Source organism: Somniosus microcephalus, chromosome 3 (genome assembly GCF_052327205.1).
Source record: "Somniosus microcephalus isolate GS21.2 chromosome 3, FLI_Smic_1.0, whole genome shotgun sequence".
Lineage (NCBI taxonomy): Eukaryota > Metazoa > Chordata > Chondrichthyes > Squaliformes > Somniosidae > Somniosus > Somniosus microcephalus.
In genome coordinates, this window is record NC_140989.1 from 77614785 (window position 1) to 77903142 (window position 288358).

The window sequence follows — 288358 nt, forward strand, 5'->3', positions numbered from 1 at the left end:
GTATACTCAATTAGATGCGTACCCCCTGCCTAAGATTGATGAGCTTATCAATAAAGTATCTCAATATAAGGTTTTTAGCACTATTGACCTAAAGAGTGCTTATCATCAGATTCCTATCGCCAAGAGGGACAAACCATATACGGCCTTTGAAGCTGGCGGAAAGCTGTACCAGTTTTGCCGAGTACCATTCGGTGTTACTAACGGTGTCGCCTGTTTTCAACGGGCAATGGATGCTTTTATAAGTGATAACTCTCTCTCTGACACCTTCTCATATTTAGATGACATCACGGTGTGTGGCAAATCAAGGGTGGAGCACGATTTTAATCTAGAAAGATTCCTTCAAGTTGCGGAAAAAGTTGGCTTAACTTTCAATAAAGAGAAGTGTATCTTTTCAACCACCGAGGTAAATTTACTGGGGTATATTATCTCGGGAAACAAGATTAAACCAGATCCAGAACGGCTGCGACCACTGATTGAGTTACCTTGCCCTACTAATTCTAAGGCCTTGCAATGAGTTGTTGGACTGTTTTCTTATTATTCTAATTGGATTGCAAACTTCTCGCAGAAGATCCGGCCCCTTATTCGGGTTACGACATATCCTCTATCATGGGAGGCCAGGATGCGTTTTGATAATCTTAAAAAGGATATCCTTGGAGCAGTTGTGCATTCTATTGATGAGCAGGTTCCCTTTGTGATTGAGACGGACGCTTCCGATTTTGCAATTGGGGCTACCCTGAACCAAAATGGAAGACCTGTGGCCTTTTTCTCACGTACTCTGAGCAATAGTGAGCAGAGACATTCATCAATAGAGAAAGAGGCGTACGCAATAGTAGAAGCACTGCGTAAATGGAGACATTATTTATCTGGGCGACATTTTATGTTAGTAACTGACCAAAAATCTGTGTCCTTCATGTTTGATGTCAAGCATTTCGGAAAGATTAAGAATGATAAAATAATGAGGTGGAGGATCGAGTTGGCATGCTATCATTTTGATATAGTCTATCGTCCGGGGAAGGATAATGTTGCCGCTGATGCGCAGTCGAGGGCTTATTGTTCTGTGCTTCACGGAGATACGCTTATTAATCTTCATAATGCTTTGTGCCATCCTGGTGTTACGAGGATGATACACTTCGTACGCAGTAAGAATTTGCCCTTTTCAGTTGAAGACGTCAAGCGGATGACTTCGTCATGCTCTGTCTGCGCCCGGTGTAAACCGAATTTCTTTAAGCCTCAACGAGCTCATCTTATAAAGGCTACTTCTCCCTTTGAATGCCTGAGCGTTGATTTTAAGGGGCCTCTTCCTTCAACGACTCAGAATCGATATATATTTACTGTTGTGGATGAGTTTTCAAGGTTCCCTTTTGCTTTTCCTTGTGCAGATGTATCAGCTGCTACAGTTATTAAATGCCTGACTCAACTTTTTGTCATCTTTGGGATGCCTGCGTATATCCATTCGGATCAGGGAAGTTCTTTTATGTCTTCCCAGTTGAAGGAATACCTCCAGAGTCGGGGAATTTCTACTAGCAGAACTACCCCGTATAATCCCCAGGGTAATGGACAGTGCGAACGATACAATGGGGTGATCTGGAAGGCAGTTATGTTGGCTTTGACATCCCGGAACCTTAAGAATACACAGTGGGAAATGGTACTGCCTGATGCCCTGCATTCCATTAGATCATTGCTTTCAACGGCTACTAATGTGACCCCCCATGAAAGGCTCTTCAACTGTCCGCGGAGATCCTCTACGGGATATTCGGTACCTTCATGGCTTACTATGCAGGGACCTGTGCTGCTCCGACGCCATGTTAGACTGTCAAAGTATGATCCTTTAGTGGAGGAGGTGGAGCTATTGGAGGCAAATTCCCAATATGCTCATATTCGATTCCAAGATGGGAAAGAAAGTACGGTTTCAGTTAAAGACTTAGCTCCTTGTGGTGGCCAGTCCTCTCCTGAGGACATTAACAATAGCCATAATTCAGATAATGTTGATGTCGTCACAGATACTACGAACATTTCCAATCCTATTGCAGACACTTACAATTCTCTCAGTCTGCCCCCGATGGATGTTCATGACCCTCCCAGTCTACCTTCTAATGGGACTTCCAATCCGGAAACCGTTGATAATCGGGATATTGATAGCCTCCCTGCAGAAGATATTTCTGTGTCTCCTGGTGTGGGAGGGCAAGGAACTCCACCAAGGCTAAGAAGGTCGACACGAACAAGATATCCGGTCGACCGATTAAAAATGGACTTTTAAAATAATTAATAATTTAATAGTAAAATTTTAAAATTGTTGAAGGCATGTATTGCTCTAGTCATAAATAACTAATTGTAAACTGCAAAGGCTACCTAGGTTGAAGTATATTTTAAAAGGAGGGGTGAATGTGGTGATTATTCTTGTTTTATAAGAAGCATTGTAATTGGTTGCCTGTTTTCCTGCCTTGAGATATATGCTGTAAACTTATTGGTTAGTTGATTCCATGTGACCTGTGGTGGCCATCTTAAATTCAGTTCTCTACAGCTTGGTTGAGACTGGGTGCTTAACATGCACTGCTGGTTTTTTAAGGTTAATAAAGCCTAGCTTTTGAAAGGCAAGCTACTCTTTATTTCAGGAATAAACAGTCTCGATCTCATAAGTTGGCTATGAATGGATTTCTTGCTGTTCAGTGCAAAGTCGGAGCAGTCGACTTCAACATTTCCACAAATTCCAATAATTTATTGTTTTCCGCCCTTATAGTGAAGCTGAACTCATGTGGTGTATCTAATGATCTGTTGAATGGGTACAAGACTTCTTCAGAGGACTCCAAAATGAATAATAATTTTCTTATTTACAATGCTCGGACATTGGTCTCAGAGCAAAGTATGCTGGACTACATTTTATTCCTCATTTTCATCAACAATCTGGTCAAAGATGTCCTCCGCACCTTGAACAGAGTTGGTACTTCCCAAATGAAAGATGTAGTGGCGCTCCATATTTTCAATATGCAGCCACTGAGCTTTGAGGCCTTTAGCAACGAGTAGACGCGTGTCGAAATAAAACGTTCCAAAACGTAACTTTGTCTTTTAACTGTTTACTGTAATACATTTCAAACAGAATTTCAAAGTAAAACACGTTTAAACACAATCAAAAACTGTATTGCTCCACAGCCATCAAAGCTTCTACCTTTCCTAGCCTCGTGGTGCTTGAACTGTAAAAATGGCTGGATATCATGTGACAAGCTTAAGGACTATACCATTGGAGCAAGAATAAGGGGGGTCTCTCAGACTATACTATTGGAACAAGAAAAGAGGGGGTTTCTCAATACAATAGGTCAGTCAGGTAAATTAACTATATTATACTAGAATATGCATCAATAATAAACAAATGTACATACATACTGTACCATAATATTTAACCAATATTTTACGGTATTTTCTTTCTTCTTTACACTTTCTTAAACTTTCATGACTCTTACATTCCGGCCCCTAATTGACTAGGCACATGAAGAATAGCAATTACTCAAACATTCTTAAGAGTCATAAACTAATGAGTTCAACATATTTACAATATAAATGTCCCCTTCTTTTTTTGTTCGGGAACCTTTCACGCTGCTTCTTGTAGCAGGCAGAGCTTTGTGATCGGTCTTTCCAGGGTACTGGTCTTGGTTTGCAAACAAACGCGACGAACAACACCTCTGGAGTCTGGCATGGTCTTAATTATTTTTCCCATCAACCAAGAATTTCTGGGGGCTGAATCATCCACGATTAAGACAATGAAGTTCCTCTTTACTTTGGACCATTTTTGACGCTCCTGTAGCAGAGGCAAGTATTCTCTTGTCCATCTGGTCCAGAAAAGGTCTGACATATACTGAACCTGCCTCCACTTCCGACGTGCATACAGATCTTCCTTTTTGAAGACTCCCGGGGGCATGACAGGCTGTGTTTTCAACAACAACAGGTGGTTTGGGGTCAGGGCTTCGAGGTCATTGGGATCATCAGATGTCTTAGTTATCGGTCGGTCATTAATGATGGCTTCAACCTCACACAGAACGGTTTGAAGTCCCTCGTTGTCAAGCATTTGCAGCTTCAGTACAGAACTGAGTAGTTTTCTTACAGTGCGTATCTGTCTTTCCCAGACACCTCCATGGTGAGATGCAGCCGGTGGATTGAAGATCCACTTAATTCCTGTTTGCATCATGGCTTCCTGTATTTTGAGCTGATTCCAACCTTCAATAGCTTCCCGTAGTTCTCTCTCTGCTCCGACAAAATTAGTGCCATTATCAGAACGCATAATGGACACCTGTCCTCTTCTACAGACAAAGCGCCGCAGGGCGTTAATACTGGAATCAGTGTCAAGCGTGTGTGCCACCTCAATATGAACTGCTCTGAAAACAAGTGAAAAGCACACCATATCTCTTGACAAGGCTCCGTCCTCGCTTTACCTCGAAAGGCCCGAAATAGTCCACCCCTACGTTTGTAAATGGGGGCTTGTCTGGTAACAAACGGTCTTCAGGCAGGTCTGCCATTTTCTGCTCCCCAGATCTAGCATGTAACCGTCTGCAAACAATGCATTCAGAGAGTATTTTTCTTATTACAGAATTAGCTCCTGGAATCCAGTATCTTTGTCTTAGCTTCGCAAGCATGTGGTTCCTCCCACTGTGTCCAATACGCTGGTGTATATGCTGAAGAATGAGAGTAGCAACCCGGAGGTCCTTAGAAAGGATAGCAGGATGCTTGGCCTCCTCTGGCTTGGCAGATTTGTTTAGTCACCCTCCCACCCTCAGTACTCCATCTTGGAGTGTAGGGTCCAGCTTGTAGATATGACTACCTTTCTTGATTGGAGTATTTCGCTGTAAAGCTTCGATTTCTTCTGGATATCTTTGTCTTTGACTGAAGCAAACTATCTCCATCTCAGCCTTGGCCAAATCCTCCACGGTCAGTGAATTCTTACCCAATGTGGTCTTGTGCTGGTGCATATACTGCTGTAGAAGCATTCTCTGCTTATCAGGGTTACTTTCAAACTGACTGATAGTGGCTCGATACTTTTTTCTCTTACCGCTCAGGTGTAGCAGCAATTCTTTCAGCCTTAGAAACCGTACAACTGCTTTCCTCAACTGGTGCCATCCTGAGAAATGGTTAACAAGCTTGTTCACTGTGTCAAAGTTCTCTTTCATAGTTTTGAGATTTGCTGTGACTGATCTCTTGACTTCGACGTCGTCTTCAGCAATCTGACTTGGCATATCTGGTCTTTCTGGCCATGATCTCTCTGTTTCCAACAGATAACTTGGGCCTTGTATCCAAGTTTCGCTCCTCATGAAGTTTTCAGCCTTCAATCCCCGTGAGGCTTGATCTGCTGGGTTTAATGAGGTGTTTACATACCTCCACTGCGATGGTTGTGTAGCTTCTCTAATGGATGAGATTCTGTTTGCTACGAAGGTCTTGAAGCGTATCTTCTCATTCCCTATATACTTCAGCACTGTAGTGCTATCCGTCCAGAAGACAGATTCTTCTAGTGGGAGCTGTAACTCTTTCCGCATCACCTTGTCAACTTTAACTGCAACAACCGCTGCCGTCAACTCCAGTCTCGGGATGGTGACCTGCTTCAGCGGAGCCACCCTGGATTTCCCCATGAGGAAGGAACAATGTTTCTGGCCCTGTTGATTTGTCAGCAAGAGGTAAGTAGCCGTGCCATAGCCGTCCTCACTGGCGTCCGAGAAATGATGTAGTTGAGCTGTCTTTGTAACTCCAAAACTCACAGGCTTGATGCATCTGCTGACGTTGAATCTAGAAGGTTGTTGCAAATCTGTCAACCATCTGAGCCATCTCTGAGCTTGACCTTCTGGAATATCTTCATCCCAGCCTCTCTTGTCTCTACACAGCTCTCCTAGGATCAGCTTCACCGGCAGAATGAGTGGTGCCAGGAATCCAAGAGGGTCGTAGATGGACTGACCATGGAGAGAATCCCTTGTCTTGTGGATGGTCTTTCGTTCACCATTATTCTGAAGTTGAACGTGTCTGACTCAATGCACCATTGTACACCAAGAGTTCTCTCGATAGGAAGGACATCGTGGCTCAGGTCCAGATCTTTGACTTCAGTGGCTCTTTCCTTTTCTGGGATAGAAGCTAGAACTGCTCTGCTGTTGCTTATCCACTTAGTCAGATGGAATCCTCCATTCGAACACAGAGTTCTAAGGTCTCTTGACAGTGCAATGGCATCGTCTTCTGTTGACACGGACTTCAGACAGTCATCGACGTAAAAGTTTCTGAAGATTGTCTCCACAGCCTCTGTTGGTGCCTTGCCTTTGCCATCTTCTGCAGTCTTTCTGAGAGCGTAGCTTGCACAGCTGGGAGATGATGTGGCTCCGAACAAGTGTACAGCCATTCTACATTCCACCATAGCTTGACTAACGTCGCCATCTGGCCACCAAAGGAAACGCAGAAGATCAGCCTCTTCATCAGGGACTCTGACTTGGTAGAACATTGATTCTATTTCCGCCATCATGGCAACGAGCTCTTGTCTAAACCTCATCAAGACGCCAATGAGGGTATTGGTAAGATCAGGACCTTGAAGCAGCTGGTCATTCAGTGAAGTTCCTCTGAATGAAGCGGTGCAGTCAAACACTACACAGATCTTTTTCTTCTTTGGGTGATACACACCATGATGAGGAATGTACCAGACCCTTCCATCTCCTCTGTTCAACTGTTCCTCGGGCACATTTACAGCATAGCCTTTCGCTATGATGTTTCTCATGAAGCCTTTGTAGTCTTCGTGAAAGTCGGGGTTCTTGTTCAGCTTTCTCTTTAGACTGATGGCGCACTGCTCTGCTATGCAGCGGTTGTTTGGCATCTTCGCGGTCTGTCTTCTCAGTGGCAAACCAATGTGATAGTGGCCATCAATGAACTGTGTAGACCTTGTCATCAAATCCATGAACTGATTGTCTTGTGACAGCTCTGTCTTTTCCTCACAGCTGCGTTCTGAGAAGTCTGCGTTGAACTGCTGTATCAACAGCTCTTCAATGCTTGCGATAGAGATACGATTAACTGTGACATTTTGTCGTTGCTCCTTGTTCGACTTGTTGCCATCATCTCTCCTTACCGGTCCATTGACTACCCATCCAAGGGCTGTCCTGACAGCGTAGGGTCCGTCATCCTTGCTGTTTATCACCTGCTATGGCTCCATAGTTTTGTAGGCATTGGTTCCAATTAATTGGCCAATTTCTGCTTCAATGTATGGGAGACGCACCTTTCCCATGTAAGGCCATCTCTCCACATCCTTCTGCAGGGCTAAGTTCCCTATTTTAACAGGAATCTCCCTCTGTGTGAAAACATTAGGCAGGTCTATGAAGTCCTTCTCTTCAAGTCCACACACTTCTAAGTCTGACAGGATGTAACTTTGCACTGACTTCTCATGACCCATAGTGCGTAATAGGATTTCTGTTCTTCTGCCTCTAACGTTCAGCTGTCGCATGAGTGTTTCTGTGCAGAACGTTGCTGAACTACCTGGATCCATGAAGGCGTAAGTCTCCACAAACTTCTCACTCCTCTTAGACTTGATCTTTACAGGTACGATGGCAAGAATATAATCACTGTCACCGGCCCCAGTGAATCCACAAGTCTCTTGTTCTAGTGACACCAGAGCACTTGAAACAACCTTCTCGTCGGTATTGTTTTCTTCACTCTTCTTAGAGACTTGTTCTTCTTTATGGATATGCAGCAGACTGGGATGTTTCCGAGTGCACTCTCTGCATGTTGTTATTTGTTTACAGTTTCTACTCAGGTGCCCCTGAGAAAGACATCCAAAACATAGGCCATTGTACTTCAGAAATTCAATTCTGTCTTTATGTGACTGTGCTTTGATGTCACTGCAGAAATCCAAAGTGTGATTCTTCTGGCAGAATAAACATGGCTTCTGAAAGACATTAGCAGGCGTCACTGTGCTGCTCTTTTTGGGAGATGAGTTCTGAGACTTTTCTTCTCCAGCTTGAGTGACGATAGTTGCAAAGCTGCTTCCCTTGGAATCACCTTTCCTGAGAGTCTTTGATTCAGCAGGCTTGGCTTTCACTCTTCCATCAGTAGTTGGGCTGACATCCTGGATGTTTCCAAACAATGGGTCCATAGCAATTTTAGCCTATTTGTCTATGAAATTCACTAAGTCTGCAAACCTGGCTCTACCTTTCCGTCTCTCCATTATCTTAAAGGCTGTTCCTCTCCATTGTTCTCTCATCCTGTAAGGAAGCTTAGAGATGATGATGCTCATAGTCATAGGATTGTCCATCTCTTCCATGAATTCAACATCCTCCATGGTGTTGCGACATCCTATGAGAAAAAGAACATGTGTTCAATGCCTCCCGATCCTCCGATCTGATCTGTGGCCACTTGATAGCCTTTTCAATATATGCAGTGGCTATCTTCAGCTCGTTACCATAGTGCTCCTGAAGCAACTTCCTGGCTTCTATGTATCCCCGGTCCGGTCTCATGTGTTCACAGCTTCTGACCAGGTCTTGTGGTTTACCACTGGTGTACTGTCCCAGGTAGTACAACTTATCACTGCTGCTCTCTGTTTTGGAGTCAATGGCTTGTTCGAAGGATCTGATGATGGGCTTATACTTGAGTGGGTCGCCTTGGAACACTGGTATGTCTCTTTGAGGGAGTCGAAACAGATTCTGTTGTTTTACAAGCATCTCTGTAATTTTGTTCTGACGTTGCATCACTCGGTATAGGCTTCTCTGTGTGTCTTCAGGCCTCTGGTGGTCATCAGCAGGGTCTAGTCTAGACCGTCTGACGTCTGGGGCAGTAGCACGTGCTCCTGTTAGTGGAGAGGCCTCTCTTCCACGCCGTAATGCCAGGAGATGGTCTTCAGACTCTCTTTTAACTCTTGAAGGTGCCCTGGATCCAACTCTGTGTGACACCATTGACTGGCAGTAGTCGTTCATGCCATCCTGTGAGCCTTCATAATCTTCAAACACTCTCAACTTGGCATTTGAGACCACAATAGCTGTTTTTAGCTCCAGCTGTTCTTTCTTAGCCTTCAGTTGGGCCTGCAGTTGGGCCTGCAGTTGGGCCTGTTGGGCCTGCAGTTGGGCCTCTTCCCGTTCAAGAGCTTGCTTCTCCACTAAAGATGCTGCGCGTGCCATCAACGCTGCCCGTTCAACCTCCTCTCTCATGCGCTGCGATGAGCATGTGGTAGAAGTGACTGACCTGTGTCCAGTAACAGAGCTACCTTCTTTTTGATTTTTGCTCAGTCTGGCTGAAGTCTCTGAAATGCTATCATCTGGTCCGACTTCATCGTCATCTTTATCTTTCTCTGCTGTATCAGCATCTTGATGAATCTTCAACATCCACTGTTCTGTGGCCTTGACATAGTCCTTAATGTTAGATGATTTAAGATCAAACCAGTTGTGCTGATCAGCGTTTCCCTCGTCTTCAGACAAAAGTGCTAATACATCTTCATTGAGTACAGTAAATTCTTCATACAACTTGGAGAAATCATAATGCATTATGTCTTCAACTTTCTCAATATTAGCATTATCTTCCATGAGACAATCAATTATCTTCATTTTTGCAGTTATCTGAGCTAATTTAGCCCTCCTTGCACTTATGCTTCTGAATAGAATGAACAAGGCAAGTAACAGTCACTGTACCTTTGCTTTCTTATATTGCCGTCTGGCTCCGTGACCATTCCTGTATATACGTTCGCCGACAATTCCATCCTTTCCTTCTTAGGGAGCTAGTTTTTGACTAATGTAGTGGCGCTCCGTAGTTTTCAATATGCAGCCACTGAGCTTTGAGGCCTTTAGCAACGAGTAGACGTGTGTCGAAATAAAACATTCCAAAATGTAACTTTGTCTTTTAACTGTTTACTGTGATACATTTCAAACAGAATTTCAAAGTAAAACACGTTTAAACACAATCAAAAACTGTATTGCTCCACAGCCATCAAAGCTTCTACCTTTCCTAGCCTCGTGGTGCTTGAACTGTAAAAATGGCTGGATACCATGTGACAAGCTTAAGGACTATACCATTGGAGCAAGAATAAAGGGGGTCTCTCAGACTATACTATTGGAACAAGAAAAGAGGGGGTTTCTCAATACAATAAGTCAGTCAGGTAAATTAACTATATTATACTAGAATATGCATCAATAATAAACAAATGTACATACATACTGTACCATAATATTTAACCAATATTTTAAGGTATTTTCTTTCTTCTTTACACTTTCTTAAACTTTCATGACTCTTACAAAAGGCGAGCAATGACTGAATGACTGCAGGCAGATGTACACAGAATTGAACATTAGGCTAATAAACACTTTAGTACCTTAAGTGGTAAGAAGACCCAGTCCCGAAACTCTGTGGCCACTCCCACTGTAAGTTTGTTGGAGTTTGCCCGAATGGCGGGAACTGCAAGGCATCGTCTATCCCTTGGAATTTCACCACCCTGGAATTTCATCTGTGGTATTTTGGAGGTGGAGCCTCCGCCCACCCCAATTATGGCCATTGCCGTAAAGTGGGCGGGTGGAGGGGGAGGATGGGAAGGGTGAACCCTGAACGTTAGAGTTCCAGCTTCCCAGGGCTTTGTTGATTGTCAGAGGTATTCCTGGTCAGACCACCGGTAGTTGTGGGGCTCACACGAGGGGTCCAGGCCAAAATCAAAGCCTGGACCTCAGAAACGGAACAAGATTTTTTTTTAAAGGGATGTTGCGGAGACAACATCAGTCTGTTCCTGGAGGGGTCCTGACACCCCTCCCCAACCTCCACCAGACCTTCTGGCAGTTTCACAACGGTGCACACCTTAAGTGTGCCCTTTGTGTTGTAGGTGCCCACCAATGGCAGACTGCCACTGACCCTGGAAAGTCTGCCAGAGTCTGTGGCAGAGGTTCCGGACAGGTACAATCCCAGCATAATTGCCAAGATCGCTGGCCCACAAATGTCAATAAATTTGATAAGAAAGTTTGACCATGTTGCTGCCCACCCACCTTTGTACTATAAGGATACTCCGCTCGTTTCAGTTTCAACAAAGATAGCACATTGGCTACATCTGAACAACTAGGTAATGATGCCTGGAAAAATTGGGAGGAATTTTCAGGAAGTCACAGCCCTAATCATCACCAACATCAGTGTTGTACAATGTGCATGTTTGCTCAGTGAGACAATATTAGAATGTTTGAGAGGCTGCAAAGGAAAATCTATCTTTCATTCCTGGGAATTAAAACTACCGGACTGGATACGGTTGGCCAAACCTGTGCCAGAGACCAGTCTCCACAGTATCTCAAGATATGTGATCGACCACTCCACCTTCTTCAGGATTCTGATTGCAGCAGGATAATAGGAATTGCTAACACTAAAAGCAGACCTCCATATTTGTGCCAGGAACAAAGCAGCAAACTGCAGCTGCAGCACAACATTCTGTTTCAATCTAAAAAGCCTGTCCAGAATGCCAATGACAAAGCTTCGCACACCACTGCTCCTGCCTATTGAAATCTTTCCCAAACAATGTTGCTGCCTGGAATTCAGTCCTTTCTATGCAGAAGTTGAAATGGAGAGCTAACTATTACCTATTGAATTAAGGTTATTGGATCATGAATTTGGCCATGGAAAGGCTGTGGGATAGCCCCCTTGATACCCCAGCTCAAATTATTCAGGCCTTTTGTTCTCTCACCAACCATTAGGGTTCATTTGGTGACACATATACCCTTGTTACAGTTACTTCCAGCTGCACCCTGTTGTTATGTCACCTCATATACAAAATTCTCACTTTTTAAAATCAGTACAATTGCTTAAATGACACAGGCTAGTGCTGTTGACATTAAAGAACAAAATTCTTATCACAACTACACTACCAAATTCCAGCTTCCTAATCGGCATCCTAACCGACTGCCCCCACACTCGCCCCCCCCCCCCAAAAAAAAGGAAAATAAAACATTGGTTAAGTCACTTACTCAGTCACTAAACTGATGATGCCATTCTTACAAAAGGCTTTTGGAGCTGTATTCCCGCTGCTAATCTGTGTTGTACTGACTAGGTTTGTCACACACACACACACACACACACACACACACACACACTCACTCACTCACTCACACAATCGCACACACACTCTCACACACACATTCTTACACACTCTAACACTCAGTCACACACTCTCACACACACACACTCACACACACACACTCACACTCACTCACACACACACGCTCACACTCACTCAGACACATACACACTCATAATTACTCTCACACACACTCAGGCATGCACACTCACTAAGACACACACACACTCACACTCATTCACACTTAGGGTATGATAGTGGTTATGTTACTGAACTAGTAATCCACAGGCCTGGACTAATAATCCAGAGACTTGAGTTCAAATCCCACCATGGCAGCTGGGGAATTTAAATTCACTTAATTAAATAAATCTGGAATAAAAAGCTAATATCAGTAATGGTGATCATGAAACTATTGGATTGTTGTAAAAAAAACCATCTGGTTCACTAATGTCCTTTAGGGAAGCAAATCTTACTTGGTCTGGCCCACTGCAATGTGATTGACTCTTAACTATTCACTGAAATGGTGGCTCACCTTCTCAAGGGCAATTAGGGATGGGCAATAAATGCTGGCCTTGCCAGCGATGCCCACATCCCATGAATGAATAAAAAAACACTCACACACTCACTCAGGCTCTTTCATTCACTTGCACACACAAACAGTTAAAAGGCATTGCAGTTAAAAAGGTGGTTTGTGTCCAATTGGCAATTTCTGACACCACAGCACAGCATAAACAGACACAAACAAAAATGGGCTGCTATAGCAGGTGGTCTTTCAGCTCCCTGCAATTACAATCAAGGTTGGGTTCCTTTTAGAAAATGCATTCTTCATCGAACAATGCATTCTGGTCACGTCTAACAATCCCTTTTATTTGTTATTTATTTCTTCAATCTTTGTTTAGAGGCAGAAAATTGTTTCAAAGACAGTGAATAAAAGTAAAGAATCTTCTAAATTGTGTAATGCTGTGTTCTAAAGTGTTGCTGTCATCTCACAGATTTATTGTTAAAATTATATTTAGCCCGTCCTTGCTCTATATACAATTTAATTCCCCACACGTACTCAGGATCCTCCAGGATCTAATAGATTTTTGAATAGGATTCTGCAAGATATTTTACTTGGAGATTGTGTGCAGTTTGAGTTTTGCGCTGGATGATGTTGCTTAGCCAGTAGAATAGGAACCCGCCGCAGCTTCAACTGATGTCTTGACCAGCTTTTGGTCACTTGCTGCTGTCCATGGACAGCAATGAGCTACTGCACACTGAAGAATTAGACAAATCTTTCATTCCTACCTCACCCAGACCATTAAATGGAGTCTTTTGTTAGACATATCATTTTGATTTTAATAATAGGCCTGAATATCTTGCATTTATGTATAGCTGATTTGTATGAATAATACAAGCATATCAAGTCTGTTTTTAAGAGGATGTCTGGATGTGTCTATTTCATTTGCAAGAGGGAGCACCGTGATATTTGAGTATAAAAGAAGCAGTGACACATTGGTTAAAACAGTACAAATGGGAATAAATAGGAAAATTAATAGATTTTTCTTTTAATGAAAAGGGGCTGGCATGAGATGCTGGAAGCAGAGTGACAATACTCTCCTAGGTATTGTATTCCTATCATATTCAAATACAAGTGGGTAGAGTATAAGTGCCTCTAAGTACACCTAAAAGAGATGGTGCCTTGTAATCATTGTTTCAACAATTGACAGTTGTTTACACAACAGTAGCATGTTTTGTTCTGATTTGAATAATAAACATGCTTAAATACCAGTGAGACAATAGAAATATAATTGAAATATAGCTTAAAGCAATCTACAAACATTGTGAGACACATTTATTTTTAGTAAAATTCTATCCTTGCATGTTGCTTTTCAAAATAAATAAATTCAACTTATTGTTTCTCAAATGTGTTCTGACCTGATAGAAAAAATATTTATGCCTGGAAACTGCTGTCAACGTAATGCCTTCTGATGGCGGCTGTTGCACAGCTGAGAGCAGCAGTTCCCAGAGTAACGACTCTGGCGCCTTCTCTATTCGGCAAGTGCCGGTCTTAAAACTGCTGGAGGATCTGGAGGACAGCCAAAGAAGGGACAAGGCCATGGCACACAGAGGAACAAAAGAAGAGCTCACAATTTCAGTGAGGCAGACCTCCAAACCCTTCTTGAGGAGAAAGAGACTGCTGGGTCTCCATGGGAGGAAACCTTTATGTCCTATCCCCTTGCACCTCCCTTTGGTCCTCAGAATTATTTGCTATGCCTCCTATTTTAATATTGTCTGCTAATTTGGATACCTTTCCTTCTAGCCCTATCTCGAAATCACACAGTAAACAGAAGCGCTCCTAGAATAGAGCCCTGTGTGAGGACCTGTGTGTGTGAGATCCTGCCCATAACTCCTGCTCTCTGGGGTAGAAATTGGACCTCATTGCACCCGCTTTACGGGTGCAAAACAAGTGCAACAATGCCTAATTTCAAGGACCAACGTCCTGCACTCCAAGGACGCCTGAACGATGTCCAAGCCAAAATTGGGTCGGGCCATTTTTCGGGTGTCTGGGTCATCGCCTAAAATAAGCATATGCTAATGAGGGGCCTAATGCTTGTTTTAGGGCCCCTCAAGAAAATTGGCCTGGTCTGCTCAGGTTCTTCAGGTATGGATGCGGCCTAGCAAGTGTTTCGGCACCAAAAAGGTACTTTTTTTTAATTCATGCTGAGCCAGGAATAGCAGAAGTGCTCATCCCAGCTTTACAGCACTCCTGCCAGTCGCAATTGTCTCCCTCCACTATCCCATCCTCCCCAGGAATTAACGGAGGGCTGCTGTCAGCAAGGCATGCAGCCCGAAATTCGCTCTTCAGACCAGTGAGCTATCTGTGGAAGCACAGCAGGCTCCGGCAACTCGCCAGGATTATTTAGGTGAACCTCAAGGACCAATTTCTTCTGATCCTCGGGCCTCCCTCTTCGGGTGCAGCAATTGTTCCCTGCACCCATTTGGCTCCCGTCATGTCTTCAAAGACATTCAATGACCTGACCAGGGCAGGCAAGGTAACATACCAGACACTTTCCCTTTTCTTGGTTGGGCCTGCTGGGTACCAGCACACTCTCCACCCCTTAAAATTAACAGCTTCACGCTGCACTCTGATTATGGGGAGGGTGAGCAACTCAAGATTTTGTAGTATGTGGTGTTACCTTGAAGTGCATGTCCACAGATCCCTGAAGGTAACAGGACAGGTAGATAAGGTGGTTACAAAGGCATATGGGATACTTCCCATTATTAGCTGAGGCACAGAATATAAGAGCAGGGGGGTTATGCTTGAACTGTATAAAACACTAGTTAGGCCACAGCTAGAGTACTGCGTGCAGTTCTGGTCACCACATTACAGGAAACATGTGATTTCACTAGAGAGGGTACAGAGGAGATTTATGAGGATGTTTCCAGAACTGGAGAATTTTAGCTATGAGGAAAGTTTGGATAGGCTGGGGTTGTTTTCTTTGGAACAGAGGAGGCTGAGGGGAGACTTGATTGAGGTGTATAAAATTATGAGGGGCCTAGATAGAGTGGATAGGAAATACCTATTTCCCTTAGCAGCGAGATCAATAACGAGGGGACATAGATTTAAAGTAATTGGCAGAAGGATTAGAGGGGAGTTGAGGAGAACTTTTTTCACCCATAGGGTGGTGGGAGTCTGGAACTCACTGCCTGAAAGGGTGGTAGGGGCAGAAACCCTCTTCACATTTATAAAGTACTTGGAGATGCACTTGAAGTGCTGAAAACTGCAAGGCTATGGACCAAGAGCTGGAAAGTGGGATCAAGCTGGATAGCACTTTTTCAACCAGCGCAGACACGATGGGCCGAATGGCCTCCTCCTGTGCCATAAATTTCTATGATTCAATGATTCTATGCACTTGACCAAAAAAGCAGCCCACTCTTTCCATGGAATTTACTATTAAACACACCTTCAATCTCCCTGTAATACTGTGTGACTGTATCCTGCAAATACTGAATTGAAATGTCTTGATATGTTCTTTCTTTACCGAGGTGATACTGCATCACTGCTGTACACACATCAGATATATACATCCTAGTGACTCATAAGAACAGCAGTATCTGCAGCACAGCTAACCAGAATGTGGGAGGAGCATCACACCTACATGCAGGCTCTGAGGTCAACCTCCAAGGATGTATGGCAAGGATGACCGTTTAAAAGAGCATGTTGTTCTCCAGTTCCTTCTGGTAATTCTTGAATTCACCTACAATGTTCAGTACATCTGATTATACATCAGCTTTCTAGTCAGAATAACACCAGCCTGACATTTATACCACGGATTCCTTTGATATGGGCCCAATTTCCTTGAACAAATAAACAACAAAAACAACTTGCCTTTTAATAGCACCTTTACAAAAAAGCATCTCAAATCACTTCACAGAGCCGTAATCAATAAATGGATAATGGGCCAAAGAAGGAGATATTAGGAGGGGTGGCCAAAAGCTTGGTTAACGAAGTGGGTTTTAAGGAGGGTTTAACTGAGGAGCGAGTGGTGGGGAGGCAGAGTGTTCAGAGAGGGAATTCCAGAATGTGGGGTCTAGGTGGCTGAAAGCACGGCTGCCAATGCTGGGGTGAAGGGAGGCAGTGATGCACACAACTCCAGAGTCAGAACAATGGAGAGTTCAGGGTGGGGATTGTAGGACTGCTGGAGGTTACAGAGATAGGGAGAGATGAGACCATGAAGGGATTTAAACACACAGAACAACATTTTGAATTTGAGGCATTGGTAAACAATACAATGAGTGAGGATAGAGTTGATGGTTAAGTGGGACTTGATCAGGGATAAGCTACACGCAGCAGAGTTTTGGATGAGCTAATGTTTACACAGGGTGGGAGGCCATTGTCGAGAATTTGAATAGCTGAAGTGACAAAGGCATGGATGAGGGTTTCAGTGGAAGATGGGCTGAGGTAGGCATGGAGGCAGAGTTTTTTAAAATTCATTCCCAGGATGTGGGCATCGCTGGCAAGGCCAGCATTTATTGTCCATCCCTAATTGCCCTTGAGAAGGCGGTGGTGAGCCGCCTTCTTGAACCTTGCAGTCCGTGCGGTGAAGGTACTTCCACAGTGCTGTTAGGGAGGGAGTTCCAGGATTTTGACCCACTGATGATGAAGGAACGGCGATATATTTCCAAGTCAGGATGGTGTGTGACTTGGAGGGGAACTTGGCGGTGGTGGTGTTCCCATGTGCCTGCTGCCCTTGTCCTTCTAGGTGGAAGAAGTCACGGGTTTGGGAGGTACTGTCGAAGAAGCCTTGGCGAGTTGCTGCAGTGCATCTTGTAGATGGTACACACTACAGCCACGGTGCGCCGGTGGTGGAGGGAGTGAATGTTTAAGGTGGTGGATGAGGTGCCAATCAAGCAGGCTGCTTTTTCCTGGATGATGTCGAGCTTCTTGAGTGTTGTTGGAGCTGCACTCATCCAGGCAAGTGGAGAGTATTCCATCACACTCCTGACTTGTGCCTTGTAGATGGTGGAAAGGCTTTGGGGAATCAGGAGGTGAGTCACTCGCCGCAGAATACCCAGCTTCTGACCTGCTCTTACAGCCACAGAATTTTGTGGTTGGTCCAGTTTAGTTTCTGGTCAATGGTGACCCCAGGTTGATGGTGGGGGATTCGATGATGGTAATGCCAATGAATGTCATGGGGAAGTGGTTAGACTTTCTCTTATTGGAGATGGTCATTGCCTGGGACTTGTGTGGCGCGAATATTACTTGCCACTTATCAGCCCAAGCCTGAACATCGTCCAGGTCTTGCTGCATGCGGGCATGGACTGCTTCATTATCTGAGGAGTTGCGAATGGAGCTGAACACTGTGCAGCCATCAGCGAACATCCCCACTTCTGACCTTATGATGGAGGGAAGGTCATTAATGAAGCAGCTGAAGATGGTTGGGCTGAGGGCACTGCCCTGAGGTGATGTTACATAGGTGGAAGTAGGCGGTCTTTGTAACAGAGCCGATATGGGGTCAGTAACTCAGGTTGTGGTCACATAGGAAGCTAAGGTTGCGAACAGCTTTACTCAACCCGAGGCAGTAGTCAGGAAGGGGGATGGAATCAATGGTAAGGGTACAGTTTGGCAGGGGCTGAAAGACAATGGCTTTGGTCTTCTCAATGCTTAGCTGCAGGAAATTGCAGCTCTTCCAAGACTGGATGTCACACAGGTAGTCTGACAGCACAAATTCAGTGGAGCAGGCAAAAGAGAGGTGGAGAGATAGAGCTGGATGTCGTCAGCATATATGTGGGAGCTGAACACATGTCTGCAGATGATGTTGCCAAAGGGCAGCATGTAGATGAGTAGGAGATGGGGCCATAAACAGATCTTTAAGGGGCTCCGGAGGTAATGGTGCAGAGGCAGGAAGAGAAGCCATTGCTGAAGTTAATGTGCCTATAATTGGATAGCTAAGGGCAGAACCAAGCAAGAGCAATCTGACTGAGCCGGACAATGGAGGAGAAGGATTCGAGGAGGATGGTGTAGTTGACTGTGTGGAAGGCTGCAGAGAGGTTGAGGAAGAAGAAGAGGTACAATGCACCATGATCATAGTCACAGAAAATAGCAATAATAAAGAATAAAGCAAACAGAGTCTATAGGCAGGATTTTCTTCTAGATTAGAACCTGCTTTCAGACAGCTTCTGGGCAGATGGGAGCATAAATTGTTTCAGGGAATTGTTCTGCCAGCTTCCTGACCTTTGCCGCCACTTCCAGGAATTTCTGCCAAAAGTGATGGTGGACATTGAATACAATGTATAAAAATGATCGGGTAATAACGGGAATACATCATCCGATGTATTTACTGTTACCAGTACTTTAACAATGCTTGACACCAGGCCATTGCACTCCTGGAGGCCAGCATTGCTGAGGAGGATTAAAATTGAAAGGACCCAGTGCAATTGATCACAGAGCTAGAGATCAGAGATAACATCTTATTAGTCATTTCTGGTTTGACCCAGTACTGCACGCCAGGCGATGCTGTGACCCACAGCAATTTTCCTCCACCCACCCAGGTAGGCAACGCAACGCAATGCAACGCAACTTTCCTGGAAATATCATTGGGAGCCCACCACCAACATTCAAAAGATACTAACCCCGGTCGACCTGCTGGGGTCAGACCAGGGACATACTGGTGGGTGGACATCTCACCCCGATGTACTTCCAGTGGGATGCTCATCATAGAGGAAGACCCAGACCTAACAGTCTTAACAGTCGCGCCTGCCAGTTTACGTTTTCTTGCATCACAGACAAGACTATTTTATCACATGACAATCTCGTAGACTCTCAAAAAACATCTCTGAGATTAAAATACAATATTAATGAGACTAAGGTGGAAACACATTGAAAAACCCCCTTTACAATACATTGGTACAACTTATAACAGGAGCTGTCATGGTATTGATGGGCTATTGGCACTTTGTAGATTTTCATTAAAATTTAAACACACTATCACCAAAAAAAATGTTTATCTTGACGAATTGTTAACAGATATCTAACAGACAGACAAGCCCTCCTTGAGCAACCAAATCAGTTTCAAATAAACATCTTACATAAGGGAACCAAAGCAAGGGCTCCTTAGATGATGAGGGAGTTAGAGAAGATGATGAAACAAAAAAGAGGGTGCATGATGCATGTCAGGTGAATTCTGCAAGGGAGAACTAGAACAAATACAATAAGTTGAGAGGGGAAGTGAAGATGAAAATAAGATTGGCAAAGAGAGAATATGAGAATAGAATGGCGGTTAACATAAAAGGGAACCCAAAAATCTTCTACTGGCATGTAAACAGTAAGCGGGTAGTAAAAGGCGGGGTGGGGCCTATTAGGAACAAAGAAGGTGATGTATGCTTAGAGGCACAGGGAAAGGCTAGAATACTCAATGAATACTTTGTATCTTTGTTTACTAAGGAGGTGGATGCTGACAAAATATTGGTAGAAGTGGAAAAGGTAGAAGCAATGGAAGGGCTGAAAATTGATAGACACGATGTACTAGAAAGACTGGGGCCTAGAAATTCAGTATAGCCACGTTTGGGGCGCTACAGCATGGCGTTCGCTAACTTTTGCGCCCGGCGCAACTTAGCGCCACCTTCGCCGATATTCAGTTGCATCGCCCCAAGAGGTTGCTGCTGTGCTAAAGTAGGCGATGCACGACTATCATTAGGTGCTAAGCCGGCGATCCGGGGCGCAAACACCGAAGGCGGGCGCAGCGCAGGTGCGGCGAGTTGCTCATTGAGGGCAGACAGTCAGGCACCGGTCAGCACTTAAAGGGGGAGGGTGGAATTGTTTGGCTGCCATGCCCTGCACACTACAGCCCTAAGGCAAGGCCTGAACACTGCTTCTAGAACTGCTCCACGCCCAGGAGAATGGAGAAGGCCAGGGAGAGAGTGCAGCGCTTCGGCGAGGGTGACCTGAGGCTGCTGGTTGGCGCAGTGGACCGCAGGCGCCATATCCGCTTCCCTGAGGGTGGCAGGAGGCCGCTGCCCGCCGAATATCGGAAAACATGGAGGGATGTGGCAAACAGGGTCACGTCCAACAGCATGGTTGGCAGGACACCAACCCAATGCCGGAAAAAATTCAACGACCTCACTCGGGTTGTCAGGGTGAGTACCCTTTCCAGTATCCTCCTCATCCCTGCATGTGCACCTCACTTTATGGCCAAAGGGGCCTGAAAGCCCTAATGGCCAGCCCTCATCCAGCTGCTATGGGACTGTCATGAAAAGCACTTGCACATTCAGGACTTTACACACTGTCAGGGCTAATCGACCATGGGAGGCAGTGCGGGCGAGATCAGGGCTTGACACTGTCAGGGCTAATCGACCATGGGAGGCAGTGCGGGCAAGATCAGGGCTTGACACTGTCAGGGCTAATCAACCATGGGAGGCAGTGCGGGCAAGATCAGGGCTTGACACTGTACTTAGAGGCTGTCCTTTCTCTTGCAGGCCAAGCTGGCGCATAACAGAAGACAGCAGCGACAGACCGGGGGAGGCCGTCCTGACCTGAAACAGCTGAGCGACCTCGAGCAGCGAGTGAAGCGGATCATGGCAGGCCGGCTGAGTGGCCCCATCGCCACTGGAGATGCTGACCCTGTTCTGGGCACCAATGGTAAGGTCATCACCTTTTTGACCTCTCTCTTTCCACTTGCGCCTCACGCCAGCATCCTTTGCCACTATCGAACCAATGCAGTGCACAGCAGCACTCATGCCTCCCTCGCTGCCGCCCTGTCCTCACTCTAAAGCAACCCTTGTGCCTCCCTGCTTTCAGATGGTGACTCGCCAGGTGAGGAGGCAGCCCCTCAAGCTGACACTGTGTCCGAGTCAGACATAGAGGAGGAGGGAGAGGAAGCCAGCCCATCAGGGATACCCTCAGCCGAGGCAGCCCATGGCCATGATGGTGACACGTCTTCCCTGGAGGGGAGCAGGGGGGGAGGGTCGGAGGATAGTGAAGCTCCGGGGACCAGCGGGCAGCAGCAACGCGGGAGGGGTGGGGAAGCTCGGCGGCCTTCTCCCTGGAGGGCGAGTGCGGCCTCCAGTCCTGCTACGGTGAGCGCAGAGGAGGTGCGGCTCCTAGCGGAAATGGGCGCCCAGGCTGAGCGCAGGCACACTGAGCTCATGGCTGCCGTGGCAAGGATGCCTGACTCCACTGGCAAGGAGTGTGCAAGCAGTGTGCAGGAATTCGGGGCAGCACAGGCCAGGAGTCTGCAGGACGTCGCGGCAGCACAGGCCAGGAGTCTGCAACAATTCAGTGCAGCACAGGCCAGGAGTCTGCAGGACATCGCGGCAGCACAGGCTGGGAGTCAGCAGGACTTCGCTGCATCACAGGCGGCTTCTAGCCAAGTGCTCAGTCGTGCCGTGCATTCACTGGCTGCTGTCATGCAGACACAGACCAGGGCCACACGGGCACTAACTGCTGCCACACTCGTTGGATCGGCCAGGCATCGCCGGGGCACTCACCGTGCTGCAGCAGCCAGCAGTCTGTGCCTCAGCAGATTGCTGCGCATGCTGCAGTGCTGGCCCATGCGCGTGCCAATGTATCAGCCGACCAGGGAGTGCCTGTGATCTGTCAGGTTGGCAGCATTCCTGCAGCCAACACTGTCACTCCTCCATTGCAGCTGCCACCAGCCGTTGAACAGACTGCTGCCGCCCAAGCAGAGTTGGAGCAGTCAGCAGCCGGCCCCTCCAGGCCCAGAGCTGGTCCAGGCCAAACCCAAGGGCATCTGCCATCTCACCATCTGACCCTCAGCAGCCTTCCCCCAGCCTTGCTGCAGCCACTGGGGTCCCATTGAGGAGGAGCTGCAGGGCGGGTAGGGGCCAGTCACGGCAGCGAAACGGATCACCCTCGCAGGGGAAAAAGTAGAAGGTGTGGCCAAATGTTTTGTTTTATTTATAAAGGCCGAGACTGCTGTATTTGTTTCATATTTAAAGGCCGAGACTGGTATATTTGTTTTACTTATAAAGGCCGAGACTGGTGTATTTGTGTTTTGGGGGGGGTTTCTCTCCATTAGTTTGTCATGTGGGAAGGGCACAGAGGTATCACAGTAAAAAAAATTCTTAAATCGCCCTGTCCATGTTTTCTTTTGGAAGTCCTGGTTGCCCTGCTCGGCTGAGGGCTTGTGGAGTGGCTACATTCATCTTCTGCCATTGGCACAAGCCATTCCCTGAGAGGGGGCCTAGAACCGAGTTGCAATAAGCCGCCGACGGGCGGCCCTTGCACTTTCTGCCTCCCTCCCATGCTGGTCCTACTCCTCCTCCTCCTCCTCCTCTGGTGGTCCTCCAATGTCTGCTGGCAGTGGCTGAGTCCTGCGGATAGCCAGGTTGTGCAGCATGCAGCACACAACAACAAAATGGGAGACTCACTCAGGCGAGTACTGTAGGGCTCCCCCGGAACGATCCAGACAGCGGAACCATTGCTTCAGCACGCCGATTGTTTGCTCAATGATGTTCCTGGTTGCTTGATGGCTGTCATTGTATCCCTCTTCAGCAGGGGTGCTGGGCGCACGGAACGGGGTCATCAGCCAGGTGCACAAAGGATAGCCTTTGTCCCCGAGAAGCCATCCTCGTGGGTGAGGCTGGGCCTCGAACATGTCTGCCACAGAAGTCTGGCGCAGGATGAAGGCATCGTGGCTGCTGCCTGGAAAGCGGGCATTGACAGCTAGTATGAGCTGCCTGTGGTCACACACCAACTACACGTTAAGCGAATGGTAGCCCTTCCAGTTGCGGTAATCCTCGGCATTCTGTAGAGGTGCCCGCAAAGCCACATGCTTGCAGTCAATGGCGCCCTGCACCATGGGGAAGCCCGCTAATGCTGCAAAGCCCATTGCACGCTCTTGCTGCTTGTCCACGGTCATGGGGAAGGAGATGAACTGACGTCTCCTTCTGAAAAGGGCATTGGTCACCTGGCAGATGCAGCAATGTACCGCGAACTGGGAGATGTTGGAAATGTCCCCAGTAGCGGATTGGAAGGAGCTGGTGGCATAGAAGTTGAGAGCCACCGTCACCTTCACTGCCACCGACAGAGACATCCTGCTCCTCAGCTGTGGCTGCAGATCTCCGCGAAGCAGGTGGCAGATCTCAGTGACCACCGCCCTTCTGAATCGCAGCCTCCGAACATACTGCTCCTCAGACATGTTCAGATATGAGAACTGCTGGCGGTATACCCTGGGTGGGTAAGGCCTCCTTTGCTGACGCCTGTTGGCCCTTCTCCATCTGGCTATGACTGGCACTCTCTCACGGCGTCTCTGAGCCCTGTGAATGCAATGGAGAAGCCCAACGTTTCCACCCATTGCAGCCCCCATTATATGTTTCCAATCAATGCTATGACACTGAAGTTAAAGACAAGTGCAAAGCTCTGGCCTGAAGCCACAAGCACCTGTGCGAGTGTTGAGCCAAACCAGAAAGCTCTCTACCTTTGTCTCTCTCCAAAGATCCGTCTCTCACAAAGAAGGATTGGTGCAAAATGGCTGCCATTTATACTGCAGGAGGAGTCGCCTTTAATTAGCGCCCCCTGAGCCCACAGCGACTGGGAACCGTTCCCCTCTACCAGTCGCTAGGGGCGCCAGGCGCACAATAGGCCGGCGCCACTGAATTTCCGGTTCGGGGCGCACAAAGGGCGTTGCACCATGAAATTACATCAGGATCTGCACGTGCAGCTGAGCGCGTGCAAAGGTTTTGCACCGCCGCTAAATCTTAACTGAAGTTCTCGAGAGGCGCAGATCGCGCTGCGCCCGGGCGCTAGCCGCTTAGTGCCCCACTTCTCCTCCTCCTAAGGCACTAGCGGCTGGCGCAAACAACTGAATTTCTAGGCCTGGGTATGCATAGAGTGGATAAGTCGCCTGGTCCAGATGGCTTGCATCTCAGGTTGCTAAGGGAATTGGAGGAGGAGCTACCAGAAGGGCTTGCCATAATTTTCCAATCTTCCCCAGATGCGGGGGAGGTGCCTGAGGATTAGAAAGTGGCAAATGTGACACCATTGTTTAAGAAAGGGTGTAAGGACAATCCTAGTAACTACAGGCCGGTCAGTTTAACATCAGTGGTGGGTAAAGTTCTAGAAAGAATAATCAAGGAAAAAAATTAACAGGCACTTGGAGAGGTTTAAGCTAATTAAGGAGAGCCAACACGGATTTGTAAAAGGTAGATCGTGTTTGACTAATCCAATTGAATTTTTTGATGAAGCAACAGGGAGGATTGATGAAGGGAATGCAATGGATGTTTTCTACATGGATTTTAGGAAGGCGTTTGACAAAGTATCACATAAAAGGCTGGTTAACAAAATTGAGGCTCATGGTGGGTCAGTGATAGCTTGGATAAGGAATTGGCTTAAGGACAGAAAACAGTGAGTTGTGGTAAATGGCTGTCTTTCAGACTGGAAGATGGTAGACAGTGGTGTTCCCCAAGGGTCAGTGCTGGGGCCACTGCTTTTTTTGATATATAAATGACCTGGATATTGGAATACAGAGCAGAATTTCTAAATTTGCTGATGACACCAAACTTGGGGGTGTGGCAAACAGTGAGGATGATACCAATCGACTGCAACAAGACATAGAAAGGCTAGCAGAATGGGCAGACAAGTGGCAGATTGAATTTAATACAGAGAAGTGTGAGGTGATGCATTTTGGCAGAAGGAACAGGGAGAGGCAATATACACTTAATGGCACAGTTTTAAAGAGTGTACAGGGATAGAGGGACCAGGGAGTTAATGTGCATAGGTCCCTGAAGGTGGCGGGACATATTGAGAGAGTGGTTAGCAAAGCATATGGGATCTTGGGCTTCCTAAATAGAGGTATTGAGTACAAAAGTAGAAAAGTTATGCTGAACCTTTATAAAACGCTGGTTAGGTCACAACTGGAGTATTGCGTCCAGTTCTGGTCACCACACTTTAGGAAAGATGTGAAGGCCCTTGAGAGGGTGCAGAGGAGATTTACCAGAATGGTCCCGGGGATGGGGGATCTTAGCTACAAGGACAGGTTGGAGAAGCTGGATTTGTTTTCATTAGACCAAAGGAGGTCGAGGGGTGACTTGATAGAGTTGTACAAGATAATGACGTGTTTGGATAGGCTAGTCGGGGAAAGGCTGTTCCCACTAGTTCATGGCACAAGGACTAGGGGACACAGATTTAAGGTTTTGGGCAAGAGATACAGGGGGGATGTGAGGAAAAACTTTTTTACACAGCGAGTGGTGAGGACCTGGAACTCGCTGCTGACGGAAGTGGTGGAAGCGGACACACTCAATGTTTTCAAGGGGAGACTGGATAGGCACTTGAGGGAAATAAACTTGCAGGGCTACGGGGATAGAGCAGGGGAATGGGACTGACTGGATTGCCAGCAAGGACTCGATGGGCCGAATGGCCTCCTTCTATGCTGTTATGACTCTATGGGGGAGAAATTCGGAATCGCCCCGTTTGGGGCGCAATTATTGGCCGGGCGCAAAGTTTAGCGCCTGGCGCTAATTATCGCCTCCGACTGCAAACTTGGCTTTTATCACCCCTGGAGATGATTGGAGCACTAAATCAGGCGCTACACACCTGTCTTAAGGCGCAAAGGCTGAGGAGCGAGGCCCTAACTCAGAGCGCAGGCGCAGTGCAGGTGATGTCAGTTAGTAATGGAGCACAGACAAACTGGCGCCGGCCAGTTCTAAAAGGGGAGGGTCGATCTTGCTCTCCAGCCACACCCTGCTCATTGCAGGTTTGAATCTCGTCGTGAACAGACCTGTGCCTAAATTTTCCAGCCAAGGACTATGGAGAGAGTCAGGGAACGAGCTCAGCACTTCAGTGACCGGTCCTTGGAGCCTCTGGTTGGCACGGTGAAGCGCCAAAGAGCAATACTGTACCCAGAGAGTGGCAGGAGGCTATTGCCATGCGACTACAGAAGAGTGTGGAGGGAGGTGGCTTATCACGTCTCCTCCAGGAGCATGGTGCCCAGGACCCATACGCAATGTCGGAAAAAGTTCAACGACCTCACTCGGGTCATCAGGGTGAGTGGCTGCTTTTCAATACCTCTCCATCCCTCCATCTCAACCTCACTCTATGGCCAGAGGGTCTTAAAACCCCAATGCCCAACACTCATCCAACACCTATGGCCTTCTCATGAAACACACACGCACATTCCACACCTTGCATACATTGAGGGCTATTCACCTATGGGAGGCATATCAGGCAAGACCATGGCTACATACATTAAGGGCTATTCAACTATGGGAGGCACATCAGGCAAGACCATGGCTGCATATTTACTCAGACGCCGTCCTTTTTCTTGCAGGTCAAGCTATCTCATAATAGGAGACAGCAGCAATGAATGGGTGGAGGGTGGCCTCAGCTGCAACCCCTCAGCGATTTTGAGGTGCGCATCCACAGGATTGTGGCAAGCCAAGTGATTGGTCCCGTCGCCCCTGGAGAGGTCGACCCTGTTCGGGACAGCAATGGTAAGGTCATCAGCTTTCTCTCCTCTCTCAATCCACTTGTCCCTCACAACACCTGCCTTTTACACTTTCAATCCAACTTACTAAATCGCTCCACTCCTTGCTCCCTTACTGCCCCCCTGTCCTGACGCTAAAGCCACTCTTGTACCTCCCTGCTTTCAGATGGTGATTCACCAGCTGAGGAGATGGGCCCTCAAGCTGCTAGTGGGAGCGAAGCCGCAGGTGAGGAGGAAGAGGAAGCAGGAGCCTCAGCGCTAGCCTCTCCCGAGGAAGCCCATGCCCACACTGGGACCACGTCTTCCCTGGAGGGGAGCGGGGGGGAAGGGTCTGATGAGGGTGAAGCTCCAGGACCCAGTGGGCTGCAGCAACGTACTGGGGGTAGGGAAGCTCGGCGGCCTTCTCCCTGGAGGGAGAGCAGGCCAGCGAGTCCTGCTGCACTGGACACAGAGGAGTAGCAGCTCATCGCTGAAATGAACATCCAGGCGTTGAACATGCACACTCAGCTCATGGGTGCAGTGGGAAGGGTGCTCGAAAGCATTGATGCACTGGCAAGGAGTGTGGAGTGTTAGATCCGTGATTCTGAGAGTATGATATTTTTCAATAACCACACGGATGCTGTAACTTAACAATCAACAGGTATTTACTGGAGTAGGGTAGTCTCAAGACTGGGGTACAGAGGCATGCTCAAGGCTTATATACAGGTGTGGTCACTGCCAGTACTAACAGTATACAGGAGCTGTAAAAGTAGTTCTCTCTTAAAGGTACATACACTACAATTCCTCCCCTTTTAGATTAGTAGTACCCATAATATTTAAATAACAATTAACACTTTAACATGTACATTAAACAACAATAGTCCATTTATAGATTCAGTCTTGGGGCGGCTTCCTGATCCTTTCGGGATAGCGCCTTTCCTGAGGTTCTTGTTCTTGGTGCGGAGGCGATTCTGGCCCCTTTTCATCGGTTAGTTCATCGGGTTCCACTGCTACTGGTTCGGAGGTAGATGCTACCGGTATGTCGGGTTCATCCCCAGGTACGCAAGACATGGGGTTGACTCGTTCCTGTGACGCTAAGATCTGATCAACGTGGCGTCTCACAATGTTCTCCCCAACATCCACTGTGTACATTAATGGCCCCTGCCGTGTGCATATCGTTCCGGGTTGCCATTTCTCTGTTCGGTAGTCACAGGCCAAGACTGGTTGTCCTACATTGAAGCTCCTTGTCGGCTTCTCATTGATGTGCTGGAATTGTTTATCCTCAACATTTCTTCGCACATTTGGTCTGAGCAAGTCCAGACGAGGTCGCAACCTTCGGTTAAAGAACATCATGGCCGGGGTCTGGTTGGTAACTACATGTGTCGCGTTTCGGTAGGCTAATAAGAAATTGTCCACCTTATGCTGTAGTGGAATTTCATAGTCGCACATGGCCTTTATCGCCTTCTTAAAGGTTTGTACGAACCTCTCAGCCAATCCATTTGTGGCTGGATGATACAGGGCGGATGTGTAATGCCTTACCCCATTCCTTCTCATAAATTTTCGAAACTCTTCGGACACAAACTGTGGTCCATTATCAGAGCAAATCTGCTCTGGCAAGCCGTTTCTGGCAAATATGGTCCGTAGGACTGCAACCGTTTTCTCTGTAGTGATTGAGGACATTTTTATCACCTCAGGCCACTTCGAATGAGCATCCACTGCTATTAAGAACATTGAGTCCATGAATGGACCAGCAAAATCAATATGCACCCGTTGCCATGGAGAGGAGCGCCACTCCCATGGGTGTAGAGGGGCATGTGGTGGTGCATTTTGGACCTTCTGGCATCCTGAGCAGCTCTTGGTTAGGTCTTCGATTTGTTGATCGATTCCCGGCCACCACACATAAGCCCTAGCAAGGCTTTTCATTTTCACTCCCCCCAGATGACCTTCATGTAGCTCATTTAGCACTCTCTCCCTTAACTTGGGTGGAATCACCACTCTGGATCCACACATCACTGTCCCCTGGCATACTGACAGCTGTTCTCTTCTGGATGAGAATGCTGGCAACAATGAGTCGCCATGTGTTGGCCATCCCATCCTCGTCGCCACTGTTAGATCCGTGATTCTGAGAGTATGATGTTTTTCAATAACCACACGGATGCTGTAACTTAACAATCAACAGGTATTTACTGGAGTAGGGTAGTCTCAAGACTGGGGTACAGAGGCATGCTCAAGGCTTATATACAGGTGTGGTCACTGCCGGTACTACAGTATACAGGAGCTGTAAAAGTAGTTCTCTCTTAAAGGTACATACACTACATGGAGCACTCCGCTGCAGCACAGGCGGACGCCACGCAAATGCTTAGTGCTGCAATTCAGTCACTGGCTGCCGTGATCCAATCTCAGATTGCCCTCATGCAGACTCAGATTGAGGCCACGCAAGCACTGACTGCTGCCATCGTCGCCGGTTCAGACACATTGCCCCAGGGCTCTCACCGCACCGCAGCAGGCCAGCAATCTGTGCTCCAGCTGATTGCTCCGGATTCTGAGGTGCTGCCCCGTGGGAGTGCCAGTGTGTCGATCGAGCAGGGAGGTGCTGTCCTCTCTCAAGATGACAGCATTCCTGCTGCCACCGCTGTCACTTCCCCATTGCACTTGCCACCACCTGTAGCCCAGACTGCTGCCGCCCATGCAGAGTTGGTGCAGTCTGCAGCCGGGCCCTCCAGGCCCAGAGCTGGTTGAGGGCATCCTTCAAGGACATCTGTAGTCTCAGGATCTGACAATCAGCAGCCTCCCACCAGCCTTGCTGCCGCCACTGGGGCCCCATTACAGAGGAGCAGTAGGGTGGGAAAGGGGCAAGTGGGCAAGGGAAGGAGATCACCCTTAAAGGGCAAAAAGAAGGAGGTCTGACGAAATGTTGGGAATGTTTTTATTAAAGGGTAAGGTTCGTCTGATAACTTTTGTTTAGTGTTTTGGCCATTATCTCCAGCTTGTGAGAACCAGTTATGTTAATTATTGATTTTTTGTGTTTGTTTCTATTAGTTTGTCATGAATAAATGACACACACAGAGTTTGTAAAATAAAAAAGTTGTTGTATTCAAAATGTACATGTTTGGCCTTTGGAATCATTGCTGTCTTGGTTGGTTGTGGGTTGGTTTCCATCATGTTGTTCTCCATGCCAGAAGCCATTTCCTGAGTAGGGGCCTAGAAGCGGCTTGTTATCAGTCTTTGACGGACGGCCCTTGCAGTCTCAACATTGTGGGCCTCCCTCCCACCTTGATGCTGCTGCTGATCATCCTCCTCCTCTTCCTCCTCCTTTTCCTCCTCCTCCTCCTCCGGTGGTGCATCAAGGCCTGGTGGCATTGGCTGGGTCCTGAGTATTGCAAGGTTATGAAGAATGCAGCAAACAACTATGAAGAGGGGACTCACTCAGGCGAGTACTGCAGGGCTCCTCCTGAGTGGTCCAGACAGCGGAACCGTTGCTTGAGCACGCCGATCGTCTGTTCAATGATGTTCCTGGTGGTGAGATGGCTCTTATTGTACCGCAGCTCAGCAGAGCTGTTGGGGTTACGGAGCAGTGTCATCAGCCAGGTGCAGAGTGGATAACCCTTGTCCCCGAGGAGCCATCCCGCTGCCTGGAAAAGCTCTGACACATCAGTCTGGCATAGGATGAAAGCATCGTGGCTGCTGCCAGGATAGTAGGCATTGACAGCGAGTATCAGCTGCCTGTGGTCACAGACCAACTGGACATTTAAGGAGTGGTAGCCCTTGCGGTTGCAGAAAACCTCTGCATTCTCATGTGGTGCCCGCAATGCCACATGCGTGCAGTCAATGGCGCCCTGCACCATGGGGAAGCCCGCTATCCTCGCAAAGCCCAATGTGCGTTCATGCTGTTTGGCCTGGGTCATCGGGAAAGAGATGTACTGGCGTCTCCTTTTATAGAGGGCATTTGTGACCTCCCGGATACAGCAATGGACCGCAAACTGGGAGATATTGGTGATGTCCCCAGTAGCTGCTTGAAAGGAGCCGGTGGCATAAAAATTCAGAGCCACTGTGACCTTCACTGCCACCGACAGAGATGTTCTGGTCCTCAGTTGAGGCTGCAGATCTGGCTGCAGCAGATGGCAGAGCTCAGTGACCACCTCCTTGCTGAAGCACAGCCTGCGCAAACACTACTCCTCAGACAAATGAATGTAGGAGAATTGTTCCCGGAATACCCTGGGAGGGTAAGGTCTCCTGTGCAGAGGCTTGTTGGCCCTCCTCCCTCTGGCCATGATTGCCACTCTCTCTCTGCGTCTCTGATGACTCCGATTCTGCAGGCGCAGGATGATGCCCCGAATCAGTGCAGCCCCCATAGTCTCTTGACAATCGAAGTAATGAAGGTCAAATCCAAATGGACCTGCAAAGTGCTGCTCAGTAGCCAAAACTACTTCACACAGCGTTGACCTCTCTGCAAAAGTCTCTCTCTCTCTGTGAGAATGAGTGGTGCAAAAATGTCTCCCACAAAAAAAGGCAGGAAGAGGGCACCTTTAAATAGCACTCCCCCAGCCCCTTACTGACTGCAAAATGTTCCACTCTCCCTGTCATTGATTGCGGCAGGCGGAAAGGAAGGGGGCGCCACTCAATATCCGGTCTGGGACATCACCGGGGCGTTGCACGCTCGACTGATGTCACGATCTGCAGGCGCAGGAGATCGGAGCGGTAGTATTTAGTGCCGCCGCAAAAACTCTGGTCAATTTCGCGAGCAGCGCAAACATCGCCGCGCCCGGCCGCTAGTTGCGTTGTATCCCATTAGCCCCCTCTTAGAGCGCTAACGGGAGGAGCTAAGCAATCGAATTTTTACCACTATGACTCTATGACATCTGCGTGTCAACCTTTTGCATTATAAATTCCTATGTCAACGTTTAGAATGGAAACTGCCCATGTAAACTTGTCAGACTGTAATTACCCCCCTTCACCAGTGGTGATGCTATAGGGCCTCAAGTTTCCATCTCCCAGCTCCTCATCCTGTACTGCAGAGAAATTCATGACGTTCATGATGTTTTACTGGGTTAGCGGCTTCAAGCCTATGGAGGAGTGCTCAGGCTTTGCAACTGAAATGAGTGAAGTCAAGACTCTCCATTGTCTCGCTCCATTTTGTCAGGCAGACAGACATAGGGTTCGATTTTCATTGAGCCGTGGAGTCGGGCTTGGAGGCATGCGGGGGGTTAAAATCCAAAAAACTGGCGGGCAGGACCTACCCCCCGCACCCCCCCCCGGCCTGGTTCCCGACTCCGAGCAATTTTAACTCAGGCGTGTCTGATGGTCCCAACTCCGTCCCGCATCCAACAGGCGGGACTGGTCTTTAAGGCCCTTAATAACCACTAAATGGCCTCTATAATCCTATTTTAACAGGCCCTTGCAAATTTAACCCTTTTCCCACATAAAACACGCCTGGTGGGAAACACGAATGTGAAACTTGGTGGGAGCACTATTGGATTGCTGACTATCAACTGCAGGTCAACCATTAAAGAGGAGATTTGATCAGCCATCATTTGCAGGTGGCAGGACTTAGTGGTCTCAGGTCTGGGGCAACTTTTAGAAGGCTTAACCACACCTGTGGAAGGTTGGAGCCTCACACCCATCTCCAGTGTGACCTCCTAGGAAACCCCTCTTGCCACCTTCACTCAGCGCTTCCTCAACGGAGGCATATACCAGAAGCATGGGAGCCATTTATTTCCTTACCATCTGGGCATTAGAGGAGCTCGAGCACCAGTCGTGGCAGCAGCAGAACCAGGAACAACAGCAGCACCAGCAACAGCAGCAGTAGCAGGAGCGCCAGGCTGCTGCTCACCCACCTGAAGCTGCACAGGCCAGAAGGGGCCAGCGCCTGGAAGTGGCTGGAGAGCATCTTATTGCACATCAGGGGGGCCATGAGGACCCGTATCTGTAATGGCAGTCCTATTCAGAAGGACTTCCATGAAGATCTGGTTTCTCTGTTCAATAGATGCCCATCGCTCCTCAAGAGATGTCATTCTATTCTGAACAATGACCATGTTTTCCATACCCTGGCGACGAAGCTCCTCCATGACTGTAGCCATCCTCTCCTCTACCATAGCCATCCTTTCCACGGAGGTTGCAATCCTTTCCATGGTGATGCATTCGTGCGCCAATGACTCCACAAAGGCTCTGCTCATGTTCGCTATGGACTCCTCCATTCGCTCCACACTCGCAGCGAGAGACAAAACCTGCCAGAGACTCCTGCATCTGTGCCTGGAGTTCCATCACCGCTGATCTCATGGATGGGCCCAGAGGCAGAGGATCGACATGCTGCTGAACCGAGCTGGCAGAGTCCTGCACCCTCCGACTAGGACTCTCCACTGCTGTCCCTGTCTCCACAATCTGCTGATGTTCACTTGTGAGCTGTGATACACCAGGTGACAACACTACTCTATGTCCCGAAAGTCCCACCGATGTGTGAGTGTCTGCGCTGGTGCTGGGTGCACTGAATTCTGCTCACGCTGCGCCCTCAGAGGTTGCAGCTTCCTCTGAGGAGTCTGGCTGCTCAGCTCTTCTTCCTGGCTAAGGGGGACGGATGCTTGTGATGGTCCTGTGGGGGAGTAAAGGAAAGAGTCAGAAATGTGATGCAAAGGCTACATGCACATAGCTTTTTGCAGATGCTCATAAGTCCATCTGTTACAGCTTCACAATCATTATCAGCGACTCATGCAATGTCAAAGAGAGAGATGGGAAACTTTTCTGTCACCAGCTTGCTGTGTTACACCCGTCTGTCCGTCCCCCACATGTGAATCATCCTCTATTCCCATAATTTCCAGGACGGCCTCCTCCCAGGGGGTGAGGTGGGCTATTGAGGCTGTCCCTCCTCCTGTCCTGGCTTGCTCTCTTTTGTTGTGAGCTCTCTTTTCCTGCAATGAGGGAGACAAGTGGAGGTTGAGTGAGAATGAAGGAGTGAGTGTAGAGATTGCATAGCATAGATACTAAGAAGGAGACAAAGATGGAGTGAGGGTGCAAGACCAAGGGCCCTCCCTGTGTGTTGTCAGTTGTGTTCAAAGCATCAGAGTGAGAGGGAGTGTGAGGGCTGCATGGTCGAATAGTTATGTGAATGTGAGCATAGAGAGAGAGGGAATGGGTAAGGGTGCATGGATGTCAGTGTCAAGTGTAGCCATGGTGTGGAGATGCCGGTGTTGGACTGGGCTGGACAAATGTAAGAAGTCACACAACACCAGGTTATAGTCCAACAGTTTTATTTGAAATCACAAGCTTTCGGAGCGCTGCTCCTTCATCAGGTGAAGTGGAGAGATGCATAAAGACACAGCTTATATAGTCAGGGAATAATGCCAGATGATTACAGGTAATCTTTCAAACTGCCATTTATCACACCTCGGCAGAGAGATAATCACAGCAATCAAAGGTGTGAATGGTGTCCAAACAGGTCAGTCAGGAAAACATTACATCAAAGAACAATGAGGTGGGGTCACAAGGGGTCAAATGTTGCAGATGCTGGGGTCTGTATGAAAAACAAAAAACAGGCAAAAAAACATTTTTTTGCTGGAAATCGCATCAGGTCCGGCCACATCTGTGTAGAGAGAACAAGCCAACAACGACTTGAGTCTGGATGACCCTACGTCAGGTGGGGTTACATGTAACATGACATAAACCCAAGATCCTGGTTGAGGCCATCCTCATGAGTGCGTAACTTGGCTATCAGTTTCTGCTCTACGATTTTGCGTTGTCGTGTGTCTCGAAGGCCGCCTTGGAGAATGCTTACCCGAAGATCGGAGGCTGAATGTCCTTGACTGCTGAAGTGTTCCCCGACTGGGAGGGAACACTCCTGCCTGGCGATTGTTGCGTGGTGTCCGTTCATCCGTTGTCGCAGTGTTTGCATGGTCTCACCGATTTACCATGCTCCAGGGCATCCTTTCCTGCAACGTATGAGGTAGACAACGTTGGCCGAGTCACATGAGTATGTACCATGTACCTGGTGGGTGGTGTCCTCACGTGTGATGATGGTATCTGTGTTGATGATCTGGCATGTCTTGCAGAGGTTGCTGTGGCAGGGTTGTGTGGTGTCGTGGTCACTGTTCTCCTGAAAGCTGGGTAATTTGCTGCGAACGATGGTCTGTTTGAGGTTAGGCGGCTGTTTGAAGGTGAGTAGTGGAGGCGTGGGGATGGCCTTAGCGAGGTGTTCGTCGTCATCGATGACATGTTGAAGGCTGCGAAGAACATGGCGTAGTTTCTCCGCTCCGGGGAAGTACTGGACGACGAAGGGTACTCTGTTGGTTGCGTCCCATGTTTGCCTTCTGAGGAGGTCTATGCGATTTTTTGCTGTGGCCCGTCGGAACTGTCGATCGACGAGTCGAGCATCATATCCCGTTCTTACGAGGGCGTCTTTCAGCGTCTGTAGGTGTCCATCGCGTTCCTCCTCGTCTGAGCAGATCCTGTGTATTTGCAGGGCTTGTCCATAGGGGATGGCTTCTTTAACGTGGTTAGGGTGGAAGCTGGAGAAGTGGAGCATCCTGAGGTTGTCCGTGGGCTTGCGGTAGAGTGAAGTGCTGAGGTGTCCGTCTTTGATGGAGATTCGTGTGTCCAAGAATGAAACCGATTCTGAGGAGTAGTCCGTGGTGAGTTTGATGGTGGGATGAAACTTGTTGATGTTATCGTGTAGTCTTTTCAGTGATTCTTCACCGTGGGTCCATAGGAAGAAAATGTCATCGATATATCTGGTGTATAGCGTTGGTTGGAGGTCCTGTGCAGCGAAGAAGTCTTGCTCGAACTTGTGCATGAAGATGTTGGCGTATTGGGGTGCGAATTTGGTCCCCATGGTTGTTCCGTGTGTTTGGGTAAAGAACTGGTTGTCGAAGGTGTACTGTATGTGCTTTAAGTCAGAACTACTTTTTACAGCTCCTGTATACTGTAGTACCGGCAGTAACCACACCGGTATATAAGCTGTGCGCATGCCTCTGTACTCCAGTCTAGAGATGACCCTCCTCCAGTAAAGACCTGTTCTTTGTTTATGTACAGCATCCGTGTAATTCTTTATGCACTGAACCACGGATCTAACAGTGGCGACGAGTGTTGATGCGAATCTACCTGCAACATTAAACGAAACAAAAAAATAGTCGAGTCCAGGAACACGGGCGTCGACCGCGAGCAACCGCCCAGCAGTCAGGCAGAGATCCAACTTCGCTGGGGAGGCTGTGGAGAGCAGGGCTTGGTTCCCCAGCCACAACGAGCAGTAAGAGACCGACGACAGGTCCAGAGCAGACCCTTCCCGAGCAGCGGCGGCTGGAGCCAACCGACGGCAGAGAGAGAGAGCCGGGCAGCGTCGACGGGGTAAGAAAGAGGGTGAAGAGAGCAGGGCGCAGCTGGGGATTGATCACCGAGCGGCGTCGAGGAAAAATACTGCAAACCGGAGAGAGAGAGGGTAAGAAACAGCCGGGTTCTAGACTGAGCGGCGCTAACAAATATCAAGAGAAGAACGCGCAGAGCACAGCCAGGGATCACGGGCTGATCAGGGTCCGCGGGGCGAAGCAAGGGGAGATGCCATTGAGCCACGGAGAAGCAGGGAGAGCGCGGGAGGCGCCATTGAGCCACGGAGAAGAAGGAAGAGCGCGGGAGATGCCATTTTGTGAAGCCGCAGCGGAGAAGACGGGCGAGCGCGGGAAGGAAGGAAAGCGCGGGAGACGCCATTTTGTGCCAGCGGAGAAGAAGGGGAAGCGTGGGAGGCGCCATTGGTGACAGTTAACGCACAACCAAGGATGCCGAAGAGTGGCAGTATCTCTACGTTCGACAATGAAGTCGAAGATTGGGCGACATATGTGGAACGTATTGAGGTGTACTGCAGGGCGAATGAAGTGCCAGATGCTAATAAAGCACTGGTTCTGTTAAATTCCATGGGTGCAAAACTTATGGGTTACTGCGAAATCTAATAACCCCAGAGAAGCCGGTAAACAAGGATTTTGGAAGCATAGTAGAAATACTACAGGACCACTTAAGCCCCACACCGCTGCTGATAGCAGAACGATTTAAGTTCCATAAAAGGAACCAACACGAAGACGAAAGCAATGCTGAGTACCTAACGGAACTGCGCAAGCTATCAAAATACTGCCAGTTTGGAGCGGGACTAGCAGACACGTTAAGGGACAAGTTTGTGTGTGGGCTACAAAGTGAAAGAAGCCATTTCTGGGTTCCATCAGAAAAGGACCTTATGCTGGACAAAGCTTTCAATATGGCAGTATCACACGAAGCAGCCGCAAGGGGCGCTGCAGAGATACAACGGAGACCGCAAGAATACGGCACCAACGAAATGACCTATGGAACAGGGAAGTGCTATCGCTGTGGCAGAACAACACATGACCAGAAAGATTGTTGGTTCAAGGACCAAGTGTGCAGACAGTGTGGGAAAGCAGGACACATAGCAAGAGTCTGCAGGTCTGGGAAGAAAACCAACAGTAAGAAATCTCCACAGGAGAAGTACAAAAAGGTACACCAGGTGATGGACAGTGGTTCAGATGAACAGAAAAGTGACACAGACTCCGGAAGCAAGGAGCTGGGTTGTCTGAAACTACAAAATGTAACCAAAATAGAGGATCACCAGACTATCTGGGTTACACTCAAGATAGACGGAGTCCAAGTGGAAATGGAATTGGACACAGGGTCAGCTCTAACAGTCATAAATCAAAGAGACTACAAGCGGCTATTTTCACACATACCCCTGAAAGCTACAGAGATTGTCTTGAAGACGTATACGGGGCAAAAAGTCTACCCCAAAGGAAAAATAAGGGTGAAAGTGACATATAAAGGTCAGGAAATACCTAAAATGGATATATATGTATTGCCAAATGGAGGACCACCACTGCTAGGATGTGAGTGGATCCGGAAGATACATTTAGATTGGCATTCCATACAGGCACTGAAGGTGGAGGCCAAAAAGGATGACGACGTCACACCTGGACGACTGTCAAAAATGCTAACTGACGCAAAATAAGTGTTCCAGGAGGGACTAGGAACACTAAAAGGAATAACAGCAACAATTAAAATAGAGGATAATGCAAGCCCAAAGTTTCTGAAGGCCAGACCAGTGCCTTATGCAATCAGACCAGCAGTTGAAGCAGAGCTGGAAGGGTTGGAACGTTTAGGAGTACTGTCCAAAGTGGACTGGAGCGAGTGGGCTACACCCATCATCCCTGTAATGAAGAGGTCGCTGAGTAATACGCCTGGGGAACCAAAGAAGGTCCGCATCTGTGGTGATTTTAAGGTGACAGTGAACCCAGTCCTTCACACGGTGCAATATCCGCTTCCACGAATTGAGGATATTTTCGCCTCGCTATCTGGAGGTAAACGCTTCACCAAAATTGATCTAGCCCAGGCGTACTTGCAAATGGAGGTAGAAGAAGCTTAGAAACATTACCTTATGATCAACACCCATAAAGGCCTCTATCAATACAACCGGCTGGTGTTTGGAGTAGCCTCAGCTCCGGCTATCTGGCAAAGGGCGATGGATCAGGTCCTGCAAGGGATTCCAGGGACCCAGTGTTATTTGGACGACATCTTGGTCACGGGCGAAAATGACGGTGATCACCTCGCTAACTTGGAGAAGGTGCTCGCCAGATTAAAGGAATATGGGCTACGAGCTAATTGCCACAAGTGCGAGTTTTTCCAGAAACAGATCTCGTATTTCGGCCACGTCATCGATGAAAAGGGGTTACATAAGTCCCCTGACAAGATTGAGGCAGTAGTCAAGGCTCCAGCACTGGAAAATGTGTCACAACTGAGGTCGTTCCTTGGGCTGGTAAACTATTACCACAAGTTCTTACCAAATTTGTCTACGGTACTACACCTGCTGAACACCCTACTGCAAACAGGGGTACCATGGGAGTGGGATGACGAACGTAAACGAGCTTTCCAGAAGTGTAAAGAATTGATCACATCAAAAGAGGTGTTGGCCCATTTCAACCCAGCACTACCAATTCGTTTGGCATGTGATGCATCGCCCTACAGCATTGGAGCGGTGCTGTCGCACAAATTCCCAGACGGGTTGGAGAGGCCAGTGGCCTTTGCGTCTCGGTCACTAACCTCAGCCGAGCGCAACTACGCCCAGATTGACAGGGAGGCCCTCAGCCTAGTATGGGGAGTAAAAAAATTCAACCATTATCTGCATGGGCAGAAGTTCACCTTGCTGACTGACCACCAACCACTTGTCTCCATCTTTAACCCTAAGAAGGGCGTGCCAGTAATGACTGCACAGCGGTTACAAAGATGGTCCCTGTTTCTAGGGGCGAATCAATATGAAATAGAATATAAAGGCACGAAACAGCATGGGAACGCTGATGGGCTATCGCGCCTGCCACTGCCTACGGTGGAGGAAGCACCAGCAGTGGACCCTATCGAGATATTTTATTCGTCGATAATTGAACGATTGCCAGTAACAAACACGGATATAGAGAAGGAGACCCGCAATGATCCGACGCTGTCACGGGTATATGAATTGACGGTGAGGGGATGGCCAACACATGGCGACTCACTGTTGCCAGCATTCTCATCCAGAATGGACTGGGATCAGCTACTTGTAGGAAAATCCGCATCGGAGCAATGGGAGGCTTTCAGAAGGGAGATTGAGATCATACAATGGCAACATGTTCCCGTAAAGGTCAAGGGTGGTTCCAAAAACCACAGGGAACCTTGGATGACAGGGGATATACGAGAATGGATTAGGAAAAAAAGGAGGGCTTTTGGTAGATACAAAAGGCTAAAGACGGAGGAAGCCCTAGAGGAGTACAAAAAGTGCAGGGGGATACTTAAAAAAGAAATTAGGAGATCAAGGAGGGGCCATGAAATAACACTGGCAAGCAAAATAAAGGAAAATCCGAAGATGTTTTATAAGTATATTAAGGGTAAGAGGATAACTAGTGAAAAAATAGGGCCCATTAGGGACAAAAGTGGCAATCTGTGTGTGGAGCCGGAAGATGTAGGAGGGGTTCTAAATGAATTTTTTGCATCTGTTTTCACTATGGAGAAGGACGATGTAGACATAGAAATAGGGCGGGGGGACTGTGATATGCTCGAACATATTAACATCGAGCGGGAGGAGGTATTGGCGGTTTTAGCTGGCCTAAAAATGGATAAATCCCCAGGCCCGGATGAAATGTATCCCAGGCTGCTGTGTGAGGCAAAGGAGGAGATTGCGGGGGCTCTAACACATATATTCAGGACCTCTCTGGCCACAGGGGATGTGCCAGAGGACTGGAGAACCGCTAATGTAGTACCATTATTCAAGAAGGGTAGTAGGGAAAAACCGGGGAACTACAGGCCAGTGAGCCTAACATCAGTGGTAGGAAAATTATTGGAAAAAATCCTGAGGGACAAAATTTGTCTCCACTTGGAGAGGCAAGGATTAATCAGGGATAGTCAACATGGCTTTGTCAAGGGAAGATCATGTCTGACTAATTTGATTGAATTTTTTGAGGGGGTGACTAGGTGTGTGGATGAGGGTAACGCAGTGGATGTGGTATACATGGATTTCAGTAAGGCCTTCGATAAAGTCCCGCACAGGAGACTGGTCAAGAAGGTAAGAGCCCATGGAATCCAGGGTGCCTTGGCACATTGGATACAAAACTGGCTTAGTGGCAGAAGGCAGAGGGTGATGGTCGAAGGTTGTTTTTGTGACTGGAAGCCTGTGGCCAGTGGGGTACCACAGGGATCGGTGCTGGGTCCCTTGCTGTTTGTGGTCTACATTAATGACTTGGATATGAATGTAAAGGGTATGATCAGTAAGTTCGCGGATGATACAAAAATTGGTAGGGTGGTAAATAGCGAGGAGGGTAGCCTCAGTCTGCAGGACGATATAGATGGGTTGGTCAGATGGGCGGAACAGTGGCAAATGGAATTTAACCCGGAAAAGTGCGAGGTGATGCACTTTGGGGGGACTAACAAGGCAAAGGAATACACAATGAATGGAAAGACCCTAGGCAAGACGGAGGGTCAGAGGGATCTGGGTGTGCAAGTACACAGATCCCTGAAGGCGGCGGAACAGGTGGATAAGGTGGTAAAAAAGGCATATGGGATACTTGCCTTCATTAGCCGAGGCATTGAATATAAGAGCAAGGAGGTTATGATGGAGCTGTATAAAACACTGGTTAGGCCACAGCTGGAATATTGTGTGCAGTTCTGGTCGCCACACTACAGGAAGGATGTGATCGCGTTAGAGAGGGTGCAGAGGAGGTTCACCAGGATGTTACCAGGGCTGGAGCGCTTCAGCTATGAAGAGAGACTGGGCAGGTTGGGTTTGTTTTCCTTGGAGCTGAGGAGGCTGAGGGGGGACATGATTGAGGTGTACAAAATTATGAGGGGCATAGATAGGATGGATGCTGAGGAGCTTTTTCCCTTAGTAGAGGGGTCAATAACTAGGGGGCATAGATTCAAGGTAAAGGGCGGGAGGTTTAGAGGGGATTTGAGAAAGAACTTTTTCACCCAGAGGGTGGTTGGAGTCTGGAACTCACTGCCTGAAAGGGTTGTGGAGGCAGAAACCCTCACAACATTTAAGAAGCATTTGGATGTGCACTTGAAATGCCATAGCATACAAGGCTACGGGCCAAATGCTGGAATATGGGATTAGATTAGACAGGGCTTGATGGCCGGCGCGGACACGATGGGCCGAAGGGCCTCTATCCGTGCTGTATTACTCTATGACTCTATGACTCTAAGAGAACAGCTGTCAGTATGCCAGGGGACAGTGATGTGTGGATCCAGAGTGGTGATTCCACCCAAGTTAAGGGAGAGAGTGCTAAATGAGCTACAGGAAGGTCATCTGGGGGGAGTGAAAATGAAAAGCCTTGCTAGGGCTTATGTGTGGTGGCCGGGAATCGATCAACAAATCGAAGACCTAACTAAGAGCTGCTTAGGATGCCAGAAGGTCCAAAATGCACCACCACATGCCCCTCTACACCCATGGGAGTGGCCCTCCTCTCCATGGCAACGGGTGCACATTGATTTCGCTGGTCCATTCATGGACTCAATGTTCTTAATAGCAGTGGATGCTCATTCAAAGTGGCCTGAGGTGATAAAGATGTCCTCAACCACTACAGAGAAAATGATTGCAGTCCTACGGACCATATTTGCCAGAAACGGTTTGCCAGAGCAGATCTGCTCTGATAATGGACCACAGTTTCTGTCCGACGAGTTCCAAAAATTCATGAAAAGGAATGGGGTAAGGCATTACACATCCGCCCCGTATCATCCAGCCACCAATGGATTGGCTGAGAGGTTCGTACAAACCTTTAAGAAGGCGATAAAGGCCATGTGCGATGAGGAAATTCCACTACAGCATAAGATGGACAATTTCTTATTAGCCTACCGAAACGCGACACATGCTGTTACCAACCAGACCCCGGCCATGATGTTCTTTAACCGAAGGTTGAGATCTCGTCTGGACTTGCTCAGACCAAATGTGCGAAGAAATGTTGAGGACAAACAATTCCAGCACATCAACGAGAAGCCGACAAGGAGCTTCAATGTAGGGCAACCAGTCTTGGCTCATGACTATCGAACAGAGAAGTGGCAACCCGGAACGATATGTACAAGGCAGGGGCCATTAATGTACACAGTGGATGTCGGGGAGAAGACTGTGAGACGCCACGTCGATCAGATCTTAGCGTCACAGGAAGGCGTCAACCCCATGTCTCGAGTACCTGGGGATGAACCCGACATACCAGTAGCATCTACTTCAGACTCAGTAGCAGTGGAACCCGATGAACTACCCGATGAAAAGGGGTCAGAATCGCCTCTGCACCAAGAACAAGAACCTCCGGAGAGGCGCTATCCCGGAAGGGTCAGGAGGACGCCCCAAAGACTGAATCTATAAATGGACTTTTTGTTATTGAATGTACATGTAAAAATGTAATTGTTATTTGAATATTAAGGGGGTATTATTAATCTAAAAAGGGAGGAATTGTAGTGTATGTGCTTTAAGTCAGAACTACTTTTTACAGCTCCTGTATACTGTAGTACCGGCAGTAACCACACCGGTATATAAGCTGTGCGCATGCCTCTGTACTCCAGTCTAGAGATGACCCTCCTCCAGTAAAGACCTGTTGTTTGTTTATGTTGAGGAAATCTACATATTATAAGGGGTTAATTTCAGGTGCTTGCTAGGTAAAAGTTTTCAGACTTGACACCGGTCAAGAGTCGATGTGTAACTAGAGCTATAATTCTTTATCCACTGAACCACGGATCTAACAGAAGTTGAAGACATTGTGGTCAAGGATGAAGCGGATGAGTTGTAGGATGGCGTCTGGAGATTGGCTGTTGTTGGTGTTGAGTACTGAGGCTGTCGCAGCAATGCCGTCATCGTGGGGGATACTGATGTAGAGTGCCGAGACGTCCATCATGGCGAGGAGTGTTCCTGGTTCAACTGGTCCGTGGGTGCTGAGTTTCTGTAAGAAGTCTGTAGTGTCGCGACAGAAGCTGGGGGTTCCCTGTACGATGGGTTTCAGGATGCCCTTGACGTATCCAGAGAGGTTCTCACACAGGGTTCCGTTGCCTGATACGATAGGACGTCCGGGTGTGTTGGCTTTGTGTGTCTTTGGGAGGCAGTAGGAGTCTCCCAGGCGGGGAGAACGTGGGATGAGAGCGCGTAGGATGCTTTGAAGGTCTGGATTGAAGGTCTTGATCAGTCTGTTGAGTTGGCGGGTGTGTTCTTTGGTCAAATCTGCGGGTAACTGTCTGTAGTGTTCCTGGTTGTCCAGTTGTCGGTATGCTTCTTTGCAATAGTCCGTTCTGTTCTGTATGACGATGGCTCCTCCTTTGTCTGCTGGTTTGATGACGATGTTGCGGTTGGTCTTGAGAGCATGGATGGCGTTGCGTTGTGCTCGGGTGACATTCTGGACTGTCTTCTGAGTGCGGCTGATGAATCTGGCATTGATGCATCTCCTGACAGCTTGAGCATACATGTCAAGCTTAGGGCAGCGACCCTCCGGATGGGTCCAATTTGAATCTTTCTTCTTTGGTTGCTGCACTGCGGATCCCTCTGTCTGCTGTTCCGGATCATTGGTTGTCTCATTGGGTTTGCTGCTGACATCTTGGGATTTGTGGAAGAATTCCCGGAGCCTCATTCTCCTGATGAATTCCTCTGTGTCTGCCGCGAGACTGATGGGGTCCATTTTGGTGGTGGGGCAGAAATTGAGCCCTCGGCTGAGAACTTCAATTTCGTCTGGTTGAAGGGTGTGGTCGGACAAGTTGATGATGGACTTCCCTGTGGTTTCAACCATGGTACCGGGGGAGGCTTGGTTGCTGCTGGTGGTGATGCCGAGTTTCTCAAGCTTCCTGTTCTTGGTGTGCATGTAGGCAGTGTAGTTCCGTTGCCTCGTCTGTTTGGCGGTGTCTCGTAGCTGGTCTGCTGTGTCCTGAGCACATTCTGAGAACATGGACTCTATCTCGGTTTCGAGGTTGCGACGTCTGCTGTAGAGCTGGTGTACGAGATGGTTGAGGAGTGTGCGAAAGGTACAACGGCAGAGTCTCTCAGCGTAGTTTGTGTTGTAGGTCGACTTGAGTGGGTTCGTGATCTATAGTCCTTTTGGGATCTTGTCTGCTTTCTTGCATCTCTGTAGAAACTTGATGTCTGTGTCGATATGCGCGATCTTCTTGGAGATCCTCTCCACTTTGAGCTGGCAGTTTGTGGTGTCGATAGTAGCCATGGTGTGGAGACGCCGATGTTGGACTGGGGTGGACAAATGTAAGAAGTCACACAACACCAGGTTATAGTCCAACAGTTTTATTTGAAATCACAAGCTTTCGGAGCGCTGCTCCTTCATCAGGTGAAGTGGAGAGATGCATAAAGACACAGCTTATATAGTCAGAGAATAATGCCAGATGATTACAGGTAATCTTTCTAACTGCCATTTATCGCACCTCGGCAGAGAGATAATCACAGCAATCAAAGGTGTGAATGGTGTCCAAACAGGTCAGTCAGGAAAACATTACATCAAAGAAAAATGAGGTGGGGTCACAAGGGGTCAAATGTTGCAGATGCCAGAGTCTGTATGAAAAACAAAAAACAGACAAAAAAACATTTTTTTTGCTGGAAATCACAGCAGGTCCGGCCGCATCTGTGTAGAGAGAACAAGCCAATGATGACTCGATGTCTGGATGGCCCTACATCAGGTGGGGTTACATGTAGCGTGACATGAACTCAAGATCCCGGTTGAGGCCGCCCTCATGAGTGTGGAACACGTCGTGGGCATCCTGAAACCCATTGTACAGGGAACCCCCAGCTTTTGTCGCGACACTACAGACTTCTTACAGAAACTCAGCACCCACGGACCAGTTGAACCAGGAACACTCCTCGCCACGATGGACATCTCGGCACTCTACACCACTATCCCCCATGATGACGGCATCGCTGCGACAGCCTCAGTACTCAACACCAACAACAGCCAATCTCCAGACGCCATCCTACAACTCATCCGCTTCATCCTTGACCACAATGTCTTCACCTTCGACAAACCATTCTTTACCCAAACACACAGAACAGCCATGGGGACCAAATTCGCACCCCAATACGCCAACATCATCATGCATAAGTTCGAGCAAGACTTCTTCGCTGCACAGGACGTCCAACCAACGCTATACACCAGATACATCGATGACATTTTCTTCCTATGGACCCACGGTGAAGAATCACTGAAAAGACTACACGATAACATCAACAAGTTTCATCCCACCATCAAACTCACCATGGACTACTCCTCAGAATCGGTTTCATTCTTGGACACGAATCTCCATTAAAGACGGACACCTCAGCACTTCACTCTACCGCAAGCCCACGGACAACCTCAGGATACTCCACTTCTCCAGCTTCCACCCTAACCACGTTAAAGAAGCCATCCGCTATGGACAAGCCCTGCGAATACACAGGATCTGCTCAGACGAGGAGGAATGCGATGGACACCTACAGACACTGAAAGATGCCCTCGTAAGAACGGGATATGACGCTCGACTCATCGATCGACAGTTCCGACGGGCCACAGCAAAAAATCGCATAGACCTCCTCAGAAGACAAACACGGGACACAACCAACAGAGTACCCTTCGCCGTCCAGTACTTCCCCGGAGCGGAGAAACGACGCCATGTTCTTCACAGCCTTCAACATGTCATCTATGATGACAAACACCTCGCTAAGGCCATCCCCACGCCTCCACTACTCACCTTCAAACAGTCGCCTAACCTCAAACAGACCATCGTTCGCAGCAAATTACCCAGCTTTCAGGAGAACAGCGACCACGACACCACACAACCCTGCCACGGCAACCTCTGCAAGACATGCCAGATCATCAACACAGATGCCATCATCACACGTGAGGACACCACCCACCAGGTACATGGTACATACTCATGTGACTTGGCCAACGTTGTCTACCTCATACGTTGCAGGAAAGGATGCCCCGGAGCATGGTACATCGGCGGGACCATGCAGACACTGCGACAACGGATGAACGGACACCGCGCAACAATCGCCTGGCAGGAGTGTTCCCTCCCAGTCGGGGAACACTTCAGCAGTCAAGGACATTCAGCCTCCGATCTTCGGGTAAGCATTCTCCAAGGCGGCCTTCGAGACACACGACAACGCAAAATCGTAGAGCAGAAACTGATAGCCAAGTTCCGCACTCATGAGGATGGCCTCAACCGGGATCTTGGGTCCATGTCACGCTACATGTAACCCCACCTGACGTAGGGTCATCCAGACTCGAGTCGTCGTTGGCTTGTTCTCTCTACACAGATGCGGCTGGACCGGCTGTGATTTCCAGCAAAAAAAATGTTTTTTTGTCTGTTTTTTGTTTTTCATACAGACCCCAGCATCTGCAACATTTGACCCCTTGTGACCCCACCTCATTGTTCTTTGATGTAATGTTTTCCTGACTGACCTGTTTGGACACCATTCACACCTTTGATTGCTGTGATTATCTCTCTGCCGAGGTGTGATAAATGGCAGTTATAAAGATTACCTGTAATCATCTGGCATTATTCTCTGACTATATAATCTGTGTCTATAGGCATCTCTCCACTTCGCCTGATGAAGGAGCAGCGCTCCGAAAGCTTGTGATTTCAAATAAAACTGTTGGGCTATAACCTGGTGTTGTGTGACTTCTTACAAGTGTCAAGTGGGATGTGGAGGAAAAGATTGCTAAAGTTGAGTGCTGGTGAGGAAAGGCAATGGGGATCAGATTGAGGGTGATGGGAAATCCATACTCACTTTTCCAGTGCGCTGAAGGTCATGCAATCTTCTCCTGCACTGTATCCAGGTTCTGCGGGTGACTCCCAAGGAGTTGACCTCCTCAGCCATCTGCATCCACACTGCCTTGGTCTGAGTGGGAGGCCTCTTCCTCCCTGATGAAGGGAAGAGCACCTCCCTGTTGGCCCGAGCCCCATCCACTAATGTCTGCAGTGCCACCTCGTCAAAGCGAGGAGCTGATCTTGCCCTCCCGCTTGTCATATTTGCTGCAGCTCCCTCACACTGCACAGTCAAGAAGCTTGGCAGTCTACAGAAGAAGCAAGGCTTGCTGTGGACCTTAAATGCAGCAGCAATGATGACGTCATCGGAGGGGACTTTCAGTCATGAAAAACCCATTTGCAAAGGCTTCCCACACGTTGGAAATCAATTGGCCAATTCAGTTAAAATTGCGTCAATCTCCCACATCCATTTAGATTCGTGTGGGAAACACGAAATTCGGATAACACGACACCATCCCACACCTGAGTTAAAATCCCCCCCATAGTTATTACTGTGGATCATCGCTCTTCTCATACTCTTTGAAGAGTGTTTCTGTCTCTGGCTGCCCGCAAGGTGTATAGCTGCGGGAAATGTGTTTTGCGGCAGCTTTAGTAAGAAGGTGAACCAAGCAGTCATAGTTCTCTGGTTGATACGATGTATCTCATTTTCAGCTCTGGTGTACATGTCGCCCAATTCACTTGGCAGAAGTTCCAGCATGGTTTCGGTGCTGATTCAATCAGCAGAGATCCAAAGCTGATGTAAGCCGCCTTGGCCGCAAGGTGAGTTTCCAAGCACGGTTCATGAAGCTTGCAGAGGAACTCCATCTTGTTGCCTTTCGTCAGAAAGCTGAGGTCGAGGTTGTGCTCAGTGTTCCATCCAATGCTGCATGATAAAATAGGCTAACCTGCTGCACACTCAATATGCAAAAAGGTATATTAACACACACAGTCATTTTTTCTGACATTCCCAGATCCATATTACTCTTATCATAGAATCATAGAATCTTACAGCACAAAAGGAGGCCATTTGGCCCATCGTGCCGGCATGTTATGTTATGTGACATGTTATGTTCTTAGGAACAAATGTAGAATTGCTGCTCTGATGGCTCAATTGGCATATGTTTTTTGTCAATTGGTGCCGTACTAAAGCCACACATATCAGGAATGTCCCAAGCTCAACCCCTAGTCTGGTCCTGAGTTAATTGACCTCAGCCAATGACTGCGACGCTATAATTAGCCTCAATGCTACTGGGTTAAGGACAGTAAAATCAAGCAAGGTTCCTTATTGTTAATCAGTGACCCTTGCTGGGAAGTGCTCTTGTGTAAAGCTTAAGTAAGAACAAAATCAGGCTCAACTGTAGGGCCCTCAGCAGTTGAAAACCTGCCAACCATCACCCTCGGGCCTACACATCAACAATGACCACTTGGACAAGTTGCCAGTGGTATAGGACCACACCCAAGGATGAGTCGGCATCTTCAGGTAAGGAGGGGCGAAAAAAAAAGCACAAGTATATTAAAAGTAAAGTTTATATATGTGCTGGATTCTATAGCTGGAGGGTTCTTTTTAAAAAAACAAATCTTGAAGAAGCAATATTTTGATATGGCAACAGTTTAATCACAAACATAGAGACAATGGACCGTATTTTCCGATAGGAGACTTCCTGCGTGCAGAGGCCTCTGATCTGGAAAAAATCTACGGACTTACCTGAGGGCTCCCGAGGTGCGTATAGTTCTGATGCTGGGCCTCTCCAACTCCAAGTGCACAGGGCCCAAGTATCCCAGGGGCGCAGGCAGTTCACAAGCGTACCTGGGATTACGTGGGCCAATCAAAGAAGGGAATCTCCCTTCATACACTTGACAGATAGACCTGTCAAATATATGAATGGAGATCGCCCCAAAAACACTTTGAAACATTAAAAAAAAATTTTTAATCACATTTTTAAAAATTAGTTGAAATTACAGTCAATTAAATATTTTAAACAAAAATGTAATTTTTTGAAAAAAAACAAAGTATTTTACAGGGCTAAAAATAAACTTACCCTTTTTAAAGTATTTTTAAATGATAAATGAGTGAAAGAATTTTTTTAATTACTTTTTTCAACTCTTATCCTGGTAAAAGCAGGCCAGGCGTAAGAATTCTAAGGGTTTTCTGCGGGCAGAGGGTCTCCAGAAAGCTGCCAGCGGAGGCCCTTATCCAGGGCATGCGCTGTGCATGCCTGAAACCGGCATTTCCGATGTCCCTATGGGTGCGTACACAGCTCGTACACACCCATAGGGATTGGAATATCTGGCCCATTATCAAAGGACCAAGGAGAGATAGTAACCCTCAACTGCTGCCATAAGGTGGCTATCTTTGTAACAGAGAAAATTCCAAGTAGTGTCATTAGTGAAACAGTCTTGAAGTGTGTAAAGTATAATTTCTTCATTTAAAAAAAGAGCAATGCATCCTGATGTTAGGGGACACTCAGAACTTTGGACAAATATATTTTCAATAATTAATCACACTAACCGCCAGCTATTTTTTCTTAATGATAAGATAATTATCAGAGAGATTATTAATTAATTTTATTATTACCTGCTCCAATTTAAATTAGCTGGGACTGTATCAGATGGTATTTGTTACTTAAAAAAATTGATTATTTTCTTGCAAATTATTTATGTTCAAGGCAGCCAGATTTTTAGTGAAGACACCACTTAAAGAGTACATTCAGTGTTTTTACACATCTAAAAGTAACTTTTGAAATATATGACTTTTTCCCCCAGTTTTGCGCCCCTCCTCTCCTCTGAGTGCTGATTCATCCTGGGATACATATCCTCAGAAACTTCCAGCCCTTCACTATTCAGGGTCCCTGATATTGATAAGAATCCTGCTGGGATCCTGCCCAGTATAACCGACTCTAACTCTGGGAAGTTGACTGAGGTCTCTCCCCGCCAACGTTCCAGCAACATAGAGACGAGGAGAAAATTGGTCCGATTGCGTCCAGCAATAAACGAGTAATTTATTTGCCAGGGCACTCCAGAGACACAGAGCCATTTTGCAGCACTGACTCCACATTTTTTATTTTTAATCTTGAAATGGTAACATGCTTTCCTTCATCAAAGAAAAAAAGGATAAGAATGCGCTGAACCACAATTTTTTAACAAGTCAACAACAACAACCTGCATTTATATAGCGGCTTTAATGTAGTAAAATGTCCCAACACACTTAACTCTTCCATAGAGGGAAATAAATATTTTTCTATGTATCTATTCTTCCTCCACCCTTTACTTTTACTTGCTTTCACTGCCCTTTTGCCCTTAACCTTGAGAAAATTAGTTAGCAGGAGTTTACTCCTGCTCTGTCTACACAGCTCTGATCATGCCACACCGGACGCCAATGCAAACCTTCTGTTGCTTCTTATTACCCCTCAATCCTCTCAGTTTCCCCCCTCCACCTGATGCCCCTTTCTGTCCTTTGCTTGTCTGATCTGACTGTAATTATATTTGCTCCCTTTTGTTTAGCTCTCCACACATTGCCCTTTTGACTATCACAGGCCCCACGTGACTAATTTATCAATATCTCAGCACTAACTCCTCAAGAACAAAGGACCACCAACAGTACAACAGTCCTTGAAACCCATCACCATGGCAACCACTCACATTAAAAAAACAGTTCAATGGAATATAATTTAAAACTTTAAAAATAGTTCATGTGCATCTTTTCTCATTCAATAACATTGGTGTATGCTCGTGTATAAAAAAATATTGCTGTTGTGGATTTATTTCGAATGTAAAAAAAAATCACAATCTGATGTGAATTACAGTCTTTTTAACCATGTTGAAGCGATTGTTGTTTATGTGCATAGCAATGCTTATATTAAAAATATTTTCAGTTGACATCAATACATAATGTATGCATTTTCACTGTAACTCAATGATTCTCGGCATGTTAAAGACAGCACAAGTAAAAACCAAAAAAGTAAAACAGCAGTAATATGACAAAGTAAGGATAAAAGGATCTCGCATGGTCTCTTAAACTGAAATATTCAATTTTTTCCCTTGTATTCTTACCTCTCATGAAGCTTTGTGTTGTTGTGATATCACAATAACTTATAATAGCTGATATAAATGTATATAAATGAAGAAAGCAGCTTGCCTAATACCAGATAAATCATTTAAATCTTTGTAATTCCTATTTATATCACATTTGTTATGGTCCTTTGGAGTAAATAATATTATATTGTAGGAATGGTCAAATTCCTATCTAGAGATTGAGTTCGACGCAGGCAATCAATCAAAAAGGTTTTTAATGTCAAACTAACGAGTTTAAACAGATTGATGCAAGAGAACTATGAATACAGGTCTTAACAGGTCGGAGGTTCCACGAGGACTGCCAGGGCGGTCCCGTGGATGGCGTCATGACGTCATCACGTTTTTCCCGTGTTTGGGTGATCACGTGATTAGCGGCATGACATCATCGCATTTGCCCACGCTCTTAAAGGGACCGCGCACTGTACATGCAAACAGTATATACAATGGTACAGATTTAGTCTGTAGCTAACACATCGTTAAAGGGAATTATGTACAGTTGTTCAGAGTCCCTCAGTGGCTCTGCCACATGCGCCCCCCCAGAATTGTCTTTAACGGAAAAAGTCAAACGGTGAGGGGGTCTGACAAGCCTGTCAGAATGACTCCTGTATTCCCGAAGCGGAAGCTGTTGGACGGCGGGCAGTCTGGTGGGTGGTTGCACTTGTTCTGGCGTGACGACGGTGGGCAGTCAACCTCGTCTCGGTGGCTGTGCGGTCTCGACAGGACAGTCAAGGTCCAGGTGTGCTGGCTTCAAACGGTCGACTGAAATGTGGTCCGGTTTACCACCGACATCCACCTTGAAGGTTTTGTCTCCTGCCTCTAACACGTGGAAAGGACCAGTGTATGGGGCCTTGAGCGGATCCTGGTGAGCATCATGGTGGATGAACACGTAGTCGGCTTGTTTCAGCTCCGCTGGAACGTGAGAGCCCTGAAACCCGTGATGCGATGTGGGAACCGGCGCGAAACATCTGGCTGCTTCCTGGTGGCTGATAACCTGGCGTGAGGCGGACCATGGCTCCGTTGGTGTTGGCAGGAAATCCCCTGGCACTCGCAGTGGCTGACCATAAACGAGCTCTGCCGCGGAAGAGTGAAGATCTTCCTTGGGGGCCGTGCGAAGGCCCAACATGACCCACGGCAGCTTGTCTGCCCATCCAGCGTCTTGGAGGCTGGCCCTCAGTGCGGCCTTAAGTGATCTGTGAAAACATTCGCACAGACCGTTCGCTTGTGGGTGGTAGGCTGTGGTGCGGTGTAACCTGACACCAAGTCGTTGAGCCACCGCAGTCCAGAGTTCGGAGGAAAACTGCGGTCCACGGTCCGAAGAGATGTCAGCAGGCACTCCAAAACGGGCGACCCATGAAGAGTAGAACACCCTGGCCACGTCCGCCGAAGTAGTAGATGACAGGGAAACTGCCTCCGGCCATCTGGCGGTGCGATCTACTATGGTCAGGATGTGCGTAAAACCATGGGAAGGTGGAAGTGGTCCTACTAGGTCCACATGAACGTGGTCAAACCATCGCTCAGGAACTGCAAAGGTGGCCAATGGAGCCTTGATGTGGCGCTGTACCTTGGCCTTTTGGCAGACCACGCAGGTGTTGGCCCAGTCGCGGACATCTTTATGCATGCCCCGCCAAACGAACTTAGATGACATTAGCTTCTGCGAAGCCTTCATTCCTGGGTGTGACAACCCATGTATGGCGTCAAACACCTTGCGGCGCCAGGCGACCGGCACAATAGGGCGAGGGTCCCGAATGGCGACGTCACACAGCAACGTGGTACCAGCCGAATGAAACCTGACATCGGCCAACTGGAGGCTAGTGGTGTTGGTGCGGTAAGTCTGCACTTCTGGGTCTGAGACTTGGTCTGCTGCCATGAGGGCGTAGTCGATGCCCAGCTGGACCGCGTGCACGGTCACGCGGGAGAGGCAATCTGCCACCAGGTTGTCTTTACCAGCCACGTGCTGAATATCTGTGGTAAATTCGGAGATGTATGTCAGCTGACGTTGTTGTCGAGATGACCACGGTTCAGCGGTCTTGGCCATGGCGAAAGTCAGTGGCTTATGGTCGACGTAGGCGGTGAAAGGACGTCCTTCCAACAAGAACCGGAAATGGCGGATGGCCAGAAAAAGGGCTAGTAACTCCCTGTCGAAAGTACTGTACGCCCGCTCGTTACGCCACAGTTGACGGCTGAAGAATGCCAACGGCTGCCACGTCCCGTTCACCCACTGCTCCTGAACGGCGGCGATTGCGTAATCTGACGCGTCGGTGGTGAGGGCGATGATGGCTCCTGGTAGCGGGTGCGCCAGCATGGTCGCGTTGGCTAAGGCGCTCTTGGTGTCGGTGAATACCTGGTCCATGTCACCCATCCAGCCTACCGGATCTTTGCCAGACTTGCCCTTGAGGGCCTCATACAGGGGCTGCATGAGTAGTGCTGCCTTAGGCACGAAACGGTGGTAAAGGTTTACCAAGCCGAGGAATTCCTGCAGGGCCTTTATGTTCTGCGGGCGTGGAAAGGATGTCACCGCCTCCACCTTTGCTTGCAAAGGAACCGCTCCCTCTGCGGTAATGCGATGTCCCAGGAAATCAATTTGATGCAGACCAAACTGACACTTGGCTGGGTTGATAATCAGGCCGTGTTGGCTGAGGCGTCGAAAGAGGGTGCGTAGATGAGAGATGTGTTCCTCCTTATTAGGACTGGCGATGAGAATATTGTCTAAGTAGACGAAAAGGAACTTGAGGTCCTCAGCACAGAGTCCATGAGGCGCTGGAAAGCCTGGGCAGCGTTCTTCAACCCAAACGGCATCCTTAAAAATTCGAAAAGACCAAAAGGGGTGATGACTGCGGTCTTCTGGACGTCTTGCGGGTGCACCGGGACCTGGTGGTAGCCTCGGACAAGGTCAACCTTGGAAAAAACGGTGTTTTCTGCCAAATGGGCAGAGAAATCCTGAATGTGGGGGATCGGGTATCGATCAGGAATGGTGGCGTCGTATAGTCGCCGCAGGGCCGCCATCCGCCGCCAGGTTTCGGTACTATGTGGAGAGGCGAAGACCAGGGACTATTCGACCTGCAAATAATCCCTAAGCGAACTCCGCCTTCGCGACCGCTAGCTTGCCAGGTTCGAGGCGCCGGGCCCGCGCGTGGACTGGGGCTGGTGGTGGTGATGTGGTGTTCCACACCATGTTTCGTGGCCGTGGAAGAGAACGTGGGTCTGGTCAGGTCTGGAAAGTCGCCTAGCAGGCGAGCGAACTCATTCGGAGTCGGGAAAGCGCAGGAGACGGTGCGCGACATGGTGTTACTACGGTGGCAAGGGATAGAGTGAAACGTGGCCACGTTGATCAGCCGTCGGTTCCTTACATCGACCAGGAGGCCATTGGCGCACAGGAAATCTGCACCGAGAATGGCTTGCGAAACCTTGGCCGTAACGAATTCCCAGAAAAACCGCTGGCCGCTGAAGCACACCTGGACCCACCGTCTGCCGAAGGTCCAAATAGCTCCGCCATTAGCCGCTTTGAGGGGGAGGCCGTGCCTCCCAGCCTGTACATCAAGAGCTGACGCGGGTAGAATGCTGCACTGCGCTCCGGTGTCGCACAGGAACCGACGACCGGAGAGGGTATCTGTGATGAAGAGCAGCTTGCCTGCATTGCCGATTGCCATCGCGGCCGCAGGGCACCCGTTAGACCCGTTCTTCATTGGACGGAGTTGTTTTTTTTTGAGAGAAGCTGCAGGGAGGGCGGCAACATCTCGCCTTCACGCCAAACCGTGCGTGGAGGAAGCACAGCCCCGCGGGCTGAGGAGCTGGGGCGGTGTCTGTGGGGGATGGGCGCCTCATGGCAGCGCAGTACTGTTGCATAACTGCGAATATTTTGTCTGCCTCGGCAGCGAGCGCTGTGCAGTCTTCGACCTCGGATCTCGCCAAGGCCACTTGCACTTGCTCCGGTAATTGGCTGAGGAATAACTCTCTGAAGAGAAAGCATTCCGGTTCGGAGCTGAAGAGTGTGAGCATTTGGCTCATCATCTCGGAAAGTTTGGAGTTCCCGATCCCGGGCATAGCGAGCAGCCGACGGGCGCGCTCTGATTTCGTGAAACAAATAACCTCCCAGAGATGCCGGGGAACATAGGGTCTGATGAAAGGGTGGAACTGAAAGAAATCAGTATTTGTAGGGAAATGGTGTTAGGAAAATTGATGGGACTGAAGGCCGATAAATCCCCAGGGCCTGATAATCTACATCCCAGGGTACTTCAGGAAGTAGCCCTAGAAATAGTAGATGCATTGCTGGTCATCTTCCAGAACTCGATAGACTCTGGAACAGTACCCATGGATTGGTGGGTAGCTAATGTTACCCCACTATTCAGAAAAGGTGGTAGAGAAAAAGTGGGGAATTATAGACTGGTAAGCCTGACATCGGTAGTGGGGAAAATGCTAGAGTCCATTATAAAAGCTGTAATAGCAGAGCACTTGGAAAGCAGTGACAGGATCGGACAAAGTCAACATGGATTTACAAAAGGTAAATCATGCTTGACTAACCTACTGGAATTTTTTGAGGATGTAACTGGTAAAATAGATAAGGGAGAACCAGTGGATGTGGTGCATTTGGACTTTCAGAAGGATTTCAATAAGGTCCCGCATAAGAGATTAGCATGCAAAATTAAGGCACATGGGATTGGGGGCAAGGTATTGACTTGGATAGAGAACTGGTTGGTGGACAGAAAGCAAAGAGTTGGAATAAACGGGTCGTTTTCCGAGTGGCAGGCAGTGACTAGTGGGGTACCGCAAGGATCGGTCCTAGGACCCCAGCTGTTCACAATATATATTAATGATCTGGACGAGGGAATTGGATGTAATATCTCCAAATTTGCAGACGACACAAAGCTGGGTGGGAGGGTATGCTGTGAGGAGGATGTCGTGAAACTCCAGTACGATTTGGACAGGTTGGGTGATTGGGCAGAAACATGGCAAATGCACTATAATGTGGATAAATGTGAGGTTATCCACTTTGGTGGCAAAAACAGGAAGGCAGATTATTATTTGAATGGCAATAGATTGGGAGAAGGGGAAGTGCAAAGAGACCTGGGTGTTCTTGTGCACCAGTCACTGAAGGTAAGCATGCAAGTGCAGCAGGCGGTTAAGAAGGCAAATGGTATGTTGGCCTTCGTAGCAAGAGGGTTCGAGTACAGGAACAAGGATGTCTTGCTACAGTTGTACAGGGCCTTGGTGAGACCGCACCTTGAATATTGTGTGCAGTTTTGGTCGCCTTACCTGAGGAAGGACGTGCTTGCCATGGAAGGAGTGCAGCGAAGATTCACCAGGCTGATACCTGGGATGGCAGGAATGACGTATGAGGAGAGATTGTGTCGATTGGGCTTATACTCACTGGAGTTTAGAAGATTGAGAGGGGATCTCATCGAAACCTATAAAATTCTGTCAGGCCTGGACAGACTAGATGCAGGAAGGATGTTTCTGATGGCCGGGGAGTCCAGAACCAGGGGTCATAGTCTAAGGATAAGGGGTAAGCCATTTATGACTGAAATGAGGAGGAATTTCTTCACCCAGAGAGTGGTGAACCTGTGGAATTCTCTGCCACAGAGGGCGGTGGAGGCCAGTTTATTAAATATATTCAAGAAAGAGTTGGATGTATTTCTTAAGGCTAAAGGGACCAAGGGATATGGGGAGAAGGCAGGGACAGGGTACTGAATTTGGATGATCAGCCATGATCTCATTGAATGGCGGAGCAGGCTCGAAGGGCCGAATGGCCTACTCCTGCTCCTATCTTCTATGTTTCTATGTTTCTAAAACCTGTAGCAACTGCGCCTTGAGGGTCTCATACTTGCGGTCTGCTGGGGGATTCCCGAGAAGACTGACGATTCGCGAGGCGGTAGAGCCGTCGAGTGCGGAGACCATGTATAAGTATTGGGTCTGATCCTCAAAGATGCCTCTCAGGGCGAACTGGGCTTCAACTTGGATGAACCACGAGGTCGATTGTTGCTCCCAGAACTGCGGCAGCTTCAACAAAACGGCGTTTGCCTCCATGCTGTGTTCCTTTTGCGAAATCCGTTCACAAAAGTCGGGGTCACCAATGTAGGAATGGTCAAATTCCTATGTAGAGATTGAGTTCGACGCAGGCAATCAATCAAAAAGGTTTTTAATGTCAAACTAACGAGTTTAAACAGATTGATGCAAGAGAACTATGAATACAGGTCTTAACAGGTCGGAGGCTCCACGAGGACTGCCAGGGCGGTCCCGTGGATGGCATCATGACATCATCACGCTTTTCCCGCGTTTGGGTAAACACGTGATTAGTGGCATGACGTCATCGCGTTTGCCCGCGCTCTTAAAGGGACCGCGCACTGTACATGCAAACAGTATATGCAGTGGTACAGATTTAGTCTGTAGCTAACACATCGTTAAAGGGAATTATGTACAGTTGTTCAGAGTCCCTCAGTGGCTCTGCCACAATATTACATAATATGCTTATTGTGGCTAATTTATAAAAACCATGCATTGCAATATAGTTATAGAATGAGCTTAATAGTTCACAGCACTTTGATATCCTGCAGAATATTTATGGGAGATCTGTGATGAAGAATTTCTATAAACCTTAAATTGGCCATTCCACAAAATAATTACAGTAAAGTATAGATTGGCTTATTTTGGCTTACTCTTAACAATTGGTTTTTTGTTTGTTCAGTCATCATACTATAATATAATAATGTAAAGTAAAAACAGAAAATGCTTGAAATGCCCAGCAGGTCAGTCAGCATCTGTAAAGTGAAGACTGGTTATGACACTTCAGATATGCACCATGTTCTGATGAAGGCTACACACCAGAAAAGTCATAACCTTACCTTTTCTCTTTACCGATGCTGAATGACTGACTGCGTATTGCTGGCATTTATTGTTTTTATTACAGATTTCCCGTCTTTACAGTTTTTTTTCCTTTTATTTAAACTATAATGTATACCTTTCAACTGTCCTGTAGTGTATGTGCCTTTAAGTCAGAACTACTTTTACAGCTCCTGTATACTGTAGTACCGGCAGTGACCACACCTGTATATAAGCTTTGCGCATGCCTCTGTACCCCCAGTCTTGAGACTACCCTCCTCCAGTAAAGACCTGTTTATTGTTAATGTACAGCATCCGTGTGATTATTTAATAACAGCATATCCACTGAACCACGGATCCAACAGTGGTGACGAGTGTCGATTCGAATCTACCTGAAACATTAAAAGAAAATAGTCGAGGCCAGCAGTCAGGCAGAGATTGAACTTCGCAGGGGAGGCTGTGGAGAGCCGGGCTTGGTTCCCCAGCCACGACGAGCAGCAAGTGACTGACGACAGGTCCAGCGCAGACCCTTCCCGAGCAGCGGCGGCTGGAGCCGACCGACGGCGGAGAGAAAGCCGAGCAGCGTCGACGGTGTAAGACAGAGGGTGAAGAGCGCAGGGCGCAGCCGGGGGTTGAACACCGAGCGGCATCGAGAAAAAGAAAACAAACCGGAGAGAGAGAGGGCAGAGAAACAGCCGGATTCTAGACTGAGCGGCGTCGAAAAATACAAAAAGAAGAACGCGCAGAGCACAGCCAGGGCTCACAGGGTGAACAGGGTCTGCGGGGCGAAGAAAGGGGAGCGCGGGAGACGCCATTGAGCCGCGGAGAAGAAGAAAGAGCGCGGGAGATGCCATTTTTAGAAGCCGCAGCGGAGAAGAATGGCGAGCGCGGGAAGGAAGGAAAGCGCGGGAGACGCCATTTTGTGCCAGCGGAGAAGAAGGGGAAGCACGGGAGGCGCCATTTTTGACAGTTAACTCACACCCAAGGATGCCGAAGAGTGGCAGTATCTCTACGTTCGACAATGAAGTTGAAGATTGGGCGACATATGTGAAACGTATTGAGGTGTACTGTAGGGCGAATGAAGTGCCAGATGCTAATAAAGCACTGGTTCTGTTCAATTCCATGGGTGCAAAAACTTATGGGTTACTGCGAAATCTAATAACCCCAGAGAAGTCGGTAAACAAGAATTTTGAAAGCTTAGTAGAAATCCTACAGGACCACTTAAACCCCACACCACTGCTGATAGCAGAACGATTTAAGTTCCATAAAAGGAACCAACACAAAGACGAAAGCAATGCTGAGTACCTAACGGAACTGCGCAAGCTATCGAAACACTGCCAGTTTGGAGCGGGACTAGCAGATACGTTACGGGACAAGTTTGTGTGTGGGCTACAAAGTGAAGGAACCCAGAAACGGCTTCTATCAGAAAAGGACCTTACACTGGACAAAGCTTTCAGTATGGCAGTATCACACGAAGCAGCCGCAAGGGGCGCTGCAGAAATACAACAGAGACCGCAAGACTATGGCACCAATTAAATGTCCTATGGAACAGGGAAGTGCTATCGCTGTGGCAGAACAACACATGACCAGAAAGATTGTTGGTTCAAGGACCAAGTGTGCAGACAGTGTGGGAAAGCAGGACACATAGCAAGAGTCTGCAGGTCTGGGAAGAAAACCAACAGTAAGAAATCTCCACAGGAGAAGTACAAAAAGGTACACCAGGTGATGGACAGTGGTTCAGATGAACAGAAAAGTGACACAGACTCCGGAATCAAGAAGCTGGGTTGTCTGAAACTACATAAGGTAACAGAAATGGAGGATCACCAGACTATCTGGGTTACACTCAAGATAGACGGAGTCCAAGTGAAAATGGAATTGGACACAGGGTCAGCGCTAACAGTCATAAATCAAAGAGACTACAAGCGGCTATTTTCACACATACCCTTGAAAGCTACAGAGATTGTCTTGAAGACGTATACGGGGCAAAAAGTCTACCCCAAAGGAAAAATAAGGGTGAAAGTGACATATAAAGGCCAGGAAATACCTAAAATGGATATATATGTATTGCCAGATGGAGGACCACCACTGCTAGGACGTGAATGGATCCGGAAGATACAATTAGATTGGCATTCCATACAGGCACTGAAGGCTGAGGCCAAAAAGGCTGACGACGTCACACCTGGACGGCTGTCAAAAATGCTAACTGACGCAAAAGAAGTGTTCCAGGAGGGACTAGGAACACTAAAAGGAATAATAGCAACGATTAAAATAGAGGAAAATGCAAGCCCAAAGTTTCTGAAGGCCAGACCAGTGCCTTATGCGATCAGACCAGCTGTTGAAGCAGAGCTGGAAGGGTTGGAACGTTCAGGAGTACTGTTCAAAGTGGACTGGAGCGAGTGGGCTACACCCATCGTTCCTGTAATGAAGAGGTCGTTGAGTAATACGCCTGGGGAACCAAAGAAGGTCCGCATCTGTGGGGATTTTAAGGTGACAGTGAACCAGTCCTTCACACGGTACAATATCCGCTTCCACGAATTGAGGATATTTTCGCCTCGCTATCTGGAGGTAAACGCTTCACCAAAATTGATCTAGCCCAGGCGTACTTGCAAATGGAGGTAGAAGAAGCTTCGAAACAATACCTTACGATCAACACTCATAAAGGTCTCTATCAATACAACCGGCTGGTGTTTGGAGTAGCCTCGGCTCCGGCTATCTGGCAAAGGGCGATGGATCAGGTCCTGCAAGGGATTCCAGGGACCCAGTGTTATTTGGACGACATCTTGGTCACGGGTGAAAATGACGGTGATCACCTCGCCAACTTGGAGAAGGTGCTCACCAGATTAAAGGAGTATGGGCTACGAGCTAATCGCCACAAGTGTGAGCTTTTCCAGAAACAGATCTCGGATTGTGGCCACGTCATCGATGAAGAGGGGTTACATAAGTCCCCTGACAAGATTGAGGCAGTAGTCAAGGCTCCAGCACCGGAAAATGTGTCACAACTGAGGTCGTTCCTCGGGCTGGTAAACTACTACCACAAGTTCTTACCAAATTTGTCTACGGTATTACACCCACTGAACACCCTACTGCAAACAGGGGTACCATGGAAGTGGGATGACGAACGTAGACGAGCTTTCCAGAAGTGCAAAGAATTGATCACATCAAAAGAGGTGTTGGCCCATTTCAACCCAGCACTACCAATTCATTTGGCATGTGATGCATCACCCTATGGTATTGGAGCGGTGCTGTCGCACAAATTCCCTGACGGGTTGGAGAGGCCAGTAGCCTTTGCATCTCGGTCACTAACCTCAGCCGAGCGCAACTACGCCCAGATTGACAGGGAGGCCCTCAGCCTAGTACGGGGAGTAAAAAAATTAAACCACTATCTGCATGGGCAGAAGTTCACCTTGCTGACTGACCACCAACCACTTGTCTCCATCTTTAACCCTAAGAAGGGTGTTCCAGTGATGACTGCACAGCGGTTACAAAGATGGTCCCTGTTTCTAAGGGCGAATCAATATGAAATAGAATATAAAGGCACGAAACAGCATGGGAACGCTGATGGGCTATCGCGCCTGCCACTGCCTACTGTGGAGGAAGCACCAGCAGTGGACCCTATCGAGATATTTTATTCGTCAATAATTGAACGATTGCCAGTAACGAACGCGGATATAGAGAAGGAGACCCGCAATGATCCAACGCTGTCTCGGGTATATGAATTGACGGTGAGGGGATGGCCAACTCATGGCGAGTCACTGTTGCCAGCATTCTCATCCAGAAGAGAACAGCTGTCAGTATGCCAGGGGACAGTGATGTGTGGATCCAGAGTGGTGATTCCACCCAAGTTAAGGGAGAGAGTGTTAAATGAGCTACATGAAGGTCATCTGGGGGGAGTGAAAATGAAAAGCCTTGCTAGGGCTTATGTGTGGTGGCCGGGAATCGATCAACAAATCGAAGACCTAACTAAGAGCTGCTTAGGATGCCAGAAGGTCCAAAATGCACCACCACATACCCCTCTACACCCATGGGAGTGGCCCTCCTCTCCATGGCAACGGGTGCACATTGATTTCGCTGGTCCATTCATGGACTCAATGTTCTTAATAGCAGTGGATGCTCATTCAAAGTGGCCTGAAGTGATAAAAATGTCTTCAACCACTGCAGAGAAAACGATTGCAGTCCTATGGACCATATTTGCCAGAAATGGTTTGCCAGAGCAGATTTGCTCTGAAAATGGACCACAGTTTGTGTCCGATGAGTTCCAAAAATTTATGAGAAGGAATGGGGTAAGGCATTACACATCCGCCCCGTATCATCCAGCCACAAATGGATTGGCTGAGAGGTTCGTACAAACCTTTAAGAAGGCGATAAAGGCCATGTGCAATGATGAAATTCCACTACAGCATAAGATGGACAATTTCTTATTAGCCTACCGAAACGCGACACATGCAGTTACCAACCGGACCCCGGCCATGATGTTCTTTAACCGAAGGTTGAGATCTCGTCTGGACTTGCTCAGACCAAATGTGCGAAGAAATGTTGAGGACAAACAATTCCAGCACATCAATGAGAAGCCGACAAGGAGCTTCAATGTAGGGCAACCAGTCTTGGCCCGTGACTATCGAACAGAGAAATGGCAACCCGGAACGTTATGTACAAGGCAAGGGCCATTAATGTACACAGTGGATGTCGGGGAGAACATTGTGAGACGCCACGTCGATCAGATCTTAACGTCACAGGAACGCGTCAACCCCATATCTCGAGTACCTGGGGATGAACCCGACATACCGGTAGCATCTACCTCAGACCCAGTAGCAGTGGAACCCGATGAACTACCCGATGAAAAGGTGTCAGAATCGCCTCTGCACCAAGAACAAGAACCTTCGGAAAGGCCCTATCCCGAAAGGGTCAGGAAGCCGCCCCAAAGACTGAATCTATAAATGGACTTTTGTTGTTTAATGTACATGTTGAAATGTTAATTGTTATTTGAATATTAGGGGTACTACTAATCTAAAAGGGGAGGAATTGTAGTGTATGTGCCTTTAAGTCAGAACTACTTTTACAGCTCCTGTATACTGTAGTACCGGCAGTGACCACACCTGTATATAAGCTTTGCGCATGCCTCTGTACCCCCAGTCTTGAGACTACCCTCCTCCAGTAAAGACCTGTTTATTGTTAATGTACAGCATCCGTGTGATTATTTAATAACAGCATATCCACTGAACCATGGATCCAACATGTCCCTTTCTCATTAGGACAACACAATGTTAAGTGTCACCTCTGAGAACATCATTCAGTGTGCAAGACTCCCGAACCAGCAAAATCAGCTGACAGAGAACTGTGCTCCAGCTACAAGTTCTGACCTACAGTCCACCCTCTCAACACATCACAGCTTGAGAGGAATGCTATAGCTGTGTTTCATTTGCTGAAAAAAATGAGTTTGTGGCAATCTCATCAAAAGTAGGGTTCCTGCCAAAAACAATTGAGCAGAAGTTGTAATTGGGCAGTAACACTACAAAGAAGATCATTCCAACTCATATACATTGCAGGAGTTAATCTTACAAGATCATCCCTTATACTCAATCCACTCAATCCACCAGGGGTCTCTAGTGTTTGCATACAGTATACTCATCCAGGGAACAGGCTTTTTTCAGTTAAGAAAATACTTAAAACAGATTGCTACATAAACCAGTGCTTTCACAGCACACAACGTGTACAGTTGTCATGGATAGCAGAGTGGTTAAGTGGATGCAAATACTAATATTAGTATAGTTGATCCAGCCCGCACAATTGATACATCAGTGGTAGGGAAATTATTGGAAAAAATTCTGAGGGACAGAATTAGTCTCCACTTGGATTAATCAAGGATTAATCAAGGATAGTCAGCATGGCTTTGTCAGGGGGAGATCATGTCTAACCAATTTGATTGAATTTTTCAAGGGGGTGACTAGGTGTGTGGATGAGGGTAGTGCAGTTGATATAGTCTACATGGACTTCAGTAAGGCTTTTGACAAAGTCCCGGAAGGGAGCCTGGTCAAGAAGGTAAGAGCCCATGGGATCCAGGGCAATTTGGCACATTGGATCCAAAATTGACTTAGTGGCAGGAGGCAGAGGGTGATGGTCGAAGGTTGTTTTTGTGACTGGAAGCCTGTGCCCAGTGGTGTACCGCAGGGATCGGTGCTGGGTCCTTTGCTGTTTGTAGTGTACATTAATGATTTAGATATGAATGTAGGAGGTATGATCAGTAAGTTCGCAGATGACACGAAAATTGGTGGAGTAGTAAATAGCAAGGAGGGAAGCCTCAGGCTACAGGACGATATAGATGGGTTGGTCAGATGGGCAGTGTGATGAAATATGCCATTCATCAGGCACTGTATTCCCTGTGTTTAGTTTAGTTTCAGTTTCATTTCCTTACCTGTATTGTATTGTATGTAGGGCTCCGCCCATACCTGGCCCCTACTTAAGCAAGCCCCAGCGTGTCTCACAGCAGTACAGCAGATCTCTGGATGAGAGACACTTCTCCAATGTGTATTACTTTCTGAGTTAATAAAAGCCTTGCTTTGCTCCGTTAACGTCAAGTCTCGGATTCATTGAGGCACATCAGGCAGAACAGTGGCAAATGGAATTTAACCCTGAAAAGTATGAGGTGATGTATTTTGGGAGGACTAACAAGGCAAGGGAATACACAATGAATGGTAGGACCCTAGGAAGGACAGAGGATCAGAGGGACCTTGTTGTGCATGTACATAGATCCCTGAAGGCAGCAGGACAGGTAGATAATGTGGTTAAAAAGGCATATGGGAGACTTGCCTTCATTAGCCGAGGCATAGAATATAAGAGCAGGGAGGTTATGATGAAGCTGTACAAAACGTTAGTTAGGCCACAGCTGGAATACTGTGTGCAGTTCTGGTCGCCACACTATAGGAAGGATGTGATTGCATTGGAGAGGGTGCAGAGGAGATTCACCAGGATGTTACCTGGGCTGGAGCGCTTCAGCTATGAAAAGAGATTGGACAGGCTGGGGTTGTTTTCCTTCGAGCAGAGAAGGCTGAGGGGGGACCTGATTGAGGTGTACAAAATTATGAGGGCTATAGATAGGGTAGATAGAAAGGAACTTTTCCCCTTAGTAGAGGGGTCAATAACCAGGGGGCATAGTTTCAAGGTAAGGGGCAGGAGGTTTAGAGGGGATTTGAGGAAAAACTTTTTCACCCAGAGGGTGGTTGGAATCTGGAACACACTGCCTGAAAGAGTGGTAGAGGCAGGAACCCTCACAACATTCAAGAAGCATTTAGATGCGCACTTGAAACGCCATAGCATACAAGGCTACGGACCAAGTGCTGGAAAATGGGATTAGAATAGACAGGGCTTGATGGCTGGCGCGGACACGATGGGCCAAAGGGCCTCTTTCCATGCTATATAACTCTATGATTCTATGACTCTATGAGGTATATAGTCTACAATAGTAGGAGAGTGGTAATAATGGGAGATTCTAATAGTCAGGGATGTATTATATGCATGCCCTAGATACCAAACCAAAGATTTTGTATGCCTTTTTTACGGTTTTATCTATATTTGTTCTGCCACCTTTAATGACCAATATATTTGCACATCAAGGCCTCTTTGGTCCTCTATTTAAAATTCTACAATTTAAGATGTATTCTGTTTCCCATTCTTATTTGTAAAATGTTTCACTTCACATTTAACTGCAATTGCTACCTGTCTCCTCATCCTGATAGTCAATCTATGTCTCGCCGCAGTCTTTCACATTCTTCGCCAGAATTTGCTTTAACCACCAATTTGATTTCATCAGCAAATTTCAATATTGTTACCTTTATTCCTAAATCCAGTTCATATGTGTGTGTGGTAAATAAGAGTGAACCCCTGTGCAATGCCACTTACCACACCTTTACATTCCTTTTACCACTGCCCTTTACTTTCGGTCCGCCAACCATTTATTTATTCTTGTGGCCACATTCCCTTTAATTCCATGTGAAATTATCTTTGCCATATGTCTCTGATGTGGTGTCGTATAACATGCTTTTTGTAAGTGCAAATAAACCTAATAATCTGCATTCCTTTATCTATTCTTACTGTTATTTCGTCAAAGAATTCTATAAGGTTTGGACATGCGTAACCTGCCTTTTAGAAATCCATGCAGTCTGGCCCTGATTATCTCATTTGAAGTGTATAAAATCAATATCATTTCTGCTTAGGTGAATCTTTCTATAACTCAGAGCAACATTTTGTAAATATTAATCTTCTAAAAACCCTAATATATAAATCAGATTAATGACTCATTTTACATACATGCAAGAACCTACTCAGGGCTTTGAGCGGTTCACTATTCTATTGATGTACCAGCCATGAAAATATAAAACAGATTTTTGAAAATAATACTGGACATCATTCATGTGTATGCTTGATGAAAGTATAGAATATTGTGGCAAATCAGTAACAATTTTAATTTGAAGATTACACTGTATTCTAGAAACCTTGACATGGGGGTAATTTTGACTTTGGGAGATAAAATAGGCGATATCGATTGAGCTACCCATTATACATCTCCTGATATGCATTTCCATTGAAGTCAATAGAAATGAAAATTGGGAGAGAGTATATGGGTGGCTGAATCAATATTAGCCATTTTACACTGTTGCCCAAAGTCAAAATTACCCCAATACTGTCTGTGGACATTTACAACCATTTCTCAAAAGACAGGCTTTAACTTGAATAATTGCTTCTCATTGGCTCTCTTAAAGAAATATTTTTCTGAAGCTTTCAAAAGTTGTTAAAATCACAAACAGTAAGTTTTTAAAAATAAATCTCCTGAGCTGACTACAGAGCTATTATTGTGTGCTCGGTATAATGCTGAAACAAAACAATATGCCAACAATAAGGGTATGAGAATTTCCCAAATGGTTGTCATTTTTATGTCATGTTATAAGAACATAAGAACACAAGAAATAGGAGCAGGAGTAGGCCATATGGCCCCTCGAGCCTGCTCCGCCATTCAACAAGATCATGGCTGATCTTCTACATCAACTCCACTTTCCCGCCTGATCCCCATATCCCTTGATTCCCTTAGTATCCAAAAATCCATCGATCCCAATCTTGAATATACGCAACGGCTGAGCATCCACAGCCCTCTGGAGTAGAGAATTCCAAAGATTCACAGCTGTCTTATTGAAGAAGTTCCTCCTCATCTCAGTCCTAAATGGCCGATCCCTTATCCTGAGACTACAACCCCTAGTTCTAGACTCTCCAGCCAGGGGAAACAGCCTCTTAGTAACTATCCTGTCAAGCCCTTTAAGAATTTTATACATTTCAATGAGATCACCTCTCATTCTTCTATGTTATGGTATGCAGCAAATGATAGTCTTAAGTATTAAGGTTACTTCAAGTGATATTCCAAAGTTTAATTAAAACATCAATTTAGCCAATTATTTGGAGGGTGGAAAGGACAAATCCAATTAACATTCTGGATTTAGAAAATTCCAAATATTCCAAAATGCTTTCACTCTCTGTCCAGGTCTTAATCTACTCCAGCAGACAAAGGTCAATACGATTGATGTCATGGTTTAATATTTGTCAGATTGCCTCCATTAAAGTGAGTGTACATACTATGTTGATGTATGTGAAGGCATCATGCACTCATACTGATGAGTTCCACCCACACTGGTGCACATTGCATGTGTACAACAGACCTTTTCTAACATTACATTATTCTGAGTGCGCACATTAGACATCGATGCAAGTTCAACATTGACACGAGGAAATACATTTTCTGTTGAAACTGGTACAAACAAACATACCATCTACAAATATATAAATTACATTAGGATCAACAGGGTAAAAAGAATGCCACGTCTCACAGAATATTCCAGAACCTGCTACATAAATAAATAAGATGTTACAAAATAAATACAATTTAAAATTTCATACAGTAGAGAAAAATACTTTTTCCGTGGATTCTTAACCATTACATAACTGTGTATTCTATTTAATATAAATGAAGCATATGCATGTATTATACAAGTCTGTCAGACTTTTTGGGGATTATGTTACGAGAACCTGTGTATATACTGACTGTTACTACACTGTCTATGAGGCCATTATTTTTTAATTTATATCGGCATATTTTCTATTCTAAAGTGTATGGGAATAAAACGTCGTTACAATTCAAATTGAATTCCACAATAATCCTTCAATTTAAGTCATAGGTGTCAGTTATTGAAGTCTGCATAACAGACGTTATTGGGAAAAAACAGTCTTAAAGCAGCTAAATAAAGGGAAGTCATGAACTCCAGCTCTGCAGGTGGATAGAGGATAAGTGGGTTGCCAGGATGTAGCATCTTGGGTTTGAGGTGATGTTGATAAACCATTTGGGCTTTGCCTTTACCATTTATTATATTACAAGTAAACTGCCTGTGGCATTGCCCACAATCAATCCATGAATATCAATTTTTTATATAAGATGACGATAGAGTTGGGAGAGAGACATCAAAAACTCACTCAACAGCATCACCAATTGGCCAGAACCTACAACTACATCATTAAAAGCAATTGTTTACATAGGGGTCGCTGTTAGCCCTGGCTTCATTACCCGATGGAAAGCCTCCCAGATCTCGTGACTGTGATTTTTACTTAGGCGTCTGGACATGCGGCTAAGCATCCCGCCGAAAGACAGCAGGGTCCTTCCTTAAATGTGCAGATCAGGGTCTGATGACATAATCGGAGCCCACCTGCAATTTTAACTCAGGCCCGAGCAGAAAAGTTACCACAACTTTCCCACCAGGATGAAGAGAGTTGCGAAAGCTGAAATGGACCGAACAAGATTTTTACTTTCCTTTGTGAAGCCAGGAGGAGCAGGAGTAACTCACACTCTACCTGCCCCCTCCCACCAGGCCCCTCCCACCAGCCTCTGCCCCCTGGACCCCCCAGGAGTGCCTCACACTCTACCCGCCCCCTCCCACCAGGCCCCTCCCACCAGCCCCCACCAGCTCCCACCCCCTGGACACCCCAGGAGTGCCTCACACTCTACCCGCCCCCTCCCACCAGCCCCCACCAGGCCCCACCCCCTGGACACCCCCACCAGGCCCCTCCCACCAGGCCCCACCAGCCACCACCCCCTGGACCCCCTCCCACAAGGCCCCTCCCACCAGGTCCCACCAGCCCCCACCCCGTGGACCCCCTCCCACCAGGCCCCTCCCACCAGCCCCTGCCCCCTGGACACTCCAGGAGTGCCTCACACTCTACCCGCCCCCTCCCGCCAGCCCCCACCCCCTGGACCCCCTCCCACCAGGCCCCTCCCACCAGCCCCCACTAGCCCCCACCCCCTGGACCCCTCCCACCAGGCCCCTCCCACCAGGCCCCTCCCACCAGCCCCCACCAGCTGGACCCCCTCCCACCAGGCCCCTCCCACCAGCCCCTGCCCCCTGGACACCCCAGGAGTGCCTCACACTCTACCCGCCCCCTCCCACCAGGCCCCTCCCACCAGCCTCCACCAGCCCCCACCCCCTGGACCCCCTCCCACCAGGCCCCTCCCACCAGCCTCCACCAGCCCCCACCCCCTGGACCCCCTCCCACCAGGCCCCTCCCACCAGCCCCTGCCCCCTGGACCCCCCAGGAGTGCCTCACACTCTAGCTGCCCCCTCCCACCAGGCCCCTCCCACCAGCCCCCACCAGCCCCACCCCCTGGACTCCTTCCCACCAGGCCCCTCCCACCAGCCCCTGCCCCCTGGACCCCCCAGGAGTGCCTCACACTCTACCCGCCCCCTCCCACCAGGCCCCTCCCTCCAGCCTCCACCAGCCCCCACCCCCTGGACCCCCTCCCACCAGGCCCCTCCCACCAGCCCCTGCCCCCTGGACCGCCCCAGGAGTGCCTCACACCCTACCTGCCCCCTCCCACCAGGCCCCTCCCACCAGCCCCTGCCCCCTGGACCGCCCCAGGAGTGCCTCACACCCTACCTGCCCCCTCCCACCAGGCCCCTCCCACCAGCCCCACCAGCCCCAGCCCCTGGACCCCTTCCCACCAGGCCCCTCCCACCAGCCCCTGCCCCCTGGACCCCCCAGGAGTGCCTCACACTCTACCCGCCCCCTCCCACCAGGTCCCACCCACCAGGCCCCTCCCACCAGCCCCTGCCCCCTGGACCCCCCAGGAGTGCCTCACACTCTACCCACCCCCTCCCACCAGGCCCCTCCCACCAGCCCCTGCCCCCTGGACCCCCAGGATTGCCTCACACTCTAACTGCCCCCTCCCACCAGCCCCCTCCCACCAGGCCCCTCCGACCAGCCCCCACCCCCTGGACCCCCCAGGAGTGTCTCACACGCTACCCGCCCCCTCCCACCAGCCCCCTCCCACCAGGCCCCTCCCACTAGCCCCCGCCCCCTGGATCCCCCAGGAGTGCCTCACACTCTACCCGTCCCCTCCCACCAGGCCCCTCCCACTAGCCCCCGCCCCTTGGATCCCCCAGGAGTGCCTCACACTCTACCCGCCCCCTCCCACCAGGCCCCTCCCACCAGCCCCCGCCCCTGGACCCCCAGGAGTGTCTCACACTCTAACCACCCCCTCCCACCAGCCCCCGCCCCTGGACCGCCCAGGAGAACCTCTCGGAACACTCATCCAAACACCTCAAGGGCCATCCAATTTTTCCTAGGCCAGCAAACGCTTCCTGCTCACTTCAACAACAATAACAACTTTAATTTATGTAACACCTTTAACAGGGCAAAACGTGTTACCCATTTCTGGTGGGAAGTCAGCTGACAGTGTATTAATGGGGTGTGGTGATTAAAATCGCCAGATCACATTCTGTTGCGGGCAGACAGGTGGGAAATTAACTTGCTAGAGCAAATTTCCTGTTGGAAACCCGCTATGAGTTAAAATCACCCCATGGCGGATTGCCATTTTAAATGTTTACATAGGAAATTTCAGTGTTAAATATTGACGTGAAAGTGTGGCAAAAAATCATGAGAACAGCAAGTTAGTTAGGAAATATGTGCATACACAAGATGTTTAATAGTAATGTACTAAATGATGTACTTAGAAAATGTTGAAGTGTGTTATACGGGATGCTATCTATGTTCATCTAAAGAACATTTTTTTTAATTCGGTGATGGGATGTGGGCGTCGCTGGCAATGCCAGCATTTATTGCCTATCCCTAATTGCTCCTGAGAAGGTGGTGGTGAGCCGTCTTCTTGAACCGCTGCAGTCCGTGTGGTGAAGGTACTCCCACAGTGCTGTAAGGTAGGGAGTTCCAGGATTTCGACCTTGCGACGATGTAGGATCAGCGATATACTTCTAAGACAGGATGGTGTGTGACTTGGAGGGGAATTTGGAGGTGGTGGTGTTCCCATGCGCCTGCTGTCCTTGTCCTTCTAGGTGGAAGAGGTCGCAGGTTTGGGAGGTGCTGCCGAAGAAGCCTTGGTGAGTTGCTGCAGTGCATCTTGGTACACACTGTAGCCACGGTAGGCCGATGATGGAGGGAGTGAATGTTTAAGGTGGTGGACGGAGTGCCAATCAAGCGGGCTGCTTTGTCCTGGATGGTGTCGAGCTTCTTGAGTGATGTTGGAGCTGCACTCATCCAGGCAACTGCAGAGTATTCCATCACAATTCTGCCACTGTGCAGTCATCAGCGAACATCCCCATTTCTGACCTTATGTTGGAGGGAAGGTCATTGATGAAGCAGCTGAAGATGGTTGGGCCTAGGGCACTGCCCTGAGGAACTCCTGCAGCGATGTCCTGGGGCTGTGATGATTGACCTTCAACCACCACAACAATCCTCCTTTGTGCTAGGTATGATTCTAGCCAGTGGAGAGTTTCCCCCCCCCACCGATTCCCATTGACTTCAGTTTTACTAGGGCTCCTTGATGCCAGTCTCGGTCAAATGCTGCCTTGATGTCAAGGGCAGTCACTCTCACCTCACCTCTGGAATTCAGCTCCTTTGTTCATGTTTGGACCAAGACTGTACTGAGGTCAGGAGCCGAGTGGTCTTGGCAGAACCCAAACTGGGCATCAGCGAGTAAGTTATTAGTAAGTGCCACTTGATAGCACTGTTGATAACACCTTCCATCACTTTGCTGATGATTGAGAGTAGACTGATGGGGCAGTAATTGGCCAGATTGGATTTGTTCTGCTTTTTGTGGACAGGACATACCTGGGCAGTTTTCCACATTGTCAGATAGATGCCAGTGTTATAGCTGTACTGAAATAGCTTGGCTAGAGGTGCAGCTAGTTTTGGAGCACAAGTCTTCAGCACGATAGCCGGGATGTTGTCAGGGCCCATAGCCTTTGCTGTGTCCAGTGCGCTCAGCCGTTTCTTGATATCACGTGGAGTGAATCAAATTGGCTGAAGACTGGCTTCTGTGATTGTGGGGACCTCAGGAGGAGGCCAATATGGATCATCCACTCGGCACTTCTGGTTGAAGATGGTTGTAAACACTTCAGCTTTGTCTTTTGCACTCATGCGCTGAGCTCCACCATCATTGAGGATGGGGATATTCATGGAGTCTCCTCCTCCCGTTAGTTGTTTAATGGTCCACCACCATTCACGACTGGATGTGGCAGGACTGCAGAGCTTTGATCTGATCTGCTGATTGTGGGATCGCTTAGCTCTGTCTATAGCATGCTGCTTCCGCTTTTTAGCATGTATGTAGTCCTGTGTTGCAGCTTCCCCAGGTTGGCACCTCATTTTTAGGTATGCCTGGTGCTGCTCCTGGCATGCTCTTCTACACTCCTTATTGAACCAGGGTTGGTCCCCTGGCTTGATGGCAATGGTAGAGTGAGGGATATGCTGGGCCATGAGGTTACAGATTATGGCGGAATACAATTCTGCTGCTGATGATGGCGCACCGCGCCTCATGGATGCCCAGCTTTGAACTGCTAGATCTGTTCTGAATCTATCCCATTTAGCACGGTGGTAGTGCCACACAACATGATGGAGGGTATCCTTAGTGTGAAGACGGCACATCATCTCCACAATGACTGTGCGGTGGTCACTGCTGCCAATGCTGTCATGGACAGATGCATCTGCGACAGGTAGATTGGTGAGGACAAGATCAAGTAGGTTTTTCCCTCGTGTTGGTTCTCTTACCACCTGTCGCAGGCCCAGACTGGCAGCTATATCCTTCAGGACTCGGTCAGCTCGGTCAGTAGTGGTGCTACCGAGCCACTCTTGGTGATGGACATTGAAGTCCCCCCCGCCCCGAGAGTACCTTCTGTGCCCTTGCTACTCTCAGTGCTTCTTCCAAGTGGTGTTCAATATGGAGGAGTACTGATTCATCAGCTGAAGGAGGGCAGTAGGTGGTAATCAGCAGGAAGTTTCCTTGCCCATGCTTGACCTGAAGCCATGAGGCTTCATTGAGTCCGGAGTCAATGTTGAGGACTCTCAGGGCCACTCCTTCCCGACTGTATACCACTGTGCCGCCACCCCTGATGGTTCTGTCCTGCCGGTGGGACAGGAGATACCCAGGGATGGTGATGGAGGAGTTTGGGAGATTGGCTGTGTTGTGTCAGTCAGTAGTAAGACACAAAACTGCAGGAGAACGGTACAACAGGTGATTACTCAACGTGGCTCACTCTGGAACTGAACTGTACAGATTACTACTCGGTGCTATATACAGGTGTGGTCACTGCCGGTACTACAGAATACATGAGCTGTAAAAAGTAGTTCCCCCCTTAAAGGTATATACATTACAATTCCTCCCCTTTTAGATTAACAGTACCATAACACTCATTTAACAATTAAATATCAAACTAATTACAATTAACACTTTTAACATACAACGTTAGCTGAAAATAGTCCATTTATATATTCAGTCTTTGGGGAGGCTTCCTGATCCTTTCTGGATAGCGCCTTCCCCGAGTGTCTCGCTCTTGGTGCGGAGGCAATTCTGGCACCCTGTCGTCGGTTGGGTCATCAGCTTCCGATGCTACTGTTTCTGGGGTAGATGCGACCTGTACGTCGGGTTCCTCACCAGGTACGTATGGGCGAGGCATGGGGTTGACTTGTTCCTGTGACTCTAGGATCTGGTCAGCATGGCGTCTTACGATGTTCTCCCCAACGTCCACTGTGTACATTAGTGGGCCCTGCCGTGTGCATATCGTTCCTGGCTGCCATTTTTCTGTTCGGTAGTCGCGGGCCAAGACTGGTTGCCCTACATTGAAGCTCCTTGTTGGCTTCTCATGGATGTGCTGGAATTGCTTACTCTCAACATCTCTTTGTACGTTTGGTCTGAGCAAATCCAGGCGAGATCTTAACCTTCGGTTAAAGAACATCATGGCCGGGGCCTGGTTGGTGACTGCCGGGGCCTGGTTGGTGACTGCATGTGTCGCATTCCGGTAGGCGAACAGGAAATTGTCCACCTTATGCTGCAGCGGAATGTTGTCATTGTACATAGCCTTTATTGCCTTCTTAAAGGTTTGTATGAACCTCTCAGCCAATCCATTTGTGGCTGGATGATACGGGGCGGATGTGTAATGCCTTACCCCATTCTTCTTCATAAACCTCCGGAAATCTTCGGACACAAACTGTGGTCCGTTATCGGAGCAAATCTGTTCTGGCAAGCCGTTCCTGGCAAAAATGGTCCGTAGGACTGCAATAGTTTTCTCCGTGGTGGTGGAGGACATTTTGATGACCTCAGGTCATTTCGAGTGCGCATCCACGGCTATTAAAAACATTGAGTCCATGAATGGACCAGCAAAATCAATATGCACCCGTTGCCATGGAGATGAGGGCCACTCCCATGGGTGTAGAGGGGCATCTGGTGGTGCATTTTGGACTTTCTGGCATCCTGAGCAGCTCTTGGTCAGGTCCTCGATTTGTTTATCGATTCCCGGCCACCACACATAAGCCCTGGCAAGGCTTTTCATTTTTACCCCTCCCAGATGACCCTCATGAAGCTCATTGAGCACTCTATCCCTTAACTTGGGTGGAATTACCACTCGGGATCCACACATCAAGGTCCCCCGGCACACTGACAGCTGTTCGCTTCTTGTCGAGAATGCTGGCAACAGTGAGCCGCCATGTGCTGGCCATCCCTTCACCGTCAAATCATATACCCGAGACAATGTCGGGTCATTTCGGGTTTCCTTTTCGATACAAGCGTTAGTTACCGGTAGGTATTCAACTATAGTCGAATGCAATATTTCGACAGGATCCACTGCTGGTGCTTCCTCCGCAGTAGGCAGTGGCAGGCGTGATAGCCCATCAGCATTTCCATGCTGTTTCGTGCCCTTATATTCAATCTCATAGTCGTGCGCCCCTAGAAAGAGTGACCATCTTTGTAGTCGTTGCGCAGTCATCACCGGAACGCCCTTCTTCGGATTAAAAATGGAGACAAGAGGCTAGTGGTCAGTCAGCAAGGTGAATTTCTGCCCGTGCAGATAGTGATTGAACTTTTTCACTCCCCACACTAGGCTGAGGGCCTCCCTGTCAATCTGGGCATAGTTACGCTCGGCTGAGGTTAGTGATCGTGACGCAAAGGCTATTGGCCTCTCTGAGCCGTCCGAGAATTTGTGCGACAGCACCGCTCCAATGCCGTAGGGTGACGCATCACACGCCAACCGAATTGGTAGTGCTGGGTTGAAATGGGCCAATACCTCTTTCGATGTGATTAGTGTTTTGCTCTTCTGGAAAGCTCGTTTACATTCGTCACTCCACTTCCATGGCACTCCAGTTTGCAGTAGGGTGTTCAGTGGGTGTAGTATTGTAGACAAATTTGGCAAGAACTTATGGTAGTAGTTTACCAGCCCGAGGAACGACCTCAGTTGTGACACGTTTTCCGGTGCTGGAGCCTTGACTACTGCCTCAATCTTTTCTGGGGACTTATGTAACCCCTCTTTATTGATATCATGGCTACAATACGGGATCTGTTTTTTTAAAAACTCGCATTTGGGGCGGTTAGCTCGGAGCCCATATTCCTTCAATCTAGTGAGCACCTGCTCCAGGTTGGCGAGGCGATCACTGTCATTTTCGCCCGTGACCAGGATGTCGTCCAAATAACACTGGGTCCCTGGGATCCCTTGCAGGACTTGTTCCATTGCCCTTTGCCAAATAGCCGGAGCTGATGCTACCCCGAATACCAGCCGGTTGTATTGGTAGAGACCTTTATGGGTGTTGATTGTGAGGTATTTTTTTTTATGCTTCTTCTACCTCCATTTGCAGATACGCCTGGGCCAGATCAATCTTAGTGAAGCGTTTCCCTCCAGATAGCGAGGCGAAAATATCTTCAATCCGCGGAAGTGGATATTGCACGGTGTGAAGGATTGGGTTCACTGTTACCTTAAAGTCCCCACAGATGCGAACCTTCCTTGGTTCCCCAGGCGTGCTGCTCAACGACTTTTTCATCACAGGGATGATGGGTGTAGCCCACTCGCTCCAGTCTACCTTGGACAGTACTCCTGAACGTTCCAAACTCTCCAACTCTGCTTCGACGGCTGGGCGGATCGCATAAGGTACCGGTCTGGCCTTAAAAAATTTTGGGCTTGCGTTTTCTTCGATTTGAATTGTTGCTGTCATGCCTTTTAGTGTTCCGAGTCCTTGCTGGAACACTTCTTGCGCATCGGTTAGGATCTTTGACAGTTGCCCAGGTGTGACGTCGTCATCCTTTTTGGCAGCCACAGTCAGTGCTTGTATGGAATGCCAATCCAGCTGTATTTTCCGGATCCATTCATGTCCCAGTAATGGTGGTCCTCCATCTTGCAATACATACAGGTCTAGTTTTGGTGTTTCCTTACCGTTATATATAACGGTCACCCTTATTTTTCCTTTGGGGTAGACTTTTTGCCCCGTGTACGTCTTCAAAATAATTTTTGTGTCTCTCAAGGGTATGTGTGAGAATAGCCGCTCGTAGTCCCATCGGTTTATGACTGTTAGGGCTGATCCTGTGTCCAATTCCATTTTTACCTGGACTCCTGCTATCTTGAGAGTGACCCAAATGGTTCGGTGATCCTCCGTTTTGATCACATTATGTAGTTTCAGACAACTCAGCTCGCTGCTTTCGGAGTCTGTATCACTCTTTTGTTCGTCTGAACTATTCTCCGTCACCTTATGTACCTTCTTGTACTTTTCTTTTGGAGATTTCTTATTGCTGGTTTTCTTTCCCAACCTGCAGACTCGTGCTATGTGTTCTACTTTTCCACACTGTCTGCACACTTTTTCTTTGAACCAGCAATCATTGTGGTCGTGTGTTGTTCTGCCGCAGCGATAGCACTTCTCTGTTCTGTATGACATTTCGTTTGTGCCATATTCTTGCGGTCTCTGTTATATCTCTGCAGCGCCCCGTGCTGCTGCTTCATATGATACCGCAATGCTGAAAGCCTTGTCCAGCGTAAGGTCCTTTTCAGATTAAAGCTGTTTCTGGGTTCCTTCACTTTGAAGCCCACGCACAAACTTGTCCCTTAAGGTATCTGCCAGTCCCGTTCCAAACTGGCAGTGTTTCGATAGTTTGCACAGTTCTGTTAAATATTCAGCATTGCTTTCATCCTTATGCTGGTTCCGTTTGTGAAACTTGAATCTTTCTACTATCAGCAGCGGTGTGGGGTTTAAATGTTCCTGTAGTATCGTACTGTGTCTCCAAAACTCTTTTCCACTGGCTTCGCTGGGGTTACTAGATTTTGTAATAAGCCATACGTCTTTGCACCCATTAAATTTAACAATACTGACGCTTTCTTGTCATCTGACACCTCATTTGCCTTGCAGTATACCTCTATTCATTCGACATATGTAGTCCAATCTTCGACTTCATTGTCAAATGCGGTGATACTGCCACTCTTCGGCATTTTGGGTGTGGTTTAAAATGGCTTAAAATGGCATCTCCCGCACTTTCCTTCCTCCCCCGCTGCTGCCAACGCCGCTCTCGGCGGTCCTCGTGGCAATGGCGGCGCCCTGTAGGTTTCGCGCGCTTCTCCTGCGCTGCTGCCAACGCCGCTCTCAGCGGTCCTCGTGGCAATGGCGGCGCCTCGCGGGTTTCTGCACGTCTCTCTCCCTCTCCTCGACGCTGCTCGGCCCCTGAACACTGGCTGCGCCCTGTGCGCTCTGCCCTCTCTCTCTCTCTCCCGTCGACGCTGCTCGGCCCTTTGCTGTGCCACTCGGTCGGGCTCTAGCCCGCCGCTGTCCGAGAAGGGTCTGCGCACTACCTGTTGCCAGCCCGTTTCGCTGGACCACCATGACTGGAAAGCCAAGCCTGGCTCTCAACAGCCTCCCCCGCAATTCTCGAGTCTCTGCTGGATGACTGGGCAGTTGCCCATGGTCGACGCCCGTGTCTCTGGCCTTGACCTCCAATCTACTGGTCTCCAGGAACGAATCCCTGGGAGGTGATGCAGAGTTGCAGGTAGGATCGAATTTGCCTCGTCGCCAATGTTGTGTCAGTCAGTAGTAAGACACAAGACTGCAGGAGAACGGTACAACAGGTGTTTACTCAACGTGGCTCACTCTGGAACTGAACTGTACAGATTACTACTCAGTGCTATATACAGGTGTGGTCACTGCCGGTACTACAGTATACATGAGCTATAAAAAGTAGTTCCCCCCTTAAAGGTATATACATTACAGGCTGAAAGGTATGATTCTGTATGACTATGTCAGGCTGTGGTTTCACTAGTCTATGGGACAGCTCTCCCAATTTTGGCACAAGTCCCCAGATGTTGGTGAGGAGGACTTTGGAGGGTTGACTGGGCTGGGTGTGCCGTTTCCGTGTCTGTAGCCGGTGCCAAGGTCGATGCCGGGTGGTCCGTCCGGTTTCATTCTTATTATTGTGTTTCGTAGCGGTTAGTTACAACTGAGTGACTTGGTAGGCCATTTCAGAGGGCTGTTAAGAGTCAACATTGCGACAATCTGACAGTTTCCATTACTGATACTAGCTTTTTATTCCAGATTTATTTAATTAACTAAATTTAAATTCCCCAGCTGCTGTGGTGGGATTTGAACTCACGTGTCTGGATCATTAGTCGAGTGACATTACCACTACGCTACAGTTTCCATATAGATGATATAAAAGATGGTCAGCATTATTTTAATAACAATAGGTCACAATTCACAGAATTCTTTGAAGAGTTAACTAAAATACTGAATGATGTTAGCAAATAAGAAATATTTACTTGAATTTTCAGAAAGGATTTGCTAAAATTTCATATGTGAGGCTTTTTAAAGAACGTGGGGGCCAAATTCCTGTCTTCACTGAGTTTAATGGAACTGAAGATATAAGATTGATGCATAACTGATATTGTTTGCATTGAACACATGAAGATGGAGACAGGGTATGATTCACATTCTTTGTTGATGGTTTTAAATGATAGTTTCTGGGACGATGAAAATCTGTTCTGTGAAACGCAACATCATTGAATGAAGACAATGTTAGGATTGCATGAATAAACTCCACAATATTTTAGGGTTCAGGTAGAATTTTTTGCAGCACTTTCCATCAAAAGAATGCAATAATTGACATGGGGGAAAATTTGGTTGCTTAGTGCCTCCCGTTAGCACGCTAAGAGGGTGCTAATGGGTCGCAAAGCAACAAGCGCCCGGGCGCGGCAATATTTGCGCCGCTCGTAAAAATTGACCAGACATTTTGCAGTGGCACTAAACACTACCACCATAATCTCCTGCACCCGCAGATCATAATGTCAGTCGAGCGTGCAATGCCCCGGTAGCGCCCCGGACCGGATATTGAGTGGGGCCCCCTGCCTTACCGTCTGCCGCTAGCAACGACAGGTTGAGGGGAGCATTTTGCAGTCAGGAAGGGACTGGGGGAGCGCTATTTAAAGGCGACTGCTTCCTGCCTTTTTTTGTCGGCGACATTTTTGCACCATGCATTCTGAGAGAGACTTCTGGAGAGATTCAACACTGTGTGAAAGAGTTTTGGGTACTGAGCAGCACTTTGCAGGTTCATTATGATTTGACCTTCCTTGCATCGATTTAGAAGAGATTATGGGGGTTGCACTCTGAGCTCTTTCGCTGGGCCTCTCCATTGTTCTTTCCAGCAGGTTTGATGTACAGGTCTCTCCAGGCCGAGATTCAAGGCTGTAATGAGCAGGGTGTGGATGGAGAGCAAGATCAACCCTCCCCTTTAAGAACTGGCCGGCGCCAGTGTGTCTGTGTTCCATTGCTGACTGACATCACATGAGCTTCGCCAGAGCTCCGAGGTAGTGCCTCGCTCCTCAGCGTTAGTGCCTTAAGAGAGGTGTGTAGCACCTGATTTAGCGCTCCAATCATCTCCAGGGGCGATAGAAGCCGAGTTTGCAGTCAGAGATGATAATTAGCGCCAGGCGCTAAACTGTGTGCCCGGGGCGATACTGAATTTCTCCCCCATAGAATCTATGGTCAGCCAGGTAGATTTTGGATGGTCGCAGAAGGAACAGGTTTGAAGAGGTGAATGGGTTCTTCTTGTTTTGATGTACAAAGGGACCTGGGTGTCCTTGCACACCAGTCACTGAAAGCAAACATGCAGGTGCAGCAAGCAGTTAGGAAGGCAAATGGTATGTTGGCCTTCATTGCAAGAGGATTTGAGTACAGGAGCAAGGATGTCTTACTACAGTTATACAGGGCCTTGGTGAGACCACACCTGGAGTACTGTGTGCAGTTTTGGTCTCCTTACCTAAGAAAGGATATACTTGTCATAGAGGGAGTGCAGCGAAGGTTCACCGGACTGATTCCTGGGATGGCAGAACTGTCGTATGAGGAGAGATTGGGTCAACTAGGCCTGTATTCACTAGAGTTTAGAAGAATGAGAGGGGATCTCATTGAAATGTATAAAATTCTGACAGGGCTAGACAGACTGGATGTCGGGATGATGTTTCCCCTGGCTGGGGTATCTAGAACGAGGGGTCAGGATACGGGGTAGGATTTTGAGAGATGAGGAGAAATTTCTTCACTCAGAGGGTAGTGAACCTGTGGAATTCTCTACCACAGAAGGCTGTGGAGACCAAGTCATTGAATATATTTAAGAAGGAGATAGATAGATTTCTAGACACAAAAGGCGTCACGGGGTATGGGGAGAGAGCGGGAATATGGTATTGAGATAGAGGATCAGCCAAGATCATAGTGAATGGCGGAGCAGGCTCGAAGGGCCGAAGGGCCTACCCCTGCTCCTATTTTTCTATGTTTCTATGTTTTATACTTTCTTATCTCAACTGTTTGATATATTGCTGTCTTGTAGCACAGCCCAAAGCTACATATTATCCCATACTGCATTTTGTGTTAAAGGTCAATATTTTTTAAATGGCAAATTAGACACAAGTGGTTCCCAGTTGATAGTGATGGATTCCACCTGCCTATCAAATTACATGGCTCTGAAAGTTACATTGTACATGTTGCAGCTCGCCTCAAATTGTAAAGATTTCGGGGGAAAACTTTGTTTGCGACCATTTTTATCGCTAACATCGCCTGGGCACTAAATTTAGCGCCGGGTGAAAAATAGTGCCGGCGATCGCTAACTTCAGTTTTTGTGCTCCAAGAGGGAGGCGGAGCACTAATTCAAGTGTTAGCTGCGCCGCACACAGACAAAAAGTCATTTGCCCCCAGGGGGCGCTAACGAGAGGCGCAAATGCACCGAATTTCTAGCCCTTATTTTCTATGTGTTTAGAAAACCAAATGGCAGGAGTGAAAAGTATCATCTGACTATGTTGCTGAATAGCCTCATCATAAATCAAAGAATTAAAAACAAGCAGTGGTTTGAATGAAGGTTTGACTGCCATATTGTGAAACCCAATTTGCTGCAACAATGTGAGAGGCAATTCCAGTTCTGTGTATAACACGCAGTGCAATTAAAGGAAGCAGTAAAAATTTATGTTGCGCAATATTAATTTGACTGTGAAAGTGATTTACAGGTATAAAACTATCGTAATTTTGTATGTAAAATAATGGCTGACTTAACCATCAATTTATTCCCCACCCTCCCTTTCTTCCAAAAGATATAAACTAGCAGCACCAATTGTCACAGAGTTCCCACTGTGAAATTGGACAGTAGTTTTTACAATACAGTTGTCTGCCAGTCTAATTATAAAGACTTCTGTTCATATTGGATCAAGAACTGAAAACACAAACCATACACGGCAGAAAGGCTTTCTTTCAGAAATTATGCTTTAGTCGAGAATTCGAGCATCAGCAGAAAGCAAACATTGGAACCAAAATGCTTGACTCAAGTTTCCTCCATTTAGAATATTCATAATGGTAAATTAGCAAATGGAGTTTTAAAGTTATTATATGCTAGAAGCAGCATTTCAAGCTCCAAAGAAAATTATGCACTCACAGGCACAAATTTGTGTCTTCTCAACTTTGCATAATTGGATTAATTATGATGTTTTGTAAATAAGCACAATGTAAAATGTCCTCTATTTTATGGTTTTATGTGCGAATAGTTGCAGATGGTGTTGAGCGTGACCTGTATATCTCATACCTAAAGCTCAAGTAGAAGATTTGAATGGGAGATGACTCCATTATAAAGTGAAGTGCCTGCAATTTATGAACCTGAATCAGTGACTTTTAAAGGCCCAGCGTAATCTCACAGGATGGGGGAGGGGTAGAAAGTGACAGGTTGATTTTAGTAACGGGTTAGAGTAGCCTAAGCTGTTCCCACATTGATGGAATTTGCGTGATGTTATCCTTAAGGCTAAACTCAGTGCACCGATTCAAACACGAAATGGCGAAACAAAAAAAGGAAATTTTTGCATTAATTACAATGAATAGATTTTAGCTTGGCTTGGAACCCAAAGCCTTCATACAAAAGGTTTTATGTGAAGATCTGACTAGTTAGAAGTAGCCAGCATGGATTTCAAAAAGGAAAATCATGCTTGATAATCCTCATAGAAATCTTTGAGGTGGTAACAGACATGCTAGGGAAAGTGCAGTGTATGTAGTCTGCATGGACTTTCGGAGAGTATTTTACGAGGTACCACACAGGGGATTATTAGAGAAGATTAAGGGATATGCAATTAGGGAGAGGAAAACAATTGTTTTTAATAAGTTTCCTCCACTTGTCCCACAAGGTTCAGTTCTGGGACCGTTTCTGTTCAATGTGTATATCAATGATTTTGATATAGACCTAGAGGGAGTAGTGTCAAAATTTGCAGATTATATCAAAATAGGAGGTGTAGTGAATTATTTAGCAGACCAAAGGAAGCTGCAAAGGGATACTGATAAGTAGGGGGAATAGGCTAAACAGTGGTAGGTGGAAATCAATGCCATTAAGTATGAGATGACATATTTTGGTAAAAAATAACAGCAGTAATTGTACCGTGAATGGAAGTAAGCTGTCGTGGTGGGAGAGCAGAGAGATTTGTGGGTACAGGTCCACAGGATATTAAAGGCAGAACTTCAGATTAATAAGACTGTAAAATAAAGCTAATGGAATTATAGGTTTTAACACAAGGGGCTAGAATAAAAAAGCCGACAGGTAATGATGAGCCTATATAAAACCTTAATAAGACCTCATTGTTTTTAAACTCATTCTTGGGATGTGGCATTGCTGGCAGTTACTGCCCATCCCTAGTTGCCCTGATAAAGTGGTGGTGGGCCTTCTTCTTGAACTGCTGCAGTAGCAGGTTGATACAATTTGCAAGGTCACTTCAGAGGGAAGTTAAGAGTGAACTATGCTGCTGTGGGACCCGAGTGACATATAGGCCAGACCAGTAAGGTATTATGTGCAAGGTTAGCCTCCACACTATAGGAAGGAAATTGAGTCGTTAGAAGTAAATACATAGCGGGAAAACAAACTAGCAAAACAACTAGCGCCCGGGCGCAGCGCCGCCAACGCCTCCCGCGAAATTCAGCAGAAGGTTAGCGGCAGCGCTAACCATTAGCGCCCCACAGTGCTGCACCACCGGCTATTACGTCATCGCCGTGCACTGCACCCCGCTCGCACCCCGGCCGCAATCTTTGGTAGCGCCCCCTGACTTACCACCGGACGCTATGTCCGACGGGGTCAGGGGGGCCTACCTGCAGCCGGGGCGGCGTTATTTAAAGGCGAAGTGCCAGGCGGCCATTTTTGTTGCTGGCCGCCTGCCAGCACCTGCCTACACTGCCGTCCCCGGCCTCCTGACCAGCCCCACCGCGGAGTGCCGACTGCGCTCCATGAGCCTGGCACTTCTCTTGAGTGCCGGTCTCTTTTGCCGGCACTCCGACCCCGGGTGGTCCAGCTGGGGAGGAAGGCCTGCAATACTGCGGCATGATGTGCTGCAGTGCATGGCGCTGTGGCACGTAGCGCTGCGATATTCCCTCGCAAAGCCCCAAGAGGGAGGCGGGGTGCTTCCAGTCGCGTCCCGCTTCCCTCTTGGGGCGCTACCACTCAATTTCGGCCACGGGGGTGCTAATTTTTCTGGGGCGCTAAAAGTAGTGAAGTTAGCGCCCCAAAGGGGGCGCGACTCAATTTGTCCCTCATAATATTTATATTAATATACCATAAATATATTGGAACAGGTTGCCATTTTTAATACCATCAAACTCTCTGCTTTGAAGAATGGCATTGATCATGTGACAAATTCATCAGTATCACATCTCTATACACTATCAACAAATCAGAATCTCAGGTTAACAAGGCAGAAACACCCGACAAACCAGAGAAAGGAATGTCAGTATGGTGGGGCTTGGAGGAGAGGGAAGTACTTTTAATGTAAATAGTTCGAATCCCCATTATGTCTGCCAGAATGCTCATTTTTAAATAAAGGCGTGCATGTTAAGATTTTTTTTATGAGGTCTGTCAGACAAACATGTTAAGTGAATTAATATTTAATAGCATGAGTTTACCAGCAATGAGGTACAGCTGTTAACTGATAGAAGATTTACATGCAGCTCAATTCTGCCCCTTACCCACTGATATCATTATTTGCTCTTTTCAATGCTACTGCCTGTCGCCCCCCTGTTTATGTTCCTTTCACTGTCTTTGGGTCTGAACCTCCCTGATTCTTGACACTCCCCATCCTGTCATCTATCCTTATCATTATTCAAGTTAAACTACTAATAATCTACAATGACCAATCAATGAAATCTTTTTGCACAAAAGCTTTGAAAATGTTGATCACACTCCAGATGTCATAGTTTTTATAAAATACCAACAAATCACAACTAGCCAATCTTTAAATTTACAAAGAGAAAAGAAAGTCTTGCATTTATACAGGATCTTTCATGAGCTCCGGATGTCCCAAAGCGCTTTATGTAGTGTATGTGCTTTAAGTCAGAACTACTTTTTACAGCTCCTGTATACTGTAGTACCAGCAGTAACCACACTGGTATATAAGCTGTGCGCATGCCTCTGTAACCCAGTCTAGAAATTACCCTCCTCCAGTAAAGACCTGTTATTTGTTTATGTACAGCATCCGTGTAATTATTTATCCACTGAACCACGGATCTAACAGTGGCGACGAGTGTTGATGCGAATCTACCTGCAACATATAAAAAAAAATAGTCGAGTCCAGGAACACGGGCGTCGACCGCGAGCAACCGCCCAGCAGTCAGGCAGAGATCCAACTTCGCTGGGGAGGCTGTGGAGAGCCGGGCTTGGTTCCCCAGCCACAACAAACAGTAAGAGACCGACGACAGGTCCAGAGCAGACCCTTCCCGAGCAGCGGCGGCTGGAGCCGACCGACGGCAGAGAGAGAGAGCCGGGCAGCATCGACGGGGTAAGAAAGAGGGTGAAGAGAGCAGGGCGCAGCCGGGGGTTGATCACCGAGCGGCGGCGAGGAAAAATACTGCAAACCGGAGAGAGAGAGGGTAAGAAACAGCCGGGTTCTAGACTGAGCGGTGTCGACAAATATCAAGAGAAGAACACGCAGAGCACAGCCAGGGATCACGGGCTGATCAGGGTCCGCGGGGCGAAGCAAGGGGAGACGCCTATGAGCCGCGGAGGAGCAGGGAGAGCGCGGGAGGCACCATTGAGCCGCGGAGATGAAGGAAGAGCGCGGGAGACGCCATTTTGCGAAGCCGCAGCAGAGAAGACGGGCGAGCGCGGGAAGGAAAGAAAGCGCGGGAGACGCCATTTTGCGAAGCCGCAGCGGAGAAGAAGGGCGAGAGCGGGAAGGAAGGAAAGTGCGGGAGACACCATTTTGTGCCAGCGGAGAAGAAGGGGAAGCGCGGGAGGCGCCATTGGGGATAGTTAACGCACAACCAAGGATGCCAAAGAGTGGCAGTATCTCTACGTTCGACAATGAAGTCGAAGATTGGGCGACATATGTGGAACGTATTGAGGTGTACTGCAGGGTGAATGAAGTGCCAGATGCTAATAAAGCACTGGTTCTGTTCAATTCCATGGGTGCAAAAACTTATGGGTTACTGCGAAATCTAATAACCCCAGAGAAGCCGGTAAACAAGAATTTTGAAAGCATAGTAGAAATCTTACAGGACCACTTAAACCCCACACCGCTGCTGATAGCAGAACGATTTAAGTTCCATAAAAGGAACCAACACAAAGGCGAAAGCAATGCTGAGTACCTAACGGAACTGCGCAAGCTATCGAAATACTGCCAGTTTGGAGCGGGACTAGCAGACACATTAAGGGACAAGTTTGTGTGTGGGCTACAAAGTGAAGGAACCCAGAAACGGCTTCTATCAGGAAAGGACCTTACGCTGGACAAAGCTTTCAATATGGCAGTATCACACGAAGCAGCCGCAAGGGGCGCTGCAGAGATACAACGGAGACCGCAAGAATACGGCACCAACGAAATGACCTATGGAACAGGGAAGTGCTATCGCTGCGGCAGAACAACACATGACCAGAAAGATTGTTGGTTCAAGGACCAAGTGTGCAGACAGTGTGGGAAAGCAGGACACATAGCAAGAGTCTGCGGGTCTGGGAAGAAAACCAACAGTAAGAAATCTCCACAGGAGAAGTACAAAAAGGTACACCAGGTGATGGACAGTGGTTCAGACGAACAGAAAAGTGACACAGACTCCGGAAGCAAGGAGCTGGGTTGTTTGAAACTACATAATGTAACCGAAATGGAGGATCACCAGACTATCTGGGTTACACTCAAGATAGACGGAGTCCAAGTGGAAATGGAATTGGACACAGGGTCAGCTCTAACAGTCATAAATCAAAGAGACTACAAGCGGCTATTTTCACACATACCCTTGAAAGCTACAGAGATTGTCTTGAAGACGTATACGGGGCAAAAAGTCTACCCCAAAGGAAAAACAAGGGTGAAAGTGACATATAAAGGTCAGGAAATACCTAAAATGGATATATATGTATTGCCAAATGGAGGACCACCACTGCTAGGACGTGAATGGATCCGGAAAATACATTTAGATTGGCAATCCATACAGGCACTGAAGGTGGAGGCCAAAAAGGATAACGACGTCACACCTGGACGACTGTCAAAAATGCTAACTGACGCAAAAGAAGTGTTCCAGGAGGGACTAGGAACACTAAAAGAAATAACAGCAACAATTAAAATAGAGGATAATGCAAGCCCAAAGTTTCTGAAGGCCAGACCAGTGCCTTATGCGATCAGACCAGCTGTTGAAGCAGAGCTGGAAGGGTTGGAACGTTCAGGAGTACTGTCCAAAGTGGACTGGAGCGAGTGGGCCACACCCATCGTTCCTGTAATGAAGATGTCGTTGAGTAATACGCCTGGGGAACCAAAGAAGGTCCGCATCTGTGGGGATTTTAAGGTGACAGTGAACCCAGTCCTTCACACGGTGCAATATCCGCTTCCACGAATTGAGGATATTTTCGCCTCGCTATCTGGTGGTAAACGCTTCACCAAAATTGATCTAGCCCAGGCGTACTTGCAAATGGAGGTAGAAGAAGCTTCGAAACATTACCTTACGATCAACACCCATAAAGGTCTCTATCAATACAACCGGCTGGTGTTTGGAGTAGCCTCGGCTCCGGTTATCTGGCAAAGGGCGATGGATCAGGTCCTGCAAGGGATTCCAGGGACCCAGTGTTATTTGGACGACAACTTGGTCACGGGCGAAAATGACGGTGATCACCTCGCTAACTTGGAGAAGGTGCTCGCCAGATTAAAGGAATATGGGCTACGAGCTAATCACCACAAGTGCGAGTTTTTCCAGAAACAGATGTCGTATTGCGGCCACGTCATCGATGAAGAGGGATTACATAAGTCCCCTGACAAGATTGAGGCAGTAGTCAAGGCTCCAGCACCGGAAAATGTGTCACAACTGAGGTCGTTCCTCGGGCTGGTATACTATTACCACAAGTTCTTACCAAATTTGTCTACGGTATTACACCCGCTGAACACCCTACTGCAAACAGGGGTACCATGGAAGTGGGATGACGAACGTAGACGAGCTTTCCAGAAGTGTAAAGAATTGATCACATCAAAAGAGGTGTTGGCCCATTTCAACCCAGCACTACCAATTCTTTTGGCATGTGATGCATCACCCTACGGCATTGGAGCGGTGCTGTCGCACAAATTCCCAGACGGGTTGGAGAGGCCAGTAGCCTTTGCGTCTCGGTCACTAACCTCAGCCGAGCGCAACTACGCCCAGATTGACAGGGAGGCCCTCAGCCTAGTGTGGGGAGTAAAAAAATTCAACCATTATCTGCATGGGCAGAAGTTCACCTTGCTGACTGACCACCAACCACTTGTCTCCATCTTTAATCCTAAGAAGGGCGTGCCAGTAATGACTGCACAGCGGTTACAAAGATGGTCCCTGTTTCTAGGGGCAAATCAATATGAAATAGAATATAAAGGCACGAAACAGCATGGGAACGCTGATGGGCTATCGCGCCTGCCACTGCCTACGGTGGAGGAAGCACCAGCAGTGGACCCTATCGAGATATTTTATTCGTCGATAATTGAACGATTGCCAGTAACAAACGCGGATATAGAGAAGGAGACCCGCAATGATCCGACGCTGTCACGGGTATATGAATTGACGGTGAGGGGATGGCCAACACATGGCGACTCACTGTTGCCAGCATTCTCATCCAGAAGAGAACAGCTGTCAGTATGCCAGGGGACAGTGATGTGTGGATCCAGAGTGGTGATTCCACCCAAGTTAAGGGAGAGAGTGCTAAAGGAGCTACATGAAGGTCATCTGGGGGGCGTGAAAATGAAAAGCCTTGCTAGGGCTTATGTGTGGTGGCCGGGAATCGATCAACAAATCGAAAACCTAACTAAGAGCTGCTTAGGATGCCAGAAGGTCCAAAATGCACCACCACATGCCCCTCTACACCCATGGGAGTGGCCCTCCTCTCCATGGCAACGGGTGCACATTGATTTCGCTGGTCCATTCATGGACTCAATGTTCTTAATAACAGTGGATGCTCATTCAAGTGGCCTGAGGTGATAAAGATGTCTTCAACCACTACAGAGAAAACAATTCAGTCCTACGGACCATATTTGCCAGAAATGGTTTGCCAGAGCAGATCTGCTCTGATAATGGACCACAGTTTGTGTCCGACGAGTTCCAAAAATTCATGAAAAGGAATGGGGTAAGGCATTACACATCCGCCCCGTATCATCCAGCCACCAATGGATTGGCTGAAAGGTTCGTACAAACCTTTAAGAAGGCGATAAAGGCCATGTGCGACGAGGAAATTCCACTACAGCATAAGATGGACAATTTCTTATTAGCTGATGTGCCATCAATAACTCAAAGACAAGAAGTTAAAGGATTCAACTGAAGGCTTTTAATCGCTAAGAACATTGCACGCCATTCCACATCGGATTCGCCTGGCAGAATGACTCATACAGCTCTTGAGACCTTTATATGACAAAAGACAGGGGCGGAGCCAATGCACACAATAGGGGAAAAGGGGGGGCGGTACACACAATACAATGCAGGTAAAACACAGGGGCTAATGAAGACATATATTTCATCACATTCACCCCTTCTACAGATTTAGTCTGTCCGGGGGTGTGATAGTCCTTCCTGAACGTCGCAACAGTACCTCGGGTTCCGACCGGGAGTCCGTGGTGCCCTCCTGGGCATACCCATGTGCTGGGGGTGTTGCAGGTACTTCTGGGGGTGGTGAGGATACCTCTGGGGATGGTGGAGGTTCTTCTGGGGGTGGTGAGGATGGGTCGTCGTCGCTTCCTGCCGAGGCGAGGTCCTTTATGGACACGGTGTCCTCACGCCCGTCGGCGTGCCTGACGTACGCGTACTGTGGGTTTGCGTGGAGTAGGTGTACTGCCTCCACAAGGGGATCCGTTTTGTGGCCCCTCACATGCTTCCGTAATAGGACTGTCCCTGGGGTGGAGAGCCACGAAGGTAGAGACACTCCCGAGTTGATTTGCGGGGAAAAACAAACATCTTCTCGTGAGGAGTGGCGTTAGTAGTAGTACACAGTAGCGACCTTATCGAGCGGAGTACATCTGGGAGGACCTCTTGCCAGCGGGAGGTAGGGAGGGCTTTAGACCTTAGTGCTAAGGTGACCGCCTTCCACACCATCGCGTTCTCCCTCTCCACTTGCCCATTACCCCGGGGGTTATAACTAGTGGTCCGACTCGTGGCTATCCCCTTCGACAGCAGGTATTGGCGCAGTTCGTCGCTCATGAACGACGCCCCCCTGTCAGTGTGGATGTAGTTCGGCATGCCGAACGTGCAAAACAGGCTGCCGAGGCACTTGATGACCATGGCACTGGTCATGTCTGGGCAGGGGTAGGCGAAGGGGAAGCGGGAGTACTCTTCCACAATGTTGAGAAAGTACACATTGCGGTCGGTGGAGGGGAGTGGTCCCTTGAAATCTAAGCTCAGGCGCTCGAATGGCCGTGTAGCTTTGATCAGGTGGGCTCGGTCGGGCCTGTAAAAACGGGGCTTGCATTCCGCACAGGTGCGGCAGTCCCTGGTCATAGACCGGACCTCCTCAATGGAATAGGGGAGGTTACGGGATTTTATAAAGTGAAATAGCCGGGTGACCCCCGGGTGGCAGAGGCCATTGTGGAGGCCCTGTAGCCTGTCCCCCTGGATGCTGGCACACATCCCTCGTGATAGGGCATCGGGGGATTCGTTGAGGGCCCCCGGCCTATATATTATGTCATACTCAAACGTGGAGAGTTCGATCCGCCACCTGAGAATTTTGCCGTTCTTGATCTTCCCCCTGTTTGTTGTTAAACATGAAGGCTACCAACCGCTGGTCGGTAAGCAGGGTGAAGCGTTTGCCGGCTAGGTAGTGCCTCCAGTGCTGCACTGCCTCCACTATGGCCTGGGCCTCCTTCTCTACCGAGGAGTGCCTGATCTCGGGCCCTTGGAGGGTTCTTGAGAGAAAGGCTACGGGCCGCCCATCCTGGTTGAGGGTGGCTGCTAAAACGAAGTTGGACGCATCGCTTTCGACCTGGAAAGGGATGTTTTCGTCCACTGCCCGCAGCGCGGCCTTCTCAATGTCGTGTTTAATGCTGTTGAAGGCGGCGTGGGCCTCGGCCGTGAGCGGGAAGGATGTTGATTTCAGGAGGGGACGGGCCTTGTCGGAATAATTGGGGACCCATTGGGCGTAATAGGAGAAAAACCCCAGGCACCTTTTCAGGGCCTTGGGAGTGTTTGGTAGGGGTAGCTCCCGTAGGGGGCGCAATCGGTCGGGGTCCAGACCGATTTCCCCGTTTTCCACCACGCAGCCCAGGATACAGAGGCGCGTGGTGCTAAAGACACACTTATCCTCGTTGTAGGTGAGATTGAGTCTGAGGGCGGTTTTCAGGAATCTCGCGAGGTTCGAGTCGTGGTCTTGCTGGTCGTGGCCGCAGATGGTGACGTTGTCTAGGTATGGATAGGTGGCTGTTAACTGGTTTTCATCGACCATGCGGTCCATCTCCCGCTGGAAGACCGAGACCCCATTCGTTACCCCAAAGGGGACTCTGAGGAAGTGGTAGAGGCGTCCGTTCGCCTCAAAGGCGGTGTATGGACGGTCCTCCGGCCTAATGGGGAGCTGGTGGTATGCCGATTTTAGGTCGATGGTGGAAAACACCCGGTATTGCGCAATTTGGTTAACCATATCCGCTATGCGGGGCAGAGGGTAGGCGTCTAGCTGGGTGTATAGATTAACCGTCTGGCTATAATCTATCACCATCCGCTTCTTTTCGCTACCCTTAACCACTACTACCTGGGCGCGCCACGGGCTGGTACTGCATTCGATGATACCCTCCCGCTTGAGTCTTTCTACTTCAGACGCAATGAACCATCTGTCCTCCCAGCTGTACCGCCTACTCTTGGTCGCTATGGGTCGACAGTTGGGTGCGAGGTTGGCAAACAGAGAGGGCGGCTTCACCTTCAGGGTAGCCAGACCGCGCACTGTGAGGGGCGGCTGGGACCCACCGTAGGTAAGCGTGATACTTTGGTGGTGGCACTGGAAGTCCAGACCCAAGATCACGCTCACACAGAGATCTGGCATTATCAACAGTTTAAAATCTCTGTAATCAGTGCCTTTTACCGACAACATAACCGCGCAGAAACCTGTAATTTTTGAGGTATGAGTCTTATCAGCCATGGCGATTTTGCCCTGTGTAGGGACTATCGTTAGTGAAAGTCATTTTACCAGGCTAGGATGAATAAAGCTTTCGGTGCTCCCGCAGTCAATCAAGCACTCAACCTTGTCCCCGTTTACCTCTATGTCCATCATCGATCTAGACAACGGATGCGGCCTGGATTGATCCACTGTGATTGAGGCCACCAGTGGGTCCTGGGGGTCCGTGTAGTCGAGACAAGATGGTGGAGTCCATGAGGGTGGACAAGATGGCGTCCAAGATGGCCGCCCCCACGGCGCGCACACGGCGGTGGCGGAGTTGGAGGCGGGGTTCCCTCTGCAGACTTTACTGAAATGTCCTTTCTTCCCGCATTTAAAACAGGTGGTGCCCTTCGCTGGGCACAGATGCCTGGAGTGTTTGTCCTGGCCGCAGAAGTAGCATTTCGGGCCCCGATGCATCGCAGCAGTAGTGGGGCTCCTGGGTGGAGGCTGGGGCTCCAACGGTGCTGGGCTGCCCTGAGACCTGGGAGGTGAAGATGGCTTCCAAAATGGCGGCCCCCACGGCGCGCACGAGGCGGAGTGGGCCGCGTGGCCTGAGGAACAGGATTCAGAGTTCCTCTGGGCCATATCCAGCGATCGCGCTATGCCCATAGCCTGTTTTAAATCCAGTCCCTCCTTTTCAAACAGTTTCTGCCGAATGTAATTTGAACTGAGGCCCGCAATAAAGGAGTCTCGGATCAGCTCCTCCGTGTACACGGTGGCAGACACGGCCTTACAGTTACAGTCTCTGCCCAGTACTTTTAGGCTTAGCATGAAGTCCTCTAGTGACTCACCATGCCGCTGCGTGCGAATAGTCAGAAGATGCCTGGCGTACACCTCGTTTATTGGCCGCACGTAGTGGGCCTTCAGAATGGTGCAGGCATCCTCGTAGCTGGTGGCATCTCGGATGAGAGGGGAGACCCGATGACTCGCCCAGTTTCGCAGGATTCCCAGTTTCACGTTTCCGGTGGCGGTCGCGGCTGCTATGGCAGTGGCTGAGTGTCCAAACTGTGTGGCTGCGTCTGTGGCATGGGGGTCCAGATCCAAGCGCTCTGGTTTCAGGAGTCGATCCATCTTGGTGTTTTAGCGATTACAATTCATGTGCCATCAACAACTCAAAGACAAGAAGTTAAAGGATTCAACTGAAGGCTTTTAATCGCTAAGAACATTGCACGTCATTCTACATCGGATTCGTCTGGCAGAATGACTCATACAGCTCTTGAGACCTTTATATGACAAAAGACAGGGGCGGAGCCAATACACACAATAGGGGAAAAGGGTGCGGTACACACAATACAATGCAGGTAAAACACAGGGGCTGATGAAGACATATATTTCATCACATTAGCCTACCGAAACGCGACACATGCAGTTACCAACCAGACCCCAGCCATGATGTTCTTTAACCAAAGATTGAGATCTCGTCTGGACTTGCCCAGACCAAATGTGCGAAGAAATGTTGAGGACAAACAATTCCAGCACATCAACGAGAAGCCGACAAGGAGCTTCAATGTAGGGCAACCAGTCTTGGCCCGTGACTATCGAACAGAGAAGTGGCAACCCGGAACGATATGTACAAGGCAGGGGCCATTAATGTACACAGTGGATGTCGGGGAGAACATTGTGAGACGCCACGTCGATCAGATCTTAGCGTCACAGGAAGGCGTCAACCCCATGTCTCGAGTACCTGGGGATGCACCCGACATACCGGTAGCATCTACTTCAGACGCAGTAGCAGTAGAACCCGCTGAACTACCCGATGAAAAGGGGTCAGAATCGCCTCTGCACCAAGAACAAGAACCTCCGGAAAGGCGCTATCCCGAAAGGGTCAGGAAGCCGCCCCAAAGACTGAATCTATAAATGGACTTTTGTTATTGAATGTACATGTAAAAATGTAATTGTTATTTGAATATTAAGGGGGTATTATTAATCTAAAAAGGGAGGAATTGTAGTGTATGTGCTTTAAGTCAGAACTACTTTTTACAGCTCCTGTATACTGTAGTACCAGCAGTAACCACACCGGTATATAAGCTGTGCGCATGCCTCTGTACCCCAGTCTAGAAATTACCCTCCTCCAGTAAGGACCTGTTATTTGTTTATGTACAGCATCCGTGTAATTATTTATCCACTGAACCACTGATCTAACACTTTACAGCCAATGAAGTACTTTTGAAGTGGAGTCACTGTTGTAATGTAGGAAATGCGGCAGCCAATTTGGGCACAGCAAGCTCCGACAAACAGCAATATGATAATGACCAGATAATCTGTTTTAGATGTTGATTAAGGGATAAATATTGGCCAGGACACCAGGGATAACTCCACTGTTCTTCTTCGAAATAGTGCCATGGAGCCATGGCTGACACCGTGATACACAGTTATTTCCTATCATTTACTTCTGACATTGAGATAACCTGGAGAGGTTGTTGAGATAACAAGGAGGAGCCAAGCATCTGTCAATTTAGAGAAACCTTCCGACAACAACAATAACTAGTCTCTAATTAGCCTCCAGACCTGTTTATAGAAACATAAAAACATAGAAGATAGGAGCAGGAGTAGGCCATTCGGCCCCTCGAGCCTGCTCCGCCATTCAATGAGGTCATGGCTGATCATCCAAATTCAGTACCCTGTTCCTGCCTTCTCCCCATATCCCTTGATCCCTTTAGCCTTAAGAAATATATCCAACTCCTTCTTGAATATATTTAATGAATTGGCCTCCACTGCCTTCTGTGGTAGAGAATTCCACAGGTTCACCACTCTCTGGGTGAAGAAATTCCTCCTCATCTCAATCCTAAATGGCTTACCCCTTATCCTTAGACTATGACCCCTAGTTCTGGACTCCCCAGCCATCGGGAACATCCTTCCTGCATCTAGTCTGTCCAGGCCTGACAGAATTTTATAGGTTTCGATGAGATCCCCTCTCAATCTTCTAAACTCCAGTGAGTACAAGCCCAATCGACCCAATCTCTCCTCGTACGTCATTCCTGCCATCCCAGGTATTAGCCTGGTGAATCTTCGCTGCACTCCTTCCATGGCAAGAACATCCTTCCTCAGATAAGGCGACCAAAACTGCACACAATACTCAAGGTGCGGTCTCACCAAGGCCCTGTACAACTGCAGCAAGACATCCTTGTTCCTGTACTCGAACCCTCTTGCTACGAAGGCCAACATACCATTTGCCTTCTTAACCGCCTGCTGCACCTGCATGCTTACCTTCAGCGACTGGTGCACAAGAACACACAGGTCTCTTTGCACTTCCCCTTCTCCCAATCTATTGCCATTCAAATAATAATCTGCCTTCCTGTTTTTGCCACCAAAGTGGATAACCTCACATTTATCCACATTATAGTGCATTTGCCATGTTTCTGCCCAATCACCCAACCTGTCCAAATCGTACTGGAGTTTCACAACATCCTTCTCACAGCATACCCTCCCACCCAGCTTTGTGTCGTCTGCAAATTTGGAGATATTACATCCAATTCCCTCGTCCAGATCATTAATATATATTGTGAACAGCTGGGGCCCTAGCACCGATCCCTGCGGTACCACACTAGTCGCTGCCTGCCACTCGGAAAACGACCCGTTTATTCCAACTCTTTGCTTTCTATCTGCCAACCAGTTCTCTATCCAAGTCAATACCTTGCCCCCAATCCCATGTGCCTTAATTTTACAAGCTAATCTCTTATAACACCTAGTCGTGGTAAGAGCAGTAGCCTTAAAGGGAAAGAATATTGAGGGTAGAATTTGGGCCAGGACAGCCCCCTGGTTTTCTTTGAATAATGCCAGGTGACCTTTAATGTCCACTTGTACGACTGCATACATGCCAACCTAGAAAATTAGCAAAAGCTGATAAACAGCATCAAAACAACTGTCAACATCACTAAAGAGCTATCAACTCAAAAACAGCCCTGAATATAAGCCTATGACATGTCTGAACAAATAATTCCACTGAAGATGCAATGGGACTCAGGCTTGTAATTTATGCAGTAGGTATATTCATTCATTAGATTTGGAGGAAAGAAAAATGTAAGTTGATGAAGACCTGAAAGGGAGGAACATGATTTATGTGGGGGGTGGGGCTGAAGGCATCCTTTCTCCAGAAAATTGTGATTTTTGACACTTGAATTGGAATAGTTTCAGAATATTCAATGAACATTGCCTTTTTTCATCTAAAAAGCAGAGACCATTGCTCAATTATGCCATTTGGGAATTAACTACTTTTCATTATATTTTAAAACATCTTTCTCCCAGTAGCAATGGATAATGCATTCCTGGAAGTGTAAAGTCTGTGGGTTGTATAGCGAAGTAATACACAGACTACAAGAGTAACTTTAACAGGACTTTACTATTCGAAGGTCAGGGCGAATCTGCCCAATAAATTCTGCCACAGCACTTATATACCGGTGTGGTCACCGTCGGTATTACAGTATACAGCAGCCAGGATAAAGTAGTGCCACACCTAAAATAGTTCTCTTAAAGGTGGACGGTTACATACAATAGTTCTCTTAAAGGTAGAACAGTTACATACACTACAATCCTCCCTTTTTAGCTTACAACATACTTATTCCCCATTAAACATAACCTCCTAACATATATCCAACTTTATGTTAAAACAGTTCACAGATGTAATCTCTGCGGAAACAGTTCACAGATTCAGTCTCTGCGGGAAACAGTTCATAGATTTAGTCTCTGCGGGAAACAGTTCACAGATTCAATCTCGGTGGATGCGCCTTCCGTGCTTCTGGACTCGGTCCTGACAACGCCTCAGTGGTGCAGCAGTTCCCCGTGGTGTAGTCGGTTCACGTTGCTGGAGTGACTCATCCAATAGTCCTTCACTGGACTTAACAGCTTGAACTTCCGTCCTTCTGAACCAGCATTGTTGGCTTGTAAAACTTGAGTACCTTGGGAAGTTTTCTACTTCCAAACTGATATGGCTCCGTTCGCAGGGACCCCATGCGTGATCTAATAGTGATGATGATGGTCCAGATGATCATCATCTTCTGCTTCGTATTTTCCTTTTCTGTGGTTCAGATGGTTATCATCTTCTGCTTCGTCTTTTCCTTTTCTGCTTCTTGGAGACTCTCGGGGCTCCATTGTCAGCTGCCAGCTGCCTGCACAGTTCCTCCCGTAGTAGCGCCACCATCTCCCGATGTTCCTTAGACTTTTTGTGATTCATCAAGGTTTCTGCACTTTGGGAGTTTTCATCACAAGCTGGGCAGACCAGGTCCTCGTAATATTCGGTGTCGCTCAACAGGTCATGGTAATATTCGGTGTCATCCTGAGCTAAGCCAGCGGGAGGGTCTTCTATTTCCTCCTTGCCCAGATGAACGTTAGCCGACTTTTGTTCTAAATCCTGACATCTGTCCTGAAGAGACTTCATCATGCGTTCAGCTTCATCCCGCTTTTTCTGGGCTTCCTGCAAGTCTTTTACTAATGACCTCATTTGTGATTTCAATACTTCAACTTCATTCGGAGATTGATTGATCGGACCATTCAATCCCTCTACTGAAGTAGCTGTTTCAGCATTCTGTTGTTCTGCATTGACGTGAGGCAGCGTACTTTCGGCATCCAAGGGCTGTTCTGCTGCAGACTTCTCAGTCTGGGTTGCCACCTCAGCTCTTCCAATGACTTTTGAGAGCTCCCTTCCCTTTGAAGATTGAGGCTCGTATTTAAGTTTTTCCCATTTTAGAGTTTTATCCCTCAGCATATGAATGAGTTGGCTGACTGTTAACTCTTCTGCCATCATCCCTTTTCCATTAACTACAGGGCTGTTTATAACCTTGCCCTGGAGGAGTTGGCTGACTGTTAACTCTTCTGCCATCATCCATTTCCCATTAGCTGCAGGGCTGTTTAGAACCTTGCACTGGGGTCCCTTTGCTGCTTCTACTTCGCCATCATCCGCAGCCTCCACCATTCGAATTTCCACAAATGAATCGTCCGGTGATGCTGCACCCGACTTCAGTAGGAGCTCGGAATTCCTGGCGACCAAATCAGCCTTTCCTGCCTGCAACCTGCTAACAAGCGCCTTCAGTTGCTGAACATCTTGCTCCACCAGATTAGAGCACGCACCTTCAGAGACCGAATCAGCTTTGATTCGTTTGGCCTCCTCGCGCAGACGGTTTGTGTGCTCCTGCTCCATTTTCTCCCCCAGCTGCTTCTGTTGTCTTTCCAGATTCTCCCACTCTGTGTCCAAGAACTTTTTCATTGCTGTTGTCTCTTGCTCAAGACGGCAACTCAATTGTTCTAATTGCTGTTGTAATTTGAAATAAAGTTGAGTTTGAGCTCGGTGTTCCTCAGTAATGTATATGTCTGTAAACTGGACAGACTCAGAATTCTCTGTCAAACTATGTTGTTGTTGTTCAGTGGAATTCTGTTCTGAAACTTTGTTCTCCTCTGGAGCATAAGCCTTTATGCACGCCTTCGTTTTTCCAACCTCAGTCAGCAAGTTCATTTTAGACTTGTCTTTCATACTTGGGCTGGTCTCATCGTCATCCGTTTCAGAGTCTGAGCTGATTGTCTGCACCGAGTCCTCACTCGTTATTGCTTTTAGGTAGTGCCATTCCATGTCTATTTTCTTGATCCACTCCCGTCCTAGAAGTGGTGGTCCTCCCTCAGGTAGTACATATAAGTCCATTCCTGGGTGTTCTTTGCCCCTGTCTCTCACCTTGACTCTTATCTTCCCCATGGGGTATACTTTATGCCCCATGTATGTCTGCAATACGAACTTGGTATCTCTCAAGGGTATATGTGAGAATAGCCGGTTGTAATCCCTTCGATTTATGACTGATAGGGCTGATCCAGTGTCCAACTCCATTTTCACTTGGACTCCGGCTATTTTTAGCATGACCCAGATAGTTTGTAGGTCAGCTTTCTTACTCACATTGTGAATTCTCAGACTACCCAGTTCCTGGCCGTTTGGGTCTGAATCCGAATTCTGTTCGTCTGAACTCTTCTCAGCCACCTTGTGTACTTTGTTGTACTTTCCCTGTGATGGCTTTTTTTGGTTGTTGGTCTTCTTTCCTGACCGGCATACTTTAGCTATGTGACCCAGTTTGCCACATTTTCTACATTCCTGGTTTTTAAACCAGCATTGGTTCTGGTCGTGTGTTGTCTTCCCACAACGATAACATTTCGTTGTACCCGAAGTAATTTGATCCACACTGAGTACCGCTGCCTTTAGCTGCATTTCCGCAGTTCCTTTCGCTGCGGCTTCGTGCGATGCTGCAATAAGGACAGCCCTCTCAAGTGTAAGGTCGTTCTCTTTGAGTAGTCGCTTTTGCGTTCCTTCCTTCGACAGCCCGCACACGAACTTGTCTCGCAATGCCCCTGTCAGATTTCCTCCAAACTGGCAGTATTTCGCTAGTCTACGCAGTTCGACCAAGTATTCCGCGTTGCTTTCCTCTTTCCGTTGCGTTCTTGCATAAAATTTGAATCGTTCCGCCAACATCAGCGGTGTGGGGTTCAAGTGATCCTTCAGAACAGCAACAATATTATCGAAAGTCTGATCCGCCGGTTTAGCTGGTGATAGAAGATGCTTCAATAACCCGTATGTCTTCGCGCCCATCGAGTTTAGCAAGGTTATAGCTTTATCATCATCTTCTATTTTATTGGCCTCACAATATATCTCGATACGTTCTACGTACGTGGCCCAATCTTCCACCTCGGCATCGAAGTTGTTGATGTTACCATGCTTAGGCATCTTCACTATCTCTCACTATCTTTCTGCGAAACAACAGGATTTCTCTTTAACTTTTTAACTTTTTCTTTTTTTTTTCCAAAAATGGCGGTTTCCCGCGCTTGTCTTCTTCCCCGCCTACTGGCAAAATGGCGGTTTCCCGCGCTTGTCTTCTTCCCCCCTACTGGCAAAATGGCGGTTTCCCGCTCCTGACTTCTTCCTCTGGTGGGAGGGGTAAGCTTTGCCCTCGGGCGACGACCGCTGGTTTACGGGGTTTGTAGCCTGTGCGCCGGCTTCAGTTTATTCTGAAGCGCACGCTAGAAAAGCCGATCGCGTTCCTTGTTCCCCCCCCTTCTTCTTTTCGGCAGGGGCAACCGGCGCTGGGGACAACCAGTTGGCGTCGGACAGATCCAGCTCCTGGTCCTTCACGGCAGCTGCTGCAAGCCGCTGGCCGGAACCTCGCTCGGTCTCGCTCTCGGGCTCTGTCTCTCTCGCTCGCTCTCTCTCGGGCTCTGTCTCTCCCGCTCGCTCGGCTCTCGCTCGCTCTCTCTCGGGCTCTGTCTCTCCCGCTCGCGCGGCTCTCCCTCAGCGGCTTTAAACGCCTCTCCCAGACCTCCCGCAGTCCGGTCCTTTCCTCCCCGGCTGCGGCTGATTCTTCGTGGGTTATTTAGTTATTTATTGCCTCCGCGCCTTATGATCCCGGTCGCAGCGCCTCGCGGCCTCGGTAGGTGCCCGGCCTTTTTCGCTCCAATCGCGCCTCCCAGCCCTCTCGCAGTCCGGTGCTTTCCTCCCCGGCTGCGGCTGAGTTCTCCGTGGCTTATTTATTTTTATATCTTCCCGCGCCTTACGATCCCGGTCGCAGCGCCTCGTGGTCGCGGTATTTGTCCGGCCTTTTTCGCCGTCGCGGTCTAGTCGTCTCACGACGCTCCCCAGCCCGCTTGTACCGCGGCTTCTGCTCCACGCTGCCCCAGTCTCAGCGCCTCTGGGCCCGATTTCTGTCCGGCTCCTTTCCCCCTCGACCGTGGTCGAGTGCACCGCCCTTATCCTCCGTTTATTTGTTTCTATTTTCCCTTTACTCACAGTCACCGTGGCCGACTTGCTTCTCGTGTTGATCGGCTCACTCACCACCGTGGCAGAAGGGACAATCCGTGCCTGTTGCTGATGGAAGACTTCGTGTTTGAAATCTTCCTCCTTTCTTGGTCTGCAGACTCGAGTTTTCTCTCAGCAAAACGACGAGGGCGGGTGCCTCTTCTCGATGCTCGTTTACTTCTTCAGAGGTATTGTTGCCGCAGGGTAAGATCGAACTCGTCGCCACTGTAAAGTCTGTGGGTTGTATAGCGAAGTAATACACAGACTACAAGAGTAACTTTAACAGGACTTTACTATTCGAAGGTCAGGGCGAATCTGCCCAATAAATTCTGCCACAGCACTTATATACCGGTGTGGTCACCGTCGGTATTACAGTATACAGCAGCCAGGATAAAGTAGTGCCACACCTAAAATAGTTCTCTTAAAGGTGGACGGTTACATACAATAGTTCTCTTAAAGGTAGAACAGTTACATACACTACAGGAAGTACAAAGTTTTAATTCATTTTCATACTTAAAAAATGCTTAATGGCAAATAGGGGCTTAGAACCCATCCTGTTGGCCCACCTCACCCCCAAAACACCAGTGCCAGCTCTCTCCCCCTCTCAAAGTACTGCTCACCTCCAGCCTCACCCCCAAAACACCAGTGCCAGCTCTCTCCCCCTCTCAAAGTACTGCTCACCTCCAGCCTCACCCCCAAAACACCAGTGCCAGCTCTCTCCCCCTCGCAAAGTACTGCTCACCTCCAGCCTCACCCCCAAAACACCAGTGCCAGCTCTCTCCCCCTCTCAAAGTACTGCATAAATCCCTTCTCCCTCCTGGTAAAGTGCTATTCCTGGCTTCAGACACACCAACCTAGAAAACTAAAGTTAGCCAACATCTTTAAAAAAGCTGTCAGTCCCCCAAAAGCTGAAAACTCAAGAACAGTCCTGATTATAAGTCTATGACACATGAAAACAAACAGTTAAACAGGCTTTTAGCTTAAGCTATACATACACACAACATTCTTCATTTATATTTGAAGGGTAAAAAACATAAGCACATGAAAACCTGAAAAGGAAATCCAAATGTTGCTGTCGTAAAATTAGTGATGCATTTCTAAAGCACTCTACCCACTTTAGACCCAGTGCCTAGAGCATGGCATGCTTGGCCACAGGGAGTAGTTGCAATAGAGACCACTGCATCTTTTAAAGGAAGAGTAGATAGACATTTGAAGCCAAGGAAGATACAGGACGATAGGGAAAGAGCAGGGCAGTGGGATTAACTTTGGATGACTCTTACAAAGAGCTGGCACAGACAGGATCTGCCGAATAACCTCCTTCTATTTGTAAACTTATGTAGACCTTTGGTCCTTGGTTGCTCAGGAGCACGTTGCCTTGGAAATGTTGGAATTTTTAAATTAAAAATGATGGACTCTGGTTGATTTTAAGCTTATGTCATAATTATTAGATTTTTTATCCAAGAAAAGGAAAAGCAAAGTGACATTTGGATTTCCAACATACCAACCAGACCATTGTTTCATCAAAACATACCTCAAGTCAATCGCCTACATTCGCAGTCTGTGCTCATTTTCATCTGCAATCATGAATATGCAAACCAGGCCCTAAAATGCTGATTGTCCACATCAAATCCAGACAGTTGGCTTGTATTCTACTGGAATAGGCAGATGGGGCACAGTATAATACCTCATCTGAACAACATCACCTCCAACAATACAGCACTCTGAGTGCTGCTCCCGATGGTCTGCCTAGATTATGGGCTTAAGATTTGGAGTGGGGCTTAAACCTACAACTCTGATATGAGAATGATACCAACTGAGCCAAACTAAGACAAGTTTATGCAATGCCAAAATCAAATCAAAATGCGACTTGGAGTAGTTAGCATGCTGTATTAATAGGGATTTTGCCTGCTCTTGCACGCCCCTCTTCCCTTCCCCATCAGTGTCCCATGAGAATCCTGTGGTGTCATATCTCTCCTCCCACCCTCATTAATACAAAATCTGCCTTCAACCATTTCATTTTGTAACTGAAGTATACTCATTTCTAATAATATGGATTAATCAATTAGCGGTTTTAATATTAAAATGTATAAAGCTATCATTTTATACTGCTGCCTCAGACTCCACTGAAGGCCACAGGTGTTTACAAAATAATTACTGAAGCATTCTGAACAAACAGAATGGATAATCAAATGGCAGTAATGAACTACTGTGGCTTGTCGCTGAGTACAGACAGTTTGTTAAAGGATGGGGTCTACAATCTCCTCCTTCAACCAAGCTACAGGTTCTCATTTACAACTTACCGTACTCCCCTGTGTCCATATTATCACTTAATGTGGCCACATCTCCATGAAATGTAGTGTTCTGATTAGCTAATGCTGTCCTTTCACACTCAACTGAGTATCTCAATGTGATTGAAGATACCCTCCTGAGACAGGCCACATCACACACTCCACATGTGCTGCCTTCACCGTTTCGCGGCGTTAACAGGAGATACTTCAGATGCCAGCACCAAGAAAGGATCTGGCTACATTTTGAAAATTACGAGTCGAGTTTGACATAAACAGATACCAACAATACATAGCGTATCATTATTAAATTGGGCCACCTAGCTTCAGCTTATTATAATTTATATTCACAAATTTGGTTACTTAATTACACATGTTTCATTGTGGTATATGGAACATTTTGTATTAAAAACACCATTAAGGAAAACCAAATATGATAAAAAGGCAAGTAGTCTTAAATTGCCCAGTGCTGTTGTGTCCAGAGAATGGAGTGCATTGTAATACTGGAGTACCACGATGTCGTGGAACAGGAGGATGTGGGTTTGTAGATCCCTACCTAGTCATTTCCATAATTGGGGAAGTGCCTAATAGAGATCAGGTATGTCCCCAATAGGGAGGGGAGGCGATATTAATGGGTAAGTCATCCACCTTTCAGCATATCAACAGTAACACTGCAGAGGGAGTGGGAGCAAGCCCACCCACCCTCTTCAACTAATGTTCATACTGAGAAAAGAATAGAAGATAAATTACTTTAAAAAAAACACAAAACATATTGTTTTAAAAATGTCACAACATTGTAAATTTTAATTTAAATGCCTAATAGTGGAAGCAATTTGTTACATAATAAAATTAAATTGTAACACAACTATAGCAGACAAATTCCCTTTTTGTGTGTTTTTTTTCAAGCATGATAAAGTAATTTGCCCATGAACAATAGGCCTGAAATAGGCTTGTTTTGTAATTATATGAGAAAGTTGATAGCACTATCTACATTTTTTTCTGTTTATCCAAGAGTGCTATTTGGGACCGAATGAACTGGAAAAGGCCACGTATTTACACCCATGGGATGTCATTGCCAGTACAGAAGTCAACCAAACACAATGCCCAACTAACTTTGTTAAAACCATTCTTCTGCAATTTGTGCTCATAAACAAGTCTTTTTAAAGTAAAATGGTTCTTTGTAAGCACAGCATAAAAATTATGTTGTATTATATTAAAGAAAGATTTGGATTTATATAGTGCTATATCACGTCACATTCCAAAGTACTTCACATACCATTTACTGCTGCACCAGTAAACACTGCAGCAATTTTATGCACAGTATATGCAGCTAGCACATTTTCTATGCTTCCTTTGCTTTCAAAAAAGGTTGAGTATATATTTGTCCATGACTAAAGCTTAAAAAAGTTCTTTTACTAAAGTTTCATGAGCCATGAGTAAAAGAATTTCTCTTTAATCTAATACACAGTGCAAATTTGATCAAAATTGCTTTAGGCAATATTAGCAGATGTTTAGCAATATTCATATGACATTTCGCTGTCTGGTATTTTAGTGGTGGTATTAGCATATTTAAAACAAATGAGTTAACACCTGTTAAAATAGCAGACGGAGGAATATCATAATAAAGTGCTCACCCACTAATATCACTCAAAGTAATTTCTATACTTTTGTGTATGCATTAGCAATAGGGCTGATCAAAGAAGTAAAGAAAAGATTATTATTTTATCATCAGGAAAGATACTATAACTAGCACTTGAATTATACACATTAAAAAAAAATCTTTCTCACCCAATAAACCATCAGGGAATCAGCGCAGATCAGAACCTGTGTAAAAGGAAATTCAATAAAAAAAACTTCTATTGAATTTGTGAGCCTTGTTTTGTGGAGTGCTAGTGGGCTGACAGTTGGTTAATTAGATGTTGTAAGATTTTATTGTAGTATTAAGGTACTGCATGTAACAATTTTTGATCCATCTGATACAAGGTACTTGGAGAAAGGGGGAAGGTCCTCTTTTTAAAACCAGGACACATCTCTTTAATCTCTGCCATGCTTATTTAACCTGAATTCCCTCTGTGTCCATGCTAATGTGCATTTTGCTGCTGCTCCAAACCCAAGCCTATTACTTCCATCTCCCTTTATTTTTGCCTCTCATGGGTACTCCTCTCTTGTCTCCTCTCTTTCCTATCACCCAGTCATACCAACTTTCTATTTCCCCTAATACAAAAGCAAAATACTGCGGATGCTGGAAATCTGAAATAAAAACAGAAAATGCTGGAAATACTCAGCAGGTCAGGCAGCATCTGTGGAGCGAGAAACAGAGTTAACGTTTCAGGTCGATGACCCTGCTTTTTAAAAGTGTAACTGCTGGAGACTTACCCTCGGAGAACCCTGCAAAAAAAAGTAAGTTCAATGCGCACGCGCTGCCTCTCCGGCGCACCCGTTCCACCTGTCAACCCCTTCTTTCAAGGGAACGGAAGTTCTGGTATCCCGCGCATGCGCAGTGCATGCACGAAACCAGCACTTTCGTTGGGCCTACGCGTGAGTACCCAGTACGTACTCATGCGTGGGGGCCCGAATTTCTGGGCCATTAATTCTGTTTCTCTCTCCACAGATGCTGCCTGACCTGCTGAGTATTTCCAGCATTTTCTGTTTTTATTTCTATTTCCCCTAATCCCTACCCAACCCATACTATTCCTCTTCCTTCCTACTCTCCTCCCACAGTTCCAGGCTTAAGCCTCCCTTGAATAAGCCCACAACCTTTTGGCATTCTCCAAAGGGGTAATGAAACCTTTCCCCTTACTGAAGTCTCCCCATCTCTTCTCCGTTGTCCAGCTCAGTAAGACTTCCCTTGTTTGATTCCACTCTTATATATTTGGTTGTAGCTAGTGCATCTTCAGCAATGACTTCTCTTCCCACCCCCACACTTCTAATGTCCCCCAAGGATCGTTGGGCCCTCCTTTTCATCATCTACATGCTGCCCCTTGGTGACATCATCAGTAGACATGGGGTCAGCATCCATATATACGATGACAACATCCAACTGTAATCTCCACCAACCCTCCACCGCTTCCTGTCAGACTGCTTGTGCAACATCCAGTCTTGGATGAGCTGTAATTTCCTCCAGTTAAACATTGAGGTGACTGAGCCATTGCCTTCAGCCCCCGCAACAAACTCCATTCCCTCGCCACCATTTCCATCCTCTCCCTGGCCACTGTCTCAGGCTGAACCAGACTTTTTGCAACCTCTGCATCCTATTCGACCCTGAGCTGAGCTCCCAACTCCATCTCTTCTCCATCACAAAGCTCCCCTTTGGCCCACTCAGCTCATCTTCTGCTGAACCTCACATGTATGCTTTTGTCACCTCCAGATTTGACTATTCCAATGCTCTCCTGGCCAGGCTCCCATCCTTCACCTTCTGTAAACTTCAGTTAATTCAAAACACTGTTGCCCATATCCTATCCTGCACCCAGTCCCGCTCACCTATCATCCCTGACTCACTGACCTACATTGGCTCCCAACACCTCAAATTCAAAATTCTCATCCTAGTAATTAAATGCCTTCATGGCCTTCCCTATCTCTGTAACCCTCCTCCAGCCCTACAACTCCCCCGAACTAGCCAAGCAACCCCACCCTACCATTAGTAACTGTACCTTCAAACAGCTATGGCCACATTCTGGAATTCCTTCCCTAAACCCCTCAGTCTTTCCATCTCTCTCTCATCCTTTAAGACCCTCCTTACATATGACCAAGTCAGACTAATTCTCTTGAAAACATTTATCTCATTCTTATGTGTGAACCTCGCTCTGTGCATATTGGCTGCCGCCTTTGCCTACAAAACAACCATGTCTACAGGCCTGGTTGAAACCCAGCCCACCCTGCGTGAACGGAGTGAGTGGGGGATTAAAGTGGCGGTTGAAGGATTTGTGCAGCATTCCCAACATGTTCACGCCCACAACCATTTTAACTGCTGGTATTCTGGCAGCCAGGAGGCTGCCCGCCACAGTCAGGGGTCTAATTAAAAGGTGAAAGTCACAGCCTGTTGATGTCATTGGCACCACAAAGCAATTGTAACTTCAAGTCGTAGGAGGCTTGCACATTACCAAGCCAGTGAAAACTAATGTTATGCAACAGCATAACCATAAGAGTCCAAGGTAAATTACATTTTTAATTTTTGGAAGCATTCCATGGGGGCCAGGAGGAGCAGGAGTACTCCTTCAGGCCCTGTAAGAAATCCTTGGCCCTTTGCTGCTGCAATCTTGTCTCCCTGTTCCCCCCCCCACCCCCGCCCCTTGCAACCACCCTCCCTTACCAGCACTTAGCTTATGCCAGGGACCATTCCCTTGGGTCCCCAGCGGCATCTGGCTGTCGCCCCAAATTCTACTCCTGCCCATCGGCCTTTACGCATTCCTGCTGGCTTCGGGCGTGAGACGGATCTCAAATATTAACTTGAGGCCCGAGGGTTAAAATGGTCCAGGCCTCACACCAACATGTCCGTGGGGGACTCCCGCCTGCCCTGCCCCGGGTTAAAATCTGACCTTATATTTCAAAAGCAATTAATTGTATGTAATTCACTTTAGCATGTAAAATAACAACAACTTGCATTTATATAGCATCTTTAACGTAATAAAACATCCCAAGGTGCTTCACAGGAGCGTTATCAAACAAACTTTGACACCGAGCCACATAAGGAGATATTAGGACAGGTGACCAAAAGCTTGGTCAAAGAGGTAAGTTCTAAGGAGTGTCTTAAAGGAGGAGAGAGAGGCAGAGAGGTTTAGGGAGGGAATTCCAGAGCTTAAGGCCTCGGCAGCTGAAGGCACGGCCGCCAATGGTGGAGCAATGAAAATCGGGAATGCACAAGATGCCAGAATTGGAGGAGTGCAGATATCTTGGAGGGCTGGTGGAGGTTACAGAGATAGGGAGGGTTGAGGCCATGGAGGGATTTGAAAACAAGGATGAGAATTTTTAAATTGGGCCTTATGGCTTCTTTCATGTGAGAAGCTACCAGATCTGGTATTATTAGATACTTAGAATCATAGATTCATAGAATTTTACAGCACAGAAGGAGGCCATTCGGCCCATTGTGCCTGTACCGGGTCTTTGAAAGTGTTATCCAATTAGACCCACTCCCCTGCTCTTTCCCCATAGTCCTGCAATTTTCTCCCCTTCAAGTATTTATGCAATTCCTTTTTGCAAGTTACTATTGAATCTGCTTCCGCCACCCTTTCAGGCAATGCATTCCAGATCATAATGGGCCAGAATTTGCTTTGGCAGAGCATTTAACGGCATCTGCCATTAGCTAGACTTGCCCCTGCACCCTTCAGCTCACAAAATGTTTGCCCACAAAGTTGCTAAAAGTGCGAAATGGTAACAGTGCAGCCAGGGAAACAGGGCATCTGGGACCTGAGTGAACAGGTCAAGCAACAGGGTATCTCCTTAACCAATGAGATTTAAGGATTGGGAAATAAACACAGGAAGGACGGGGACGGAGAGTGAATTAGAGTGGGTGAATTCAATGTCAAATCAGGTACAGAAAGAGAAATAAATAGAGGGAAAGAAAGATTGGATTAAGAGAGAGAGAAAAAAGATACAGAAAGGAAAAGTAAAGTTCTTTTTAATTCAAAATTTGACATTTTTTAAATCTCCATGAAAAATTCAAAACCTGAAGAAATGAGACTCCACACTTGTACTAGTTAATTTTCGGTGCCAGGGAGGTTGATTGGCAGCCATTAACACAAGACTTAACTTTCTGCAGCGAGTATAATGGGCAATCAATGGGCAAGTACAGCCTAAAGTTCCTAAAAAATAACTGGAAGGGCTAAATCATTGCGAAGCTGACGGCAGAGCATTGCAACTCGGACAGCAACTTTTGAATATTTACATTTAACTGCGCATCTGCTCCTCATCTGAAGTTGCTGAACCATTTGCCCCTAAATAACGGCAAGCACCATTAGCCTTGCTCTTACTTTGACAGCAAATTCTGGCCCAATAACTCGCTGTGTAAAAAAAATTCTCCCCATCTCACATCTGGCTCTTTGCTAATTTCCGTAAACCTGTGTCCTGTGGTATTGACCCTTCTGCCATTGGAAACAGTTTCTCCTTATTTACTATATCAAAACCATTCATGATTTTGAACACTTCTAGTAGATCAGCCCTTAACCTTCTCTGCTCTAAGGAGAACAACCACAGTTTCTCTAGTCTCTCCACGTAACTGAAGTCCCTCATCCCTGGTATCATTCTAGTAAATCTCCTCTGCACCCTCTCTAAGGCCTTGACCTTAATTCATAAAGGGCTTGAAATTATGCTATGTGAATATTATTGTACAAAGTAATATTAAATATCAAATAGGTTAACATTTGTGTTGTAATAGCAAAGGGATTTTATACATGAGTGTTAAGTGTCCCTACTCTAATACTTACATAGTTTAGTTTCAAGCTCGGTACATTGCTGCACTGATGTGCCCAAATGGAAAATCCTGGATCACAGGTGACCCGCTAGGGAAAGGCAGTATAACAAGAGTTATGAGTAAAGAGGAGTTTTTCCCCTTTGGGACAGTGAGAAAATCAAAGGGTATGTCAACCCAGGCTGTTCTTGTGTACCTTCTGGCATGTAGTTACAAAATGACAACAGGTCTGACCTGGAGCAAGCTGCCTGTCTGCTTTGGTGGGGTATGGAGCAGTGAAAGAAACAATTCCATAATTGGAGCCCTTTCATAATGAGTGGCATTACTTAAACAACCGAGTGTGGGAAGTAAGGGCTATTTGAACTTGAATGCTGTGCACTAGAAAGAACGTGCATTTATATAGCACCTTTCATGACTTCAGAATGTTCCAAAGCACTTTTCAGCCAAGGATGTACTTTTTGAAGTGTAGTTACTATTTGATGTAGGAAACACAGCAGCCAATTTGCAGCCAGTGACGTTCCACAAACAGCGATGAGATAGTGACCAGATAATCTGCTTAAGTGATACTGATTGAGAGATAAATGTTGTCCAGGACACGGAGTAGAACTCCCCTGCCTTTTGAAATTGTGCCATGGGATCTTTTACTTCCACCTGAGAGTACAGACTGGGCCACGGTTTAACATCTCATCTGAAAAATGGCACCTCCGACCGTGCAGCACTCCATCAGTACTACACTAAAGTGCCAGCCTAGAATATGTGCCCAATTCTCCAGAGTATAACTTGAACCCATGACCTTCTGCCTCAGAGGCGATAGTGCTACCACTGAGCCAAGGTTGACACTACTGAGTGAAACCCTTGTAAAATAGAACAGTGTCAACCAGGCCTAGCAGCTTGAGCAAAAAGCCAGACCCAAGATATGATAGTTTCATATCCACTATGTTTTTTGTAAATTTAATTCAAATTAATTTCCTCTGGTACTTGAATTAATCAGTTATGTTGGGTATATGATATCTATATTTTCAAATGCGCGTGTCAGCCATGGCTCAGTGGGTAGTACTCTCACCTCTGAGTCAAAGGTTGTGGGTTCAAGTCCCACTCCAAAAACTTGAGCGCAAAAATCCAGTGCAGTACTGAGGGAGTGTTGCACTGCCAGAGGTGCCGGATGTTAAACCGAGGCCTCGTCTGCTCTCTCAGGTGGACATAAAAGATCCCATGGCACTATTTTGAAGAAGAGCAGGGGAGTTATCCCCGGTGTCCTGGCCAATATTTATCCCTCAATCAAAATCATAAAAAACAGATTATCCGGTCATTATCACATTGCTGTTTGTGGGATACTGTGAGCAGATTGGCTGCCGCATTGCCTGCATTACAACAGTGACTACACTTCAAAAGTACTTCATCGTTTGTAAACCGCTTTTGGATGTCATGAAAGGCTCTATCTAAATGTAAGTCTTTCTTTTTCTTATTTGGTATCTGCTTATCTTGGTCAGAATGTAACAATGCAAGAAAAGTAGAACAGGGAGGATGCATTACATATACTTTAAGATGTTTCCATTAGAGCCCAGCAGCATCAGATATTACTTGGTGTGGCATAATGTCAGTCAGATGCAATAAAGAGCTGATCCTTGCATTATCCAGACATCGAGCCTAACCTTAATGTTGGCGGTACATAACTGCAACATCTATTTTTCATATGTCCTCAAATTGGCACAATTGACATTATATGGCAATCTTAGTCAGAGGCTATGATGATAGACATCATGGACATTTCCTATGATGTCTATCATCACAGGCTCTGACTCAGCTTGCCATATAATAGCAATTGTGCCAAATTTGAGAACAGTTTTGTGCTTTAGACAGAGCATCCATTGGGAATTAGATTGAGGTAGCTCAATCTGATTTCACTTAGGACCTTTAGCATTATCAGAGAGAGAAAAGTTTCATCCCATCTGTCTAAGCTGGAGTTTAAGCCCAGCTTCCAGAGGTGAAATGACAACAATTTAACCCATTGCACTACCCTAGTAGCCCTTACAAATCTTCTACATTGTTAATGTACATGAATATAAAAGAGATTGCACCCTTTATATGAGGATATTTCAAAAACAGAAGTTTATTAAAGCAAGTTGTGTGATAGAGTCTATGATTTCAACATGCTATCACTTAGTCTTAGTAGTTTGGCAACAAAAGAGTTAAAACTATATTTTCCCCCAACATCATACTCATCTTGTGTTGGAGAGCCCTTGAGAATGTTATTAGCTGGGTGTTCGCCTGCCATTTTCCATGGGAGGCAGCTGTGTAATTACAAAGCTAATAGCCTGATTGAGAGAAATCAGATGCAGTGGTTTGTCCAATTATATGATACATTAGCTCTTTCTTTGTAAGCAGCTAATGTGTGAAGCAAAGTGGCATTTCAAGGGTCAGGATCCTTAAACAAGTGCCGAGTTGCAGGAGATTATTGTGGTTTCTAATGGATAAAAGTGCTAAATCTTCATTACCAAAAGCACGAAAATGCAAATGTGGCTCAAACAAAAGAGAGGAGGACTGGCAAGAATATTCAGTGTATAATATGTCAACCTACAACACCAATTACAGCAAAATGCATGGAAACTAATCAAGGACGGTATAATTGTTCAAATTGCATTCTTCTTTATGGGAGTGCAGAGAATGTTGTTGCTGTTTCCTTTCACACTGCTGTTACTTGACTTGGTTGTCAAAAATATGTAGTGTAAGCACCTGCAAAGTTAAAGGTATGTGATAATATCCTTGTTGCCACATGGGCAAACTCTCTTCTAAGAGTTTGAAAGAGTTATAACTTGCTTCAATTGTACTGTATAATATTTTTATGCATCAATAAAATGGTTACAAATGAGTTGAAGTCATTTTAATGCTATATAATGAATTGGTTAAGGTGATGAGCCTTTTATCAGCAGTCCCATGCTGAAATGTGAAATAGCTGATTACATTCCTGTAATTATTCAATGCAGGTGATTTTCATTCCGAAATTTCTTAATTCTTGCAGTAGTTTTATTGATTACTTTGAATTCTAAATAGTTACATAGTGATCATTGGTTGATTTTGGAGTATGACAATGACATGCATAATATAATTGGGAAAGCAATAAAAGTAGAAGTGTAAAATGATTCAAAACTATTGTGATTTTTGCAACGCTTCAACTCAATCAGGTTTTTTGCTGCATAAAGTAGATCCACACGACTGAGTTGAACAAATCCATAAAATTTCCTCAAACTACAACTTTCAGAAGGCCTGTGATAAGGTGCTGCATAAGAGAATCATGACAAAAGTCAGGATGTGTGGGGGGCTAAATTCAATAGCGCCCAAAATCAGGGATCGCGATGTGTGATTAACCCACGCCTGTTGATTGTAATACAGGTAGCATGCCAACTTCGTGCTGCCTGCTCATTATAATCATTTTAGTGTACAGCACTAACCACACTGTCCATTGGCTAGACGCGTCAGTAGGGGACCAATATTGTGACAGGCTAGCACCAATTAAAGCTAGCCTGCATCTATTAAAGGGGAGGTGCAGTCTGGCTGGAACAGGTGCTGGAGGTTGTTTAGGAAGTGAATTTGACCTGGGGAACAGTGAAGAATGGCACAACATGGGAGAGAGCGCGCACCAAGGTTTTCAGATGCTGCACTGGAGGCCTTGATGGAGGAGGTGGAAATTAGGAGAACTGTCCTGTATCTGCAGGAGGCCCTCCAGGCATAAGCTCAAAAGGCCATGGGAACACATAGCATAGAGGTCAATGCCAGGAGTTAAACCCCGAGGACCTGGATGTAGTGCCGCAAGAAGTTCAATGACCTCACGTGAATGGCCAAGGTCAGTGAATGCATCTTCAAATACCATATCCTACCAACTGCACCACTAGCCTCAGACACTCCTCAATTAACCACACCCCATCACTCACCTACTACCAGTCTCTATCAATCAGTACTCATACCTAACAATCATAGCTTCACCTCACCCTCGCACACTTACCACTGCTTAAGGCCTCAAACCCACATCTCACAGTTTTCACATACTGCCACCTATTTAACCATGACAGCCACATCACCCAAACAGATTGCACCACACTCACTGGCACACTTCCCTCTCTCTCTTGCAGGATAAGATGGCACACAACCAGAGGCAGCAGGAGCTAACCGGCGGGGGGGGACAGGCACGTCTGCATGTCCTAACCCCCATGGAGGAGACGGTGCCACCAATATTGGAACAGCCATTGCTGAGGCCGTGGCCAGCAGCGGGGCTAAATCCATTGAAGATGATGGTATCCTCATACCTAATCCTCCTTCTCACTTCCCACTTCCTGCTCTTCCTACAATCTCTTCTGATTTACAGGCTGCAGATGGTGTAAGCATGCACCTCTTACTTTCCTCCCCTCACTACAACCTTATCCTTGTACCTTTCTCCTTTCAGATACCCAAGAAGTGCAACCTGGTCAGGCAGTGGAGGAACAGTAAGGACAGTGATGATGAAGACGCAACACCGTCGCTCGATTTCACACTTGCAATCACAAACTCAGATATTGACATTGCACATAATTTAGAGGGTAGCATAGAAGCAGGATCTCCACGTGGTGAGGCACTGGGCATGAGTGGCCTCTAGCCAGAGCAGGGGGCAAGGATAGCGCAGGTGCCAGCTCGCTGGAGTTCTGATTCAGATGAACACTTCGATGGGGCAGGCTACAGAAGAAGGCTGATGGGTATACACAATGAAAAGCTTGGTGCATTGAGAAGCCTGCCAGAAAGCTGGCATGCAATGTCAAGGAACATGGAGGAGTCTAGCACCAACTTGGCACAGGTCTTTGCGCAGAGCTTGGGGCCCATCCTTTCCAGCATGGAAGTGGTGGCCAATTCCATTCACATACTTGTGGACCCAAACACAATGCAGCATCTGATGGTCAATATCTCAGCTTCCATTGCAGCACAAGCAGCAGCCACCCAACGTCTGAATGCTGCAGTGGAAAGTCAGACTGCTGTCATGCAAGATCAGACTGCTGCTATCATGGCTGTGGATTACAGTCTTCAAAGGGGCTTGCAGGGTGTCACAGCAGTCCAGCAATCTGTCCTCCAACAGATTACTAGGATTGCTGAGGCGCCACCCCAGGGTAGTGGCAGTGGCTCCGTGGAGCACGAATTGCTGTCCCCTCTCAGGATGACAGCATTCATCCTCCTACCACTGCCTACTCTGCGGGTGCCCTTGCGTTGGCCTGCCAGCCAACCCAGACTGCTGCCACACAGGCTGAGACGTGCAGGTGCAGCTGGGCCTTACAGGCCCAGAGCTACTCGAGGTCATCCTCCAAGGCTATCTGCAGTGTCCTCCACTGGAAGGCAGCAGTCTTCTACCAGCCATGCTGCAGCCACTGGGGTAGCACTGCTTAGGAGCAATGGACAGTCAAAGCCACACAGAAGATAGGCACTATGGGAATGCACAATGGTGATTAGTTAACTGTTGTATGCTGCATGGCATGATTTAATTTATAAATTTGGTTTGGAATGTGCACCGCAGTCATCAGACATGTCATCAGCGGATAGCCCTTGTCGCCCAGTAGCCACCCTTTGGTTTGTCGTGGTGACTGAAATGCAGATGGCACAGCGGACTGCCACAGAATGAAGGCACTATGACTGCAGCCAGGATACTGGGCATTGACGTACATGATTCACTGTCTATGGTTGCACACCAGCTGGAAGTTGAGGGAGTGGAATCTCTTTCGGCTCTGGTATACGGCAGCATTGACATGCAGCGCCTGCAAAGCGATGTGCGTGCAGTCAATGGCACCCTGCACCATGGAGAAGCCTGCAATCCTAGTGAAGCCATGTGCTCGCTCTGCCTGCTTGTCTATGGCAAGCGAGAATGAAATGTAGTCAGCTTTCTTTGAATAGAGAGCCTCGATGACCTCCCTTACACAAAAGTGGACAGCAAACTACGAGATGTTGCTAATATCTCCAGCTCCAGCCTGGAAGGAGCCAGACACATAAAAGTTCATTGCCACGGTCACCTTCACAGCCATTGGCAATGCAGTCCTGGCCCTGCTCGGCGGTTGTAGTTGTGACTGCAGCAGGTGGGAGTTTTCAGTGAGGACGTCCTTACTGAAGCGTGGACGTCTCGCTCATTATTCCTCACTTAAGTTCAAGTAGGAGAATTGCTCCTGAACACCCTGGATGGAAATGGCCTCCTGCTGAGAGCCCTTCTCCCCCTCCTCCTCCTCCTCCTCCCTCTTCCAGCAGCTTGTCATCTCTGCATGGCCTCTGTGCTTTCTCCTAGTCATGCTGTATTTCAAGGGGAATTCCTACTAGTGCACCCATGTCTGGGAGCAACTGGTTTGTGCAGATGCCTTGAAGTCAGCAAAAAGTCCTTCAGTACCTGCCACACCATTCCCTGTAGACTTTTGCAACTTTAAACAATTATAGAAAGCACCAACCACTTGTAGAAGTGTACCAATAGCCTGACGAAATCAACCAGCAACTAACCTGTAAGTAGTTGATGATCTCTTTAAAAAGCGCTGGTGTGGGGGTCCTTCCTGCTGCTGAATGCGTGTTCAACTGTGTGAGCTTAAGAGAGGGCGTTCGCTGGAGCATTGTGCTCCAAAATAGCACCGTAGGCATTAAACCAGTGCGCGGGAATGCCCTCATCAATATCGCGTCCGGTGCGATTTGTCCCCACAAGTGTGCACGGGCGCACCACAGACGCCATTTTGAAGCTCTGAGGGCACACGAAGCACCCAAAACACGGGTGCTAACAATCTCAATTTTGTGCCTGTGGAGTCAGGGAGTAGAAGGATGGTTTAAAAGATTATGACAAAACAAAAAGCAGAGGGTAGGAGTTCATGGAAGTTTCTCGGCAGAGCATAACCACTCGTACAGACCTATTGGGCCAAATGGTCTGTTTCTGTGCTGTAAATTCTATATAATTCAATGTAACATTTTGTAATAAACTTCACTTCTATGCAGTAGATTTGCTGACAAAGAACAATAAAATGTTTCTATCAAGTATATCTGTAGACCTCACAAGTAGACTGTACAGAACTATTTAGTTGTACAGAACTATTTAAGTGTTGCATTAATGTTTATATGTAAATGGTCTAGTTGTCTTTTTATTGGTTAGCGACTAAGGTTCTTAACATAATCCATGTTTTATCCCTATTAGGTGATTTTTCTAAATATTGCTTCTCCTGTTAAGGTACCTTTATCTTGGTGCTTAGCGGGTGACCAACAGCCTCCAAGTGCTGTTCACCCTTTTTAGTGTGCAGGTGTGTCATGGGGTGGCATTAGGACTATGCAACCTGTGCAATTCCACGGGGCCCTGAGCCAGTTGGGGGCCCTGAGTAGACACAGTGATATGTTTGTCTAATAGATGTAGAGGCCCTAAACCAAACCTTTGCATGGAGACCCACACAAGACAAATGCTGCCCCTATGTGTATCTCTTAGAGCCCACTGGAGGGCTAACAGAAAGGTAGCTGTATTTTCAATGCCCTTTGTCTCCGCTCTTCGGTTCTAGGCACCACTACAGAACAAAGTTCCCCTCTTTTATATTGGCCCAGATTTTGTGGTCAGCGGCAAAGTAACAGCCCACAAAGTTTTAGCGGGATCTGTGGAATCGATTTCCCTTTTTCTGATGTGACTTTCCATCTGATCCGATCTATAGGGGATCTGTGGCATCCAGTAGCAGTGATGTCATTAAGCAGGCTGATCAGCCAATCACATTGAATAATTCTTAGATAGCAAACCAGGAAATAAAAAGCAGGTTATATCATTCACTTTTTAATCATTTTACAGAATGCAAAATAAAGATTGGAACATATATATGGGATTAATGTAGAAGCTGAAATATCATAAATTTTTAAAAGAAAAATTAATTTTTATTAAAAATCTATGGAATTTTTATCATGGAATAGAACAAATGACACTCTACAATATAAAATTAGTTTTTCAGGGCCAGAGAGGTTGTTTAGCAATAATTATGACTTAGTGCATCGGTAAAAAATCAGTTACACCTCATTCAACAATGCTTAACTTGTTCAATGTTTTTTACAGTGAGAATAGAGTGTAAAAAGTTGAAGTTCACGTCAATTCAGTGATTTCTAATTGATTTCAATCTGCGAAGATTGCAACAGCGCACCCTGTGGAGGAGCAGGGTATCACTGACAGCAACTTCCGAATTTCCGCATTTAACTGCGCATGTGCGGACGCCAGAAGTTGCTGTCAGTTTCACAGAGTAATGACAGTGAATGCTGACAGTTGCGCCGTCGTTACAACCACAAATTCTGGGCCCTTATAGTGTGTCGCCAGCAGCGGAAGTAGCATACTGCTGCCATTCGAAGTGCACTCTCAATATAAAGCTACCTCTATACTGATTAGTGTTCCATTAGCGATCCAGTGTAATATTCCTGCCACTGTTGGTACACTATAATGTAAAGGGAACAAACTCTGTATCTCCAGTCCACTCGGAGACACAGAACTGCACTCCTAGAGCTGAGCACAAGTATTAAAGCACTTTGAGAGTATCTCCATTTATATTTTGTATCTGCTAATGGATCTGTGCATTCCTAGGCAATGTAGGTTTGCATCATTGAAATGCTTAAAGCACTGCTAGAATCTGCTTAGCTACATTTTTATTGTCCAAATGTTCATTGCCTTTCCAATATCTTCGAATACAGAAAAGCAAGCAATTATCCCTTTAAATTTAGATGAATTCCAATTAGCAATGTTTGAACTTTAGGAGATTCTAAAGCTGCATTTTACACACACATACATGCACACAACCAAGTAGGTAAACACTGAAGAGCCCAATCTTCAGTGGACTCTAACATCAGATTCTGTTTCCAGTAGTTTAGTAGAATATATTTATCTATACCCCTCCACTTCTGTGAATGCAAGTTTACACAGGAGAGGAGCAGGCAGATATTTGTGGATATTGTGCTGTATGATTTTGGAAATCAACCACTCGCAATCAGCATTGGTACTAGAGGATAAAAGGACAGATAAACAGATGTCTGCTTACTTTACAGAATGTACTCGCAGACATTTCACCTATCTACCTGTAAATACTTTAGCTCAGTAAATAAACAATTTAAAGCTATTAGATTTGGATGAACTGTGACCATAGCAAAACTCCTCATTGGTCAGGATACTGCTGATATAATCCTATTTAGTTTCTAAGGGGTGAAAATACCTACTTCAAAATTGTTTCACAACAATTCAGCTTCGTTATATTACGGCAAAGCAACAGTGTTCTCATTCAAATGCATTTGCTGTGTTTGTACTTGGGTTGTTAATTAATGCAGAGTGTCCCCTTACATCAGTGTTATTGAATGTATGGAGATCTTTGTGATAGCTAAGCATTTGTGCAGCTTACGTTTTTGAGTTTGAATGATACAACTTAAAAGGGCATTCACAGTGCCAATGGCGTTTTCAAAAACTTTGCTGCACAAATTTTGTGTCGGACATCCTACACTGCCTCAGATGCTGTGTCTGCTACAGGGCAAAGACATTCAAAGTAGTTTCCATATTTGTATTTTAGTCTTTATTAAAGTTAAGAAAAATAATTATAGATTTCCAATTGTTCATAGATAGTGGGTGGAAAATTTAGCCCATAATGTTATAGCACTCAATGTGGCGATTGCATCGTTCACCCCCCTTTGTCTACCAATAGGATAAGTGTCATGGAAATTCATGTACAAGAGCACAACTCTCAATCTAGCAGTGAATTACCCATGCACCCTTCAGTAATACAGATGGGACACTTTAAGTTAAAAAATTAGCCAGTAAATGTTTTACTGAACAGTCATCTTTCAATATTGGTAGGAAAAGCAAAAGATTAAGAAGAAATAAAAATATTTTCAGATTGCTGTAATTATTAGTTCTTTTCATGCACAGATTTAATTCTCCTGATTCCAATTGTAGTTCCATTTATTCTTATGCACCTAGATGAAAACAGATTGAACTCTGCACATTTATTTATGGAAGTCATAGAGTCATAGAATTATACAGCACAGAAAGAGGCCCTTCGGCCCATCGTGCCTGCGCTGTCCATCAAGCCCTGTCCAATCTAATCCCATTTTCCAGCATTTGGTCCATAGCCTTGTATGCAATGGCATTTCAAGTGCTCATCCAAATGCTTCTTGAATGTTGTGAGGGTTCCTGCCTCTACCACCCTTTCAGGCAGTGAGTTCCAGACTCCAACCACCCTCTGGGTGAAAAAGTTCCTCCTCAAATTCCCTCTAAACCTCCTGCCCCTTACCTTGAATCTATGCCCCCTTGTTATTGACCCCCCTACTAAGGGGAAAAGTTCCTCTTTATCTACCCTATCTATGCCCCTCATCATTTTGTACACCTCAATCAGGTCCCCCCTCAGCCTTCTTTGCTCCAAGGAAAACAACCCCAGCCTGTTCAGTCTTTCTTCATAGCTGAGGCGCTCCAGCCCAGGTAACATCCTGGTAAACCTCCTCTGCACCCTCTCCAATGCAATCACATCCTTCCTATAGTGAGGCGACCAGAACTGCACACAGTACTCCAGCTGTGGCCTTACCAGCATTTTGTACAGCTCCATCATAACCTCCCTGCTCTTATACTCTATGCCTCGGCTAATGAAGGCAAGTATCCCATATGCCTTTTTAACCACCTTATCTACCTGTTCCGCTGCCTTCAGGGATCTATGTACATGTACACCAAGGTCCCTCTGACCCTCTGTACTTCCTAGGGTCCTACCACTCATTGTGTATTCCCTTGCCTTATTTGTCTGTCCAAAATGCATCACCTCGCACTTTTCAGGGTTAAATTCCATTTGCCACTTTTCCGCCCATCTGACCAACCCGTTTATATCGTCCTGTAGCCTGAGGCTTTCTTCCTCGCAATTTACCACCCCACCAATTTTCGTGTCATCTGCGAACTTACTGATCATACCTTTTACATTCTCCTCCAAATCATTTATGTAGATCACAAACAGCAAAGGACCCAGCACCGATCCCTGAGGTACCCCACTAGACACAGGCTTCCAGTCACAAAAGCAACCTTCGACCATCACCCTCTGCCTCCTGCCACTCAGCCAGTTTAGGATCCAACGTGCCAAGGCACCCTGGATCCCATGGGCTCTTACCTTCTTGACCAGTCTCCTATGCGGGACTAGTCACTAGTAATGAAGCAACAACTTCTGCAAACACATGTTCTCATTGTTTGTTTTTTTTCTTTTAAGTTGTGTTGGTTCGTGGCTAAGCTGCACATTTGAGTTTGGAGCAGTGATATTTTGCTCTGCACCAAAGCCAAACGCACAATGTAAAGGAATCGGCATTTTGGCATCAGTATGGAAACCGCCTGAAAAAGCCACTCTGTCCATTGGCTACAATGTAACCGTCGCCAACATGCGGTCAGCCTGTCAAACACTTGAGTTTAAAAGAACATTGCGTTCAATGCAGAGCTTTTCATTTCTAATAACAGATAAAGCTAAGTATTTTAACAATGCTTCCTTCCATTCCAGTTCAGCTGCCGTGACTGTATATTTGAGTACACATATGTGGAGCTCTTCCTTCTCCCAACCTTTTGAATGGCCATTCTAACTGTGCCTCACTATTCAAATCACTGCTTAAAAAAAACATCTGATACTGCTCCACTTAATCATAGAATCATACAGCACAGAAGGAGGCCATTTGGCCCACCATACCTGTGCCAGCTATTTGGTAGAGCTATCCAATTAAACCCACTCCCCTGCTCTTTCCCCGTAGCCCTGTAATTTTTTCCCTTCAAATAATAGGACCTTTGATGTGCTTCACAGTTCTCACAGGTAGTTTACCTCATGCTATTTAGGTTTGATTTCTTTATTTATCTTCAATTATCTTGACTCTTTGATTCTTTCCAACAGTGTCATTACTTTTATGTCGTTTCTGAGCTATTCTATTTCTTAGCCTGTTGCCATGCAGCCAGCTTAATGATGAATTCATCTAGTTTTATTGCAAATCTGGCAAATTGCTGATATAATAGAGTAATAAGGTTATACTGATTTGTGTGCAATTGATATTAATTTTGCTTCCTCTAGCTTCTTCCAGAAATAAGCCTGAGTTTCAGGCAAAGCTTGCAATGCGTCAACAAGGCACACTGAGTGGGAGTGAAGCTGTACTGCTTAAATACCACTTCACTGGCCCAGAGTCGACATTGTTACACTGTTGTTGCAGCATAGCAGTAGCATTCAGTTGTTTTTGTAACCTCTGAATCTACATCTTGTATCAATTCTTCCAATTCAGTGATTAGCTCTGTACAGTTTGGTTAATTCGTTTTCTTTAGTTTCTCAGTTTTGTGTTGAATTACTCTTCTAACACTATCTCGCTTTAAACATTCACTTCACATGTAATCTTTGAGGCTGAGATTCCTGCCTCTTTACTGTTTTCCAATCTCGGACCGTTCTTCAAAGAAATACTGTTACAGAGGTCTAAGACTGTTCCTCTAGGAATGCTAGAGAAGAAATTCAACTCACAGCTTGCCAGATTTTCAGGCGTAAAATCAGCATTAACCCTCAAATGTTGTGTGGCAATCTGCCGTGCTAGAACTCCGCCAGAATTGTGCTGCACGCCATATTGGCTCAGACTTTTAGTCGTCCAGGGCACCCACCTGAAACAGGCGTAAGGCTCCTTAAATATACACGTTGGGGTCCTACGCTGGTTGTAGGACCCTGAATGTGAAATTCGGGTACAAATGGGCAGAGATTGCATCACAGATGCTCTGCTTAGTCATACCAGGCGTTGAGCGGCCTAACTAGAGATCCTTAAAGGGGCCACTGGAGGCAGCTCAGAAAGTAGCCCCTGAAGTTTCAGTCTTTATTTTTGTGGGCATAAAAAATTCCAGCCCTCTACCAGTGTGTTTGAGGATCCAAGCCAACAGTCGATTCCCCGCCCTCCCCAACCGGCAAACTGCAGCATTTAAATGAGGCCCAAAGCCGAATTTGCTTTTGGCCTCATGCTGGCACAGACTGGCATTGCTCTGACTTCGTGCCCGTTTTGGGCACAAGTCAGATTTCTCGGCCGGTATCTTTTGAACCTTTACAGCTTTTCCCAGGGTCAGCCTCAGAGAGGGAAGAAAATCATATGTATTTGTGTGCTATTAAGTGGTTAAGCGAGGGTTACGTTAGGTTTTTGTGGGTTACGAAGACTGCAGTTTAACACATGATTTTACTGTTTTCAATTTGTGGACTACAATACGGGCTGTAACTCCCACAGAGTGGGCCAGCCAGTGAAAATGAAGCAGACCTAATCCTCAACATCAGCTGTGACCTGCAATTAATAGGCCTGTAAACAGCTGAAATAGTAATGGTACGGTAAGAACAGATGTTAACTGAGCAAAACAGCTGCAGACTGGGTGGGATAATACAGAATGAGGAAAGCTGGGTTTAATGACTGAGCATTGAAAATGAGACTGGAACAAGCCAGGGAGAGAAGATACATAAATAATGGCCCGTAATTTCCGATAGGAGGCTTCCTGCGTGCGGATGCCTCCTGTCAGGAAAAAATCTGTGCCCTTACCCGAGGGCTCCCAAGGTCCGGGCTCTTCCATTCCTGGGCCTCTCCTGGTGTGCGTTGCGCAGAGACCCAGGTATCCCAGGATCGCAGCCGGTTCACAAGCATCCCAGGGATCACGTGGGCCAGGCGAGCCAATGGGAGAAGGGAATCCCCCTTCATACTTTTGACAGGTAGACAGTATGAATGGGGATCACTTGAAAAAAGACATCAAAGCATTAATAAACTTTTTAAAAACCATCACATTTTTAAAATGAGTTAACATTACATTAAATATTTTAAACAAAATTTTAATTTTTTGAGAAAAATAGTTAATGTTTTTCACAGCTAAAAATAAACTTACCTTTTTAAAAGTATTTTTAAATTATAAATGAGTGGAATTTTTTTTTTTTTACTTTTTTAAACTCTTATGCTGGTAACTCTTACCAGGCGTAAGATTTTTAAAGGTTTTCAGCGGGCAGAGGTTCTGCAGAAAGCGGAACTCTCCACCTGCAGAGGCCCTTCTCCAGGGCAAGTGTGCAATCTGTCAAGAGCATTCTTGACAGATCGGAAGTGCTGGTTTTTAGTGCATGCACTGTGCATGCCTGAAACCGGCACTTGCGAGGTCCCTACAGGTGTGTATACACCTCGTACACACATGTAGGGATCGGAATTTACGGGCCAATGGAACTGGTGACCAAGGGAGCACATTCTTAAAATTAGAGCTAGGTCATTTAGGAGTGAAATCAGGAAGCATTTTTTCACATAAAGGATCATAGAAATGTGGAACACACTCGCCCAAAAGGCTGCGGATGCTGGGTCAATTGAAACTTTCAATACTGAGATTGATAGATTTTGTCAGGTAAGGTTATCAAGGGATATGAAGCAAATGCGGGTAAGTGGAGTTGAGGTGCAGATCAGCCATGATCTGATTGAATGGCGGAAAAGGCTCGAGTGTTGAATGGACTACTCCTGTTCCTATACCACCACCTTCATATCGATTTTACCTGCCCACCCACTCAGTTTCCACTGAGGGGTAAGGTTAAAATCACCCACCTCATTTCATGAATGCCCCACTGTCCTGCTATGTCTTTCATGTAACTGAAAGGCCATCTGCTCATATTGCACTGCCACGTTATCTTGCAAGAACTGTTTGAAAACCAGATGTATACAATGTCTCATTGGTGTACGGTGACACCATTCGTCATGAAAAAGAATGATGTTATTAAATGCCAAAATGTTGGGAAAGTGTACAGCAGAGAGAGCAGTCCCATATCAGTAGACTCAGTCTGCTTCTGCACAAACCTTTCCCCAGGCACGGGTGTTCCTGGCTGTTCCAAAAACTGTGTTTACTCATAAACTCCCCTCCCAGATGGCACAGCCTGTTTAAAATCCTGCTGGCAACAGCATGACCAAATCTCTCTTTTATGTGTGAGGATTTTGGCTAAGACACAGCCAGAGCCCTGGAAATGATTGGTGCACCAAACTCACATTCCCAGCTTTCATTTCCAAATAAGATCATTTAAATGATCTTTGTATATTTGTGAAATATTAAATTCTACTCTTTTGAGAACAACTACCAGCATGTGTTGAAACCTAATGGATCTTAACTGCTGACAGTGTTGTATCAGTAACATTTCTGCACCATAATGAGAGACATCAGGGCTCGGCTCTTACCAAGAGGGAGATTTTATGAGCACAAACAGTGAGGCAGATTGCAAACCCATGAACAATGCAAGGCTGTAGAGTGAGGCGCACATAAACAGATTCCGTTTTTAATGAAAATTAGTTAATATTGAGAAGCTTCTGCATCTTTGAGTAATGCCTTCAAAAATTAAGCTTTGAGAAACCAAGCATTGGAAATAGGAGTGTTGAAGTGTTCAGCTGTTGTCTGAGAGAAAGGATTGATGTTTTTCTGTAACCCGTGTATTACTGTGTGAACCAGAGAGGAACTGCCTGGAGAACCTTGTTCAGCACAATGTTCAGATGCAGAGACACAAAACTTTAAAGGAGGGATGAATGCAATGTCTTGAGAAAAGGTAAAGCTAAGTTTTGAGAAATAGGAAATTGGTGACAGAGAAACGTTCAGATTTAATATTTGGAGAAAAAGAACTAATGGTTTTCCTGGGAAATTGCTAATTGTTGAATAGCTCAGTTTATGTACAACACATATTAGAGAATAAGCTGTTAAAGAAAGATTTGCATTTCTATAGCACCTTTCACGACACTGGATATCCCAAAGCGCTTTACAGCCAATGAAGTACTTTTGAAGTGTAGTCACTGTTGTAAATAGACATTACGTAATGTACCCCGTTAAAATAAAAAGCCTTGCAACTGATAACTGGGAATGTATCCAATCAGAGATCTATTTCTGGTAATACGGTGACTCTTAGTGCAATTTATCTAAATGTTTGGTACTAGGCATAGAAGCATTGTGTCATAACTGGTAGTGGGACATACAGAAATGCAAGCTCCCATACCAAAAAAACCCTCCCAAAAAGCACTACTCCACACACACAAAAGCAAAATCCCTATGCAGAAAAAGGTGAGATCTCTATACACAACAAATGAGACCCACATAGAGACAAATAGCAAGATCCCAAACACAAAAAGCGCAAGACTTCCATTCTCCTCTTTCCTCCCCCTTTTTTTATTTGTTCATGGGATGTGGGCGTCGCTGGCAAGGCCATCATTTATTGCCCATCCCTACTTGTCTTTGAGAAGGTGGTGGTGAGCTGCCTTCTTGAACTGCTGCAGTCCATGTGGTGATGGTACTCCCACAGTGCTGTTAGGGAGGGAGTTCCAGGATTTTGACCCAGCGACGATGACGGAACTTCCAAGTCAGAATGGTGTGTGACTTGGAGGGGAACTTGGAGGTGGTGGTGTTCCCACGCGCCTGCTGCCCTTGTCCTTCTAGGTGGCAGAGGTCGCGGGTTTGGGAGGTGCTGCCGAAGAAGCCTTGGCGAGTTGCTGCAGTGCATCTTGTAGATGGTACACACTGCAGCCACGGTGCGCCGGTGGTGGACGGAGTGAATGTTTAAGGTGGTGGGTGGGATGCCAATCAAGCGGGCTGCTTTGTCTTGGATGGTGTCGAGCTTCTTGAATGTTGTTGGAGCTGCACTCATCCAGGCAAGTGGAGAGTATTCCATCACACTCCCGACTTGTGCCTTGTAGATGGTGAAAAGGCTTTAGGGAGTCAAGAGGTGAGACACTCACCGCAGAATACCCAGCCTCTGACCTGCTCTTTTTGCCACATTATTTATGTGGCTGGTCCAGTTAAGTTTCTGGTCAATGGTGACCCCCCAGGATATTGATGGTGGGGGATTCGGCAATGGTAATGCCATTGAATGTCATGGGACAGTGGTTAGACGCTCGCTTGTTGAAGATAGTCATTGCCTGGCACTTCTATGGCGTGAATGTTACCTGCCACTTATCAGCCCAAGCCTGAACACCGGGCATGGAATGCTTAATTATCTGAGGAGTTGTGAGTGGCACTGAATACTGTGCAGTCATCAGCGAACATCCCCACTTCTGACCTTATGATGGAGGGAAGGTAATTGATGAAGCAGCTGAAGATGGTTGGGCCTAGGACACTGCCCTGAGGAACTCCTGCAGCGATGTCCTGGGGCTGTGATGATTGACCTCCAACCACCACAACCATCTTCACAAGGGGCACAATGGACATGATCTTCACCGCGCGCCAATTACAAGAGAAATGCAGGGAACAGCACCAACCGCTGTACTTGGCCTTCTTTGACCTCACAAAGGCCTTTGACACTGTCAACCGTGAGGGATTATGGAGTGTCCTCAAATTCGGCTGCCCTCAAAAGTTTGTCACCATCCTCCGCCTGCTTCATGACGGCGTGCAAGCCGTGATCCTGATCAACAGTTCCACCACAGACCCAATTCATGTACGGACCAGGGTCGAGCAAGGCTGTGTCATCGCACCAACGCTCCTCTCGATCTTCCTTGCGGCAATGCTCCATCTCACCCTCTAAGCTCCCCGCTGGAGTGGAGCTAATTTACAGAACAAACGGAAAACTGTTCGACCTCCGTCGCCTCCAGTCCAGATCCAAGGTCGTCCCTTCCTCTGTCGTCGAATTACAGTATGCAGACGACGCTTGCGTCTGCGCACACTTGGAGGTCGAACTCCAAACCATTGTTAACACCTTCACCGAAGCGTATGAGAGCATAGGCCTTACACTAAACATCCTTAAGACAAAGGCCCTCTACAAACCTGCCCCACCACACAGTACTGCCCCCCAATGATCAAAATCCATGACAAGGCCTTGGACAACGTGGACCACTTTCCATACCTCGGGAGCCTACAGTCAACAAGGGCAGACGTCGATGACTAAGTCCAACCCCCACCACCTTCAGTGTGCCAGTGCAGCCTTCGGTCACCTGCGGAAGAGAGTGTTTGACGACCAGGACCTCAAACCCGGCACCAAGCTCATGGTCCACAGAGCAGTAGTAATACCCGCCCTCCTGTATGCCTCAGAGACATGGACCATGTACAGCAGGCACCTCAAAGCACTGGAGAGGTATCACCAGCGCTGCCTCCGCAAGATCCTGCAAATCCATTGGCAGGATCACAGAATCACAGAATCACAGAAACCCCACAGTGCAGATAGAGGCCATTTCGGCCCATCGAGCCTGCACCGACACATATCCCACCCGATCCCCGTAACCCCTACACCAACACATATCCCACCCTATCCCTGTAACTCCACATATTTAATCCCCCTAACACTAAGGGTCAATTTATCATAGCCAATCAACCTAACCCGCACATCTTTGGACTGTGGGAGGAAACCGGAGCACCCGGAGAAAACCCACGCAAACACGGGGAGAATGTGCAAACTCCACACAGACAGTCGCCCGAGGCCAGATTCGAACCCGGGTCCCTGGCGCTGTGAGGCAACAGTGCTAACCACTATGCCAGGTGCACCAACGTCGGTGTTCTCGCCCAGGCCAACATCCCCAGCATCGAAGCTTTGGCCATGCTCGCTCAGCTCCGATGGACAGGTCACATTGTCTGCAGGCCCGATACGAGACTCCCCAAACAAGCGCTCTACACGGCAAGAGAGCCCCAGGTGGGCAGAGGAAACGCTTCAAGGACACCCTCAAAGCCTCCTTGAAAAAGTGCAACATCCCCACCAACACCTGGGAATCCCTAGCCCAAGACCGTACAAAGTGGAGGAGAAGCATCCGGGAACGTGCCAAATACCTCGAGTCTCTTCGCCGGGAGCAAGCGGAAGCCAAGCGCAAACAACGGAAGGAGCGCATGTCAACCCAAGCACCCCACCCACCCGCTCCTTCAACCATCGTCCGCCCCACCTGTGACAGAGACTGTAGGTCCCGCATTGGACTCATCAGTCACCTGAGAACTCCTTTTTAATGTGGAAGCAAGTCATCCTCGGTTCCGAGGGACTGCCTAAGAAGAAGAAGACAACCATCTTCCTTTGTGCTAGGTATGACTCCAGCCAGTGGAGAGTTTCCCCCCCAATAACCATTGACTTCAGTTTTACTAGGGCTCCTTGATGCCACACTCGGTCAAATGCTGCCTTGATGTCAAGGGCAGTCACTCTCGCCTCGCCTCTGGAATTCAGCTCTTTTGTCCATGTTTGGACCAAGGCTGTAATAAGTGCTGCTTGATGGCACTGTCGACGACACCTTCCATCACTTTGCTAATGGTTGAGAGTAGGCTGATGGGGCAGTAATTGGCCGGATTGGATTTGTCCTGCTTTTTGTGGACAGGACATACCTAAACAGTTTTCCACATTGTTGGATAGATGCCAGTGTTGTAGCTGTACTGGAACAGCTTGGCTAGATGCGCGGCTAGTTCTGGAACACAAGTCTTCAGCATGACAGCCGGGATGTTGTCGGGGCACATAGCCTTTGCTGTATCCAGTGCACTCAGCTGTTTCTTGATATCACATGGAGTGAATCTAATTGGCTGAAGACTGGCATCTGTGCTGGTGGGGACCTCGGGAGGAAGCCGATATGGATCATCCACTCGGCACTTCTGGCTGAAGATGGTTGCAAACGCTTCAGCTTTGTCTTTTGAATAACCTGTTGAATTGCACTATCTAGGCTCACACATAAAAAATGGCAACTTAGTAGAGGCATCGGAGGAAAGCAGGCACCCATAGAACCATTCCCAGCAGAAGTTGATGCCTTCAGGAGAGAAGGAGGGGAGAAAATTGTCCAAAAAAACCACTTTAAGAGCATTAGGGACCCAGGCTTAAAAAGATGCTTTACTGTTAAACACAAAGCATGTGCATCTGTCATGGGAACACAGCCTTCTGTACACTGTCATGTATTAGACTATTTTTTAATTGGAGTTTGGTGCACTGTACTAATGAGTTAAATGTAACAAACTGGTATTTTTGTCAAAGGAACTGAGAACTGAAACTGGAGTTTCAACTCCAGACAGCGCAGCAGCACACAACATCATGCGTCATATTTATCTCTTCTTACCACCGCTTCCTTCTCAGTTGCACTTTCTGATTTTTGTGTACTTTCACTTGTAGGCGTATTTATTTGTAATTGTAAGGGTTGAACAATTTCTTCAGAAAAATAAAGTTGTCCCCACAGTATAAAACTTGTCTGTGAAAGAATTATCCAGCATCTGCCAGATTGAGAACCATCTTCTTTCAAATCCACTTCTGCAGCATAAATAACTTGGAACATTGTTCAGTGGCAGGTGGTGTATATCCACACTGCGGTCTGAAGAATAATAGCAATTCACACACACATCTTATGGTCAGTTGTGCTGTTCACCATGTAGCTTATGAGGGGGAGTCTGGTACCTGTTGATCATGTAGAGATGGCTCAAACTCGTGCTTGTCAGCTGTCTAATGACTAAACTAGTGAATATTCTCCTTGGGGAAAGGTGAACGGGATCTTGTTGGATTGTAGTTGGCACCAAGATAAGCAGATAGATTTTAACCCTGGGGTGGGTTTACTCGTCGATGTCCCGCCCAGATCCCATCGTTACCAATTGTTATTGGATCTTCTGGACAGGCGACTAAGCTGCCCGCCTAAAGCTGGTGGGGCCCTTCTTTAAATATGCAAATTGGAGTCTGATGACCTCACCGACTGCAATTTTGACTTTGGCCTAAGCAAGGAAGTCACTACAGGATGTTTAGACCTAATTTGGCCCAGAGTCCACCATTCCCGCCCATGAGACCCTCCTTTGCCACACCTACCTGAATGCCCATTCCCACCTGGAACTGCAGGGATCAGTTAGTTTTCCATCAGAAACCTGCTGGGAGCTAAAATCGACCCCAATGTGTCTGGCAATGGAAATTTGGTATCAAGTCAGTCCTTCATGGTAGATTCAATATCCTGAAAACTGACCCAAGTTGGTCCACAATACTCCAGTGTGCTATCGATGATTGACCAGCCAGCTTGGCTAGGAATCTTCGCATTCAACTCCAAGCCAATGGTCTAACAGGTAGGGTGGCCCAAGGTGGACCTTTATCAGAAAGCTTACCAGTGCTCTGTGCTACTTTTTAGCTGGTTAAACTTCAGCAGTATCCTTGCACACTTGGGAGTCCCTAAGCATTGTTTCTTGCTACTCTGTGCCTGAGTTACATGCACTGTGTGAATTTCTTTCTGTCAGTCGTGGCTCAGTTGGTAGCACTCTCGCCTCTGAGTCAGAAGGTTGTGGGTTCAATCCCACGCCACTTGAGCACAAAAATCTAGGCTGACACTCCAGTGCAGTACTGAGGGAGTGCTGCACTGTCAGAGGTGCCGTCTTTTGGATGAGATGTTAAACTGAGGCTCCGTTTGCTCTCTCAGGTGGACGTAAAAGATTCGATGCACTATTTCAAAGAAGAGCAGGGGAGTTATCCCTGGTGTCCAAGGCCAATATTCATCCCTCAATCAACATCACTTAAAGCAGATTATCTGGTCATTATCACATTGCTGTTTCTAGGAGCTTGCTTTGCATAAATTGGTTGCTGCGTTTCCTACATTACAACAGTGATTATACTTCAAAAGTACTGCATTGGCTGTAAAGCGCTTTGGGATGTCCTGAGATCGTGAAAGGCGCGATAGGAAGGCAAGTCTTTCTTTCTTCTTCTTTGGTTTGGAGACTTTTACAGATATTGATGAGTTTTTGCAGGGAACCGGTGGATGTACTTAGATTTCCAGAAGGCATTTGATAAGGTGCCATATCAAAGGTTATTGCAGAAAATAAAATAAAAGCTCATGGTGTAGGTGGTAACATATTGGCATGGATAGAAGATTGGCTAGCTAACAGGAAACAGAGAGTAGGCATAAATGGGTCATTTTCTGATTGGCAAGATGTAACGAGTGGTGTGCCACAGAGATCAGTGCTGGGGCCTCAACTTTTTACAATTTATATAAATGACTTGGATGAAGGGACCGAAGGTATGGTTGCTAAATTTGCTGATGACACAGATAGATAGGAAAGTAAATTGTGAAGAGGACATAAGGAGGCTACAAAGGGATATAGATAGATTAAGTGAGTGGGCAAAGATCTGGCAAATGGAGTATAATGTGGGAAAATGTCAAATAGTTCATTTTGGCAGGAAGAATAAAAAAGAAGCATATTATCTAACTGGTGAGAGATTGCAGAGCTCTGAGATGCAGAGGGATCTGGGTGTCTTAGTGCATGAATTGCAAAAGGTTAGTATGCAGGTACAGCAAGTAATTTGGAAAGCTAATAGAATTTTATCATTTATTGCGAGGGGCATTGAATACAAAAGTAGGGAGGTTATGCTTCAGTTATACAGGGCATTGGTGAGACCACATCTGGAGTAACGTGTACAGTATTGGTCTCCTTATTTAAGGAAGGATGTAAATGCGTGGGAAGCAGTTCAGAGAAGGTTTACTAGACTAATACCTGGAATGGGCGGGTTGTCTTATGAGGAAAGGTTGGACAGGCTAGGCTTGTATTCGCTGGAGTTTAGAAGAGTAAGAGGTGACTTGATTGAAATATAAGATCCTGAGGAGTCTGGACAGGGTGGATGTGGAGCAGATGTTTCCTCTTGTGGGAGAATCTAGAACTAGGGGTCACTGTTTAAAAATAAGGGGTCGCCCATTTAAGACAGAGCTGAGGAGAATTTTTTTCTCAAAGTGTTGTGAGTCTTTGGAACTCTCTTCCTCAGAGGGCGGTAGAAGCAGAGTCTTTGAATATTTTTAAGGCAGAGGTAGATAGATTCTTGGTAAGCAAGGGGGTGAAAAGTTATGGGGGTAGGCGGGAATGTAGAGTAATCGGATCAGCCATGATCTTATTGAATGGCAGAGCAGGCTCGAAGGGCCGAGTGGCCTACTCTTGCTCCTAATTCGTATGTGTCAGATACTTGGCTTTCCAAAAAGTAAGATGCTGTGGGATATTATCGTAGACCACTGAACTTCCTTTGTCCAACTATGTTAAATGAGTTTACACTTGATTAAACCAGAAAGCTAAATAATTTTATACATTATTTCACATTATACATTCACACGTTAATATTGCACAGCACAATTTCATTCTATTAGTGTCTGAATCCCTCCCTCATTTACTGAAATGGGATATGAGTGAAGGAGGAATTGGCATTCGTGTACACGCTCTGATTGGGCCCAGTTCATCTTCTACTCTGTGCTAAGCAGAAGTCAACAAGATCCAGCAGTTATAGGACAATGAAAGTGCATTTTGTCACAATTAAGAGGATGTCGATCACACAAACGTGACTTAAGCTTCTGGGAGGCAATGCTACATCACTGATACCAATATAATTCAGTTTAGCCTCATCATATGTCCCAATGTCAGGACAAATAAAAATGTCACAGGGTGCTCCTTTCTGGCGTGCCTTTGAGATGAAGTAATTATGAACCTTGATCAAGGTACAGTGTAGAAATCCATCATATGGTGGAGGGATTGAGACAGTAGGGAAGCCTATCTGATTAATTATGCTCCGTACATGTGTGTAAAATGGACACAACTGGCTGGGAAAATAGATGGAGATCTGTTTCGCTGGGTTTAATTTGCTCTGTATTTTAAAGTTAGCACATATGCTGATTGTACATTAAGTAGTAGTAAATTTGTGAGCTGGTGTTACTGAAGCAGATGATAATATGCCCCAAAAATTGTTCCTGTGAGTAAATATTTGTAACACATGTTAACGCACAGATCCAACGTTAACAGCTTTTTTCATGTTAAGTAATAATTAAAATGAAATTTGCAAATTTACTAAGAATTTTCTTAATTCCCACATTAATTTCTGCTATTTAAGACAGACACTGAAGCAGTGGAGGGAGTTGGGAGTTCCAGTGATGAGTAAAACAGGATGTGTTGTCTTTCAAGGAACTCTGCTGCATGAGTGTCACATTCAGTTTGTCAGTGCTCAATACTTTGGAGGGGAAAGGGCAGGAACAGTAGGGATCATAGATGGGAAACGTCACAGGAGACAGACTTTTAGGACACACTGATGTAGTGTGAGTACTGCCAATGTGTCACCTGCTTCAATCTCAGCAAGGAACAGTACATGAGGAAGTTGCACTTAGGCAGTGACTTGCCCTGAGACCTGCGTTGGCTCCTTGGTCTAGATCAACTGCCAAGGAGCAACGTTCATTCAGTACACTCCGTGCAAGTGAAAGTGAGCAACACACTAAACTTCTGTGCCAATAGGTACTTTCAGGGTCAACAGCAGGCATTGTTTGGATCAGTATGCAGCTTACCTATTATATCACTAAGGTGATGTGGGAGCAGGTAACAATTGCCCTCTTCTGGCATGCGACAGCATACATCAAATTCAACAGCAGCATATAGCACCAGGAGTAGAGGCAGACTCAATATTAACAATCGTGTCCCCTTCCCCGAGTACTAGGTGCTACTTTCACTCACATCTCCACTGGTACATCTGTAGGCAGTGCCTTTCCTTTTATCAACAACTAGCTGGAGTGCCCGGCAGTGCCGAGGGTTTTTTGAGGGCATATAAATGAGTTTGTTTGTCTGTCTGTCTGTCTGTGTGGGAAGGGAAGAGGAGAGAGGGAAGAGGAGAGAGGGAAGAGGAGAGCGAGAGAGAGAGGGAAGGAGAGAGAGAGAGAGAGAGGGGAGACAGAGAGAGAGAGGGAAGGAGAGGGAAGGAGAGAGAGAGAGAGAGAGAGAGCAAGAGAGGGAAGGAGAGAGAGAGAGAGCGAGAGGGAAGGAGAGAGTGAGGGAAGGAGATAGAGAGAGAGGAAGACACCCCGGGGAAGGGCCTGGACTCAGAGCCCAGTGGTGTGAAGAAGGGCGGCCGCCATTTTGTGAGGTTGGCGGGAAGTTTGAATAGCGGCGGCCGAAGGAAGGAAGAAGGCGAGCTCTCCCGCCTTCTCCCACCCCCTTCACACTTTCCCTCCCTCACCCTGTCTCTCTCCCTCCCCCCTCTCTCTCCCTGCCGCCCTCTCCCCTCTCCCTCTCTCCCTGCCTCTCTCTCTCTCTCCCTGCCCCTCTCTCTCTCTCTCTCTCTCTCTCCCTGCCCCTCTCTCTCTCTCTCCCTGCCCCTCTCTCTCTCTCTCCCTGCCCCCTCTCTCTCTCTCTCCCTGCCCCCTCTCTCTCTCTCCCTCCCCCTCTCTCTCCCTGCCGCTCTCTCCCCTCTCCCTCTCAATTCAATTCAATTCAATTCAATTCAAATCGCTTTATTGGCATGACAAGTTACATCTTATGTTGCCAAAGCATCGAAAAACATTCATGTTTGTACACAAAAATACAGATCTATCCATACAGTGTATAAACAGATATATCCCTGAGTGTATAAATATACATTCATATAATTTATATATATTCTTTTCTTATATTTAGTGGTTGTCCCTCTGTTTATGGCAAGCTGTAACATAGTGTGCCGCTAGTGTTATACAATTTCTCTCTTCCCCTAGTAGGTATGGGAGTTTTTGGTCGTCATTCAAATTTCTGAATTCCGGGCATATTTTTGTAAATTTTGGGTAGAAATTCTCCCTTATGCCCTGATATTTTCTATAAGCTGTGAGGAAGTGCATCTCTCTCCCTGCCCCTCTCTCTCTCTCTCTCTCCCTGCCCCTCTCTCTCTCTCTCCCTGCCCCTCTCTCTCCCTCTCCCTGCCCCTCTCTCTCCCTCTCCCTGCCCCTCTCTCTCTCTCTCTCCCTGCCCCTCTCTCTCTCTCTCCCTGCCCCTCTCTCTCTCTCCCTGCCCCTCTCTCTCTCTCTCTCCCTCCCCCCTCTCTCTCCCTGCCCGCCCTCTCTCTCTCCCCCCCCTCTCTCCCTGCCCCCCCTCTCTCCCTGCCCCCTCTCTCTCTCCCTCCCTCCCCGCGTTCTCTCTCTCTCTCTCTCTCTCCCTGCCCCTCTCTCTCTCTCCCTGCCCCCCTCTCTCTCTCCCCTGCCCCTCTCTCCCTCTCCCTGCCCCCCTCTCTCTCTCTCTCTCTCTCTCTCTCTCTCTCCCTCTCTCTCTCCCTGCCACTCTCTCTCTCTCCCCTCTCCCTCTCTCCCTGCCCCTCTCTCTCCCTGCCCCTCTCTCTCTCCCTCCCTCCCCCGCTCTCTCTCTCTCTCTCCCTCTCCCTCCGACTCACCTCGGTACCAGAACGGAGTCAGTCTGACACCGGGAGGCCGGGTGCCCATTGCTCAGAAGCGAGCCCGGGGTTCCTCATGTTTAACCAGGCGGGCCTTTGGACCCGGTTGGCTGGGCGGCAGTCGAGGGCCTTTCGCTCCGGACTCCGGTGTCCGAGAGCCTGGCGGGTGAAGAAGGGCGGCCGCCATTTTGTGAGGTCGGCAGGAGAGAGAGAGAGAGGGGGGGAAGGAGAGAGAGAGAGAGAGAGAGAGAGAGCGAGGGGGGGGGGAAGGAGAGAGAGAGCCCGCCGCTCCTCCGGTCGATGTGTTGCGGGCCAACCCCTGATGAGCGCCCGATCCACTGAGCCGGAGCCCTCGCCACTGCTCGCTGTCTCTCGGGCCGCGTGGTTCTCTGTCTTCTCTCTGGCCGGCTGCGCGGGAAAACAAACAAAAGAGATGAAGAGAGACGCGACTGAGTGAATGATCTAATTTAAAGCAGCCTCTCCCCCGCTAAAAGGTGAGAGCCAGAGGGAGATTTTTGCGGGTGAAGAAGGGCGGCCGCCAGCGCTTCAGGCCCGGCTGGTCTTTAATGGCCACCACTAACCTCAGCTCAGCTCCCGCTCGGCAGTTTGAAGGATTAGGCCCCGCCCACAAATGCCATGAAACGCCCCCCAATTGGTCAACGATCACGTCACTCAACGCTAATGAGCGGTAGGATTGGTCAACCGCTAATGAGTGGATTTTTGAACGTTTTTTGTATACTGTCCGAACAATTTTTGTCTGACCAAAAAGTAAATATGCCTATGACACTCCCCTGATCATCAGCTTTCTTTTGATATAACATATGTGTAGGTACGCTCTATAACTTTTGAGTGTATAGCAGACAGACAGACATACATACAGACAGACAGACAGACACCGCTATCCTTTTATATATCAACAACAATAAGAGCAACATTCAGATGGATGCAACCACCAGCAAAGAATTATGGAAGTCGGGTTGTTTTTGCGGATGATCAAAGTCCCACACCTCTGATTGCTAAAACTGCCTTCCCTTTAACAAATCTTAACTTTGAACTCTCTATAAAGCTTAAGCCTATCCAAGACTTGAATACTGCTCCCATATACATGGAGGCTCTTCTCAACTCAGCTAGTTGCCTTACAATGATCCTTCTCTCACCTCCAACCCCTCTTTTGCTTTTCTGTAGTTTATTGATACTACCATGGTCAGTGGTCTTCTGAACTGATTGAGCCCAATTTTCCTCTTTCCCTGCCACCCACACCCCAACACCCCCCATGCCCCACCTGAACGCAAGTCAAGTGAAGCTTCCTCAAAGTACATTCCATGCAAAGGGACCTGAACCTACCCATAATTGCGGGTTTTAATGGCCCAGACACTATCCCCCAATGTAGGAACATTCGGAGACAGGGCTTGTGGCCAAAGGTGGGAGAGGAAACTGCTGCTACTATAGGCCTCCGAGGCCTGCTTTCTTGGCCTCACTTAATCACTACTTCCTAATTTATCTAATCTTTTCTGTTACTCATTTCAGCCTTGATGGACCTGCTCTATTGGCTTTGTCCCTTAAAAGTGGTTTCTCAATTAAAAATAAAATTGTGAGTTGGATTGTGATTCCCAAACTCATTTCTCTTGGAATCTTTATCCATAACTGTTTCCATAGTAACTGGATCACCATGTATCAGTAGTGCTTCTGTTTTCTAGTGACCACAATTACATTGAAACTGGGCAGTTGATAATCACCACATTTTCTATTCCTACTTTCAAAATCAACTTCCGTAAAATGTTCAAACAATTCATTACTATCCCAGGTGGCTGCCAGGCACACTTTGAATTTCTTGTTCTCCCAATAACTGTGAATCAAGTTACGAAACATCACCAAATTTCACAAATGGCTTCTTACCACCAAAACCTCTTCCTTTCCAAAATAGATGTGATTGGTAGTTATGATTGGTGGTTGTCCAATGTGGGCATCAGGCGCACCCTAATTTAATTTTACTGTGACCCAACTGCCTTGAAACTATTTGATAGTCATCACCACGTATATTTTTGTATCAAAGATGACTGGATCATTAAAAGTTTATCAGGTGCATCCACTGGTGACTTTCACCCAATGCAGAGCTACCAGTCTTCTTGCACACTGGTTCCAGTGTTTAATAATCTGGATGGAGTCAGCTGGTTACTGCAGGTTTTGCGGTTTCCTTGGTTTCTTTTTAACTCACACATGAATTATGGTAATAAAGCCACTTCTGATATCTGAGCAGCTTTTTCATAATGGTATTAAAATCGGTTTCCATGCCACAGTGTGTCAAGCTGAAAGCATAAACGACCGGACCAGCCCCAAGGAGTCTGAAATGTCCAAGGATGTCCCAGCAGTCTAAGGTATAATAGCGCATCAATTAACCCAATTAAAGATAATATGGCAGGTTTTCCTGCACTCCCACCATCCCTGGTGCTGGACAGGTGTGCCAGGATTTCCATACAGGGCCATTTACATGACCCTTGAATTTTCTCTTCAGGTTCAGCATTAAAACACTGATCTGGGCAGGCTGGGTGGATTTGAGGACAGGACCTGGTTACACTCAATCCCTGCCCCTTTTCCCCACCCATCGGAATGGGTGGATGAACTATGATGACATGCACCGTATTTCCTGGCATTTGCACCCTAGCAACGCTGTGCGCAAGAGAGATGCCCACGTGTTCCTGACATCCAGCATTGCAAAGGGCCTCATGGAGATTTCAAATTGAAAAGGCTGTTTTCCTGACTGCAGTATGATTACCGGCCTTTTTTTAATTTATGTTTTGAAACAGGCCTCAGTTGCGAGGGGTCAATCGGGGGGGGGGGGAATCGTGGGAGGGGGATCAGCGGGGGGGCAATCAGCAAGATTGGGGGTCGGCAAATCGGCAGCGGGGGTTGTCGGGGATCGCATGAGGGGGGTGGGGTTGGCCAGGGATCGGGGGTTGCGGGGGGGTTGGCCAGGGATCTGGGGATTGCGGGAGGGTGGATCGGGGACCACGGGGGGGTGGATCGGGGATCGCGGGGGGGGGGGGGGGGGTTGGCCAGGGATCGCGGTGGGCGGGGGGGGGGGATGGATCGGCAGGGGGTCAGAGGATCCAGCCAGCCACTGGAGGATCATGGCTGGCACCTTCATCATCGTTGGGGGGGTGGTGCAGGCCTGGGAAGGCGATCGGAGGCCTTGTGGTGGGGTCTCCAATCGTGGGGGGTGGGTGTGTTCAGGACCCTGGATGCAGGAGGTTTGGTATAAAGCCACTTACCTCCTGGATGCAGCAGTCCCCACCTCGGTTTAACTGCCGGGTTTCACGAATTGTGTGAAACCCGTCCACAGGCAGTTAAATTCAAAATGGAGGGGAAAATAGAGGCTTCCAGCCTCATTACAAAATTTTAATTGAGGTAACTTTCCTCCCGGGAGTGGGTTGCTCGCCTGTCCCCCGTCCTGCCTCCAGCAAAAGAAGAAGTGGGAGGGTTGGAGGCGGGATCAGGTCGGGAATCCCACTTTTTACACGTTAACTGCACCGCGACCCCCCCCCCCCCCCCACCCCACCAAAATGCTCCAAAACCGTCCGTTTTTTTAATGGGAAAATTCTGGCCAAAGTCTGTATTTGCTCCTATATTAACTCCCTTCTAAAGAAAGACTGAATAGAATATTAATCCATTGTCCATGCTGTGGGCTTGCAGCCTCACCAGATCATTCAGCTTCCACTGATGCCAGGTTGACTTGCTCCTTCTGATTTGTGGTTTCTGCTTTGTTCAGTGTCCCTTCTTCAAACTCACTAACAATAAGTTATAGGTTGCTAGTACCTGTGCTGCAGCTTGGGCAGGTGGAGTGCTTGACATTATGTGCTGTGAAGTGTTTGGGGCCAAGTTGCCATTTCCTCTGACCTCCTCACCTCGGAGAGCAACCTTCAGCGAGAGAAATAAACACATTTTACAATGTATCCCCCAGAGAATAGCTTCCAAGGTAAGTAAGATCATACAACTTTAGAAACATAAAAACATAGAAGATAGGAGCAGGAGTAGGCCATTCGGCCCCTCGAGCCTGCTCCGCCATTCAATGAGATCATGGCTGATCATCCAAATTCAGTACCCGGTCCCTGCTTTCTCCCCATACCCCTTGATCCCTTTAGCCTTAAGAAATATATCCAACTCCTTCTTGAATATATTTAATGAATTGGCCTCTACTGCCCTCTTTGGTAGAGAATTCCACAGGTTCACCACTCTCTGGGTGGAGAAATTCCTCCTCATCTCTGTCCTAAATGGCTTACCCCTTATCCTTAGACTGTGACCCCTGGTTCTGGACTCCCCGACCATCGGGAACATCCTTCCAGCATCTAGTCTGTCTAGTCCTGTTAGAATTTTATAAGTTTCAATGAGATCCCCTCTCATTCTTCTAAACTCCAGCGAGTACAAGCCCAATCGACCCAATCTCTCCTCATACGTCATTCCTGCCATCCCAGGTATCAGCCTGGTGAATCTTCGCTGCACTCCTTCCATGGCAAGAACATCCTTCCTCAGATAAGGCGACCAAAACTGCACACAATACTCAAGGTGTGGTCTCACCAAGGCCCTGTAAAACTGCAGCAAGACATCCTTGTTCCTGTACTCAAACCCTCTCGCTACGAAGGCTGACATACCATTTGCCTTCTTAACCGCCTGCTGCACCTGCATGCTTACCTTCAGTGACTGGTGCACAAGGACGCCCAGGTCTCGTTACACTTCCCCTTCTCCCAATCTATTGCCATTCAGATAATAATCTGCCTTCCTGTTTTTGACACCAAAGTGAATAACCTCGCATTTATCCACGTTATATTGCATCTGCCATGCTTCTGCCCAATCACCCAACCTGTCCAAATCATACTGGAGTTTCTCGGCATCCTCCTCACAACACACATGCCCACCCAGCTTTGTGTCGTCTGCAAATTTGGAGATATTACATCTAGTTCCCTCGTCTAGATCATTAATATATATTGTGAATAGCTGGGGTCCAAGGACCGATCCCTGCGGTACCCCACCAGTCACTGCCTGCCACTCGGAAAAAGAGCCATTTATTCCAACTCTTTGCTTTCTGTCTGCCAACCAGTTCTCTATCCAAGTCAATACCTTGCCCCCAATCCCATGTGCCTTAACTTTGTCATTGTTAGTGCACAAGTGCAGTACAACGAAATGTAGGCTTGCGGCTCCCGAGAGTGTACAATTTGGATTAGGACACTTAAACATTTCAACATACATTTGTACATATATATTAGCATAAATATGACCATAATAAAGTGCATCGGCAGATGTGCAGGCTTTAGTGTTTATTTGTGGAGTTCAGTAGGATGACAGCCCTGGGAAAGAAGCTGTTCCTAAATCTGGTCGTACGGGTGCGAATGCATCTGTAGCGTCTTCCAGATGGTAGGAGGGCGAACAGACTGTGGCTGGGGTGGGTAGGGTCTTTGATGATGGACCGTGCCCTCCGTAGGCAGCGTTTCTGATATATATGTTCTATGGTCGGTAGCCGGGTGCCGGTAATGCGTTGGGCAGTTTTGACTACCCGCTGCAGGGCTTTCCGGTCATGGGAGCTACAGCTGCCGTACCATACCGTGATACAGTTTGTCAGGATGCTCTCTATAGTGCAGCGGTAGAAGTTAGAGAGGATCGGGGGTGACAGATTACATCCCTTCAGCCTCCTCAAGAAATATAGGCGCTGCTGGGAGGGATTCCTGTCGTGAGGGATTCCTGACGGCTCCAAACCACGCCAAGTTAGAGGAGCTGGGCCGTCGGGTTGAAGGACTTGGAGGGGTCGAGATGTCAGTGTTCAAGTGAGTGATGGGTGCATGAGTGCCAAGGTAAGTGTGTTTGGTGTGTCTAAAGTGTGTAAAGAAGTTTAAATTACCTGTATTACCTTTACAGCCTTCCTTCCTCTAGGCTTCGGGAGTCCATCATTCAGCCGGCACAGAAAGCAGAATGGCCGCGAACTGTCAAAAGTGACAGCCTGCAGCTTTCAGTGCCGGTGAGATTTCTAACTGAGTCTGTGTAGAAGGACTCAGTTTAGAAGTAAGACTGTCAGTGTTTGACAGCTTCAAACAGCTGTGAAACACTGATATTTCACCTGTCAACACGTCTTGACAGATGAAATTTCAGTCTGTGACGTCACCTGTTGCCGGGTGGTCCTTAATTGGCCTGCTGAGCCCGCTGGGCGGGCTCAACAAGGTCAATCAAGTGAAAATCGCGTGGATTGTCCGCATCCCGATGGAGGCGGGACTACAACCCGAAAGTTGTAGTCCCGCCTGTAATGTATGTACCTTTAAGGGGGGAACTACTTTCTACAGCTCATGTATACTGTAGTACCGGCAGTGACCACACCAGTATATAACGCTGAGTAGTAATCTGTTGTTTCAGTTGCAGTTTGAACCACGTTGAGTGAACACCTGTTGTACCGTTCTCTGCAGTCCTTTTCTTATTATTACACGGACGTAACAGTGGCGACGAGCAAGTTTGAACCTACCTGCAACTCTGCATCACCTCCCAGGGATTCGCTCCTGGAGAACAGTGGAAGAAGGTCGAGTCCAGAAGCACGGGCGTCGACCATGGGCAACCGCCCAGTCATCCAGCAGAGATTTGAGCATCGCAGGGGAGGCTGTCGAGAGCCAGGCTTGGCTTTCCAGTCACGGTGGTCCAGCGAAATGGGCTGGCAACAGGTACTGCGCAGACCCTTCCCGGACAGCGACGGGCTAGAGCCCGACCGAGCGGCACAGAAAAAGGCCGAGCAGCGTCGACGGGGGAGAGAGAGAGGGCAGAGCGCACAGGGCGCAGCCGGTGTTCAGGACCGAGCGGCATCAACGGGGGAGAGAGGCGAGAGAGAGCAGAGCGCAGCCGGTGGTCAAGGGCCAAGCAGCGTCAATGGGGGAAAGAGGCGCGCAGGAAAACGCGAGGCGCTGCCATTGCCATGAGGAGCGCAGAGAGCGGCGTTGGCAGCAGCGCAGGAGCAGTGCACGAAACCCACAGGGCGTCGCCATTTGCCACGAGGACCGCCGAGAGCGGCGTTGGCAGCAGCGCGGGAGACGCCATTTTAAGCCGCAGCGGGGAAGAAAGGAAAGCGCGGGAGACGCCATTTTAAGCCGCAGCAGGGAAGAAAGGAAAGCACGGGAGACGCCATTTTAAGCCAGTCTAACCACACCCAAAAATGCCGAAGAGTGGCAGTATCACAGCATTCGACAATGAAGTCGAAGATTGGACGACATATGTCGAACGCATAGAAGTATACTGCAAGGTGAATGAAGTGTCAGATGACAAGATAGCGCTGGTATTGTTGAATTCAATGGGTGCAAAAACGTATGGCTTACTGCGAAACCTAGTAACCCCAGAGAAGCCAGTAGAAAAGGATTTTGAAAACATAGTGTCAATCCTACAGGACCACATAAACCCCACACCGCTGCTGATAGCAGAAAGATTTAAGTTTCACAAAAGGAACCAGCATAAAGATGAAAGTAATGCTGAGTATTTAACGGAACTGCGCAAGCTATCGAAACACTGCCAGTTTGGAACGGGACTAGCAGATACTTTAAGGGACAAGTTTGTGTGTGGGCTTCAAAGTGAAGGAACCCAGAAACGGCTTCTATCAGAAAAGGATCTTATGCTGGACAAGGCTTTCAGCATTGCAGTATCACACGAAGCAGCAGCACGGGGCGCTGCAGAGATACAACGGAGACCACAAGAATATGGCACAAATGAAATGTCATACGGAACAGTGAAGTGCTATCACTGCGGCAGAACAACACACGACCATAATGATTGCTGGTTCAAGGACAAAGTGTGCAGACAGTGTGGAAAAGTAGGACACATAGCAAGAGTCTGCAGGTCGGGAAAGAAAACCAGCAGCAAGAAATCTCCACAGGAGAAGTACAAGAATGTACATAAGGTGACGGAGAGTAGTTCAGACGAACAGAAGAGTGATACAGACTCCGGAAGCAAGGAGCTGGGTTGTCTGAAACTACATAATGTGATCAAAATGGAGGATCACCAAACTATCTGGGTCACGCTCAAGATAGCAGGAGTCCAAGTGAAAATGGAATTGGACACAGGATCAGCCCTAACAGTCATAAACCGAAGGGACTACAAGCGGCTATTCTCACATATACCCTTGAGAGATACAAAGATTGTCTTGAAGACGTACACAGGGCAAAAAGTCTACCCCAAAGGAAAAATAAGGGTGAACGTTATATATAACGGCAAGGAAACACCAAAAATGGACCTATATGTATTGCCAGATGGAGGACCATCACTACTAGGACGTGAATGGATCCGGAAGATACAGCTAGATTGGCATTCCATACAAGCACTGACTGTAGATGCCAAAAAGGATGACGACGTCACACCTGGACGACTGTCAAAAATGCTAACTGACGCACAAGAAGTGTTCCAGCAGGGACTCGGAACACTAAAAGGCATAACAGCGACGATCAAAATAAAGGAAAATGCAAGCCCAAAGTATTTTAAGGCCAGACCGGTACCTTATGCGATCCGTCCAGACGTCGAAGCAGAGCTGGAAGGTTTGGAATGTTCAGGAGTACTGTCCAAAGTGGACTGGAGCGAGTGGGCTACATCCATCGTTCCTGTAATGAAGAGGTCGTTGAGTAATACGCCTGGGGAACCAAAGAAGGTTCGCATCTGTGGGGACTTTGAGGTGACAGTGAACCCAGTCCTTCACACTGTACAATATCCGCTTCCGCGGATTGAAGATATTTTCACCTCGCTATCTGGAGGGAAACGCTTCACTAAGATTGATCTGGCTCAGGCGTACCTGCAAATGGAGGTAGAAGAAGCCTCGAAACAGTACCTCATGATCAACACTCATAAAGGTCTCTACCAATACAACCGGCTGGTGTTCGGGGTAGCATCAGCTCCGGCTATTTGGCAAAGGGCAATGGAACAAGTCCTGCAAGGGATTCCAGGGACCCAGTGTTATTTGGACGACATCCTGGTCACGGGTGAAAATGACAGTGATCACCTCGCCAACCTGGAGCAGGTGCTCACTAGATTGAAGGAATATGGGCTCCGAGCTAATCGCCACAAATGCGAGTTTTTCCAGAAGCAGATCTCGTATTGTGGCCACATTATTGATAAAGAGGGGTTACATAAGTCCCCTGAAAATATTGAGGCAGTAGTCAAGGCTCCAGCACCGGAAAATGTGTCACAACTGAGGTCGTTCCTCGGGCTGGTGAACTACTACCATAATTCTTGCCGAATTTGTCTACCGTACTACACCCACTGAACACCCTACTGCAAACGGGGGTACCATGGAAGTGGAGTGACGAATGTAAATGAGCTTTCCAGAAGAGCAAAGCATTGATCACATCAAAAGAGGTGTTGGCTCATTTCAACCTAGCACTACCAATTCGGTTGGCGTGTGATGCATCACCCTATGGCATTGGAGCGGTGCTGTCGCACAAATTCCCGGACGGCTCGGAGAGGCCAGTAGCCTTTGTGTCTCGGTCACTAACCTCAGCCGAGCGTAACTACGCCCAGATTGACAGGGAGGCCCTCAGCCTAGTGTGGGGAGTGAAAAAGTTCAATCACTATCTGCACGGGCAGAACTTCACCTTGCTGACTGACCACCAACCACTTGTCTCCATCTTTAATCCAAAGAAGGGCGTTCCGGTGATGACTGCACAATGGCTACAAAGATGGTCCCTTTTTCTAGGGGCGCACCAATATGAAATCGAGTATAAGGGCACGAAACAGCATGGAAACGCTAATGGGCTATCACGCCTGCCACTGCCTACTGCGGAGGAAGCACCAGCAGTGGATCCTGTCGAAATATTTCATTCGATTATAATTGAATGCTTGCCAGTAACTAACGCTGGTATAGAGAAGGAGACCCGAAATGACCCGACACTGTCTCGGGTATATGATTTGACGGTGAAGGGATGGCCAGCACATGGCGACTCACTGTTGCCAGCATTCTCATCCAGAAGAGAACAGCTGTCAGTATGCTAGGGGACCTTGATGTGTGGATCCCCAGTGGTAATTCCACCCAAGTTAAGGGAGAGAGTGCTCAATGAGCTTCACGAAGGTCATCTGGGAGGAGTGAAAATGAAAAGCCTTGCTAGGGCTTATGTGTGGTGGCCGGGGATCGATCAGCAAATCGAGGACCTGACAAAGAGCTGCTCAAGATGCCAGACGGTCCAAAATGCACCACCACATGCCCCTCTACACCCATGGGAGTGGCCCTCATCTCCATGGCAATGGGTGCATATTGATTTTGCTGGTCCATTCATGGACTCAATGTTTTTAGTAGCCGTGGATGCGCACTCGAAATGGCCTGAGGTGATCAAAATGTCCTCCACCACCACGGAGAAAACTATTGCAGTCCTACGGACCATTTTTACCAGGAACGGCTTGCCAGAGCAGATTTGCTCTGATAATGGACCACAGTTTGTGTCCGAAGAGTTTCGAAGATTTATGAAAAGGAATGGGGTAAGGCATTACACATCTGGCCCGTATCATCCAGCCACAAATGGATTGGCTGAGAGGTTCGTACAAACCTTTAAAAAAGCAGTAAAGGCCATGTGCGATGACAACATTCCACTGCAGCATAAGGTGAACAATTTCCTGTTAGCCTACAGAAATGCGACACACGCAGTCACCAACCAGGCCCCAGCCATGAAGTTCTTTAACCGAAGGTTGAGATCTCGTCTGGATTTGCTCAGACCAAATGTACGAAGAGATGTTGAGAGTAAGCAATTCCAGCACATCAATGAGAAGCCAACAAGGAGCTTCAATGTAGGGCAACCAGTCTTGGCCCGTGACTACCGAACAGAGAAATGGCAACCAGGAATGATATGCACACGGCAGGGGCCACTAATGTACACAGTGGACGTTGGGGAGAGCATCGTGAGACGCCATGCTGACCAGATCCTAGAGTCACAGGAATGAGTCAACCCCATGCCTCGCCCATACGTACCTGGTGATGAACCCGACGGACAGGTAGCATCTATCCCAGAAACAGTAGCATCGGAAGCTGATGAACCAACCGACGACAGGGGGCCAGAATCGCCTCCGCACCAAGAGCAAGACACTCGGGAAAGGCGCTGTCCAAAAAGGATCAGGAAGCCTCCCCAAAGACTGAATTTATAAATAGACTATTTTCAGCTAATGTTGCATGTTAAAAGTGTTAATTGTAATTAGTTTGATATTTAATTGTTAAATGAGTGTTATGGTACTGTTAATCTAAAAGGGGAGGAATTGTAATGTATGTACCTTTAAGGGGGGAACTACTTTCTACAGCTCATGTATACTGTAGTACCGGCAGTGACCACACCTGTATATAACGCTGAGTCGTAATCTGTTGTTTCAGTTGCAGTTTGAACCACGTTGAGTAAACACCTGTTGTACCGTTCTCTGCAGTCCTTTTCTTATTATTACACGGACGTAACACCGCCTCCTTCCTGACTTCTGAATGAAAATCCAGCCCAGAGTCTCAATATGAATGATCATGGCAAAAGGAGGATACCTGCTTAGTAGCAGCACTACAACTTTAAACTCCTCCTAGCCAATGTCCTCTTTGAATTCCTGTTCAAATAGGGCGAGTGCCATTTCCTCATTCATAGTGAGGTGCTTCAGTAGAGCTGGGACACTCTTATCCCGCTTCTCTCTTTAGTCGTGAGCAACCTTGGCCTGTAGGCAGAAAACATTTATGAAGATATTAGCCAGTGACAGAGCAAATGAAACAGCACCGTTGAGTCCTGACCACTTCTCTTCCTGGCTCTGACAACTCCCATGAGTTCACATAGTGGTTTTCCACGCATGACTCTGTTGTGGTTGGTCTGTCAAGAGCTCTGTACATGGAACTAGTTCTCCGCACTGGCAATGTGCTATGCAGCCTCTGTGGAATTAAGGTACGCTGCAAAAAGAGAACAATGCTATGTGCATGGCAGGTAATCTCCCTGACAGTGCAGTTAATGGACAGTTACACAGGGCCATGTCTTGTATGGATGTATGAAAAGGTGCCCACACTTACCTTGGCACTTCCTTTTATGGCATTAACCTTCTCCCTTATTTGCTCCCAGATCTGACAGCTCCCAGGCAGCTTGGGCCTCAGTTTGAAGAGGAGATCCAAAGAGGGCCACCTCCTTTACTGCACCATGTGCAACAGGACCTCCAAGGCATCGATAGTAAAAGTGCCTGTCATTGCACACATCTGAAATCGTCACCTTCACCCAGCTGCAGCACTCTTCTATTTCCTCATAAAGGCAACTAGCCGCCCTCTAAGAGCAGCTGGCTAACCCAATTTTCCAATGCAGCCAACCAGCCTTCAGGCCTCACTTCCTGCATACGTTTTCCATCTCCATTAATTAATGAGAGGAGCCTCAATCAGATCCTTGGACCAGGTCAGCCTCTCCCCCCCATGCTGCTGACACAGGTGTACACAGACTCAGTTTTGCTGGGATTGGAAAATTAGAGTTTAGGAGCCACTTGACACAATCCCTCTTCTTTAAGAAATAACAACAGAAAATGCTGGAAAAACTCAGCAGGCCAGGCAACATCCGTGGAGAGAAATTAGAGTCAACGTTTCGGGTCTAACCCTTTTTCAAAACTGGAAAGGAAATGAAATAGATCGAAGGCAGGGCTGCGATAGAACAAAAGAAGTAAAGAGACATTAAGAGGTATTCAAAACCAGACGAGATGGTAATAGGATAGTGGAGACAAAAGACAGTTCAGATTAGGTGTGAAGTGTACTGGCAGGATGAGAGACAGCTGCCATGTGGGAGAGAGAAAAAAAAGGAAAGTGGGGGGAGGGGAAACCCAAAACAAAGGGGTGGAAAAAAAATATAAGTAAAAATGTAATAGGGGCCGAGGTTATGATCTGAAATTGTTGAACTCGATATTGAGTCCGAAAGGCTGCAAAGTGCCTAATCGGAAGATGAGGTGCTGTTCGTTGAGTTTACGTTGAGCTTCCGAGCGGTGAATTAAAATGACAGGCGACCGGAAGCTCGGGGTCACCCTTACGGACTGAACGGAGGTGTTCCGTAAAGCGGTCCCTCTTCTTTAAGGATCTTCCTGTTCTGCTGATGTTGCTGCTGTTTCTCTCCCAATTACCGCCGACACAATTCTTCACACCAACAGTGATATCCATGCTTAAGTGTAGCTATATCATTCATTATAAAAGAGCATGTTTCATGATTTTTCCAGAAATGCCTAAAAGAGGATGGCCTAGAAATTCATTGACGCCACTTTTGGGGCGCTAAAGTGGGGCGTCCACTAAAGTTTGTGGCCGCCGCCAAATCTATGCCACTTCTCCGATATTCATTAGCTTCGCCCTACTAGTTCGGGCGAGCGCTAAAACTGCTGCTGGACGCCTCTCTTTGGGCGCTAAGCCGGAGGTGGTGATCGATAGCGCCGAGGCCGGGCGCAGCGCAGGTGCGGCCATCTCGTGATTGACAGCAGACACCCTGGCGCCGGCCAGCTCTTAAGGGGGAAGGGTCGACTGTGTCTGCTGCCACGCCCTGGATAGTGGAGCCCTCCAGCTAGGCCTGAACACTGCTGCTGGACCCAAATAGCGCCTGAAGACATGGAGAAGGCCCGTGAACGTGCGCAGCGCTTCTCAGAGCGTGATCTGAGTGTGCTGCTTGCTGCTGTGGAGAAGAGGCGCCATGTTTTGTACCCGGACAATGGCAAGAAGGCGACGGTCCGCGTCTACAGGAGAGCCTGGAGGCATGTCGCCAGCAAGCTGTCAGCCAACAGCGACGTCCCCAGGACCGGTGCCCAATGCCGCAAAAAGTTAAATGACCTCACACGCATTGTCAGGGTGAGTACCCTTTCCAATGACCTCCTCATCCTTGCATGTGCACCTCACATTATGGGCAAAGGGACCTGAAAGCTCTAATGGCCAGCCTTCATCCAGCAGCTATGGGACAGGCATGAGCATCAATTGCACATTCTGCACTTAACACACTGGCCAAGCTATTCCACCATGGGAGGCATTGCACACCAGATCATGGCGACACACTGGCCAGGCTATTCCACCATGGGAGGCAGTGCACACCAGATCATGGCGACACACTGGCCAGGCTATTCCACCATGGGAGGCAGTGCACACAAGATCACGGCGACACACTGTACTTAGAGGCCGTCCTTTCTCTTGCAGGCCAAGCTGGCGAATAATCGCAAGAGCCGGACTGCGACCGGGGGAGGCCGACCCCATCTCCAGCCACTCACCGACCTGCAACATCGCGTGGAGCGCCTCATGGGTGGCCGGGTGATTGGGCCCGTTGCATGTGGAGATGCCGACCCTGTTCTGGGCAGCAATGGTAAGGACATCACCTTTTGCACCTCTCTCGTCCCACTTGCGCATCAGATCTACATCCTTTGCCACTGTCCGACCAATGCGCTGAATGCCACCACTCATGCATCCCGCACTGACGCCCTCTCCTCACTCTAAAGCTACTCTTGTGCCTTCCTGCTTTCAGATGGTCAAGAGGAGGTCCCTCAACTTGCCAGTGACAGACCCTCCGAGGAGGAGCAGGAGGAGGAGCAAGAGGAAGGCGGCCCATCAGGGGAACCCTCAGCCGCGGCCACCCAGGCCAATGTAGGGGACACGTCTTCCCTGGAGGGCAGCGTGGCGGAAGTGTCGAAGGGGAGGGGAGCTCCTGGGACCTGCGTGCTGCAGAAAGGCGGGAGGGGGGTGGAAGCTCGGCAGCCTTCTCCCCAGAGGGGGGATGCGTCGGAGGGGAGTCCAATTGCTGGGCCCAGCGGCCTCCAGCAACGCAGGAAGGGTCGGCCAGCTCGGCGGCCTTCTCCCCAGAGGGAGAGTCCGGCCTCCAGTCAGGAGATTCTCTTCGCCGAGGAGATGGAACACCTCGAAGACTTGTCCGCGGACTCGGAGCGCCGGCACACGGAGCTCATGGCGGCAGTGGCATGGTTGCCTGAGTCCACCGATTCCCTCTCTCGGAGTGTGGCCGAGTTCGGGCCCTTAGAGGCCACCAGTCGGGTGGAATACCGGGCAGATCTGTCAGCGACTGGCCAGGTGATCAGTGGTGCCGTCCAGTCACTGGCTGCTCTGATGCGGTCAGTGAACAGGTCAACACGGGCACTCACTGCTGCCACACTCGCTGTGTCAGCCAGGCATCGCCAGGGCACCCGGCGCGCTGCAGCAGCACATCGGTCTGTCCCTCAGCAGATTGGTGCGCATGCTGCAGTGCTGGCCCGGGCGAGTGCCAGTGTCTCAGGCGACCAGCGAGCGCCTGCCATCCGCCAGCTTGCCGCCATTCCTCCAGCCGCCACTGCCACTCCCCCAGTGGAGCTGCCAGGAGCTGCTGCAGCGACTGATGCTGGCCAGCCACAGCTGCAGCAATCAACAGCCGCCCGCTCGACGGCCAGACCTCGACTAGGCCGACCCCCAAGGGCATCTGCCGTCACGACATGTGCCCCTCAGGAGCCTGCCCCCAGCCTTGCAGCAGCCAATGGCCTTACTTTGAGGCGGAGCAGCAGGGCGGGCAGGGGCCACCCAAAGATGGCCAAGGCATCGCCCTAGCGGGCCAAATAGTCCAATGTGTGGCCATTTGTGTTTGTTTCTTGAGGCCGAGAATTGGATGTTTGTTTTTTGAAGGCCGATGATGTGATGTTTGTTTTTGACGAAGGCCGAGAATGACGGCCATTTTAGTTGCCCTATTTTGTTAATCCTCTCCAGGTTGTGGGAGCGAGTAATGTGTTTGAGTGTTTTTTGGGGGTTTCGTCTGTTTTTGGTTTTCATGTGGGAAGGGCCCAGAGTTTGTACAATAAAGCATTTTATTTATTCACATTGTCCATGTTTGATCTTTGAAGTGTTTGTTGCCTTAACCGGCTGAGGGCTTGCGGAGCGGCTGCAATCATGTTCTATCATTGGCACAAGCCATTCCCTGACAGGGGGCCTAGAAGTGACGTTCAATAAGCCGCCGACGGGCGGCCCTTGGACCTTGTGCGTCCCTCCTGGGCTGGTACTCCTCGTCCTCGTCATCCTCATGCTCCTCCTGCTCCTCCTCCTGAGGTGGTGGTCCAACGTGAGGTGGCAGTGCCTGAGTCCTGCGGATAGCCAGGTTGTGCAGCATGCAGCAAACGACGACGAATTGGGAGACTCGATCCTGCGAATACTGGAGGGCACCCCGGAGCGATCGAGACAGCGGAACCGTTGCTTGAGCACGCCGATTGTTTGTTCTATGAGGTTCCTCGTCGCTTGATGGCTCTCATTGTATGCCTCTTCAGCAGGGGTCGTGGGCGCGCGGAGCGGGGTCATGAGCCAGGTACACAAAGGATAGCCTTTGTCCCCGATAAGCCATCCTCTTGGGGGAGGCTGTGCCTGGAACATGTCAGCCACAGTTGTCTGTCGCAGGATAAAGGCATCGTGGCTGCTGCCTGGAAAGCGGGCATTGACAGCTAGGATGCGCTGCCTGTGGTCACACACTAGCTGTACATTGAGGGAATGGTAGCCCTTCCGGTTGCGGTACTCCTCGGCATGCTCAAGAGGTGCCCGCAAAGCCACATGCATGCAGTCAATGGCGCCCTGCACCATGGGGAAGCCCGCTAATCTTGCAAACCCCACTGCATGTTGCTGCTGCTTGTCTAGGGTCATGGGGAAGGAGATGAATTGATGTCTCCTTCTGAAAAGGGCTTCGGTCACCTGGCGGATGCAGCAATGCACGGCGAACTGGGAGATGTTAGCGATGTCCCCAGTAGCGGATTGGAAGGAGCCGGAGGCATAGAAGTTGAGCGCCACCGTCACCTTCACTGCCACCGACAGAGACGTCCTGCGCATCAGCTGTGGCTGCAGATCTCTCTGAAGCAGCCGGCAGATGTCTGCAACCACCTCCCTTCGGAATCGCAGCCTCCTAACACACATCGCAGCAGACATGGTCAGATAGGAGGTCTGCTGGCGGTATACCCTGCGTGGGTAAGGCCTCAGTTGGCTACGCCTGTTGCCCCCTCTGCGTCTAGCCAGGGCTGCCACTCTCTCACGGCGTCTGTAAGCCCTTCTGGCATAAGGCTGAAATTCAGCGTTGCCACCCAATGCAGCCCCCATTATATGCTGGCAAACACTGAGCTCTGAATGAAGGCAAAGATAATTGGTAAGCTCTGGCCTGAGCCAAAAATACCTGTCCAAGTGTTGGTCCAAACCAGTAAACTCTCCTCCTTGGTCTCTGTCCAAAAAACCGTTGCACAAGAGTGAATGCTGCAAAATGGCTGGCCTTTATACTGCTGGGTAAGTGCCCTTTAATTTGCGCTCCCCGCGGCCCGGCTGGCCTGTGTACCGTTCCACTTCACAGTCGCTCGGGCCGCCCGGCGCACAATGGGCCGGCGCGAGTGAAGTTCCGGTTTGGGGCGCACAAAGGGCGTTGCACTATTAAATGACGTCATGATCTGCGCGCGCAGCAGGGCGTGCGCTAAGACTTTGCGCCGGCGCTAAATGTGTCCTGAAGTTGGTGAGAGGCGCAGATCGCGCTGCGCCCGGGCGATAAGCGCCTAGCGCTCGAGATCTACTCCTCCTAAGGCGCTAACGGCTGGCGCGCCCAACTGAATTTCTCGGCCGAAATCTTCACAACCCATTTACAGCGTTGTCACACACAGCATGCAGAAGATTTCCTACTCTGATTCCAAGCCACTGATCAAATCTGGACAGCAAATAAGGGAGGGCTAATCATTGTGCAGACTAGTAAGGTGAAAATATCTGAACCACTACATCATTGACCTGCTTTAAATAGACAGGAATTTTATTTTAAGAGTCACAATGAATTTAACACTTGTCCCATTTATCACATCCATCTGCAATATGCTTCTACCCAGGAATGGAGAATGCAATCGCAGGAACACACCTGCACCAAGTGGAAAGTGAAAAACTCCTCAGACCAATAACATTTCCGATAATGTTACAGTTTTACAGTGTGATACGTGAGGGAATGTATCCTGCTGGGGTTAATGTTAGTGGTGCCAGATCGTATTCACTGCTTTGTAGTTTCTTGTCTGTACCTAGGTGAAATGGCAACTGCCAATGGGGCAACCGCTGGATGTTTTGTTGTATACAATAAAGTATATTCCAATGCAGATTTCAGCAGGGGTACATAACCCTAAATATGATCATCGAAACTTATGACAGAAACGTCTGTTACATGAATATACGTTGTGAGGTTCACTTTTCCTTTTATTAAGGGAAATGTGAAAGTACCTTTTACAGAACTCATTTCAGATACTTGGGGTTTGTAGAAAAGGAACAATGACATGCTAATCCATTTAATTTACATGCAACGTTAAATTGAATTTATCTGAATTATAGTTAATACACATAATAGTACTGCCACAATAGTTTAGTACAGAATCGGGTACAACTGCTATTTATTCACAGAATGAACAAGACAGATTCCTGTTTCTACTTGGCTACATTAATTACAAAGGTTCTTTTTGGAGCAGTAATTTTCTGTTTGGCTTGTGGTTTAGATGCTGGTGAAGTGTATGAACTTGAGCAGTAAGGGAGTGTTTGATGCGACAGTGTAGAGGGAACTTTACTCTGGAGCTCTTTGACCAAGTTTTTGGTCGCCTGTCCTAATATCTCCTTATGTGGCTCAGAGTCAAATTTTGTTTGAGAATGCTCCTGTGAAACGCCTTGGGATGTTTTACTACATTACAGGCGCTATATAAATGCAAGTTGTTGTTGTACATGTCTCTCTGTGATACAATAAAACACTTTCTGAATTTCACCACCTTTCGTCTGGAGTTCTGTGCATGTGGTCGTTTGTCATTACATATCGGCTGCATATTTGTGGAATGTTATCAACGTGAGTAGTGGGATAAGATTAAAAGAAAAGCAAAGACAGTAACAATCCATATAAGACAGACTGACATTTTTATTAGTACATGTAGTCTAAAAAATCAAATTGCTGAACTGCATAACAATAAGCCCCTTTCCGTGGACTCAGGCCAACTCCAAATGCCATGGGTAACTTTTAAAAAACATACAGAAAATTGTGCTTAGAAAATCATTCAATGAAATGCTTTCAAAGATGATTGTTCTTTTATTTATAAGTCATCTGTATTAAAGCTTTACATTGCATTGCTGACAATTTGCTGATATTTTCTGCTGTGCATTTGTTATGGTTAGATGCGTGAACTTATGAACAGCGCAGCTCACAAGAGGATTCTTGAATTTTCTCCTTTTTAATTAACGGGGCTGCATTGTGAAGGCAAAGAGTCCCTTCCCCCACTCTCTGTTCTTGCCCATTTTCCCAGTCTCCCCCCCCCTTTCCCAAAGGTATTGATTCTTGGTATGGTTCCACAGGCACTGATCATGCTGCAGTGACTCTCCAAGGTAGCAATTCTTCATGCGTGACCATTGAGAATAAATGTTGGCAGGCTGTTCAACTGCAGGAGGCATCGTAGCCAAGCCAAATCCTGTCTACACCTGATGTCCACACATGTGAGAGTTAAGAATATAGTCTAGCAAAATTAGCAATGACAGGGAGGATTCACAGGGCAATGGAGGTGACATGTTGGAAGCACAGAGATGGCTGAGTAGGTCAAAATCATGAGATAGGTGGGGATTTCAAAAAGACAGTGGGGAAATGGCAAAGAAATGGAGCAAAAAAGTGGAATCTTTGAAGCTTGAGGGAACTAAAAGCCATTGAGTTGAGGGGAATTAGTTAAGGCAATGAGTAGCTGTGTTGCATATACTAAGAAGGCTCCAGATATGATTCCTGGTCTGATCTCAGTAGGGGCAGAAGTAGTGGATGGTACAATTAGCTCAGTTAACTCCCTGGATTAGGCAGTTGAAAATTGGCCAGGGTTCCCACTCCTAATCGCTATTCAGCAAACTCTGCTGGAAAAGCATGTGTGTGGATGTTGGGTGAGGCCAGACTGTGATTCCCCTTGTGTCAAGAAACCTGCCAACACTCACTGTCCAGGCTCATACATGATGGATGACCACCTGGGTGAGATATTGTAAGGCAACCATGGATCATTAGCCCAACAAGCAGTTCACTCCTCTAGGATAAGAGGACAGAAGGGATATGAGTGGCAGAAATAGAAAGCATTAAAAGATCTATCAAAGAAAGATACTATGCCATGGCAATATTAGTTAGTATTCAGCAGTGGAATCTGTAAACTAAAGTACTGAGGTACAGATCTTTTACATTTAAGAAGATCTCCAGATTGTGGCACCAAGCTGACTTCATCACCTCAGACACTATTCACTCAGCACTGCCTTTCCTCTGCCAATGATGGTTTTATAATATATAACCCCACAACCAATCTGGTTTCTGTATTTGAATAATCCAGCTACTAATGAGTAATTAATCGAGCAGACTGAAAGGACAAAAGGAATCAATTTGTTTATAAGTAAATTTGACAAAAACATTGGCTCAGACTTTGCGGTCAGCAGCGAACAAGGCTCGAAGGGCTGAATGGCCTACTCCTGCTCCTGTTTTTCTATATTTTCTAACAAATGGCACTCGCCGTTCATTATACGTACACTTGTCCACAGAATTTCTGTGGACTTTTGCACTGCAACTTGTAGTAATTAGAAATCCGAAACAGCACGGCGCCCTCTACAGGGGATCTGTGACCTGTGTGAACAAGGCAAGCAAAAGTATGTCTCCTTAACCAAACAAATTGAAGAATACTTACTGAGACACACAGGTGGCAAAATTGGGCTCTGTAGTACCCGTTTTCTGGGTGCTACGGGGCTTTTTAAACTACCAAAATGGCATCAGTGACGTGCGGTCACAGTTCCAATGGGAAGTGCTTTCGATGCCATATTTGTAAAGGGGTTAGCGCGCGTGCACCTAACAACCCCCCAGCAGCATGCAGAGTAGGCAGATCATGACGTCAATCATTGTGCAATGCTCATTTGACACCAGCACTGCCATTTTGGAGCTCCACACTCCAGCCTAAGCCCTCTCTTAACCTCCCACAGCTGAACAAGCATTCAACGGTATGAAGGACCCCCCCCCCCCTACCAGCGCTATTTAAAGGGATCATCAACTACTTAGGTAAATTGCTGTATTATTATCCTCAAAATTATGCGCAATGTCAGTGTCTGAGCTGTGTCTTCATCTTCACTGTCTTCTTATTCTTCCTCCACTGCCTAGGCAGGTTGGAGTTCTTGGGTATCTGAAAGGAAAAAGGTACAAGGGTAGGATTGTGGTGAGGGAAGAAGAGATAGTAAAAAGTGCTTGCTTACACCATCAGCAGCTTCACAATCAGAAGAGACTGTGGGATGAGGGAGAAGTGGGATGTGAGAAGGAGGATTAGGTATGTGGATACCCTCATTTTCAATCAACAAAGGCCCTTCCCATAATGGCCAGCACTGTTTCCTCCATGGGGGTTAGAACATGCAGGCACGGCTTTCCCCCTCCGGTTAGTTCCTGCTGCCTCCAGCTGTGCACCACCTTCTCCTGCAAGAGAGGAAAGTGTGTCAGTGAGTGTGGTGCAATCTGTTTGGGTGATGGGGCTGTCATGGCAGAATAGCTGGCAGTGTGTGCAAGCTATGAGATGTGGGTTTGAGGCTTGCAACAGTGTTAAGTGTGTGAGGGTGAGGTGAAGCTATGAATGTTAGGTATGAGTCCTGATTGATAGAGATTGTTGGTAGGTGAGTGACGGGGGTGTGGTGAATTAAGCAGTGGCTGAGGCCAGTGGTGCACTTGGCAGGATATGGCATTTGAAGATGCATTCACTGACCTTGGCTACTCATGTGAGATTATTAAACTTCTTCCTGCAATGCATCAATGTTCTTGGAGTTATACTCCTGGCATTGACCTCCTCCGCTATCTCTTGCCACTGCCTTCTGAGCAAGTGCCTGGAAGAGTACAGGACATCTCTTGTTTCTACCTTTTCAAGCAAGACTTCCAGTGCAGCATGAAAACCTTGGTGCCCACTCTCTCCCATGGTCAGCCATTACTGATTGTTGCACAACACTCTATTCCCAATGATCTCAGCACCTTCAGCAGCCACAATGCCTACTTAAGAGGTGCAGGCTAGCTTTAAGTAGCGCTAGGCAGTAACGATATTGGGGGGCCCCCTACTGATGCATGCAGCCAATGAAAAGCGCGGGGAGCACTGGCTGCATGCAGAAATCATGGTAATGTGCAGGCAGCACGAAGTTGGCATCCTGCCTGCATTTCAATCAATGGCCATGGGTTAATCACGCATCGCGATGGCGGTGCCTGTTTTCGGGGTTTATCCAACTTAACCCCCTGCAGAGTCTAAACCAGGAAGTGTAAGATAGAATATTTAATTCAATGCCAAATCATGTACAGAAAGCAAAATAAAGAGAGGGAAAGATGAGATTAAGAGAGAGACATAAAAGAGACAGAAAGAAAATGTAAAAAAAAATTATTTCAATTTTTACATTTTTTTAAATCTCCAAAAATAATTAAAATTTGAAGGAATGAGACTCCACACTTTTAAAAGTTAATTTTCAGTGCCAGAGAGGTTGTTTAGCAGTAATTAAGACTTATCATGTCATTAAAAATTCACTTACACTTGAAAGGACAAACCCTAACATTTTCTGGCGAGTTTAGTGGATATCTAGTGGATAAGGATCGCAACTTCACACCCTTCATGTAGTTCAATGGCAAGTCTCTCTGCAAAATACTGTTATAGCGAAGCTTCTGGAGGTGCCGGGCAACTTGGACAGCAATTTCTTGATTTCCGCGTTTAACTAAGCGTGTGCGGACGCCGGAAGTTGCAGTCCGATTTACTCCTTAATAACAGTAAGCACTGATAGCCTCACTGTTATTCTTACCATTAATGCAAGTCTTTCTTTCTTTCTTTAAATCTGGGCTTCTATCTTGGAACAAAAAGATTTATCTTCTCAGTAAACCATCAAGAGTAAGAGAAAACAAATTGTGGAATATATGTCACTGTAACTGCTAGTATACCACTGATGTAGCAATTGAAAAGAAAGACTTGCATTTATATAGCACCTTTCACAACCACCAGACGTCTCAAAGCGTTTTACAGCCAATGAAGTACTTTTTGAAGTGCAGTCACTGTTGCAATGTAGGAAACACAGCAGCCAATTTGCGCACAGCAAGCTCCCACAAACAGTAATGTGATAATGACCTGATAATCTGTTTTAGTGATGTTGAATGAGGGATAAATATTGGCCAGATCCTGCTGGTCTGCTTATTTCATTAACCGATGTTGCTATAGTATAGAAAATTTACGGAACCTTTTTTTGCATTTAGTGTATGTGATACTAACAATATTGAATCTTTGAACATAACCATCAAAATGTATTTTCTTTGTAAGTATTTTGTAAATATTTGATATTTATGATATCACACAACTAAGGTACTATTGATATATCACTTGAGGTTTGGCAGCTGATCTTATTAAAGTGACAGACAGTGAATATTTTAAAATTGGTGCCAGCTGGAAAACTGACCTGTTTGAGACGGTGAAGGCTATAGCAGTAATGCAGTTTTGTAGTAATAAAATTCTAACCCATATCATGAATTTCAGATGAAAAGTATATGGAGAATTCTGGACCCCATTCACAGCAAGCACTGAGTTCCCAGCAAATAAATGAGATAAAATGTTTCCAGTGGCGCTCCGCACGTCTACAATAATACATTTATCTGAATTGGTGAGATTAGCAACCTAACCGCTAATGCTGCAGGGGTTGGGGATGGGCTGGATTCTAGGTCTGATTGTGAGATCAGCCATTTTGAATGAATAACTTGTCCATCGGTGTTCTATATGGTTTTACATTGAAAAATTAGGCTCTGAGGAAATTACTAATTTGAATAACAAACAAAATTACAACATAAGAACATTAAAGATTTGAATTTGTTTGATTAGCATCTAACTTAATTTATAGGGCATATAAGCAATGTCAATAATTTGTATTTGATTATTCACACCACAATGAACCAGAATGTGGCCTATAGTTTGTGAATTCAAGTCCCACATCAGAACCTGAGTGCATAATCTAGGCTGAGTCTAGTATATTGCTGGAGGAGTGCTACATTTTCAGAGGCACCATTCTTCAGATCAGAGGTTAAACCAAGGTCCTGCCTGTTCAGATGGATGTTGAAAATCCCATGGCACTATTTGAAGAACTGTAGGAAGTTCTCCTGGTGTCCTGGCCAATGTCTCTCCCTAAACCATTTACTGCCAATGAACTGATTATTGATTTCATTGCTGTTTATGGGATATTGCTGGCCCAGAAATGGCTGTTATGTAACAACAGTCACTGCACTTCAAAATTAATTCATTCTGTGAAGCACTTTTAAAAATGTTGATGTGATAAGGTGGCATTTAAATGCACAAATTATTATTTATTATTTTTACCCTAATAATGCAACCATACCAGGTAGACACAGGTTCAGCTACTGATGATGTTCAAGTTATTTGACCAATGGCATTTAACACAATATTCATGAAAATATGATAAGGCTAATCCACTTTGATTCTGACATTTGGCTCAATCTAGGGCCATGCAAATACAGGTATAGCAAATCCACAATGCTGAACCATTCAAAATGATGATGTAATTTCTTTGGCTCAGTTGGTAGCACTCTTAACCCTAGGTGTAGGTTGTAGGCTCAAATCCTGCCCAAAGCCATGAACACAACCTAGGCTAACGTTCAAGTGTAATCTGAAGAAGTGTTGCATTGTTGGAGTTGCTGCCCTGTAGATGAAACATTAAACTGAGGCCCTGTCTACTGGTTCCTTTGGATATTAAAATCCGAAATAGATTTTCTGTGACATTTGTGGATTGACTGGGAACCAAGCACAGTGAGTCCACCAATGTTGTACACGCCTGAAACTGGCAAACGTTCTGTGCTCAGGTCTGTGGCAAGGTCTGCTGGCAAGTAATTCAACAGTGGCTGCGACCAGGCTGTTTATGGATGTGGGGTGCGGGATATCTGGTACTGGTACAGCAACTTAAAGGCCTCCAGCAGCAGTTTCAAGGGGAAGACATTTTTGATAGATAAAAGTTCGACCACATTACAAATATTACCAAAATGGAGCAGAAACAGCCCTCTTTCCAATGCACCAATAGAAGTGCTACTGGAAATGGTGCAGAGGAGGGTTGCTATGTTTGGCAATCCAGGTAAGCCTTACACAGTCATGGTATGAGAGGGTAGTCTGTGTAAATGAAGTTTCCAGCATGCAGAGCACATAGCTACAAATACAAAAAATGTTTAGAGACCTTATCAAATCAGCCAAGGTAAGAATACTCACTAAGAACGTATACCAAGTAAATGGTCAAAGCCTACATGTCACAAAAGTTTCCTCTCACTCAGACTACCTACAGCCCTTTGAATGCGTACCGTGCATCCCTAGGGGGACAAATTCGGTATCGCCCCATATGGGGCACCATTACTGGCGGTGCGCAAAGTTTAGCGCCTGGCGCTAATTATCGCCTCTGACAGCAAACTTGGCTTTAATCGCCCCTGGAGGTGATTGGAGCGCTACATCAGGCGCTACACACCTCTCTTAAGGCGCTAAGCCCGAGGAGTGAGGCGCTACCTCAGAGGGCGGGCGCAGCGCAGGTGCTGTCAGTTAGCGATTGAACACAGACACACTGGCGCTGGTCAGTTCTTAAAGGGGAGGGTCGATCTTGCTCTGCAGACACACCCTGCTCATTGGAGCCTTGAATCTCGGCCTGGGCAGACCTGTGGCTAAATCTAGCAGCCAAACACTATGGAGAGGGCCAGGGAGCGAGCACAGCACTTCTGCGAGCGGGCTTTGGAGGCTCTGGTTCGCGGGGTGGAGCACAGAAGATCCATTCTGTACCCAGAGAGTGGCAGGAGGCCTTTGCCACGTGAGTACAGAAGAGTGTGGAGGGAGGTGGCTCAGAGAGTGTCCTCAAGCAGCATGGTGCCTAGGACCCATCTCCAATGTAGGAAAAAGTTCAACGACCTCACTCGGGTCATCAGGGTGAGTGCCTTTTTTTCAAAACCTCTCCATCCCTCCATCTCAACCTCACTTTATGGTCAGAGGGTCTTGAAAGATCCAATGCCCAACACTCATCCAACACCTATGGCCCTTTCATCAAACACACACGCACATTCCACACTTTGCATACAGTAAGGGCTATTCAACCATGGGAGGCATTTCAGGCAAGACCATGGCTGCATACAGTAAGGGCTATTCAACCATGGGAGGCATTTCAGGCAAGACCATGGCTGCATACAGTAAGGGCTATTCAACCATGGGAGGCATTTCAGGCAAGCCCATGGCTGCATATTTACTCAGACGCCGTCCTTTTTCTTGCAGGCCAAGCTGTCTCATAATAGGAGACAGCAACAACGGATGGGTGGAGGGCGGCCTCAGCTGCAACCCCTCAGCGATCTTGAGGAGTGGGTCCACAGGATTGTGGCAAGCCGGGTGATTGGTCCCATCGCCACTGGAGACGCCGACCCCGTTCTGGACAGCAATGGTAAGGTCATCACCTTTTTCTCCTCTCTCCTTCCACTTGTTCCTCACAACAGCAGCCTTTAACACTTTCAATCCAAATCACTAAATCGCTGTACTCATGCCTCCCTTGCTGCCACCCTGTCCTCACGCTAAAGCCACTCTTGTACCTCCCTGCTTTCAGATGGTGAGTCACCAGGTGAGGAGACAGGCCCTCAAGCTGCCAGTGAGAGTGAAGCTGAAGGCGAGGAGGAAGAGGAAGCCGGAGCATCAGCGCCACCCTCTCCCGAGGCAGCCCATGCCCACACTGGGATCACGCCTTCCCTGGAGGGGAGCAGGGGGGAATGGTCTGATGAGGGTGAAGCTCCAGGACCCAGCGGGCTACAGCAACACGATGGGAGTAGGGAAGCTCAGGGGCCTTCTCCCCGGAGGGAGAGCATGGCTTCGAGTCCTGCTGCACCGGACGCAGACGAGGAGCGGGTCCTCGCTGAAATGAACGCCCAGGCGGAGCACAGGCACACTGAGCTCATGGCTGCAGTGACAAGGTTGCCGGAATCCATTGAATCACTGGCAAGGAGTGTGGAGCACTTCGCTGTAGCACAGGCGGCTGCCACGCAAATGCTTAGTGCTGCAATGCAGTCAGTGGCTGGTCTCATGCAGACGCAGATTGAGGCCACGCGAGCACTGATTGCTGCCACCCTCGCTGGATCGGACACATTCCCTGGGGCTCTCACCGCTCCGCAGCAGGCCAGCAATCTGTGCTCCATCAGATTGCTCCGGATGTTGAAGTGCTGCCCTGTGGGAGTGCCAGTGTGTCGGTTGAGCAGGGAGTTGCTGTCCTCTCTCAAGATGACAGCATTCCTGCTGCCACCACTGGCACTTCTCCACTGCAGTTGCCACCACCTGTAGGACAGACTGCTGCCGCCCATGCAGAGTTGGTGCAGTCAGCAGCCGGGCCCTCCAGACCCAGAGCTGGTCCAGGCCGTCCCTCAAGGGCATCTGCAGTCTCAGTTTCTGACACTCAGCAGCCTTCCCCCAGCCTTGCTCCAGCCACTGGGGTCCCATTACGAAGGAGCTGCAGGGTGGGAAGGGGGGAATTTCGCAAGGGAAGCAGATCACCCTCAAAGGGCAAAAAGTAGGAGGTGTGACAAAATGTTTTTCATTGTTTTATTGAAGGCCGAGGTTCGTGGTCAAATTTTTGTTACTGTTTTGGACATTGTCTCCAGGTTCTGAGAGCCAGTTATGTCAATGACTGCTTTTTTTTTGTGTTTCTTTCTATTACTTTGTCATGCGGAAATGAGATACACAGAGTTTGTGAAATAAAGAAGTGTCTGTATTCAAAATGTACATTTGGTCTTTGCAATCATTGTTGCCTTGACCGGCTTAGGGGTTGCGGGATGGTTTCATTCAGGTTGTTTGAATGGCAGAAGCCATTTCCTCAGAGGGGGCCTAGAAGCGACTTGCTATGAGCCTTTGACGGACGGCCCTTCCACTTTGTGCCTCCCTCCTGCCTTGGTGCTGCTGATGATCATCCTCCTCATCTTCCTCCTCCTCTTCCTCCTCCTCCTCTGCTGGTGCTCCAATGCCTGGTGGCATTGGCTGGGTCCTCAGGATTGCAAGGTTATGCAGCATGCAGCACACAACAACGAAGTGGGAGACTCGCTCAGGCGAGTACTGGAGGGCTCCTCCAGAATGGTCCAGACAGCGGAACCGTTGCTTGAGCATGCCGATTGTGTGCTCAACGATGTTCCTGGTAGCTTGATGGCTCTTGTTGTATCGTAGCTCAGCAGGGGTGCTGGGCGAACAGAGCGGTGTCATCAGCCAGGTGCACAGAGGATATCCCTTGTCCCCGAGAAGCCAACCTCCTGGGTGATGCGGTGCCTGGAAAAGGTCTGCCACAGAAGTCTGGCACAGGATGAAGGCATCGTCGCTGCTGCCAGGAAAGTGGGCATTGACAGCGAGTATCAGCTGTCTGTGGTCACAGACCAGCTGGACGTTTAAGGAATGGAAGCCCTTTCGGTTGCGGAAATCCTCGGCATTCTCTTGCGGCGCCTGCAAAGCCACATGCGTGCAGTCAATGATGCCCTGCACCATGGGGAAGCCCGCTATCATCGCAAAGCCCGTTGCGCGTTCTTGCTGCTTGTCCGGGGTCATGGGGAAAGAGATGTACTCTTGTCTCCTTTTAAAGAGGACATTTGTTACCTGACGGATGCAGCAATGCACCGCGAACTGGGAGATATTGGCGATGTCCCCAGTAGCTGATTGAAATGAGCCGGTGGCATAAAAGTTGAGAGCCACTGTTATCTTCACTGCCACTGATAGAGACGTCCTGCTCCTCAGTTGAGGCTGCAGATCTGGCTGAAGCAGGTGGCAGAGCTCAGTGACCACCTCCTTGCTGAAGCGCAGCCTTCGCAAACACTGCTCCTCAGACATATTAATGTAGGAGAACTGTTGGCGAAAAACCCTGGGAGGGTAAGGTCTCCTGTACCGAGGCCTGTTGGCCCTCCTCCATCTGGCCATGATTGCCACTCTCTCTCTGCGTCTCTGTGCCCTCCGAATGTGATGGAGAAGGATGACGTTCCCACCCATTGCAGCCCCCATAGTATCTAGGCAATCAAAGTTATGAAGGTCAAAAAGCAAAGTACCTGCAAAGTTATGGTCAGAAGCCAAAACTACCTCAGACAGCGTTGACTCAATGCAGAAGTCTCTCTTTCTCTCTTTGTCTCTCTCAAAATCTCTCTCTCTCTCTCAGAACGAGTGGTGCAAAAATGGCTACCACACAAAAGCCAGGAAGAGGCCCCCTTTAAATAGCGCCCCCCCCCCCCCAGCCCCACAGCAACTGGGAAGCGTTCCAGTCAACCTGTCGTTGGTTGCGCCAGGCAGAAAGGAGGGGGGCGCCACTCAATTTCCGGTCCGGGGCGCCCCAAGGGCGTTGCACTCTCGAATGACGTCAAGGTCTGCGTGCGCAGGAGATCGGGCGGTATTATTTAGCAGCGCCACAAAATGTCCGGTCAATTTCGCGAGAGGCACAGATATCGCCGCGCCCGGGCGCTAGTTGCTTTGCGCCCCACTTAGCGCCCTCTTAAGGCGCTAATGGGTGGCGCTACCAACTGAATTTTTTCCCCCTAGTCTGTAAGAGGACACACTTTGCAACAACAACTTATACCTGTAACTCTCACCACACTGATGCTGTTTAAGGGCTTCACTCGAAAAATGCTTCAAACAAAATCTAGCAGCATGATGCATGTAGCTGTACCCACACTCTGATAAGCTGCAGGATAGGCACTTTGGTGTGACTGTATGTACTCCTGGCACTTCCAACCTCTCAAATCTACTTCCCTGCTTGCAGAACAAGACAGATGTAACAAATGGAGCAGACGTGGATGAGAGGAGGATCGCTTAATATAGAGCTCTTGAATTCCTCTCACGAGGCAACACTGGGACTCATTGGCATGGAGGACAGAGCAGAGGGAGAGGTTGAAGTCAGAGCTATTCCCCCAGGCTCAGGACTGGTACAGTCTTTCTCATGTTTTTTCTTCTCGCTTTAGCCAATCACTCACTCTCACCATCATTCATTCATTCACTCACTCATTCATTCACTATCCCTCCAAGCTTACGTTCGTGCAAAACCATGTGGCACAGTAAATTCTCATGTAAGAAATATTTCTAGGGGTGTCATACATCCAGCATTGCATGTTTTTCTTCTCCTTCTATAGGTGTCAAACAAAAATCATCCAAAATAATTTAATTACAAATGCCTGTGTCCATTTACTACAGTGTAGTCACCCATACAGTTTAACTTTAACATCAGTCTGAATGGATGACAGGAACACTGGGCAATATTTACACCCAAATATCAGGGTGATTCGGCAGGTCAATTAAAGGTACCTATTGGCCTGCAGCATGAATCCTGGCAGCTGTACCAATATTGCCTGTTGCAAAACCATCCCTCCCTTGACACTATTTACACAACAGCAGAGAGATCTCCTGATGTCCGAGTCAACACTCCTCCCCCCAAAAAAATCCAGATTAACCAAAAGAAACTAAAGGGCAATAAATATGGCCTTGCCAAAGACACCACACCCTGAAGAATGATTTAAAAAATGTTGTTCATCTCATTACTATTTGTGGGATCTTGTTATGCACAAAATAGCTGCTGCATGTGTCTACACAACATTCACTGCACTTCAAAAGCAATTAATTGTATACAAAGTGCTATGAGACAATTCTGAGAAACATGATAAGGTGCTATATAAATGCAAGTCTCTTTTCAAATGGCCATTTCATATAACAGAATTCTAACAAAGTTTTAGTACTGACTCCATGTATGCACTGTTGCATTTGATGTTGTTAGTATGACACCTTCTAACAGACAAGCTGCCCTTCAGTCCACCTTAAAGTGATAAAAGCAAGACCTCCTTTATCAAGAGTGACGATTTGTTAAATTGTCATTTCTGCCTCCTGGTATGCTCCATCATGAAGCAGGAAGGGTTTAGTCGTTGTTGAATCAGGTGGTGTTCTGGCAAAACTTTCACACGATAGAAGCACCACAGGTTCTAGGAATGATGCCAGTCACACAGGCTACTGATTTCTATTTCTTGAGGTTGTACACAGCAAGGTTTAGTTATGTCGGAATCATGGACACCTCTGTGTGTAGCTTTCGTCATGTTTGTGCCATTGACTTTGGCAATACGTTTAAGAGCATTTTTTTTTTAATGAAGTGTTTTGCATGTAGTGTCCAACCTCTACCCTTCAGGTAGTGAGAGTGACAGTGGTCACAAATCAGCTAGCAACAGTGAGGGTTGGAAGAGAAAAAAAATCTTAGCAGGAAACTAGCCTGAGGCAAATGACACTGAAGCAGCACAATTATTCAACATCCACCTTGAAAGAATTACCATGTCCCACTGCTGTGCTATCACCTAAAACACTCTTGAAGAATAATGGAAAAGGGCTCTGCTTCTCCCCCTTTTTTGGGAGGGGGCAGAAGGGGGAGAACAAGGGATGATTAACATTTGAAAGATTCAGTAACATCTCTGAATGAAAGAAAGACTGCAATACTTTCAGCTCACTCTGAGAATGTTACGTGCTTTTGCAATTCTATGAATATTCTCTGATTTTCAACATCAAATATTTGAAAATAATAGGGTCATTTTTCAACCTCATGATACCAATGATGAGCCTTGCTTGCTGGTAGTACACAATGGAAATTCGGGCATGCACTGGGCATGATTTTCTGGCCATTTAAAAAAATGACTGGAAAATTGTGCCCAGTGCATGCCCCAATTTCCGATGTGCTTCCAGCAAGCAAGGCTCATCACTCATAGCACAAGGTTGGAGAAAACCCTTATATGTCTATAATAAATATGAGTGGGCTTCAATGTAACAAAGGATAATTGTCATCATGGGCTGGAAGAAAGTGTTCCATGGGGCCGATAATACGGTCACCAAGCAGTGTCACCTGCACGCCTCCATGCGCCTGAGCCCCATACAGCTGACATGATGCTTAATGAATGTTCAGTTCTTTATACAGTTTAGCACAGTGCTCTCTGGCTCACAGTGCATGATATGCTGGGAGCACCTCAGGGTTAAAGGGCTTGGATATCCTGATCAATAACTCCTAAAGTGCTGCTGTTCGCTCTTAAAACAGTCTTGCTACTGACAGTTGGACGAATGGCTGGAAGAGGACAAGCATTACAGAATCTGGGAGCAGGTCTGCAAGAACTTATAATGCATCTGAACAGCACTTCACTGTAAACTTGTTGCTGCATCACCGAGGGACAATGCACAACACTCTGCCAACTGCTCTTTCTAAATATCCAGTATTGCCCATCATTTTTCCAGGGAGCTCTGCATTGCTGGTAGGGAAAGGCATTTATCTATGGTCCATTGAATGAGGTAAGCAACCAATGCCAAGCTAACTAGCCACACGAGACATCTGCATGCTGCATGTTCACATGCTCACATAGGTGGTTGCTGGCCTGGGCACTTGGATCAAAGACATCTCTCGTTTTCCTTCTAACAACATGTCTTTTTTCTATGTGAGTTTAACATTTAACTGGCACCAATGCCCATAGGCAGAAGCTTTGTCTGATTATGAGGAGAGGGCCATGGCAATTCTGGTAGGGAGTAGGAGAAGCTGAGGTAGGTGGCCTGTGTTAGATCCGTGTATCTTAATGTTGTGTCCTTCAATAATCAGACAACAGACTGCAGGGAACGATTCAACAGGTGTTTACTGAATGAGGGTTACTCTAGAACTAACTGTACAGATCACTACTCAGGGTTTATATACAGGTGTGGTCACTGCCGGTACTACAGTATACAGGAGCTGTAAAAAGTAGTTCTCTCCCTTAAAGGTACATACATTACAATTCCTCCCCTTTTAGATTAACAGTACCTTAACACTCATTTAACAATTAAATATCAAACTAATTACAATTAACACTTTTAACATGCAACATTAGCTGAAAATAGTCTATTTATAAATTCAGTCTTTGGGGAGGCTTCCTGATCCTTTCTGGATAGCGCCTTTCCCGAGTGTCTTGCTCTTGGTGCGGAGGCGATTCTGGCCCCCTGTCGTTGATTGGTTCATCAGCTTCCGATGCTACTGTTTCTGGGGTAGATGCAACCTGTACGTCAGGTTCATCACCAGGTACGTATGGGCGAGGCATGGGGTTGACTTGTTCCTGTGACTCTAGGATCTGGTCAGCAAGGCGTCTCACGATGCTCCCCAACGTCCACTGTGTACATTAGTGGGCCCTGCCGTGTGCATATCTTTCCTGGCTGCCATTTTACTGTTCGGTAGTCGCGGGCCAAGACTGGTTGCCCTACATTGAAGCTCCTTGTTGGCTTCTCATGGATGTGCTGGAATTGCTTACTCTCAACATCTCTTCGTACGTTTGGTCTGAGCAAATCCAGGCGAGATCTTAACCTTCGGTTAAAGAACATCATGGCTGGGGCCTGGTTGGTGACTGCATGTGTCGCATTCCGGTAGGCAAACAGGAAATTGTCCACCTTGTGCTGCAGCGGAATGTTGTCATTGTACATAGCCTTTATTGCCTTCTTAAAGGTTTCTACGAACCTCTCAGCCAATCCATTTGTGGCTGGATGATACGGGGCGGATGTGTAATGCCTTACCCCATTCTTTTTCAAGAACCTCCGGAACTCTTCGGACACAAACTGTGGTCCGCTGTCGGAGCTAATCTGTTCTGGCAAGCCATTCCTGGCAAAAATGGTCCGTAGGACTGCAATAGTTTTCTCCGTGGTGGTGGAGGACATTTTGATCACCTCAGGCCATTTCGAGTGCGCATCCACGGCTACTAAAAACATTGAGCCCATGAGTGGACCAGCAAAATCAATATGCACCCGTTGCCATGGAGATGAGGGCCACTCCCATGGGTGTAGAGGGGCATGTGGTGGTGCATTTTGGACCTTCTGGCATCCTGAGCAGCTCTTTGTCAGGTCCTCGATTTGCTGATCGATCCCCGGCCACCACACATAAGCCCTAGCAAGGCTTTTCATTTTCACCCCTCCCAGATGACCTTCGTGAAGCTCATTGAGCACTCTCTCCCTTAACTTGGGTGGAATTACCACTGGGGATCCACACATCAAGGTCCCCTGGCATACTGACAGCTGTTCTCTTCTGGATGAGAATGCTGTCAAGAGTGAGTCGCCATGTGCTGGCCATCCCTTCACTGTCAAATCATATACCCGAGACAGTGTCGGGCCATTTCGGGTCTCCTTCGCTATACCAGCGTTAGTTACTGGCAAGCATTCAATTATAATCGAATGAAATATTTCGACAGGATCCACTGCTGGTGCTTCCTCCGCAGTAGGCAGTGGCAGGCGTGATAGCCCATCAGCATTTCCATGCTGTTTCGTGCCCTTATACTCGGTTTCATATTGGTGCGCCCCTAGAAAAAGGGACCATCTTTGTAGCCGTTGCGCAGTCATCACCGGAACGCCCTTCTTTGGATTAAAGATGGAGACAAGTGGTTGGTGGTCAGTCAGCAAGGTGAGCTTCTGCCCGTGCAGATAGTGATTGAACTTTTTCACTCCCCACACGAAGCTGAGGGCCTCCCTGTCAATCTCGGCGTAGTTACGCTTGGCTGAGGTTAGTGATCGTGACGCAAAGGCTATTGGCCTCTCTGAGCCGTTCGAGAATTTGTGCGACAGCACCGCTCCAATGCCGAAGGGTGACTCATCACATGCCAACCGAATTGGTAATGCCGGGTTGTAATGGGCCAATACCTCTTTCGATGTGATTAGTGTTTTGCTCTTCTGGAAAGCTCGTCTACATTCGTCACTCCACTTCCATGGCACCCCAGTTTGCAGTAGAGTGTTCAGTGGGTGTAGTATTGTAGAAAAATTTGGCAAGAACTTATGGTAGTAGTTCACCAGCCCGAGGAACGACCTCAGTTGTGACACATTTTCCGGTGCTGGAGTCTTGATTACTGCCTCAATCTTCTCTGGGGACTTATGTAACCGCCCTTTATCGATAACGTGGCCACAATACGAGATCTGTTTTTTAAAAACTCGCATTTGGGGCGGTTAGCTCGGAGCCCATGGCCTAGAAATTCGGTAGGCTTAGCGCCGCATTTGAGGCGCTAGAGGGCCTAGCGCCGGAGTTATGGCCAGTTGAGAAATTCCCTGGGGCCCTAAATCGGCGTTGCACCGGTAGCGCTGCGCCGGCACCGATGACGTCATCGGTGTGCGCAGCGTCCCGGTTGCCGTGGTAACCCGGCCCCAAGCCGAAATTCAGTTGCGCCCGCCTCACCCGTGGCAGGCGCAACTAAGACTCTGGCAACAGAGTCTTCCCCCAGTGTGCGCCGGCGCATAAAGGTGGAGCGGCGGCCGGCTGCGTTCCCGGCGGCCGCCTGCCCGCACCTCCCTTCCCGGACTCCTGCATTCCCCCCCCGCGGCCCTGATCAGTGTCTCATGCGAGCCCGGCACTTCCCCGAGGTGCCGGGCTCAGATGTCGGGTCAATCCGCCGGACAGTTGTCGGCTGCAGGCAGCTCCTCCTTAACAGGAGGAGGAGGCCTGCAGTTCCCCCGCCTGCCGCACCGCATCGGGTGCCGCAGCGGGGGATTAGCGCCGGGAAACCCAAGTTCACGCCCGTTTTGAGGCGCTAAAGGAGGGTTTTAGCGCCCGCCGCCGTCTGGGCCCGGCGCACCCGAATTTTCGTCGGGCGCTGCCGCATTACCGCTGGCGCAAACTTTCTGGCGCTACAGCCCTGGCAAGACCAGAACCCAATTTCTAGGCCCATATTCCTGCAACCTAGTGAGCACCTGCTCCAGGTTGGCAAGGTGATCACTGTCATTTTCGCCCGTGACCAGGATGTCGTCCAAATAACACTGGGTCTCTGGGATCCCTTGCAGGACTTGTTCCATTGCCCTCTGCCAAATAGCTGGAGCTGATGCTACCCCGAATACCAGCCGGTTGTATTGGTAGAGACCTTTATGGGTGTTGATTGTGAGGTATTTTTTTGATGCTTCTTCTACCTCCATTTGCAGAAACGCCTGGGCCAGATCAATCTTAGTGAAGCGTTTCCCTCCAGATAGCGAGGCGAAAATATCTTCAATCCGCGGAAGTGGATATTGTACGGTGTGAAGGACCGGGTTCACTGTTACCTTAAAGTCCCCACAGATGCGAACCTTCCTTGGTTCCCCAGGCGTGCTGCTCAATGACTTTTTCATCACAGGGACGATGGGTGTAGCCCACTCGCTCCAGTCTACCTTGGACAGCACACCTGAACGTTCCAGACCCTCCAGCTCTGCTTCGACGCCTGGGCGGATTGCATAAGGTACCGGTCTGGCCTTAAAAAATTTTGGGCTTGCGTTTTCTTCAATTTTAATCATCGCTGTCATGCCTTTTAGTGTTCCGAGTCCTTGCTGGAACACTTCTTTCATGTCAGTTAGGATCTTTGACAGTTGCCCAGGTGTGATGTCATCATCCTTTTTGTCAGCCACAGTCAGTGCCTGTATGGAATGCCAATCTAGCTGTATCTTCCGGATCCATTCACGTCCTAGTAGTGGTGGTCCTCCATCTGGCAATACATATAGGTCCATTTTTGGTGTTTCCTTGCCGTTATATATAACGTTCACCCTTATTTTTCCTTTGGGGTAGACTTTTTGCCCCGTGTACGTCTTCAAGACAATCTTTGTATCTCTCAAGGGTATATGTGAGAATAGCCGCTTGTAGTCCCTTCGGTTTATGACTGTTAGGGCTGATCCTGTGTCCAATTCGATTTTCACTTGGACTCCTGCTATCTTGAGCGTGACCCAGATAGTTTGGTGATCCTCCGTTTTGATCACATTATGTAGTTTCAGACAACCCAGCTCCTTGCTTCCAGAGTCTGTATCACTCTTCTGTTCATCTGAACTACCCTCCGTCACCTTATGTACCTTCTTGTACTTCTCCTGTGGAGATTTCTTGCTGCTGGTTTTCTTTCCCGACCTGCAGACTCTTGCTATGTGTCCTACTTTTCCAAACTGTCTGCACACTTGGTCCTTGAACCAGCAATCATTATGGTCGTGTGTTGTTCTGCCGCAGCGATAGCACTTCACTGTTCCGTATGACATTTCATTTGTGCCATTTTCTTGCGGTCTCCGTTGTATCTCTGCAGCGCCCCGTGCTGCTGCTTCATGTGATACTGCAATGCTGAAAGCCTTGTCCAGCGTAAGATCCTTTTCTGATAGAAGCCGTTTCTGGGTTCCTTCACTTTGAAGCCCACACACAAACTTGTCCCTTAAAGTATCTGCTAGTCCCATTCCAAACTGGCAGTGTTTCGATAGCTTGCGCAGTTCCGTTAAATACTCAGCATTACTTTCATCTTTATGCTGGTTCCTTTTGTGAAACTTAAATCTTTCTGCTATCAGCAGCGGTGTGGGGTTTAAGTGGTCCTGTAGGATTGACACTATGTTTTCAAAATCCTTTTCTACTGGCTACTCTGGGGTTACTGAGTTTCGCAGTAAGCCATACGTTTTTGCACCCATTGAATTCAACAATACCAGCGCTTTCTTGTCATCTGGCACTTCATTCGCCTTGCAGTATACTTCTATGCGTTCGACATATGTCGTCCAATCTTCGACTTCATTGTCGAACGCTGTGATACTGCCACTCTTCGGCATTTTTGGGTGTGGTTAGATTGGCTTAAAATGGCGTCTCCTGTGCTTTCCTTTCTTCCCCGCTGCGGCTTAAAATGGCGTCTCCCACGCTGCTGCCAACGCCGCCCTCGTGGTAAATGGCGACGCCCTGTGGGTTTCGTGCGCTGCTCCTGCGCTGCTGCCAACGCTGCTCTCTGCGGTCCTCGTGGCAATGGAAGCGCCTCGCGTTTTCCTGCGTGCCTCTCTCCCCCGTTGATGCTGCTCGGCCCTTGAACACCTGCTGCGCTCTGCTCTCTCTCGTCTCTCTCCCCCGTTGACGCCGCTCGGTCCTGAACACCGGCTGCGCCCTGTGCGCTCTGCCCTCTCTCTCTCCCCCGTCGACGCTGCTCAGCCTATTTCTGTGCCGCTCAGTCGGACTCTAGCCCGTCGCTGTCCGGGAAAGGTCTGCGCAGTACCTGTTGCCAGCCCGTTTCGCTGGACCACCGTGACTGGAAAGCCAAGCCTGGCTCTCGACAGCCTCCCCTGCGATGCTCAAATCTCTGCTGGATGACTGGGCGGTTGCCCGTGGTCGACGCCCGTGTTTCTGGACTCGACCTTCTTCCACTGTTCTCCAGGAGCGAATCCCTGGGAGGTGATGCAGATTTGCAGGTAGGTTCGAATCTGCCACGTCACCAATGTTAGATCCATGTATCTTAATGTTGTGTCCTTCAATAATCAGACAACAGACTGCAGGGAACGATTCAACAGGTGTTTGCTGAATGAGGGTTACTCTAGAACTAACTGTACAGATCACTACTCAGGGTTTATATACAGGTGTGGTCACTGCCGGTACTACAGTATACAGGAGCTGTAAAAAGTAGTTCTCTCCCTTAAAGGTACATACATTACAGCCTGCACAAGCTCATGACTAGTATCATCCTTTACTTTTCATTCTTTATCTTCTTATTCACTCATTCATTTTCTCCCACACACACAGACATGCATTGTAGTCAAATGTGGCTCATTATATTGCTCGTCATATCTTGTCCTTGAGAGACTGACTGTGGTAAACAGCTATAACTGTGATGCTAAATCTTGGTTTCCTAGCAGCCATCCATCCAGTCTTCCTGACTCTTGAAGTAATGGTGGAACCATAGATTATCATCAAGTGAATGGCAACTGAAAGAGTCATTCACATGTATGATTGTGTACCTATGGTCACAGACCTGCTGCACATTTGTTTACTGGAACCCTTATCTGTTCTTAAAAGGAGGGCATTGGAGTAGGGTCCTGCACGGCCACACATCTACCATTAATAATTCCAGACTGAAAAAGTGCAGGGCTCTTTTATGTTGTGCATTTTCCATAGGGAAACAGGCACAGCTAACAGATGCAGTGGATCTTTAAAAAACTCTCAGAATTTTTCTTTCTCCCAAAGCAGCAATAGAACAACAAAACAGTACAAAAACTATTAATAAAGGGCTTTAGAGAAAATTCAGAAAATTGCAGTCCACCTTTAAGAGCAAAGACCCAATATGAGTGAAGGGGACTTCTATACAGTCCCTATTTTATATGGGCAATGAGAAGGCTGTTCAGGTGCTCAGAGCATATTATAGGGCTTTGCCCTCATTTAAATCTTTTTCCAAATTCATAATGAGCTGAGCGCAAGACTGATTTGCCAGCTCTCAGTGCCACTAGAAGTTTCAGGGGAACGTTATAGTGCTCCATGGGCACAGAGTGCTGAACAAGCCCTAGGCTTCAGCGTTACATAAAGTGAGAGCCTGATGCCGAATGTACAGCAGCATAATGGGCATCAAAAATTACATTATTGGCCTCTATACCTATAAACAAAAACAAAGCAAAATGTTTATAGAAACAAATCTTCCCTCAAAGAGAATAGGGGAAAAAAATGTTAATTCTAATTTTATGTAGTTAAATATTACGCTCTTAAATGGAATTTACTGCACTATTCAATTAACTGATTGCGTACTGTAAGCCATAATTCTACTTTTTATGAATAAAGAGTTAATTGTCCTTATTTCACCAATTTTAACAGATCCAAATCAAAAGCAATTTTGCTGCAGGTGACTTTGTACAATATGAATCCGTAACAGGAAAAGCAAAAAAAAAACAGCCAATCAGAATGCACTTGTAATGATGCTTCGTTCACACTCCTAAAGCAGCTAACTTGGTGCAGTGTGCAAACCGTGAAGGTAATGGTGCCGTGAAAATTTCAAAGGCTGTAGAAGGCGGTTTACCCACAAGGCTCAGTATTCACAAAAAGGAACTGATCATCTTCTTGTATTTAAAGGGGTCCTAAGGTCAATTCCCCATCCGTGTGTCCTGGTAATCATTACGTGATCAGGCAAGTGGGGCTTACAGATTCAAGCAAGCAGGACGGAGGTCTATTTATCACCAGTTTTGCTCAGTGTATGATTTTTCACCCAATTCCTGATTTCAGAGAGTTTAAACACATTTTGTGATACACCCTCATTAAGGGCCCAGAAATTATTCAAAATCAATTGCTAGCTGGAAACGCCATTTCCTACTTTATTTTGCTGGAAATACACCAATATTGTGCCTACGTTAAATATGCACTGGGGAGAAAGATTGGGCAGTCATTTTGTTTAGTACACTCTTAAAGGTGAGTGCTATTATTACATTCACAAGTAATTTTATCAGGGATGCAGATTTGAAAGTCTTTGGCGAACAATTGGTTCAACCATCCATCTGGCTGGACCAGTTAAAGCATTATGGGTTATGTTCTGCATTGCTAAAACTGCTCACTATTCAAAGATCATCTAAGAATGCAAAGATAATCCACGGCTTCTCTTCTCCACCACAAACCATCTTTTTAAACCACCCTCCCCTGCTTCCTCCACCCTCACCTCCGACAATAAGTGCAAGGAGCTCATGGACTTTTTTGTCACAAAGATTCAGACCATCCATTCAGTTGCCTCTGCCGCTTCCATTCCTTCCTCTAGCCCATCGGGACAAACTTCCCCAAATGTCCCCTGTTGCCCTAGCCCTGAACTCACATCTTTCTCTAGATTCCATCCCATCTCCTGCAATGCTCTCTCCAACCTCATCTTGTCCATAAGACCCACCTCCGGCTCCCTCGATCCTATTTCGTCCAAACTGTTGACCACTCAACTTCCTGGGCCCCACGTTAGTTGATATTGTTAACTGTTCCCGCTCCTCGGATACTGTTCTCCACCCCCGCCTCCCTTCAAATCTGCATACATCACCCCTCTCCTTAAAAAAAACACCCTTGACCCCTCTGTCCTTGCAAACTACTACCCCATCTCCAACCTCCCTTTCCTCTCCAAAGTCCTTGAATGCGTTGTCACTTCCCAAATCTGCCCATCTTTCCTGAAATTCCATGTTTTAATCCCTCCAATCGGCCACAGTACTCAAACAGACCTTGAAAAAGTCACAAATGGCATTCTTTGTGACTGTGACCATGATAAACTATCCCTCCTCATCCTTCTTGACCTACTTGCATCCTTCGTCACAGTTGACCACACCATCCTCCTCCAATGCCTCTCCTCCATCCTCCTCCAATGCCTCTCCTCCATCGCCCAACTGCTCTAGCTTAGTTCCATTCTTATCTATCTAATCATAGCCAGAGAATCACCTGCAATGGCTTCTCTTCTGACTCCCGTACAGTTACTTCTGGAGTCCCCCAAGGATCAATCCTTGGCCCCCCTTCTATTTCTCCTCTACATGCTACCCCTTGGTGATATCATCCGAAAACACATCAGGTTCCACATGTATGCTGATGACACACAGCTCTGTCTCACCACCAGCTCCTTGGACCTCTCCACTGTCTCTGATTTGTCACACTGCTTGTCCAACATCCAATATTGGATTAGTAGAAATTTCCTCCAACTAAATGTTGGGAAGATTGAAACCATTGTCTTTGGTCCCACGCCACAAACTCCATTCCCTAGCCATTGTTTCCATCCCTGGCAATGATCTTAAGCTGATCAGAGCCATTTGCAACCTTAGTGTTATGTTTGAACCAGAGATGAGTTGCCGACCACATATCCACTCCATCACCAAAACTGCCTATTTCCACTTCTGTAACATTGCCCGACTCTGACCCTGCCTCAGCTCATCTTCTGCTGAAACCCTCATCCATGCCTTTGTTACCTCAAGACTTGACTATTGTAGGATTCGCAAAAATCCAGGAAAATACAGTCTACATTGTAATACCCCTGAAATGGCCACATTTTATGAACACAAGATGGAGTTGGCAGATCACATGACTCATTTCAGAAGGACATACCACTGCAGTATCTTACAGAAACCTGAGTCACCACCGATTAGAAGATTCCAGAACTGACTGCAATAGATATGGTGAAATGGTTACAGTAGTAACGAAGTCAAGACAAAAGTATTTACACCTCAAGGTGTGTTAATTGCTAGAAAAACGCAAACCCATCTCTGAAATCGCAGAGCACAGACAAAACCTATTATCTGTACCTAACTCAGAGGGACACAGGACGGATCCCATTAGTTTCATTTACAAGACATTAAATTAAAGTACCCGCTTTTGTCAAAGCAGCCTGCCCATTACTTTAACAAAAGAAAACCCCTGATTTGGCGCCAAGATAAGGGCAAGAAAACAGTATAACTGTTGGGGGAAAAGAGACATTAAAAAAAAACAGTTTTCACACAGACACGAGGTCAAAGGCAGAGCGAGTGGAGAGGTTCGATTATGGTTTGAGGAGCACGGAGGGCCTACAAGTTCGAGCAGGAGAGCAGGTTCAGCAGCCGGTCCCATAAGGAAGATTGGAGATCCCGGACGATACAGGAGCACCAAGGTCAAGGACAGTTTTAAAAACCCTGGTGAGCATAGAGGCCCAACTCCACCTAGCTGATCTAGTTGAGCTATACTGTAGAGATGGGAGTGTTTTTAATATTAAGGGCTTTGTAATTCGGGAGTGTTATTCATCCTTCGTTGTGCCGTGCGCTTTCTCCACCCCCGTTTTATTATATCGCTGATCTAGAATTGATGTATTATGATAGTCAAAGTAACTCTTGTGTGTTAAATTTTAGTTCTCATTGAGAGGCGTGTTCATGATTTTTGTCTGCATTGTTTCTTCATTCTCTATGTTTTATTCTCCTTAAAATAAAGATACCTTTGATTTAAAACTTACCTTGTCTCACCTGATCCATTTGTCTTCCGAGTCACAAGTTGGGCCAACACATCAAGGTGGTCTGGCAATAAGCCCAGTGTCTAGAACCGGTGAGGGGGGAGCGCTTCGGAACCGCTCACGAGCAGTGTGAAATTAAAAACCGATCTCGCACACCACAAGCTCGTTAAAACGACCCCTTACAGAATGGCGACCCAGATGGGACACTGGCTACAGAACCCTTGTGTGGTGGACAAAGACTCGGGTGAGACAGATGTTATGGAGGACAGGTTATCCTCCTACGTGTGTGGCAAAGTAAATGTAGCAAAAAAATGGGTATATGACCTGTTAGGAGCCGAGCGTCCCCTAAAGGCAGCCGCCCAGTGGACAGCTAGTAAAGAGCACTGCAAGGGCATTGAAAAAGCGGTGTGGTTTATGCGCTATAAAAAGCAGGTTCTGGTACTGGACCACGCGGTGGCCAGTAAGGAAACCAAAATTAAGCATTTGTCCCGGGAGCTGCAGGAAAAGGTTGCAGCGGAAGGGAAGGTGCTAGTGGCTCTGGAGGCCATAAGCCAAGAGAGGGCAGCGATGGTCCGGGACCATCGGGGGAAGGTAGAAAGGCTGGAGGGCAAGATAGCTGAGCTGGAGGGGAACGCTAGGTTCAGGGTAGAACATGTAGAGTATCAGGCAAGAGAATCCAGGGAGAAAGAGAGGAGATTAAAAACAGAGATTAGCCGCCTTACATGGGAACTGAAGGCACAGGAGGAAAAGGTAGGCGAAGTAAAAGCAACCTATAAGCTGGCCTGCGCTCAAGGGTTTGAGGAGGCAGCCCACGGCCCCTGTAGGCAGGAAATAGAAAGCCTGAATCTGGCATTGGCCAGGGCAAAGGGGATGATATGCCTCATTAGCCCCAAGGTCGGCCAGGCTGAGTTCAACGGTAACCCAAGCAGGGAAGTCCCGCAGGCAGCCCCCAGAACAAAACGGGTTAGGGAACCCGAGATTTCACAGCCACCACCCCTAGCCCCTAGTTTTCCAGAGGTCTGGGATCAGGAGGGGGTGGAGGATGAAGAATCCAAGGTAGACCAGGGTAGCCCGAGAGAGAATCAGGGACCGGGACCGGTGTACCCCATGACACAACGGAGGTTCGGACCACCCGGTGACGACGGGGAACCTGGGGACATCCAGAACCAATTCCTGGTGCCACACGGTGCGCAACAATTGCGCTCCATGGTGAGCTACATCCCCAAGCTCACCATGAAGGGGGACCCTTCTCTTCACTTTAGGGAGATAGAGCAGGCGGCCTGTGTTAACGACTGCGACGAGGCAGAGAAGGCCAAGATGATGTTGTTCTCCCTGGGTAGCGATCTCCTCCAGACGCTACCTGATGGGTGTAAGAGGGGTCAGGAAAATTATGGCAGGCTGAAGGATGAGATCCTGGAGGCCATGGGGATGAACAAGGGGAGCCCGTTCACCCGGGTGGAGAAAACAGTCCAGCTCCCCGGGGAATTCCCGCAGGCGTTCGCGGACAGGCTGTGGCCAGTCTACCAGGGTGCGTGCCCGGGAATGCCAGCTCGAGCGAACTTGGACGGGGACCAGTTAGTCCACTGGCTCAGGTGCCTGATGAATAACTCCCTGCCCCGTGTTCGAACGCAGGCAATGGCCTGGTTCGACCCCGAAACCCTCTGACCACGGAGGCGACGGTGATCCGCCAACTCACCGTCACCTTTAGAAACGGGAGGGATAGTGAGACACCCCAGCAAAACGGGAAGGTTTGTGAGATCAGGCCTGGTGACCAGCCCCGTAAAGAGTGGCGCCAGGAAGGGAGCCGTCCCAACCAAAGCCGACAAACGTGCTACGGTTGCGGGAAGGAGGGGCATTGGCGCAGGGACTGTAAGAATCCCTGGAAGGACACAAGGGAAAAGGTCCCCACAGCCCCAGCCCAAGCCCCGGCCGCACCCCCAACCTCTGCCCCAGAGAGAGAGACGGAGCCAACTGTCCCTCCAGAGCTGCTGGACGTGCTGCTGGCTTCAGTGAGGTCATTGGTCCTCACTAAGGGAAAGATAGCAGCCACCACCGGTCCAGCGGTTCCCCCAACCCCTTCCCAAAGTGGCCCGCAATGACTGGAGCCTGCGCAGCCCGTCTATCTATGTGCGCTCCAGTACGACGGATGGAAGAGACCGCTCGTGCAGATGGAGGTAGAGAAGGAAACGGAGACTTATCTGTTGGATACGGGAGCTTCATGCACCGTGATCCATACGGAGAAACCCACCACCTCACCTCTGTCTAACGGGGTTCCATACGTCCTATCGGGGTTCACAGGGGCGGAGCAGACGGGTGCGTTCTCCAGGCCGCTCTCGATCCGCCTGGGCACACTCCAGACAAAGTGGACATGTGTCCTGGCGAGATGGGATGCAGAGGGAGGGAAGGGGATCCTAGGGGCCGACTTCATCGTGGGCCATGGGATCCTCGTGGACCTCAGGAACCATTGCCTTTGGGGGGCCAACACCGGAAAGGAAAGTGGAGTGGTAGTAATCCCGGGAAAGGATGGGAAGGGAACCCTGTGTACCATGAAGCCGAAAGGGAGTTACGACCTCGGTGAAATGATGGAGGGTATCCCAGAAGTATTTAGAGCCGAGGTGCAGGCTCAGTTAGGTGCGTTCGCCACGCACAAACACGACTGTGGGAGGGTTGCTGGCTTTGAGGTTAGGGTAGATGGGGATCCCATGGCCCGGCCCCAAAGGCAGTACAACTTCCCAAAGGAAGCAGAGGCTGATATGGAGGTGGCCATATCAGCGCTGGTACAGCAGGGGGTGCTGAGGCCTATAGCCACCCATGTGAACTCTCCGCTTTGGCCGGTTAAGAAACCGGACAATTCCTGGAGAGCCACGGTGGACTATCGGGTATTGAACAGCAACATCCCCGCATGTGCCCCCACAGTGGCAGCAGTGGCCGACCTCATTGGGAGTATCCCCGCATCCGCGACTACGTTCACGGTGCTGGATATTTCCAATGGGTTCTGGTCGATCCCTGTGCGGAGGGAGGACCAGTATAAATTTGCCTTTACTTTCAAAGGGCAACAGTATACCTGGAATTGCTTGCCACAAGGCTTCCACAATAGTCCCAGCATTTTCCACCAATGCATGGCGGACAGCCTGAAGGAGTTCAGTCAGCCCCTTCAGTTGGTACAGTACGTGGACGACCTGCTCCTGTTTACCGACACGGTCGGGGAGCACGGCCCACTGCTGGCTGAACTGTTGGAACTACTGACCAGAAGGGGGTTCAAAGTCAACCCAAGGAAAGCGCAGATCGGTCAAAAGGAAGTCAAGTTCCTGGGGCTGACCATCCGCGCCGGAGAAAGGGCCATCGATAGGGCTAGGAGGGAGGCGGTACAGGAGTTGCCGGTCCCTGTCACCATAAAGGGTGTGAGGTCGTTTCTAGGGCTAACCAGGTACTGCCGAGACTTCATGGGGGACTATGCGGCCATGGCAGCCCCACTACTCCGACTCCTGCACAAGGGAGTGGAGTGGTCGTGGGATGAAGGATGCCAGGCCGCGTTCGAGCTCCTAAAAAGGAAGCTGCAGACCGCACTGGCCCTGGGAGCGATAGATGGGGGAAGGGAGTTCTTCCTGGAGGTGGCGGCCAGCGGGGACAGTCTCAGTGCTGTGTTGCTCCAGGAGCGACATGGCAAGCTGAGACCCGTGGTTTACTCCTCCAGGGTGCTCACCGACGTGGAGAGGAGCTACTCGGTCTGTGAGCGGCACCTCTTAGCCACACACTGGGCTGCGAAAAGATCCGCCATCTTCACAGGCACCTCCCCCATCACCCTCCTCACACACCACACGCCCACGAAGATGCTTTTGGATGGGAGGATTAAGGATGGGACAGTAAGCAGTGCCCGCATTGCGCACTGGACCCTACTCCTCTCACAAATGGATCTGCGGGTACGAGGCCTGTGCGAGCCCAGATTAGCCGCCAACCTGGCTTACCCTGGGACAGCCCATCAATGTTCTGTTGAAGGGGTATGGGAGGTCGACGTTGGTCTCCGGGCTGGGATACATCCCACCGGCCGTGAGATTTACGTGGATGGTTCCAGCACAGTATCCGCTGGAAAGCGGCTCACGGGGTTCAGAGTGTATGACCCAACGGCTGACATTGCATTGGCGATTAAACTCCCCAGTACCATGAGCGCCCAGCAGGCAGAACTGTCTGCTGTGGCGTATGTGGTTACCCATCCCGAAGTTTTCCCTACCCCGTACACGATTTGCTCAGACAGCATGTTTACATGCAATTCGTGTACCGAATACCTGGCCATCTGGTCCCGTCGCGGATTCACTTCCGCGGATGGGAGACCCTTGGTGGTAAAGCCCCTGCTGGAGAAGATCCTGGCAGCCGTGGGGGAGAAGGGTGAGGTCTTCATCCACAAGGTGAAGGCTCACTCCTCCACAGAACCTCGCGGTCAGGGGAACCAGCGAGCTGACGCACTGGCGAGAGAGGGTGCCCAGACCAGCATTTTCTGGGACCTCTACGGGTCCGGACCAGTGGCAGCTGTAAAAGGCAGGGATGGGATCCAGAAGAGTGTAGGGGTAGCGCTAGCCCCGGACCTGAAATCGGTCCAATCTCAGGACCCTGCCCTGAGAGGGGTATTTAACGCGGTTAGCGAGGGGAAGAAAATGGAAGGCCCGTATGGTGCAGCATCCCTGTCCATAAGAGAGGGAATGCTGTTTAAAGAAGAGCAGTGGGTGGTGCCTCAGCAGCACCGGAGGGAATTCCTTCAACTGGCCCATGAGGGACCAGGAGCAGGGCACCCTGGGCCTGAGGTCACCTGGCAGCGGGTGGAACAAGCAGGATGGTGGCCAGGACTCCGGGAGGACGTCCGGGAGTTTTGCGCGAACTGTCTTGTGTGCACGGCAAATAACCCCGATCCTCACAGGAGGAAGGTGCCGATGGGACACGTTAGGAGGGTAGAGGGACCATGGCAGTCAATCCAAATTGACTATATCGGACCCTTACCCGCCACCCAGGGAGGCTATAAGTACTGCCTCGTTCTGGTGGACGTGTTAGTCATAAATGGGTTGAAGCCTTCCCCTGCCGAACAGCCACAGCGTTAGGGACTGCGAGAATCTTGGTGCGGGAGGTGTTCTCGAGATGGGGACTGCCCCAGTTCGTGGAATGCGATCAGGGAAGCCAGTTTACCGGCCAAGTAATGCAGAACACCCTGATGCTGCTGGGCATTCAGGGGAAATGGCACGTAGCCTACAATCCACAGTCATCGGGGATTGTGGAGCGGATGAACCGCACCTTAAAAGAAAAAATGAGGAAAGAGATAATGGGTTCGCCCCAAAGGTGGGCAGAAGTCCTGCCTCTTGTCCTGATGGGGATCCGCTCCAGCCAGTCGAAGAGTACGGGGTACTCTCCGCATGAGCTCATGACCGGGAGGGTCATGAGAACCCCCACCCATGTCCTGGCCCCAGTCCTAACGGAGGGGCAGCTAAGGGAGGTGAATTGGGACAAATTCGCCCGCACGCTCCTTGAACGCCTCCAAAGGATCTATGAGGGGGCCGCAGGTAACATGGGGAGGCAGCACCAGGGAAATAGGATGCTGCTCGAGCCCAGTAAAGCCCATCGCTGGGAGGTAGGGGATCTAGTGATGGTAAGGAACTTCGCCCGTGTGGGGAGTTTTGAGCCACTTTACATGGGTCCCTACAGCATCGTAGATCAGGCCAGCCCCATGGTGTATGCTGTGAAACTGCCCCGGCGCACAAAATGGTTTCACATCAATCAATGTAAGCTGTTTAAGCTGGAGGCAGGGAAGCAGGCAGCGGGGGCTGAAAAAGGCAGCAAAGAATTAAAAACTGCAGGGGAGCTGCAGCCGCAGGTCACACAGGCTGGACGAGCAGCCTGCGTGAGGGGAGGAGTTGTCCCGTCCACACGGGAGACTCCCCCATTGTTCTGGGACCCAGAAGGGGAGGAGCCGGAGGTCCTAGGTCCTGTCCCTGGTCACCCAGAAGGGGAGGAGCCGGAGGTCCTAGGTCCTGTCCCTGGTCACAAGGAAGCCGAGTCGGAGGACGAAGGTCCCGCCCCCGACTGCGGTGAAGGGGAGGAGCCGGAGGTCTTAGGTCTTGCCCCTGAGTGCAGCATTAGAGGGGTGGCGTCTGGGGGCGGAGACTCTCAACCTGGAGTCCCAGGTAGTGGGGAGGTGCCTGCCGCTGACCCAGAGCCTAGGGAGGCGGAGCCTGCGGGAGGAAGCCCACAGCCGGCAGTCGTGGGGAAGCCACGGACTGCAGCCAGGGCCAAAACTCCAGCCAAGGGTCCGACCTACGAGGAAGCCTCATATGTGGTGACCCTTAGACGGTCAAATAGAAAACCGCAACCGAAGAAGGTTTGGTCGCCGGTTTTCACAAGAGGGACCCCCCGGAAGAAAGCTGTGAGAAGTTTAAACGGTCCACAGCCAGTAGCCACAGGCTGCCAGGGACCAGCAGCTGAGACCGATGTGGGAACGCAGCAGGGGGAGGCCTGCGACGGTCCCCGCAGATTATAAGCTGGCCGCCCGGAGACGGGCGGCAGATGTATACATTTATATAGTTTTGGGTAATAAGGTTTAGTTTATTGTAATTTTAGAAAATAAGTAATGTGGTCTTCTGGAAGTATGGTAGCACTTTGGAGCGGTAGAATGTGGCAAGTTTTAAGTGAGCTAGGGTCGCAGGACCCACTCACCCCGCACCCAAGCCGAGGAGCCCAGGGAGCCCGGCTCGAAACCTTTTTTTATCTCTCCGTCAGATCATAACAAGATGACGCCAGTCGGAGGCATCATCCTCGCGGCCCTGGTGGGCCTCAACGTCGCCTGGAGAGGAGAAACGGAGGATCACCGTATCTTTGGATGCTCCGGGGAAACTGCGCCTCTGGCCCACGACGGGCAGGGCCTGCGCGAAGCAGAGGAAGTCGCTGGGTACACCCACGAGGGCAACTGGCCCGGATGGCTGGGCTCAAACGCCACGAAATATTCAAGCGAAACTGGCTTCACATACGGGGAGGTCTCTTTGTCGTGTCCTTGGATCAAGATCCAGGCCACGCAGATCAGTGCGACTGTGGGGAAACGTATTTGCCTAACCTGCAGGGGGTACGTCCCCCTGGATAGGTGGTGGTGGCTCAGGAAACTGAGCAGGGACATGGGGAACCCCAGAGGAAAGTGGGAAAGGTTAGGGAACAACACTCACCGGACTATCACAGGGACCCAGGGAGGGTTGACAGTGTGCTGGGATAAATGGTGGGAACCAGATCAGGGGATTTATGTGTGTATGTGGGGTTCAGAGAAAGTCTGCCCCACAGGTGTTTCCATCATTTTCCACAGCCAGTGGCAAGATAACGGGAGGGGGATAGACTGGGAATTGCGCTTGGACGCATGCCCGGTCCCCTACTCCCCAATCGCGGTTAATGCCACTGAGCTAGTGACCCGCCCCCGACAGCCCCTGCCCACGACCCAGACACCACGGACGGTAGCAGAGGGATGCCCCACCACCACCAAGGGACCAGGGAATGGGTTAGTATTAGTTCCCACTGACCAAATGGCCTATCAGGGGGTCCATTACGCGGTGGCCTCGGTCATCCTCAACCTGACCGAGGTGCACCTGCCGGAATGGTGCCCCGTAGAGACGGCAAGGCTGTATCAGGCCCTGCTGAAAGAGACCCTGCAGATGTTTTACGAGTTTGACTTCGCGGGGGTCAATAGAACCGAACTCTACACCGAGGGCCACAAGGAATGGGAGCAATTGGGGAGACAAAGAAGGGGCGCCGTGAACGACTGGTTCACAGGGTTTAACACTGGGTCGTCCATCATAAATAGTATGGACGACATTGAATTGCAACGGCAGGTTAACGGGTTAAAGACCCAGTTGAGGGGGATCCTCACGGACGAAAATCGGGTGGTGGGTTCGGCGCTCCATGAGGACCAGGCTATGACTCTCCATTTAAAAGAAATCATAGCAGAGCTGGAGAAGCAGGCTCGGACGGTCAACGCTCTCATTAGGGAGGACAGGAACGCCTCAGATCAGGCTGCCCAGAATGAGGTGTGCGTACTATACGGAGCATGGTTGCTGGGCGAGGGCCGCAGCAATCTGGAGGACTTAAAACAGGGTTTGGTCCCCTCCTGGATCAGTAACAAACACCTCGCAGCCCTCCACCCCTTTGAGAACGCGTTGAGTCCGTGCCAGCTCCGGCTCGCTTCTGAGGCCTACCCAGTCCCGGTGGACTGTGGTCGCTCCAACCACACCATCATGGGGGTCGTCGTGCGGATCCCAGTAATGAGTAGGGCGGCCCGACCTGCGCCGGTGTATAGGGTGGTGAACATTGGAGTCATTCGGTGGGGAGCACACGTCCGTTTCGCAGAGGTCCCACCCTACGTCATTAAGTGGGAGCATGCTATGATGGGGACTGACCTCTCGGGGTGCCGTAGCCAGGGAGCACACATAATCCTGTGTCCCCAGCACTTGAATGCCTATTCAACACCACAGTGCGGGTTCAGTTCTGCTGACGCTAAGCCTATCAATTGCACCATGGAAGCCATGGCACAGGACCATGTTCCCCCATAGGTGGCATACATAGGAGGTGGGACATATTGTGTCGCCACCGCAGCGTCTCACTACCGGCACGGACAGCACGGCTGGTGCGCGGTCAGTGAAAGCAGCTTCTGTTTCAAACCCGAGGCAGTAGTTCAAGTGGCACAGCTGCGGATTATCCCGATCCCTGAACCATCCACTGTTCACCTCACTGTCAAGGAGAACTTCATCGATCTCCAGAAGTACGTGGCCCACTTTGGTTTCACAATTCCCCCTCTCCCAGAACATTTAACCGAACTGCTGAAAGCAGTTACTGTCTCTCAGAAGCACTTCTTTACTTTAGAGCAGAAAACCACCGACATAGGGGCAAAAATCCAAGACATAGTGGTTCCACCATGGTGGGACCTTTTTGATAATATAGAGATCCCATCATGGGTCAGACTGGCTTCCCACATCTTAGTGGTGTGCCAGGTAGGGGTCGTTCTGTACCTGGTCTGTGTCCAGTGTAGGAGGAAGGGACACGACAGGGAGTTCCCTAGTCAGCGGAATTGGCGGGGCCACTATGTCAGCATAAACAGGGACTCGCCCGTGTAGCTAAATGTTTTTATTCCATCTGTTTTTGGTATATTATAACAAAGATTGTGTTGCGTCGGGTTATGACTCTAAGGTGAGTCTGTACATAGCATAAATGTTTCTCTGGTAGGGGATATCTACTCAACTCCGTTTTCGGGATGAGGAAAGTGCGTGTGCGAGGTACACTCCATAGTCAGGTAAACTATGGGGAAGGTCAGTTGGGGGGGGGGGAACGGATTTATGCTCACCCTAAAACATTCATGATACAAAAGACGATTTGAGATGTCCATTGTATCACAGGGGGGACTGTAGGATTCGCAAAAATCCAGGAAAATACAGTCTACATTGTAATACCCCTGAAATGGCCACATTTTATGAACACAAGATGGAGTTGGCAGATCACATGACTCATTTCAGAAGGACATACCACTGCAGTATCTTACAGAAACCTGAGTCACCACCGATTAGAAGATTCCAGAACTGACTGCAATAGATATGGTGAAATGGTTACAGTAGTAACGAAGTCAAGACAAAAGTATTTACACCTCAAGGTGTGTTAATTGCTAGAAAAATGCAAACCCATCTCTGAAATCGCAGAGCACAGACAAAACCTATTATCTGTACCTAACTCAGAGGGACACAGGACAGATCCCATTAGTTTCATTTACAAGACATTAAATTAAAGTACCCACTTTTGTCAAAGCAGCCTGCCCATTACTTTAACAAAAGAAAACCCCTGATTTGGCGCCAAGATAAGGGCAAGAAAACAGTATAACTGTTGGGGGAAAAGAGACATAAAAAAAAAACACAGTTTTCACACAGACACGAGGTCAAAGGCAGAGCGAATGGAGAGGTTCGATTACGGTTTGAGGAGCATGGAGGGCCTACAAGTTTGAGCAGGAGAGCAGGTTCAGGAGCCGGTCCCATAAGGAAGATTGGAGATCCCGGACGATACAGGAGCACCAAGGTCAAGGACAGTTTTAAAAACCCTGGTGAGCATAGAGGCCCAACTCCACCTAGCTGATCTAGTTGAGGTATACTGTAGAGACGGGAGGGTTTTTAATATTAAGGGCTTTGTAATTCGGGAGTGTTATTCATCCTTCGTTGTGCCGTGCGCTTTCTCCACCCCCGTTTTATTATATCGCTGATCTAGAATTGATGTATTATGATAGTCAAAGTAACTCTTGTGTGTTAAATTTTAGTTCCCATTGAGAGGCGTGTTCATGATTTTTGTCTGCATTGTTCCTTCATTCTCTATGTTTTATTCTCCTTAAAATAAAGATACCTTTGATTTAAAACTTACCTTGTCTCACCTGATCCATTTGTCTTCCGAGTCACAAGTTGGGCCAACACATCAAGGTGGCCTGGCAATAAGCCCAGTGTCTAGAACCGGTGAGGGGGGAGCGCTTCGGAACCGCTCACGAGCAGTGTGAAATCAAAAACCGATCTCGCACACCACAAGCTCGTTAAAACGACCCCTTGCACTATTCCAATGCTATCCTGGCTGGCCTTCCACGTTCTACCCTCCGTAAACTTGAGATCATCCAAAACTCTGCTGCCCATATCGTAACTCACTCCAAATCTCGTTCACCCATCACACCTGTACTCGCTAACCTACACTGGCTCCTGGTCCGACAACGCCTCAATTTTAAAATCCTCATCCTTGTTTTCAAATCCTTCCATGGCCTCGCTCCTCCCTATCTCTGTAGCCTACTCCAGCCCTACAATCCTTCAACATCTCTGCGCTCTTCCAATTCTGGCCTCTTGTGCATCCCCGATTTTAATCGCTCCACTATTGGCAGCCGTGCTTTCAGCTGCCTTGGCCAGGAGCGCTGGAATTCCCTCCCTAAACCTCTCTGCCTCTCTACCTCTCTCTCCTCTTTTAAGATGCCCGTTAAAACCTACCTCTTTGATCAGGCTTTTGGTCATCTGTCCTGATATCTCTTTCCGTGGCTCGGTGTCAAAACACGTTTTTTTATTGATACCACTCTTGTTAAGTGCCTTGAGACGTTTTACTATGTTAAATGCGCTATATAAATGTAAGTCATTGTTGCAGTAATTGTGTATAATTGCACATTTTTCATTGTATAAGCTTCTGGTTTGGATTTTGACTTCCTTTTGCAATTTGTTGCCCCCGTATTTGAGATCTCTAACTTGTTTGCAGCTGCAATTTAAGTTGTTGCAACCATAATTAAGAAGTTTGGGAAGAGGAAGAGGAATATCTGAAGAGGCATGAGAGGGAGGTGCACTTATAACTGAGGCAATCTTGCCCAGCCGCCCATGTCTACAGACCAAAGCACATTGATCTCGACATGTCTGATAAAATCTGCCTTCAGTGTCGACACTTCATCAGTCACGGAAACATTTGTATCTCCTCAAATCAGACATGCCAACAGGTTCCACAATAGGGACACATCTACAGGCGGCTGCCGATTTGACTGCTGTCGTAAACTTTTATGCCCCTGGATCCCGTCAAGCAATTACAGGGGATTTTTGCCAGCTACCTCAACAAGCAATGCACGGATGCATGGAACAGGAGACAGATGCCTTGTTTGCCAGGACAAACTCCTTCATCATTTTTTCTATGGGAAGCAGCCAGCAACACGAAAGAACCCAGTACTTTTTTGGTTTCCCTAAAGTGCAGAGCATTATTGAGGTACACATCCTACCCCCAATCCGATAGTCTTCACAAACAGAAAGTGGTTTCATTCCATCAATGCAACCATATTGGTGACCATAGCCACAAATTTACATGTGGTTGACTTTCTAAAGTGGCCTAGCCAGCCACTCCAATCAACTAGGAATGAGCAATAAATGTCGGCCTTGCCAGCGACGCCCACATCCCGAGAATGAAAGATTATGTACTTGAACGCCTACTACTCTATCAGTAGTCATATCGCCTTCATTTTATGTCAAACTGTCACATTACAATCTGTTGCACTATGTCATCATACAAAGAGGCATTACCATGGAGAGGGAATGAGAACACCCAGCCACAATCATCGGCAGGGAAGGTCACTGAGACTGAACCTAAAGTCATGCTTACTGACCCTGAGTTGTGGACAGGAACAGCCTTAAGACTTACCAAGACTTTCACTTAAATTCCTATTCCACACAAAGCACAAACAGTCCTGTCCACATATATACACAATAAAGTGGACCGATATCCTATTCCCACCATTGTCCAGTGCCCTATCTCAACTACCATGAATAACAATCCATTCCTCTGCTGCTATCTTATTCCATTCCATCCCACACTCTCAGGACATAGTTCAAGTAAAATCCAGTCATTTCTTATGGGCACCTATACAAACAAAATAACTTATGTTAGAATTCTTCCTCTTCTTAGGCAGTCCTTCGGAACTGAGGATGACTTGCTTCCACATTAAAAATGAGTTCTCAGGTGACTGATGAGTCCAATGTGAGACCTACAGTCTCTGTCACAGGTGGGGCAGATGGTGGTTGAAGGGGCGGGTGGGTGGGGAGCTTGGGTTGACGTGCGCTCCTTGCGCTGCTTGCACTTGGCTTCCACTTGCTCCCGGCGAAGAGACTCGAGGTGTTCGGCGCCTTCCCAAATGCTTCTCCTCCACTTTGTGCAGTCTTGGGCCAGGGATTCCCAGGTGTCAGTGGGGATTGATATACCTTAAATAACTACAGATACTGGTAGTTATAACTCAAACAGTTGGCTTTTATTAGCTTAGAACTGGACAGAACAGAACACACATGTTAGCCTACTGACCAGCTTCTCAGAACTACTAGGAGGCGGAGCCAGGGGCAAAGTAACAGTATCAGGACAATCAATGGCACAGCAGAGTGGTATACAGTACATCAGCATTCCTGGCCAACCAAGAAAACAGCAGGGTTACAATAGATTACAATAGGAAACTATACACAGGTAGAATAAGGTATATACTTATAAGACTTATTTCACCACATTCACCCCTCCTATAAGTTAAGTCTGACCGGGGGTTTTACAGTTCGTAGTGAGCGATGTAGCGTCGGTCGAGGAACCTCCTGGGGAACTTGCTCAGGTTCCTCCGCCGTCCTGGCGTCTGCTGGGTTTTCCAAAACGACGTTTTGTACGTCTTGTACCTCCGGGCATCCCACCCCCACAGGCGGCGCATCACGGTGCTCCACACCCGCATCTTCGCTAGCAGCATCGCTCTCTCTCTCTTCTCCTGCCAGAGCCAGGTCCTTTATTGAAACAGTATCCTCACGTCCATCAGGGTATTGGATATATGCGTACTGAGGATTGGCGTGGAGGAGCTGTACTTCCTCCACTAAGGGATCAGTCTTATGACCTCTCACATGTTTTCGTAACAGCACCGTGCCCGGGGACATCAACCACCCGGGTAGTGAAATACCTGAGGAAGATTTCCTGGGGAAACCGAACATCCTCTCATGAGGAGTAGCATTTGTTGCGGTGCACAGCAGAGACCTTATGGAATGCAGTACATCGGGGAGAACTTCCTGCCAGCGAGAGGTCGGTAGGCCTTTCGATTTTAAAGACAGGACGACTGCCTTCCACACTGTCGCATTCTCCCTCTCAACCTGCCCATTGCCCCGGGGGTTGTAGCTAGTGGTTCTACTAGTAGCAATCCCTTTTGATAGTAAGAACCTGCGTAACTCATCACTCATAAACGACGTTCCTCTGTTGCTATGGATATAGTTGGGCATACCGAACAGACAGAATAAGTTGCAGAGGCTTTTGATTACCGTAGCACTGGTCATGTCCGGGCAGGGAATGGCAAAGGGGAAACGAGAGTATTCGTCTATAACGTTGAGGAAATAGACATTACGATCAACCGATGGGAGAGGACCTTTGAAATCAAGGCTTAGGCGCTCGAATGGCCGAGTTGCCTCGATGAGGTGAGCTTGTTCGGGCCTGTAGAAGCGGGGTTTGCATTCCGCACAAACGCGGCAGGCTCTGGTCATCGTTCGGACCTCCTCGATGGAGTAGGGTAAGTTGCGAGACTTGATGAAGCGATTCAATAGGGTGATTCCTGGGTGGCAGAGTGCGTCGTGGAGACTTTGGAGCTTGCCAGTACTAAGGCTGGCACATACACCTCGAGATAGGGCATCGGGTGGCTCGTTGAGTGCTCCTGGCCTATACATAATATCGTAGTCGTAAGTGGACAGTTCTATCCGCCATCTTAGGATCTTGTCATTTTTTATCTTGCCTCTCTGCTTCGTGTTAAACATGAAGGCCACAGACCGCTGGTCAGTGAGGAGTGTGAAACGTTTGCCGGCGAGATAATGTCTCCAATGTTTGACCGCCTCGATAATTGCTTGTGCTTCCTTCTCAACGGAAGAATGCCTGGCTTCAGGACCCTGTAGTGTACGGGAAAAGAAGGCTACCGGTCTCCCGGCCTGGTTAAGGGTTGCAGCCAACGCGAAATCAGAAGCATCGCTCTCTACCTGGAAGGGTATCCTCTCATCTACAGCACATATCACGGCCTTTTCAATGTCCCGTTTGATGTTGGTGAATGCCTCCTGCGCTTCTACTGATAGAGGGAAAAACGTCGACTTGATAAGGGCTCGGGCTTTGTCCGAGTAGTTGGCCACCCACTGAGCATAATAAGAGAAGAATCCCAGACACCTTCTTAAGGCCTTAGGGTTATGTGGCAGTGGTAGTTCTTTAAGCGGGCGTAATCGTTCAGGGTCTGGCCCGATTACCCCATTCTCTACCACACAGCCGAGAATACACAGATGAGTAGTGTTGAAAGTACATTTGTGCTCGTTATAGGTCAGGTTTAGCTTTTGGGCAGTCTCTAGAAATTTAGTGAGGTTCCGGTCATGATCCTGTTGGTCGCGTCCACAGATAGTAACATTGTCCAGGTACGGAAATGTTGCCTCCAACGCATTCTCATCTACCATACGGTCCATTTCCCGTTGGAAAACGGAAACTCCATTCGTGACCCCGAAGGGTACCCTAAGGAATTGGTACAGGCGCCCATTTGCTTCAAAAGCCGTATAAGGACGGTCATCTACTTTTATGGGGAGCTGGTGATAGGCAGACTTTAAGTCAATCGTGGAAAACACACGATACTGGGCAATCTGGTTCACCATCTCGGAGATGCGAGGCAAGGGATAAGCGTCTAGTTGCGTATATATGTTGATGGTCTGGCTGTAGTCGACCACGAGCCGTTTCTTTTCGTTAGTTTTAACCACCACTACCTGAGCACGCCACGGGCTATTACTATTTTCGATGATACCCTCCCGCTGTAGCCTTCCTACTTCTTCTTTTATAAATTTTTTATCTTCCGAACTGTACCGTCGTCTTTTGGTCGCGATAGGTCTACAGTTCGGGGCGAGGTTCGCAAACAGAGATGGCGGGCTTATCTTTAAAGTGGAGAGGCCGCAAACTGTGAGCGGGGGCTGGGATCCGCCATATGCAAGTGTGACGCTCTCGTGGTGGCACTGGAAATCTAGGCCTAGAATTAGTTTCACGCAGAGCTGTGGCAACACAAGGGCCTAGAAATTGAGTTGACGCCGCGCCAGGGCTTTAGCGCTGGAAATTTAGCGCCGGCGCTAATTCCCTTGCGCGCGCCAAAAATTCAGTAGCGCCGCGCCCAGACGGCTGCCGGCGCTACTGGCGGGCGTGAGTGCCTCCCAATGGGCGCTGAGTGCCGCATTGCGGCGCTAATCCGGCGCTGCGGCACCCGATGCGGTGCGGCAGGCTGGGGAAGTGCAGGCCTCCTCCTCCCATTAAGGAGGCGCTGCCTTCACCCGATCGCTGGCCGTTTGATTTTTTCAAAAATGAGCCTGGCACCTCGGACAAGTGCCGGGCTTGCAGGCCAGACGCAGCTGTTCCGCGGGGGGGGGGTGGTGGAGGAGTCCGGGGAGGGAGGTGCGGGCAGGCGGCCGGCGGGAAAGCGGCCGGCCGCCGCGCGACCTTAATGCGCCGGCGCTAACTTGTGTAAGACTCGGTTGCCAGAGTCTTAGTTGCGGCTGCCACGGGCGAGGCGGCCGCAACTGAATTTCGGCGTTCGGGCGCGTTGCCACGGCAACCGGGACGCTGCGCACACCGATGACGTCATCGGTGCCGGCGCAGCGCAACCAGCTAACGCCGATGGCAGCGCCGAAGTGAATTTCAGAAACGGCTATCATTGCGGCGCTAGGCCCTCTAGCGCCGCAAAATGGGCGCTAACCCTACTGAATTTTCAGCCCAAGGAGTTTAAAATCTTTATACTCTGTGCCCTTAACAGTCAGTGTTACTTTACAGAAACCGCTTACCTCCGAAGTGAGGGACTTAGATGCCATCGCAACTTTGCTCCGGGTAGGGTACACCTTTAGTGAGTACGGTTTGATGAGGCTAGGGTGAATAAAACTCTCAGTACTCCCGCAATCGATTAAACACTTCGTCGGGTGTCCGTTTACCTTAACGTCCATCATATACTTTGATAGTGGATGCGGTCTGGACTGGTCAACCGTGACTGAGGCTATCGTAGATCCGTAGGCGGCCGCTGAGACGGTATCAAATTCTGGGACCACGTGTAGGGCCGCGGAGACTGTATCAGGTACGGGATTCCCCTTACATACCTTGCTGAAATGTCCCCATTTCTTGCACTTGAAACATGTGGCATCTTTCACAGGACATCGGTGTCTGGGGTGCTTGAGCTGGCCGTAGAAGTAGCATCTTGGTCCGCGGGACATCGCTGCAGTGGTGGGGCTGGGTGGAGACTCCCGTGGTGTAGGGCTGGTCCGAGGCCCAGGCGGAGAGGATGGCGCCTCCTCGCTCGGCGTGCACGAGGCTGAGAGGGCCGCATGGCCTGACGCATAGGTCTCAGAGTTCTTCTGCGCCACATCCAGCGATCGAGCTGTAGCCACGGCCGTCTTTAGATCCAGAGTGTCCCTTTCAAGCAACCTCTGCCTAATGTAATTCGATCGAAGGCCCGATATAAACGAATCGCGAACTGCTTCTTCCTGGTACAAAATGGCTGTCACGGCCTTGTAGTTGCAGTCCTTCACCAGGGCCTTTAGATTCTGTAGAAAATCATCCAACAATTCCTCCGGTAGTTGCCTGCGGGTAGCCAAGAGATGCCTGGCATACACCTCGTTAACAGGCTTCAGGTATTGGGCCTTGAGAGTCGCGAGTGCATCCTCGTAGGTAGGAGCGTCCTCGATTAGCGAGTAGGTCCGATGACTTACTAGGTTAGTCAGTAGGCCCAGTTTGTTGGCCTCATCATCGAGCGATGCAATGAAATGTTCGAAACACCGGAGCCAGTGTGCGAATTTCTTCGATGCGTCCGCCGAATGTGGGTCACTGTCTAGACGCTCCGGCTTCAGGAGTCTGTCCATCCCTGGAAGTAGTAAGCTAATAAAATTGATATACCTTAAATAACTACAGAGACTGGTAGTTATAACTCAAACAGTTGGCTTTTATTAGCTTAGAACTGGACAGAACAGAACACATATGTTAGCCTACTGACCAGCTTCTCAGAATAACTAGGAGGCGGAGCCAGGGGCGAAGTAACAGTATCAGGACAATCAATGGCACAGCAGAGTGGTATACAGTACATCAGCATTCCTGGCCAACCAAGAAAACAGCAGGGTTACAATAGATTACAATAGGAAACTATACACAGGTAGAATAAGGTATATACTTATAAGACTTATTTCACCACAGGGATGTTACACTTTTTCAAGGAGGCTTTGAGGGTGTCCTTGAAGCGTTTCCTCTGCCCACCTGGGGCTCTTTTGTCGTGTCAGAGCTCCAAGTAGGCTTGTTTTGGCAGTCTCGTATCGGTCATGCGGATGATGTGACCCGTCCATCGGAGCTGATCAAGTGTGGTCAAAGATTCGATGCTGGGGATGTTGGCCTGAGCGAGAACACTGACATTGGTGCGCCTATCCTGCCAATGGATTTGCAGGATCTTGCGGAGGCAACGTTGACCGTGGTACCTTTCCAGTGCTTTGGTAGAATACAGGCAGTAAGACATCCCATCAGGCAGGGCTCACATAGCAAGAAATTAGAATGTTTTTTCAGGTCATCCACACCAGTTATGCAGCTGAAATTTGTAGTGTATGTGCTTTAAGTCAGAACTACTTTTTACAGCTCCTGTATACTGTAGTACCGGCAGTGACCACACCGGTATATAAGCTGTGTGCATGCCTCTGTACCCCAGTCTAGAGATTACCCTCCTCCAGTAAAGACCTGTTATTTGTTTATGTACCGCATCCGTGTAATTATTTATCCACTGAACCACGGGTCTAACAGTGGCGACGAGTGTTGATGCGAATCTACCTGCAACATAAAAAATTATTAAAAAATAGTCGAGTCCAGGAACACGGGCATCGACCGCGAGCAACCGCCCAGCAGTCAGGCAGGGATCCAACTTCGTTGGGGAGGCTGTGGAGAGCCGGGTTTGGTTCCCCAGCCACAACGAGCAGTAAGAGACCGACGACAGGTCCAGAGCAGACCCTTCCCGAGCAGCGGCGGCTAGAGCCGACCGACGGCAGAGAGAGAGAGCCGGGCAGCGTCGACGGGGTAAGAAAGAGGGTGAAGAGAGCAGGGCGCAGCCGGGGGTTGATCACCGAGCGGCATCGAGGAAAAATACTGCAAGCCGGAGAGAGAGAGAGGGTAAGAAACAGCCGGGTTCTAGACTGAGCGGCGTCGACAAATATCAAGAGAAGAACGCGCAGAGCACAGCCAGGGATCACGGGCTGATCAGGGTCCGCGGGGCAAAGCAAGGGGAGATGCCATTGAGCCGCGGAGAAGCAGGGAGAGCGCGGGAGACGCCATTGAGCCACGGAGAAGCAGGGAGAGCGCGGGAGGTGACATTGAGCCGCGGAGAGGAAGAAAGAGCATGGGAGACACCATTTTGCGAAGCCGCAGCGGAGAAGACGGGCGAGCGCGGGAAGGAAGGAAAGCGCGGGAGACGCCATTTTGTGCCAGCGGAGAAGAAGGGGAAGCGCAGGAGGCACCATTGGGGATAGTTAACGCACAACCAAGGATGCCGAAGAGTGGCAGTATCTCTACGTTCGACAATGAGGTCGAAGATTGGGCGACATATGTGGAATGTATTGAGGTGTACTGCAGGGCGAATGAAGTGCCAGATGCTAATAAAGCACTGGTTCTGTTAAATTCCATGGGTGCAAAAACTTATGGGTTACTGCAAAATCTAATAACCCCAGAGAAGCCGGTAAACAAGAATTTCGAAAGCATACTAGAAATCCTACAGGACCACTTAAACCCCACACCACTGCTGATAGCAGAATGATTTAAGTTCCATAAAAGGAACCAACACAAAGACGAAAGCAATGCTGAGTACCTAATGGAACTGCGCAAGCTATCGAAATACTGCCAGTTTGGAGCGGGACGAGCAGACACGTTAAGGGACAAGTTTGTGTGTGGGCTACAAAGTGAAGGAACCCAGAAACGGCTTCTATCCGAAAAGGACCTTATGCTGGACAAAGCTTTCAGTATGGCAGTATCACACGAAGCAGCCGCAAGGGGCGCTGCAGAGATACAATGGAGACCGCAAGAATATGGCACCAACGAAATGACCTATGGAACAGGGAAGTGCTATCGCTGCGGCAAAACAACACATGACCAGAAAGATTGTTGGTTCAAGGACCAAGTGTGCAGACAGTGTGGGAAAGCAGGACACATAGCAAGAGCCTGCAGGTCTGGGAAGAAAACCAACAGTAAGAAATCTCCACAGGAGAAGTACAAAAAGGTACACCAGGTGATGGACAGTGGTTCAGACGAACAGAAAAGTGACACAGACTCCGGAAGCAAGGAGCTGGGTTGTCTGAAACTACATAATGTAACCGAAATGGAGGATCACCAGACTAACTGGGTTACACTCAAGATAGACGGAGTCCAAGTGGAAATGGAATTGGACACAGGGTCAGCTCTAACAGTCATAAATCAAAGAGACTACAAGCGGCTATTTTCACACATACCCTTGAAAGCTACAGAGATTGTCTTGAAGACGTATACGGGGCAAAAAGTCTACCCCAAAGGAAAAATAAGGGTGAAAGTGACATATAAAGGTCAGGAAATACCTAAAATGGATATATATGTATTGCCAAATGGAGGACCACCACTGCTAGGACGTGAATGGATCCGGAAGTTACATTTAGATTGGCATTCCATACAGGCACTGAAGGTGGAGGCCAAAAAGGATGACGACGTCACACCTGGACGACTGTCAAAAATGCTAACTGACGCAAAAGAAGTGTTCCAGGAGGGGTTGGAATACTAAAAGGAATAACAGCAACAATTAAAATAGAGGATAATGCAAGCCCAAAGTTTCTGAAGGCCAGACCAGTGCCTTATGCGATCAGACCAGCCGTCGAAGCAGAGCTGGAAGGGTTGGAACGTTCAGGAGTACTGTCCAAAGTGGACTGGAGCGAGTGGGCTACACCCATCGTTCCTGTAATGAAGAGGTCGTTGAGTAATACACCTGGGGAACCAAAGAAGGTCTGCATCTGTGGGGATTTTAAGGTGACAGTGAACCCAGTCCTTCACACGGTGCAATATCCGCTTCCACGAATTGAGGATATTTTCGCCTCGCTATCTGGTGGTAAACGCTTCACCAAAATTGATCTAGCCCAGGCGTACCTGCAAATGGAGGTAGAAGAAGCTTCGAAACAATACCTCACGATCAACACCCATAAAGGTCTCTATCAATACAACCGGCTGGTGTTTGGAGTAGCCTCGGCTCCGGCTATTTGGCAAAGGGCGATGGATCAGGTCCTGCAAGGGATTCCAGGGACCCAGTGTTGTCTGGACGACATCTTGGTCACGGGCGAAAATGACGGTGATCACCTCGCTAACTTGGAGAAGGTGCTCGCCGGTTTAAAGGAATATGGGCTACGAGCTAATCGCCACAAGTGCGAGTTTTTCCAGAAGCAGATCTCGTATTGTGGCCATGTTATTGATGAAGAGGGATTACATAAGTCCCCTGACAAGATTGAGGCAGTAGTCAAGGCTCCAGCACTGGAAAAAGTGTTACAACTGAGGTCGTTCCTCGGGCTGGTGAACTACTACCATAAGTTCTTACCAAATTTGTCTACAGTATTACACCCACTGAACACCCTACTGCAAACGGGGGTACCATGGAAGTGGAATGACGAATGTAAACGAGCTTTCCAGAAGTGCAAAGAATTGATCATATCAAAAGAGGTGTTGGCCCACTTCAACCCAGCACTACCAATTCGGTTGGCGTGTGATGCATCACCCTATGGTATTGGAGCGTTGCTATCGCACAAATTCCCAGACGGGTTGGAGAGGCCAGTAGCCTTTGCGTCTCAGTCACTAACCTCAGCCGAGCGCAACTATGCCCAGATTGACAGGGAGGCCCTCAGCCTAGTATGGGGAGTAAAAAAATTCAACCACTATCTGCATGGACAGAAGTTCACCTTGCTGACTGACCACCAACCACTTGTCTCCATCTTTAATCCAAAGAAGGGCATTCCGGTGATGACTGCACAACGGCTACAAAGATGGTCCCTTTTTCTAGGGGCGAACCAATATGAAATAGAGTATAAGGGCACAAAACAGCATGGAAACGCTGATGGGCTATCACGCCTGCCACTGCCTACTGCGGAGGAAGCACCAGCAGTGGACCCTATCGAAATATTTCATTCGTCGATAATTGAACGCTTGCCAGTAACTAACACGGATATAGAGAAGGAGACCCGCAATGATCCGACACTGTCTCGGGTATATGATTTGACGGTGAAGGGATGGCCAACACATGGCGACTCACTGTTGCCAGCATTCTCATCCAGAAGAGAACAGCTGTCAGTATGCCAGGGGACAGTAATGTGTGGATCCTGAGTGGTAATTCCACCCAAGTTAAGGGAGAGAGTGCTCAATGAGCTTCACGAAGGCCATCTGGGAGGGGTGAAAATGAAAAGCCTTGCTAGGGCTTATGCGTGGTGGCCGGGGATCGATCAACAAATCGAGGACCTAACAAAGAGCTGCTCAGGGTGCCAGAAGATCCAAAATGCACCACCACATGCCCCTCTACACCCATGGGAGTGGCCCTCCTCTCCATGGCAACGGGTGCATATTGATTTTGCTGGTCCATTCATGGACTCAATGTTCTTAATAGCAGTGGATGCACACTCGAAATGGCCTGAGGTGATAAAAATATCCTCCACCACTACGGAGAAAACGATTGCAGTCCTACGGACCATATTTGCCAGGAACGGCTTGCCAGAGCAGATTTGCTCTGATAACGGACCACAGTTTGTGTCCGAAGAGTTTCGGAAATTTATGAGAAGGAATGGGGTAAGGCATTACACATCCGCCCCGTATCATCCAGCCACAAATGGATTGGCTGAGAGGTTTGTACAAACCTTTAAAAAGGCAGTAAGGGCCATGTGCGATGATGATATTCCACTACAGCATAAGGTGGACAATTTCCTGTTAGCCTACAGAAATGCGACACATGCAGTTACCAACCAGACCCCAGCCATGCTGTTCTTTAACCGAAGGTTGAGATCTCATCTGGATTTACTCAGACCAAATGTGTGAAGAAATGTTGAGGATAAGCAATTCCAGCACATCAATGAGAAGCCGACAAGGAGCTTCAATGTAGGACAACCAGTCTTGGCCCACGACTACTGAACAGAGAAATGGCAACCCGGAATGATATGCACACGGCAGGGGCCACTAATGTACACAGTGGGTGTCGGGGAGAACATTGTGAGACGCCATGTCGACCAGATCCTAGCGTCACAGGAACGAGTCAACCCCATGTCTCGCGTACCTGGGGGATGAACCCGACATACCGGTAGCATCTACCCCAGAAACAGTAGCAGCGGAAACTGATGAACTAACCGATGACAGGGGGCCAGAATCGCCTCCGCACCAAGAACAAGACACTCAGGAAAGGCGCTATCCAGAAAGGATCAGGAAGCCGCCCCAAAGACTGAATCTATAAATGGACTATTTCAGTTAAATGTGCATGTTAAAGTGTTAACTGTTATTTGAATATTGTGGGTACTGTTAATCTAAAAGGGGAGGAATTGTAGTGTATGTACCTTTAAGAGAGAACTACTTTTACAGCTCCTGTATACTGTAGTACCAGCAGTGACCACACCTGTATATAAGCCTTGAGCAGGCATCTGTACTGTTAGTCTTTAGACTACCCTCCTCCAGTAAACACCTGTTGATTGTTAATTTACAGCCTCCGTCTAGTTATTGAAAAACACCATACTTTAAGATTCACAGATTCAACACATATAATGATGGTCTTCCTCAAGTACTGTAAGAAAACTCATGATATTTCACTGGTGTTCAGAATTGGTCCAAGCTTCATCCAGTACAAGCTAGATGAAACAGCTCCTGAATGGCATTATATCCCCTGCTTACTTTTTGAGTTACATTACCAGATAAAGATAGCCTTTCTCCCTATTACTATTTTAATTTGCATTGGAACCTCTTGTGATTAATCTGTGGGCAGATTCTCATATTCAAGTGACAGAAGAAGAATACAAGGTCTGCAGATGATAACATCCCACCACTCCTGGACCACACACATTTATGTCTCCATTCCTTATGCTTATTTTGAGACTCAGGTTTTGCTTCAGGACATAGAAACATAAACATAGAAGATAGGAGCAGGAGTAGGCCATTCGGCCCCTCGAACCTGCTCCGCCATTCAATGAGATCATGACTGATCATCCAAATTCAGTACCCTGTCCCTGCTTTCTCCCCATATCCCTTGATCCCTTTAGCCTTAAGAAATATATCCAACTCCTTCTTGAATATATTTAATGAATTGAATATATTTAATGAATTGAGTAAAATTATTAGAGTAAATTCGAGCTCTTCCCTGCAATAGAAGGTGTTTGCAGCGAGAGATATTAAAGCATAATTTTAAGTGAACTCCTAAGGTATGATGTAAAGTTACCAGTCTGTGCAACTATGAACAGCTGTGTTGTTTAGTATCAGTTCCACTATATCAATTGGTAGAATTTATCTTACTTTTTAAATGATTAAAAAGTTAATTTTTGGTTTTATTTTAAATATAGATTTTCTGCGCAAAGGCACTATTTGCATTTGATCCAGGTTTTCTAAGCTGTGAAGCTTTTTAAAGCTTGGCTCAAGTTCAAAATGTTGTATAGTCTACATATAGGGAACACAATTGCTAATCCAGTTTAAAGTTTTTTTTTTAATGTTTTGATGTCATTTTTATAACTATTATTACAAAACTGAAGTGGGCGACAGACCACACAGGATGAAGTTGAATTTGTGATCCTTGTCATAAGTTTATTTCCTTTTAGCCCATCCAACATAAGTCTGAAGCCTGGACTACTTCAGCCAGAAACCTGAAGGAGGCCAGTTTCTCCATGAGGAGGAGAGGATTGTGTTGGAAGATCTGAAACTGGAGAAAGAGAAAAACAGTCGGGAGATGAAGGAGAGGATTGAGAAGATAACGGAGGAAATCTCATCGCTTTCAGTTACTGTTCAGGATATTGAACAAGAGCTGAGTGAACAGGACAGCATGAAGTTTTTAACGAAATTCCCGGAAACTGAGAAAAGAGCGAAGCGAACTCTCCCAGAGCCGCAGAAGGTTTACCCTTTAATAAATGTGGGGAAGTACATTGGGTCACTGCAGTACAGAGTGTGGAGAAAGATGCTGACGGTGATTAATACAGCTCCAGTCACCTTGGACCCTAATACAGCCAGTCTTTACCTTCTCCTGTCTGAGGACCTGAGCACCGTGAGAGACACCGGGAAATGGCAGCAGATCCCCGACAATCTGGAGAGATTTGAGCCCTGTCCCTGTGTCCTGGGATCGGAGGGATTCACATCAGGGAAACATTCCTGGGAGGTGGAGGTGGGGAACAAGACAGTGGTTTCTGGGCGTGGCCAACGAGTCCATCAACAGGAACGGGCAAATCACCCTGGATCCAGGTAATGGATTCTGGGCAGTGGCGCTGAGAGATGGGAATAAATACTCGGCTTGTGATGGACCATCGAAACCCTTAGCGCTGAATGTGAACCCGAGAAAGATTCGAGTCTGCCTGGATTATGAGCGAGGGAAGGTGTCCTTTTATAACTCAGATAACAAGTCCCATATCTACACTTTCACTGGTACATTCACTGAGAAACTCTATCCTTACTTCAGTCCATCTCTCACTTGTATGGGGATAAAAACACAGACCCGCTGAAAATCTGTCCCCGGACAGTAACAATCCAGGAGGATGAGGGTTTTATCCCTTAATAAAAATAAAACAGCTTCTTTTACCAGGCACAATATTCCCAGACTCGGCACCTCCGGCGAGACCGCGCAGGCAGCCTGAAGCTTACTGGAAACCCGCGGTGCACCAGCCCGATACTCCACCAATTGACTCACCCGGTGAATGCCAGGTCCCGGCAGTGGAGCAGGAGTCTGGGAAAATCCCACCTGATAACATCGATAAATACCCGCAGGGTCTGGGAAAATCCCACCCCAATAATCACTGATAAATACCTGCAGGGTCTGGGAAAATCACACCCGATAACACCAATAATCACCGATAAATACCCGCAGTCTAAGGATAAGGGGTAAGCCATTTAGGACAGAAATGAGGAGGAATTTCTTCACCCAGAGAGTGGTGAACCTGTGGAATTCTCTACCACAGAAGGCAGTAGAGGCCAATTCATTAAATATATTCAAGAAGGAGTTGGATATATTTCTTAAGGCTAAAGGGATCAAGGGGTATGGGGAGAAAGCAGGGACCGAGTACTGAATTTGGATAATCAGCCATGATCACATTGAATGGCGGAGCAGGCTCGAGGGGCCGAATGGCCTACTCCTGTTCCTATCTTCTATGTTTCTATGTCACAGGGAGGGAAAAGGCCTTGTGGAGTAAATTGTGGGCCTTTTTCATTCACGTGGGTTTATCGATTTTAACTGATTGGAAACATTGATGATAAAGTAATGATGCAACGTTGAATTATGAGAATTTTACACACTGTGCCTTTATCGTGAAAATGAAGGCAAAAAGGAAAAGGAGATGGGGTAGCATTGCTGATTAAAGATGAGATTAACACAATAGTAAGGAAGGATATTAGCTCTGATGATGTGGAATTTGTATGGGTAGAGCTGAGAAATACCATGGGGCAGAAAACATTAGTGGGAGTTGTATACAGACCCCCAAACAGTAATGGGGATGGCATTAAACGGGAAATTAGAGATGCGTGCAATAAGGGCACAGCAGTTATCATGGGTGACTTTAATCTACATATAGATTGGGCTAACCAAATTAGTAACAATACTGTGGAGGAGGAATTCCTAGAGTGTATACGGGATGATTTCCTGGACCAATATGTCGAGGAACCAACTAGAGGTCAGGCAATCTTAGACTGGGTATTATGTAATGAGAAAGGATTAATTAGCAATCTTGTTGTGCGAGGCCCCTTGGGGAGCAGCGATCACATATGATAGATTTCTTCATTAAGATGGAGAGTGAAGTAGTTGACTCAGAGACTAGGGTCCTGAATTTAAATAAAGGAAACTACGATGGTATGAGGCATAAGTTGGCTAAGATGGAGTGGGGAACATTACTTAAAGGGTTGACGGTGGATAGGCAATGGCAAACATTTAAAGATCGCATGGATGAACTACAGAATTTGTTCATCCCTGTTTGGCATAAAAATAAAACAAAAAAGGTGACTCAACCGTGGCGAACAAGGGAAATTAGGGATAGCATAAGATCCAAGGAGAGGACATATAAATTGGCCAGAAAAAGCAGTAAACCTGAGGATTGGGAGCAGTTTAGGATTCAACAAAGGAGGACAAAGGGATTAATTAAGAGGGGGAAAATAGAATATGAGAGTAAGCTTGCAGGAAACATAAAAACTGACTGTAAAAGCTTCTATAGATATGTGAAGAGAAAAAGATTGGTGAAGTCAAGCGTAGGTCCCTTGTAGTCAGAATCAGGGGAATTTATAATGGGGAACAAAGACATGGCAGACCAATTAAATACATACGATAGCAATTAAATACATACTTTGGTTCTGTCTTCACAAAGGAGGACACAAATAACCTCCCAGAGATGTCGGGGAACATAGGGTCTAATGAGAGGGAAGAATTGAATGATATCAGTATTTGTAGGGAAATGGTGTTAGGGAAATTGACGGCACTGAAGGCCGATAAATCCCCAGGGCCTGATAATCTACATCCTAGGGTACTTAAGGAAGTGGCCCTAGAAATAGTAGATGGTCATCTTCCAAAATTCTATAGACTCTGGAATAGTTCCCATGGATTGGAGGGTAGCTAATGTAACCCCAGTATTTTAAAAGGTGGTAGAGAGAAAATGGGGAATTATAGACCAGTAAGCCTGACATCGGTAGTGGGGAAAATGCTAGAGTCCATTATAAAAGATGTAATAGCAGAGCACTTGGAAAACAGTGACAGGATCGGACAAAGTCAACATGGATTTACAAAAGTTAAATCATGCTTGACTAATCTACTGGAATTTTTTGAGGATGTAACTGGTAGAATAGATAAGGGAGAACCAGTGGATGTGGTGTATTTGGACTTTCAGAAGGCTTTTGATAAGGTCCCGCATAAGAGATTGGCGTGCAAAGTTAAAGCACATGGGATTGGGGGTAAGGTACTGACTTGGATAGAGAACTGGTTGGCAGACAGGAAGCAAAGAGTTGGAATAAACGGGTCTTTTTCTGAGTGGCAGGCAGTGACTAGTGGGGTACCGCAGGGATCGGTGCTAGGACCCTAGCTATTCACAATATATATTAATGATCTAGACAAGGGAACTAAATGTAATATCTCCAAGTTTGCAGATGACACAAAGATGGGTGGGCGTGTGTGCTGTGAGGAGGATGCAGAGCAACTCCAGTATGATTTGGACAGGTTGGGTAATTGGGCGGATGCATGGCAGATGCAGTATAATGTGGATAAATGCGAGGTTATCCACTTTGGTGACAAAAACAGGAAGACAGATTATTATCTGAATGGCAATAGATTGGGAAAAGGGGAAGTGCAACGAGACCTGGGTGTCCTTGTGCACCAGTCACTGAAGGTAAGCATGCAGGTGCAGCAGGCGGGTAAGAAGGCAAATGGTATGTTGGTCTTCATAGCGAGAGGATTCGAGTACAGGAGCAAGGATGTCTTGGTGCAGTTGTACAGGGCCTTGGCGAGACCACACCTTGAGTATTGTGTGCAGTTTTGGTCGCCTTATCTGAGGAAGGATGTTCTTGCCATGGAGGGAGTGCAGCGAAGATTCACCAGATTGATACCTGGGATGGCAGGAATGATGTATGAAGAGAGATTGGGTCGATTAGGCTTATATTCGCTAGAGTTTAGAAGAATGAGAGGGGATCTCATTGAAACTTATAAAATTCTAACTGGACTAGACGGACTAGATGCAGGAAGGATGTTCCCGATGGCGGGGGAGTCCAGAACCAGGGGTCACAGTCTAAGGATAAGGGGTAAGCCATTTAGGACAGAGATGAGGAGGAATTTCTTCACCCAGAGAGTGGTGAACCTGTGGAATTCTCTACCACAGAAGGCAGTTGAGGCCAACTTATTAAATATATATTCAAGAAGGAGATAGATATATTTCTTAAGGCTAAAGGGATCAATGAATATGGGGAGAAAGCAGGGACAGGGTACTGAATTTGGATGATCAGCCATGATCTCATTAAATGGCGGAACAGGCTCGAGGGGCCGAATGGCCTACTCCTGCTCCTATCTTCTATGTTTCTAAGAATTTTTTTTACCAATTTTTACGAAAATAATTGAATTAAAATTGCCGGACAGCATGTTGTTTGCATTACAATAAAAGAAAAATGAGTTTGTGGCATTTGTCCTGCAAAATATGTGTGTGGTGTTTTGTAATTAGTTATTGGATTTATAATAGTCACTTTTCTAGTGGTTACAGTATTTATGTATAATTACTTTCATATTCATTGAAATTGCAAAGTAGCTTACTAATTAACTATTTCAAATATATAATTATGCCACATCTTTATACAAGATTTGCTTAATTATGCAGTAATGCCACTCCTTTTGTACACATGTCTTATTAAACACTCTTACATTCACTCTTATGCTTCCTTGTAATTTACTCTTAAAATAGGAACTCAAATTAAGCAGCTTGCTCTCCTGTAAGCCTAGCTGAAAAACATCAAAAGAGCTTGTTGGAAAAAATATACAGTATTAAGCTTAAGTATTGCACCACACACCTTCACATATTTTTAGTTAAGAACATAGACAAACAATCCATTGTTAAAAGGTTTCGATAGGGTAGATACAGAGAAACTATTTCCTCTGAAGGAGGAACCAAGAAGGAGCGGACGTAATCTTAAAATTAGAGCTTAGGCCATTTAGGAGGGAAATCAGGCAGCAGTTTTTCACACAAAGGAATTCTCTCCTCCAGGAGTCTGTAGATTCTGGGACAAATGGAGCTTTCAAGACTGAGATCGATAGAATATTTTTAGATAATGGTATCTAGGGATCTGGAGCTAAGGCGAGTTATTGGAGTTGAGGTACAGAATAGCCATGATCTAATTGAATGGCTGAATGGCCTACCACTGCTCCTATGTTTCTAAGAAAATATATACTATAGCCTAAAGACTGAGTGAGACTCTGCAGGAGATTAGGTTGCCTGAGGTGTCCATATTCACAATATGTTACATTTAGTGGTCCAAGCAAATGCGGTACAACCTGATTCCATGATTGTGCAAGTTCAGAGTAAAGGACTCCACCTTAGCAATTGCTAAATCTGCAGAAATTCAAGCTTTGTCAGAATGGCAGAGATATCCTGCTTGAACGTGTTCTCGAAAGTAACCAATTATAGTATCGCTCCAGAGAATATGTACCAGTGAACCATCTGGCACGGAGTGGCCACAGCTTTCATTCCTCTCCAGCAATCAAATTTGATACATTTTTACCCACACTCCAATAGCACTCATCAAAATATTGAACTGGACCAACTCACTGAACTTCATTCGGCTGTTATGCATTTCCCTTTAGATTATGGCATCCTCCATTGCTCATTGTTCATATTAAGTAGTTATTGTTTTAATCCAGCAATCACATCACAGTCCACTTTTTCCCATAACAACTAATACTTAGATGTGTGTGGTTAATTTTACCTATTGGTTAATGTGAATCCAAGAATAAAGCAGAATTGGCTGCCTTGTTGCATATAAGAAATGAGGAGAATAATTTCAACATGTTTGTATCTATGTATAATCACCAGTTTGTAATTTAAAGTCCTTTTGAACGGTTTATTTACTGAATGCTGAGGGACTTAAATAAATATTTTGATGTCAAATTGTTTATTGTCAATTCAAATTTTAATATGTTATAGCTAATGCCAAAGGTTCTCAGTCATACAGTGATACAGGTATAGTCCTGTCAATAAATGAACAGCGACCTCTTGACATTAGACTGTTCGGGAAAATCTCAATTCTGTTCACTAGTGAGCACCCATATATTTTACCTAAATGAAATCCACTTTACCCGTGTGCAATTTACCAGATTATTTATCCAGATTATTTCTTAGCCCTATTATTTAATATGTTCAGATGCTTCTGGAGCTAAGATATCACTGGACTTTCTAATTAGCACCCACTGCCGTAGGCACTAAATCTAGCAGAGGACAGGAAGAATTATAAGCAACGCCAAAGGAAATTTCAGATATTCAGTGATTAGAATCACAAGTTTGTTTCTGTGCTGGTAAACTAGTTAACAGCAGTTATTGATTGTGAACAGCAGTATTTGCTCCACCAACATTGCCCGCTACTAATTTTTCCTTAAATACTCTGCTCATTGTTTGCTCCTATTTGGAACAGGAGTTAAAATAATGGGAGTGCAGCAAATTCTTGGCAATTTTCAGCATGAGCAGCATAGCTGCTGTTTGATTGTTTCTAGCACATAGTCGCAGAAGGCTGAAAGGAAGCACAGAATGCATAGAACACTCACAACCCTGGCATTAGACACCCATTGCAACACAACTACTGCCTCAGGACCAATTACCTGGTTATAACTGCCGAGCAGTGCATGCAGAGAGACGGTTACTGAGTTCTGTCATCTCTGAGCGTCCGATCTGCAGGGGCAATCCACAGTGGCTCTCAAAGTGATCGCAGTCTTACATTTTTATGCTTCTAGCTCCTTCCAAGCTGCCATGGGGGATTTGACAGGAATTAGCTGGTCCATTGTGCTCCGATGCATCCACAAGGTCATTGAGGCTGAAAACCCTACACTCTGCATTTTGGCACCCATTCACTGCAGCAAAGATCCAGCTCACACAGCTTCTTTGTTATTTCCCAAAGGTACAGAGCATTATAAATTACACATACATTCCTGTTTGGGCTCCATCAGGCCAAGCCATGCCCTATAAACATAGAATGGGATATTGCTCAGTCAATATGCACATAGTGTGTGATACTAACCTGAGCATCCTCCACATTAATGCGAAGTATCTTGGGAGCTGCCATGACTCGTAAATCCTATGACATTCCAAAAGTCTTCCACAGAGATGACAAGCTGGGTACTGGGTGATTCCGGCTAATTTTTTTCTACCTTAGCTAATAACACCAGTTACTCTTTATTCATTCTCTGGATGTGGGCGTCGCTGGCAAAGCCAGCATTTATTGTGCATCCTTGAGTGCCGAGAAGGTGGTGGTGGGCTTTCTTCTTAAACCATTGCAGTCCGTGTGATGAAGGAGCTCCCACAATGCTGTTAGGTAGTAAGTTATTCTTTGTAGCAATACATATTAATGAAACCTAGTGCCATTTTAAATCTGCTGAGATTCTGCTGGGAGCTCACTTCCCTTGACACAGAGGACCGCTTGGGACACCAACTAGCACTTTCTCTGGGGAAGCTCAGCAGGTACAGTGACATTGCGGCTGGGATTAGGGGCAAGCTGGACTTGGTAATGGATCATCGTGTTGTATTTTTAAAAATTCGTTTATGGGATGTGGGCGTCGCTGGCAAGGCCAGCATTTATTGCCCATCCCTAGTTGCCCTTGAGAAGGTGGTGGTGAGCCTCCTTCTTGAACCGCTGCAGTCCGTGAGGTAAAGGTACTCCCACAGTGCTGTTAGGGAGGGAGTTCCAGGATTTTGACCCAGCAATGATGAAGGATCGGCGATATACTTCTAAGTCAGGATGGTGTGTGACTTGGAGGGGAACTTGGAGGTGGTGGTGTTCCCATTCACCTGCTGCCCTTGTCCTTCTGGTGGAAGAGGTTGTAGGTTTGGGAGGTGCTGCCAAAGAAGCCTTGCCGAGTTGCTGCAGTGCATCTTGTAGTTGGTACACACTGCAGCCATGGTACGCCGGTGGTGGAGGGAGTGAATGTTTAAGGTGGTGGATGGGATGCCAATCTAATGGGCTGCTTTGTCCTGGATGGCGTCAAGCTTCTTAAATGTTGTTGGAGCTGCACTCATCCAGGCAAGTGGAGAGTATTCCATCACACTCCTTACTTGTGCCTTGTAGATGGTGGAAAGGCTTTGGGGAGTCAGGAGGTGAGACACTCGCCGCAGAATACCTAGCCTCTGACCTGCTCTTGTTGTCACAGTATTTATGTGGCTGGTCCAGTTAAGTTTCTGGTCAATGGTGACTCCCAGGATGTTGATTTTGGGGGATTTGGTGATGGTAATGCTGTTGAATGTCAAGGGCCGGTTGTTAGACTCTCGCTTGTTGGAGATAGTCATTGCCTGGCACTTCTGTGGTGTGAATATTATCTGCCACTTATCAGCCCAAGCCTGAACGTTGTCCAGGTCTTGCTGCATGCGGGCATGGACTGCTTCATTATTTGAGGAGTTGTGAATGGCATTGAACACTGTGCAGTCATCAGCGAACATTCCCATTTCTGACCTTATGTTGGAGGGAAGGTCATTGATGAAGCAGCTGAAGATGGTTGGGCCTAGGACACTGCCCTGAGGAACTCCTGCAGCCATGTCCTGGGGCTGTGATGATTGACCTTCAACCACCACAACCATCTTCCTTTGTGCTAGGTATGACTCCAGCCATGGAGAGTTTCCCCCCCCCCAATTCCCATTGACTTCAGTTTTACTAGGGCTCCTTGATGCCACACGCAGTCAAATGCTGCCTTGATGTCAAGGGTAGTCACTCTCACCTCAGCTCTGGAATTCAGCTCCTTTGTCCATGTTTGGACCAAGGCTGTAATGAGGTTGAGAGCTGAGTGGTCTTGGCAGAACCCAAACTGGGTATCAGGGAGCAGGTAATAATAACAGAAAATGCTGGAAAAACTCAGCAGGCCAGGCAACATCCGTGGAGGGAGAAACAAAGTTTACGTTTCAGGTCGAAGACCCTTCGTCAGAACTGAGAAAAAATCAGGAAATGAAACAGATTAAAAAGCAAGTTTGGGGGCATGGAAATGGGGGAGGGAATGAAAGAGCAAAAGGGAAGGTCTGTGGGAGGTGAAGAGACATTAAGAGATATTCAAGACGAGACGAGATGGTAATAGGACAGGTAAAGAGACAAAGGATGGCTCTAGATGAAGTGTGAAATGCGCTGGCAGAATGAAAGACAGCTGCCATGTTGGAGAGAAAAAAAAAAGGAAAAGACTCAAACCAAAAGTGTGGACAAAAAATATATAAAAATATGATAGGGGCCGAGGTTATAATCTGAAATTGTTGAACTCGATATTGAGTCCGGAAGGCTGTAAAGTGCCTAATCAGAAGATGAGGTGCTGTTCCTCGAGCTTACGGTGAGCTTCTGTGGAACAATGTAAGAGGCCGAGGATGGTGAGGTCTGAGTGGGAGTGGGGCGGTGAATTAAAATGACAGGCGACCGGAAGCTCGGGGTCCCCCTTACGGACTGAATGGAGGTGTTCCGCAAAGCGGTCACCCAATCTGCATTTGGTCTCCCCAATGTAAAGGAGACCACATCGTGAGCAGCGAATACAGTATACTAGTTTGCAAGAAGTACAAGTAAATCGCTGTTTCACCTGGAAGGGGTGTTTGGGGCCCTGGACAGTGGGAAGGGAGGAGGTATAAGGGCGAGTGTTGCATCTCCTGCGCTTGCATGGGAAGGTGCTGGGTGAAGAGGAAGGGGTGCTGGGGGTGATAGAGGAGTAGACTAGGGTGTCTCGGAGGGAGCGGTCCCTATGGAATGCTGAAAGGGGAGGGGAGGGGAGGGGAAGATGCGTTTGGTGGTGGGATCACGTTGGAGGTGGCAGAAATGGTGGAGGATGATCCATTGAATGTGGAGGCTGGTGGGGTGAAAGGTGAGGACAAGGGGAACCCTATTGTGGTTCCGGGAGGGAGGGGCAGGGGTGAGGGCAGAAGTGCGGGAGATAGAACGGACACGGTCGAGGGCCGTGTCAACCACAGTAGAGGGGAATCCTCGGTTGAGGAAAAAGGAAGACATGTCGGAAGCACTGGTGTGGAAGGTGGCATCATCGGAGCAGATGCGGCGGAGATGGAGAAACTGGGAGAATGGAATAGGGTCCTTACAGGAGGCGGGGTGGGAGGAAGTGTAGTCCAGGTAGCTGTGGGAGTCAGTGGGCTTGTAGTGAATGTTGGTCAATAACCTATCCCCAGAGATGGAGACGGAGAAGTCGAGGAAGGGAAGGGAAGAGTCGGAGATGGACCATGTGAAGGTGAGGGAAGGGTGGAAATTGGAGGCAAAGTGAATGAAATTGTCTAGTTCAGGGCGAGAGCAGGAAACGGCACCGATACAGTCATCAATGTACCAGAAAAAGAGGTGAGGGAGGGGACCCGAGTAGGACTGGAACAAAGAGTGTTCCACATATCCCACGAAAAGGCAGGCATAGCTAGGACCCATGCGGGTGACCATAGCAACACCTTTGATTTGGAGGAAATGAGTGGAGTCAAAGGAGAAGTTGTTCAATGTGAGAACAAGTTCAGCCAGGCGGAGGAGGGTGGTGGTGGATGGGGACTGGTTGGGTCTCTGTTCAAGGAAGAAGCGGAACGCCCTCAGGCCATCCTGGTGGGGGATGGAGGTGTAGAGGGATTTTACGTCCATGGTGAAAAGGAGGCGGTTGGGGCCAGGAAACTGGAAACTGATAAAGTGGCGGAGGGCGTCCGAAGTGTCGCGGATGTAAGTGGGAAGAGACTGGACAAGGGGAGAAAAGATAGAGTCGAGATAGGAAGAGATAAGTTCCATGGGGCAAGAACAGGCTGAAACAATGGGTCTACCAGGGCAGTCCTGTTTGTGGATCTTGGGAAGGAGGTAGAAGCGGGCTGTGCGGGGTTGGGGAACTATGAGGTTGGCAGCCGTGGGGGGAAGATCTCCAGAGGATCTTCAGCAGCACCGACGCACTCTATCTCAAAGCTGTCCGGGTGCACAGTTCCATTTCATCCTTCGACTCATCCGACGCTTCAACAAAAAACTTTTTTTTCTTCCTTCCCTGATATTACAATGAGTGGCAGGACTTTTTAATGTTATACCAGATAAATTACAACATACTTACAGTTGACACAGGAGATGCAACACTTGCCCTTTTACCTCCTCCCTTCCCACTGTCCGGGGCCCCAAACACCCCTTCCAGGCGAAACAGCGATTTACTTGTACTTCTTGCAATCTAGTATACTGTATTCACTGCTCCTGATGTGGCCTCCTCTACATTGGGGAGACCAAACGCAGATTGGGTGACCGCTTTGCGGAACACCTCCGTTCAGTCCGTAAGGGTGACCCCGAGCTTCCGGTCGCCTGTCACTTTAATTCACTGCTCCACTCCCACTCAGACCTCACCATCCTCGGCCTCTTGCATTGTTCCACGGAAGCTCAGCCTAAGCTCGAGGAACAGCACCTCATCTTTCGATTAGGCACTTTACAGCCTTTCGGACTCAATATCAAGTTCAACAATTTCAGATCATAACCTCGGCCCCTATTATATTTATATATTTTTTATCCACACTTTTGGTTTGTGCCTTTTCCTTTTGTTTTCTCTCTCCCACATGGCTGCTGTCTTTCATTCTGCCAGCGTATTTCACACTTCACCTAGAGCCATTTGTTTCTTTACCTGTCCTATTACCATCTCGTCTCGCCTTGAATATCTCTTAATGGCCCAGAAATTCGGGTCGGGGGCTTCCCGCGGGTGTAAGCCCCCGACCTGCACTTACCTTGCGCGCCGGCAGTTGAGCTGTAGGGTCCCATGGAATTCCGCTCTGGGGCCTGGCCCAGCTGCCGGCGCGCTGTGCTTGCGTGTCCCAGGGGCATAGTTAGTGCGATGCGTCCCCTGGGATCACGTGGGCCATGGGCAGCCAATCGGAGGAGGGAAAAGCCCATTCATAAGATTGACAGGAAGACCTGTCAAAACTTATGAATACTACGGCCCCAAAATAGCAGTAAACCTTCAAATAATTTTTTTTTTAATTACACTTTTTAAATAAACTATAAATTACATTAAATAACTATTTTAACAATAATTTAAATTTTTGAAAAAAATAATTTTATATTCTAACAGGGCTAAAAATAAACTTACCTTGCTTTAAAGTAATAAACCTGTGGAAAAAATGTTTTAATTTTAATTAATTGACCACTTACCTTGTAAAAAGCAGGCCTTACGCCTGCTTTTTACATTTCTAAATACTGCAGGCTTACGATCCCATGAAAACCTGCAAAAAAAAACTAAGTTCAAAGCGCACGCGCAGCCTCTCTCGCGCGCGCGTTCGACCTCTGAACCCCATCATTCAGAGGATCGGAAGTGCCGGTTTCCCGTGCATGTGCAGTGCATGCAGAAAACCAGCACTTCCATTCGGCCTATGGGTGAGTACCCCGTGCGTACTCACCCGTGGAGACCCGAATTTCTGGGCCCTTGTCTCTTCACCTCCCACAGGCCTTCCCTTTTGTTCTTTCATCCCTTCCCCCATTTCCCAGCCTCCAAACTTGCTTTTTAACCTGTTTCATTTCCTGCTTTTTTCACAGTTCTGACGAAGGGTCTTCGACCTGAAATGTAAACTTTGTTTCTCTCTCCACGGATGTTGCCTGGCCTGCTGAGTTTTTCCAGCGTTCTCTGTTGTTATTTCGGATTTCCAGCATCCGCAGTATTTTGCTATCGTATCAGTGAGCAGGTTATTGGTAAGTGCCGCTTGATAGCACTGTCAATGACACCTTGTATCACTTTGCTGATGATTGAGAGTGCACTGATGGGGCGGTAATTGGCTGGATTGGTTTGTCCTGCTTTTTGTGAACAGGACATACCTGGGCAGTTTTCCACATTGTCGGATAGATGCTAGTGTTGTAACTGTACTGGAACAGCTTGGCTAGAGTCGCGGCTAGTTGTGGAGCACATGTCTTCAGCACGACAGCGGGCATGTTGTCGGGGCCCATAGCCTTTGCTGTATCCAGTGCGCTCAGCCGTTTCTTGATATCAAGTGGAGTGAATCGAATTAGCTGAAGACTGGCTTCTGTGATGGTGGGGACCTCGAGAGGAGGCCGATATGGATCATCCACTCGGCACTTCTGGCTGAAGATGGTTACAAACGCTTCAGCCTTGACTTTTGCACTCACGTGCTGGGATCCACCATCATTGAGGATGGGGATATTCATGGAGCCTCCTCCTCCCATTAGTTGTTTAATGGTCCACCGCCATTCACCTGATGACAGCAGCTCCACCCCCTCCAATGACTTCAAGTGCCACATTGCTCCACAGCCGTGGACATGCAGGTGACTGGAACAAATCTAACGTGGTGCTATGCTCACAGAATTCAAGAAGCACTTTAATCGAAGAGCCTCTGACTGACACTTCAATGTCAGCCACCTCATAAGCTCTAGCCATAGGGATTGCCATCAGAAGAAGCACGAGATTAAGTCAGTCAGTCACAGCACACATGTTGTCCATAGAGACCCGCCTAAGGCCATACAAACAAATCTTCACATCCGCAGGGTACTGACCAGTAGTGCAGAGCACAAAATATCACTTTATAGAGGCAGCATTCTTCATTATATCACCAACCACACCGCTTCCCTCCAGCATTTTCCAGTCCATCAAAGACTTTGGATGGTATTTGAGCTACATAATGGCAGTCACACAGCCCATGATTTTCCATCCATTAATTGCCTAACCCGGGGGAGGGGACAGGGGAATAGCATCTCCCTGATTGTAAATAATCCCATTTACTGACCCAACCTCCTTTTTCTCTCCAAGGTCCTTGAGCAAGTTTCCACCTCCCAAATCCATGGTCCATCTTTCCTGCAACTTCCATCTTTGAATCTCTCCAATCAGGTTTCCGCCCTGTCACAGCACTGAAACGACTCTAATCAAAGTCACAAATGACATCCAATGTGACTGTGACGGTCATACATTTTCTCACCTCATCCTTGACATCTCTGCAGCCTTTGACACGGTAGACCACACCATTCTCCTCCACCACTTCTCCTCCGTTATCCAGATTAATGGGACTGACCTTGTTTGGTTCCACTCTTACCTATCCAATCGTAGCCAGAGCATCTCCAGCAAAGGCTTTTCTTTCTGCCTCCATATTGTTACCTCTGGAGTCCCCCAATGGTCTATCTTTGGTCCCCTCCTCTTCCTCATCTACATACTGCCCCTTGGTAATATCATCTGTTAGCGGATTTCTTAGTGGTTACCATCACAACAAAGGGTTGTTAGTCCAGCGACAATAACTCTGTTTATGATTCACGCACAAGTGGTTTTTATAATAACAAGCTTTATTACAGTGACTGACTTGGTCTTCCATGTATATTAAATGACAGGCAAATAATACAACCTGATTTCCAGGCTCTGACCAACTCCAAGAACGCTCTCTGATGTCAGAGAACAACAGAAGTCCTGGAGTGACCAGCCCCCGCCCTCCAGGTCCTCCGCGCGGCTGCATTGCTCCTGACCCTCGGGAACGCTCTGAAGTTAAAGGGGACCTGGTTCTATTCTTATACTATAATACAACCTTGGCCTGTGCTTATGTAATACGTAGCTTGCGTGTTTAGCGGAGGCTGCATTTTTAGGTGTTTACCCAGCTTTTAGTCTTTTCAGCCTTTGCCTTTGTGCTACAAGCTTTGTTTATAATACAGTAAGTGCTTATCCTATTTCCAAGACCTGGATGTTTTGATTCTCTGCCCTTGCATTTCCAAACTGTCTGTTGTTCATATATAGAGACAAGATTAAGATTTCCCTTTCTCGCACATTTGCTCTACCACTAAAAAGGCTGAAAGATTATAATGCTGGGATAGATTAACTTTTTAAATCACCTTAAAACATTCTAACATCATCCAAAGGCCTAGGGTCAGTTTCCACATGTATGCTGATGACATCCAGCTCTACCTCGCCACCAAGTTTCTTGACGACTCCACTGCCTCTGTGTTATCAGACTTCTTATCTGATATTCATGTTGGCTGAGCCACAGTGTCCTCCAGATAAATAGTGGGAAGACCAAAATCATTGTCTTCGACCCCCACCATAAACTTTGTATCTTTGCAACCAATTCCATTCCTCTCTCAAGCCACTGTCTCAGGTTGAACCACACTATTTGCAACCTTGCCATTCTATTCGGCCCTGAGCTGAGCTTCCTGCCCCATATCCTCTCCATCACAAAGGCTGCCTATGTCTACCTCTGCAACATCGCCTGTCTCCACCTCTGCTTCAGCCCACCTGCTACTGAAACCCGCATCTATGATGCATTTGTCACCTCCGAACTCGACCATGCTAATACTCTCCTGGCTGGTCTCCCATCCCCCACTCTCTGTAAACTTCAGCTCATTCAAAACTCTGCTGCCAATATCCAGCACCGTCCCTCTCACCTGTCCTTGCTGACCCAAATGCCTGAGATTTAAAATTCTCATCCATGTTTAAATCTGTTCATGGCCAACCCTTCCTTATCTCTGTAACCTTGCCCAGCTCTACAACTCTCCCATAACTCTCTGTTACTCTCTCCGACACTGGCCTTTCGTACATCTCACGTCCCCTCACCCCACCATTCGCTGTCTATATCTTGCACTCTGGAATAGCTCCACTTCTGGCTCGGCGTCTATTTCTTGTCTGATTCTGCCCCTGTGAAGTGTCTTGAGTTTTTTTTTACATTAAAGACACTATATAAATGCATGTCGTTGTTGATGATGATGTTCATGATGATCTTGTTTACAGTCCCTGTCCATTTGATATCATCTATGAACTTGGAGAGTTTTTGTTTTTGTCCCCACTTCCAAGTCATTTATATAAAGAGCAATGGCCCCAACTCCGATCCTTGAGGCACCCCACGAGTTACCTCCTTCCATGCTGATCCAGCTCCTTTACAACCTCCCTGAACTCAATTTTCATTTATTTCCTTGCACAAATTCCTCCTGGCCGGTCTTTAATAAGGTTTACCAGTTTTTAACAGCCACATTTTGGGGATTAATTTTCATTAACAAACAGAGTAATGGTAAAAATGGAAGAATAGTCCATTGCCAATTTCTACAGGAATGTTCATCAGTTTTCATGTCTGTTTATATTTCATAAAAACGAATAGAGAGAGGAATTATGGGGTAAAAATTCAGTTGCTTTGCACCTCCCGTTTACGCCTCCAGCTAGCGCCCTAACTGGGCACACAGCAATTAGCGCCCGGGCGTGGCGCCCCTCACGCTTCCCGCGACATTCAGCGGGAGGTTAGCTAATCGGTAGTGCTCCGCGGCGCTGTGCCGCTGGCGATGATGTCATCGCTGTGCGCAGCACCCCCGCTCGCGCCCGAGCTGTGATATTCGGGAGCGCCCCCTGACTTACCGCTGGACACTATGTCCGACGGGGTCAGGGGGCCTACCTGCGGCCGAGGAGGCACAATTTAAAAGCGAGGTGTGGGGCAGCCATTTTTGTTGCTGGCTGCCTACCAACGCCTGCCTGCGCTCCCGCGACCCCCCCCCCCCCCCCCCAACGGAGTGCTCTTTTGCCGGCACTCCCGATCCCCGGGGGCCCAGCTGGGCCCCAGGTAGTGCTGCGCAAGGCCCCTTCCCTTTAAGAAGGGGAGGAAGGCCTGCAGTACCGTGGTACTACAGCACGTAGCACCACGATATTGACTCGCAGCGCCCCGAGAGGGATGCGCCCCGCTTCCCTCTTGGGACGCAGCCACTCAATTTTTAGCCTGATATCTTTTAGCCGTTAGTAAAATCTGTTTTATGCAAGCATTGTGCAGCAAATAAATAAAAATGCAGTTAATGACCAGTTATATAAAGGCACCACAACAAAGAGGAATATGAACACAAACAAATTATTAATCAGATACCATTTTCTCATTTGGGTCTTTATTGAGATTGAGGGAAATAATAAAACATTCTTATTATGCACAAGCGTAACAAGCACAAAAGTATTTGGCATGTAAGATGATAATTATAGAGAACTGTACTGAAATAGAAAAAACTCCAGAGTTTGGTGGGGCTAAAAATTCGGGCACTTTCTATCAAAATGTAGCAAAAAGACGGTGGCTGTGCTCTTTCGGCAGCTGGTGGCGGGTCCTGCAGCGTCCGCAATTTTCTGAGGTCCAGCGGTGCTGCTAGTAAGAGCGATGGCCCAGTAAATTTAAATTAGGGAGAGGTGACATCACCGCCAACTTAAGGTCACCTCAGCAAACTTGGCCCTTAGTGCTGAGTTCAGCGCTGGGTCCTAAGCTCACCATGAAAACCCAGCATTCAGCAGACTCACAGAGGTGCTGTCAACACCTCTTAAAGGGACACATACATCTTTCAGGTAAGTTTGCATTTAAGCTTTTGGACTTATTGAAGTAGTGGCTTGCTGCAATACACGTTAAAAGTTTTTTAAGTGTGCAGGGAGATAAGACCATTATTTAGACAGAAAATGCTGCAAATACTCAGCAGATCAGGCAACATCCGTGGAGAGAGAAACAGAGTTCACGCCTCAGGATGAGATGCTGTCTGTCCTGCTGAGTATTTCCAGCATTTTATACTTTTATTTCAGATTTACAGCATCTGCTCACAGAGGGAAGAAGAAGCAGAAGAGGAAGACACAGAAGAGAAGGAAGCAGAAGAAAGGATACAACCCAGACAGCTCCTTTCTGGCTGGGATATCCGGGATGGAATGATTCGCCTGCTGTACCAGTGACCACAACTCCAAATCTCCTTTCAGCATTTGTCCCACTCCTTACCTTCCCTCTGTTACTGACCATCACAGCGACCTCTTGGCCACAATGCTGAAATAAGCCACCACTAAGCAGACTTTCCAATTCTAGTTTATACATCTATCCATCCAATATGACATCAAGAAATCAATTCATCACTCTTATGCATTCCCTTAGTGACTGTCCTGTGTGTGCCTTTTCCTATCCTACTGATGTCATGCAGTGCTACCCCAGTGGCTGCAGCATGGCTGGTGGAAGGCTGTTGACTTTCAGTTGGGGACACTGCAAATGGCCTTGCTGGTCGACCTTGAGGAGCTGGTGGCTGGGAGTGTGAAATCGAGTGATGGTGTTTCTTTGTCTTCACTCTCCTCTCCCTCTTCTTGGTCAACCATTGGCTGGGCAGGCTGCATTTCTTGGGTGTGTGAAATGAGGAAGGCACAAGGGTGGAGTTGTGGTGAGGGGAGGGTGGGAAAGCAAGAGGTGCATGCGAGAAGGAGGATAGCGTTTGAGGATGCCCGCATCTTGTAACCTCTCATCCCTGCCGCTGGCCAAGGGCTCAGCCATGCCCCTGCCAAGAATAGCCAGCACCATCTCCTTGAAGGGGGTGAGGTGAAGCTAGGAATGGGAGTTTGGTACTGTTACGTCCGTGAATAATTGAGACACGGACAGCAGGAGTGAACAAAATAAATCTTTACTGGTGGAAGTCCATAGTGAAACTAAAAACACAGAGGCTCACTAGCGCCTTTAATACAGTGGTGGTCACTGCCGGTACTGCAGTCTGAGACCAGTTATTCTCTTAAAGGTACATACACAATTCCTCCCCTTTTAGATAAACAGTACATAACATTCATTTAACAACTAAATGATAACTAATTACAATCACAATTACTGTTGCTAGATACATTGGTTAAGTTTAAGCAATTATAAGTTCAGTCTTTGAGGAGGCTTCCTGATTCTGTCTGGATAACGCCTCTTTGGGGTATCAGGTTCTTCTGGCAATGTTGAGTCGGGATCAATGTCGTTGTTTGGTTCATCTGCTTCCAGTATTACCGGTTCTGCGGTAGCTGCAATTGAAACGTCGATTTCATTACCAGGTGTATCAGATCGTGGTGTGGAGTTGACGTTTTCCAGTGACTCTAGAATCTGGTCAGCATGGCGTCTTACAATGCTCTCCCCAACGTCCACGGTATACATGAGAGGCCCTTGTCGTGTACAAATCATTCCTGGCTGCCATTTCTCAGTGCGGTAGTCCCGGGCCAAAACTGGTTGACCTATCTTAAAACTCCTGGTCGGCCTTTCATTCATATTCTGAAACTGCCTGTTCTCCACATCTCTTCGGACGTTTGGCTTAACCAAATCCAAGCGGCATCGTAGTCTTCGATTGAAGAACATCATGGCTGGAGTTTGGTTGGTAACCGCATGTGTCGCATTCCGGTAGGCAAACAAGAAGTTGTCCACCTTGTGTTGTAGGGGTATATCTTCATTAGACATTGCCTTGATAGCCTTCTTGAATGTTTGGACAAACCTCTCGGCCAATCCATTAGTGGCTGGATGATATGGGGCAGATGTGTAATGCTTAACACCATTGTTCTTTAAGAACCTCCGGAACTCTTCAGACACAAACTGTGGTCCATTGTCAGAGCAAATCTGTTCAGGCAGCCCATTCCTGGCGAATATGGTTCGTAAAACTGTGATAGTTTTTTCTGTGGTGGTTGAGGACATTTTTATTACCTCTGGCCACTTTGAATGTGCATCCACCGCAATTAAAAACATCGAGTCCATGAAGGGACCAGCAAAATCAATGTGCACCCTTTGCCATGGAGATGAGGGCCACTCCCATGGATGCAGAGGAGCTTGTGGTGGGGCGTTTTGGACCTTCTGGCATCCTGCACAGCTCTTGGTCATCTCTTCGATTTCTCTATCGATTCCCGGCCACCACACAAACGCTCTGGCTAAGTTCTTCATTTTTACCCCACCCAGATGACCCTCATGAAGCTCATTGAGCACTCTATCCGTCAACTTAGGTGGAATTACTACTCTGGACCCACACATCAAGGTTCCTCTGCACACTGACAGCTGTTCTCTTCTCGGCGAGAATGCTGGCAGCAGTGGTTCGCCATGTGCTGGCCATCCCTTCACCGTTAAATCATAGACCCGTGATAGTGTCGGGTCATTCCGTGTTTCCTTTTCTATGTTTGCATTCGTCACAGGGAGACATTCGAATATGGTCAAGTGGAATAACTCCATTGGATCCACTGCAAGGTCTTCTTCTTCCGCCGTCGGCAACGGTAGACGTGACAATCCATCAGCATTTCCATGCTGTTTAGTTCCTTTGTACTCGATGTCATATTGGTGTGCCCCTAGGAAAAGGGACCACCTCTGCAGCCGTTGTGCTATCATTATCGGTACGCCCTTCTGAGGGTTGAAAATGGAGACAAGAGGTTGATGATCGGTTAGTAGAGTAAATTTTTGACCGTGCAGGTAGTGATTGAACTTCTTCACCCCCCACACTAGGCTGAGGGCCTCTCTGTCAATCTGGGCGTAGTTACGCTCGGCAGAAGTTAACGAGCGTGACGCAAAAGCTATCGGCCTCTCTAAACCATCAAGGAATTTATGTGACAGTACCGCCCCAATGCCGTAGGGAGACGCATCACACGCCAGCCTGATTGGCAGTGCTGGGTTGTAGTGAGCCAAAACTTCCCTTGAAGTGATTAAGTCCTTACTCTTCTGAAAAGCACGCTTACAATCATCGCTCCATTTCCATGCTACCCCCGTTCGTAGCAGGGCATTCAGTGGGTGCAGAATTGTCGACAAATTCGGCAAAAACTTATGATAGTAATTCACCAATCCGAGGAATGACCTCAGTTGCGACACATTTTCAGGCGTTGGGGCCTTAACAACCGCTTCAATTTTGTCAGGGGACTTATGTAACCCCTCTTCATCAATCATGTGGCCACAATACGATATCTGTTTCTTAAAAAATTCGCACTTGGGGCGGTTGGCTCGCAGCCCATGTTCCCGTAGTCTAGTGAGCACCTGTTCTAGGTTGTTAAGGTGTTCACTGTCATCTTCACCTGTTACAAGGATGTCGTCCAAGTAACACTGAGTCCCCGGAATCCCTTGCAGGACTTGTTCCATCGCTCTTTGCCATATCGCCGGAGCCGATGCTACTCCGAATACCAATCGATGATACTGGTAAAGACCTTTGTGAGTGTTTATCGTGAGATACTTCCTAGAGGACTCTTCAACCTCCATCTGCAAATATGCTTGTGCTAGGTCAATTTTTGTAAAACACTTCCCTCCAGACATTGAGGCGAAGATGTCTTCTATCCTTGGAAGAGGATATTGTACTGTGTGAAGGACTGGGTTCACCATCACCTTGAAATCCCCACAGATGCGAATCTTCCTTGGCTCCCCGGACTTATTGCTTAACGTTTTCTTCATGACAGGAACGATGGGTGTCGCCCACTCGCTCCAGTCGACCTTAGACAACACGCCCGCCTTCTCCAGATTCTCCAGCTCTGCCTCGACGGCTGGGCGAATTGCATATGGTACCGGTCTTGCTTTGAAAAACTTGGGAACTGCATTCTCTTCTATTTTTATCGAGGCGGTTACGCCTTTAAGCGTGCCCAGTTCTTGTTGAAATACCTCTTTGGCGTTAGCTAAGATTGTTGACAATCGTCCAGGAGTGACGTCTTCATCTTTTTTACCGTCCACCGTCATTGCATGAATGGAATGCCAATCTAAGTTTATCTTCCTGATCCATTCCCGTCCCAATAACAGTGGTCCACCATTTGGCAGTATGTAGAGATACAATTTCTGTATTTTCTTGCCGTTGTATTCGACAGGCACCCTTATTTTTCCTCTGGGGTATACTTTTTGCCCCGTATACGTCGTCAAGATGATGGATGTCTCTCTCAAGGGTATGTGTGAAAATAGCCGCTTGTAGTCTCGTCGATTCATGACGGTTAGCGCTGATCCTGTATCCAATTCCATTTTAACTTGGGACCCTGCTATCGTGAGGGTGGCCCAAATGGTTCGGTGATCCTCTTTTGTGATTACATTGTGAAGTTTGAGACAGCTTAGTCTCCTGTTCCCGGATTCACTATCGCTCATCTGGTCTTCGGAACTACTGTCCGTCATCTTTTGTACTTTCTTGTACGGTTCCTTAGTAGCCTTTTTGTTGTCGCTGGTCTTCTTCCCAGACCTGCAAACTCGTGCAATGTGTCCCATCTTCCCGCATTGCCTGCATATTTTGTCTTTGGACCAGCAGTCCTTCTGGTCATGGTTAGTTCTGCCGCAGCGATAACATTTTGCAAATCCCTGTGTCATTTCGTGGGTGCCGTATTCTTGTGGTTTTTGTTGAATTTCTGCAGCTCCCCTGGCTGCTGCTTCATACGATACTGCCACGCTGAAAGCCTTATCTAGCGTCAGCTCTTTTTCTGAGAGTAACTTCTTCTGTGTTCCTTCACTCAGGAGTCCACAGACAAATTTGTCCCGTAGGGTATCTGCCAGTCCTGCTCCAAACTGGCAGTGCTTTGATAGCTTGCGTAGTTCCGTAAGATACTCAGCATTGCTCTCATCTTTGTGCTGAGTTCTCCTGTGGAATTTAAATCTTTCTGCTATCAACAGCGGTGCAGGGTTTAAGTGTTCCTGTAGGACAGCAACAATTTCGTTAAAACTCTTCGCCTTCGGTTTGGCTGGAGTAATCAGGTCCCGCAATAGGCCGTACGTTCTAGCGCCCATTAAGTTTAGCAATATCGATGCCTTTTTCCCCTCCGCTATTTCGTTTGCCTCGAAATATACCTCGACTCTTTCCACATACGTGGTCCAGTCCTCTATTGTATTATCAAAAGCAGTGATACAGCCAGTCTTCGGCATCTTGCAAATCTAAAATGGCACCTCCCGCGCTTTGCCTTCTTCCCCGATTTAACAAAATGGTGCCTCCCGCGCTTTGCCTTCTTCCCTGCTGTTGTTAGCGCTGCTTTCCACGGTTTCTTGCGCGTTTAATATTGATTCTTTTTCTTTTATTATTTTCCCGTCGTGGAGCGGACCCTCTGGGACACTTCCCTCCCTCTTCTTAGGTCCGAACGCTGCCTGGATTCGAAGCACCGGCCGCGCCCTGTGTGCTCCACCCTCTCTCTCTCTCTTTGCTTCCCGGCTCGCTGCCCGGCCCCATTGAAAAGCCACCCGATCGAGCTCTAGCCCGCCGCAGCCCAGGAAGGATCAGTGCACTACCTGCCACCAGCCCGATTAGCTGGGAAACCACAGACCGAGGAACCCAGTCTGGCTCTGGACAGTCTCTCCTGCAAGTTTTCAATCCGACGATTTGGAGGGCGGTTGCCCACGGTCGACGCCCGTTTCTCGAGTTTCTTTGGATTTTATTATTTTTTTCTTTCTTCTGGCTTCGACCTTCAATAACGTCGTCTGAGGTGCTGCTGAGTTGCAGGTAAGTTCATTTCTTACTCGTCGCCAGTGTTACGTCCGTGAATAATTGAGACACGGACAGCAGGAGTGAACAAAATAAATCTTTACTGGTGGAAGTCCATAGTGAAACTAAAAACACAGAGGCTCACTAGCGCCTTTTATACAGGGGTGGTCACTGCCGGTACTGCAGTCTGAGACCAGTTATTCTCTTAAAGGTACATGCACAACAGGTACAGATTGTTGGTGGGTGAGTGATAGGGGCGGGGTGGAGTCATGCATTGAGCAGTGTGTGAGGATAGTGATTCAGTTGGTAGGAGACGGCTTTTGAAGACCTTGACCTTGACCACTTGTCTGAGGTCATGAAGCTTCTTTGGGCACTACCGGCGTGACCATTTTCAGTGGCCGTTAACCTGGTACGTGGTGACACCGGCAACTTTCGTGTCATGGTCCAATTTCTAGGCCCAAATACTGACTTAGAATATACTCAGCAGCAGGTTTTCTTTCTTGCTGTGCAGAAACAATGACCTAGAAATTCAGGAGTTTAGCGCTGGCTGTTAAGGCCGGTTTTGTGGAACAAATGTCGCCACCTCACTTCTGCCCATTTCAGGCGAGGGCCGTGTTGGACGCCATATTGGTGAGGGCAAAAAAAGAGGCAGTGTATAGCTTCGTCTGAAGCAGGCATTAGAACATTAACATATTCAAATAAGGGGCCAAACACCTGCTTCTGCTCCCTCTTGCAAATTTGGCTTGCTTCTGAGGCAGCCAGCGCCAACAATGTTTACTCCTGGGAAAACAAACGTTAAACAGCGCCGAATGGAAAAAAAAGTTAAGTACTTACCATTATCATCTCTGACCTCACCCCCGACTCAAAACCTCCAGGCCCTCTCCGATCTCCCCCCGATCCTGGCCCCACCCTCCAGGTGCCCTCCAATGTTGGCCCCAAATCCCCATGTCCCCCCGATGCTGGGCCCGAGTCTTGATCTCCCGCCCACCCCCAATCCTGGCCCCAACCTCCCCCTCCCCAATCCTGGCCCCAACCTCCCCTCCCCCCCCGATCCTGGCCCCGACCTCCCCTCCCCCCCGATCCTGGCCCCGACCTCCCCCACCCCCGATCCTGGCCCCGACCTCCCCCCCCGAATCCTGGCCCCGACCTCCCTCCCTCCCCCCCCCCGAATCCTGGCCCTGACCTCCCTCCCCCCCCCCGCCGATCCTAGCCCCGATCTCCCCCACCCCCAATTCTGAGGCCTCAACTTCACCCCCCCAATCCTGGCCCCAACCTCCCCCCGATCCGGCCCCGACCTCTCCTTCCCCCAATCCTGGCCCAGACCTCCCGCCCCCAATCCTGGCCCCGAACTACCCCCCCCCCCCCACCAATCGTGGCCCCGACCTCCTGCCCCCCAATCCGGGCCCCGACCTCCCCCCCCAAATCCTGGCCACGAACTCCTCCCCCCCCCGATCCTGGACCCGCCCTCCCCCCCCCCCGATCCTGGCCCCGACCTCCCCCCCCCCCACCGATCCTGGCCCCGACCTCCCCCCTGCCCCGATCCTGGCCCCGACCTCCCCCCACCCCCCACCAATCCTGGCCCCGACCTCCCCCTCGCACCCAATCCTGGCCCCGACCTCCCCCCCCGCCAATCCTGGCCCCGACCTCCCCCCCCCCAATCCTGGCCCCGACCTCCCCCCGCCCCCAATCCTGGCCCTGAGCTGCCCCCCCCCAATCCTGGCACCGACCTCCCCCCACAAATCCTGGCCCCAACCTCCACCCCCCCAATCCTGGCCCCAACCTCCACCCCTCCGATCCTGGCCCCAAGTTCCGACCACCCCCCCCACCCCGATCCTGGCCACGGCCTGCCCCTCGAGTCTCAACCTACCTCACAGTCCTTGCTGGGTGTTCAGCCAGGATGCCACAATAATGATAATAAGCAGGCAGCACTGCCGATTATCTTCTTATGCGCGTGAGCAAACCTCACCCATTTTCAGGCTTTATTTGATTTCTAGGCCAATATTTTTTGAGACAGTAAAAAACAGTTATTGTACTGAAGGGTGTGTGTGTGTGTGTGTGTGTGTGTGAGTTTGGTTGTGGGATCTCACAAACCAGAAAGCAATTGTTCATGGAGGAGTGAAGCTTTGATAGGTCCTCCTGGGATGTAGTAGCATTGGCTTTGGAGCCTTGGAGAAGTCTGCAGCACACTTACATAGAAACATAGAAGATAGGAGCAGGTGTAGGCCATTTGGCCCCTCAAGCCTGCTCTGCCATTCAATGCGATCATGGCTGATCATCCAAATTCAGTACCCTGTCCCTGCTTTCTCCCCATACCCCTTGATCCCTTTAGCCTTAAGAAATATATCTAACTCCTTCTTGAATATATTTAATGAATTGGCCTCAACTGTCTTCTGTGGTAGAGAATTCCACAGGTTCACCACTCTCTGGGTGAAGAAATTCCTCCTCATCTCTGTCTTAAATGGCTTACCCCTTATCCTTAGACTGTGACCCCTGCCATCGGGAACATCCTTCCTGCATCTAGTCTGTCTAGTCCTGTTAGAATTTTATAAGTTTCAATGAGATCCCCTCTCATTCTTCTAAACTCCAGCAAGTATAAGCCCAATCGACCCAATCTCTCCTCATACGTCATTCCTGCCATCCCAGGTATCAGTCTGGTGAATCTTCGCTGCACTCCCTCCATGGCAAGAACATCCTTCCTCAGATAAGGCGACCAAAACTGCACACAATACTCAAGGTGTGGTCTCACCAAGGCCCTGTAAAACTGCAGCAAGACATCCTTGCTCCTGTACTTGAATCCTCTCGCTATGAAGGCCAACATACCATTTGCCTTCTTAACCGCCTGCTGCACCTATATGCTTACCTTCAGCAATTGGTGCACAAGGACACCCAGGTCTCGTTGCACTTCCCCTTTTCCCAATCTATTGCCATTCAGATAATAATTTGCCTTCCTGTTTTTGCCACCAAAGTGGATAACCTCGCATTTATCCACATTATACTGCATCTGCCATGCATCTGCCCAATTACCCAACCTATCCAAATCGTACTGGAGTTTCTCTGCATCCTCCTCACAGCACACATACCCACCCAGCTTTGTGTCGTCTGCAAACTTGGAGATATTACATTTAGTTCCCTCGTCTAGATCATTAATATATATTGTGAATAACTGGGGTCCTAGCACCGATCCCTGCGTTACCCCACTAGTCACTGCCTTCCACTCGGAAAAAGACCCATTTATTCCAACTCTTTGCTTCCTGTCTGCCAACCAGTTTTCTATCCAAGTCAGTACCTTACCCCCAATCCCATGTGCTTTAACCTTGCATGCTAGTCTCTTATGCGGGACCTTATCGAAAGCCTTCTGAAAGTCCAAATACACCACATCCACTGATTCTCGCTTATCTATTCTACCAGTTATATCCTCAAAAAATTCCAGTAGATTAGTCAAGCATGATTTACCTTTTGTAAATCCATGTTGACTTTGTCCGATCCTGTCACTATTTTCCAAGTGCTTTGCTATTACATCTTTTATAATGGGCTCTAGCATTTTCCCCACTACCGCTGTCAGGCTTACCGGTCTATAATTCCCCGTTTTTTCTCTACCACTTTTTTAAATAGTGGGGTTACATTAGCTGCTCTCCAATCCATGGGAACTGTTCCAGAGTCTATAGAATATTGGAAGATGACCAGCAATGCATCGACTATTTCTAGGGCCACTTCCTTAAGTACCCTAGGATGTAGATTATCAGGCCCTGGGAATTTATCAGCCTTCAATCCCGTCAATTTCCCTAACACCATTTCCCTACAAATACTGATTTCATTCAGTTCCTCCCTCTCATTAGACCCTATGTTCCCCGACATCTCTGGGAGTTTATTTGTCTCCTCCTTTGTGAAGACAGAACCAAAGTATGTATTTAATTGGCCTGCCATGTCTTTGTTCCCCATTATAAATTCCCCTGATTCTGACTGCAAGGGACCTACGCTTGACTTTATCAATCTTTTTCTCTTCACATATCTATAGAAGCTTTTACAGTCAGTTTTTATGTTCCCTGCAAGCTTATGCTCATACTCTATTTTCCCACTCTTAATTAATCCCTTTGTCCTCCTTTGCTGAATCCTAAACTGCTCCCAATCCTCAGGTTTGCTGCTTTTTCTGGCCAATTTATATGTCCTCTCCTTGGATCTTATGCTATCCCTAATTTCCCTTGTTAGCCAATGTTGAGTCACCTTTTTTGTTTTATTTTATGCCAAACAGGGATGAACAAATTCTGTAGTTCATCCATGCGATCTTTAAATGTTTGCCATTGCCTATTCACCGTCAACCCTTTAAGTAACATTCCCCAATCCATCCTAGCCAACTCACACCTCATATCATCCTAGTTTCCTTTATTTAAATTCAGTACCCAAGTCTCTGAATCAACTACTTCACTCTCCATCTTAATGAAGAATTCCATCATATTATGATCACTCCTCCCCAAGGGGCCTCGCACAACAAGATTGCCAATTAATTCCCATCAGCCGTCCGAATGAAGGATATTGAGAGACCACTAAGGGGGCAAACTATGTGAAAAATATATTTCTTTGTATACGTTTTCACCCACAGGGCTCCATTGATAACTGCTTTGCCAAGCTAAATTGGGAAGATTTGTGGGATCTGCTATTTACAACTGATGCTGATTGTGTTGAAATTATATGATCACATTGTATAAATAAGTAGAATTAATATTCAATTACACCGTATTTGAATATTAAAAGTGAATGGGAAAACAATACTGACCTAATACAGCGGCTCAGTCCTACTCCTCGGTGATGTGGAATGCTGCAATAGTGCAAGGCCCCACCAAATCATGAATGTTGAAATGGGGTGGGATCCATGCTTTTTTAGTTGCACGATTACACTGAAGTCTCTGGAAATTTGAGGGCCATAAGTCTACACTCATCAATACATCTGACTAAGGATCGGGACACAGATACTGTTGACAAGATAATTTGAGTAACAGCGCTTAGAATCATAGAATGTTGCAGTGCATTAACCAGTCATTCATCCCATCAAGTCTATGCCAGTGTCTTCAACCAGATGAGCCAACTAGTCTAATCTCACTCCCCCTCTTACTCGCCGTAGCCAATTATATTTTAATTTCTTTTTCAAGCAATTATCTCATTCCATTTTAAGGAGTTTATGGACTCTGCTGCAACAATGATTTTAGGCAGACAGTTCCACATTCATTTCTTTGAAACTTAGTAATTGCTGAAAATTGTTGATCCTGATTGTGTCTATTATATGATCATGACAATCTAGGCAGGCTGGGACAAACTAATCGTTATATAGCCTTAATATTACAGTTATAAAGCTCTTCCTGATGTGAGTAGCTTCACTTTTCTAATATTGCAGTCTGCTTCAGCAGCACGACGTGTGGGCTACAATGTTTTAAAAATATTACCAACCCAGGGAGACTGGAATTCCTTAGACTCCAGCTGTTGACAGTTTAAGGGTGAATATGTAGATAATGACCTTGGAAAGTATGTGCCTGTGGACATGCATGAGGGCGGTATTGGGCTCAGCTGTGAAGACCTGCACAGTTAAATAGCCTGCCAACATACTGTCTAAACTCATTCATGAAGAATGGCCACTTGGCTGAGGTATCACAGGGTTAGCGGCGTGTATCCCAGCAAGAGTCACTAGGAGGGGCGGAAAAGGATACAACTGGAGAAAAGGTCTTAAAAGGAGACCGAAAATCAAACCTTGCTCAAAAAGTTCTGGTTAGTTTAGCTCCACCCCATCATATAGAGTCCTTAGGTTCTATTTAAATAGGCTACACTGTAGTCAGTAGATGATGTGAGGGTACAGAGAAGTGGTCTCTACAGTAATGGGGGGACAACCCACCAACAAGTAGAAGTTAAAGCAGGTATGTGAGGCCAGTGCTTTGATTGTAACCAGGGAGGTGGGGGCCACATATTCACAGAAGTTGAAGGGATATCCAAATGAAAGGAATTTGATCTCAAGAAAATGCTAAGGTAAGCAATGAGGATGACTTTTACATTGTTACCCCAGGATTTCTAGGGCTTCCTGGAGAGGCACAGCATAACTAGCCTTCCTGCTTCATTTTCTTCTTCACTGGATGGGTACCTATTTTTACAGCGTGCTTAGAAGAATTGGGCCTTAGACTGTGTGTCCACCACCACTCCAATCAAAGGGTCAGAGAGGATAGTTGTGAGGTATTGTTAATCATTATCACATTGGACACTGGGGAAGTGCCATTAGATTGGAAATCTCTAAAAGGGTGACAAAGCAGACACCGGTAACTACAGATCCATTTTTCCGACTTCAATCCAGTTTAGAATAATGGAATTGATTATCAGGAGTAAAGCTGAGGATTATCTCTACAACAACCTTGACCTCCGCCACCTAGAGGGACAAGGGCAGCAGGTTCATGGAACACCATCTCCTAGTAAACAGCACTTAACATGGATTCAGAAGAGGATGATCCTGCCTAACCAAACTTCTTGAAGTATAAGCTTTCAATGAACTTGTGATGCAGTTTATGACCAGACATAAATACATACAAGTGTTCTAGAAGTTGGACTCTATTAACAATAGTGATTTGATTGAAATACTTCTGTGTCCTAAAGCTAAAAATTAGTTAGGGGAAAGTTGCCATACTTAGGACACAAAATTTCAAGCTTAGTAAAAGTATACAAAATATTAAAGCTAGTTAGCTAGTTATCTTCCACCTACTTACATGTTCTCTGGTTGGTCTGTGTCATTCGTTTGTAAATCATTACCGCCTGCATTGGTTACTTGTTGTCAGATCCAATAAGGTCATGGATATCTTCTTAAGACTGACTAGAAGCACTGCTGTCGTGGCTACAGCTAGATGTTGGTGCAATTTGTTGTTCAATAATAATGATAGATGTTGAAGCAGTGTTAATAGGACTAGGAGTGCTACAATTTTTGCTATTGCTGGCTAAATCAAGTAGTAAAACAATTTGCGAGTTCGTCAAATCTGGATGCTTGTACGTTTTCTGTGGATCATCATCTTTTTTGTTTCTTTGATTTTAAAAGGCACCTCTCGACTGTTTCTCTCAAAAACTGAGAACGCTTATCACGAGCACAAGGTAAGTAGCACCGAGTCCAGTTCTACAGAGTACTGCTTCTGCAGAGTACTAAACTTGGAAATTTGGTGAGCGAGTGAATTTTAAGGGTTGATCTCTTTCTAAAATGTAGTAAAGTTTTGCATTTAACTTAACTTTAACCTTAACTTGTAGTTTCTTTCACAGTGGTAAACAAGCTGCCTGCTCGTGGCAGTTGCACTGTTAATTAGGTGGCTAGCTAGAACTAGCTACCTGGTAATTACTGTCAGTAGGGGCTGACTCAGGGCTTTGGAATTTCTGCTGGTATTAAAAACAAGAGGCTTTTGCTAACGCACGGAGGTAAGTAGCACAGACCCCAGTTTTATGGAGTACTGCTTCTACAGAGTGCTAAACCCGGGAATTTGGTGAGTGAGAGAATTCGGTGAGGTGGGGGAAAGAGGTGCTGCTTGATACATAAAAAAATATAAACAACTATGGTTAAATTAGGACTGTGGGCTAAGTTACAGTAAAGACCTAAAGCATATAACAAAATTTAATAAATCAAACAAGGTTATTACCTAGATTAAAAACCATTCATAGACAATTGAGTATTTCAAAACTTGAAAACCTAATTAGTTAAATAAAATACAACAGAGATGGCAGGACAGGTGATATATTGCAGCTGTAGCATGTGGGAGCTGGTGGACCCGTGTAATCCACAGCAAACACATCTGCAGCTCGAGGAACTTTGGCTCAGAGTTGATGAGCTGGAGTCCGAGCTTCGGACACTGCGATACATCAGGGAGGGAGAACGTTACCTGGACACTTTGTTCCAGGAGGCAGTCACACCCCTTAAGTTAAATACTTCAGATTTGGTCTGTGGTCAGGGACAGGAGGGTATGAAGGCAGTGTTGGCTAAAGTGGACTGGGAAAATAGATTAAAAGGTAAGACAGTAGATAAACAGTGGCAGGCTTTTAAGGAGCTATTTCATAACTCTCAGCAAAAATATATTCCAGTGAGAAAGAAAGACTCTACGAGAAGGATGAAAGAAGTGGCTGCAGAGATAGTGGTTGCATTGGTTGTAATCTTCCAAAATTCCCTAGACTCTGGAAAGGTCCCAGCGGATTGGAAAACCGCAAATGTAATGTCCATATTCAAGAAAGGAGGGAGACAGAAAGCAGGAAACTATAGGCCAGTTAGCCTAACATCTGTCATTTGGAAAATGCTGGAATCCATCATTAAGGAAGTAATAGCAGGACCTTTAGAAAATCATAAGACAATCAAGCAGAGTCAACATGGTTTTATGAAAGGGAAATCGTGTTTGACAAATTTATTAGTTCTTTGAGGATATAATGAGCAGGGCTGATAAAGGGGAACCAGTAGATGTAGTGTATTTGGATTTCCAAAAGCCATTCGATAAGCTGCCACATAAAAAGTTACTGCCTAAGATAAGGGATCATGGTGTTGGGGGTAATATATTGGATAGAGGATTGGCTAACTAACAGAAAACAGAGAGTTGGGATAAATGGATCATTTTCAGGTTGGCAAATTGTAACTAGTGGGGTGCCACAGGGATCAGTGCTGGGGCCTCAACTATTTACAATCTATATTAATGACTTGGATGAAGGGACTGAGTGTACTGTAGCCAAATTTGCTGATGATACAAAGATAGGCGGGAAAGCAAGTTGTGAGGAAGACACAAAAAGTCTGCAAAGGGATATAGATAGGTTAAGTGAGTGGACAAAAATTTGGCAGTTGGAGTACAGGTTGAGCGTCCAAAATCCGGAGTCCCGGAATCCGAACACCCTGAGGGAGGCTTAGCAAAAACCGAAAATATCGCAACCTGGACCCAGGCATTTCCGGACTCGGAACGTGTTTCTGATGTCCAAAGTCCGGAAATATCACAACCTGGGCTCGGGCGTTTCCAGACTTCGGACATCAGAAACACGTTCCGAAGTCCGGAAAAACACGAAAACTGGCTCGGCCTCGGTCCCGAGGTTGCCAGATTCGGGACGCTCAACCTGTATAATGTGGGAAAATGTGAGGTTATCGACTTTGGTAGGAAGAATAGAAAAGCAAAATATTATTTAAATGGCAAGAGACTACAGAATGCTGCGGTACAGAGGGATTTGGGTGTCCTCGTACATGAATCACAAAACGTTAGCATGCAGGTACAGCAAGTAATTAGGAAGGCAAATGGAATGTTGGCCTTTATTGCAAGGGGAATGGAGTATAAAAGTAGGGAAGTCTTGCTACAATTGTACAGGATGATGGTGAGACCACACCTAGAGTACTGTGTACAGTTTTGGTCTCCTTATTTAAGCAGGGATATACTTGCATTGGAGGCAGTTCAGAAAATGTTCACTAGGTTGATTCCTAGGATGAAGGGGTTGCCTTATGAGAAAAGGTTGAGCAGGTTGGGCCTACACTCATTGGAGTTTAGGAGAATGAGAGGTGATCTTATTGAAACATAAGATTCTGAGGGGGCTCGACAGGGTAGATGCTGAGAGGATGTTTCCCCTTGTATCTAAGGAATCTAGATCTAGGGGGCATAGTTTCAGAATAAGGGGTCACCCATTTAAGACGGAAATGAGGAGGAATTTCTTCTCTGAGGGTCGTGAATCTTTGGAATTCTCTACCCCAGAGAGCTGTGGAGGCGGAGTCATTGAATATATTCAAGGCGGAGATAGACAGATTTTTGAACTACAGGGAAGTCAAGGGTCATGGGGAACAGGCAGAAAACTGCAGTTGAGGCCAAGATCAGATCAGCCATGATCTTATTGAATGGCGGTGCAGGCTCGAGGGGCCGAAAGGCCTACTCCTGCTCCTATTTCTTATGGTCTTTTTATGAAAATTCTATTTGTCTTTTCGAATTTTGTTTAAACACAACATGTACTTATACTTGAATAATGTTTTTTGCCTTGAACTGACCAGGGTTACTTTGCAACATGTTACAGCTTGTACACTGGCATGACACTAAACCACGCGAGGCCCAGCAGGCTTACACAGGGTTGCCACGTAACTGTTTTAACCTTGGCGAGACCCCGCTGCTGATGGCCATTACATCACACGGGCCCCTGCAATATTCAAGCACAGTTCTATTGCTGGGTATACCTCATGTTACTCAAATATCACCATACCTTTATGGTGCGATAGTACTACAAAAAGAAAAGTTGATGGTCAATGGCTGATGAATGCACACCTCTGCGTGATATTTTAAGACAGAGATTTGCATATAAATTTACATTGCAATCAGGAACTTTTATGCATGTCTGTTTGCGCTGCCTAAGCATATGCTCTGAACAAATAACGCAGTCTAAACTTGCCGCTGTTGACACAAGGAAATGCTGCTCAATATGTCTCTTGCACCCTGTGAATTGACAATCATTTAGTGATGCCGACTTGCTTTTATGTGAATTTCTCGTGGAAAATTAATGATCTGCATTCGGAAATCGAGCAACGTATCTGGCGATGGGTCTGACGGGGGGGGATTGGCTACCCTAAAAGAGCGCAAGATTCTTCGGCATTCCCGCATGTTGTGTCCATTAAACATTCAGTTGCTGTGACGACGTAATGGCTGCTTTCACAGTTTATTCTGGAACAATCTTCTCTGGATACATTAACCAGTAAGAACCCTGGAGTTTACTTGCTAGAGTATGCTTGCTGCCATCAGGGGGCCCTCTAGTGATCAATTAACAATATTCACATACAATACACGTGATCGCGGAAAAAAGAGGGGCTGATAAAATAGCGCTATGGAACCATTCACGGGGTCATGCAGGAAATCTCCCGATTTCTCATATGGTCAGTCTGCCTCTGCTGTAAGTGATGTAAATAAAACAAGAATATTGCCCCCGCCCCCCCGATCTAATGGAAGAGTTTCCCTTCCTTCTTCCTCCTTGTGGTCAGCTCTGCTGTCTGGTTGCCCTGCTGTGTGACTGAAAAAGGAATTTATTTTTATAGAACATTCTAGTTAGTAACCTGCATTAAACATATGCAAGCCTTTAGAAATCTTCCAATTTGTTACACATTATTTGAACAATATCCCAACAATAATACCCTACAGAAATATTTGTCCCTTTGTGAGGTGTCTGATTGGAATGCCAACCACCCTCTTCAAGCTTGGACACCTGTTAGAAATCATAGGAGTTGAGAACAGATCAGTAGCTGGTGCCTTACCTATACGCTGATAAGTTTTTTTTTTAAATGCAGAAAATAGGACCCAAAATTTAAAAAAAAATGGGCTTTTTGTCAAATTGAGGAGATGGATGGACTTGATTTTGATCTCATTATTTATGCCTATTTTAAATGTGGCAATCAAATATCTACTTGTATCTGTTAGTAGCTATTTTTAAAAATGGAAATATAAGAATAATCACAGGAATAAGCTGATGGGTAAAACTGAAGAGATAAAAGCAGTTGTATAATGAATGCTTCCACCGGAAATAAAACTGATAAGGAGGCCTAAAAATTTTCTAAGCTTCAGTTCTGCAATGATGAAAGCCTTTTTAGAAACAATGTCGGTTACAAGTTCCCTTGTTCAGTATTTTCCTTTTTTTGCCTCTACCCTGTTCTCGTTCCATAACAATTCATCACTTCCTAAACCACTGACTCGTGGCTTTCACAGAAAAATTATGGTCTTATGGGCCAGGAAATCGAACCCATTTGCATGGACGTTAAGGCCGGTTTGGAAGAAAAAATAGTAGCCGCCTCGCTTCCGCACACTTCCGGCACGGAATGCGGCAGCCGCCATTTTGGGCAGGTCAGCAGCGCTGCCGTTGCCTGCGCTCGCTGCAGATATTTAGATGAGGCAGAGCATGACGTCAATCGACGTGCAATGCTGATTTGACGCACGACCTGTCATTTTGGACGTCGCCGCTCCTTTTAACGTCCTCTCCAAATCACGACCAGCTGGCCATGCAGTCAGCAGCAGGTCGGACCCCCAGCAGTGCTATTTAAAGGGATCATCAACAATTTGCAGCTGACTTAATTTTTAGAAACAGAGAAAAAAAGAAAAATAGGAGCAGGAGTAGGTTATTCGGCCCTTCGAGCCTGCTCCGCCATTCAATATGATCATGGCGGATCCTCTATCTCAATACCATATTCTCGCTCTTTCCCCATACCCCTCGATGCCTTTTGTGTCCAGAAAGCTATCTATCTCCTTCTTAAATATATTCAGTGACTTTTGATTTCTACTGGCTCTGTGTAAGTTTGTGCAACTCTTTGGAGCTTTCTAGTTATTTAAAGTTGGTGAGGTGACAGGGAGTGTTGCTTGCAAGTGGAGAATGCCTTGTTTCTCATTTAAAGGCTTCTGCTCACACCACTTTCTCCCAGACATGGGGGCTCTACTTGCAGTTCCCCTCGTGCTCGACAGGGAGATGGAGCAGAGGCAGCGAAAAAGATGACAAACTGCTCACAGAGAAAGGAGGAGGAGGGGCAGGAGGGCTCTCGGCAGGAGGCCTTACCTACCTAGGGTCTTCCGAAAGCACTTCTCCTACCTGCACCTAAGCCAGGGGTAGTATATTAGGAGGCTCCGCTTCACCAAGGAGATGGTCACAGAACTCCTCCTGCAACCAGACCTGCAGCCGCAGAGCAGGGCAACAGTGGTGCTACCAGTGGCCCTCAAGGTCACCATGGCCCTGAATATTTTCGGCACTGGATTCTTCCAGTCTGGAGCAGGAGACATAGTTAACATCTCCCGGTTCAACATCCATCGCTGCATCTGGGAGGTCACAGAGGCTCTGTACTCCAGGAGAAAGGACTTCACGGTCTTCTCTCTGAACAGGGAGAAGCAGGAGGAGTGCGCATATGGCTTTGCCAGGATATTGGGCTTCCTCATGGTGCAGGGCACCATTGAGTACACACACGTGGCTTTGCGGGCGCTGCATACCAATCCTAAGATGTTTCATAACCACAAAAGCTACCACACACTTAATGTGCAGTTGATGTGAAACCACACCAGCGCATCATGATGGTTAATGCCCAGCATCCTGGCAGAAGTCATGATGCCTTCATCCTGTGCCAGTCCGATGTGCAAGCAATCTTCCAGCCACCACATCAAACCCAAGGGTGGATGATCCCTGACAAGGGCTATCCGCTTTGCACCTGGCTGATGACTTCCCCTATACAACCCCATTATTCGTGGCCAGCAATCATATACAGTAATGAGAGCCATGCTGCCATGAAGAACCTCATTGAGCAGACTATCGGGGTGCTGAATCAATGGTTCTGCTGCCTTGACCACTTGGGAGGAGGCCTCCAGTACATGCCGGAGCGGGTGTCCTATTTCGTGGTGGTCTGCTACATGCTCCACAACTTGGCCATCATGAGGGTGCAGCCCTTGCCACCAGGGGCTCAGGGACCACCTCAGGAGGAGGAGGAGGAGGAGGAGGAGGAGGAAGAGGTAGACAGCATATCCCCATTCTGAATGGACTGTCCATGAGCGATCATTCAGACTCCAGTTGCCAAACCACAACCCCATTGCTCACCACTTCTCCATCTTACCATCTCCCTGTCATGGAACATCACAGCATCCTCCTGGGCACAAAGCTGAAATCAGAGTCAACACAAAACAAACATTCCAAACATAATTTATAAATTGAAACAACGACGTCAACTAATCACCCTTGTGCATTCCCTTAGTGTCTGTCTTTCGTGTTCCTTTTCCTATTCTAGTGCTCCTACGAAGTGCTCCCCCAGTGGCTGCAGCATGGCTGGTGGAAGGCTGCTGAATTTCTGTGGCAGCACTGCAGATGGCCTTGCAGGACGACCTCAAGCAGCTCTGGGCCTAGAAGGCCTGGCTGTGGACTGCACCACGTTGGCATGGGTGGCAGCAGTCTGGGCTGACTGACAGGCAGCAGCAAGGGCTCTGGCGGAGTGGCAGTGGTGGGAGTACGAATGCTGTCATCCTGAGAGAGGACAGCAGGTTCATGCTCCATGGTGCCACTGGTACTCACCCAGACGGTGCATCAGCATTTCTAGCCATCTGTTGGGAAACCCTGCAAGCCCCGTTCCACACTCATAAACTCAGCCGTGATGGCAGCAGTCTGAGCTTCCACAGCAGCACTGAGACATTCGGTCACTTCCGCCTGTGCTGCAGTGGAAGCTGCGACATCTCCCATGACACGCACCATCATGGCTGGGCCCACAAGATCTCTCATGAAGTTGCCCATCATTACCATTCTGGAAATCACGGGCTCCAAGCTCCGTGCAAAGCCCCGTGCAATGTTGGAACTGGACTCCTCCATGCTCCTTGACACTGATGAGACGTTCTCTGGCAAGCTTGCCATCGCACCAAGCATTTCTATGTGCATGCCCATCACCCTTCTGTGGAGCAGAACTCGCCCTCCAGGAAGCTGGCACCCGAGCTATCCTGTCCCCCTGGCGTAGCTGCAGCCCGCTTGTACCCATTGGCTCACCATGTGCAGAACTCGCCTCTATACTTCCCTCTAAAGTCCACGCATTGCCATTTTCTGAGCTGATGCCTGCAAGTGTCAGATGCAGTGATGGTGTGTCTTCTCCTTCACTCTCCTTCTCCATCAGTTTGGGGACTGACTGTGCTGGTGGGACTTCTTGGGTATCTGAAAGCAGAAAGGTACAATGGTTGGGTTGTGGTGAGGGGAGGAGAGGGAAATCTTGTAAGTGAGAAGAGATTGTGGGATGAAGGGAAGTGGGATGTGAGAAGAAGGATTAGGTAGGAGCACACCGTCATCATCAGCAATGCTTTCAACTTCCCCGCTCACCACGGACTCTGTAACTGCCCCTCCAATGATATCCAGCACTGCTTCCTCCAGCTCTGTCAGGTTCTGCAGATGGGCTTCCCCTCCACCCATCTGCTGTTGCTCCCAGTGGTTATGAGCCACCTTGGCCTGCAAGAGAATGGGAAATGTGGTGCAATGTGTTTGGGTGATGTGCCTTTCATGATTGAATAGCTGTCAGTGTGTGCAAGTTGTGAGATGTTGGCGTGAGCCTTGCAGCAGTGGTAAGTGTATGAGGATGAAGTGAAGCTATGACTGTGAGGTATGAGTGGTGATTGCTAGAGATTGTTGCTAGGTGAGTGATGGGAGTGTGGTGCATTTAGCAGTGTGTGAGGCTAGTGGTGTAGATGGTGGGATATGGCATTTGAAGATGCATTCACTCACCATGACCACTCGTGTGAGGTCATTAAACTTTTTGCGGCACTGGATCCAGGTTCTGGGGACAATAATCATCGCACTGACGATTTCAGAGATCTCCTCCCATCTTCTGCTGTTCTGCCTTGAAGGCCTCCTGCCCCCTTGCAGGTAGAGGACCTGATGGCGTCTTTGAATCCCCTGGACTAAGGCCTCCAGTGCTGCATCAGAAAATCCCCTCACCCTTTCTCTTGGCTGTTGGGCCATGGCTTTCTCCACAATGGCAATGAGGTGCTTCTGCAACAAAGCCCTTTAAGTAGTGCAGAGAGCCTAGGCCAAACTTTATTGCCCCCCCCCCGTTCAGTGCTAAGCCAACCAGCAGTGTGTTTCGAATGAGATCAGCACTACAATCGTTATAATGAGCAGGCAGCACCAATTCTGCACCAATTTGAACGGGTGCAGGCACGTAGCGCTTAGTGCTGCCCGCGCACATTTTCGGACCTTATCCAATTTCTAGGCCATGGAATACTATCCTTGAAACACCAGTAAAAATCTTGGAAAATCCCGTAACCCCATGCAGTAAATGGAATTTGACATATTCAGTCACTATAAATCAGTGGGCTTAATTGTAAGTGCAGTCCTCAAATCACCGGTAAAAATAAAATCCCCAGCAACCCATGTAATAAAAATGGAATTTAATTTATTCAGTCACTGTAAAAATGTTCCTGATCAATTCCCGACACACTTCTTTATAAATCTGTCATTTTAAACTAAGTATTACATTATTTTGTATGAACCTTCACATGCTAATAGTTATATCAACTACCATAATGTAATTACATTATATTAACAGTTACTGTCTGCTGTTCTGGATCTACAAAATAGTAGTGTAATCCTATGATGTGTTTAATCCTAATGCAGAGGTGCTAAACCTCTGTATTAAGATGAAGTGAATTTTGTGCTCAGAAATACATAAATTAGACTTTCAAGAATACCATACTAGCATGTGGGAAAACTAAATGATCTCTCTTAATTTCATGTTGCTTTGTACTCGTTCCAGCCGATACAAAAATCAAAGTATCAGTATTTTCTGTACTGTCAACCCTGATGGAAAGCCATCAAAAGCATGATTAAAATTTTAGATCATAAAATGTTGCAGGAAAGCGATGATAGGGTCCCTGTGTGGAAGTAACAAAAGCAAACATCAAACACAAGAATAAATGAACAGAACAGTTGACAAGGAGAAGAATGGGTGTTATATAAAGCCATCTGTTTTGGAGAACACCCAAAACTTGTGGTGTAGAGGCATACTTCAGCTATCCCAACATCCTCCATTCCACGACTGACCAAATGCACATATGCACAATCAGCTTTGCATCAAATGGCTTCGGCCACTGTTTTTTTGCAATTATGTAATTTATTCCTTTCTTCCTCCTCCTTACTAATGAATCCAAGCCACAAACAAGCCCCAGTTGCTTCTATTCAAGGCATCTGATTGCATCTGCCAGTAATTGCTCCAAATGATGAAGAGGGAATGGGGAGGGGAGCACATTGTTGTGGGGTAATAGGTGAAGACCTGCCTCTGTTGACCTGTAATACATTAGTGTCAGGGAACATTTGGCAGCCTTCAGATGATTAGCAGTGAAGACGAATCTACCAGAAGAGGTAGAAATCTGCCTCATTTGAATGGCCCTGGCTGCATAAATTTGCATATTAAAAAGCTGTCTTTTGTCTGAAGCCTAGCTGTTGTCCTAATTATTATGACACATTATGTCTTCATCATAGAAGATTCAGCTCTGCCTTGTTCAAAAATGTATACAAGAAAGCAGTTTATTGATTTTGTTTAGAACTGAGTTTTATTGCAGCAAGATTTATCAGGTTTTCTTTAATTAATTGAATATAAATTTGAATCTTAATTGTCTTTTTGGTAGCACTTCACAGCTCTTTGGAATCATTTTTTTAATTTCTGTTGACAATCGAGCAGGTACGTTCAGTGCAATGGGATGTGCAAAAATGGATTTATGTTGCATGCATCATCAAACAGTTTGTTTATTTGCTTCTTTTCACAAACTGATACCAAGGGCAGCATTTATTAATATACTGTTCTACCATGAGTCTTAAAAGTGGTGTATTGAATTTAATTACAGAAACAGTGTTCTAACAAGTGCACAGAGCTTGAAATGATACCATTAATTGAAAGTGTGATAAGTGTTTTTGTAAGTGCAATTTGCAATCAACGCTGTGTATAAATTATCCATAATTCTCACCATGATAAATATACCTGAGTGATAAACATTATTAATTTACTGAGTAACAGGCTTGTCTGCAGCAGTGGGATTAAAGGTTTGATGAAGGGACACTGTTGAGAGGCCAATAGCCCTTGTGTGCAAGAAGTGTATTGTAATTTAGCAATAATGTAGAAGTGGGTGAATAGTATGTTTGATTAGGATCAAGATGTAAGAGTAACCTGACCCCTCAGTATTACCTCCAACAATGAGTATATTGCTTCAACGTGTCAGTCAAATTCTTTTCTTTTTTTTGCATTCTTCACACTGCAGTGTGATCACCGTCATCTGGAATGGGAGGTAGTGAGCAACAATACAAACACTGCTCTATGTTTTCGCCATTAGCAATCTTGTTTTGTGCCGGATAAGGCGCAGCTTTTGTTAGTGTTCATTCCATGTGACAAAGCCAATGGTCTCCTCTCCCACAAGTAAAGCTTAAGGGCAGACTAACAGAAATACAAACTGCACAAAAATTGTTTCCAGTTATATTTTTTTTAAATGGCTGTTATCTAGATGCCAAAAGCCGATTCCTCTTTTCTCCCACCTCAGGGAAAAGGGGAACATATTTTATTTAATATCTATAGTAGGAAGTGTTGGATCCGTGGTTCAGTGGATATGCTCGTATTAAATAATCACACGGATGCTGTACATTAACAAATAACAGGTCTTTACTGGAAGAGGGTAGTCTCTAGACTGGGGTACAGAGGCATGCGCAAAGCTTATATACCGGTGTGGTCACTGCCGGTACTACAGTATACAGGAGCTGTAAAAGTAGTTCTGACTTAAAGGCACATACACTACAATTCCTCCCCTTTTAGATTAGTAATACCCCTAATATTCAAATAACAATTAACATTTCAACATGTACATTAAACAACAAAAGTCCATTTATAGATTCAGTCTTTGGGGCAGCTTCCTGACCCTTTCGGGATAGCGCCTTTCCAGAGGTTCTTGTTCTTGGTGAAGAGGCGATTCTGACCCCTTTTCCTCGGGTAGTTCATCGGGTTCCACTGCTACTGGGTCTGAAGTAGATGCTACTGGTATGTTGGGTTCATCCCCAGGTACTCGAGACATGGGGTTGACACGTTCCTGTGACGCTAAGATCTGATCGACGTGGCGTCTCACAACGTTCTCCCCGACATCCACTGTGTACATTAATGGCCCCTGCCTTGTACATATTGTTCCGGGTTGCCATTTCTCTGTTCGATAGTCACGGGCCAAGACTGGTTGCCCTACATTGAAGCTCCTTGTCGGCTTCTCATTGATGTGCTGGAATTGTTTGTCCTCAACATTTCTTCGCACATTTGGTCTGAGCAAGTCCAGGCGAGATCTCAACCTTCGGTTAAAGAACATCATGGCCGGGGTCTGGTTGGTAACTGCATGTGTCGCGTTTCGGTAGGCTAATAAGAAATTGTCCATCTTATGCTGTAGTGGAATTTTATCGTCGCACATGGCCTTTATCGCCTTCTTAAAGGTTTGTACGAACCTCTCAGCCAATCCATTTGTGGCTGGATGATACGGGGCAGATGTGTAATGCCTTACCCCATTCCTTTTCATGAATTTTTAGAACTCGTCAGACACAAACTGTGGTCCATTATCAGAGCAAATCTGCTCTGGCAAACCGTTTCTGGCAAATATGGTCCATAGGACTGCAATCGTTCAATTATTGATGAATAAAATATCTCGATAGGGTCCACTGCTGGTGCTTCCTCCACAGTAGGTGGCAGGCGCGATAGCCCATCAGCGTTCCCATGCTGTTTCATGCCTTTATATTCTATTTCATATTGATTTACCCCTAGAAACAGGGACCATCTTTGTAACCGCTGTGCAGTCATCACTGGAACACCCTTCTTAGGATTAAAGATGGAGACAAGTGGTTGGTGGTCAGTCAGCAAAGTGAACTTCTGCCCATGCAGATAGTGGTTGAATTTTTTTACTCCCCATACTAGGCTGAGGGCCTCCCTGTCAATCTGGGTGTAGTTGCGCTCGGCTGAGGTTAGTGACCGAGACGCAAAGGCTACTGGCCTCTCCAACCCGTCTGTGAATTTGTGCGACAGCACCGCTCCAATACCGTAGGGTGATGCATCACATGCCAAACGAATTGGTAGTGCTGGGTTGAAATGGGCCAACATCTCTTTTGATGTGATCAATTCTTTACACTTCTGGAAAGCTCGTCTACGTTTGTCATCCCACTTCCATGGTACCCCTGTTTGCAGTAGGGTGTTCAGCGGGTGTAATACCGTAGACAGATTTGGTAAGAACTTGTGGTAGTAGTTTACCAGCCCGAGGAACGACCTCAGTTGTGACACATTTTCCGGTGCTGGAGCCTTGACTACTGCCTCAATCTTGTCAGGGGACTTATGTAACCCCTCTTCATCGATGACGTGGCCACAATACGAGATCTGTTTCTGGAAAAACTCGCACTTGTGGCAATTAGCTCGTAGCCCATACTCCTTTAATCTGGTGAGCACCTTCTCCAAGTTGGCGAGGTGATCACCGTCATTTTCACCCGTGACCAAGATGCCGTCCGAATAACACTGGGTCCCTGGAATCCCTTGCAGGACCTGATCCATCGCCCTTTGCCAGATAGCCGGAGCCGAGGCTACTCCAAACACCAGCCGGTTGTATTGATAGAGGCCTTTATGAGTGTTGATCATAAGGTAATTTTTTGAAGCTTCTTCTACCTCCATTTGCAAGTACGCCTGGGCTAGATCAATTTTGGTGAAGCGTTTACCTCCAGATAGCGAGGCGAAAATATCCTCAATTCGTGGAAGCGGATATTGCACCGTGTGAAGGACTGGGTTCACTGTCACCTTAAAATCCCCACAGATGCGGACCTTCTTTGGTTCCCCAGGCGTATTACTCAACGACCTCTTCATTACAGGAACGATGGGTGTAGCCCACTCGCTCCAGTTCACTTTGGACAGTACTCTTGAACGTTCCAACCCTTCCAGCTCTGCTTCAACAGCTGGTCTGATCGCATAAAGCACTGGTCTGGCCTTCAGAAACTTTGGGCTTGCCTTTTCCTCTATTTTAATCATTGCTGTTATTCCTTTTAGTGTTCCTAGTCCCTCCTGGAACACTTCTTTTGCGTCAGTTAGCATTTTTGACAGTCGTCCAGGTGTGACGTCGTCATCCTTTTTGGCCTCAACCTTCAGTGCCTGTATGGAATGCCAATCTAATTGTATCTTCCGGATCCATTCACGTCCTAGCAGTGGTGGTCCTCCATTTGGCAATACATATATATCCATTTTAGGTATTTCCTGACCTTTTATATGTCACTTTCACCCTTATTTTTCCTTTGGGGTAGACTTTTTGCCCCGTATACGTCTTCAAGACAATCTCTGTAGCTTTCAAGGGTATGTGTGAAAATAGCCGCTTGTAGTCTCTTTGATTTATGACTGTTAGAGCTGACCCTGTGTCCAATTCCATTTCCACTTGGACTCCGTCTATCTTGAGTGTAACCCAGTTAGTCTGGTGATCCTCCATTTCGGTTACCTTATCTAGTTTCAGACTGATGCGCCATCAATTACTCAAAAGACTGAGGTTGAGCGAGTAACAATCAGGCTTTTATTAACTAAAGAATGAAGGTCTTGTCTCGAGTGGTCGACCCGTCCAGAATACTAAGGGACTGGGAGGTAGTCACTTATATACCTGGAATAGTGGGAGGAGTCAGCCGAGGCATGTCCAGACCTGTACCTAGTGGAATACACATACAGACACAGACAGGTATAACAGTGGTTTACCACATTCACCCCTTGTTTAAAAATGAGTCCGGCGGGGTGAAGTGTATTTAAAAGTTCGTGTATTGGAGTCTCTCCGGAGGTCTTGTCTGCCGCTGTGATCGACGTGGCAACGGCAGGGGTGGTGGAGCTTCCGGCGTCACGTCCCGTGTAGGCTGGGGCCCTGGAGTGTAGTCCTCGTGGGTGACGGTCCAAGGTGAGCCGGCTGCTGGGGTTGGATATCGGGTCGTGGGGGGGTGGTGGTAATGGGTAGTGGGTTACAGCAGTCCCCGAGGGTGCGAGGTCTCATATGGAGACTGTGTCGTAGTGGGTTACAGCGGTCCCCGAGGGTGCGAGGTCTCGTATGGAGACTGTGTCCTCCCGCCCGTCCGGGTACGCAATGTAAGCGTACTGGGGGTTGGCGTGGAGGAGGTCGACCCTCTCGACCAGGGGGTCCATTTTATTGGCCCTCACGTGTCTTCTCAGTAGTACCGGCCCTGGGGACGTCAGCCATGGCGGTAACGATGTCCCCGATGTGGACTTCCTTGGGAAGACAAACATTTTCTCGTGAGGGGTGGCATTGGTGGCAGTGCAGAGCAGTGACCGAATCGAGTGGAGCGCATCGGGGAGCACCTCCTGCCAGCGGGAGGTCGGAAGGCCCCTAGACTTTAAGGCTAGTAGGGCGGCCTTCCAAACTGTTGCATTCTCTCTTTCCACCTGTCTGTTCCCCCGGGGGTTGTAACTGGTGGTCCTGCTTGTGGCTATACCCCTAGCGAGCAGGTACTGGCGGAGTTCGTCGCTCATAAACGATGAGCCCCGGTCGCTATGGATATAGCTGGGGAAACCGAACAGGGTGAAGAGGCTGTTCAGAGATTTAATGACCGTGGCACTGGTCATGTCCGGGCAGGGGATAGCGAACGGGAACCGGGAGTACTCGTCAATGATGTTGAGGAAGTACACATTGCGGTCGGAGGAGGGGAGAGGCCCTTTGAAATCGACGCTCAGGCGTTCGAAAGGGCGAGTGGCTTTTATCAGGTGGGCTCTGTCTGGTCTATAAAAGTGCGGTTTGCACTCAGCGCAGACTTGGCAGTTCTTGGTCATGGTCCTGACCTCCTCGATGGAGTAAGGCAGTTTGCGGGCCTTGATGAAGTGGAAGAACCTGGTGACCCCCGGGTGGCAGAGGTCATTGTGGAGGGCCCTCAGCCTATCGATCTGCGCGCTGGCGCAGGTGCCACGCGATAGGGCATCTGGGGGTTCATTGAGCTTCCCAAGCCGGTACAAGATCTCGTAATTGTAGGTGGAAAGTTCGATTCTCCACCTCAAGATCTTGTCATTTTTGATTTTGCCCCTCTGCTTGTTGTTGAACATAAAAGCAACTGAACGCTGGTCAGTGAGCAGGGTAAATCGTTTTCCAGCCAGGTAGTGCCCCCAATGACGCACAGCCTCCACGATAGCCTGGGCCTCCTTCTCGACCGCGGAGTGTCTGGTCTCCGGGCCCTGGAGGGTTCGTGAGAAGAATGCCACAGGTCTCCCCGCCTGATTAAGGGTGGCGGCCAGAGCGAAGTCGGACGCATCGCTTTCCACCTGGAAGGGGATGGATTCGTCCACTGCGTGCATGGTGGCTTTGGCAATGTCTTCCTTGATACGGTGGAAGGCTAAGCGGGCCTCTGCCGTCACGGGAAAAGAGGTGGACTTGATCAGCGGACGGGCTTTGTCTGCATAGTAGGGGACCCACTGAGCGTAGTAGGAAAAAAACCCTAGGCACCTCTTCAGAGCTTTTAGGCAGTGGGAGTTCCATAAGGGGACGCATCCGGTCCGGGTCGGGACCGATGACCCCGTGTTCCACAACACAGCCAAGGATGGCGAGGCGGTCTGTGCGGAATATGCACTTCTCCTTGTTATATGTCAGGTTCAGGAGTTGGGCGGTGCGGAGGAATTTCTCGAGGTTTGCGTCATGGTCCTGCAAGTCATGGCCGCAGATGGTCACATTATCTAGGTAAGGGAAAGTGGCCTGCAGCTCGTTTTGATCGACCATCCGGTCCATCTCCCTTTGGAAGACGGAGACCCCGTTGGTAACGCCGAAGGGAACCCTAAGGAAGTGATAGAGGCGGCCGTTTGCCTCAAAAGCAGTATACTGGCGGTCTTCAGGGCTGATGGGGAGCTGGTGGTACGCTGATTTCAGGTCAATGGTCGAAAAGACGTGGTACTGCGCGATCTGGTTGACCATGTCAGCTATGCGGGGGAGTGGGTAGGTGTCCAGCAGGGTGTAGCGGTTTATTGTTTGGCTGTAATCGATGACCAGGCATTGTTTCTCGCCGGTCTTAACGACCACAACCTGGGCTCGCCAGGGGCTAGAGCTGCCCTCAATAATCCCCTCCTTCAGGAGCCGTTCCACTTCGGCTTTGATGAAAACCCTGTCCCCGGCACTGTATCGCCTGCTCTTTGTGGCGATGGGCTTACAGTCGGGGGTGAGGTTAGCAAACAGTGGGGGGGGTGGGACTCTGAGTGTGGAGAGGTTGCATCTGGTGCGCGGCGGGCAATTTGGAGGCTGCTGGCTGCGGACTGTGAGTGGGGGGAGGGGGCCACCGTACACCATCGTAACGCTTTTGAGGTGGCACTGGAAATCCAACCCCAGTAGAACGGCAGCGCAGAGGTCGGGCAGGACCAGGAGTTTAAAATTATTGAACACAGTCCCGTCTACTACTAGTGTCACCACGCAGTAGCTGCCAATGTCCGCTGACTGGGACTCGGAGGCCATAGAAATCCGCTGGTGCGCAGGCAGGACTGGGAGAGAGCAACGCCGCACTGTGTCGGGGTGGATGAAGCTCTCTGTGCTCCCGGAGTCAAAAAGGCAGTTTATTGCATGGCCGTTTACCTTAACGTCCATTTTGGACCGAGCTAGCTGGTGCGGTCTCGTTTGGTCCAGCGTCACAGAGGCCAGCGTAGGGGTCGGTGTGTCGCTGCGAGTATCAGATGGGGGGGGGTTGGTGGTCTGCTGCGTCCCGGCTGGTGTCCAAGATGGCGGCATCCATGATTCCCATGTGGCTGGAGTCGTCCAAGATGGCTGCTGCTGCGGTGGTTCGCACATGGCTGGGGAGGCCCAAGATGGCGGCCCGCACGCGGCGCTGTTGGGGGCCCGAGATGGCGGCTCGCACGGCCCACACGCGGCGCTGCTGGCGTTCGGGGTGGCTTTGGCCTTGCAGACGCTGGCGTAGTGTCCCTTTTTCCCGCAGCCCGAGCAGGTCGCATTCTTCGCCGGGCAGCGCGCTCTGGGGTGTTTGGCCTGGCCACAGAAGTAGCATTTCTGGCCTTGGGATACTGCTGTCTGGCTTTGGGACACTGCTGTGGTAGTTGGGCCGTTGTTGGGCTGTGGCTGGGGTGGCATGGTGCTATGGGGCTGTCCTACCGTGTCCCAGGTTGTCGTTCCCCGCGGCGTCCACGGTGCAGAGGAGTAGGCATCCATGCCCCGGAAGGCTGCGTCCAGCGTTAGTGCGATGTCGGAGGCTTTGTCGAGGGTGAGGTCACTCTGCTCCAGCAGTCGCTGTCGGGTGTAGTTGGACCTGTGGCCCGCTACGAAGGCATCCCGGATCAGTTCCTCCGTGTACTTAGTGGGCGTTACCGCCTTACACCCATAGGCCCGGCCAAGCACGGACAGTGCTTGGAGGTATTCCTCAGTCGATTCCCCAGGTTGTTGCTTGCGACTCCCCAGAAGGTGCCTAGCGTATACTTCGTTCACAGGGCGCGTGTACTGGGTCTTGAGGAGCTGGAGGGCGGCTGTGTACGAGGTCGCGTCCCGGATGACTGAGTACACTCGGTGGTTCACCTTGGAGAACAGGACAGACAGTTTGTCCGCATCCGTTTCGACCGCAGTGGAGGCAGTCAGGAATGTCTCGAAGCACGTGAGCCAGTGAGCAAACTTGGTGGAAGCGTCCGCTTCCCGACTGTCCAGGTCCAGGCATGCTGGTGTGAGGATCTTCTCCATTATAAAAAATTTAGTTAATAAAATTGATGCGCCATCAATTACTCAAAAGACTGAGGTTGAGCGAGTAACAATCAGGCTTTTATTAACTAAAGAATGAAGGTCTTGTCTCGAGTGGTCGACCCGTCCAGAATACTAAGGGACTGGGAGGTAGTCACTTATATACCTGGAATAGTGGGAGGAGTCAGCCGAGGCATGTCCAGACCTGTACCTAGTGGAATACACATACAGACACAGACAGGTATAACAGTGGTTTACCACACAGACAACCCAGCTCCTTGCTTCCGGAGTCTGTATCACTTTTCTGTTCATCTGAACCACTGTCCATCACCTGGTGTACCTTTTTGTACTTCTCCTATGGAGATTTCTTACTGTTGGTTTTCTTCCCAGACCTGCAGACTCTTGCTATGTGTCCTGCTTTCCCACACTGTCTGCACACTTGGTCCTTGAACCAACAATCTTTCTGGTCATGTGTTGTTCTGCCACAGCGATAGCACTTCCCTGTTCCATAGGACATTTCATTGGTGGCATATTCTTGCGGTCTCCGTTGTATCTCTGCAGCGCCCCTTGCGGCTGCTTCGTGTGATACTGCCATACTGAAAGCTTTGTCCAGCGTAAGGTCCTTTTCTGATAGAAGCCGTTTCTGGGTTCCTTCACTTTGTAGCCCACACACAAACTTGTCCCTTAACGTATCTGCTAGTCCCGCTCCAAACTGGCAGTTTTTCGATAGCTTGCGCAGTTCCGTTAGGTACTCAGCATTGCTTTCGTCTTTGTGTTGGTTCCTTTTATGGAACTTAAATCGTTCTGCTATCAGCAGCGGTGTGGGGTTTAAGTGGTCCTGTAGGATTTCTACTATGCTTTCAAAATTCTTGTTTACCGGCTTCTCTGAGGTTATTAGATTTCGCAGTAACCCATAAGTTTTTGCACCCATGGAATTGAACAGAACCAGTGCTTTATTAGCATCTGGCACTTCATTCGCCCTGCAGTACACCTCAATACGTTCCACATATGTCGCCCAATCTTCGACTTCATTGTCGAACGTAGAGATACTGCCACTCTTCGGCATCCTTGGGTGTGCGTTAACTGTCACAAATGGCACCTCCCGTGCTTCCCCTTCTTCTCCGCTGGCACAAAATGGCGTCTCCCGCGCTTTCCTTCCTTCCCGCTCTCGCCCTTCTTCTCCGCTGCGGCTTCTAAAAATGGCGTCTCCCGCGCTCTTCCTTCTTCTCCGCGGCTCAATGGCATCTCCCCTTTCTTCGCCCCGCAGACCCTGTTCAGCCCGTGAGCACTGGCTGTGCTCTGCGCGTTCTTCTTTTTATATTTTTCGACGCCGCTCAGTCTAGAACCCGGCTGTTTCTTACCCTCTCTCTCTCCGGTTTGTTTTATTTTCCTCGACGCCGCTCGGTGTTCAACCCCCGGCTGCGCCCTGCGCTCTTCACTCTCTGTCTTACCCCGTCGACGCTGCTCGGCTCTCTCACCGCCGTCGGTCGGCTCCAGCCGCCGCTGCTCGGGAAGGGTCTGCGCTGGACCTGTCATCGGTCTCTTACTGCTCGTTGTGGCTGGGGAACCAAGCCCGGCTCTCCACAGCCTCCCCTGCGAAGTTGGATCTCTGCCTGACTGCTGGGCGGTTGCTCGTGGTCGACGCCCGTGTTCCTGGCCTCGACTTTTTTTTTTTGCAGTTAGATTCGAATCGCCACTCGTCGCCACTGTTGGATCCATGGTTCAGTGGATATGCTCTTATTAAATAATCACACGGATGCTGTACATTAACAAATAACAGGTCTTTACTGGAGGAGGGTAGTCTCTAGACTGGGGGTACAGAGGCATGCGCAAAGCTTATATACCGGTGTGGTCACTGCCGGTACTACAGTATACAGGAGCTGTAAAAGTAGTTCTGACTTAAAGGCACATACACTACAGGAAGCATCTTATCAGTGAGTCTGCAGTTCTTGAACCGCTGCAGTCCTTGTGGTGAAGGTTGTCGCGGTTGTGTACAACTGAATGGCTTGCTAGGCCATTTCAGAGGGCGGTCAACCACATTGCTGTGGGTCTGGAGTTACATATAGGTCAGACCAGGTAAGGACTTCCTTCCCTAAAGGACATTAGTGAAAAATCAATTTATGACAATCCAACAGTTTTATGGTCACCATTACCAATACTAGCTTTTTATTTAAATTTTAATTCCCCAGCTACTGTGGTGGGATTTGAACTCGCGTCCCTGGATCATTAGTCCAGACCACTGGATTACAAGTCTAGTAAGCTAACCACTATGCTACCATTCCCATATTAAGACCAGTAAAAGAAAAATATGAATCTGTGGCAGAGCCACTAAGGGGCTCCAATCAACTGCATATAATTCCCTTTAATAATATGTTGGCTGCAGCCTGAGTCTGTATCTTTGTTTTCACTGTTTACATGTACAGAGCGCGATCACTTTAATAGCGCGGGCAAATGCGATGACGTCACGCCGTACATCACGTGATCCCCCACCGGCGGGAAAAACATGATGACGTCATGACGTCAGCCACAGGACCGCCCTAGCAGTCCTTGTGGAGCCTCCGAACTGACTAGACCTATATTCGATGTTCTCCTGTAGTTATCTGTTAAACTCTGTTACTTATCATTAAACCTCGTTGATTTGATCGCCTGAGTGGACCTCAGTCTTTTGGATAGGAACTAGACATTCCTACATTGGTGACCCTGACTTTTGCGAACGGTTTTCGCAGAAGTTACCGAACATGGAATCGAACGCCGTTGCTTTAAAGCTACCACAGTTCTGGGCGCAACAGCCAGCCGTGTGGTTCATCCAGGCTGAAGCCCAGTTCGCCATCAGGAACATCATTGCGGATCAAACCCATTACTATCATGTGGTCTCCGCCCTCAACAGCGCCACAGCCTCGCGGATTGTCAGCCTGCTTGGTAATCCACCAGAAGACCGCAAGTACGATACGATAAAGGCGTGGTTGTTACAGGTCTTTGGGCTTACGAAGTCGGAGTGCGCCCGCCGGCTGCTCAATCTGCCCGGCCTCGGGGACTCCAAACCGTCCGAGCTCATGAGCCAAATGCTCATGCTCCTGGGCTCCAAACCGGAATGCTTCCTCTTCAGGGAGCTATTCCTCAGCCAGCTACCGGAGCAAGTTCAGGCTGCCCTAGCCAGGTCGGAAGTCACAGACTGCGCAGAGCTGGCTGCCGATGCGGACAAGATCTTCGCGGTGACACAGCAGTGCTGCGCTGCCACGAGGCACCCATCCCCCATGGACGCCGCTCCAGCCCCTCAACCTGCGGGGTTGTGCTTCTACTACGCCCGTGTTGGCGCGAAAGCAAGATGCTGCCACCCTCCCTGCAGCTTTTCGCTCAAAAAAAACAGCAGCCACCCTGTCGAAGGAGGGGCAGTTATAACGAGCGCCCCGCGGCTGCGATGGCAATCGGTAATTCGGGAAAACTCCTCTTCATCAACGATTCCCTATCTGGTCGACGGTTCCTTTGCGACACCGGGGCACAGTGTAGCATCCGACCCGCGTCCAATCTTGATCTACAAGTTAGGGGGCACGGCCCCCGCCTCCAGGCGGCTAATGGCAGGGCCATTCGGACCTTCGGAAGCCGGCAGGTCCAGGTGTGCTTCGGCGGCCAGCGGTTTTACTGGGATTTCATCATGGCCAAAGTCTCTCAAGCCATCCTCGGGGCGGATTTTTTGTGCACCAACGGCCTCCTGGTGGATGTATGGCACCGCCGGTTGATCAGTGCGGCCACTTTTCACTCCATCCCATGCTACCGCGGTAACACCGTGGCGCGCACTCCAGATGACTTCACTCACCTCCTCGGAGATTTCCCAGACCTGACCAAACCCACTTTCTCTTCCACGGCCACGAAACATGGTGTCGAACATCACATCGCCACTACTGGCTCCCCAGTCTACGCACGGGCCCGGCATCTCGAACCTGGCAAGCTCGCGGTTGCGAAAGCGGAGTTCGACACGATGGAGCGGCTAGGGATTATTCACCGGTCAAATAGTCCCTGGTCTTCACCTCTCCACATTGTTCCGAAACCCGGCGGCGGATGGCGGCCATGCGGCGACTACCGACGCCTGAACGACGCCACTACTCCTGATCGGTACCCAATCCCTCATATTCAGGATTTCTCTGCACATTTGGCGGGAAATACCATTTTTTCAAAAGACTACCTTGTCCGCGGCTACCACCAGGTCCCCGTACACCCGCAAGACGTCCCGAAAACTGCAGTCATCATCCCATTCGGCCTGTTTGAATTTCTGCGGATGCCGTTTGGATTGAAGAACGCTGCACAGGCTTTCCAGCGCTTGATGGACTCCGTGCTTCGGGACCTCAAGTTTCTCTTCGTCTACCTCGACGACATCCTCATCGCCAGCCCTAATAAAGAGCACATCTGCCATTTGCGCACCCTCTTTTTAGACGCCTCAGTCAACACAGCTTGATCATCAACCCGGCCAAGTGCCAGTTCGGCCTGCAGCAGATTGATTTTTTAGGCCATTGCATCACAACAGACGGCGCAATTCCCCTGCAAACGAAGGTGGAGGCAGTTACTTCATTCCCGCGCCCGCAGTCCGTCAAGGCCCTGCAGGAGTTCCTCGGGATGGTAAATTTTTATCACTGGTTCGTCCCTAATGCAGCTCTGCTTATGCAGCCCCTGTACGAGGCCCTCAAGGGCAAGTCCGGCAAGGATCCGATCAGCTGGATGGTCGAAATGGACCGGGCGTTCGTCGACACAAAAGGCGCTTTAGCCAACGCAACCATGCTGGCACACCCGCTGCCAGGTGCCACCATCGCCCTTACCACCGACGCGTCAGACTACGCCATTGGCGCAGTGCAGGAACAGTGGGTGCATGGGACGTGGCAACCGCTGGTGTTTTTCAGCCGTCAACTGCGGCGAAACGAACGAAAGTACAGCACGTTTGACCGGGAGTTGCTGGCCCTTTTTCTGGCCATCCGCCATTTCCGGTTCTTGCTAGAAGGACGTCCGTTCACGGCTTTTGTGGACCATAAGCCACTAACGTTCACTATGGCCAAGACCGCCGAACCGTGGTCAGCTCGGCAACAACGTCATTTGACGTTTATCTCAGAATTCACCACTGACATTCAGCATGTGTCCGGTAAGGACAACCTGGTGGCGGATTGCCTCTCCCGCGCGACCGTTCATGCAGCCCAGCTCGGCATCGACTATGCCCTCATGGCTGCAGATCAAGCCTCGGATCCGGAGGTCCAATCTTACAGAACCAACCCCTCTAGCCTCCAAGCGGCTGACATCAAATTCCATGCCGCGGGCACTACACTACTCTGTGACGTCTCCGTAGGAGATCCTCACCCTATCGTCCCGGTCGCCTGGCGCCGAAAAGTTTTTGACGCCATACACGGGTTGTCGCACCCTGGCATGAAGGCCTCGCAACGGTTGATGTCGTCCAAATTCATGTGGCGGGGCATGCACATGGATGTTCGCGACTGGGCCAACATCTGCGTGGTCTGCCAAAAGGCCAAGGTGCAGCGTCATGTTAAGGCTCCATTGGCCACTTTCACCTTCCCGGAACGTCGGTTTGATCATGTGCATGTGGACCTGGTGGGGCCACCTCCACCTTCGCACGGGTTCACTCATCTTCTTACAATGGTGGACCGCACCACTCGATGGCCGGAGACAGTTCCTCTGTCTTCCACCACTTCTGCAGACGTCGCCAGGGCATTCATCTCCTCTTGGGTCGCCCGCTTCGGGGTACCGGCAGACATCTCGTCCGATCGTGGGCCGCAGTTCTCTTCAGAGCTCTGGAACGCTGTGGCTCAGGGGCTCGGAGTCAAGCTACATCGCACCATTGCCTACCATCCACAGGCGAACAGCCTGTGTGAACGATTCCACAGGTCGCTCAAAGCCGCACTGCGAGCCAGCCTTCAAGGCACGGGCTGGGTGGACAGGCTTCCATGGGTCCTTTTGGGTCTTCGTACGGCACCGAAGGAAGATCTTCAATCGTCCTCGGCGGAGCTCGTGTATGGCCAGCCGCTACGCGTACCAGGGGATTTCCTTCCGTCTCCAACAGATCCATGGTCCGCGTCCCAGCAGCTCATCAGCCACCAGGAGGCAGCCAGAAGTTTCGCTCCAGTGCCCACGTCGCATCATGGCTTGCAGAGTTCCCACGTCGCAGCTGAGCTGAAGAACGCCGACTATGTGTTTATCCGCCACGACGCTCATCGGGACCCGCTCAAACCCCCTTACGCTGGTCCTTTCCGTGTGATAGAGCCGGGAGACAATTTTTTTCGGTCGATGTTGGAGGTAAACCGGACCACATTTCGGTTAACCGGTTGACACCTGCTCACTTGGACCTTGACCGCCCAGTCGAGATCGCACAACCGCCGAAACGTGGCCGACCACCCACAGTCGCCGTGCCAGATCAAAAGCAACCACCCGCCAGCTCGCCTGCCGTCCATCAGCTTCCACTTCCAGGCTACAGAAGTCGATCTGACAGGCTCGTCAGGCCTCCTCGCCGTTTTACTTTTGCTATTAAAGACAATTCTGGGGGGGCGCATGTGGCGGAGCCACTAAGGGACTCCATATAATTCCCTTTAATAATATGTTGGCTGCAGCCTGAGTCTGTATCTTTGTTTTCACTGTTTACATGTACAGAGCGCGATCACTTTAATAGCGCGGGCAAACGCGATGACGTCACGCCGTTCATCACGTGATCCCCCACCGGCGGGAAAAACGTCATGACGTCATGACGTCAGCCACGGGACCGCCCTAGCAGTCCTCGTGGAGCCGCCGAACTGACTAGACCTATATTCGATGTTCTCCTGTCGTTATCTGTTAAACTCTGTTACTTATCATTAAACCTCGTTGATTTGATCGCCTGAGTGGACCTCAGTCTTTTGGATAGGAACTAGACATTCCTACAAATCAATACTTACCTTTTTACTAATACTAGAGACTGGGCCAACTTTCAAATTTAGGCTTTGTTGGTGAATCACTAATATTGGGCAAAATTAAATTTTTCAGGAGCTATATTAGATCTAGAGTGCTGGAAAAGAAAAGGAAACGTTTAAAAATCAAAATCACAACATGCCAGTTATTATTATCTAAAAGGTGAAATTTGGCATAAATAAAATCAGTTGGCCCTTGAAATTATGTTGTGGGATACTAGCACACAAATACAACATGTTGGATGGGAATTCCTCTCCCTGCTATTTTAGCAGAAGCCTTGGTCATTTTCACATATATGGGACTTAAATTTATTAGTGCTCCAAGCTGGGCACGACTCCAGTGGCATGAAGTAAATTCGTCATAATAAATCAGGGGGGCTGCAGATGCCAATCAAGTGCCCCATCGCAACTCGCCAGTTGGGGCCTTAAGAATTCGGCTCATACCGAGGCCCAGAGGTAACGCCGGTGGAGGGGAGTGAGGTGATCAGGAAAGGGGAGAGGGTCCTGGTCCTTCCGACTCCACAAAAAACAAAACTTTGGATAACAAACAAAAACTGTACTCCAATAACTCAATTCTTATTTGTAGAACAGTTCATTTGTTGATTTAAGAATTACCCTTTTATTTTATTAGTTCCTGGGATGTGGGTGTCGCTGGCAAGACCAGCATTTATTGCCCATCCCCAATTGCCCTGGAGAAGGTGGCGGTGAGCCACCTTCTTAAACCGCTGCAGTCCAAGTGGTGAAGGTACTCCCACAGTGCTGTTAGGTAGGGAGTTCCAGGATTTTGACACAGCGATGATGAAGGAAGGGCGATATATTTCCAAGTCAGGATAGTGTGTAGCTTTGAAGGAAACTTGCAGGTGATGGTGTTTCCATGTCCCTACTGCCCTTGTCCTTCTGCGTCACAGAGTCATAACAGCACAGAAGGAGGCCATTCAGCTCATCGAGTCCATGCCGGCTCTCTGTAGAGCAATCCAGTCAGTCCCATTCCCCCGCTCTATCCCCGTAGCCCTGCAAGTTTATTTCCCTCAAGTGCCTATCCAGTCTCCCCTTGAAAACATTGAGGGCTGGATTTTGTCATTGGGGGTGGGCTGGGGGCGGGTCAGGTGGTCGGCGTGTCTAGACCCCGCCTCCGATGAGAGGTGGGACAAATGAGCGATTTTGCCCTAATTGGGCACTTGATTCCAGCGTGTGGGAACCCCTGACCCAATGAGTATTTCGATGCTGAAACTCGCCTCTGATGATGTCATCTATGTAGCTGCATTTAAGGCCTGCAAGCAGCCTTGGTTCTTTTTCAGCCTTTCAACTTTAGCATAATACTTCTGAGGGATTCGTGCTCCAACCATGTCCAGCACCAGACCAAAGTGTGCACCCCGTTTCGATGAGAACTCCCTCCAAGCTCTGGTGGAGGGAGCATGAGCAAATAAGGAAGTGCTGTTTCCTTCCTCAGGGAGGAAAAAACCTCCCCAACAGACCAAAGCTGTGTGGCTGCAAGTGGCACAGGAGTTGAATGCCATTTCAATGTGCAGCAGAACCTGGCTGCAGTGCAGAAAGAGGTTTCATGACCTTCTCAGCATAGGAAAAGTGAGTACTCCATCCCCATGACCCTCAGTCTGATCCCCATCGCCTCTCATCACCGGCACTCTGTTTTGTCAACAACCTCCTCCACATCCCACTTGACCCTTACATCCCTGCACCCTTAACCATTCCCTCTCTCTGTATGTTCACATTCACTTAACTATTCGACTATGCCGCCCTCACACTCCCTATCACTGCGATGCAATGACAACAACTTACAACACACAAGGAACGCCCTTGGTCTTGGCACCTCACTCCATCTTTGTGTCCTTCTAAGCATCTGTGCTATGGATTCTCTACACTCACTCCTTCATTCTCACTCAAACTCCACTTGTATCCCTCATTGCAGGAAAAGAGAGCCCACAATAAGAGGGAGAGGGCGAGGACAGGTGGAGGGCCACCCTCAATAGCCCAGCTCACCACTGCAGAGGAGGCAGCCCTGGAGATCGTGGGAGTGGAGGAGGATGTGCAAGTGGGAGACGGACAGACGGGCACATCAGAGCAAACTGGCGACAGAATAGTTTTTCATCTCTCTCATTGACATTGCATGAGTGACTGATATTGATTCTGATGCTCTAACAAATCATCTGATGATTATGATCACCTGCACAATTCAATGTGCATGTAACGTTTATCTCACATGTCTAACTCATTCCTTTACTCCCCCACAGGACCATCAACAGCCACCCTCCCCACTGTCCAGGAGTAACAGCCTGAGCCCCCAGACTCCTCAGAGCAAGATGCAACCTCTGAGGGCACAGCGTCAGCAGAATTAAGTGCACCCAGCACCAGCGCAGACACTCGCACCTTGGTGGGACCTTCGGGACATAGAGTAGTGTTGTCACCTGGTGTATCACAGCTCACACGTGAGCATCAGCAGATGGTGGAGACAAGGACAGCACTGGAGAGTCCTCGTCGGAGGGCGCAGGACTCTCCCAGCTCGGCTCATTTGCATGTCGAAACTGTGCCTCCGGGTCCATCCAGGAGAGCGGTGCTGGAACTCCAGGAACAGGTGCAGGAGTCTCTGGCAAGTTTTGTCTCCAGGGTCGCTACAAGTGTGGAGCGAATGCAGGAGTCCATCGCTAACATGAGCAGAGCCTTTATGGAGGCATTGGCGCATGAACGCATCACCACGGAAAGGATGGCAACCTCCGTGGAAAGGATGGCTACCTCCGTGGTAGGGCTGGCTACCATAGAGGAGAGGATGGCCATGGAGGAGTTTAGTCGCCAGGGTCTTGAAAACATGGTCATTGTTCAGAATAGACTGACATCTCTTGAGGAACGATGGTCAGCTATTGAGCAGAAAAACCAGACCTTCATGGAAGTCCTCTGGAGTAGGACTTCCAGTGCATAAACGGGTCCTCATGGCCCCCCTGAAGTGCAGCAAGATGCTGTCAAGCCACTTGCTAGCTCTGAAGTAGGGCTGTCCCATGAGAGGGATGTTGGTGGCAGAGAACAAGGAAGTGGGGGCTCCTCTCCAAGCACTCACACAACCATGCCACTGCAGAGCCCTCGGTCAGAGCCCCACCAGAGTCCTCACCCAACTGAGATTTGCGTCTCAGCCCCTGCACAGCCGCAGAAACAGCAGACTGTTGCCGAGCCCTCACAGGTTCGCAACCCCAGAGGACGACCGGCAAAGGTGTCGAGGCAAGAGCAGCAAGAAAGCGAGCAAGAGGTCTCCACATCTGCTGAAGCCACAGGGGAAGCACCACATAGGAACACGCGTAAGAGGAAGATAAAGCACAAGTAGTCACAAGAGTATTCACTTGGGTGTTCTGTTGTGTTTATTTTTGAAAAGCCATCCGTGACTTTGTGATAAAAAAAGTTTGATGGCAAACTGTTGGGACTTCCACATTGAGGGCTTAGGGCGACGTGCAATTGTCAGTATGGTGGTCAGTGATAGGAATCCGCAGGTTCTTGGCCATTGTCGATGCTTTGGTAAGGTGCGAGGCAAAAGTGTTTGATTGGGCAGGCTAAGCAAATCTGGCCAAGATGAGTGCGTCCCTTGCATCCTGGGCAGCAATGTGCTCGCGTGCTGCTGCCACTGGTTGATGCGCCTCCGCAAGCTCTTCGTTGTCGCTCTCCTCTTCCTCCTCCTCTCCATCATCCTCATCCTCATCTGAGGAGGCTATGTGATGAGCCACTTGTACCTCAGGCATCTGCAAGCCACGATGCTGTGCCATGTTGTGAAGTGCACAGCAAACCACGACGATTCTGGAGACCCTGGCTGCTGAGTACTGCAGGGCTCCACCTGATCTATCAAGGCATCGGAAGCGCATCTTCAGCAAGCCAATGGTTTGCTCGATTATGGATCTGGTGGAAATGTGGCTTGAGTTGTAGCGCTCCTCAGCTTCGTTGGATGGCCTCCTCAACGGCGTCATTAACCACGTCTTCAGGGGATAGCCCTTGTCTCCAAGTAGCCATCTGAAAAGTTGGTCTGGCGAACTGAAGAGCGGAGGCACACTAGACTGCCGCAGGATGAAGGAGTCATGGCAACTGCCAGGGTACTTGGTGCAATCATGCAAAATTTCCTTCTTGTGGTCACACACCAGCTGCACGTTGAGGGAGTGGAAGCCCTTGCGGTTGACAAAAATACCTGGATTGTGATGGGGTGCCTTAGGGGCCACATGTGTGCAGTCAACGACGCCCTGCACCCTTGGAAAGCCTGCCAGATTAGCAAATCCAACCGCACGCACAGTTACACTGGCTTGATCCTTGGAGAAGTTGATGTAATTGTGCGTGATGGCAAAGAGGGCATCAGTTACCTGCATGATGCAAGTGTGTGCGGCCGCCTGGGAGACACTGCTGATGTCTGCTGTTGATCCCTGGAATAAGCCTGAAGCAAAAAAGTTGAGTGCGGTGGTGACTTTGACGGCCACTGGTAAGGGGTGTCCACCCGCTCCTCTGGGCTCCAGATCTTGCTGGAGCATTGCGCAGATGCCACCCACTACCTCTCGCGAAAGTCGGAGCCTCCTTTGGCACTACTGCTCAGTCATATTGAGATAGCTCATCCTCTGTCTGTAAACCCTGTTCTGGGGGCATCTCCTGCGCCGACGTGCTTCCACGCGCTGGCGCCTTCTGGCCTGTGCAGCTTCAGGTGGGTGAGCAGCAGCTTGGCGATCCTGTTGTTGCTCCTGTTGTTGTTCTGGGTGCTGCTGCTGCCGCGGCTGGTCTTCGTCCGAATCTGATGTCCAGGAGGAAAGGAAATAAATGGTTCCCATGCTTCTGGTATATATCTCAGTTGAGGAAGCGCTCAGTCAAGGTGGGGAGAGGGGTTCCCCAGGAGGTCACACTGGAGATAGATCTCAGCCTCAAAACTTCCACAATGAGTAGGCCTGCTAAAAGTTCTCCCAGACCTGAGAAAAGTTCTGCCGCCTGCAAATCAGCATTGTTGGAAAATCCTTTTTAATGGTAGAGCTGCAGCTGTTAGTAAGCCATCCACTTGTGAGCCCGCCAGGATTAACTAGCGTGTTCCAGAGGAGACGTGCAGCACAGGGGAAATGTGTTAAAGTTAGAAAAGCCTCTCAAAATGGCATTATAGAGGCAATTAAGTGCTTGTTAAGGGCCTTAAGGGCCTATCCCGCCTCCTGGAGGTGGGATGGAAACAGGGTCGGAAAGGCCGCTTTTTGGAAAATTGCTCAGAGGCTGGTTGGAGGAGGGATCGGATCCGCCCGCCATTTTTTGTGATTTTAACACCTTACATGCCTCCAAACCCGCCTCTTCGGGCCTGGCCAAATCCAGCCCTGAGTGTCTCCGCTTCCACCACTTCCGTCGGCAGCGAATTCCAAGTCATCACCACTTGCTGTGTAAAAAGGTTTTTCCTCACATCCCCCCGTATCTCTTGCCCAAAACCTTAAATCTGTGTCCCCTAGTCCTTGTACCATCAACTAGTGGGAACAGCCTTTCCCCGTCTAGCCTATCCAAACCCGTCATAATCTTGTACACCTCTATCAAATCACCCCTCAACCTCATTTGCTCTAATGAAAACAAATCCAGCTTCTCCAACCTGTCCTTGCAGCTAAGATCCCCCATCCCCGCAACTATTCTGGTAAATCTCCTCTGCACCCTCTCAAGGGCCTTCACATCCTTCCTAAAGTGTAGTGACCAGAACTGGTTGAGGTCGCGTGTTTGGGAGGTGCTGCCGAAGAAGCCTTGGCAAGTTGTTGCAGAAGAAGCCTTGGTGAGTTGCTGCAGTGCATCTTGTAGATGGTACACACTGCAGCCACGGTGCGCCACTGGTGTAGGGAGTGAATGTTTAAGGTGGTGGATGGGGTGCCAATCAAGCAGGCTGCTTTGTCCTGGGTGGTGTCGAGCTTCTTGAGTGTTGTTGAAGCTGCACTCATCCAGGCAAGTGGAGAGTATTCCGTCACACTACTGACTTGTGCCTTGTAGATGGTGGAAAGGCTTTGGGGAGTCAGGAGGTGAAACACTTGCTGTAGAATACCCAGCCTCTGACCTGCTCTTGTAGCCACAGTATTTATGTGGCTGGTCCAGTTAAGTTCTGGTTAAAAGGAGGAGCGAGGCGAGGCCCAACCACAGCGGCTGACCTGGGAGAGCAGTGAGGAGCGAGGCTCGACCAGAGCGGACCTGTGTGAGGTACAAGGCGAGGCGGCAGTTAAAAGGAGGAGCGAGGTGAGGCCCGACCACAGCAGCAGACCTGGGAGTGCAGTGAGGAGCGAGGCCCGACCAGAGCGGACCTGCGTGAGGTACGAGGCGAGGCGGCAGTTAAAAGGAAGAGCGAGGCGAGGCATACCAATTCAGCAGCAGGGGAGAGAGGTAAAAAGTAATCCAAGTGTGACGTCACCAGGAAGCAGGGAAGTGATTGGTTGGTGAGTATTTCTTTCTCCTTTTCATTACAAGCTTAAATTCTGCGGTTTATATTTTCTTGGGTCTCTGTGGTGTAGTGGGGACAGTTGGTAAATAAGCGCCCTAGAGTATATCTTTAACTGGTGGTATTGAATTAATTTAAATTAATTAAAGGGGTAAGTCATGCCAGGAGAGCCCAGCCCCATGTTATGCTCCTCTTGCTCTATGTGGGAATTCAGGGACGCTGCCAGTGTCCCTGACGACCACGTGTGCCAGAAATGCATCCAGCTGCAGCTACTAACGGGCCGTATTGAGGCGCTGGAGCTGCGGATGGATGGGTTGTGGAGCATTCACGATGCTGAGAGGGTCGTGGATTACACGTTTGATGAGTTGGTCACGCCGCAGGGTAGGGCTGCACAGGCAGAAGGGAAATGGGTGACCACCAGGTGGAGCAATAGAAGCAGGCAGGTAGTGCAGGGGACCCCTGTGGCCATCCCCCTTTCAAACAGGTATACCACTTTGGATACTGTTGAGGGGGATGACTCACCAGGGGAAGGCAGCAGCAGCCAACTTCCTGGCACCAGGGGTGCTTCTGCTGCTCAGGAAGGGAGGAAAAAGAGTGGGAGAGCAATAGTGGTAGGGGATTCTATCATAAGGGGAACAGATAGGTGTTTCTGTGGCCGTAGATGTGACTCCAGGATGGTTTGTTGCCTCCCTGGTGCCAGGGTCAAGGATGTCACTGAACGGCTGCAGGGCATTCTGAAGGGAGAGGGTGAACAGGCAGAGGTCGTGGTTCACATTGGGACCAACGACATTGATAGGAAGAGGGATGAGGTCCTGCAGCAAGAATTTAGGGAGCTAGGTAGCAGATTAAAGAGTAGGACCTCAAAGGTTGTAATCTCTGGATTACTCCCGGTGCCATGTGCTAGTGAGTATAGGAATAGGAGGATAGAGCAGATGAATGCGTGGCTAAAGAGTTGGTGCAGGAGGGAGGGCTTTAGTTTCCTGGATCACTGGGCCTGCTTCTGGGGAAGGTGGGATTTGTACAAGTCGGACAGGTTGCACCTGAACCAGAGCGGGACAAATATCCTTGTGGGGAGGTTTGCTAGCACTGTTCAGGGGGGTTTAAACTAAAATGGCAGGGGGTTGGGAACCTGAGCAGGGAGACAGAGGAAAGGAAAACAGGGATAAAAGCAAAAGATAGGAAGGAGAAAAACAAAAGTGGCAGTCGGAGAAATCAACGGTTTAAATCAAACGTGGCCACAGTAAATAATAATTCTAATAGGTCTAAGAGCGTTAAAAAAACAAGCCTGAAGGCTTTGTGTCTTAATGCGAGGAGCATTTGTAATAAGGCGGATGAATTGGCTGTGTAAATAGAGGTAAACAATTATGATTTGGTTGGGATTACGGAAACGTGGCTCAAGGATGTCCAAGACTGGGAGCTCAACATCCAGGGGTATTCGATATTCAGGAAAGATAGGCAAAAAGGAAAGGGAGGTGGGGTAGCATTACTGGTTAAAGAAGGGATTAATACAATTGTAATGAAGGATATTAGCTCTGATGATGTGGAATCAGTATTGGTAGAATTGAGAAATACTAAGGGGAAAAAACATTAGTGGGAGTGGTATATAGACCTCCAAACAGTAAGGCGGAGGTTGGGGATGGCATTAAAAGGGAAATTAAAGAAGCGTGCAATAAGGGCACAGCAGTCATCATGGGTGACTTTAATCTACATATAGATTGGGCCAACCAAATTAGTAACAATACTGTGGAGGAGGAATTCCTGGAGTGTTTACGGGATGGTTTCCTGGACCAATATGTCGAGGAACCAACCAGAGATCAGGCCATCTTAGACTGGGTATTATGTAACGAGAAAGAATTAATTAGCAATCTTGTTGTACGAGGCCCCTTGGGTCGGAGCGATCATAATATGATCGAATTCTTCATTAAGATGGAGAATGAAGTAGTTGACTCAGAAACAAGGGTCCTCAATTTAAATAAAGGAAACTACGATGGTCTGAGGAGCGAGTTGGGTAGGATTGATTGTGGAATGGCACTCAAAGGGGTGACGGTGAATAGGCAATGGCAAACATTCAAAGACCGAATGGATGAGCTACAGAATTTGTTCATCCCAGTTTGGCATAAAAATAAAACAAAAAAGGTGACTCAACCGTGGCTAACAAGGGAAATTAGGGATAGCATAAGATCCAAGGAGAGGACATATAAATTGGCTAGAAAAAGCAATAATCCTGAGGATTGGGAACAGTTTAGGAGTCAACAAAGGAGGACAAAGGGATTAACTAAGAAAGGGAAAATAGAATATGAGAGTAAGCTATCAGGGAACATAAAAACTGACTGTAAAAGCTTTTATAGATATGTGAAGAGAAAAAGATTGGTGAAGTCAAGCGTAGGTCCCTTACAGTCAGAATCAGGGGAATTTATAATGGGAAACAAGGAAATGGCAGACCAACTAAATACATACTTTGGTTCTGTCTTCACAAAGGAGGACACAAATAACCTCCCAGAGATGCCGGGGAACATAGGGTCTGATGAAAGAGAGGAACTGAAAGAAATCAGTATTTGTAGGGAAATGGTGTTAGGAAAATTGATGGGATTGAAGGCCGATAAATCCCCAGGGCCTGATGGTCTACATCCCAGGGTACGTAAGGAAGTGGCCCTAGAGATAGTAGATGCATTCCTGGTCATCTTCCAGAACTCGATAGACTCTGGAACGGTACCCATGGATTGGAGGGCAGCTAATGTAACGCCACTATTCAAAAAAGGTGGTAGAGAAAAAGCGGGGAATTATAGACCGGTAAGCCTGACATCGGTAGTGGGGAAAATGCTAGAGTCTATTATAAAAGATGTAATAGCAGAGCACGTGGTAAACAGTGACAGGATCGGACAAAGTCAACATGGATTTACAAAAGGTAAATCATGCTTGATTAATCTACTGGAATTTTTTGAGGATGTAACTAGTAAAATAGATAAGGGAGAACCAGTGGATGTGGTGTATTTGGACTTTCAGAAGGCTTTCGATAAGGTCCCACATAAGAGATTAGCGTGCAAAATTAAGGCACATGGGATTGGGGGCAAGGTATTGACTTGGATAGAGAACTGGTTGGCGGACAGAAAGCAAAGAGTTGGAATAAACGGGTCGTTTTCCGAGTGGCAGGCAGTGACTAGTGGGGTACCGGAAGGATCGGTCCTAGGACCCCAGCTGTTCACAATATATATTAATGATCTGGACGAGGCAATTGGATGTAATATCTCCAAATTTGCAGATGACACAAAGCTGGGTGGGAGGGTAAGCTGTGAGGAGGATGTCGTGAAACTCCAGTATGATTTGGACAGGTTGGGTGATTGGGCAGAAACATGGCAAATGCACTATAATGTGGATAAATGTGAGGTTATCCACTTTGGTGGCAAAAGCAGGAAGGCAGATTATTATTTGAATGGCAATAGATTGGGAGAAGGGGAAGTGCAAAGAGACCTGGGTGTCCTTGTGCACCAGTCGCTGAAGATAAGCATGCAGGTGCAGCAGGCGGTTAAGAAGGCAAATGGTATGTTGGCCTTTGTAGCAAGAGGGTTCGAGTACAGGAACAAGGATGACTTGCTACAGTTGTACAGGGCCTTGGTGAGACCACACCTTGAGTATTGTGTGCAGTTTTGGTCACCTTACCTGAGGAAGGACGTTCTTGCCATGGAAGGAGTGCAGCGAAGATTCACCAGGCTGATACCTGGGATGGCAGGAATGACGTATGAGGAGAGATTGTGTCGATTGGGCTTATACTCACTGGAGTTTAGAAGATTGAGAGGGGATCTCATCGAAACCTATAAAATTCTGTCAGGTCTGGACAGACTAGATGTAGGAAGGATATTTCTGATGGCCGGGGAGTCCAGAACCAGGGGTCATAGTCTAAGGGGTAAGCCATTTAGGACTGAAATGAGGAGGAATTTCTTCACCCAGAGAGTGGTGAACCTATGAAATTCTCTGCCACAGAGGGCGGTGGAGGCCAGTTCATTAAATATATTCAAGAAAGAGTTGGATATATTTCTTGAGGCTATAGGGATCAAGGGATATGGGGAGAAGGCAGGGACAGGGTACTGAATTTGGATGATCAGCCATGATCTCATTGAACGGCGGAGCAGGCTCGAATGACCGATTGGCCTACTCGTGCTCGTATCTTCTATGTTTCTATGTTAATGGTCACCCCCGAGGATGTTGATGGTGGGGGATTCGGCGATGGTAATGCCGTTGAATGTCAAGGGGAGGTGGTTAGACTCTCGCTGGTTGGAGATGGTCATTGCCTCGCACTTTTGTGGTGCAAATGTTACCTGCCACTTATCAGCCCAAACCTGAATGCCATCCAGGTCTTGCTGCATTCAGGCATGGACTGCTTCATTATCTGAAGAGTTGTGAATAGCACTGAATACTGTGCAGTCATCAACGAACATCCTCATTTCTGACCTTATGTTGGAGGGAAGGTCACTGATGAAGCAACTGAAGATGGGTGGACCTAGGACACTGCCCTGAGGAACTCCTGCAGCGATGTCCTGGGGTTGAGATGATTGACCTTCAACCACCACAACCATCTTCCTTTGTGCTAGGGATGACTCCAGCCAGTGGTGCGTTTTCCCCCTGATTCCCACTGACTTCAGTTTTACTAGGGCCACACTCAGTCAAATGCTGCCTTGATGTCAAGGGCAGTCACTCTCACCTCAACTCTGGAATTCAGCTCTTTTGTCCATGTTTGGACCAAGGCTGTAATGAAGTCTGGAGCGGAGTGGTCCTGGCCAAACCCAAACTGAGCATCAGTGAGCAGGTTATTGGTAAGTGCCGCTTGATAGCACTGTCGATGACAACTTCCATCACTTTGCTGATGATTGAGAGTAGACTGATGGGACGGTAATTGGCCAGATTGGATTTGTCCTGCTTTTTGTGGACAGGACATACCTGGGCAGTTTTCCACATTGTCGGATAGATGCTAGTGTTATAGCGGTATTGGAACAGCTTGGTTAGAGGCACGGCTAGGTCTGGAGCACAAGTCTTCAGCACGATAGCCGGGATGTTGTATCCAGTGCGCTCAGCCATTTCTTGATACCACATGGAGTGAATTGAATTGGCTGAAGTCTGGCTTCTGTGATGGTGAGGACCTCAGGTGGAGGCCGATATGGATCATCCATTTGGCACTTCTGGCTGAAGATGGTTGCAAACGCTTCAACCTTGTCTTTTGCACTCGTGCTGGGCTCCACCATCATTGAGAATGGGGATATTCATGGAGCCTCCTCCTCCCGTTAGTTGTTTAATTATCCACCACCATTCACGACTGGATGTGGCAGGACTGCAGAGCTTTGATGTGATCCGTTAATTGTGGGATCGCTTAGCTCTGTCTATAACATACTGATTCCTCTATTTAGCATGCATATAGTCCTGTGTTGCAGCTTCCCCAGGTTGGCACCTCATTTGTAGGTATGCCTGGTGCTGCTCCTGGCATGCTCTTCTGCACTCCTCCTTGAACTGGGGTTGGTCCCCTGGCTTGATGGTAATGGTAGAGTGAGGGATATGCCGGGCCATGAGGTCACAGATTGTGGTGGAATACAATTCTGCTGCTGCTGATGGCCCACAGCGCCTCATGGATGCCCAGTTTTGAACTGCTAGATCTGTTCTGAATCTATCCCATTTAGCACGGTGGTAGTGCCACACAACACGATGGAGGGTGTCCTCAGTCTGAAGACGGGATTTCTTCTCCACAAGGACTGTGCGGTGGTCACTGCTATCAATGCTGTCATGGAGATGCATCTGTGACAGGTAGAGGATGAGATCAAGTAGGTTTTTCCCTCATGTTGGTTCTCTCACCACCTGCCACAGGCCCAGTCTAGCAGCTATGTCCTTCAGGACTCGGCCAGCTCGGTCAGTAGTGGTGCTACCGAGTCACTCTCGGTGATGGACATTGAAGTTCCCCATCCAGAGTACGTTCTGTGCCCTTGCTACTCAGTGCTTCTTCCAAGTGGTGTTCAACATGGAGGAGTACTGATTTCAGCAGCTGAGAGAGGGCGGTAGGTGGTAATCAGTAGGTTGTTTCCTTGCCCATTCTTGACCTGAAGCCATGAGACTTCATGGGGTCCGGAGTCAATGTTGAGGACTCCCAGGGCCACTCCCTCCCGACTGTATACCACTGTGCCACCACCTCTTGTGGGTCTGTCCTGTCAGTGGGACAGGACATACCCAGGGATAGTGATGGAGGAGTCCGGGACTTTGGCTGAAAGGTATGATTCTGGGAGTATCACTATGTGAAGCTGTTGCTTGACTAGTCTGTGGGACAGCTCTCCCAATTTTGGCAGAAGTCCCCAGATGTTAGCGAGGAGGACTTTGCAGGGTCGACTGGGATGGGTGTGCCAATGTCGTATCTGCCTGTGCCAAGGTCCGTCCATTTTTTCAATTCTTCTTATTGTTTTTCTTAGCGGTTGTGTACAACTGAGTGGCTTGGTAGGCCATTTCAGAGGCCAGTTAAGAGTCAACCACATTGCTGTGGGTCTGGAGTCACATATAGGCCAGACCAGGTAAGGATGGCAGATTTCCTTCCCTAACAGCCATTAGTGAACCTTGTGCAAGCCCTTAGTGCCTGTCTTCTGAGCTTGTGTTTATGACAACCCTGTGAGCTGTTTTGAGAATGTGCCTGTCATGGTTAAATAGTGCGGATGTTGTGTGCAAAATTCTTACCTTGACAACTCCGCTGAGGTCCTTCTCAAAGGCAACTAGGGATGGGCAATAAATGCTGGCCTTGCCAGCGATGCCCACATCCTATGAACGGATAAAAAAAAAATTAATTGAGCCTTTTGTAGCATTGCAGCCATGTCCTGGCAGTTCCTGGCATTGAGCTCCTCACCAACCTCTTCCCACTGTCTTCTGAAGTGTTGCCTATGTTGTGTATGTGCCTTTAAGAGAAGAACTGATTCTATACTGCAGTACTGGCAGTGACCACCCCTGTATATAAAGCCATAGCAGGCTTCTGTATTTCAGTCTTGAATTACTCTCTGTTCAGTAAATACCTGTTTTATTGCTCTCCTGCGGTCTGAGTATTATTGATCCTCGGACACTACACTGGCGACAGGCAGGTTTGAACTCACCTGCAGTACTGCATCACCTCACGGGGATCTTTTCCCTGAAGAGGAGCTTCTTGGAGGTCGAAGTCAGAACGGCGGGCGTCGACCGCGGGCAACTGTATCGATTTGTATGTGGGTTCAATGATGACACATTCATGAAAGAGATGTCTTTTTATCTAAAGTATGTTCAACTCAGTTAACAGCATTACAGGAGACACCATCTTAGAGATCCATCTAAAACGAAAGTAAAACTAAACTGCTTGTCTCTCACATGCCCTCTGCTGGTCAGGCATAAGTAATCAATCAGGCAAACATGCTGGTAAGGCATCATAATCAAACAGGCAAATACCATCACTATTTGCTGATATCATTACATCTCCCTTTCTTAAAACAAAAGTATTTTACTTTTATCTAACAACATGTTTTCTTTGTATTACTCTTCATTTTAACTGTAACACTTAATGAACTTACATTATCATTATTATCAAGGTTTTTTAACCTTGCTTTGTGTGTTCACATGAAATATGTAAATACACTAGAACTTGAAGAAAGAATAAGATAACATTACTTCCTTCTATAACAAGAGTCCTTAAATTTGCTCAATGAGTCTCTCAGGAGGCTTCACGTGTCTTGAGGATTTTCTGATTGATTGTCCTTGAATCTGAGTTGTTGCCTCAGATGATGGTTTCTCAGCTGTGTGATCAGGTTGTTCAACAGTATCAGTCTTTTGACCTGCTGTGTGATCAGGTTGTTCAACAGTATCAGTCTTTTGACCTGCTGTGGCTGGTCCCCTGAGAAGATCTCGACGATTTCTTCGCAGAACAGCACCCTCATCTGTCTGAATGGTGTATGATCTTGGTTGAACTTCACTCAGGACAGTTCCCTTCTGAGTCCATATGTTTGTTTTGTCTTTGAACCTTACTTGGTCACCAGTGTGGAGTTCAGGTAGGTTTTGTGTTCCTCTGTCATAGTAGTACTTTTGCTTTTCTTTCTATTGTTCTTTGAACTTCCTCACTTTCTCCCCCTCTTTTGTTTTCAGGAGGTTCTCCGGGATGGGTAGGTTTGACCTTAGCCGACGTCCCATAAGGAGTTGGGCTGGTGACATACCACACTCGAGCGGCGTTGTGCGGTATACAAGCATGCTCTGGTAGAAGTCAGTTCCACTGTCTTTTGCCTTGTACATCAGTCTTTTCACTGTCTGGACCGATTTTTCCACTAGTCCATTGGACCGTGGAAAGTGAGGACTTGACGTTGTGTGGACAAAGTCCCACTCTTTGGCAAAGTGTCGGAAACTTGCATTGTAAAACTGGGGTCCGTTGTCTGTGAAGACCTCGCTTGCCACGCCATGTCTGGAGAATATGGCTTTCATACATGTTATCACAGCATCTGCAGTGGTGGTGTACAGTCTACAAACCTCTGGATACAGGGAGTAATAGTCTGTGACTACAAGATAGTCCTTCCCTTGACATACGAATAGGTCAGCGCCTACCTTCTGGTAAGGTCTGTCTGGCGCTGGGTGTGGCTTTAGTGGTTCTACCGGATTGCTTGCTCGATATTTCAGGCATATTGTGCAGTTTGACACCTCATTTGTCACATCTTGGTTGATTCGTGGCCAGTACATCACCTCTCGTGCTCTTTTCTTACACTTTTCGATTCCCAGATGTCCTCCATGGATCCTTTTTAGCATCTCTTTTCTCAGACTCTTTGGGATAACTATTTTACTTCCTTTGTAGATGATGTCTTCGACCACTGATAGTTCCGCCCTGCAGTTCCAGTAATCTGCCATGTCAGGTGAGCAGTCTTGCTTCATGTTGGGCCATCCATCCAAGATACTTTTCCTCAGTCATCTCAGTGTTTCATCTTTGTTTGTCTCATTCTTTATGAGCTCCATTTTTGCATCTGCTATGGGCAGTGCACTTGTGATCATGTCCACGTAGGCGTTCACTTTTTCATCCACTTGGGTGTTTGCGGGCTCTCTTGGGTCAACAGCTCTGGACAACGTGTCTGCTGTATACATCAGCTTACCCGGTGTGTACGCAACATTCAGTGTATAGCGTTGCAGCCTGATCATCATTCTTTGTATTCTAAGCGGACAGCTATTTAGTGGCTTTTGGAACAATGCAATCAAGGGCTTATGGTCAGTCTCTACACTGATTGCTTGCCTGACACAAACTGGTGAAATCTTTCACAGGCGTATGTGATGCTGAGCAGCTCCTTTTCTATTTGAGCATATCGCGTCTCCGCGTCTGTCATTGAGCACGATGCATGTGCAATAGGTTGCCAGTAGTCATATTGTTGCAGAAGAACGGCACCGAGCCCACTCTGTGATGCATCTGATGATATCTTGATGGGTCTCGCTGGGTCATAAAACCTCAGAACTGGTTCCTCTGTGAGCAGTTTCTTTAGATCGCTCCATGACTTCTCATGCTCATGATTCCATTCCCATTCTATGTTCTTTTCAGTTAGTCGTCTCAGTGGCGCCATCTTTTCTGAGAGGTTGGATATGAATTTACCCGTGTAGTTGATCATTCCATTAAACCTCTGCACGTCCTTTTTGCATTGTGGCTTTGGCATATTCTCAATGGCGGACACCTTTCTGGGATCTGGTCTGATGCCCTCACTGCTAAGGATATCTCCCACGAACGTCAGTTCTGTCACCCCGAGCTGGCATTTCTCTCTATTCAGCTTCATGTTTGTTTTCCTTGTTGCTTCCAGCACTTTTTTCAGTCTCTCGTCATGCTCAGTTCTCGTGGTTCCCCATACTATGATGTCATCCATTGATGTATCAACTCCCTCCAGGTGCTCATAGATCATATGGATAGTTTTGTGATACACTTCAGGAGCTGAGGCAATGCCAAATGGTAACCTTAGGAATCTGTATCTGCCAAATGGACTGTTGAACGTGCAGAGTCTTGAACTTGCCTCGTCCAGTTTCATCTGACAAAATCCTGATGATGCATCTAACTTGCTGAAATACTTTGCATTTGCAAACTGTGACATGATTTCCTCACGTGTAGGAAGCTTGAAGTGCTCTCTTTTTATTGCTCTGTTTAGATCTCTTGGATCCAGGCAAATTCTGAGCTTTCCATTCTTTTTGTCCACAATGACGAGGGAACTCACCCACTCAGTTGGCTCATCTATCTTCTGAATCACGTTCAGGCTTTCCATCCTGTCCAACTCTGCCTTCAGTTGCTTTTGAAGAGCAAACGGAACTTTTCTGCATGGATGTATGACCGTTGTCATACTTTTATCTACTCTGATCATGTGTTCTCCTGGAATGCAGCCTAGACCCTTAAATAGGTCGTTGTACTCTTTCATGAGTTCATCATAGACTGTCTCTCCTTCGCTTTCCACAATGAGGACTCTCTTTACCAGGTTCAGTCTCTCACAGGCTTTTAAACCTAGTATGGCTTGCACATCCTTTGGCACCACGATTAATGCTAGCGTGTGCTCTCTGTCCTTGTGTGTCACTTTGACAATGCATCTTCCTTTCACTGGTATATCAGTACCTGAGTATCCTGTCACTTTCACTTTTATTCCATGTATCTTTGGTCTGGGTCTAATTTTCTTAAAATCAGTCTCTGATATCACATTAACTTGTGCTCCAGTATCCAATTTAAATGGAATATGTATGTCATTCACTTTTAGTGTCAACATCCAGTCTCTTTTTTCTTTTTTGTTTTCAGACACAACATCCACATTGAACTCCTCTATCCCGCTTTCATCTACTGCATGGATCTTGCTTTGTTGCACTTGGTTCTTACAGCAACGGGCATAATGGTTGTTTTTGTTGCAACTATTGCATGTTTTACCATATGCTGGACACTTTTTTTGGTGGATGCTGTGTACCGCATCGACTACATGACTTTCGATTGTCCCTTTCATTTTTGTTCGCTGGCCACGCCTCTTTTTTCACATTGGCGCTCTTTTCGTTAAACGGTTTGTGTCCGTTCATTCTCACTGCATCCACGTTGCAGCTACTGTCACTGAACAGCTCCTTTGCCTGCAACTTCACAGTCTCTGTAGCCCTACACAGTGCTATGGCTTTTCCCAGGTCTAGATTTTGCTCTCTTAGCAGTCTTTCCCTTAGACCATTATCTGGAATACCACACACCAGTCTGTCTTTTATCAGCGAGTCTGTCAGTCCCCCAAATTCACATGTTTTGCTTCGGTTTCTCAGTTCAGTCACATACTGATCAATAGTCTCTCCCGTTTTCTGTACACGTGAAAAATCTATGCCTCTCAAACATCACGTTACGTTTAGGTATGCAGTAGGCCTCAAACTGCTCCATTATTTTATCGAGCTTCATTTTGTCTCCATCAGCAGCGAATGTGAAGTTATTATACACCTCCAGCGCTTCATCACCCACGATATGTAAGAACACTGACGCTTTCATTTTATCACTTTTCTCGTCAGCTCCGATTGCTGATAAATACAACTCCAAACGTTGTTTGAACCTTCTCCAATTTTCAGCCACATTACCTGTCAACTGAAGCTTCGCCAGTGGGTGTAAACCTTCCATTTTTTCACTTCGTTAGCTATTCTCCAATGGTAAGTAACGATGTTCTCTTTTGGCTTGCTAATATGTGGAGAGCTGATATAACTTCAGATTTTTCCTCTTCATCTCTTTCAATCACTTCTGACACCATGTATCGATTTGTATGTGGGTTCAATGATGACACATTCATGAAAGAGATGTCTTTTTATCTAAAGTATGTTCAACTCAGTTAACAGCATTACAGGAGACACCATCTTAGAGATCCATCTAAAACGAAAGTAAAACTAAACTGCTTGTCTCTCACATGCCCTCTGCTGGTCAGGCATAAATAATCAATCAGGCAAACATGCTGGTAAGGCATCATAATCAAACAGGCAAATACCATCACTATTTGCTGATATCATTACAGCAACCACCCAGGGATCCATCGGAGAGGTGTAGGGGAGGCTGTGGAGAGCTGGGCCTGGCTCCCCAGTCGAGGTGTTCCAGCAAGTCATGCTGGTAGCAGGTAGTGCGCTGACCCTTCCAGACTGCGGCGGGCTCGGGCTCGATCGAGCGGCTCTGCAAAGGGGCCGTGCAGCGTCGTCGGGAGGGAGAGAGAGAGAGAGAGGGTGGAGCGCACAGGGCGCAGTCGGTGCTCAAGAACAGGGCAGCGTGGAGAGGATAGAATGCAGGGAAGGAAAAATGAGATGCGACGAAACCGCGGGTCGCCGCCATTACCCTGTAGAACGCTAGGAGCAGCGTGGCAGCAAGGGGAAGAAGGAAAAGCGTGGGAGGTACCATTTTATTCCATTGGGGAAGAAGAAAAAGCACGGGAGGCGCCATTTTAAATCACCCAAGATGCCGAAGAGTGGCAGTATCACTGCTTTCGACAACGAGGTAGAAGACTGGACCACATATGTGGAAAGAATTGAAGTGTACTGCTATGCCAATGAGGTGGCCAATGGAAAGAAGGCGTTGGTATTATTAAATTTGATGGGCGCGAGAACGTACGGCCTATTGCGGAATTTAATTACCCCAGCTAAACCAATGGAGAAAAGTTTTGAAGAGATTGTTAATATCTTACAGGAACACCTAAACCCTACACCGCTGCTGATAGCAGAAAGATTCAAGTTCCATAAAAGAAACCAGCAAAAATATGAGAACAATGCTGACTATCTTACGGAACTACGCAAGTTATCGAAGCACTGCCAGTTCGGAGCAGGACTGGCAGACACCTTGCGGGATAAGTTCGTCTGCGGGCTCCAGAGTGAAGGAACCCAGAAACGACTACTTTCGGAAAAGGACCTGACGCTAGAACAGGCTTTCAGCGTGGCAGTATCCTACGAAGCAGCAGCACGGGGAGCTGCGGAAATACAACAGAAACCACAGGAATACAGCGCTAACGAAATGGCGTATGGAGCAGAAAAGTGCTATCACTGCGGCAGAACAACCCATGATCAGCAGGACTGCTGGGTTAAGGACAAAGTCTGCAGGCAATGTGGGAAAATGGGACACATAGCAAGAGTCTGCAGGTCGGGAAAGAAAACCAACACTACAAGAACTACTAAGGAAAAGTACAAGAAAGTAAAGAAATTGACAGACAATAGTTCGGAAGATCAGGAGAGTGATAAGGACTCCGGGAGCAGGAGACTAAGTTGTCTAAAGTTACACAACGCGATCGCAAAGGAGGATCACCGAACTATTTGGGTCACCCTCATGATAGCAGGGTCCCCAGTAAAGATGGAATTGGACACAGGATCAGCCCTAACTGTCATGAATCGACGAGACTATGAGCGGCTATTCTCACACATACCCTTGAAGGACACGTCCATTGTATTGAAGACATACACAGGGCAAAAAGTCTACCCCAGAGGAAAAATAAGGGTGCCAGTTGAATACAACGGCAAGGAAACACAGAAACGGTATCTATATGTACTACCAGATGGAGGACCACCATTATTGGGACATGAATGGATCCGAAAAATACAATTGGATTGGCATTCCATTCAGGCGCTAACTGTGACTGATAAAAAGGATGATGACGTCACACCTGGACGACTGTCAAAGATTCTAACTGACGTGAAAGAGGTGTTCCAACAAGGACTTGGGACTCTAAAACGAGTAACGGCAATGCTAAAAATCGAAGATAACGCAAACCCAAATTTTTTTGAGGCCAGACCGGTACCTTACACGATCCGCCCAGCCATTGAAGCAGAGCTGGAGAGTCTGGAGCGTTCGGGTGTGCTGTCCAAGGTGGACTGGAGCGAGTGGGCCACACCCATCGTTCCTGTAATGAAGAAATCATTGAGCAGCACGCCTGGGGAACCGAAGAAGGTTCGCATCTGTGGGGACTTCAAGGTAACTGTGAACCCAGTCCTGCACACAGTACAATATCCACTTCCACGGAGAGAAGATATTTTCACCTCACTATCTGGAGGGAAACGCTTTACAAAGATTGATCTGGCCCAAGCGTATCTACAAATGGAGGTGGAAGAAGCATCTAGGAAATACCTCACGATAAACACTCACAAAGGCCTTTACCAGTACAATCGACTGGTATTCGGGGTAGCATTAGCCCCGGCTATTTGGCAGAGGGCGATGGAACAAGTCCTGCAAGAGATCCCGGGGACCCAGTGTTATTTGGACGACATCCTGGTTACGGGCGAAAATGACAGTGAACACCTTGCCAACCTGGAGCAGGTGCTCACGAGATTACAGGAATATGGGCTACGAGCCAACCGCCCCAAATGCGAGTTCTTCAGGAGATAAATCTCGTATTGTGGCCACATGATTGATGAGGAAGGGTTGCATAAGTCGCCGGACAAGATTGAGGCTGTAGTCAAGGCTCCAGCACCGGAAAATGTGTCGCAACTGAGGTCGTTCCTCGGGTTGGTGAACTACTACCATAAGTTCTTGCCGAATTTATCTACAATTCTGCACCCACTGAATGCCCTACTGCAAACTGGAGTAACATGGAAATGGAGTGATGAGTGTAAGCGTGCCTTTCAGAAATGTAAATGCCTAATCACTTCAAAAGAAGTATTGGCCCACTACAATCCAACACTACCGATTCGGTTAGCATGTGATGCGTCTCCCTACGGCATCGGAGCGGTGCTGTCACACAAATTCTCTGACGGTTCAGAGAGGCCAATAGCCTTTGCGTCGCGCTCGTTAACCTCAGCCGAGCGTAACTACGCCCAGATTGGCAGGGAGGCCATCAGCCTGGTGTGGGGGGTGAAGAAGTTCAATCACTATCTGCACAGGCAGAAATTCACCCTACTGACTGATCATCAGCCCCTGGTCTCCATTTTTAACCCAAAGAAGGGCGTTCCGGTGATGACGGCGCAACGGCTGCAAAGATGGTCACTTTTTCTAGGGGCACATCAGTACGACATAGCGTACAAGGGTACGAAACAGCATGGAAACGCTGATGGGCTGTCGCGCCTACCGTTGCCTACGGTAGAGGAAGCACCTGCAGTGGACCCTGTTAAGATATTCCATGCGACCATAGTCGAATGTCTACCTGTTACAAACTCAAGCATAGAGAAGGAAACCCGAAATGACCCGACACTCTCTCGGGTCTATGATTTGACGGTGAAGGGATGGCCAGCACATGGCGACTCGCTGTTGCCAGCATTCTCGCCAAGGAGAGAACAGCTGTCAGTGTGCCGGGGGACCTTGATGTGTGGATCCCGAGTGGTAATTCCACCCAAGTTGAGAGATAGAGTGCTCAATGAGCTTCATGAGGGTCATCTGGGAGGGGTAAAAATGAAGAGCCTAGCCAGGGCGTTTGTGTGGTGGCCGGGAATCGATAAAGAAATCGAGGATATGACCAAGAGATGCACAGGATGCCAGAAGGTCCAAAACGCTCCACCACAGGCCCCATGGGAGTGGCCCTCATCTCCATGGCAACGGGTACACATTGATTTTGCTGGTCCATTTATGGACTCAATGTTCCTAATCGCTGTGGACGCCCATTCGAAATGGCCAGAGGTCATCAAAATGTCCTCCACCACCACGGAGAAAACTATTGCAGTCCTACGGACCATCTTCGCCAGGAACGGCTTGCCAGAACAGATTTGCTCCGACAATGGGCCACAGTTTGTGTCAGAGGATTTCCAGAGGTTTCTGAGGAATAATGGGGTGAAACATTACACATCTGCCCCATATCATCCAGCCATAAATGGATTGGCTGAGAGGTTTGTTCAGACCTTTAAAAAGGCCATAAAGGCAATGCATAATGACGACATACCACTACAACACAAGGTGGATAATTTCTTGTTTGCTTACCGGAATGCGACACATGCAGTCACCAACCAAGCTCTAGCCATAATGTTCTTCAACCGAAGGCTAAGATGTTGCCTGGATTTGCTCAAACCAAACATAAGACGAGCTGTTGAGGATAAGCAATTCCAGCACATAAATGAGAAGCCAACCAGGAGCTTCAAGATAGGGCAACCAGTCTTGGCCCGCGACTACCGAACAGAAAAATGGCAGCCAGGAACGATATGCACACAGCAGGGACCACTAATGTACACAGTGGACGTTGGAGAGAGCATCGTGAGACACCATGCTGACCAGATTCTAGAGTCACAGGAACAAGCCAAATCCATACCACGAGCAGGTGCACCTGGTAATCAACCTGAAGTACAGATTGCGTCTACCTCAGAAGCAGTGGTATTGGAAGCTGACGAACCAACCAATGACAATGAGCCAGAATCAACTCCGCCGCAAGAACAGGATACTCGAGAAAGACGCTATCCAGTCAGGATCAGGAAGCCTCCTCAAAGACTGAACTTATAAATGATTATTTCAGTTGATGTATATAGTACAGAGAAAATTGTAATTGTAATTAATTATTATTTAGTTGTTAAATGAATGTTATGTACTGTTTATCTAAAAGGGGAGGAATTGTTGTGTATGTGCCTTTAAGAGAAGAACTGATTCTATACTGCAGTACCGGCAGTGACCACCCCTGTATATAAAGCCATAGCAGGCTTCTCTATTTCAGTCTTGAATTACTCTCTGTTCAGTAAATACCTGTTATATTGTTCTCCTGCAGTCTGAGTATTATTGATCCTCGGACACTTCAGCCTAGAGGGCTTTCTGCCCACTGTGGGGAACAGGATCTCCCTCCTCCTGCCCACCACCTGGACCAAAGCCTCCAATGCTTCATTGGAGAACCTGGGAGCCCTCTTGCAGTCATTTTGTTCCTTTTAACATTTCCTGCTGACTGCAGCCAGAACGCGCCTTTAAGAGCTGCTAGCTACCTTTAAGTGATGTCAGAGACACCCCATTTACTGTCTCCCCAAACAGGCATGCAATCAGTAAGCAGTGCAGCTAGTGCTGGCTGGACATTTGACACATGAAAATGAGGTCCCAGCACAAATTCAGCATGGTCGCTGCACACATGTGAACAAACGCGTGCAGCACGCCCCTTTCATACCCGTTTTCGGGCACGATTGAATTTCTAGGCCAAAATGTCTAATGGAACCAGAAAATGGTTCCGATTGTCAAAAATACGATTGATAAGATTTGGCTTTAGTTTAAAAATTAAGCTATCTTCTGCTAAAACAACAGAGAACACAAGTTTTCATCTAACGTACCAAGGTCTACAAATTTGTTTGTGCCCAAAAGGTAGTGTGCTGGGGGGCACAAGGATCAACCCCTGAATGGATAGGCCTAAGGTGCATCTAATATTGGACTTTGGGCCTCATTATCATTGAACCAGTGAGCTGTGGGCACCTAATGGGTGCTCCCAGACAGCTATTGATAGAAGAGGCCGAAGATAGTTGCCTCACCAGCAGTTGCCCTCAGGTAAGTCCTTAAAGGGGGCTGGGAGAGGGATGACTGGGAGGGGAGCAATCAGTTAAGGGGGGGCGACGGGGACAGGGGCGCAACCGGGAGTGAGGGTGATCGGGCAGCATGGTAGCGGTGGCCGCGATCTGAGATTAACAGTTGCGATCGGTTGGGGGGGAGGGGGGGGCGTTCAAGGTCGGAGGGTGGGCAAGCGGTGGCCGGCAGCGGCACGGCAGTTTCAATGTGAGGTCAGGAGGAGCACTTCTGCTCCTCCAGGCTCCACATTCCGGTAAGTATTTTTAACAAAATTACCTTTTTGTTGCGGCCTGAAGCGGTCCCTTTGAGGACCACCTGTTCGGCTGCATGTAGAAGTGGCTTTCCACACCAGTTGCCTCGGGCAAACCAATATTAGAGATGGGGCCTCAAAAAAGGCCCAATGCCTGTTTCAGGTGAGGGCCCTGAACACCTTTTTTTGCCTATATCAATATGGTGGGCGGCCCACTTCTTGCTGTAATGAGCATGCACTTCCTACCCACCATATTGGAGGCTTATGCGCCCGTAAAATGGGGATGGCACCACAAAATTTCTAGGCCTAAGGGTTTGTGCGCTAGTATCCCGCAGCATAATTTCAAGGCCCAAGTGATTTTAGTTATGTCAAATGTCTCCTTGAAATGAGGATTAGCTTGTTTTAAACATAGAAACATAGAAACATAGAAGATAGGAGCAGGAGTAGGCCATTCGGCCCTTCGAGCCTGCTCCGCCATTCAACGAGATCATGGCTGATCATCCAAACCCTAGCACCCGGTCCCTACACCGACAGCCATCCCACCCAAGCCCTATCCCCGTAACCCCACATATTTAATCCCCCCTAACACTAAGGGCCAATTTTTTATCATGGCCAATCAACCTAACCCGCACATCTTTGGACTGTGGGAGGAAACCGGAGCACCCGGAGAAAACCCACGCAAACACGGGGAGAATGTGCAAACTCCACACAGTGCTATAGATGATGTTCGAACCCATTGGTTGACAATGCAGGGACTATGCGGTATAATCACAGATGTAAGAACATAAGAAATAGGAGCAGGAGTAGGCCATTTGGCCCTTCGAGCCTGCTCCGCCATTCAACAAGATCATGGCTGATCTTCTACCTCAACTCCACCGTCCCACACTATCCCCATATCCCTTAGTTCCCAAAAATTTATCGACCTGTGTCTTGAATATACTCAACAACTGAGCATCTACAGCTCTCTGGGGTAGAGAATTCCAAAGAGTCACAACCCTTTGAGTGAAGAAATTTCTCCTCATCTCAGTCCTAAATGGTCGACCCCTTATTCTGAGACTGTGACCGTGTGTTCTAGACTCCCCAGCCAGGGGAAATTTTTCTCAGCATTAACCCTGTCAAGCCCCTTAAGAATTTTATAACAACATAAGAAATAGGAGCAGGAGTAGGCCATTTGGCCCTACAAGCCTGCTCTGCCATGCAATAAAATCATGGCTGATCTTCTATCTCATCTCCACTTTCCTGCACTATCCCCATATTCCTTGATTCCCTTAATATTCAAAAATCTATCCATCTCTGTCTTGAATATACTCAACAACTGAGCCTCCACTGCCCTCTGGGGTAGAGAATTCCAAAGATTCACCACCCTCTGAGTGAAGAAATTTCTCCTCATCTCAGTCCTAAATGGCCAACCCCTTATTCTGAGACTGTGACCCCTGGTTCTAGACTCCCCAGCCAGGGGAAACCTCTACCCTGTCAAACACTGTAACAATTTTGTATGTTTCAATGAGATCACCTCTCATTCTTCTAAACTCTAGAGAATATAGGCCTAGTCTACTCAATCTCTCCTCATAGGACAATCCCCCCCCACCCCCCATCTCAGGAACCAGTCTGGTGAACCTTCGTTGCACGCCCTCTATGGCAAGTATATCCTTCCTTAGGTAAGGAGACCAAAACTGTACACAGTACTCCAGGTGTGGTCTCACCAGGGCCCTATATAATTGCAGTAAGACATCTTTACTCTTTATTACAAGAGGATTTGCGTATAAGGCCAACAAAGGGCAGCACGGTGGCATAGTGGTTAGCACTGTTGCCTCACAGCGCCAGGGACCCAGGTTTGAATCCGGCCTTGGGTGACTGTCTGTGTGGAGTTTGCACATTCTCCCCGTGTTTGCGTGGGTTTCCTCCGGGTGCTCCGGTTTCCTCCCACAGTCCAAAGATGTGCAGGTTAGGTTGATTGGCTATGATAAATTGACCCTTAGTGTTAGGGGGATTAAATACATGGGGTTACGGGGATAGGGTGGGATATGTGTTGGTGTAGGGGTTACGGGGATCGGGTGGGATATGTGTCGGTGCAGGCTCGATGGGCCGAAATGGCCTCTATCTGCACTGTGGGGTTTCTGTGTGATTCTGTGTGATACCATTTGCTTTCCTAATTGCTTGCTGTACCTGCATGTTAACTTTCAGTGATTTGTGTACAAGGACACCCAGATCCCTCTGGACAGCCAATCTCTCACCATTTAAAAAATACTCTGCTTTTCTATTTTTCCTACCAAAGTGGATAACTTCACATTTCTCCACATTATATTCCATTTGCCATGTTCTTGCCCACTCACTTAGCCTGTCTATATCCCCTTGAAGCCTCCTTGCATCCTCCTCACAACTTACATTCCCACCTAGCTTTGGATCATCAGCAAACTTGGATATATTACATTTGGTCCCCTCATCCAAATGATTGATGCAGATTGTGAATAGCTGAGGCCCAAGCACTGATCCTTGTGGTACCCCACTAGTTACAGCCTAGAAAATGACCTGTTTATTCCTACTCTCTATTTTCTATCCATTAACCAATCCTCATCCATGCTAGTATATTACACCTAATCCCATGAGCCCTAATTGTTTTTAATAACTTCTTGTGTGGCATCTTATCGAATGCCTTCTGAAAATCCAAATACACCACATCCATTGGTTCCCCCTTATTTATTCTGCTAGTTACAACCTCAGAAAACTCCAACAGATTTGTCAAACACGATTTCCCTTTCATAAATCCGTGCTGACTGCCCAGTCCTATTATTAATTTCTAAGTGCCCTGTTACCACGTCCTTAATAATAGATTTTAGCATTTTCCCTACTACTGATGACAGGATAACTGGTCTGTAGTTCGTCGTTTTCTCTCTCCCTCCTTTCTTAAATAGTGGGGTTACATTTGCTACCATCCAATCCGCAGGAACCGTTCTAGAATCTGTGGAATTTGGGAAAATGACAACCATTGCATCCACTATCTCTATAGCCACCTCTTTCAAAACCCTAGGATGTAGGCCATCAGGTCCAAGGGATTTATTGGCTTTCAGTCCCATTAATTTCTCCAGAACTCTTGACAGATGAAATTGCAGTCTGTGACATCACCTGTTGCCGGGTGGCCCTTAATTGGGCGGGCTCAACAAGGTCAATCAAGGGAAAATCACACGGATTGACCGGACGTCGATGTAGGTGGGACTAAAACCCGAAAGTTGTAGTCCCGCCTTCTTCCCGACAGCTTCGGGAAAATCGACCCCAAAGTATTTGTTTAATTTATCTGCCATTTCCTTATTCCCCATTTCTCCTGTCTCCACCTATAAGGGACCCACATTTACTTTTACTAATCTTTTCCTTTTTACATACTTATAGAAGCTTTTACAGTCAATGTTATGCCTCTCGCTAGTTTACTCTCATTCTATTTTCCCTTTCTTTATCAATTTCTTGGCCCTCCTTTGCTGAATTTTAAAATCCTCCCAATCCTCAGCCTTACTATTCTTTTTGGCAGCATTATAAGCCTCTTCCTTTGATCTAATACTATCTTTAACTTCTCTTGTTAGCCATGGTTGGACCACTTTTCCTGTGGGGTTTTTGTGCCTTAAAGGAATGTATATTTGTTGTAAATTATGTATTAATTCTTTAAATGCTAGAGATTGCTTGTCTACCATCCTACCCTTCAATGTAGTTTCCTAATCTACCTTGGCCAACTCGCCCCTCATACCTATGTAGTTTGCTTTGTTTAGATTTAAGACCCTAGTTTCGGATTTAACTAAATCACTTTCAAACTCAATATTCTATCATATGAATTCTATCATATTATGATCTTCCCTAAAGGCCCCTTTACTACAAGGTTATTAATTAACCCTTTCTCATTGCACAATGCTAGATCTAAAATAACCTGTTCCCTAGTTGGTTCCTCAACATACTGATCTAGAAAATTATCTTGCATATATTCCATGAATTCATCCTCCACACTATTACTGCAAATTTAGTTTGCCCAGTCTATATGTAGATTAAAGTTCCCCATGATTACTATATTTCCCTTGTTACATGCACCTCTAATTTCCTGATTTATACTCTGCCCTACATTACAACTACTATTTGGGGGCCAATAAACAACTCCCACCAATATTTTCTGTCCCTTGCTGTTTCTTAGCTCCACCCAAACTGATTCTACTTCTTGATTTTCGGAGCGAAGATCCTTTCTCTCTACTGTCTTTATCCCATCCTTTATTATCAGGGCTACCCCTTCTCCTTTCCATTTTGCCCATCTCTTCTAAAACTTAAGTATCCTGGAATATTTAGTTTCCAACTTTGGCCACTTTGCAACCACGTCTCCGTAATTGCTATTAGATCAAACCTGCTAATTTCTATCTGCACTATTAATTTATCTATTTTGTTTTGAATTCTTCGCGCATTCAGATATAGTGCCTTTAGCTTTGACTTATTTCTGTTTTTCCCTGATTTCACCTTAGTCACTGATGCTTTAATACCTTTGTAACTCTCTCTGTCCCTTCTTGACCCACTCTGCTTATTTTTACCCAAAACTCTACTCTGCTCTAGAGCTTTGACATTGCTCTTGCTGCTTTTAAATTTACTCTTTCCTGAATCCTCACACCCGCCACTCCCCCATTAGTTTAAAGCCCTGTCTACTGCCCTAGTTATTTGGTTCGCCACTGGTCCCAGCCGGTTTAAGTGGAGCCCGTCCCAACGAAACAGCTCTCTCTTTCCCCAGTACTTGTGCCAGTGCCCCATGAACTGAAACCCCTTCCTCCCACACAATGAGCCACGTATTTAAACCTCTAATCTGTTTGTCCCTATGCCAATTTTCGCATGGCTCCGGTAACAATCTAGAGATTATTACCTTTGAGGTTCTGCTTTTTAATTTGGATCCTAGCTCCTCAAACTCCCTCAGCAGAACCTCATTCCTAGTTCTACCAATGTCATTGATTCCTACATGGACCATGACAACTGGATCCTCCCCCTCCCACTCCATGTTCTTCTCCAGCCGCGAGATGATGTCTTTAACCTTGGCACTGGGCAGGCAACCTTTTATATGTTTCAATGAGATCACCTCTCATTCCTCTAAACTCTAGGGAATATAGGCCTAGTCTACTCAATCGCTCCTCATAGGGCAATCCCCTCATCCCAGGGACCAGTCTAGTGAAACTTTGTTGCACTCCCTCTAAGGCAAGTATGTCTTTCCTTAGGTGAGGAGACCAGAACTGTACACAGTACTCCAGGTATGGTCTCACCAATGCTCTGTATAATTGTAGTAAGGCTTCTTTATTCTTATAGATACTACAATTCCTTCGTAACAAAAGCTAACATACCATTTGCTTTCCCAATTGCCCACTGTACCTGCATGTTAACTTTCTGTGATTCATGTACAAGGACATACAGGTCCCTCTGAATGCAAACATTTCCCAGTCTCTCACCATTCAAAAAATATTCTGCGTTTTTGTTTTTCCCACCAAAGTAGATAACTTCACACTTCCCCACATTGTATTCCATTTGCCAAGTTCTTACCCACTCAGTCAACCTGTCTATATCTCTCTGCAACCTCTTTGTGTCCTCCTCACAGATTACTTTCCCACCTAACTTTGTATCATCAGCAAACTTGGATATGTTACACTCAGTCCCTTCATCTAAGTCATTAATATAGATTGTAAATAGCTGAGGCCCAAGCACTGATCCTTGCGGTACCCCGCTAGTTACAGCCTGCCAACCCGAAAAAGTCCCGTTTATTCCTACTCTCTGTTTTCTGTCCATGTGAGATGTCAACTCTCTTGGGTTGCCTGGGAATCTCCTGGAATGAAGGACTGATCTCCCGGGCACTCTTGTGAGCAACCCGGGAGAAAAATACAGCACTGCTCTATCTAGAACAGTGCAGTTTGTTCTTTCCCGGCTCTTTCCCGAGTCAGTGCATCTGCTCCCATGGCCAACCCGGAGTCCGTCTGCGCATGTGCAGCTGCTCCACTCACACAATAGTGTCATTTCACCAGCATGGGGCATCATGGACATCCGGCGCCACCTTTGCAGCCTTGCTGTTTTGCTATCGGTTATCATGTAATCAAACCTCCAGGAATTCATCCAATGAGTTGGCAACCTTAG

At 47.7% G+C, this 288358-nt stretch overlaps 1 pseudogene; it reads left to right on the forward strand.

Annotated features, from left to right (window-relative positions):
• The first annotated feature begins 13988 nt into the window (after window positions 1-13988).
• LOC147121155 (zinc-binding protein A33-like) lies at window positions 13989-203866 on the forward strand (annotated as a pseudogene).
• The last annotated feature ends 84492 nt before the right edge of the window (window positions 203867-288358 follow it).